Source organism: Artemia franciscana, chromosome 13, assembly GCF_032884065.1.
Source record: "Artemia franciscana chromosome 13, ASM3288406v1, whole genome shotgun sequence".
Lineage (NCBI taxonomy): Eukaryota > Metazoa > Arthropoda > Branchiopoda > Anostraca > Artemiidae > Artemia > Artemia franciscana.
Genome location: NC_088875.1, coordinates 47,033,458 through 47,254,552, shown reverse-complemented (window position 1 = coordinate 47,254,552; position 221,095 = coordinate 47,033,458). Strand labels below are relative to the sequence as shown.

At 35.3% G+C, this 221,095-nt stretch overlaps 2 protein-coding genes across 2 annotated transcripts in view; both read left to right on the top strand.

Annotated features, from left to right (window-relative positions):
• Positions 1 to 9,755: 9,755 nt before the first annotated feature.
• Positions 9,756 to 196,682, top strand: LOC136035014 (intermembrane lipid transfer protein VPS13C-like). Its single transcript, XM_065716595.1, has 37 exons — positions 9,756 to 9,921; positions 19,658 to 19,738; positions 27,597 to 27,773; positions 31,333 to 31,426; positions 35,214 to 35,340; positions 45,490 to 45,631; positions 56,696 to 56,809; positions 60,821 to 61,043; positions 62,252 to 62,396; positions 64,751 to 64,856; positions 68,254 to 68,497; positions 72,725 to 72,976; positions 78,290 to 78,442; positions 93,479 to 93,656; positions 106,383 to 108,510; positions 113,940 to 114,289; positions 120,419 to 120,556; positions 122,849 to 123,483; positions 127,744 to 127,855; positions 130,255 to 130,464; positions 133,975 to 134,187; positions 136,388 to 136,567; positions 139,291 to 139,578; positions 144,551 to 144,696; positions 145,666 to 145,774; positions 147,311 to 147,549; positions 150,927 to 151,062; positions 155,911 to 156,115; positions 158,540 to 158,727; positions 164,791 to 164,892; positions 174,775 to 175,077; positions 180,877 to 180,994; positions 182,830 to 183,127; positions 184,909 to 185,020; positions 190,744 to 190,851; positions 193,265 to 193,387; positions 196,547 to 196,682. Exons 1-37 carry the CDS (start codon positions 9,810 to 9,812, stop codon positions 196,580 to 196,582), a joined length of 8,625 nt encoding a protein of 2,874 aa, XP_065572667.1. The 5' UTR covers positions 9,756 to 9,809; the 3' UTR covers positions 196,583 to 196,682.
• Positions 196,683 to 211,860: 15,178 nt separating this feature from the next.
• Positions 211,861 to 221,095, top strand: part of LOC136035013 (ubiquitin-conjugating enzyme E2 W-like) — a gene marked incomplete at its 3' end in the record, with an annotated part of 28,702 nt that continues 19,467 nt past the window's right edge. Inside the window, 2 exon segments of the mRNA XM_065716594.1 lie at positions 211,861 to 211,903; positions 216,277 to 216,371. Coding sequence (XP_065572666.1) covers positions 211,889 to 211,903; positions 216,277 to 216,371 — 110 coding nt within the window. The 5' untranslated portion in view covers positions 211,861 to 211,888.

The window sequence follows — 221,095 nt, the reverse complement described above, 5'->3', positions numbered from 1 at the left end:
GAATATTAAATTAGTAATTATAATTTTTTTTTTCTATGAACCAAAATACTTGCGGGTAATGCTAATTCATATCTAAAAACATTGGACAACACCGACTATCCCTTTTTTAAAGTTTTTTTTTCTTTTTTCGCTGTCCAATTGTTAGCTGGTAGTGTCAGCAAACAGTTTTTGTTAGGACGGCAGAAAAAGAATTGTCAGCTAACAATTCGCAACACTGTAATAATTGGGTGGGACATTCAAAAACACAAGCTTGGAAATGAGACTCGAAAGTTACATGGATGGGTGTTGATCTTTAGAGGATGTTAGTTTTTACAGATGTATGTAGGTCTAAAAGACCCCCAAATCAGCCAAGAAAATTGCCGAATACGTTGATTAAATCAGAATAGTTGAATTTTTTTTCTTTTTTTGATAAAATTATATATTTAATTTGCCCATAAGTTTTGTCAAGAAATATTAGAAGTTTTTGGTTCTCTATTAGAATTATAAGCATAGGAACCATCCTGTTCTGCTGCATCATCTAGTTCTTGAATATTCTCTAACAATATTCAATATCGAATATTCTCATCTAGTTTTAATATTCTCTAACAATGTTTTTTTAGCAGTTTTAGCTAACAGTTTCTGTTTGGACGGTGGAAAAAGACCTTAACGAATAATGTTATTTCCCAATATATACGACGTACTTTTGACGTAACGCCTTAAACTAGGTATTATTTTCTTAGACTACACTACCGTTCTATGACGAACAGATAAATTTTCAAATGGAATAAATCCATTTTTTAGACAGTGAAAAAAACAGGCACAAAAGCCCAGATATTTTGATCACATATACAGCGACCGTCATCAGTAGCATTACTAAAATAATATAATTGAAACTAGCATTTTTATATGCAGAGAAAAATAAAAATAAAAACTTTTCGGATCATTCACAAAATAATGAACTTCCGGATTATTCACTAGATTGTTTTCAGAGAGAGTTTACTCACAAACTTCATTCAAAGTCTTGATGTAAATTTCCTTCTTTCATCTTGCCCAAAAGTTAAATAAATTTCCAATAAAGATGGCAAAGCCTTCGTGGTTTTGTAACTGTTTCTTCACTGTCTAAATAGATGGATTTATCGCCATTTGAAAGTTTATTTGTTCGTCACAGAACAGCAGTGTGGTCTGAGGAGAGAATATCTAGTTTAAGCTGTTACGTCGAAAATTTGTCGTATATATGGGGAAGTGAGACCATCCAAAAGAACTACTATAAACGCAACATTTGGTTGCAATATATTCTTTATATATATATATATATATATATATATATATATATATATATATATAAATATATATATATATATATAAATATATATATATATATATATATATATATATAAATATATATATATATATATATATATATATATATATATATATATATATATATATATATATATATATATATATATATATATATATATATATATATATTTGGCTAGAACCCTGAGAAACTGAGGAGAGACAATAATCAAATTGACTCTTATCAAAAAATCATTTCAATTGGAAATCTGTGTTGCATACATTTTGTCTGTGGTCATAACGAATTATTAGCATGTAGATTGTCAAAAGGGTACAACAGCAGTATCTGAGGTACTAGTAAGTGGTAAGTGGGACCTTTCAGGGAATGGTGGGGCGGATTTTGAACTAATCAGAAGGTAATATGTGCAAACTATTAATACAACTACTTCGATTGCTGCAACTAATGACGCTAAGGGTATTAAGGTGGAACTTTTAGGGATCATTTAGGGGGGAATTTCAATTAAACGAAAAAATTAAATGCGCGTCGGTCTTCAAAAGGGGTATAAGCAATATCATAGGCTACGCATCGTAATATCATGGGTGAAATTTTTGGAGGATATAGAGAGGAAATTTGAACTCAGTCAAAACACACAGTGTACATACAGATTGTCGAAAAGCTGTATCTCAGGAATGGATAAGGATATTAGGTTGGAACTTTCAAGGAATGCCGAAATTGGAAGATCAATTAACTAAAAGGCAATATTTGCATGTTAGTACTACTACTGCTATTGCTGCAACTGCTACCATTACAATGCTACTTCTGCAGCGGTTACTACCCAGGCTGTGGATATTGGAGTGAAAATTTGAGTAAATAGGAAAGTTGAACTAAATCAGGACTTACATACAGACTGTCAAAAGGCTTATCATTATTTTCATCCGAACGGCTCGGTGTATCAAACTGAAGCTTCCAGGGCATCATGAGGGGAATGTTCAACCGACCATAAGGCAAGATGCACATGCTGCTGCTGATACTAGTACTAATACAACACTACTACTGCTCCTACTACTACCACTACTACTATGATACTACTATTATGAAAATTTTCCAGTCACGATAACTAAATAAAATATAATTCAATAGATTATTCCTAGCACTATTAAGACTAAAGGTTTAAAGGTTACAATTATAGCTAAGTGTATACAAGCGAAATTTTCAGGGTATATTGGGGGGAGGGGTGAGGGGTGAATTCATGACACCCCGTCTGCATGCATGTTGTCCAAAGAGCGTATCAGTAACATCTTAGGAACGACTTGGTTTATGAAGTTGAAATTAACAGGGCTTGCTGTTGGGAATATTAGACTAACCAAAAGGCAATATTTGCATCCTACTACTACTAATACTGCTAATTACTACTGCTGTTGCTACTGCTATTACTGCTGCTACTACTGCTAATGCTGCTAAAACTAAGGTTACTACTAATACTACTGAAGCTGCTACTACTACTGTTACTTAGTTCATCATTATCTAAACCAATAAATTTTTTAGGACCCTCACTTCCGAAGAATGAACCCCCATATTTTCATCTTCTCTTCTTAGACCTCCGCGGAGACTCTTGCTGGCCCCTTGGGTTTCACTTTAACCATTTTGGGAATTAGTGGTCTAAACGTTAATGTTTAAACAATGAATTGTTACAAGACTTGATTTCAAACAAAATAAACTGTTCCTCCGCTCAAACATGTATTGCCAACTATTACTTAGCTGCACATCAATTTGCAAAGCTAAAATCAGCTCTTTCCCTTATGCCCGGAACAGACTATAGTCACATATACTCCGCTCACACATGTATTGCCAACTATTACTTAGCTGTACATCAATTTGCAAAGCTAAAATCAGCTCTTTCCCTTATGCCCGGAACAGACTATAGTCACATATATTGAAAAAACCATACGACGCACTGCATGAGTATTAATTATATGTGGCTTTAGTAATTTCTGAACTAGAGTATTGTTCAACTTTCAAGCACAATTGTTTTTATTAATTAGTAAGAGTCCACGTTGAGGCATAATTTTTCAAATCTGGAAAAGATGGAAGCTCGGAAAAGTAGTTTTTCCTTGTCTAATCCGGGTCAGACAGAGGAAAGAAAACGTAGTATTTTCAATAGAGAATTGGAGGGCAAGAATTAGTGGTGTTACAAGCTTTTCAAATAAATTATATTTCGCTATTTAATTTCTGCTTCTGAGATGCACTTTGCTCATTCCTCTTGTTAAAAAAAATAGTTTCATTTATTTAATCTAAAAAAAGAAAACATATATATTTATCTTATTTTGTGTTATAGGGTTAGAAAAATTCTAATTTAAGCGTCAAAAGATATAACACCTTTTCGACCTTTTTAGCTCGAAGCATAGCTTCATTGCGTTGACGCTGGAATAACTGGAAACGGTAATACAGTGCGGCTAAAAAACACTTTCGCTGAGTGCCAATTAAGCGGCGCCATTGACGAACTTGTCTGCAAGCGATATACGTATTCATGGGGAATTCGAAAATTTGTTCCATACCAACTTTGAGGGATTAGACGATACGTGGCTTTTTTGCAGTACTCCATAAAATTGAGACCAAATGACGGAATAGCCCCTTTGTTCTCATCGAGTAAGGCAATTGTACCATCACCTATCCATTCTTTGAATATTCTAACGTTAAGCAGCTTTGAGCCGTGTTCTCCTTAACCCCTTTACAGAGAGAAGATAAATCTAATGCACGCTTCCTCCCTAGCTAAGTGCAATAGACGTGGCACAGCTAAATCTTCAATTACTAAATAAAGTAGAAACGGTAACACAATGCGATAAAAGAACACTGTCACTGGGTGCCGATTTAGCGCCGCCATTGTTCAAAACCTTTAAAGGTCTCAACAGCAGGAGCATTTTTTACACTTTTATTTGCGGTATCTATGCTAAACTTTAATTAGCCTTATAATATTATATGTTTTTTGTGTTGGTAATTTATCAAATTGATCTTAGAATTCACTTTTCTAAATATAAACCTCATAGTAAAGCACAAACAAAGCTTCAGCCTGCATAAGGTTTGGCAACATTATTAATTTTACCTTTTGTTTGCTTTAGGATTTAGCTGTACACCCACGGTAAAATATATTATCTTTATCGTTGATAAAATTATCTTTACTAATTCATGCTCTGATTATATTTCATTTATTCATTAATAGTACTTTCTGTTCTTTTCAAGCTTCAATTCTTATTTGACCTTATTTCTGTTCGTTTTTCACTTCAATATGGTTCTTTAATTAATATCTACTTATTATAAGCCATTTTTAAGTGTCCTAAAAGACTTAAAAACTACAATATTCAACCTTTGCAATAGTTACTCCTTGTGGCAGGCTCAGGGTTAAATCTGCTTTTAAGAGCTTGTCTCTGACCTTTGCTAAGGTTATGCTGCATAGCGGTCCTTCTCTTATCATTTCCTCTTTCAAGGCAGTTGTTGAATACTCAAATTTTCAAGCCAACAGCCTTAAGTCTGTGATATACTGATCAATAGTTTCACCTTTGCATTAGTCTCTTTTGTGAAAAATATATCTTGAGAATACTGTGTTCGATATGAGGTTGCAATATTCATTGAATTTTGATATCCAAATTGTCTTTGATGCATCCAAATTGTCTGGTTCCTCGTCAGATATTGTAAATGAACTGAATACATCTCTCTCTTTCTCTCCTAACCATATTTGCAAGAATTTATATTGTATTTTATGATTTTCCACTGAGAAGGCCTTGGAACACAAGATTGGTGTGTGTTCTAAATCTTGACCATGCCCCCTTCAGGGTGTCACTCGACCAATCGATTGTAGGGTATTTTACGCTGGCTTCCATGTCTAGCGAAATTACTCATTTTAATTTTCTTTCGCTCTAAGATTTATCTGTGCATCCACGGTAAAACCTATTATCTTCATCCTTGATACAATTAAATAAAAAAAACTAGTTTTTTAACTGAAAGTAAGGAGCGACATTAAAACTTAAAACGAACAGAAATTACTCCGTATATGAAATGGGTTGTCCCCTCCGCAGTCCCTCGCTCTTTACGCTAAAGTTTGACTCTTTGCCACAATTCTACTTTTTAAAACAATTAAAAACTTTAGCGTAAAGAGCGTGGGACTGCGGAGGGGACAACCCATAACGGAGTAATTTCTGTTCGTTTTAAGTTTTAATGTCGCTCCTTACTTTCAGTTAAAAAAACTAGTTTTTTTATTTAATTTTTGAACGTTTTTGAATTAATGCATGTTTGATTTTGGCTCTCCGCACATAAATTATTGAAATGAAATTAGTATATTAATTTTTTTTGGCTAAATGGCTTTCTCTTAGTTTTGATCAGACGATTTTGAGAAATAAGGGGTGGGGAAGGAAGCCTAGCTGCCCTCCAATTTTTTGGTTACTTAAAAAGGCTACTAGAACTTTTAATATTCAACGAACGTTTTTATTAGTAAAAAATATACGTAACTTAAGAATTAACTTACGTAACAAACTTTTATATTCTTATATTTTTATTATGTGTACGAGGGGGTTTGTACCCTCGTTAATACCTCGCTCTTTACACTAAATCGTAAGTTTTGTCCCAATTCTTTAAGAATGACCCCTGAATCAAAAAGGCCGTAGAATAAATAGTTGAAATCACTAAAAATATTTTAGCATCAAGAGCGAGGTATCTATCTCCTCCTAAATACCTCGCTCTTTATGCTAAAGTATTTTTAGAACCCCTCATATGCGTAATAATCTCTGTTCGTTTTAAATTTCAATGCTATTCCTTACTTTCATTTGAAAAAACGTTTTCATGTTTATTTTTTCATTGTTTTTTTTTATAGTAATGCTAGAAAATCCTGCGCCCTTTTCATTGAATTTTTCTTCCCCCGTGACATATTCCTCAAAGGAAAGATCCTCCCACAAAGCCCTCTCCCATCAACCCCACCCCCCAAACCAAAAAATCCCCATGAAAACGCCTGTACACTTCCCAATAACCATTACTATATGTAAACACTGGTCAAAGTTTGTAACTTGCAGCCCCTCCCTCAGGGATTGTGGGGGAGTAAGTCATTCCCAAAGACATAGTTATTATGGTTTTCGACTATGCTGAACAAAATGGCTATCTTAAAATTTTAATCTGTTGACTTTTGGAAAAAATGAGCATGGGAGGGGGCCTATTTGCCCTCCAATTTTTTGGTCACTTAAAAAGGGCACTAGAACTTTTCATTTCCGTTAGAATGAGCCCTCTCGTGACATCCAAGGACCACTTGGTCGATAAGATGACCCCTGGGAAAAAAACAAAAAAAAAACAAACAAATAAATAAACACGCACCCGTGATTTGTCTTCTGGCAAAAAATACAAAATTCCACATTTTTTAGATAGGAGCTTGAAATTTTTGCTAGAGTTCTCTGATATACCGAATGCGATAGTGTGATTTTCGTTAAGATTCTGTGACTTTTAATGGATGTTTCCCCCTTTTTTCCAAAATAGGGCAAATTTTCTCAGGCTCGTAACTTTTGATGACAAAGACTAAATTAATTGAAACTTAATATTTAGAATCAGCGTAAAAATTCGAATCTTTTGATGTATCTTTTAGCATCAAAATTCCGTTTTTTAGAGTTTCGTTTACTATTGAGCCGGGTCGCCCCTTACTACAGTTCCTTACCACGAACTGTCTGAAAAGAAAATAATTCGGTATTTCGGGGCTTCTGACATTATTACTCCTTTGCGGAAGTTAGGCTCAAAATTGAAAAAGGATTATATTTTTTCTCTGGGCCCCTTCCACCTCTTAATTCGTTTATTTTCCCGTTAGTTTTCACCTGTTTTCGCTTTATAGTTGTGTTATCTCTTAGCAGTTCTTTCGTTAGTTGAGTTATGGTTGTGGTATATATGTTTTATCGCTCGTATAGTTGTGTTATTTTCAAATTATACTCCATAATAGAGAGGCTCCGAACACCCAGCATTGTATATTAAGCTCTTAATTTGACGTTTTTTTCTAACGTGACCAGATTCGTCCTGCGCCCTTTTCATTGAATTTTTTCCCCCATGGCATATTTCTCCAAGGAAAGATCCTCCCACATAGCCCCCTCCCTCAACCCTACCCCCAAAACCAAAAAAAACCCTGAAAACGTCTGTACACTTTCCAATAACCATTATTATATGCAAACACTGGTTGAAGTTTGTAACTTGCAACCCCTCCCCCAGGGGCTGTGGGGGAGCAAGTCATCCCCAAAAACATAGTTATTATGATTTTCGACTATGCTAAACAAAATGGCTATCTCAAAATTTTGATCCGTTGACTTTGGGAAAAAAATGAGCGTGGGAGGGGGCCTAGATGCCCTCCAATTTTTTTGGTCACTTAAGAAGGGCACTAGAACTTTTCATTTCCGTTAGAATGAGCCCTCTTGCGACATTCTAGGACCACTTGGTCGATACGATGACCCCTGGGAAAAAAAAACAAAAAAAAAACAAACAAATAAACACGCACCCGTGATTTGTCTTCGGGCAAAAAATGCAAAATTCCACATTTTTATAGATAGGAGCTTGAAACTTCTACAGTAGGGTTCTCTGATACGCTGAATCTGATGGTGTCATTTTCGTTAAGATCCTACGACTTTCAGGGGGTGTTTCCCCCTATTTTCCTAAATAAGGCAAATTTTCCCAGGCTCGTAACTTTTGATGGCTAAGGCTAAACTTGATGAAACTTATATATTTAAAATCAGCATTAAAAGGCGATTCTTTTGATGTAGCTATTGATATCAAAATTCAATTTTTTAGAGTTTTGGTTACTATTGAGCCGGATCGCACCTTACTACAGTTCGTTACCACGAACTGTTTGATTATCTATACTAATTTATATTCTGTCTGGGTTTCATTTATTCATTAATGGTACTTTCTGTTCTTTTCAAGCTTGAGTTCTTATTTGACTTTATTTCTCTTCGTGTTTAGTTTTAATTAAATAAAAAAATAGTTTTTTTAACTGAAAGTAAGGAGCGACATTAAAACTTAAAACGAACAGAAATTACTCCGTATATGAAAGGAACTGTCCACTCCTCAACACCCCTCTCTTTACGCTAAAGTTTTTATTCTTTTAAAAAGTAGAGTCGAGAGAAAGGGTCAATCTTTAGCGTAAAGAGCAAGGCGTTGAGAAGGGGACAACCCCTTTCATATAAAGAATAATTTCTGTTCACTTTATGTTTTAACGTTGATCCTTACTTTCAGTGTAAAAAATTGTTTTTCCTATTTAGTTTCTGAAAGTCTTTAATTTAACGTAGGTTTGGATTATGGCTCATCGTACATGAATAATTAAAACTAAATTTGCATTTTAATTTTACTTATTTTAGCTAAATGGCTTTCTTAAAGTTTTGATCAGACGATTTTGGGAAGAAGGGTGGGGGAGGGGGCCTAGTTGCCTTCCAATTTTTCCGGTTACTTAAAAGGCCACTAGAACTTTGAATTTTATTTACGAACGTTTTTATTAGTAATAAATATACGTAACTTATAAATTATTTTACGTTACGAACTTCTATATTAGTATACTCTTATTATGTAGATGAGGGGATTCACTCTCTTTTCAATACCTCGCTTTTTACTCTAATGTTTGAATTTTGTTCCAATTCTTTAAGAATGACCTCTGAATCACAAAGCCCGTTTAGTTAGAATAAATAGCTCTTTTGAAATTACTTGAAAATATTTCAGCGTAAAGATCAAGGTATTGAAGAAGGGAGGAACCCCCTTATATACATAATAATTTCTGTTCATTTTAAGCTTTAATGTTGCTCCTTACTTTTAGTTAAAAAACTTGTTTTTAATCTAATGTCTTGTTGTTTTTTAAATATTGTTAGAAAATCTGACGCCTCCTTCATGGAGATTCTCTTCCCCCATGATAAATTCCTCCATGAAAAGATGCTCTCACGTTACCCCCTACCCCAAACCCCACCACCCGAAAAAAAAACTGAAAACGTCAGTGTACTTCCCAATAACCAGTACTATATGTAAACAATGGGCAAAGTTCATAACTTGCAGCCCTTCCCTTAGGGACTCTGGGGGATTAAGTCGTCCTCAAAGACATAGTTATCATATTTCACGACTATGCTGAACAAAATAGCTATCTCAAAATTAAAAAATGAGCGTAGGAGGGGGCCTAGTTGCTCTAAGAATTTTTGGTCTCTTGAAAAGGGCACTAGAACTTTTAATATCCGTTAAAATGAACCCTCTCGTGACGTTCTAGGACCCTAGGTTCGATACAGATCATCCCTGGGGAAAAAATAAAACAAAAAAGTTTAAATGTTTTTAAATTTAGTAAAAAACTTAAAAAGCTACCAATCTTTGGTACCTAAGTTCAAAGGATCATCCACCGCTTCAAGTTTAAAATATTTCGATTCTCCTGAACTATATTTTCATAATACGAAATGAACCATCCAAAGACGCTATTTGACAAATTCATGTTCTCAAGGCTGATTTGGCCTCAAAATTTAAATTCTACTCATGTGTTCTATGATTGAGCAAAATGGCATTCGTCTTGTCTGGAGTAATAGCAGGATATATTAACAAATTTGCAAACAAATATTTGGAATCTGTCGGCGGATCGCACATTAAGTTTGATTTTAGAAAACAAAAAGGTATTCATGGAGAACATAAGATAGGTTTTTGGCCACAAATTAAAAAAACAAAAACATAGGATCGGGCTATTAACCTTTGTACTGATAGATAAGACCTGGATGAGATGTATTATTCTGTTTCAGATTGTAGTTTGCATTGTCAAAGCTTTCATATGTGAGATTGATAGTCTAGTCTAAATCCTGGCTTTTGAAGGAAGTTTCAAGCACTAGGCTAGCCTATCTCTACTCCTTCTCTGTTTCAAATGCTTTAAAAATTTGGTAATAAGGTCTGCATTCCATATTTATTGAATTGTTATTTGGCCTGGAGCCTGAAAGAGTTAGCAAAATTAGGGTAAAGTTCTAGTTGAGTGGCTTCTTGCTATCTTGGAAAGGGGTTAGGCTAGGAAAATGAAACTTTCAGGGATGGGTCTACAGGCTAAAGTATGGGTTAATGTTCCTATTACTTGAACAATTGTTTATGAATAAAATATATTTCATCAATATTGTACAACCACAACATTTCTCTCTGCTGTAAAACCCTGCTCACTTTGCAAATTTTTAATTTACCCCATGGAGGAGGAGGGTCAACCAGAAGAGGATGTACTTCTAGGATTAGTATTTGTAAGTGCTCTAAACTGAAACTATGCTGCAAAGTTTCCAGTTTAGACAGCTTGTAGCAGAACTAAACATTTGCCCAGCTTTCCAGAAGGAAACATGCTAGAACAAAAAATAGAGACATTTTAGATATCACATTGTGCTCTTGTCATTATTCTTTTTGGCTATTTATTTTCTGCCCTTAATGGTATCATACCTTAGCCACAGGTTACATTAAAAACCAAAATTAAAATGATAGAATTTATACTTTATACAGTAGGCTAGGTCTGTAGTAAATACTGTGTCAACTAATCATATTTTTTTTTCTTCCTTGTTTTAAGTCATTTTTTTTGGTAAATATGCAGCAGTTTATATAATTAATCTACAAATAAAGTGAATGTTCAACTTGAGGCCATGTTTTATGCTCTTTCTGTATATAATAATTGCTTTTCTTGCAAATCTAATTTTAAGACTATTTTGGACCCTTGAAAATGACAATTTTTTTCTACAGTTATTGTGTATAAAAAGGGGTTAAAACATTTGTTTCATATTTCATTATTAAATACAAAATGGTTAAAGTTATGGTATATGATCCCCAATAATTGATTTGTCACTATTCAGTTAGATGAAAAATTTCAAAACAGTTTCTCCATTTTTGCATCCACCATGTTTCTTCTGTCTGCTTTGATATTTTTCAATATATAGGTTAAACAGCAGTTTTCAAGCAGCCTAACAGAATAAGATTATTTTGATTTTTTTTGTTCAATTTAATCTTGATAGATCAATGTTTGTGAATTAGACTATACAATTTTACAAAATTGGTTTATCATGAAATAATAATTTTGAAACAAGTGTTATATCCTATTTTTATATCCAAAAAATATACAAAGAAATTATTATTATCAAGGGTCCTAAAAAGGCTTAAAATTGAATTTGTAAGAAAAGCAGCTATTAAATTCAGAATGAGCATAAAAAATGGCATGCAGTAGTATGGTCACTTTATTTGTAGGTCAGTTATATAAATTGCTCCATATCTACCATTTTTTTTATAATATAGTTTCATTTGACTTATTTATTATTTAAGAATTAACAACGCTTCTTGACTACTAAGGTCCCTGCGTTGGCCCTGCAGTGCATTCCTGCAGCATGATTTGATCTCTGGGTCCCATATTACCAAGCTAAGGTCAAAATCCACTATGCCACCACAGGATGCTCATTTGACTTATCTAAATCACAGCTATCAGATTTGAAATATGGCACTAGGGTAGGACCCCAATATCTGGCCATTTCTTAATCTCAAAAAGATATCCTGATTAAAAAGTACAATAACTTTTATATATATAGGCAACATGATCCTAATCATGAACATTAAGTACATAGGGTTAAATACTTGGGATTGGTTGATAGTTAGGACCATAATATTGGGGATTGGCTCATGGTTTTAAATTTGGTTATTCTGTTTCACATCACTAGTCATAGGTTAACTCTTCCTGTTATTTAGATATGTTGCTCTAACCTTAAGATCCTCTGTCCAAGATTAAACAGCATTGTCCATAATTTGGCTCAAGCTTCTTTAAAGTTAGGCTACATTGTCATCTATCAATGCATTTAAAATTGTGATTGCTGGATATGGTTAGAATATTCAAGCTAATCACATACTTGTAAAAGAAGACTTTGAGAAATCTAATGGTAAAACAGTTTACTATCTGCTATATTACTATCTATAATAGAAATTTTGCTGTGATTTAACCATTACAGTAGTGATTATCTGTCTGAATACTGGGTATCTTACCCTGTTTACCTTGCAGAATTGCTGTGTTTGAGAAATTTTGTGAGTACACAACATTTTTTGCTGAACCCCCCCCCCAAAAAAAAACATTTTTCTGAAATATTTCTAAATAAGCATTGCCCATGTGTGGGTGAAATAGCATCATTTTTCAAATCTGATAGCTGTGTTTCAGAAATATCAAATAAATGTGTGTATCATCTAAACTTAATTTAGAAACATGGACAATAAATGAAAAAAAGTTGTTTGTGATTATGTAAAACTTTGTATATTACAAAGCAAGAACTTCATCATTTTTATGTTAGTTTTTTATTTAACATTGGACTATATGTGAATCTGTTAAGGGTGGGGGGGGGGGTTGGGGAAGAATTGTCATCAACTCAAACAAAACCATGAAAATTAGTGTACAATTAGCAATCTAAAAATATCTCCTTTTGTTTTAGAATGTCTCCTTTGAGAGAGTTGCTTTTCTACCTCTTTACTGGACTCTTTTTGGTATTTTGGAATTTAGTTGAGGTAATTGGTAAACATAGGCTATGGGCTAGTCGTTGGCAACCTCTGAAGAAAAGATGCATAACATATAGTCCAAAAGAAGTAGCTTTTTTGGTTTTAGATTTTTTTTATGATTTTCTTACAATGTACACCATTTCTCTTGATGGTCCTAGAATTAGGCCTTGGAATATAACAAAAAACTTAGTCTACTTCTAACAACTCACAACAGAACCAAGCTGCCTATGGCCAACACAGATGAGCTGGCCAATCCCCCTCCAAGAAGTTTCAATATCCTTTATATCCTTCCTTTTATGTCTTTACCTTGTGCTATCTGGTAAAAACAGGTATAGCTTCCCTGCTTTTGTTTAGCCACTTTACTTTTACCAGGAAATTATGGTACAAGATCCTGTATCTAACTTAACACTAAGCCTAGGCCTATAGCCTAATAAAGAAAGTGACCTATTATTACTTCCCTTTTGAACACTATATCCAAGTATAAGTGTTTGCTACCATGACAGTTGTACCCACCCCTTACTTGGGCTAGTTGTAGCTGTAGGCTATACCACTGCAAAAATATGCTGGTTTGGTTGATTGTTTTTATTTTGTACCTATTTTTTTTATTAACAGCTGGTTCATAATGCAAAATAATGTCGATTTGGGTAAGAGTAACTTAATATGCTAAAGTTATAGCTCTTCTGAAGAGAAAACTATAAGTAATCAATTTGATTTCCCAAAAGATGCTCTTTTAAAATAAAGTATATTCTACTCTGACAACACACTTTCCCCTTTATGGTCTCAGATATAGCCCTAAATAATATACTCATCTATTGTTTTTTGTCTATTGATATATTGTGTTCTTTGTGGATGGACTGAAAGCTGCTAAAGCTGCAAAACTAACCTTTTCTTCTTCATTGACCTGTAACTCATCCCAAATAAATTATCCTGACATTCAAAATGTGCACTTTTCTCCACCTACTAACAGATCACTTTGTAGGAAGTATGGAAATTTACTAACTACTGTAATTTATAGCTTATACTATAAAGCTATCTTGTAGAAATTGTTACAATTATTTACAAAGAAGAAGAATTTAATCGAAGATTTTACAATGACAGGGTAAAATGGACCAGGTTTAAAGAAATCCTGGAAATCATTGACTACACATCTTTACTATCAAGCCAAGTTTAGAATCTGTACCATAATACTAGCTATCCATCTCAAGGAAGCTGCCACATCAGCTATACCTAGTACCACAAATAAAACTTGAACATGTCATCAAGGAAAACATTACAATTGTGGAAGAATGACAAGTGCCACATTGCATTCATTGCAAAAAGAGACACAGAAAGGAACTTTGGAAACAATCCAAGCCCCAAAACATATATCCTACATAAGTAGCCTAGTCAAGACTCAGAAGAGGCACAGGAAAGGCCCAAGTTCTGACATGGGCTTCCTACTTGGAGGTGGCTGATAGATGCATACAAGAATCAAAATACATAATTGATAAACAGGGTCATGTAAGTGGAAAAAAGAAGAATAACCTTAAGCATTGTCTACTTGTATCTGGGAATCAACTTGTAGATACTAACAAAAAAGCCGAAGTACTTGCTGACATCTACTAAAAGAAGTTTGCCTACAAAAAAGAAGCAAATAAGCAAAGATAAACTGAAAAATTAAATACAGCTTCTAAGCCAACACCCCTCACACAGCCTTTTACAACAAGTTAAGACTTAAAAACAGTAAATTAATTAATCAGAAAGCAAGCCAAGGTTATGACAAACTCCATATCTCTGGGATATGAAGTGCTACTAGATTTGTCAAAGAAGTACTTATGCATACATTCATCTTCTGTTACTCCCAAGGAATGTTTGCCCAGCAAGGTAAACAATCAATTATAACACATGTAGCAAAACAGGGAAAATCCAAAGATGATCCGAATTTGCACACACCCATACTGTTTACCAAGCCTTGGAAAGCTGCTTGAGAGAATGGTTTAAGAACTGTATGCAGTAGCATAAAGAGACTTTGAACATTCTACCAAAAAACAAAGAAGGATTAATCCTGGGTGCTATAGTGATTGATTAAGCAGGAGCATATGACAAAGTACAAAAAGATACACTTGTTGAAAGACTCTGTATATTAAGGTTTTATATACCAATTAGAACATTTATTGATAGCTTAATAGATAATAGTTATCATATAGTAACATTTCAAGATCCTTCATGCTGAAATTTGAAAAAAGGGGATTTACTACAAGCAATGAAGTTCCCATTAGTAATCATTATTGAATGATTTCCCATTCAAGAGTTTTTGTTTTTACCCCTTTGATGCTATAAATGCCAATCATACGGACATATTTCAAGTATATGTATGAGCGACATTTGTTGTTCTGTCTGTTGAGAAAAAGGTCATGGGAGCTCCAAAACAGCCCCGTACCAGAAACTAAAAATGTGTGCTCTTTGCTTATCAGGCAGTCATCCATGTTACAGTTACAAATGCCCTATTGCACAGGCTCTTCTGAAAGGTAAATCTAGTTCAAAATAAGATTCAGATGCCAAATTTTGTTGTGAAATATGAATGGAAAGGTTACCAATCAAAACCCAATTCTTTTGCAGTTCTTGCAGTCCCATGACCTAGTTCTGATTCAGGAGCATTTCCTGTCAGAAGACTACCATAGACTGTTACCACTATTTTCTAATGGTGGTCTTGCTATCCTATCTTGGCTCCCTTGCAAGCTATTAGCATAGACTTATTACTTTATTGCTGCTAAGGTAAAAATCATGTAATTAGCATTTATATGCCTACAAATTATAACAACAAACAGTCTGATTCACGATTTGCGTCTGCCAGCAAGCTTTTAGGCAGGTTTCTTAAAAAAAGTTGGCTCTAAATCTGTTATTAAATAAAAAAAAACTAGTTTTTTTAACTGAAAGTAAGGAGGCACATTAAAACTTAAAACGAACAGAAATTACTCCGTGTATGAAATGGGTTGTCCCCTCTTCAACGCCTCGCTCTTTACGCTAAAGTTTTTAATTATTTTAAAAAGTAGAATTGTGGCAAAGAGTCAAACTTTAGCGTAAAGAGCCAGGGATTGCAGAGGGGACAACCCATTTCATATATTGAGTAATTTCTGTTCGTTTTAAGTTTTGATGTTGCTCCTTACTTTCAGTTAAAAAACTAGTTTTTTTATATTTAATTTCTGAACGTTTTTGAATTAATGCATATTTGATTTTGGCTCTCTGCACATATTACATAAAAAAACTAGTTTTTTAAACTGAAAGTAAGGAGCGACATTAAAACTTAAAACAAACAGAAATTACTCCATATATGAAATGGGTTGTCCCCTCTACAATCCCTTGCTCTTTGCGCTAAAGTTTTTAATTGTTTCAAAAAGCAGAATTGTGGCAAAGAGTCAAACTTTAGCGTAAAGAGCAAGGGATTGCAGAGGGCCCCTCCCCCAGGGACTGTGGGGGAGTAAGTTATCCCCAAAGACATAGTTATTATGGTTTTTGACTATGCGGAACAAAATAGCTTTCTCAAAATTTTGATCCGTTGGCTTTGGGAAAAAAATGAGCGTGGGAGGGGGCCTAGGTGCCCTCCAATTTTTTTGGGAATTTAAAAAGGGCTCTAGAACTTTCCATTTCCGTTAGAATGAGCCCTCTTGCGACATTCTAGGACCAGCTGGTCGATACGATGACCCCAGGAAAAAAAAATAAATAAACACATGCCTGTGATCTGTCTTCTGGCAAAAAAATACGAAATTCCACATTTTTGTAGATAGGAGCTTGAAATTTTTCTACAAGGCTCTCTAATACGCTGAATGCGATGGTGTGATTTTTGTTAAGATTCATGACTTTTAGGGGTGTTTCTCTCTATTTGCCAAAATAAGACAAATTTTCTCAGGCTCGTAACTTTTGATGACAAAGACTAAATTTGATGAAACTTATATATTTGAAATCAGCATGAAAATCCGATTCTTTTGATGTATTTATTAGCGTTTTTTTAGAATATTGTTTACTATTGAGCCGGGTCGCTCCTTACTGCAGTTTGTTACCACAAACTGTTTGATAACCAGCAGAGATTTTAATGTAGACATAAAAAATACAATGTCAACCCAATCACAAATCTTTGGGGCTGTATTTCTTCCAACTATTGTGTATAGCCTAAGAATGACAAGTTTTCATATATTGGGCTGCTTTCCTCAACTTCTAACTTAAACCATATTGTTGCTTTGTTTGGCCATCATGAGGTCAAAGTCTTAAAAGAAGGACTCTGCTCTGACCACCTTCCTATCTCTACTTGCTTTTACCCATCCCCACCTATGGCTCAAAATACACAAAATCAAAATGGTTTTCCTACCAAGATTGGAAAAATATGTCAAGTGAGTCCTTCAGTAAAGTCTGTGACAAGATGCTGAGTAAAATCAAAGTGCCTTTCAATCTTTTGTGCAGGTTTGACCTTTAAAAATCAAAACTTAATTGCATTATATCTTAACTGCATTCAAAGACAAACTAGTACACCTATAATTATTATCTATAACAGGAAAATTTAAATTCAGCCGGTCATCTGCATAATCTAAATGGAAACATCACTACCCTTTATAATACACAAAGTTGGGATTATGGCTGCATTATAATAAATGGTTGGAGAAGTGGTAGCTCCTTTCTTAATTACAAGACTGGCATTAATTTTGCAAGGATTTTCTGAATTAACAATCATTAACTGGACTTTGGCATTTTTAAGCATATAAAACAAAGGCATCGTTATATCAGGGGACACCCCTTAATTAAGCAGTTCAAACTTTGCATGAAAGTGAATTAAAAAAACAAAGCCATTACTCACATGAAAAACATTAATTGCTGAAAACTCGTAGACTTTTCCAGAATCTTTCAAAATTGTAGACCACAGTTCAAATGCCTGGAAACAACCTAATCCTTGGTAAAATCCCAATTGGAAATGAGGCATTTTACAAATATCAACAAGAGTATCCATAACAAAGAACTCGCCAAGAACCAAGAAGGTTTCTGCGCTAGGCTTACTCTTCTAAGTATAGGCATAATCACTCCTGTACCAAATTTATCTGACACTACACCAACACTAAAAATTATCTGATACAACAAAGAAAGTGGACATACAAGAATTCACTACCATACTCTAAATGCCAAGTATTTATTCCATCTATTCTGACAAAATTCACCACCACACTCTAAATGCCGAGTATATATCCCATTTATTCTTCAGTTTCCAAATAACATATTTGATATATGATGGGGACACCAAAATAGTATCACATTTGAATGTCACCCAATCATAGAATCCATATTCCAAGCAAACTGTATAGCTGATTCAAAGTTAGAAGACTTCAAATGCTCCAAAAAATGGGATTCCACTCAGTAATAGGTATTCCATTGACATAACCTGCCATTGATGATGTACTGGGGCGCGTTTTTCACAACAGAATCGGTGTTTTGCTATCAAGCACTGTTAGACTGACTATCAACCAAATGTTCACAGATGGCTCAATTAAACTTGTGTTTTGTATATAAATCTTTTGACAGGAACTTGACGTTCTTAATTTTGACAGGAACTACTGGTTTCTCTGTGTACCTAAGAGCATGTAGGTTCTCAGTGTAGTACAGATTTAGTTGTATACAAATTTCATCTTCACTAATATTAGGGTCTAGCTGTAACAGGTAACAAGGAACCTTTATTTTATTTAGGATATTATCACTCACGTACCAGAAAAGATCAGCACTAACGTTTTCCCACTTCACCTTAAAGTTTTATTTAGGAGTATTGTGAGATGGGTTGGCTTCTAGAATCAGTAATGACAGAAAGATGGATGCAAAGCATGATAACGGTTAGATACAGTATTACTAGTTGTAATAAAAGAGTGCGGCTTATCTTTTCAAATTAGAGAAAGAAACACCTGATGGAAGGGATTTGATTAACTCAGACCAAGAATCCTTATCGTTGGTATGATCACAATTGAAGTCTTTGATGATCAAACAGCAAGAATCCTCCGAATTGACTCCTTTGTACATCTGCCAATCTGCTGTGTTAAATCGCCTGGAGATACAAAATCGCTGCTGTGTTAAATGCCTGGTCTCCATAATTTGCTGGGAGATACACACTTACCACGGCTATATCATTAATTAACACCTTTAACAAAATAATCTGAGGTCTTCAGGGTGGTTATAGGCAGACTACTAATAATAACAAGACCGCCAGAGAGACGACCACAGAATTATCGCCCATTTGCTGGGGAAATAAATTTACAACTATTCAGTAAATTCAAAAGATCAGCTTTCTCTTGAAAAAGGATTTTATCGTGTAGGCATAAAGTATTATGCTGCTTAGATAAGGATTCTAATAAAGGGGGATTTTCTGAAACGTCGCCATTAATGTTCCTGGAATATACAGAAAGTTTAGTTTTGTAGATCTTTTTGGTATTTTGTAGGCGTATCTTCTGTAACTTTATATTCTCTGGATAGTAGACTAAATTAAGTTTATTAAGATTTTCAGTCCGAATTAACACCGAATTATGCTGTAAGTTTCACTATATACCTGGTCTTTAAGGTATAGAGGGAAGTGAAAAAGTGGATTGAATAGTAAGTGCGCAATATGTAAAAATTAAATATTATAATTAGAAAGAGTGCAATATATTAAACATAGACTGATGTTTTATATTAGACACGATTTTTCCAATTTCAACACAACCCTCCCTCCTCACCTCTAGGTTGGACCTTAGTGCGCCTATGGATTTTGGTAATATGGATATGCCAGTATTATATATGGCAGTTCATTCTAATATAAGTAGCATTGTATGCTCTAATTCGTGCGCTTCTGAGTTTGAATATTCATCTGTTTTTGTTTTGTTTTTTTAGGTCAGATTGACAATGTGTTTTTGAGGCCTGAAGCACTGAAGGATTTAAATCTTCCAGTCCAAGTTAAAGCTGGTCATTTAGGTAAGCACGCTTTTGCAGTATAGTTTTTATGCAGTATGTATGCTTATGAACTAGAATTTTTTAATTGTTCATTATCTGCAATAGCATACCCCGGAATCTCATTCTATGAACGAATAGAGTGGCATGTTGCTCATTTTACATGCCAAAAGTATAGATTTATTAACGGAATAGATGTCAGACAATATACAAAATATATTGCAACACCTGAGTTGTTGATCAGTTATTGTGTTTCTAAAACCCAGTCTTAATTTTTGAAATAAGGGTCACAGGGATTCTATACCTTACAAAGTTTGTACCAAAATTACAGATGGTAGATTTTGCCCTGTTTTAGTTTACACAAAAGACAAGTGAGAAGGACTTCGCCATTTTCTCCTTCATCAAGCTTTTTATTAGTAAAAACAAGATGATTAGAAGAGGGCACTTCTCTCTCTCCTTTTGAACCAGTAGTCCACCTCTATTACTGGTTTTGTCTTTTCACAAAGATAAAGAAAATGAAACTATGTTCTATTTTGCTGCTTTCAGCACTACTCCTCATTTGACTGGAAATTGAATTTTTTTTTGCCCTTTATAGAAATTCAAAATGGCCGGCGACATACAGCCCCTGTCCATGCCCTATTGCTGCCCATCTTTAACCCTCCGAGATATACTATTAAAATTTCAAAATAGAAACCTGTTTAAAAAAGTCGAAAGGTCCAGTAGGTATGCCTTGGGGATAGTACAACTCCTGCAGATAATGCAAATTGCAAAGAGTTTATGCATAAGTTTTACTCTTAGAAAACACCTAATCAGTTTGAAACTTACAGCCAAAAGTCCATGGGTCAAGAAGAACTTAATATACAAACAAACGGTCAAGGACCTGGCCTTCCCCCAAAGAGAGGACTCGAAGTTGTTGTGCTAAGAGAACCCCTATGCGGAATTAAAAATAGACAAACATAACTTCCCCCCCTCCATAACAGGCCAAACAAAGGGCCAGAAACACGCCAATTTTTTTTTAAGTGCTAGATGGTAATGAGCTTACCTAAGCTATGGATGTCAGGTTTTGAATGATTTTTTTGACACGATAATTTTGACGGGAAACTGTCGAAATCAGGGAATTTGAACCTGATGATGACTGGCACAGGTCCCGTGGAAATTATCTTTTAAACAAAATCAAGACCTAACATCTATAGCTTAGGTAAGCTAATTACCATCTACCATTATTATGTATAAGAGTCAGATTGACTTCAGAGAAATTTTTCTCATCAGTCTTTATGTGTTAAGGGGTGGCTGTGGAAATTTTGGAGGGGCTCATCTGATACAAAATTGAAAGTTCTAGTGCCTTTATTAAGAGTCGAAAGTAATTCAAGTGCAACCAGCCTACCTCCCGCATCCTGTCCCACAACCCCTCCCTACTTGTTGTTATTATTTATTGATGGCCTCACAAAATTTAGTCGAGGCTCAGGCTACAAAGACACATTGACTCCATGCCCAAACAGCCGCAAGGATATTGGTGGTCCTCGGGCGTGATAATTTGAGATAAGTTTAACTGTCTTTTTCTTTTTTAACTTTTTACAATCGCCTGTCTTGGTAGTTTTGGTATTGTTGAAATGACACCATTCTTTACCCCATCACAAAAACCCTTTCCGCCAGCTTTACCCCGAGTTGGGCTGGCAACATTGGAGGCGAGAGTCACCTAAGCCAACTGTTGCCAGCCATCAGCAATAAGCAGCACTTCATCCTAAGAACCGGTGGTAGCGAAACAACTTCATTCTCCCACCTGGGACTGTTCCGCAAGTAATCTCTTTTTGCGCGACGGTCAGCGCTTCAAATGTTCAAGAGATAGAATCCCTCCGCATGATTTTGGCAGCCATTACTAACTTCAATCTGTCAAATCTTGACAACCTGTTTCACAAAATACCCATTTTTGTGACCAGACGCTGACCAGAACGGCTAGTGGTTGGACAATCACTTAAGTTACTAGTACGTCAGGCTCTAATTGTGCCTACTACTCTCAGGGGTACCCGAGAAAGTTTTTTGCCACTATCCCATGCTCTCTTTCAAAAAATGCCCGGCAAAGGTCCAATATTGTTTTCCTCTTTGGAAAGAAAGGGTAGTCATAGAAACCTAGAAGAGGCTCGCTTGATTGTAAGTTGGAATTTATAGTGCCTTTTTAAGGGTCAAAAGTGACTCGAGGGCAAACAGCCTGCCTCCTGTGCCCTTGTCCGCCACCTGCCCTAGCCCCTTATTATTATTATTCTCATTATTATAATGGGTGATTGAGGTCCAAGCCACAAAGACCCATGGCCTCCATACCCATATAACCGCAAGGTTATTGCTGTGCTGTTGGGCTTGATAACTTGAAATAGGCTTATCCATCCGTTTCTCATTTGTAGAAGTGCCTTTTTTGATAGCGTCAATGGGTCCACCATTGTTTTCTTTTGTCACAAGAATCTCTTCTGCTCACTGCAGACTTACTAGGGTAGGCAACACTGAAGGGGAGAGTCACTCACCGCTTCAGCAACAAACGGGACTAGTGGTCCGGACATTGGCCGTATTGTGGCTGGAATTAGCAATAGTCGTACGTACCTGCCGGTATTTAGTTACCCTTAAATTACAGGGAATAGGTGAGTTGGTCCCTTCCCTTGTTCCTGGACGGACTTGATCCACTGCTTACCTGTGTGCTTACTGACGAATTTGTGTGCTATGTGTACTATGATTATTGAATGCGCGTCGCATCAACTTTCCCAAGAAGATGTTATATCATATACACAGCTAGTTCTATTTATGTCTGTCTGGTGCTGAACTTTTACAACGGTCAATTGTCAAGGATTAAGACACTGTGACAAAGGTTTGTGCTTAATTTTTTGCAAAAGATGCAAATAAGCAGGCAATTGGTACCTACAAAATTGCACGAAAGGTTTACATACTTGAGAGAAGAGGATCGCATCTAGCGTCATCGTTTTTGTTGGACATTTTTGAACTGCTATGCGGCCTCAAAGAAAAATAGGATTTTGCCGCCGTTTGCAATACTTGAACCATCGAACGTACCATCTTTTCCAGCGAACCCCCTCCCCCCTACAATAGTGACTTCACGCCTCAACGAAGGCGTCCGGATGCTCAATTTTTCGTTGAAAAACATGAAACATGTTTTCAGAGTTCAAGCCCAGTTATCTGGCTATTGACGCAAGCACGCCAATCCCCCTCTGTTCCTGTGGTGATTTGTGAAGTCGACTAAATCCCTAAGGCTAGGAATAAGTGAAGATAAAAAGGTGACGTTGGGTAACGATTAGATTGACCAGATGAGGAGCTTCGCTTATCTTTGTAGTATTATTAGTAACGACGGCGGAAGCAGTGAAGATGTTAAAAGTAGAATAGCTAAGGCTGAAGGTTTTTTTCACAGTTAAAAAAGAGTTGGAAGAATAGGAAGATAAATCTGCAAGCCAAGATTAAAATATTGGAAGCTACAGTGATGACAGTGGTCAAATATGGCCCTGAAGCATGGGCGCTACGAAAAGCGGATGCAGATATACTAGATGTTTTCCAGAGAAATTGCCTACGGGTTGTTCTGGGTACACGGCCTTACTGGTCGGGTACCTGAACAGTAGGCTGGATACCTGTACTGGTCGACCGACCGATCCCGCTTTCTAGGGCTATAATGAAAGAAAGGATGAGATAGCTATGGCGGGCTCTGCGGATGAAGGCTGACAGATTGGCGAAGATTGTTCTTTTTGGCCAACCGTCCAGAGCTAAACCGAAAGCATGTCGTCCTCTTCTGGGGTGAGAGGATGTCGTAAATAAAGATATAAGGGAAATGGGAATTTCCCTGGGAACTTCTTCTTGTGGGTTTAGTTCCACAAATTTAATTTTTCAGTCTGTTTACATCTAACTCAGAAATTAAACAATAACTCGGCCAAAGGCAGGATGTTTTTAAAGAATGGGTAACAAGTTAAGTGATGCTTATATCCTGTGTGTCAACCAATGGGATAAACTGTTTAGTTGTATAGTAGAAGGAATCGTGTATTATTTTCTCCACGATTAAAAGAAATATGTTGACTAAAAGCATATACATAATTATTCTTAGAAATGTCATATCCTCTTTCCGAGAAGAATTATTACTTGGGGATTTTTGTGTCTTTTTTTGGTAAGGCATTTTGGACTGCGGCGTTTCTTGAGTGTGACAGTCTTTTTTTGAAGATCTTTCCATATTTTGGATACTGTGACATTCACTACCGTCTCTGATCACATCGCAAGACTCTCGTCTAAAATGGACATTTTCACATTGGCCGTGATTCTCTGTATCATAGTCCTGTCTTGCAGGGCTTTGCTTAGATGTTGTCTCCTTTCCTTTTCCTTCAATTCTACGTTCCTGCTGTTTTTCTTCCAGCTGAATCAACTTTGTTTCAAGAGATCCCTGATTTGTATTGTTTGCACTGCTTTCTTTAGTCGCTTTTGCCTCCTGATCGTCAGAGAACATTTTTGAAGTTGCTTTTGTTTTGCGATTTTCGTGGACATCTCTAGCCGTTCCAATGTTTTGATCAACATTTCGTAATACATTTTTACGGTTGTCATTGTATTTGTCTTGGGAATCCATTTTTTCATCTGTGACAGCTCTTGGAATGGATTCATCTTTCTTTGCTCTAATGGCACTATTTTTTTTTGGCTGGTTTGCTAGATTTATCTCCCCCTTTTCTCTTGATTTTTCTTTGATTTTGAAAAGTTCTGCTCCAACTGCAAGAGTTACCCCATTTGTTCTGTTTTGGCAGCTCTCGTTCGGCCCTTTTGCTTCTGTGTTATCGTTGGGAAACATTTTTGAAGTTGCTTGTGTCTCAGAACAGAGGGTTACTGTTTTACTTCTGTGCTGGGGAATATCACGTGACTGGACGCATTCTCCATTCTTGAAATTAATGTGTTGTGATCCTATTGTAAAGATCTCATTGCAGTTTCCTTGGGAATCAATCGTTTTATCTGCAAGAATTTCTGGGTTGGATTCAACTCCATGCTCTGGTTTTCCGATATTTCCGATTTTTGGCTGTTTTGTTTGCTTTTTCTTAAAGCCTGATCGCCTGATTCTGTAGCTTTTGCTTGTCCACCAGATAATTGCACAAACTGCTGCAGCAGATACAACAATCGCAGCGGATTTTGTAATATTGTTCATTTTTAAAGTAACACCTATTAACTTTGGTTAGATTCTTCAGCTTGTGCAAAAAACAGGCAATTTTGTTAGTCTTACCTTCTATTAGTGGCGGGACTAATTCCAGCAACCATAGAACTCTTCACCAAAACCGTTATGTGGAAATAGTTTTGCGTCAGCTGTTTTTAGAGTTTAGTAAAGTTTACTTTACTAAGTAAATTATTACTAAATTAGTACTAAATTACTACTAAATTAGCTGATGTATCAAAATGACGTTATACAGACAATGGTAATGTTTTGTTAAGTCAATGTTGAGCTCGGACTTTCGGTCATAAAAAAAAAATCATGGTACGTGTTAATTGAAACGACTCACGCTCAAGAATTATGCTTAGGTTAGATCTCAGAAAACCGGCTTCATAGCAACAAAGACAAGTGGCGGTTGATAGAATGCATTGGAATTGTATAATTTGGGCTATATATTTGAACGTTAGGGGTGGGTTGGTGGTGGTTAATCTAAGATAATAGGTTATGTTAGGTTAGAAGCGCTTTCCAAATATTTCAACCCCCCCCTTAATGTCCAAATATATGGCCCAGGTAATATTATCATTTAAATGAAGGGTTACATGAACGTTATATTACTTTAGAATTAACCAAACTTCACTTCTTGAGCAGGGCGAACCTCCAGAATTTATATTCGGGGGGGGGGGGGGGGTGAGGGGTCTAATTGCCCCACCAAATGACGCCCCTGTTTTTAGGTGTGTTTCGTTTAATTAGCAAGTACCAAAATCGTCATCATAACGCCTCGTTTCGTGTTTTTTTTTAGTTTTTTTTTCGGATTTTGTAGCTTATGTATTTTAATTATTTTAGCTACTAAGTTATTTTTCATAAACTCCCCACGTTTTGCGGCTGTAAAACTGTAGCTCAACAGCGTTAGAAACAAGAAAACAGCGTTAGAAACTAGAGAAACTCTACAAAACAGTGCCGAATAACAGAATGACAGAGCCATCTTTACCGAAGTCTGTAAAGTGGTCTACAGAAGAAATACTCGTACTAGAGTTGAAAACAGGAGAGGAAACTATAGATACTGTGGAACAAATAAATAACTTCATTTTTTGGCCACGTCGGTAAAACTGTAAATTGTGGTTGTAACAGTAAAGAGTGAACTATAGCTCATTGTGACTGAAGTGTAATTTCTAAAGCAACTGTCATGTTGCAAATATCTAACAATTTATCCTGAATTAGAAATAGAAACTTTCATTCCAGATTCTGCGAAACACTTCTTTGTAATCACCACAATATGTTTTTGAGAAATTTTGAAAAAGAGTCTAACTAGAGTGTTACTGTCCCCTTAAACAAGAGCTAAAAGCTCATGTGGCACTTGTGACGAGGTTGGAAGAGCCAAGAGCTCATATGGGATGAGCTCTAGCAAAATTTTAAGAATCCTTAAGCCCCCCAGATGGTCGAATCAGGGAAAACGACTTTATCGAGTCAATTTGTGCAGCTCCCTGACACACCTACCAATTTTCATCGTCCTAGCACGTCCAGAAGCACCAAACTCGCCAAATCACTGAACCCCTCCCCCCAACTCCCCCAGAGAGAGTGGATCCAGTCCGGTTGCGTCAATCACGAATCTACGACATTCATAAGCGTTTTCCAAGATTTTCGGTTTGCCCCTCCAACTCCCCCACTGTCACTGGATCTGGTCGGGATTTAAAATAAGAGTTCTAAAGCACAAGATCCTTCTAAATATCAAATTTCATTAAGATCTGATCCCCCGTTGGTAAGTTACAAATACCTCTCTAATTAAAATACTATTTTCTAATTTTTTCGAATCACTCCCCCCCCCCAACTCCACTAAAGAGAGCGAATACGGTCCGGTTATATCAGTGACTTATCTTCGACTTGTGCTTATTCTTCCCACCCAGTTTCATCCTGATCTCTCCGCTTTCAGCGCTTTCCACGATTTCCGGTCCTCCCCCCAAATGACACTGGATCTGGTCGAGATTTGAAATAAGAGATCTGAGTTACCAGGTCCTTCTAAATATAAAACTTCATAAAGATCCGATCATTTCTTCGTAAGTTAAAAATACGTCATTTTGACGTTGTAACGAATCTCTAGTTTGTTTCTCTAGTCTTTTCTTGGTTAGTATTTCTTGAACATTAGTAAACTGCGAGTCAAACTATATTTATGTAGAGCCAAATCATGTTTTTGTTTGCTGGTAACTGGCAAATTACCTTACATAAATCATTATCGTTAGTTTTGGGCGTTTTTAGGGGTAGTAATTTGGTGGTACACTGAGGACATCTACTTTGGGACAATTTAAAATTTTATTTATTGGGACAATTAAAATCCTACTGATACTTGTGCAATATTATTCAAATGAGAGTTGTATATTTTCTAAATCTTTAAAGGGTGCTTTAACTCTATTGACTGTGGATTGATCTCTCGTTGGTAACACGGTGCCCAGGGCTTGATACGAGCTTTTGTGGGGTTTGGAAGTGCATGGAGACTATTGCTGCGCATTATAATCCAAATAACTAAACAGAAGGAAGAAGATAAAAAAGATCTAGTGTGTGTAGTTTAGAAGGGTTTGAATTTTAGTTGAATGTAATTCCGACTATATTTATATAAAACTAAGATTAACTTTTAGGTACTGGTAACTAGTATATTACCTTAATTGTCCCGTCACTACTTAGCGGGTCTTCTTAGCGGTAAGTTATCAATTTAATGGATTTTAATGTTTTCAGGCTCCCTTCATATCGATTTTCCATTGACAAATATTTGGTCAGGAAAATGGAAGCTGTATATATCTGACGTCAATTTGTTGATCGAACCCTCGAAAATATACGAAAATGTTTCAGAAAATTTTGACGAAGAGCAGCTGAAAAAGAAGCTAAAGGAAATCAAACTAAAAGAAACAATAGGTAACTAAAGATTTCATCTTATTTATTTCTTGCATTCTTTTTACTTTTGTGGTGGAAAACACTGGTAATATTAATAATGTCCTTATGTGGACACTGGTCTGAATCTTATGTGGATTGGAGATGAGGGACTGGGATAGAGTATATTTCTAAAGAAAAGGATTATTTTTGATTTTCCCTTATAGTGTTTACCCAAACATATTTTTTCCAGGTTTTAATGATTAAAAGGGCATCTTTTTCCCCACCATTCTGGGTTGAATGGGCGCTTCTAGACGATCTCAAAGATGTTCCTTTGAGAACTATCTGGTTGTGAGAATTACTCTACCTTCCCCGTGTGTACAGACATGATCCCAGTGATGATCACGTTGGTATTTGTGGAGAAGAGGTTTGTTTGAGAATTATAGGAAATATGTCTGATTTGACTTCTTTTAATTCTGTATTTCCTTAGCTTAACGATGAGCCTATAATCGTATGTCAAGATCTAAATACGTGTCCCCTCCAGCAAAATGTACTTGTCGGTACGGTCGGTTCTACTTAACGTGGCTGTTGTAAGAAAATGTGTCAGTATGAAAAAAGAACAGGCTAGGTCATGTGTTCCTCGTAATGTTTGTCGTAAATAATTTATAAGACCACAGTGGGTGTGCATGACAAATAAAAAAATTGTGAAGAACAAAAAACGAGGATATTTCCAACTGTGACAAAAACTGCCCGGAAATATCTTCGTTTTTTCTTTCTCACATTTTTTCAATTTGTCATGCAGTCAGTATGCTGTGCATACTTTCGCAAAGTATTGGAAGACATCAATTATTCTCCCATTCTACAAGAAAGCTGATGAATTGAGTGCAAAAATTAGCTAGGACTAAGTCTAATTAGCATTGCGGTAAAAAATTTTGGGATTATTCTCCTTAACCTCTTCAAGGGGGCAAGAGAGAAAAGAACTTGTGAAAACCAAGCGGGTTTCCGTCCTGGTAGAGGCTGCTCTACCAATATTTTTACACTCCGCCTCATTATCCAGCAATTTGAAAGGTATAATTTGCCCCTGATCCTAATATTTCTGTGCTTTGTTGCCGTCTTTGACTCCGATCACTCGCCAAAAACTTTCAAAATTCTAGAAAATGACAGAATGCCCCTGAAATTTGTCGAGTTGCTTCAAGCATACTACAAGGGGTCAGTCAGCTGAGTTCGAGTTTACGGAGATTTCTGGGATTTCTGGCTCAGTTTGGAGTAAAATAGGGCTTCGTCCGGTCTCCGACTCTGTTTATCTACACTATTCATTGGGTGCTTGAGAACGCAATATCTTCTCATCTAGGAATTCAGATTGGATAAAACCTTTCACTTAAAGACCTTGACTAGTCTGACAATGTCGAAATCCTCTCAAGCCCAGAGAAAGTCCAAACTATGTTTGATTATTTGGTGTCTTGGGCAGATCACATTGGCTTGAAAGTCAGTAGAGGGAAGACAAAAACTTATGGCAATAGATCTCACTAAGACCCTAAAGGTCCAAACCGGCGTTGCTGATCTCCTTTTCGTGGCCCTTCAGGCAGGAAGTGCAATTGGGGGCTGGGAGCCAGCCATCCCGTGCTTTTGCACACCTTCCTGCTTGCCTTCCCTAGATTTCTCATGGTATCCATTTAAAGCTGGGTCGACTCTGGCTGAGCTTACAGAGTCAGGCCAGTGACCACCGTCCCAAACCAAATAACTGACTGCGTCAAGGATCGAACTAATGCCCCCTGGACAAAGAATTCTCAAACTAGCGTCCCAACCACTTAGCCAGAACGACTTAGTCCTCTTTCACTGACTGTAAATGAAGTAGAGCTGCATCAGTTAGATAGTTTCATATACCTTGGCTCCCAGCTTCGTACTGATAGATCTTCAGATGTCGGTATTCAACAGCAACTGCAGAAAGCACTGATGGTCCTTGTTTAACTCAGAAAACCTTTGTGGAACTGGTATAAAATCGGTGCATGCACTGAAGTTCGAGTCTGCCTGGTTTTGTTTCGAACAATCCTTCTTTATGGATGCGAAACTTGGTCAGTGAAGTGACTACATGAAAAGGCACTGAAATTGTAAGCAAGCAGAGTCATTGCTTACAACCGAGTGATTGCATATTAAACGTGGATTATTATGCAATCAAGCTGCAATGCGTCAGTTGTAAGCAAGCAGAATGATTGCTTACACCTGAGTGATTGCATATTAAACGTGGATTATTATGCAATCAAGCTGCAATGCGTCAGTTGTAAGCAAGCAGAATGATTGCTTACACCTGAGTGATTGCATATTAAACGTGGATTAATATGCAATCAAGCTGCAATGCGTCAGTTGTAAGCAAGCAAAGTGATTGCTTACACCTGAGTGATTGCATATTAAACGTGGATTATTATGCAATCAAGCTGCAATGCGTCAGTTGTAAGCAAGCAGAGTGATTGCTTACACCTGAGTGATTGCATATTAAACGTGGATTAATATGCAATCAAGCTGCAATGCGTCATTTGTAAGAAATCAGAGTGATTGCTTACACCTGAGTGATTGCATATTAAACGTGGATTAATATGCAATCAAGCTGCAATGCGTCATTTGTAAGCAAGCAGAGTGATTGCTTACAACTGAGTGATTGCATATTAAACGTGGATTAATATGCAATCAAGCTGCAATGCGTCAGTTGTAAGCAAGCAGAGTGATTGCTTACACCTGAGTGATTGCATAGTAAACGTGGATACACGGCAAATGTGTGGTATCAAGAGATGCGTTGCCATCACGATCAAGGAGTGTCGACTAAAATGTTTGAGCAATGTCTTATGGGGGCCACCAGAGTGCTTATCTCGCCGAATCCTTCTAGCTGAGCCCCTCAGGTCATGGAAGAGACGCCATGGAGGACAGCAGAAAAACCGGTGAATTTTGGTTAAAGCAAGTCTTGATTCTGTTGGGGGGTGAGTGTTCAGATAGTTCGGTCACTTTCAAAGCAACTGGCAGCAGGTCGCAATCCATGAGGTCTCGAAGATCCTTGATGAAACGCCTGATTCTCGCCCCAAGTACAGATTAGTAAGTTCAGCCTGTATGATATTAGAAATTATGTAAAATACAAAGCTTTTAGTTTTTGAAACAGTCTTTGCAAGCAAAATGCCTGGACTAGTTGCAAATAAAATTTCGATGATCAGAATAAGTTTGCTTCTTTTAGAAATTGACGTTTACTAATTCAGAAATTGACGTTGAACTAAATTTTCTAATTTAATTTATGAACTCTAATTACAGGTCAACATCATAGTCAAAGATAAAAAGACTAGAAACAGAACCACATGAAAAGTCAAATATGAAATGACGCTTGTAAGATGTATAGAAAACAGTTTTCTGTATAATATTTAGACTATGTTGGATTTTGGCCTAGTAGACCTTCGGTGGGTGGATTTTCCAAACTCCCATTGACACTATCATTTTATATAAGTTATTTTTTATTGTATTCATTCGTTATTTATGTTATTTTCAAATTACTATAGTAATTTGAGCGCATTTTAATCATTTATAATGAACAAGAAGGCCTTCAACTCATGTGTGTTCTTTTTTGCAGCTATTCAAAACAACGACGATTCAACGCTAACCGAGAGACTATTTGCCAAGGTTCTGGAGAATTTGGACATTACGATTAGAGACTTGCACATCAGGTCTGTATGGTGGTTATACATCTTTATTTATGTAGTTATAAGTGTTTTTTTTTTTTTTTTTTTTTTATCAAAAGTTTTTTATGAAAAAGTACCTATAAAAGCATACGAATAATATGTTTTAAGTGCTTAAACACAAAGTGTTTTTTTTTTTATTTCAGGAACACATTTGCAGGAGAATCAAATTTTTCCGACTTGGAGTAATTTTAATTGCAGAAACCTTACTTCTGTAATTGATTCAGAACTGTGTAATTGATTCAGAACAGTATCCAGGCCGTGGTTCCTTGGGCCTATAATTGGGGATAAGGAGATTAGACGAAAAAATAAATTAACGTTGGGATAGTAGCTTGCGAATTCCGGTATCACAAATAATCCAGAGGGTGAAGTTAATGTTTTGATAGAGTTTTCCTGAACATAAGGAGCTCCTTCTTTTACTTGTAAAATATGTCAATTTAATAACTTTTTAGCTCTTGGCATCATAATTTGGTTCCAAGGTGATAATCCAGTTGGTGAAAATAATGTCTTGATAGAGTTTTCCTGAATAAAAGGAGCTCCTTCTTTTCCTTGCGAACTGTGTTAATTCAATCAATATTTAGCTCTTGAAATTTTAATTTGGTTCCGAGGTGCAGGTCTCTGAAGATTTTCTTACCAGCTTTCTTTTGGCACTTTACGTTTGTAGTTCTTGGCGGGATGGAGGTTCGGGGTAGTACGTCACCACGATTTATTCCCATCTTTGTTCAATTTATATTATTCACTCCTAATATGACCATTTTTAGCAATTAATTTTCCTATCGGTACTCTTTTAGTGTTGAGTTATAACCATATCATCGTCTGCATCACTGATTTGCATCACTACATCACTACATCTGCATCACTACACTGATTTGTGTGAGCATCGAAATTAGGAATCATTATCCCAAACTTTAGAAATCTTTAAAATACCTAGGACATTAAAATTAAAACATTTTTTTTCTCACTGAACCCTGTTTAGGTCTTACCATATCTGAAACCGTATTTTTTTGAAATAATGAAGTTTTTACGGCACTACTATATTTTCATCAGTGTTGTCACGTTGAACCATGGAGGTAAACGAGCGAAACTAATTAATTAAGTTTGACAATTTAATTCACTGGAAGCTACACTTTCTTAAGCAATTCGGTGTCGTAGATTCTTAGCATTTTTTGCTGATTTTTCATACATTTTTTTTTTTACTGTGTTGCCCACTACTATCAAAAACTGCATAACTGAAAGTAGAGGTATTTTTAATTAAAAGTAGAATCTTGATTTTTACATCATTTTCTAGTGCGCATATGGATTCAACTTAATACAGTTCACATGTAAGTTTCAAGCTCAACAATTCAAACAATCATGTTTCATTTTCACGGTCCACGGTTCCTTAAATTGTTTGGGTAAAAAAAATCCGCTACTCGGGAATTCATATCCCGAGTAGACCTACATGGCATCGAATATTCAGCTTTAGTTTTCTTCCTGATTCTCTCGGACGCCGTTGAATCGCGCATCAAATGCTGAACTCCGCCATCTATTTTCTCCTTTTCTTAAATCGTTTTAAATTCACGTTTCTTAAATGTCACTTTTGTATTCTATTTGCCAGCTATTCACTATTAAATATACTTTATATTGGACGCTTGGTGAAAGGCTATTTGCCAAGGCTCTTAAAAAATTAGACATCGCGGTTGTAAATATAGACATCTTGTCTGCACGGCTATAAATTTGATTTGCTTTTAAATCGGAACATACTTTAAGAGTATGGGTAATTTTACTATCCAGTTGTTTTACGAAAACTTTTTTAGAAGTTAAATGAGAAGTTTTCTGAAAATGTAATTAAAATAAAATCTAAGCGATTGTTTTGGCTATATGAATAATCTAATGCAAGAAATAGACGAAAGAAAAAAAAAATGTAAAATATGACAAAAAATATTTAATAAAATAATGATGAAAATAATGATGAAATAATGAAAGCAAAAATTCTACAAGTTTAGCTGAGATTGTGAAAAAAGATTAGTGCTTCACGACATACAGTCATATTAAATGTTTTAACAGTTGCTTATTGCAATGCTTGCTTTTTTGGCAGCTAACCTTGTATGTTACACATTGGCTTTGATTGATCTTATTTTGTTTTATATTGCTTTAAATGATTCTGTATCAAAAAACAAGAAAAGGGCTCGAATATTCCAAATTTTTAAATGAAAAACTAGTAACAGACTTTTGTAATGAAGAAATATATTGAATAAATAGAATCCAAAAATATTGGCAAATTGTGGCGTGTGGCATGTGACAGTTAATTAATTTTTATTGATTTTTTCGACTCTTGTGCCAGAAACAAGAATATCTTTTTTCTTTTTTTTTTAAGGAACAGCTAGTTATGTTTTCTGATGTTTTTAGGCATGAAAGAATTAGCTGCTTAATTTCAGAGAATAATATATTCCCATGTGATCCATTTATATGTGCCTTAAGAATGCTTAAGTATTCTTAAGGCTATTGTTAAACATTATTTTTAAACAATCATTGATTATAAATCATTTCACAATAGCTTGTTAAGAAAGAGTTATGTTGTTAACAGTCAGTTATGTTTAAAAAAAAAAAAGTTTCCTAAACTGCGAACTTCTTTTCAATGTGTTTCTCTAATTTCTGGAATGACCTATCAGAAGAGTCTGTCTTTGCTACCTCCGCAAAATTATAGCCTATAAGCAGGGGGCCAGTTGACTGACCTGTAAGGGAGGGTAAAGATTTTTTTTTAATGAACACGAAAAAAGAATTTAATTTTAAAAATGTTGGTGAGTTATTTTTTTCAATGAAGTTGCCAACAAAAGGTGTTTCTCAAAATCTAAACAGCGGCGATTGCCCTCCCTTATTGGTAGTCTTACCTGCAAAAGATGTTTGGAAAAAAATATGGAACAATAAATCGTGCAATTACAACTAGGAAGCCCCATAGCCGACCATGTGTCATATATCATAAATATATCATACTTATCATAACGTATGTTTTGGTATGTTCGTATGAATTCCCAAAACGAAGGGGTGTATCTGACATTTTTCCTGAAAAGAAGCCATATTGCTCTTCTTCAGAGAGTCCTTCAGTGGCTCTTAATCTACGTGTTGTGTTTCTAGCGGCGTGTTTGCCTCATATCAGGTATAAAATATTTGTATTTTTCATACCTAAATTATATGTAAAATATTATTTCTACTTGAAAGGGGGAGTGGGCCGCAGATTTTTGAACATCGCTACTATTTTTTGACTATAAATAGTACCATTGTAATTAAAATTATTCATTTTTGACCCACATTATGCAATAGTATAATACGTGGAGTAACATGAAAAAAAACCAACTAAAACAGAACATCAAATAAAAAATTGAACAAAAATAATCGAATTTGAAAAAAAAATGAAACAAACTAAAGAGAGCAAGAAAAAAAAAATCACCAGCAGCTGAAAAACGGACTATAAATAGTATCATTACAATTAAAATTATTTATTTGCATTGATGTTCTGAAGTATTTATTTTTAGCCAGTCTGAGTTTTATTCTGTTTAGAAATTCTATGTCTTGTGTCTTTTCTATGCTCTCTTTTGTGGATTTTCGAAGTTGACTTTCGAATCATACGTGTAAGAAAAAACTTCTTTCATTAAAATTAAAAATAGCAATTGTTGTAGAAATCACATGTATAATTTTTTTTAGCACATTTTTAAACATTTGAGGCCATTGCTTAATGCGTTATTATTATTCATTTTAATGGTTTTTGTCATGAACTTTATGAAGTACTTATTTTTAGATACGAAGACACTTACACAATTGAAGATCAGCCTTTTACGATTGGTTTGTCGCTAAATGAGATTCGTCTGTCTAGCGCAAGTGTTGATTTGGAAAAGCTTAGAAGTTTAGAAGGACTGTGTAGGAAGGTATGGTTTTCAGGCTAATAAGAGTACCTATAGCCAGAAAAACAGTAGTGGCTAGAATTGACCTTCTTTCAGGGGTCTTCTGTGACATGAAAACACAAAGAAAATGACAACGATATTAAAAAGAAAAAAAGGCAAAAAAAAAAAAATATGTTTAAGAGTATTTTCCCATTTGGGTTAAACTACAGATTTATGATACAAACTGACGAACAAAAATTTTTGCTTTGATTGTAACTTAAAACAAATCTGAAAAATCTAAAAAAAACATGCCATTTCTGAGAAAGTATTAGAGTTTGAAATTTTCTTTTTTCATTAGCAATGTCTAAATTTTCTGTAATCAATGATTCTATGGGGGATGATACATTCTGTCCCCTGCCCAAACCCGAGTTCTCAATATTTACATTGTTTTTTTTTTGAGCAATTTATTATAGATTTTGTATGTTTCGCTAGTCTTTTTTTTCGCGTCTTTATTTTTTTGCTAGCAGTATCGGAGACTGAGCCAACAAACATGTCAAACATGACAATCCAAAAACTTGTCAAAAATGAAAATGAAGAGCAAAGACACGGGCGGTTAAAAGATCTACGAAAACGACAATTAGAGTGTGTCAAAAATGAAAATGAAGAGCAAACACACACGCGGTTAGAAGAAAAGTGACAGCGTGTCGATAATGAAAGTGGAGAGCAAAGACACGCGGTTAGAAGACATGTGGCACCGAGCATTTGAGCGAGTCAAAAATGAAAATGAAGAATGAGTATACACGCGGTTAGGAGAACAGCACCGGCGTATAAAAAATGGAAATGGAGAGGAAAGATATGTTTTTCATAATGACGAAAGACAAGCCGAAGTAAAACGAACTAAACAAATTGAAAATGATCGCGATGATGGGTTTTGGATTTTGACATGGATAAGGTCGTCAGTGCCTACCATACCTTTGAATATATATATAAATATATATATATATATATATATATATATATATATATATATATATATATATATATATATATAATATATATATATACAACGTCACACAAGTGTGACGTTGTTACACTTGTTACACTTACGTGGAAAAATTGAAGATTTTCATGCAAAAGTTTACATTAAATTGCTTAAAGAGCAGAAATACTGGTAATTGCAAAAATATTTGTACATATTATGACAAACGATTACAACAATTCTAAAACCTTAAAAAAGAAAATCAATAGTTTGAAGCTTATAGGAATTATTGTTTGAAATCGGACTTGATTCAATAATGAAATATCTTTGATAAGATTTAGTATGAAAAGACATTAAATTGTGAAAAAAAGCAAAAAACTATTAATTGCAAAAGTATTTTAATTTTAATTAAAAAGTATTTTAGGAAAAGAATATTAGCATGAAAAACTTATCTAGAGATAGACCGAAAAATCGAAAATTTACAAGTGCTATAAATAAGAATTCCTTGGAAGAAAAAGAAGTCTCTGTCCCACGACCTGAATAATTAACAAATCTACAACGTGGACCATCATGTTATACTGGACCAAGGGCAGCTAAAGCAAAGGACATGGGCATTAAATTTACAATGGGTGAAAATCAACAACCTGGAACATCAAATAAGACAAGACCCAAAAAAACAAAAAGTTTCAGGGGATATAAATGATATTCATTGGAAGAAAAAGAAGTTTTTTGTCCCACCACCGGAACAATTAACAAATCTACAGCCCAGACCATCATGTAAGACTAGACCAATAAGGACAGCTAAAGCAAAGGGCATTGGCAAATTGTCTGAAGTAAGGAAAATCCTAAATGAAGAAGAAAGAAAAATTGGGTTAGAAGATAAGCGACAACGAGAATGAAAACGAGTCAAAATTGAAAGTGATAGCGATGAGAATAAAAATGATAATTCTGTGTAACCACCTGAACCATCAAACATGATAAGACCGGGAGAACAGCCGAATTAAATTCACAACGGCTAAAAAACAACAGCCTGGACTATCAAATGAGACAGGACCCCCCCCCCTGCCCCCACCCAAAAAAATTAAGTGTTATAAATGATCATTTGTTGAAAGAAAAAAATTGTCCCACCGCCTGAACAATTAACAAATCTACATTCTGGACCGACTTGTAAAACGAGACCTGTAAGGGCAGCTAAAGCAAAACGTATTGGCAAATTGTCTGAAGTGTAATCTAAACTGAAGAAGGAAGAAAAACGGGGTTTGAAGATAAGCGATAGCGGAGTCAAAACGTGCCAGAACTGAAAATGGTAGTCATGATAATTGGGTTTGGGATTTAACATTGATAAGGTTCACCAATCTTTACCATGCCCTTGTTAAAAAAATTAAGTTTCGGTGATAGATATTTCATAATGACAAAACGACAAGCCGGTGCAAAAGTGAACATTCAACATTTCATAAAAGCTCAAAGCAATGAAATAGCTATAAATAACGATGTTAGAGTCTATAAGGACGTTAGCTAAGAACCTGATACTGCATGACCCTCTTTTAAGAAAATATTTTTTATTTATTTTATTGTTTTTTATTATGTTATTTATATTATGTTTTGAATATCTACAATCTAATTTATGGTCATTTAAAATGTTTAAGGGATTGGCTGATGAAAATGAAGCACAGATAAATGTAATTAGAAAACTAGTGAAAGTGAGAATCACAACCAGCTAAAGAAAAAGGCATGGAATCAACGACAGCGAGAATCACATTGAATTGTAAATGAAATTTTGAACTGTGATTTGTGGTTAGAAACTGGGAAAGAGGTATTTGCTATCTATAACAGCTTAAGAAATTGAATGAGATGATATATGAACATAAACTGCTAAAGCAAAAGGCATGTAAAAAACTTTCTGAGGTATAGATGAAAATGTACAATTAAATCTGCGACTGGAAACAAGGAACAGTGATGTCTGACCACAAAAACGGTCTAAATAGGTTTAGACTTTCAGAAAGAATTCGTATTTTTCACTGGGTGGCTTTATTTAACCGCTGGTGATATCATGATATCAAGAAAAGGCTCAAATTGTGTGTGGTTAGAAGACAAGTGACCATGAGAATACATCTATAGAAGCCTGTGGAGCCCGGCACTATATATATATATATATATATATATACTAGCTGTTGGGGTGGCGCTTCGCGCCACCCCAACACCTAGTTGGTGGGGGCGCTTCGCGCCCCCCCCAAGCCCCCCCGCGCGCGTAAGTCGTTACGCGCCATATTAGTTACGCGCCATATTAGTTACGCGCCATTGTAGTTGTGTCCCTGTGTCCCACCTGTGAATATAGATAGATTTATATATGTGTTTCAAACTACGTAAAAATTGCGAATATACAACATTCTTGGCTTTCCCATTGTCTGTCCATATACAAAGCCGTATGTACTAATAATGACGTCATATGCAAACGTTCTTTTTACAAACAAACAAACATGCATACACACAACTCGTTTTTATATAGATAGATAGATAGATAGATACAATACAAATTAACTACGTAAAACTTGTGAATATACAACAGTCTGTTCCGAAATACAACTAACTTCGTAAAACTTGAGAATATACAACATTCTTCGCTGTCCAATTCTCGCTGCATATAAATAGATTGTCAGGTTTACCGACCCTCGAACATGCAACGTACAATTGTCCATGGGAAAAACAATCAGTATTAAGATCAATACCACATTTTTCTAATGATTGACCTTGAGCTTTGTTAATGGTGATTGCAAATGCTAATCGAATTGGGAATTGCAATCTTTTAAATTGAAAAGGCAGATCTGTTGGAATCATGGGAATGCGAGGAATAAGAACAGCCTCACCCTCAAAAGGCCCTGTCAGGATTGTGGCCTCTATTAGGTTTTCCATTGTTTTTTTTACGGCAAGTCGAGTGCCATTGCAAAGCTTTGGTGGGTTTATGTTACGTAACAATATTATTGGTACGCCTATTTTTAGTTGTAGCACGTGTGGTGGAAACCCTGAAAGATCTATGGAATTTAAAAATTCAGATGGATAATTAACCGCTTCATTTGGTTCCAAAACTGTGTCGACTGACTTGTAAAGGACTGCCTGGTCTTGAATCTTGGTCAAAACAATATTGTTGATTTCGTGGACGTCTATATTCTTGGGTGCGAGAATCGCTCTTTCACTTAGCCATTTATTATTTTTATAATTTTTTAGAATATTCGGAAATATATTTTCAATCAATTCATTTTTGGACGTCACTAAATTACAGAAATCAGCAGGTAGTTGTATACGTCCTGAAATTGAGTCTACTGGGAGCTTTCCGTTTCCCATTGCTAGCAATTGATCTGAAAATGTTTGACCAGAGTCATCGTTTTGCAATCGGACACGCATATTTGTAGTTAATTTTAATGTTTTTACGTGTGCCCATAAATTAGAATTTTTCAGGCAAGCATTCATTTCGTCTGCAGGAGTTGATCTAGGTATTATAGGTAATGTTTGCCTGAAATCTCCTGCAAGCAATATTAATGTGCTGCCAAAGGGTTTCGAATTCCCTCTTAAATCTTTCAAGCATTGATCCAGAGCCTCGAGCGATTTTTTGTGTGCCATTGTGCACTCATCCCAAATAATAAGTTTGCATTGCTGCAATACTTTACCCATCCCAGATGATTTGGAAATATTGCACGTGGGAGTTTCTGTAGAATGCAAGTTCAGAGGCAATTTCAAAGCGGAATGAGCAGGTCTTCCACCAGGCAGCAATGTTGCGGCTATTCCGGACGACGCAATTGCCAACGCTATATCATTTTTAGATCGAATTGATGCCAGAATCAGTTTTATCACAAACGTTTTACCAGTACCTCCTGGCGCATCCAAAAAGAAAATTTCTCCAACGTTGTTATCGACACAATGCATTATCGTATCATAAATGTCTTTTTGTTCCGACGTTAACTTGGAAATGTTATTTTGTACATACGACAATAGATCACTCGTACTGTAACTTTGTTCACGATCCAATTCTACACATGTCGAAACAGCAGCGATACGGTTAGGTGAAGGCATTCCCAAACCCTGAAGAGGTTTGTTTGCCATACTTATGCAAATATCTTCTATAACAACTAAAGTGTAGTTATAAATTTCTGGTGTAAAATCAAAAGTCATGTCTGACGTCTCTAACTGTTTTCGATGAAGTATATCTTCGGACATTTTTGACTTATATTTTTCCCATAACTCTGTAGGAGCTGATGGAGAGCAAGTTGTTAAAATGATGCCAAACAATGCACGAATTTGACTTGGGGTTGACGTTTCGCACGCGTCATTGATGCAGTTATCCCAGTGTTGGTCATTCTCCAATAAATTCAGAGCTTGGCATGCACTACGGTAAGTGTCATGTATAGTACCATTTACAGTCCTCAAATACTCAAAGGATGTCGGACCGGGTACATTCACCAAAAGCAGGCGTAGAAAGAAGCATTCATGTTGATTGGGGTGAACGGTGTAGAGTCTTCCTATCGTGGTATCTTTGAAGATGGTAGGTTGGCCGTCGACTGACTTACCCTGTTTTCGACGTTCAAATACTTTATTTTTAGTATTCCACGTGTAATACGAAGGCACTTCAGTATACAGCAGTTTTTTCGCAAAAGAATCATTTTTGCAAAGCGAAAAAAAAGCTGTTAATGTTGTATCCGGTGGATTCAGGACTCTTTGTTGCACGTTGGTTTCCGTGAAATAAACACGTTGACCATTCTGTAAATGTACCGCTAAGTGAACAACAGCTGGACTACGTTCATGTATCGGAAATGAAAGAATTCGCCAAACAGCTTCATTACTGCTTATGTATCTTCCAGCCTGATATTCTACGATTTCATCGAAATCTTTGATTTCGGACTGCAAGCCAAAAACTGCCATGTCACTGCCTTTGTTGACGTATTTACATATATATTTTATTGCCTTTACGGAGTTACAGTATTCAACGTTTATATGTGCATTAAATGTTTTGGATAATAAAGGGGAATATGGAACAACCCACTGGTTATCTACTTCGATGGTGGTACCGTTACGCTTCTTTATTATTGCTGTTTTACCGCCATCTTCAGTAGATCTTCTTCTATATTGTGGGTAACCATCATTGCCAGTAATTGTTGTGGGTACTAAAAGTCGAGGATATTGCTTTGTGCACCTTCCTTTGGCCATGCATGGTGAATTTCCGTTCAGTGCACCGCAAGGTCCATGTATCATATTTTTTACAATAATATCATGTAACCCCTTATCGACATTTTTATCAGGTATTTCAGCGGAAATCACATCATCAATTTCGTTTGAAGTAATTTTTTTATGTAGCCAGATTAGTATATGTGCGTGTGGCAAACCTCGTTTTTGCCATTCCACTGAGTACATCCAGCATCGCACTGACCCAAACACTTCATGTTTTACAAGGTAGTTTATCAGTGATTTCAACTTTTGCCGGAAGACACGTGCCGTAATGTCATGCCTATGAACCGCCGATTGTCCTTGAAGTAAAAGCTGCAGTATCTCGTCCCAAGATTGATTACATGTAAATGTAATAAATAAATCTGGACGACCATAGAGACGAACATACGCAATAGCATCTTGAGCATATTCATGCATATGACGTGGACTGCCAGCATATGACGAAGGTAAAATTGTTAATCTTCCAACGTTTGTGGTATTACCGTCATTTATAACTGCATCTCGCAAATGAATGTATTGTTCAGAGCGGAGCTTGGTCTGATTCAGGCGGATATATAGCAAACGTTCTGATTCAATTTTTGCATACATATCCACGACAAATTGGTGAAACAATTCACGGCATTTTAAAATATAATTTTCTTCATTCTGCCGAATCATTAGTCTATAGGAATAATAATGCATTGCACTGCATTTCTTATTCATTTCTTTGTTAGTGGCTGGATTCATCAATTTAATATTAAAGTGATAGCCGTCGGCTCCATCCCAAAAAATGATAGGATATTGTAGGGCATCGTAGCATCGATGAGTTTCAGCAATTCTTAACAACTGGGCGTTTCGCTTATGTAGAATAATATCTCGAGGTAAAAACTGATCACCGACCATAACGATTGCCACTTCGTCGATAGTCGGAGCATTGTATCTACGCACATGTTGGCCAGGAGGCGTTTTGTCAGCGGAAATAACAATTTTATGAGTATCAGTAGGCATCAAATCGATGGCTGTTTTGAACAGACGCACTAAATTATTATTTTCGTGGAAAAGATGTTGCAATTGGGAAACGATTGTCCTTTCAACGTTGGGAGAAATTTCGCAACGTGCATTCAATTCAGAATTTCTATCACTGATGAAGTACAATTGTAAAAATTTATGATTCTCGCCTAATAATGGTAGAAGGGACCCTGCTTTATGATAAATTTGCCCTTTTACTTTAAAAGTAGACATAAATTGATCTGGATTTTCGATTTGGGCTCCAAACGACGTCATTTGGAAACATGAGTTGTATTGTCTGATTTTTGACAAAAAACGCTTAGATTCTGACGTAGTTCCAGTAAGGAAAGTCTTCAATGGCTCTGGTGGTGCAGCCAATAGAGGAAGTTTAACTTTTCCTGAGGCGCAACACATTCCCATTGTTTCACCATTGAATTTCAAGGCCTTGCAATAGGGACAAATTTTGGACATTGTCCCGATTTGAACACAGCTACTCAAGCTATAATCATCGACTGGGTTGTACCTGAATGCCAGGCGATAACTTTCAGATTGCTCTGATTCCTCGGCACGCTTTCTTTTCTTACTTTCTCTATCAGCAGCAAGCCTGATTTCCTGCTGGTCTTTTGATTCCTCGGCACGCTTTCTTTTCTTACTTTCTCTATCAGCAGCAAGCCTGATTTCTTGCTGTTCTTGTAATTCCTCGGCCCGCCTTCTTTTTTCACATTCTGTTTTAGCAGCAAGTCTGCTTCTGCGTTGCTCTGGTAGTTCCTCGGCATGCTTTCTTTTTTCACTTTCTCTTTTAGCAGCAAGTCTGCTTTCGCGTTGCTCTGGTAGTTCCTCGGCATGCTTTCTTTTTTCACATTCTCTTTTAGCAGCAAGTCTGCTTCTGCGTTGCTCTGGTAGTTCCTCGGCATGCTTTCTTTTTTCACATTCTCTTTTAGCAGCAAGTCTGCTTCTGCGTTGCTCTGGTAGTTCCTCGGCATGCTTTCTTTTTTCACTTTCTCTTTTAGCAGCAAGTCTGCTTTCGCGTTGCTCTGGTAGTTCCTCGGCATGCTTTCTTTTTTCACATTCTCTTTTAGCAGCAAGTCTGCTTCTGCGTTGCTCTGGTAGTTCCTCGGCATGCTTTCTTTTTTCACATTCTCTTTTAGCAGCAAGTCTGCTTCTGCGTTGCTCTGGTAGTTCCTCGGCATGCTTTCTTTTTTCACTTTCTCTTTTAGCAGCAAGTCTGCTTTCGCGTTGCTCTGGTAGTTCCTCGGCACGCTTTCTTTTCTGACTTTCTCTATCACCAGCAAGTTTTCTGGCATAGACTCTTTGAGCATCTTCATCAGTCATTATAAACTTAAGCATTAATAGAATTCTACACGAACATCCGTCTTATATAACTTGAATGACGTCACGCCTTCAAAGCAAAAATGATGCCTTCAAAGCAAAAATGATGGCAGCTAATTTCATGACGTCAGCCGAAACATGACGGCGAACATATGTCTTATATAACTTGAATGACGTCACCTTCAAAGCAAAAATGACGGCAACTAATTTCATGACGTCAGCCGAAACATGACGTCACCTGACACATCCATCCACACATCCATCCACACATCCACAGACAGACAACTTATTTTTATATATATAGATATATATATATATATATATATATATATATATATATATATATATATATATATATATATATATATATATATATATATAAATATATATACATACATACATATATATATATATATATATATATATATATATATATATATATATATATATATATATATATATATATATATATATATATATATATATATATATATATATATATATATATATATATATATACATATATATACATACATACATATATATATATATATATATATATATATATGTATATATATATATATATATATATATATATATATATATATATATATATATATATATATATATATATATATATATATATATATATATATATTGTAGTTTAGATGGTAGTATTGTTTATACAGTACTTGAAAATTTTCAGTATTTGCATTTCTGGCACTTTCCCATGGTATGATTTTTTGAATTTTATTTATATTCAAAACAATGTTTATTGGTACCAGTAATTGACGAATTGTCCTATATACTTTTCCCAACATCCTAGCGTTTGGAGTGAAATTTCATGATCTTGATAAGGATACCAAGGAGTAGCAACCTTGATTCGACGGTTGATACTGCCTTTTGTGTAGTTAAATGATTGCTATTTGAGAATTAATATATCGGGTTATAGCGTTTTGAATAAACAAAATAGCTAAAACATAGCGTGTATGCAAGGGATGGGGAATGCTTTGTTGGTTCTGTCCTCCTTCCTCCTCCCCCTTATCAAAACTTTGAGATTTAGAACATGTTTTATATGATCGGTTATATTTTCTATACAGGAAATTCACGTATTGTTGTATTTTAAGCCCCCTTCCCACCTAAAAAAATTCCTTTTCTCCTTATTGCAAATTCTCATTAATGAAAAAAGAAACGCTATGGAAATTAAGGTTATACTTCTTGGGGTTAATTCTACTTTTATCCTTTCAAATTGGACAAGTATAAAGTTTATGTCGTGTATCTTGAAAGCGACTCAACATCTGATAAGCAGTTTTCTTATAAAATAAGTCGATAAGAGATCCTTGAAAAGTTTTCTGTGCATGCCCCCCTCCGAAATTTAATTTACTCTCCGAAACAAGTGTCTGTTCAAAAACTCCTCAAGGGAGATTTAAGATTTACTTTTGCTGTTTAATTCTATTTATATACTTTTGAGAGTGGAGAAATTAAAAAGTCTGTCGTGTGTTGACTGTGATTCGAGTCCTAATAAGCTGCTTTCTAAAAAAAAAGTCAATAAGGCATCCTAGAAGAATTCATTTTGCATGACCCCTTCCCCCCTGAAATTTGACTCCGTTCCCGAAACAAGTGTCTGTCAAAGGCCTCGCGAAGAAAGACATAGTTCTCGGTGATTAATTGTATTTATTTTTCAGGTTGGCGAAATTAAAAAGTTTGTGGTGTATCTTGACAGCAATTCGAGTCCTGATAAGCTGTTCTCTAGAAAAATAAGTCGAGAAGAAATTCTTGCTGAGTTTAAACTTTGGAATCAAAGAGTTGATCATGGACCAAGTTGCAGTAAGTATTACCAGTTTTTCGGCTATTTTTCTTGTATTTTAATTGTGAAAAAAAAAAATGAAAATGCCGTGTTCAATTTGGTAATATTGTTTTAGTAATTGTTACCTGAAGGCTCAATGAGAGCTGGAATATTTGAGTATTTAAATGTGCCCTTTCAAGGTTCTCCCTTCCCTCGCCTACAAAAAGACCCCCTGCCCCTCCTTCGTAATAGCTGTTGCAAACTTACACGTCACGGTGTAAAATTTTATTGATAAAATATGAAGCAAATCTGTTTAGTTGAATGAACCTTTAAAATGGATGGTTCGCCCCCCACCCTCGCCTAAAAAATAACCCACTGCCCCTCCTTCGTAATAGCTGTTGCACACTTACACGTCACTGTATATAATTTTATTGATAAAATATGAAGGAAACCAGTTTGGTTGAATGAAGCTATAAAATAGGTGTTGGAAACATTTTCTGCAACAAGAAAAGAGATATCACTCCACAGCACCTTTATTCAGGCATAGTCTATTTTACTTGTATTATTGAGAAGTAAATGAGAAATGCTGTGTTCAATTTAGTAATATTGTTTTAGTAGTTTCAGAATATTGAAAACGGTGGCGTAATTTCATCAAGATTCCGGGGGAAACACCCCCTTAAGTTGAAGTAAGTTTTCCAAGTCAAGTGAAAATGACACTAAAAATAAAAAATGAGTCCTATAGTACCATAACGGCAAAGATATACTAAAGAAAACAGATCCATTTCTCTGGATGCTTGGATTATGCAGGCTTATATTAGTTTTGACAAGAATTTCAAAAAAATTCAGCTAGGGGGGTGGGCAAACTGAGACCTAGGAGGCAAACGAGGATCTGGATGAGGCAATTGCCCCATCCATTTTTTTCGATCACGCAGTTCTGTTCGTGGATTGTGTTTATATTTTGTTTTGTCCAAGCGATATCAGTGATATTAAGATTACGTATTTCAGATATCACAAGTATTTATTGTACCTACCTCGTAAATACACAACCGCCAAAAGTATTCCTTTAGCGGTTTTAGAATAATGGAAAAATTAATTAAATTATTAATGCCAAAGTAACTTAAAAGTGAAACCAAGATAAAAAATTTCAGGTATATTGTTTTGTGTCTATATCTTTTTTAGTCCTAGCGATATCAGTGATATTAAGAATATTTGTTTCAGATATGACAAGTGTTTGTTATACCCACTTATCCCATATATACAACAGTAGGAAGTATTCTCGTTTTTTATTAGCCAGTTCTGTTCGCGGATAGTGTTTATATTTTATTTGGTCTTGATGATGCCTCAATGATATAAGTGATATTTACATTTTATTTAACGCAATTACTTGTTGTACCTGCCTCGCAGATACAAGCCGTAATAAAGTGATAAAATGACATGATATTTTGCTGCTAAAAAAAAACCCAACTGCGTCATGGCAAACTGAACATACATACGCACAAAAACAAACGAAAACGAAATAAAAAGTATAACTATCCCAAAATTTTTCTCGATGCGCCATACCGATACTGACCGATCTACAATAATGTTTTATACTGATTAAGTTTTTATTTTCCAAAACCCCAAGAGATCACCCATCATCACTTTTCTCTACCCCAAAAATTCCTTTCTCAAACCTCCCAAATCTGCACAAATGGAAAAAAATTTAATAAATCTTTATAATTCTCTCCTCATAGTATGAAAAAATAATCACCGTCTTCAAACCTCACCCTAACCAAATATTTTATTCTATTATATGGGTTTTTGTGTTCCTGATATTACAAGTTGTCTTGCCTGGCAAATTCTCAAGCTAAGGAATATGTTTCTACTACACTGTGTGTTAATCACACATTTAACTGAAGATCCATAGCGCGATGTATCCTCGGTGATTTTGGCTTCATTTGTTTTTGCTGTATATAAGTTTTTTCTTCTTTTTTTGGTTTGATACTCCACTTTTAACTTGTACAGTGGATGAAGAATAGATATAAACAGTGCATTTTTAATTTCAAATTTATTTTGTTTGTCTATATATTTATTGATAATAAGAATTACTGTATGCACAATGCTTGTCGTATTAAAAAATAACACTTACTGCAACAATTAGAACGTTTTGTGAAGAAATCTAAAACAAGAAACTGGAAATGTAGCAACCCCCCCCCAAAAAAAAATACAGCAACACAACAACTACAAATTTTTTTTGAATATCCACCAGGCAGTGGTGGAAAGCAAATTGAGGTTTTACAATCTAGATGAGGTCGAATAATGGCTTTCTTATATCATTTCCCACTTTATTTTCCTTGTGTGCTTGACAAAAAGGGAACAACTTCTAGAATTACTTTGTTGACAGCTATTGGGACAATAGGTTGATTAATTTCTGATAATCAAGTCCAAATTTATTATAGTACAATTGTTATAATCCAACTTTTCTTATAATTGTAAAATAGAGTAGATGGTAGGGTTTGTGGGACTTTTCGAAGAGGCTTAGGTAGTTAGGGGGTTCAGGAGGTTTAGCTCGTGTAGGGCTTAGGGTTTAGGGGGTGCTGGTAACTATGCTTTACTTGCACCAAAGGATTTTCTTATCTTATTTTATTCCTTATATTTTGATTAAAATTACATTATAATATTATTGCATTATTTTTCTATTCTTTTATGACTGACCTGTACCAAAGGATATATTCTGTATTTAAATTGCACACCAATCTCCAAGAAATATCAAGATTCCTACTAAATTTTTCATATTATTTGTGTATTTTTGTCTTTGCCTGTTTGTGGTTTTCAAAGTTGTAACCCTCCTCAAAATTATGTTGCTCCTCCCCAAGCTAGCTTCTGTGCAAAGACTTGGTATTTAATTAAGATCCATTAGTTTTAAAAAATATCGATTCCTATTATGGAATGACAGTGATTTAGGGCTGTTTCGGTGGATGTTACTCAAGCTGATAACGAGTACATAGGCTACATAAAACACGTCACATTTGTTATTTTATTGCCAGGCTGTTTCTTTGTACCCAGTCTTGATATTTTGTGTTGTACAATTGGCCTGAAAACTGGTGGATTCAGAGTGGGGGGGGGGATCCTCCAAGATTTTTATGGCACTTGGTATTAACCAAGTGACATATAGCGATCGCAAATTCTGTCGGTCTGTCGGTCTGTCTGTCCCGGTTTTGCCACTTTAGGTGCTCCCAGGTAAGCTAGGACGATGAAATTTGGCAGGCGTATCAGGGACCAGACCAGATTAAATTAGAAATAGTCGTTTTCGCGATTTGACCATCTGGAGGGGAGTGGGGGGTCGGTTAATTCGGAAAAAATAGAAAAAATTAAGTATTTTTAACTTACGAACGTGTGATGGGATCTTTGGATCCCATCAATGAAATTTGTGAAATGAAATCCCATCTCAATGAAATTTGATGTTTGGAAGGATATCATGTCTCAGAGCTCTTGTTTAAATTCGGACCAGATCCGGTGAAATTGGGGGGAGTTGGGGGGAACCTAAAATCCTGGAAAACCCTTAGAATGGAGGGATTGGGATGAAACTTGTTGGGAAAAATAAGCATAAGTCCTAGATACGTGATTGACATAACTAGAACGGATCTGCTCTGTTTGGGGGAGGGGGTTAATTCCAAAAATTAGAAAGAAATGAGGTATTTTTAACTTACGAAGGAGTGATCGGATCTTAATGAAATTTGAAGTTTGGAAGAATATCGTGTCTCAGGGCTCTTATTTTAAATCCCGATTGGATCCGATGATACTGGGGGGAATTGGGGGGGGGAACCTAAAATCTCGGAAAACGCCTAGAGTTGAGGGACCGGGACGAAACTTGGTGGGAAAAATAATGAAAAGTCCTAGATACGTGACTACTATAACCGGAACGGATCCGCGCTCTTTGGGGGAGTTGGGGGGAGGGTTAATTCTGAAAAATTAGAAACAATGAGGTATTTTTAACTTACGAAGGAGTGATCGGATCTTCATTAAATTTTATTTTTGGAAGGGTATCGTGTCTCAGAGCTCTTATTTTAAATCCCGACCGGATCCGGTGACATTGGGGGGAGTTCGGAGGGGGGCCTAAAATCTTGGAAAACGCTTAGAGTGGAGGGATCAGGATGGAACTTGGCGGTAAAAATAATCATAAGTTCTAGATACATGATTGAAATAACCGGAACAGATCCGCTCTCTTTGGGGGAGTTGGGGGAGGATGGTTAATTCTGGAAAATTAAAAAAAATGAGGTATTTCTTAACTTACGAAGGAGTGATCGGATCCTAATGAAATTTGATGTTTAGAAGGATTTCGTGTCTCAGAGCTCTTATCTTAAATCCCGATCGGATCCGGTGAAGGGGAAGTTGGGGGGGGGGATCTAAAATCTTGGAAAACGCTGGAGTCGAGGGATCGGGATGAAACTTGGTGGGAAAAATAAGCATAAGTCCTAGATACGTTATTAACATAATCGGAACGGATCTGATCTCCTTGGGGCAGTTGGGGGGGGGGAATTAATTCTAAAAAATTAGAAAAAATGAGATATTTTTGACTTACGAAAGAGTGATCGTATCTTAATGAAATATCATAGTTAGAAGGACCTCGAAACTCAGATCTATTATTTTAAATCCCGACCGGATCCAGTGTCATTAGGGGGGACCTTGGAAAACGCTTAAAGCGGAGAGATCAGGATGAAACTTGGTGGAAAGGATAAGCCCAAGTCCAAGATAGTTGACTGACATAACCGGACCAGATCCGCTCTTGTGCTTTCATCAGGATCTTAATGAAATTTGATATATAGAAGAATCTTATGTCCCAGATCCGCTCTCTTTGGTGGAGTTGGGGGGAGTGATTCAGAAAAAATGAGGTATTTGTAACTTACGAACTTGTAATCAGATCTTAATGAAATATGATATCTAGAAGGATCTTGGGCTTTAGAACTCTCATTTTAAATCTCGACCAGATCCGGTGACATTGAAGGGAGTTCGAAGGGGAAACCGGAATTCTTGGAAAACGTGAAAATCGAGGTGTCTTACGAATGGGTGCTCGGATCTTAATGAAATTGATATATAGAAGAATCTTATGTCCCAGATCCGCTCTCTTTGGTGGAGTTGGGGGGGGGGGAGTAATTCAGAAAAAGTGAGGTATATGTAACTTATGAACGGGTTATCAGTTCTTAATGAAATTTGATATCTAGAAGGATCTTGTGCTTTAGAACTCTCATTTTAAAACTCGACCAGATCCGGTGACATTGAAGGGAGTTTGAAGGGGAAACCGGAATTCTCGGAAAACGTGGAAATCGAGATGTCTTACGAATGGGTAATTGGATCTTAATGAAATTTGGTATATAGAAGAATCTTAGCTCCATTTTCAATTCGAATCAAATCCTGGGACATAGAGGGTTGGAGGGGGGAAACAGAAATCTTGGAAACCGGAAATCTTGGAAAACCCTTAGAGTGGAGAGATCGGGATGAAACTTGATGGGAAGAATAAGCACAAGTTAACAAACAGTTCGTGGTAACGAACTGTAGTAAGGAGCGACCCGGCTCAATAGTAACCGAAACTATAAAAAATGGAATTTTGATACCAATAGTTACATCAAAAGAATCCCATTTTAATGCTGATTTTAAATATATAAGTTTCATCAAGATCAGTTATACCCATCAAAAGTTACGAGCCTGAAAAAATCTACCTTATTTTAGGAAATAGGGGGAAACACCCCCTAAATGTCATACAATCTTAACGAAAATCACACCATCAGATTCAGCGTATCAGAGAACCTTCTTGTAGAGGTTTCAAGCGCCGTATGCGTGATGCGTGTTTATTTGCTTTTTGTTTGTTTTTTGTTTTTTTTCCAGGGGTGATCGTATCGACTCAGTGGTCCTAGAATGTCACGAGAGGACTCATTCCAACGGAAATTAAAAGTTCTAGTGCCCTTTTTAAGTGACCAAAAAAATTGGAGTCATAAGGTCACCGGATCAAAATTCTGAGATAGCCATTTTATTCACCATAGTCAAAAAACCTAATAACTATGTCTTTAGGGACGGGTGCTCGGATCTTAATGAAATTTGATATATAGAAGAATCTTATGTTCCAGATCCGCTCTCTTTGGTGGAGTTGGGGGGGGGAGTAATTAAGAAAAAATGAGGTATATGTAACTTATGAACGGGTTATCAGTTCTTAATGAAATTTGATATCTAGAAGGATCTTGTGCTTTAGAACTCTCATTTTAAATCTCAACCAGATCCGGTGACATTGAAGGGAGTTTGAAGGGGAAACCGGAATTCTTGAAAAACGTGGAAATCGAGGTGTCTTACGAATGGGTAATTGGATCTTAATGAAATTTGGTATATAGAAGAATCTTAGCTCCATTTTCAATTCGAATCAAATCCTGGGACATAGAGGGTTGGAGGGGGGAAACAGAAATCTTGGAAACCGGAAATCTTCGAAAACCCTTTGAGTGGAGAGATCGGGATGAAACTTGATGGGAAGAATAAGTACAAGTTAACAAACAGTTCGTGGTAACGAACTGTAGTAAGGAGCGACCCGGCTCAATAGTAACCGAGACTATAAAAAATGGAATTTTGATACCAATAGTTACATCAAAAGAATCCCATTTTAATGCTGATTTTAAATATATAAGTTTCATCAAGATCAGTTATACCCATCAAAAGTTACGAGCCTGAAAAAATTTAACTCATTTTAGGAAATAAGGGGAAACACCCCCTAAATGTCATACAATCTTAACGAAAATCACACCATCAGATTCAGCGTATCAGAGAACCTTATTGTAGAGGTTTCAAGCGCCGTATGCGTGATGCGTGTTTATTTGTTTTTTGTTTGTTTTTTGTTTTTTTTCCAGGGGTGATCGTATCGACTCAGTGGTCCTAGAATGTCACGAAAGGGCTCATTCTAACGGAAATTAAAAGTTCTAGTGCCCTTTTTAAGTGACCAAAAAATTGGAGTCATAAGGTCACCGGATCAAAATTCTGAGATAGCCATTTTATTCACCATAGTCAAAAAACCTAATAACTATGTCTTTAGGGACGACTTACTCCCCCGCAGTCCCCGTGGTTGGGGCTGCAAGTTACAAGCTTTGACCTGTGTTTACATATAGCAATGGTTACTGGGAAGTATACAGATGTTTTCAGGGGGATTTTTTGGTTTAGGGGGAGAGTTGAGGGGGGGGAGTTACGTGGGAGAATATTTCCATGGAGAAACTTCTCATGAGGGAAGAGAATTTCAATGAAGGGGGCGCAGGATTTTCTAGCATTATTTGAAAAACAGTGAAAAATTAAAAATGAAAAGTTTTCTCTACTGAAAGTAAGGAGCAGCATTAAAACTTAAAACGAAAAAAAATTATTACGCATATGAGGGGTTTACCTCCTCGTTATACCTCACTCTTTACGCTAAAGTATTTTTAGTAATTTCAACTATTTATTTTATGGCCTTTGTGATTCAGAGATCATTCTTAAGGAATTGGGACAAAATTTATCCTTAGTGTAAAGAGCGAGGTATCGACGAGGGTTGAACACCCTCATATACCCAATAAAAACATACGAATATAGAAGTTCGTTACGTAAGTTAATCCGTAAGGTACATATATTTTTTACCAATGAAAACGTCTGTAAAAAGTTCTAGTTGCTTTTTTAAGTAATCAAAAAATTGGAGGGCAACTAGGCCTCCTCCCACGTTCATTTTTCTCAAAATCTTCCGATTAATTGCAATTAATTAATATGCAAATTTTGTTTTAATTATTTATGTGTGGAGAGCCAAGATCAAACATTTTTTCTCAAAATCTTCCGATTAATTGCAATTAATTAATATGCAAATTTCGTTTTATTTATTTATGTGCGGAGAGCCAAGATCAAAACATGCATTAATTCAAAAACGTCCAGAAATTAAATAAAAAAACAAGTTTTTTAAATGAAAGTAAGGAGCAACATTAAAACTTAAAACGAACAGAAATTACTCCGTATATGAAAGGGGCTTTTCCTCCTCAACGCCCCGCTCTTTACGCTAAAGTTTCGTACTGTTTTAAAAATAGAGTTAAGAGAAACAGTTGAACTTTAGCGTAAAGAGCGGGACGTTGCGGAGGAAAAGCCCCTTTCATATACAGAATATGTTCATAAAATGTTCATTTTAAGTTTTAATGTTGCTCCTTACTTTCATTTAAAAAACTTTTTTTTTTCATTTTAGATACGAGATTGACATAATTGGTACGGATCGTTCTCTTTGAGGGAGCTGGGGGTTGTTAATTTGGAAAATCAGAAAAATTGAGGTATTTTTAACTTAAAAACGGATGGCCGGATCTTAATGAAATTTGATATTTAGAAGGAACTCCTATCTCAGAGCTCTTATCTCAAATCCCGACCAGATCTTTTGGCATTTGGGGGGAGTTGAAGGGGAAAACTGGAAATCTTGGAAAACGCTCATAAATGTCGTAGATACGTGATTGACGTAAACGGACTGGATCCGCACTCTTCGGTGGAGTTAGGGGTATGGGGTTCAGTGCTTTCTCGAGTTCGGTGCTTTATGACGTGCTAGGACGATGAAAATTGGTAGGCGTGTCTGGGAACTGCCCAAATTGACTTGATAACGTCGTTTTCCCCGATTCGACCTTCTGGGGGGTTGAAGGGAGAGGAAACATTAGAAAAATTGAGGTATTTTAAGTTACGAATGGGTAATCGGATCCTAATGAATTTTAATATTTAGAAGGATCTCGTGACTCAGAGCTCTAGAGTTAACCATATGAGCTCTTGGCTCTTCCGACCTCGTCACAAGTGCCATATGAGCTCTTAGCTCTTGTTTCTGGTGCATTCATTCCTTGTTTTTTCGTATTTGTTTTTCGCTCTTTTCTTTTAAATAAATTTGTCAATTTGGTCAATTATTGGCGTCCTTGTCACATTACCCCCCAAGATTTTGCTTATTCGCGTCCTTGTCATGTTGACCCCCCCCCCAAAAAAAAAATTATTCTAGATACGCCCCTGGGCCTGGAAAGGTCGATTGGGTAAGGCTTTTATGGGCTTGATTTTGCTTAACAGACACAAAAGAATTTATTTAGATTGATTTATTTCTTACCCTTCAAATTCAATTATTTTATTGATTTATGTTAATCAAACAATTTGGCTATTTCAATTATCCTTACTCCATGCATGTCAACCTTAGTTCTGCCCTAGGATGGATGGATGATAGACTATCTATCAACAAGGAAATGACATCACTTGTATACAATTCTGAAAAAGGCTTATACCAGCTTTGTTTCTCACTCAGACTATCTGTCTCGGCTTTTTTTTCAATTAGCCATGGCTCTCAATTAAAATCAACTTGTTGGACTGTGATGAAAAAGTTGAGAGGCATGACTAATTAGAAAAAAAAAGCCAAGGCAGATAGTCTGAGTGAGAGCATGGAGTAAGGGTAATTGAAATAGTCAATTTTATCAGCCATTTGAAGTCAATTGAAGACACCAAATAAAATGTTTTCTAAAATTTATGACTGAGCATTTCCACAGAACTTGGTGGCAATTGAACAACTATAATGTTTTTCATATTATATGAGCTTTGTCTACTTGGATTTTTATAATAGCTGTGCTTACATTGTTTTCATACGCTATTGCCACCAAAAAAAAACAAAATCTTAAAAAGCTTTCATGCTATTGCATTTCCTGTAAATTTGCCTATTTTTGTGTTTTTTGAAGTAATATCCCTCCCGAAGATGTTACTACCCCCCCCCACGACTCCTCAAATAGACTCTTCTACATTGTCCTGCTGATAAATGTGCTTCCTTAAGCTTACAAAAAAAAGTAATTTTGCTTTTAATATAGTCCGGGAATAAGGACAGATTATCAGAATCTTGTGCCAAAGCTCTGTTTAACTGACTATCAAAATATGTAATGGTTATACCATGGTTTAGCCTAAAAGCAAACAAACTGCTAATTACTACTGGTAGCAATTCACTGCAGCACCAAGCAGCCTGAGGCCAGCACAACTCGGCATGCTCCCCCTCCTTCCCAGCCTAATCAAACCTTCCCTCTTTACACCCTCCAAGGAAGCTTCCATTTCCTTTGAATATTTCTTTATGACATTCGCCCATCTCAGACGAGGACGACCTGCTTTCTGTTTAGCCAGACGGTTGGCTGAAAAGGACAATCTTTGGCAATCTGTCATCCTTCATTTGCAGAACGTGCCCTAGCCATCTCAACCTTTCTTTCATTATAGCCCTAGAAGGCGGGATTGAGCCATACTTTTCGTACAGTTACATTTTTCAGTACCCAGAACAACCCGTAGGCAATTTCTCTGGAAAAAGTCTAGTAAATTTTTATCCGCTTTTCGGAGTGCCCATGCTTCAGAGCCATTTTTGACCACTATCACCACTGTATCTCCCAACATTCTAGTCTTGCTTTGCAGACTTATCTTCCTATTCTTCCATACTTTTTTTTTAACTTTGAAAAAACACTCTGAGCCTTGGCTATTCTACTTTTAATATCTCCACCCGCGTCTTTACTAATAATATTACCAAGGTAAGTGAAGCTGCCCACCTGATCAATCTTTTCGTTACCCAACTTCACCTTTTCATTTTCACTTATTCCTAGTCTTTGTGACTTAGTCTTCTTAAAATTATATTTCAAACCTATTCCAGCACTCTGAACTCGCAAAAACTCTAAAAGTTCATTCATTTTGCTCACGCTTTCGTCTAGGATGCTTAAGTTATCAGCATAATCCAAGTCCAGGAAAGCTTTTCCTCCTTTTTTGATTCTGTGGTTACCCATGGTCTTTCCTGTGTTCCTTAAGACAAAGCTCATCAAAACGACCCATATAAAGGGGGATTGCTTTGTTGCTTATTGCTTTGTTGCTTATTGCTCCCTCGCATGCACTCTGCACCAATCCCAGAGCTGTACACAAACCAACAACCGAAGAAAGTTGCTGAACACGCATTGGGTGAATAATGGAAGATGTACGAAGCCAAACAAAACTACAATAATATGGGTGCATTTAAAGAAGATATATAGCTATATAAAGGAGACGTAGGCTAGAAAGAAGGAAAAAATATTTGAGTTTCAAGAATAAAGTAAAGACTAATGAAAAATAAATTTTGTTTTTAGTTGTTGGACCAGTCAGCTGTACAACAGAAGTTATATTATGTATGAAACCGTGGAAGAATGATTGGCTTCAACCAAAATTTGTCATTGACTTGATAATCACTGAATTGAAAGCTGGTAAGTAAAAGAAACATATATATATATATATATATATATATATATATATATATATATATATATATATATATATATATATATATATATATATATATATATATATATATGTATGTATGTATATATGTATATATATATATATATATATATATATATATATATATATATATATATATATATATATATATATATATATATATTTATATATATATATATATATATATATATATATATATATATATATATATGTATATACATATATATATATATATATATATATATATATATATATATATATATATATATATATATATATATATATATATATATATATATATATATTATATATATATATATATATTAGTCATGAAATGACTAATGAATGAAATATATAATTCATGAAATGACTAATGAATGAAATATATAAGTCATGAAATGGATACCTGTCAAGATACGTTTCGTGTGCTTTATCTAATTAAAAAGAACTTTCCGAAAAAAACGCTTTTCAAAGATTATTAAAAAGCCACATCAAATTTAAGACCAGTAAAAATAAATTCCTATAATAATTCAAACTCAAAATAAAAAGAAATTTTTACTAAAGAATAAACGAAGCCCAAAACGAACATAAATTAAAATAAAGGATTATGTAAAGCATGGGGGTCATGGGAAAACAGAAAACATGGGGCTTTGGGGGTTTTTTCATCCCTGGAAGAATAGTTATTGTACTTTTTGACTATTTCAAACAAGATGGTTAAACTAAAATTTTGATTAGATGTCTTTGGGAGATTTCAGGTAAAAAGAGCATGGAGAGGGTACTGGTTGCCCTTCGACTATTTTTTAACATTCCCTCATAATGCTTTAACAGTATAAACTTAACACCTATGTTGTTCTCAAGATATTGCAGATGCACATTTTTGAAAATCCAGATGCATATAGTATCTTTTAATGTAGTAAAAGATGCCCCTCAACATTCCCCTAACCATGTGACGGCTGAATACCATCAGTCGTTCCATAATTTTTTCTGGCATTTCCTTTTCACAATCAGAAAGGAAAAATTGGGTTTGGTTGTGTTTGGCATCCTTCTCGACATTTCCTTAAAGTTTGACCTTAATGCTCTAAGCTTTTTTGAATTTCCGGGATCGAACACGCCCTCTTTTCTTAATACAAAACATTATATGTTATAAATAGGCAACTTGCGTAACTCAGAGTCGTTGCACTGGGGGCTGTGTGGGGGGGTCAACCCTGTAAAACGCTCGTTTTCCAGTAATCTACAAATATGAAACAATATCACGGTTAAAACACAAGTTAGAATCTTTACATGTTTTATCTTGTTGTAAATCTTTGTTTGATAAAGTCATGGAATAGGGCTGACCGTATATCAAATGACAAGCTGTAAAAAAAGAGAAAAAAAATGTAGTTCTATCCCACTTTCTAGGGCTGTAAGGTAGTAAACTGATTTATATAAAATGGCTCGCTGATCAGCCTACACTTAAATACTTGCATATTTGGTGATTCTACCACCTCTGTGGGTAGTCTATTCCATTCTCCAGAAACCCTATAAACCCAATGAGCGGTGGGCAATAGGACAAAAGGATAAATTTAATCCTGATGTTGCTGTGCTGCTGGGTATTGACAAAAGTTAAAAAAAGAATGTAATTGAATATCGTCAATTCCCTTAATAATCTTATAAGATGTAATTAGATCTATGCGTCTTCTGTGAAATTGGAGGGAAGGGATTAGAAGTCTAGTGAGGTTTTGGGAGTATGAAAGATTAGAAAGATAGGGGAATTATATTAGTCCTTTGTATTTGTATTTATATATTATCCTTTGTATTTTTCAACTTTTTTTGCGGCAAGAATTATTTCACGTCAAAATCCAGTCTGCAAAAAGTACGCTTAGGTTAGTTTGGTAATAGAGGCATCAATCCATGAAAATGCAGGGTGGGGCATTATAAGGGAAAATATATATTTCAAATCTAGAGGGGGGGGGGGGAATTTTGATGCTTTTCCATTTTGTGAGCGAAAATACCGAAAAAAAAGTATTTTGAAACGAAAATACCTACAAGAAGTATTTTCTAAATTAGAGAGGGGTAATTCCTCCTCCTCTATTGCAATGACGTGCCTGCTTGGTAAAATCTTGCTAACTTAAGTAGGCAACTTTAAGCCGGTAGGTCTGCTGATGACGTATCTCTGAGTCCTTTACTCTTCTCCTACATTTAAAAGTAGCTGAAAATACAAGTATGCAGCTGTTTTAGGTCCGTTTGAAACTTTATTATACAAAATAAATATAACAACTTTTTTACAAAAAAAAATAAAAACAAATATTACGAAAACATTCACCCAAGTGGTATGGGGAAGACGTTATTCTGTTAAGACTCATCTTAAGGGGATTTGGTTCCATACAAATATTTTCGCGAGTCACCACAGGGAACTTCCAATGTAATTTTGCTAAAAATTGATAGGAGATTTTAAATGTGTCAATAGTTAGAAAAGCTAATGAGAGGCTAGTTTAAAACAAAGAAAATATGTAATCTATTATTAATTGATCAGCAAAACGCTGTCTATTCTGTATACACACAGCATAAATAATATGCGTCCTTTACCGGCAAAGATTTCAACCATAGTGGTTAGCACAACAGGGAACTTCAAAGTGTCCAACGATACCATTGAACCAAATTACCATTGAAACCATACTTCATCCCAACTTTGTAGCCAAATATAGCAGCCATATCTCCAATAATAGTAGTTAAAAACAATACCTATGCCGCCACTAATAAAATTTGTATAATAAAAATTTCAATATAAATGGGAATTACCTGTGACACCATCCTTCAGCCCAACTAGACAGCCAAATATAACAGCCATATCTCCAATGATGGCAGTTAATACTCCAATCATAGCCAATGCAATTATGAAACAGAGCCAACCTCCAAGAAGACCAAAAGACGGTATCAGTGCAAATAAAATCTAGAAATGAATATTTGCTCTTCAGAAAGTAATTCTTTGAGAAAATAGGCGCCAAACGGAAAATAAACGCCTCAACGATATTTATGTTGAATTGGTTTTTAATGCTTTCCAAGCAGGAATACTAGGATATTTTTAGGATATTTTTGGGGACTGTTCTTTCCTGAACTTTAAAAAGACAATCCTACTTCGTTCAATCGAAAAAGAAAAATTCATGCTTTTTAATGATTTGCTCATTGCATATTGTATGTATGTCTTAAGAGGCATGGGGGCCTCAGCCCCACTCATCTTAGTTTCTGTTCGTTTTGATTTGGCTCGGTTATTTATTGTAATTTCTTTTCATTTCAGGTCTCATTTACTTATTGATGGTTATTTTTAAGTAGTTTTACGCTTGGAAAATTATTTGACTTTATTTCTGCTCATTCTTGGTTTAATGCAGCTTTTTCTTTAAAAAATTAATTTCGAAGAAAAAGTTTTTAAAATTAATGTAAGAAATAATTGTAGTTGTCTCCACATTTAGGTTTACTCTTAATAATAGTCTAAAATCGAAACAAAAAATATTTGTCCCTCTTTGTTTAGAGTTCGTTTTTGCTGAGATGCTGGTAAATCCAGTTTGACTTTTAATTTGCTTGAAACACAAAAATGAAATGCTGAAATTTTACTCTAGGAGACTATATATACTATGGTTGAATTTATACTTTGTAGCATAAAACACCTATATACTAGTGAGATATGCTATTAGGCTGCTGTGTGTCCAAGCCTGAAGATGTAACCAGAGCATTCTTGATCCTTTCAAAATGTGTTTATTGACAGATATAGGCCTGTAAACGTGTATGTAATTTTATTCAAGTGTTAGTTTTTGGCGTAGGGGGGGATTGGTATAAAACAATATTTTAACACATGCATTTTTGTTAATTTTTTTTTAATCAGACACAATTTCTTTTGGTGGGGGGGTGGTCAAACCCGGTAACCCCTCTCCTTCGTACTGCCTTGACTATAATCCCTAATTGATAGGAATATGTTTTAAGATTATCTATGTTTTTTTTTGTAGGTATATGTAAGTCTCAGTTTCAAACAGCATATCTTCTTGCTCAGATGTACGACATATGGTCAAAAGGTGTACCTTATCTTCATCTTCATCCTGGAATTCAGAAGTTTAAGGGAGAAACCCGGAATAAGGAACGTTGGAAATTTGCCATTAATTGCATCAGGCATGATGTACATAAGAAAAATGTTGTTTGGAGCTGGATAGAGCATTTCGAACCCAATCGAAGGTCTTTCTCTCTCTCTCTCTCTCTCTCTCTCTCTCTCTCTCTCTCTCTCTCTCTCTCTCTCTCTCTCTCTCTCTCTCTCTCTCTCTCTCTCTCTCTTTCTCTCTCTTTCTCTTCCCTTTCCTCTCTTTCTCTCTCTTTCTCTTCCTTTCTCTCTCTTTCTCTCTCTTTCTCTCTCCATATACATGTACTGTAAAAAAACTAATAAATTAAATTAAAGACCTAACTGAACGAAAAAAAATGGGAGAATACAGAAAAAATGAGACTGTGAATCTTAGCGTGTAAAAAAGAAAAAAATGCAAATATTTTGCCCCGTATCTCCACTTAACGGTCTCAGGTTCAGGAAGAAAAATTTAAAAAAGATAAAAGTCCACACTGTAATGTAAAAACATAAGCTTTACGGTGTGTTGCCTTTTTCAGAAATCATATACTACAGTATCATAGTATCTCATGGTATATAATATGGAAAACTCCTGGATTTTTTTTTTTTGCATAACTAAATCATTTTGAAATTTAAGGAAATTAATTCTTATTACTTTCTGTTTTTTTTTTTACTTGAGGAATCTGTCAAAAAAATTTGTCTCCGATTTTTTCCACCTATGATATTGATATCTGTTCCCTTAACGTAATGGAAATACAAGGATCTCGGTTAGGTTGTCCCATGGAATTTTTTAAAGGTCTATTTTCAGAAAAAATGTAACGCCATTGAATTGTAACACTATGATATCTTTCTTTTAAGTATTTGAGAGCTCTAATTTTTCTTCTCACTTGAATTTTAGGGGCCCAAGATTCCAGCTTAGTTGGAATCATTGTAAATATTTAATGTTAAAATTTTCATAAATATTTTTGTAATACAGTTAGCCATTACACACCTGATTGCCCTGTTTACATCCAGCTTCATCATTAAGTGCAATACAAACTAAGAAATTTTCACCTTTCATACAGGAAAAGCTAATTTGAAGCACATTTCGAGAATAATCAAAATTCACCATACATGTAAATTAACAGAGTGAACTTTATCCTACTTTTTATTTCTTGAGGTGTTTGGGGTGGATGAAGTAATTAATTATTAATTTTTATTAATTATTATATTATTAATTATTATTAATAATTATTAATTATGAAGTAATTATTATTAATTATAATAATAAAAAAACTGTATTAGCTAGTTTAGTTTGATTAGATTCGACTATTCAGTTAAATGATTTTAGGCATCGAATTGCTTACCGGAATGCTTACGAAAAGGAATTGAGGAATGATCGTCTTAGTGAAGAAGAGATTCAAAGGATGAGGGACGCTGAAAGATTTTTAAACGCGTGGAACCTGCTGCAAATCAGAAAACTGGCGAGAAATACTGTAAGTATTGTCTATGTTTAATGCAGTTTAAAACATTATTTTTAATAATTTGTTGCAGTTTTATTTTTTTTAATCTAAGTTTAAAATTTAACAACCTTAACTGGAGCAACATTTTTGAATGTTTATACCGTCAAAACCTATGTTGCGAAGAGGGACAAGGGATGGACTTGTGGATATTTTGTGGAAAGTGTGTATGATGTATTTTTAGGGTAAATATCGCGAATTGAGATTGAAATTACCCGTGAGAAACCAAACGCAGATGTTTTTTAATTTAACAATAACGTAGAAACCAAATAAACCAAATATAAAAATTGGTTTAACCAAAAACCAATAATAAGAGACCAACGGTAGATCTTTCCAATTTAACAATAACGTAGAAACCAAATAAACCAAATATAAAAATTGGTTAATTGGTTAAACCAAAAACCAATAATAAGAAACCAAGCGTAGATCCTTTCCAATTTATCATCATTTTTCGGCTCATTCGGGAGGATGTACCGAGGATGTACAATCCTCGGTTACCTAGCAATGGAAGATTCAGCTTTATCCTAGCTGACATATCAGCACTTTTTCTGAGAGTGAAAACACTCCCGGAAAAAGTATATATCCTGTACAAAATGATTAGGATATAAAATGGAATTCTAAGAGCGGCACTGCCAGTAGGAAATAATAGGTAAACACTGCTTATTTTTGCAATTTAGGAATCTTACTGATCAAATTATTCTATTCCGCTTATTTGATTTGACTATCATTAACGGCCGAAGTAAAATATTATGCTAATACAAGTTTATTAACTGGGCTATGGAGCGTTCGAAAAGAAGTGTCTAATGCCTCTAATCCCTTTTTCAGGATAAGTTTTCGAGTAGTTTCGCTATCAGTTCGTGATATTCAATTCGTGAATAATTTGAAATTGCATCACAATATTTTTGTGAAAGATGAATCCGATACCTCTTATTGGGATTCCTCTCTGCATGCTAGTATCCCCCTTTCTCTTGACAAAGCCGTCCTGGCTAAGTGGTTGGCGCGCTTGAGTGGGAATTCTTTGTCCAAGAAGCACGGGTTCAATCCCAGTTGTGGCCAGTTATTTGGTTTGGGATGGGGGTCAGTGGTGTGACTCTCTAAGCTTAGCAAGAGTCGACCCAGCTCTAAATGGTTACCTAGAGAAATCTGGGGAAGGTAAGCAGGAGGGGTATGCGAAAGCACAGGATGGTTGGCCCCCAGCCCCCCTTCATTGTATTTCCTGGCTGAAGGGCCATGAAACGGAGATCAGCACCGCCAGTTTGGACCTTAAGGGTTTAGTGTCGTCTTCCTTACTTTTCTTTTTCCCTTGACAATAAACTTAGAATTTGGTGAATCAAGTCTTTTCACAACTACAAATACAAGGGACAGAACTACAACGGGGACGCCGGGGGGCACAGGGGGATATATAAATGACGACCGGGACACAGGGAATGTTCGAGCAATCACCATCAACAAAGCTCAAGGGCAATCATTAGAATAATGAGGTATAGATCTGAATACGGATCGTTTTTCCCATGGACTGTTGTATATATATATATATGTTGTATGGACAGCGAAGAATGTTGTATATCCGCAAGTTTTACGTAGTTAAAAACACACACACACATATATATATATATATATATATATATATATATATATATATATATATATATATATATATATGTATGTATATATATATATATATATACATATATATATATATATATATATATATATATATATATATATATATTTGTATATATATATATATATATATATATATATATATATATATATATATATATATATATATATATATATATATATATATATATATATATATATATATATATATATATATATATATATATATATATATATATATATATATATATATATATAGTAGTTAGTATGGAGGTTGATTAGTCTCGTATGGCTCATCTTTTATGTCAAATCATTTGACATAAATTAGTAGGTTTCTGAAAGACAGTCGTCCTTTGGATAAGCTGAAAAGTGTTACGTCTGTTTATAGTCAAAAATTGTGTCTGGAAGTATGGGAAGTTGTAAATGGTGCATGAATCTCTCTAAGAAATTTAACAGGGTAGGGGGAGAGATTTGAGTGCTTTTTAGACCTTGTTTTTACCAAGATTTAAATGAAAAATTTTCTCGTTTTGCGTTGTTATTTATTTTATATTTTTCCTTGTTTCCCAGGGAGGTGGGGGGGGGGTGCTTTCCCTTTCCCATATGCCGGTGTTAAGAGATGGAGCATTGTTTTTTCTGGTACTTTGAGTTGTAACTGTCCGTAGTAGAGAAGTAGCGGTAGTAGATAATCTTATGCCTCCATTTTCCAGGTTGAAGCAGAAAAGAAAGCAAAATCTCAGGCTTCTAGCTGGTCAGTTGGGTCATGGCTTTTTGGGTGGAAATCACAAACTGAAGAAGAAGAACAAGAAAGTGCAGGTATTTAACATTATCATAGGATCGTACATGTCACAAGCAGAAAAAAGATGTATTTTAATTTTTTTTTTATTAGTTAGAAATGAGTAAAATTCCTCTTGTGGATTTTATTCACTAGCCGTGATTCGTTCTGGGGGGTTGATTTAGAAATTCTTGTTCAGGGTTTGACCACTTTTGCTTACCATGCGCCAATATTTACCCTTTGTTTGCTATCACTTTCTTTGCTTCTTTTTATCGTTTATTTTGGACATATTGGATAAAGGAAGTTCAAAAGCTCTGCTTCAAAGCTCTACACTACTATGGCGAAAATCAGGACTTCCAATTTTTAATGAAAATCTTCATATACAGTTTATGGACGGAGCAGGTGCCAAAATAAACAAAAAGAAAACGTGGATGAGGATCAGCTAAAATCTTATGGCGCAAACAACTTCAGAAGGTATAATTTTCCTTTGAAAGTATAGTTGTATTTAAAAACCAATAGATTGTTAATGTTTAAAATTTAACGGGCGAAAATTTTTGTCGGAAACCGTGAAAAATGCAGTACTACCCCAAGAATTTCATAATTTGGAACAACCAAAAGAATTATCTTTAAAAAATTAGGATTTTTTTGGTACGGATGGGCCTAAGATGGGCCCAGGGGAGGGGTAGTTTTTTTAATTTAAATAGTCTAAGCTCCAAAATTGTTTTAAATTGAAAATTAGTTTTAAGCTGTAAAAAAAGTTAAAACAATAAACATAATATTCAAAAAAGAGCTAAAAATTGTCCTTGGCTCTTCCTTTATTTCTTATGAAGGTAGTCTATGTTAGCCTCATCGGACTTCTTTTAGATCAGAGGACGATAAAACAACCTGAACTTTTGACTGAAATGACTTAAGTCCAGCTTTCATGATCACATTCTTTCTTCCTACCAAGAAAACTTGACAACTAAATTTCATACTGGACTAACTAGAAAGGGTGCCCGTAGACTTCTGAAGAATATAGTAGTTCCTTTGTACAGCATTTTATTCGACATTTTAACCACTGATTGTATTGCTTTATATTTTCCTTATATTTTGTTCTGTTGAGTTTAAGTAGTACTGACTGTTTTTGTTGCTATAATACTGACTATTGGCTTTTATAGAAACCTGCTTTAAAAACAGAAAGTACCGCAATTCCTCTATATAGTATTTTATTCGTCATTGCTTTGGTTAACATTGAATTGTGTCTATCTGTGTTGACCAGTAAGTAGCAGTCACTACTTCGTTTTTATTGTCATCTTTGTTTGTTCTACTTATGGAAGTGTTCTTGTTGGCACATAGCTGCTATTCAAGTGAATGAAACTTATTCTATTTTGATCTAAATGTACCCAGCTGTATAGCATACCTCATTCAGATTTCAAATGAAATGAATTTCTTATTTTGATTTTTGATCCCATGCTGGTTTCTTCATAATTATTATATGAATACTGCACGGTTTTCCCATAACTGCTTTAGGGCGAGAGAATTTAACATAAGGGTAATGGCCATGGTTGCGTCCTATCCTAATTTATATGGATCATTTTGATGGACCTCGTTCTAAGGAGCACAGGAAAGGCAATGGATCTCAGGGGTTTTGAGAGTTTACGGTGCAAGAATAGGCCTGAAAATTAATATTAAAGAGACAAAGTTGCGTTGACTAGGAATAAGTGGAGGCGAAAAGGGGATGTTCAGTAACGAGAAGATTGATAAGTGGATAGCTTGACTCACCCAGCTAGTGTTATTAGCAAAGACGATGGGTGCAGTGAAAATTTTAACAGTAGAATAGCCAAGACCTAAGGTGTTTTTTCACAGTTTGAATAAGGCTGAAAGAACAGGAAATAAGTCTGTGAACCAAGATTAGAATATCGGAAGCTACCTTTATGACAGTTACCAAGTATTGTTCTGAAGCGTGGGTGCTCCGAAAGACGGAATTTGCTACAAGCTTCCCCGAGAAATTGCAAGCAGATTCTATTGGGTATCCGACTGCTTGTCCGTATCTCAAACAGTAATCTGTGTGAGAAACGTGGCTCAATCCAGCCTTCTGGGACTATAGTGAAAGAAAGGTTGAAATGGCTAGAACATGTTCTGGGATAAAGGATGACAGATTACCAAATACCATCCTTGTCAGCCAACCATCTAGGGCCAAACGAAAAGTAGTTTGTCCCTGAGTTGTATGGGATGATTTAAGGAAAGATTTAAGGGAAATGGAAACTTCCTGGAAAGGTGTAAAGAGGGACGCTTTTAATAGGTTGGAATGGAGGGAGAGCGTATGTAGCTGTGTTGACCTCAGGCGGTTTGGTGCTGCAGTGAATTGTGAGTAGTAGTAGTTAATGTCTTCCCTCCCATCCAACCAAGGAAACTTATAATTTAAATACTACACAGGATATTAAATAGAAACAATTTTAGTAACTTGTTACTTGAGTAAAAAATTCAATTCTTACTTAAAGACAATCTCACTTTTATATTAACCAGTGCTTATATTGCTTTATCTTTTATGTCTATTTGTGCCAATTTTGTAGTTCCACATATAACATTTAGATAAAACTATAAGTATTATCAAAGACAATGAGTTATGAGTTTATGACAAGTTTTACTCAAAATTTATGATTAATTAACAAGTTTAAACTAACAATTTCATTTCGAAAATTTTTAAGAAACTTTTAAGTACAGGAGTGTGTAGAAATGTATATAAGCATTGATCTAGTAAAAAAAGTTGTCCACAAATATAACTCGATTTTTTTACTTAGAAGGGAGAAGAAGAACATAATCAAAACGCAAATTCGTGTACCGTCGGGATAAGAATTTTTCAATCAAAGGAAAAAACATTGTTTCTTCTTAAAGGTCTCATCTTTAGGAGGGTGTGAATTCTAAAAAGGCGTTTCAAGAAATTCGTAAAAAGGTTCCCTCCTGGACCCCTTTTTTGAGAAATGATCTACCCTGCACAATTAGAAGATCTGAAGCCAAACTGACCCAAAATATCAGAAAGAACTGCAAATGTTTCTTTCAAAGACACAAATGTAAGAACAGTGAAACAGAACAGGAAAGAGAAAAAACAGCTTGAATATTTCGCCCGCAATAAACAAGGTTTCGTCAGCACAGGCGAGAACCAGAACAAACGGAAACAGAAACGAGAAGAAGTCAAAAAGGGGAGAAAAAGGGAAGAGAATCGTTAAAAAAACAGAAAAACTTTTGAAGACAAATCTAAAAATAATCAAAATCAGTAAAACCAACCAAGTGTACAATATTTACTGCAGTCGAATCAGGTATTAGTTAAATTTTATTGGCAATTTACTCACTTCAGGTAAAAAACTATAAGTAAAAAATCATTAACTAACCTATAAAAAACATAAAAAACCTACTTGATTTTTTAATACAAATCAATACTTACAATCTATTTGATTTTAGTGGATGATATACGGAAAGCATTAGGATCCGAGGAAGAGCAAAAAGCTCTAAGAGAAGCACTCGATCTATCTGAAGATACGCACGGTCAGTACCCAAAACGCTTCGTGGAACTGAAAACCAAATTTGTTGTTCAACGTCTTGGATTGGTTCTAACGAATGACAATTTAAAAATGAACGTATTTGAGATGAAAGTTGAAGATATGGAGTTTGGTTTTTCAAGCAGACCATCAGCTGATTCCATCAGGTTAGTTCAAGGATGTACATAGAGGGGGTGGGGCTAGGTTTCAACTCCTCTGGGAAAAAAAATATATATAACACTTTTTCGATTTTCAATGACTAAAAAGACCATTTACATAGCCCTCTCTCGGTTTGGCTGAAACTCTGGATATGGCCCCGTATTATTCTTTTTGTCAAATTTCTCCAGCTATATAGTACTACTAACTACTCATTGCAGTATCAAGCCGCCTGAGGCAAACACGGAGCTGTGTACGCTCCTCGTTGACCCCAATCTTTTCAAAGCTTTACGCTTTACTTCTTTACCATGAAGCTTCTTTCAAATCCTTTCTTATGATCACTTTCCACCCCCCTGACGACATGTTTTTCATCTTGCCCCAGATAGACGCCCAAAAAGCATAATCTCGGTCAATGTGTCATCCTTTATCTGTGAAATATAATTTAAAAATCTGTTACTTACAGTTATCAATTGCATCACTTATAATGATAACATACCAAAGACAAAATAAAATAAAATTAAAGGTGCAAGCTACTCACCAAATTTTTCTAATTGGTTTTTCTTATCTATAACTTCTTCCATAATGCTATATTTCTTATTCTTATTTGTTCATGTATCCAAGTGCCACCTGCTTTTCTGGGGTGAGATTTTGTTATGGAGACTTTCAAGTTTGTCTGTATCTTCAATAGAGCTATAATGGGCCTCTGGCTCACAACTGTATAAGTGTGCATATCTGAGGACCTTAATGGGTAGTTAAGGTCCTAAAGATATAAGGTTCTAAAGGTCCTTAACGGTATACTCTTCTAGGGATAGACAGGTTTTGTAATCCAAAAAAGTACGTTTTATGCCTCCACACCCAATCTTCTATTTAATTTAATATGATTTCTTCAAAAGTTTCCAAGAAGGTCTCTAAACCTTCTTTTCTCTTGTTTTTCTTTAGGTACTTCTTCCTGCGAATATTTCTCTAGACTCTTAGGCTCTCTAAACTCTTACTAAGTCTCTTACTCTCTACAAAGCCTCCAGACTCTTATGGAGGATTCCTTTTTAATCCTTAGGTTCTGCTTCTATGCGAACATTTCCCTAGACCCTTATGTAATTCTCATTTTCCTCTTTAGGTACTGCTTTCATGCGAATATGTCGTCATACCAAAGATGTATTTAATAATCTGGCAAAATAAATAAATTAGCAAAGGTTTTGCTCCAGGGCTACGGCATCACTGAATAATTTTATTATGAAAGATGGAGAATCAAAACAGCTGCAACTGATGCTGTTTGATGCTTGCAACTGAACTACAACTGATACAAAATTGCTGATACTTTTTGTTCTAGGGCCACGGCATCACTGAATAATTTTATTATTAAAGACGGAGAATCAAAACAGCTGCAACTGATACTGTTTGATGCTTGCAACTGAACTACAACTGATACAAAATTGCTGATACTTTTTGTTCTAGGGCCACGGCATCACTGAATAATTTTATTAGAAAAGGCGGAGAATCAAAACAGCTGCAACTGATACTGTTTGATGCTTGCAACTAAACTGCAACTGATACAAAACAGCTGGTACTTTTTGCTCGAGGGCCACGGCATCACTGAATAATTTCATTATAAAAGACGGAGAATCAAAACAGCTGCAACTGATACTTTTTGATACTTGCAACTGATACATGACAGCTGATACTTTTTGCTCTAGGGCTACGGCATCGCTGAATAATTTTATTATTAAAGACGGAGAATCAAAACAGCTGCAACTGATACAGTTTATACTCGCAACTGAACTGCAACTGATATAAAACAGCCGCTACTTTCTGCTCTAGGGCCACGGCATCACTGAGTAATTTATTATAAAAGATGGAGAATCAAAACAGCTGCAACTGATACTGTTTGATGCTTGCAACTGATACAAAACAGCTGATACTTTTGCTCGAGGGCCACGGCATCACTGAATAATTTCATTATAAAAGACGGAGAATCAAAACAGCTGCAACTGATACTTTTTGATACTTGCAACTGAACTGCAACTGATACAAAACAGCTGGTACTTTTTGCTCGAGGGCCGCGGCATCACTAATTAATTTCATTATAAAAGACGGAGAATCAAAACAGCTGCAACTGATACTTTTTGATACTTGCAACTGAAGTGCAACTGATACAAAACAGCTGATACTTTTTGCTCGAGGGCCACGGCATCACTGAATAATTTCATTATAAAAGACGGAGAATCAAAACAGCTGCAACTGATACAGTTTATACTTGCAACTGAACTGCAACTGATACAAAACAGCTGATACTTTTTGCTCTAGGGCTACGGCATCACTGAATAATTTTATTATAAAAGATGGAGAATCAAGACAGCTGCAACTGATACTGTTTGATACTTGCAATTGAATTGCAACTGATACAAAACAGCTGATACTTTTTGCTCTAGGGCTACGGCATCACTGAATAATTTTATTATAAAAGACGGAGAATCAAAACAGCTGCAACTGATACTGTTTGATACTTTCAACTGAACTGCAACTGATACAAAACAGCTAATACTTTTTGCTCTAGGACTACGGGATCACTGAATAAATTTATTATAAAAGATGGAGAATCAAAACAGCTGCAAACTCCGGCTGTGCATCACTCTGGAAGATTTAGTCTCCTTCATTCGACTGATTATATATTTATTTACTTGAAGACCCGTCTACAATAATACAAAAAGGGTGAGACATAAAAAAATAATACAGATAGCGAGCATTTACATTAACAAAGATATGATAACAACATACAAGAGTAGCCTAATACGAGAAAAAAATTAAAAGAAACGTACGTTTGTTGCAAAGTTTTGAACACATGATTTCTGTGTCTGCGAATCTTTATTTATGAATCGGTTCTGGGTTGCATGTCAATAACAGTACGTGGAGAATCATTTGCTGAGACGAAAGGAGGGGGAACAGATTTTTGGTTTATCAGTTTTTGTCAATTTTGTCAATATCTTTCAGAAAGGCATAACATATGGAATGCACAAAAGCATTGGAAAGACTGGCAAGTTGCCAGCGGTCAGATACAAATTTCTTGGAAACAATTTTAGCATAGGAGGTGGGTATTTGGGTAGACTATGTGTGAGCAGTAAACAATATGTGTGGTAGATAGAGCTGCCGATATGGTGTCCTAGGTATAACATACGGTCAACTATCGTAATATGAGGTACCAAGGGATATACCCCTGCAATGAGAAAACGCTATGGCAGGCGAAAAATAGCTTCTTTTTTTAAATTTAAGGCTAAGGTTACGGTGTTCATCAGACAGGGCGGAATAGATTTTTTTAGATACGATCAGTGATCTATCTGAAACTGGAGATATAATCAACAAAATTCATGTTAGCAACGTAAAGAATACAATATGTGGGGTATTTCTTCTTCGCCCAAAATATAATTTTTAAACAAGGTAGGAGAAGTAACGCTACCCTTTCTGACTCTTTAACGAAAAAGAATTTGCATTTTATGGGTAATAAGAGAAACAATAATGAATTGAGGAGTCTTTATGTGGAAACTACTAAGATTTGAGCAGATATTGCTTTGCGGTCTAGTGTCTGCTCCCCTTTTCGAAAAGTATTTAGCTCCTCTTTCCAGCAAAGCGGTCGGGATTAGGGAATTGGAAGCGCGCTTTACGTCGCGTCCTTCTAAGGCTTATTGAGAACAAGAAGCATGTATATCAGTCTATGTATTTGCAGCTGCTGATAAAGTATATGTGCACATCATACCGCGTTGAAAATTGAATTGATTCGTAAAGAAATGAAACTAAGCCAGACATCACTTTGTCTTGGGAACAAAAATTGGTTGTGAAAGCATTTATGCAGGTATAGTTTTGATTGAGGTTCAGGAAAATCCTACCGATCTATTCAGTGCACAAATTATCTGAAAACCTGTAGGTTTTAAACAAAATTATCATGTTTGTAAGCTGGGGGGGAGGGGGTTCGAAACCAAATGAAAACTACAGAGAGAGAGACGCGAAACCAAAGCTGTCACCTCCCAACAGAAAACGTTTTCTATTAGATTATTTTTCTATTAGATTATTCTTACTAGTAGATTAACTGGACTATTAACGAAATAGGGCAAGTTACTCCGCTTTCCAAACTGAAAATTTAATTTTAAGCGTATAAAGAAAGCCGTTGATGATAAATCCATAGAATAACTTACATTCGAAAAAATTATCTTTATTATCAACTTTTTGCAGCCGATGCATTCTTGTTTCAGGGTCACGACCTCGCTGAATAATTTTCAGATTACAAATGGAAATCCGAAACAGCTACAAACTTTGGTTGAGCGTCATGCTGGAAGTTCGGGTCTTCTCCTCTCTGCTGACTATGAAACGAAGCCGGATGGGGCCTTATCTTGTGACCAGAAATTAACTTTGAAAGCATTACCCTTGGATATATATGTGTCTTGGACGATCTTGAATGAAGTTCAAGAAATTTTTACACCACCGAATGCAGATGAATTTGTTCAGTGAGTATATTCTTATCAGAAATTTTTAACGAAGAGTTTTTGGTAGGGTGTCTAAACTATTAAAAGTGAATTTCTAGGTCTTGGTTTTCCTTTTTAGTGGGTGGGGGACCTTTTTGCAAAACTGGAGTAGGAATAGGCTCGTTTTCAAGAATTACTTCGAGGATCTCGAGTTTGGGTTAGGAGTATTTCGTCGAAATACCTGAAGCACAATGAATTATATAAAAATTATGCGAGATTGTGAAAAAAAAAAAATCGCAAGAATTCAAGAGAAATAATGGAGAGAATCAGACCCCAAGACTTTGTGCTGTGTATATTACGGAGGAATTCCCCTTGATTTTGTAAATTTGGTGAGTGTCATTCTGGAAGTTTTGGTCTTATTGTGTCGACTGATTTTAAAACTGAGCTAGATGGTGCCTTGTCCGACGACTATAAGTTGTCAGTGTTTTAACTTTGGACATAAAAATTAAAAACTTTTTTGCATGCTGACCAATGGTCTGCATAGCGCAACTACCGGTATCCTGATTCTATTCCTTCAGCCTGGAGTAAAATGTGTGGTTGGGGGCAAATCATTCAACGCTTCTCTTCTTTTCCCCCCAGAACTCTTCAGGTACCCATTCAGAGCTGGGTCGACTCTATTTACCTTCAGTTCAACCTCATTCAGTTCAACATCATGCATCTCAGCACCACCACTCCCCCACACCCCGTTACACTCAGATCCCATTCAGCTTTATCCTTACTGAATTCAATTCTATCCGGGAAATTTGCTGTGGTTGACCATATCTAAAGGAAAAATGCTGATAAGTATTATCATTAGAGTACTTATTTTATTTTCTTTCTAGAGACCATGGCAAATTTTCTGACTATGCACAACATCTGGAAATAGCATTCAACTAATGTATCTTATTGTGCTACTTTTGTTTTGTTTGCACGTTTCCTTTACGTGTGGTCCATCACGTCAATTTTACTGCCTAATCAACTTCACCTGTTATAGGTGTGGATTTAATTTTGGTTGAGTTGAATAGGGACTGAGTTAATTGGGGCCGGGGTGAACGTCACGGAAGCTGAGTTGCATAGGGACCGAGTTAAACGTGGGTTGAGTTAAACGGGATTTTGTTGAACGGGGGTCGAGTTGAATGGGGGCTCAGCTGTATGGGGTAGAGTTGATTGGTGGCTGAGTTAAGTGGGGATTGAATTAAACAGGAATTAAGTTGAATGGGACCTACTTAATACTGATGAATTTATTCAGTGAGTATTTTTTTTTAAATTACTTTTTGAATATTGCTATTATATTTATTTCTAATTATTCGAAAGAGATCGAGTTGAATGGGGGTCGAGTTGAATTGGGGCTCAGCTGTATGGGGGTTGGGTTGAATGGGGTGGAGCTGATTGGGGGTTAAGTTAAGCGGGGATTGAGTTAAACAGGAATTAAGTTAAATGGGGGTTGAGTTGAATGGAAGCCACCTAATACTGATGAATTTGTTCAGTTTGTATTTTGTTTGTATTGCTTTCTAAATACTGTTATTATATTTATTTCTAAATATTCAAAAGAGAATATACAAAGAGATGTCTAGGAATAATCATAGACGTAAAATTAGTGTAAGAAAGAAGAGAAGATTTAAAGAGGGGGAGGGAAAATATAAGAAAAGGAGAAAAAGAGAAGATGTTTACCTATAGTCTTTAATTAGAACGAGTGTAAATTAAGTTGGCCTCAGAAGAGCCTTACCTATCTTCACCAGCCTGAAGAAAATACAGATATGACAAATGTTTATTGTCTAGTAAGTACAGTTCTTAGATGGTCCAGTAATTTCATTTCTTTTTTAATTCATGATTTTTTTATTGCTGTATTTTCTAATTACTTTACTATTATATTTATTGTTAGTTCTTAGTTATTTTTGTTTGGTGATTCTATTGTCTTTTCTTGTGTTTGGATTTCGCTGGATTAAGATTTCTGTTTTGCTTCTATTTCTGTCAACCTTTCCATATTTTTCTGTCTTGCACTTCTAATTTGGTAAAGTAAAGCTAAAATTGAAACCTCTATAAGTCAATAAAAATTTAATCGTCTGACAGAGCGCATAACGTCACGGAACGAGACTCTTGCACTAACAAGATGAAATTTTCTTAATATTTTTATATGTTTGACAATGTTTGAAATATTTAATGAATTTTTTTCGCCAACCCAATGGGAAGTACGTTCGTTTGAAGGCAATGGGCTTCTTTAATTATCATTGTCGTTACCCGTTGTATTTTGTGCGTTACCGTACCAACCTTCTATCTTAAGATAAATGAAAAAGGCGTTGTGGCGAATCACCAATTCCTTTAGGATCTAAACTCCGAGAATTAGAAAATGATTTTCTTTTACAGTTTAGTTTTTTCCGCTTTCTAAATCTCTTTATTTTTTCGAGACACAAATATTTGTTTACACATTCGGCTATAAAAGAGAGAGAGCACTATATGCACTTTTATATAATGACGTAAAAAAGAGACGAAAGGGTTCTGATAGTGGTTTGTCCAAACACGCACAGGCGCAAGTTTTAGCTTCTGTCTCGTATGGCTGGCTGTCGGGGTTCTGGGGTAAAATGTCGTGGTGAGCAGGGTTAGACAGCAGCATTTTGCCAGACCTTCGGATAAGGTCAGACAAAGGGAGTTCCAAACTTTGGTTTCAAGGGTTGCTAGGACATCGTTGTAGGAAATGTCGCTATTACTCAGATGATCCTGGTTGCCCGTTTTTCAAGTTTCTCCAGTTCCTGCATTAGTTAGGTGGTTCTTAATACTGACAGGCCCCAGACGGAACAGGCGTATTCAAGTATGGGGCGTACATATCGCAAGTATGCCCGAAGAAGACTGTGGGCGTTGTATCCAAAGCGACGCATTTTTGAAAGGGTTTGCAGAGATACGTTAGCTTTACGGGTCACTATTATTACGGGTAGTAAAGGTGCAATCATGTGATAAAATGACACCTAGTGATTTCTCCTCACTCACAACAGGGAAAGGAACTTCAGGGAGAATGAAGTCTCTCTTTAGCAGGTTCAGTCTAAATATTTTGACTTAACAGAGTTACTTGTCAATTTTTATCGGAGTACTGTCAATTTCTTATCGGAGCACTGTGTACTTATTAGATCGAAAGTGATTTCGGGGAAATGCTTGATGGGGACATTGCCATAAAGAAGATAGACGAGTAAGAGCGACAAGTTGTCGACAAATGTTTATTTGTCGTTATGTTGTATCAGCAAGTTGATGTTTGCCAATATTAATCAAAAAGGGGAAATTCATCAATCAGTAAGGGGAGGGACTAAGCTCCTTAGAATGTTAATTACACCCTCCAAATTACTAGAAAATACGTCTTTTTTGCTCATAATTTGGTGCAGTGCTCGAATCCCTAAAACACCTTATCTCTGAGTGTGTCGTTGATGGAAATCCAATGAAACAACGCTTAAAACTCTGACTTTCAAGTATTTCGGATACTGTTTAATTCTGGAGAATAAATCTCTGGGGAATACATAATGTGATAAATATTGTGTGATAATCGCTTACTACCTCACATGTAAAAATAGCTAGTTTTTCATGGAATATTGAATATGCCTTTCAAAGTTAGAATAAGAGCTTCATATTGCTACACTCGAAATATCCGTAAAGAGTCCAGTGACTCCTCTAGACTCCACTGGAAATGGTGAGATAAGCAAGAAATCCCGTTTTGTGGTATAATTACGGTAGTTTTACGTTGACATTATGTAACGGTATGCTACTTAAGACTTATATTCGCTATACAAAGTTTTTGTTGTCTTATGTTTAAATAGTCCTAATGTTTTAATTTTTCAACGGGAGGCGATAGTTCTTAACTTACTAGTTTTGAAAGCCTGGTTTTTTGAGTGACTTTGAAACAAGTTCAGTACGTTGTTCTCTATGTTCAGCTTTTGACCGCCAGTGTGAACGAACAAATATATAAACATTTGGAGAGAGCAGATAAGAAAAAATAGAGTGATTTAAAAGGAAGAAATGTAGAAACTAAAAATAGGAAAGAAAGAGAATGATTAGGTGCTTAAAGTGGAGTTTATAAATTGAATTTCCTTGTTATGGTAAGCTCAGACACACAAGACGGTATCTCAGCCTACAAAAGGATGGATCTTCACCCTATAATAAAGAAATACTTGAAGTCTGAAAGCTATCTCAGGGGTAATGATGAACAATAAAAAATGCTTCACATGAATGTAAAGACAGAATTAAGAAAAAAAGTCACGCATATATGAAGCCTTTATGCATTCTGTGCTTCTGTTTGGTTATGAGACCTGGTCTCTGAAAGCTAGAGAGGTACACGCACTGAACGCCTGATGCAAACATTTGGGTCGTGATTACATGACCAACAGTCAAACGACTCGATCCATCAATACTATCAGATGAAGCTCGACGTAGGAACTACAGTGCACCGCCCTTGCCTGCTCTAGTTTGACTGCAGGCAAAACCCTGGCCTGAGCCTTGACGCACTTTGGTAGTCCTTCCCATAGTAAACTCTGAAAGGATCTGAAGGATCGAAAGTCTCTACGCTGTAAGCCCCTTTGAGGCTGGAATAAGGGCTGGGGCCGATGGGGCGGACATACCAAGGCACGGATTAGTACTCTCAAGACGAACATTGTGCCAATCGAAGAATTCTGTCATCATGTCCGCTGTCTGCCGTCGGGATCCTGATTGACTAGAAATAGTAAGCCTACCGATCCACGATAAAACTAGAGAAATTAAACTGTCTGCACCGTTGCTCCAGGGAGCGCTGCCGCTCAACTTGTATCGTGATTAAAGTACAAGTAAGTAGTTTCATGAAGAAAAAGCAGATTGGACAATGGTCAGCTAAGTTATTCTTTCATTTGAGAAGACAGTCAATAGGAATAGTTTTTTATGGCATACAACTGTTTTACATGGAGGCATCTTTTTTTCTGAACTTATCATTAAGCTTATCTACGTTAATCCTGGGTTCACACAGAAAAAAGTAAATTCGGTAAGCAAGATAAAATGCATCAATAAGCAATATTTACTGCCGTTATGTTTACACAGGATTTTTACACTTTGGAATTTTGTTACCATCAAAGTGGTTTCTTCCATGTCTGTTGATGTTGCTTCGGCAAAAAAATATATATATATCTAAATAGCAGTTTTCATGGCTATTGCTGTTATGTAGAAAAATGTGCATGTTTGACTACTAAAAGCTTGATTTCTTTTGACGCAATGAATGGCTTGAAATGCAAGTAAATTTGTCAAATTGGCAAATAAACTGTTCTATGTGAACCCAGTGTAACTTTGTTTAAGGGGATAACTTCTGTATTTCAGGTTAAAGGTCCAAGCAGAACAAGCTGTTGGAGCAGTACAACAATCTCTTGCTGCGTTAGAATATACCAAAAAGAATAAGGAAATGAAGATTTCTCTTGATGTGCATATGCAGGGATCCTATTTGATCCTACCAGAAACCGGTATCTATGTTGAGTATGTTGCTTATTCTTTCAAAATTATTATCAAAGGTGATTTATATCCCAATTACAAATAGGCTACGACAAGAACATTGATAAAAAACCTGTTATAGTGAGTAGGGGGGGGGGATTCATTCGCCAGAAATAATCTTTTTTTAGGAATATATTTTAGATGTGTTCTTATTTAACATGTTTACATATTTACTTTCCATATCTAGACACAGAAAATACTAAGCATTAGACAAATTTGCAGACTATTGAATGTTTAAAAAAAAAAGATACTGTTAAGGGACAAGTTGCGTTTCCGAGTAGGTTGATGTTAAGAATTGACCTAATGTGGCATAAGTTACATATTGTTTAAACATTACATATTACATACATACATTATATATTACATTACATATTACATATTACAACCATTACATATTAAAAGTCATATTTTCGGTCTAACTGTCTAATTCACATTTTGCTGATCAAGCAATTGGTAGTAACGGAAAGTAAGTAAGGAACGACTCGGGCTATTAGCAATCAAAACCCTTAGAAAGAGACTTTCTATTGTAGACAGTTCAAGCTCTTATCTACCAAAATATGGAATTTTGCATTTTCTTCCAGGAAAAAGATCAGTAATACATGTTTTTTTTTCTCCCAGATTATGGTTATGTCGAAAAAGTGGTCCTATTAAATTGGGAGAGGGCTCATTTGAGTTTAAATTAAAAGCTCTAGCGATCTTTCTAAGCAGCCAAAAATATTGTGTCACAGAAAGTGATGTTTCTGCTATTATGTGGCACCAAACTTCGATTATTCCCCAAAGAGGGGCTATATTGCTGTTAATTAAAGATTCTGAAACAGCTAGTCGATTTGAAATTATCGAAAAACTATAAATTGGGTCCCCCCCCCCCCAGCCAGTTTCAGAGAAAGTAATGCCGCACGGTGGTGTATTTGTTCCTAAAAGGTCACGTAGTCCGTACACGTAGTCCGTGTACTGATCTTTTGATGAATATCCCTGTTTGGGGGGATGTCGGGGGAAGAGGGTTAGGCGGGAGGATCTTTCCATGGAGGAATTTATCATGAGGTAAGAGAATTTCCTTAAGGGGGGCTCATAAATTTTTAACATTATTAAAAGCAACAGCAAGAAAATAAATAAAAAAAAGTTTTTCAACTGGACGTAAGAGCTTTAAACTTAAAACGAACAGGAATTATTACACATACAAGGGGGCTCGTCTCCTCTTCAATACCTTTCTCTTTACGCTAAAGTATTTTTAGCAATTTCAACTAATTATTCTATGGCTTTTTTTTGTTCAGGGGTCATTCTTAAAGAATTGGGACAAAATTCAAGCTTTCAAACAGTTCGTGGTAACGAACTCTAGTAAGGAGCGACCCGGCTCAATAGTAACCAAAACTCTAAAATATGGAATTTTGATGCCAATAATTACATGAAAAGAATCGCATTTTAATCCTGATTTTAAATATATAAATTTCATCAAGATTAGTCTTACCCGTCAAAAGTTACGAGCCCGAGAAAATTTGCCTCTTTTTAGAAAATAAGGGGAAATACCCCCTAAAAGCCATACGATCTTAACGAAAATCACACCATCAGATTCAGCGTATCAGAGAACCTTGTTGTAGAAGTTTCGACAAATAGCCCTTATCGACAAAAATGTGGAATTTTGCATTTTTTGCCAGAAGACAAATCACGAATGCGTGTTTATTTGTTTTTTTTTTTTCAGGGGTGATCGTATCGACTCAGTGGTCCTAGAATGTCACAAAAGGGCTCATTCTAACGAAAATTAAAAGTTCTAGTACCCTTTCTTAAGTAACCAAAAAAATTGGAGGGCACATAGGCCCCCTCCCACTCTCTTTTTTTCCCCAAAGTCACCGGATCAAAATTCTCAGATAACCATTTTATTCACCATAGTCGAAAAACCTAATAACTTTGTCTTTGGGGACGACTTACTCCCCCGCTGTCCCGTGGGAGGGGCTGCAAGTTACAAACTTTGACCTGTGTTTACATTTGGTAATGGTTACTGGGAAGTGTACAGACGTTTTCAAGGGGATTTTTTTGGTTTGGGGGGAGAGTTGAGGGGGGGGGGGTTACGTGGGAGGATCTTTCCATAAAGGAACTTCTCATGGGGCTAGAGACTTTCAATGGAGGGGGCGCAGGATTTTCTAGCATTATTTAAAAAAAACAATGAAAAAATAAATATGAAAAGTTTTTTCTACTGAAAGTGAGGAGCAGCATTAATACTTAAAATGAACAGAAATTATTACCCATATGAGGGGTTTACCTCCTCGTAATACCTCGCTTTTTACGCTAAATTATTTTTAGTAATTTCAACTATTTATTCTACGGCCTTTGTGATTCAGGGGTCATTCTTAAGGAATTGGGACAAAATTTAAGCTTTAGTGTAAAGAGCGAGGTATCGACGAGGGGTGAGCCCCCTCATATACGCAATAAAACATACGAATATAGAAGTTCGCTACGTAAGTTAATTCGTAAGTTACGTATATTTTTTATTTATGAAAACGTTAGTAAAAAATTAAAAGTTATAGTTGCCTTTTCATGTAATCAAAAAATTGGAGGGCAACTAGGCCTCCTCTCTCGCTCCTTTTTTCTCAAGATCTTCCAATTATAACTATGAAAAACCCATTTAGCCCAAAAAAATTAATATGCAAATTTCGTTTTAATTATTTATGCGCGGAGAGCCAAGATAAAAAAAAGGCATTAATTAAAAACGTCCAGAAATTAAACAAAAAAAAAACAAGTTTTTTTAAATGAAAGTAAGGAGCGACATTAAAACTTAAAACGAACAGAAATTACTCCGTATATGAAAGGGGCTTTTCGTCCTCAACGCCTCGCTCTTTACACTAAAGTTTTTTTAAATTTTTAAGAAGTTGAGTTTAGAGAAAGAGTCAAACTTTAGCGTAAAGAGCGAGGCGTTGAGGACGAAAAGCCCCTTTCATATACGGAGTAATTTCTGTTCGTTTTAAGTTTTAATATCACTCCTTACTTTCATTTAAAAAAACTTGTTTTTTTGTTTAATAGTGTAAAGAGTGAGGTATTGATGAGGGGGCATATAAGATACTTGTTTCAGTTCATCATTTGACTTAGTTGTTTCACTTGGTGTTTCATAAGATTTTATGCAGCTATGTATAATTGAACATCACCTTTTTATGAAGGAGTCATTGGGCGGTGAGTCATTGTGTAGGCGTGGGGAAGAGGCAGATACCTCAAAAGCATATTTAATGTACAAATTGTTAAGTCTCAATTAGCCTTCAGATAAACATAGAAAGGGGTTTGGGAAAGGAGAGAGGTAGGAGTTGATTTCTTTCTAATCTTTCTTCATTTAAATTAAGCCTGAATAAGGATTCTACGGGGCGATGGTTTCGTCCTTATAACAGAAAAATGTTTTGTTTTGAATCGTAAGTTGTTTTTTTTATATTCTTACCGGCACAAACAATGTAGAGGTGCAGGGGATGCACAGTTCATGAGCACCATTATGAAATTTACCAGAATGAAAGATTGTTGATGCCAGAAACTTTGTTTCTATCGACGCTTAAACGAAAATATCGGGCTTTTATTTATATTTTTACATATATCACACAGTTGATGGAAACGAACTGTAAGTAAGGAGCGACTTGTACTAATAATGACTAGAACTTGAAAAATGGTGGTTTACAAAATATTAAATACAATAAAGAATTGAATTTTTAGCATGATTCCATTGAGTTCATTGAATTTAAAGTTAACCATCAAAGGTTACTAGTATGGGAAACTGTGCCTAATTTTCGAAGAAAGGTGAAAGCAACCCAAAAAGGGTGAGTGATTTTGAGGAAAATTATGGCATCAAATTCAGAATAAAAATAAGATTTTTTTTTAGAAAGGTGATGGGTCCCATAAGGATCCCAGGGGTGATCGCATCAAACCAGTGGTTCTAGAATATCGGAAGAAGGTTTATTACAAAGAAAATTGAATGCTCTACAAACCTTATTATGGCACTTGGTATCTACCATTTGACATATAGCGATCGCAAATTCTGTCGGTCTGTCGGTCCCAGTTTTGCTAGTTTAGGCACTTCCAGGTAAGCTAGGACTATGAAATGTGGCAGGCGTATCAGGAACCAGACCAGATTAAATTAGAAATTGTCGTTCCCCCGATTCGATTATCTGGGGGAGGGGGGAGTGGGGGGACGGTTAAATCGAAAAAAATAGAAAAAATGAGGTATTTTTAACTTACGAACTGGTGATCGGATCTTAATGAATTGATATTTAGAAGGATACCTTATCTCAAAGCTCTTGTTTTAAAACCCGACCGGATCTGGTGACATTGGGGGGAGATGGGGGGAGGGGACCTAAAATCTTGGAAAATGCTTATTGTGGAGGAATCGGGATGAAACTTGGTGGGAAAAATAAGCAGAAGTTCTAGATACGTGATTGACATAATTGGAACGGAGCCGCTCTATTTGAGGGAGTTGGGGGAGGGAGAGGGTTAATTCTGAAAAATTCGAAAAAATGATGTATTTTAACTTACGAAAGAGTGATCGGATCTTAATGAAATTTCATATTTAGAAGGACCTTGTAACTCAGATCTCTTATCTTAAATACCGACTGGATCCAGCGTCATTGGGGGGGGGGAATCTTAGAAAACAGTTAAAGCGGAGAGATCAGGATGAAACCTGGTGGGAAGAATTAAAACATGTCCAAGATACGTGACTGACATAACCGGACCAGATTCACTCTCTTTGGTGGAGTTGGGGGAGGGGGAGTAATTCGGAAAAATTAGAAAAAATGAGGTATTTTTTGCTTACGAACAGGTGATTAGATCTTAATGAAATTTGATGTTTAGAAGGATCTTGTGCTTTAGAGCCCTTATTTTAAATTCTGACCGGATCCGGTGACATTGGGGGAGTTGGAGGTGGAAACCGGAATTTTTGGAAAACGTAAAAACTGAGGTAGCTTTATTTTACGAATGGGTGATCGGATCTTAATGGAACTTGATATATAGAAGGATCTTATGTCTTAGATGCTCCATTTTCAATTCGAATCCGATCCGAGGACATAGGGGGTTGTAGGGGGGAGACAGAAATCTCGGAAAACACTTAAGAGTGGAAAGATCGGGATGAAATTTGATGGGAAGAATAAGCACAAGTTATAGATATGTGATTGACATAATTGGAACGGATCTGTTCTCTTTGGAGGAGCTGGGGGGTGTTGATTCGGAAAAATTAGAACAATTGAGGCATTTTAACTTAAGAACGGGTTACTGGATCATAATGAAATTTGATATATAGAAGGAACTCATGTCTGAGAGCTCTTTTTTCAAATCCTGACCAGATCTGCTGACTTAGGGGGGAGTTGGAGGGGGAAACCGGAAATCTTAGAAAACGCTTAAAATGTAGAAATCGGCATGAAAATTGGTGGGTAGAATAAGCAAATATTGTAGACACGTGATTGACCTAATCATACTGGATCCGCTCTCTTTGGGGGAGTTAGGGGGTGGGGTTCAGTCCTTTGGTGAGTTTGGTGCTTCTGGACGTGCTAGGATGATGAAAATTGGTAGGCATGTCAGGGACCTGCACAAATTGACATGGTAAATTTGTTTTCCCCGCTTAGACCATCTGGGGGGCTGAAGGGAGAGGAAAGATTAGAAAAAATGAGGTATTTATAACTTACGAGTGGATGATCGGATCTTAATGAATTTTAATACTTAGAAGGACCTCGTGACTCAGAGCTCGTATTTTAAATCCCGACCGGCATTAAGCCTCTGATTTTCCCTTTAAATAAATCTAATTGATTCTTAGAACTTTGCTAGAGCTCATACCATATGAGCTCTTGGCTCTTCTGCCCTCGTCACAAGGGCCATATGAGCTCTTAGCTCTTGTTATTTAATAGAAAACATTTTGCCGAAATTAAGGTATCATTTTCTGCAATTTATGGCGTCAAACGATAACTTTTCTTTGCAGTTTCAGAGGCAGTAATGCCTCATGCCGGCGTGTTGGTAGTAAAAACTTATCTCTAATCCCTCTTTTTCCCGTAAATGTTTTTTGTCTACGTCTTCTATATTAGTGGTGGGGTGTGATAGCTCCCATTGCTACTATCTTTTTCTATGTAGCATAAAAGATTGTATTCATATGCCTACTGGAGCAGTAGTGAAAAAAGGGGGGAGGGATTGAACATGATGAGCGACACTGGGAAATTTCTTGAAGGAGGAGGGCAATTGCTGCCAGGAGGTTTTTGTCGAGTTTAAATGGTAAGATTTCTCATTCTTTATTTATATACGATGTTCAATGTCATCGTGTGTCCTGGGTGGGTCGCCCTTCTGCGGGGGCTTAAGGGAAAAATTCCTGTAAAAAATATTTATTCGAAATATTCATCTTTTAAACCGGGGAAATGTTGATCCCATAAATGTTTTTTAGTTTTTCAACCCTCTTTTTTTCAGGAAAAAATCTGTAAAATTTTAATTACAACATATCCAAATAAAAAGATAGATATTTTTTTCATTCAGGTTTCAACATACAAAATGTGTTAGTTTTTAAGATACTCATTGAAAGCTATTAGTTCTTGATAATTTGTGATATATATATATGATATATATATATATATATATATATATATATATATATATATATATATATATATATATATATATATACTAGCTGTTGGGGTGGCGCTTCGCGCCACCCCAACACCTAGTTGGTAGGGCGCTTCGCGCCCCCCAAGCCCCCCCCGCGCGCTTAAGTCGTTACGCGCCATATTAGTTACGCGCCATTGTAGTTGTGTCCTTGTGTCCCACCTGTAAATAGATATATATATATATATATATATATATATATATATATATATATATATATATATATATATATATATATATAGATTGATCAGGTTTACTGACTCTTGAACATGGGAAAAACAATCCGTATTCAGATCTATACCTCATTATTTTAATGATGTGTCCCTGTGTCCCGGTCGTAATATATATTCCCTGTGTCTCGGTCGTCATTTGTGTCCCGGTGTCGCAGTTTGTAATTTCTCTTTGAGTGTCCCGGTCGTCATTTATATTCCCTGTGTCCCGGTGTCCTGGTCGTCATTTGTTTCCTGGTGCCCCGGTCTGTAATTTCTATTCGAACAATCCCTGTGTCCCGGTCGTCATTTATATATCCCGCCCGTGCCCCCGGCGTCCCCGTTGTAGTTGTGTCCCTGTGTCCCGGTCTTCATTTATACTCCCTGTGTCCCGGTCGGAATTTGTGTCCGGGTGTCCCAGTCTGTAATTTCTCTTTGAGGTTCCCGGTCGTCATTTACATTCCCTGTGTCCCGGTCGTCATTTGTGTCCCGGTGTCCCGGTATGTAATTTCATCAGTTGACAAACATGACGTCAGTCGACAAACATGACGTCAGTCGACACACAAACATGACGTCACACGACACACACACACACAGACAACTTATTTTTATATATATGGAAGACAAGCTGTTGGGATGGCGCTTCGCGCAACCCCATCACCTAGTTGGTGGGGCGCTTCGCGCCCCCCCAAGCCCCCGCGCGCGCGTAAGTCGTTACGCGCCATATTAGTTACGCGCTATTGTAGTTGTGTCCCTGTGTCCCACCTGTGAATAGAGATATATATATATATATATATATATATATATATATATATATATATATATATATATATATATATATATATATATATATATATATATATATATATATATATATGTTTTTAACTATGTAAAACATGCGAATATACAACATTCTTCGCTGTTCCATTGTCTGTGCATATAAATAGATTGTCCGGTTTACTGACTCTTGAACATGCAACATATAATTGTCCATGGGAAAAACTATCCGTATTCAGATCTATACCTCATTATTCTAATGATGTGTCCCGGTCGTCATTTATATTCCCTGTGTCCCGGTCGTCATTTAAGTCCCGGTATCCCAGTTTGTAATTTCTCTTTGAGTGTCCCGGTCGTCATTTATATTCCCTGTGTCCCGGTGTCCCGGTCGTCATTTGTGTCCCGGTCTGTAATTTATATATATATGTAATTATATGTAATTTCTATATATATATAGAAGACTAGCTGTTGGGGTGGCGCTTCGTGCCACCCCAACACCTAGTTGGTGGGGTGCTTCGCGCCCCCTAAGCCCCCCCGCGCGCGTAAGTCGTTAAGCGCCATATTAGTTACGCGCCATTGTAGTTTTGTCCCTGTGTCCCACCTGTGAATATATATATATATATATATATATATATATATATATATATATATATATATATATATATATATATATATATATATATATATATATATATATATATATATATATATGTGTGTGTGTGTGTTTTTAACTACGTAAAACATGCGAATATACAACATTTTTCGCTGTCCCATTGTCTGTGCATATAAATAGATTGTCAGGTTTACTGACTCTTGAACATGCAACATATAATTGTCCGTGGGAAAAACAATCCGTATTCAGATCTATACCTCATTATTCTAATGATGTGTCCCTGTGTCCCGGTCGTCATTTATATTCCCTGTGTCCCGGTCGTCATTTGTGTCCCGGTATCCCAGTTTGTAATTTCTCTTTGAGTGTCCCGGTCGTCATTCATATTCCCTGTGTCCTGGTGTCCCGGTCGTCATTTGTGTCCCGGTCTGTAATTTCTATTCGAACAATCCCTGTGTCCCGGTCGTCATTTATGTATCCCGCCTGTGCCCCCGGCGTCCCCGTTTTAGTTGTGTCCCTATGTCCCGGTCGTCATTTATATTCCCTATTCCCTGTGTCCCAGTCGTCATTTGTGTCCCGGTGTCCCGGTATGTAATTTCATCAGTTGACAAACATGACCTCAGTCGACAAACAACTTCATGACGCATACAGCTCAATCCTTATAATGACGTCAGTCGACAAACATGACGTCAGTCGACACACAAACATGACGTCAGTCGACACACACACACACAGACAACTTATTTTTATATATATAGATGTATATATATATATATATATATATATATATATATATATATATATATATATATATATATATATATATATATATATATATATAAAATATATATATATATATATATATATATATATATATATATATATATATATATATATGTATTTTATATATATATATATATATATATACATATATATATATATATATATATATATATATATATATATATATATATATATATATATATATATATATATATATATATATATATATATATATATATATATATATAATATATATATATATATATATATATATATATATATATATATATACATATATACATGAATGAATGAACTAATGAAACTTTATTCTCAATAAAGACACAATAATGGTCTCAAAATGGAAAAAAAGAAGGTCATGCAAGGGAAAAAAAGAAGGAAACAAAAAGCAACCTCAATAGGAAAAACATTGATAAAAAGGCAGTAAATACACTATTTGAAGTATCCAGATTCTGTTCAAAGTATAACCTACACTCACACGACAACAGCAAACGGATCGATAACGCAGAAACCATACGCAAATTTTTGGCCCACAGAGGTACACCCAGTAGGAACAGTAGAAACAATTGACCGACAAGCTCCTTTTTTTATGTACTAAAAACATTCCAAAAAGGCGACAAAGCTAACAAATGGGACAAAGAAAAGGCGCTACAAATTTTAGAAAGTACTCTCCTTTTATGGCATGCTTTGCAAGGATCAAGCAGGTCGTATGTCTTGCGAAGCTTAGCACCTATTAATTCCAATAAAAGTGCTCGTGTATGCTTTAAATCACTTCCAATGGGTAATTCAAGGTAATTTATGCTTGGCGGCAGCTTAGCAAGATGACCATTAAGACAAATGATATTGGGGATGGGCCGATTGCTTGACATACTAATTGACACAACTTCACTCTTTTCAGCTTTAAACTCAAGCCCTATTTTCCTATATTCGGAACATAAATTCTCAAAATTTCCTCAAGACCAGAAATGGTCCGACTGAGATTCAGAACGTTGTCAGCGTAATTTAAATATGACAAATCAAGGCCTCGAAAAATAAACAATGTTTGAACTTTCTTCTGGGCTTCTAGCACACTGTTATCAAAAACGGAGGCGATGATACCCCACCCTTCCTAATACCTTTCTAAACGCGAATTTTAGCTTTTGAAACAGAAATTTTTTTTTGAGTAGACACTTTGACAAAACATGAAGTTTGATGTACATATGTATGTAGACACGTAGGATTGAGCTATCAAACCTATGGTGGTTGGCACTAAGCAGTAACTGAGGATGTATCCCCGAATCGAACGCCCATGATACATCGTGACCAGCCATAATAACAATATGTAACCTTACTTTTGATTTTTGAACTTACTTTTGATTTTTGATCAAATAAGCCCTCTCCTGATCTTTTAGGATCACTGGTTCCATACGATCATCCCCAGGAAAAAAAGAACAACAACAAAAATAAACAAATAAAGATGCATCCGTGACCACATTTTTAAAATTCCACATTTTTGTTTATAGAGCTTGAAATCTCTGCAGTAGGATTCTCTGATATACTGAATCTGATACTGTGATTTTCACTAAGATCACTTGATTTTCTGTCGGTGTTTTTCCCCTTATTCGAGAAACTGGTCTAGAAGAAACCTCATTTTATATATTTTTTTTTAATATAAAAGAATTGACATTTTATCAATATTTTGGAAATTATTTTTAAGTAAATAAAGCAATTTTGTATATATGAAAGCTCGTCCTACTTAGCCCACTTTTCACACTACTACTTGATTAAAACACAAGAGGTATCAAATCAAAAATTTCAGAAAGCAACGAGAAAAATAAAAAAGAATGTATTTGAGATGGAATTTCCCAGAATTATTTCCATGAAATCTAAAAAATACATATAATTTTCCCTCTTATCTCAGAGTTATCTAATGTTTTACAGCAATAGGAAATTCTTCCTGAAAACTTCACTTTCTCAGCTAGAATAGTTGTCAAAAGTCAAAAATCATAATAACCTTATTTTCTTGTACGTCTAACAGAATATTTGTAGTAACTAGGTGGATATGTTCGCGGCTGTAGCTTTGTTTAAAGCTGAACTGATTGTCTTGCATAGAACAAACTCGGGTAATCTCATCAATAACTAACAGCTCTAATAATTTACATAATATTGGTGAAACAGTTTGGGATTAGGAAACCATCTAGGAACTTCAGATGCAATGTGGACTTTACGTTTAAGAACAGCAGCAGATTTTGCGCATGGCATGGCATGGGTAAGCTCAGAACAGCATATGTTTAACAGAATCTGTTTTTCACTAGCTAATATATCTGCATTCTACTGAAGGAGCTGGAACGGTGTTTTAATTTTCATTAAAATACTGTCAAGAACACTTGAGTATGAAAGTTAAGTCAATTTTGTTCCATTCAGACTTAGAATACCACTTTCTTTTACTTGAGGACCTATTCTCAACATGAGTGACTTCAAATGGACAGGTAATGGGGAAATGATCAGAAACTGATACGCCGGTGTTAACGTGACAATTATCGAGGGCTTTTATATTGTTCGAGCAGAGAAAGAAATCCAAAGAGCTAGTAGAGGCTGAATTATGGACATGAGTGAAGGAGCAGTCGCTCAAGACAGGTTGCAGAAAAGCAAAAGCGGATAAAATGATTTATTTCCTTGCATTAGCATTATCATTCAGATCACAATTAAAGTCTCCCACAACCATCACTTGACCATGCTTATCTAAACATTCCCTGACAGAGTGCACTAGTTTGGCGCGTTTAGGAGTAAATTGCCCTTCTGAGGCAAGATCACGGTAGTCAGTTGGAAGGTGGACGGAGAACACATTAGTATCCCCAATTTTCACAGCTATGTAATGTTCGTCTTCACCAACCAGCTGGGTGGCAAGGCAAGATTTGGCAAGAATGGCAACCCCGCCTGATGGTCTCCCTCTTCTCGAAGAGATAGCTGGCACAGCAAATATTTGGATGAAGTCAGTTAATTTCAATAGAGAGTCGGAGGAAGCTGTCAGGAAATGCTCCTGTAAACATAGCACATGCAGGATGAGGCGTGCACTAAGAGGCCACATTGAGGAGATAAGAGTTTAATTTGGATAATCGTCGTTAATTTTGAAAAGTAAATGCTCGAAATGAGCTCTTTTTCTCGAAGCAATGCTGTACCAAAGTTAAATTCAGATCTAAAGAGTCGGGTTTAACTGTGGGTATAACTCGGGGTAGAACCCTGGGTATACTGTGGAAAACGAACAGAAGTTGAATATGGAAACAAGCTTATTCAAACGAAAGTAAAGAGTGACATTAACATTTAAATGGATTAAAAATTATTCTGTATATCAGGGGTCTTTGAATCACCTGATGTAGCCCTGTGAATTGACCTAACTATACTGCCTTATTTAGTTAAATTAAATAAAAAAAACAAGTTTTTTCAACTGAAAGTAAGGAGTGACATCAAAACTTAAAACGCACAGAAATTACTTCGTATATGAAAGAGGCTGCTTCCTCATCAACGCCCCGCTCTTTACGCTAAAGTTTGACTCTTTCTCTCAATTCTTCTTTCTAAAACAGTAAAAAACATTAGCGTAAAGAGCGGGGCGTTGATGAGGAAGCAGCCTCTGTCATATACGAAGTAATTTCTGTGCGTTTTAAGTTTTGATGTCACTCCTTACTTTCAGTTGAAAAAACTTGTTTTTTTTATTTAATTTCTGAACGTTTTTGAATCAATGCATGTTTTGATTTTGGCTCTCCGCAGAGGAATAATCAAAACGAAATTTGCATATTTTTTTTTGGCTCAATGGCTTTCTCATAATTTTGATCGAATGATTTTGAGAAAAAAAGAGCGGGGGACGAAGCCTAGTTGCCCCCCGATTTTTTGGTTAATTAAAAAGGCAACTAGAACTTTTAATTTTTTACGAATCTTTTTATTGGTAAAAGATTTACGTAACTTATAAATTGGCTTACGTAAAGAACTTTGTATTCTCATGTTTTTATTACATATATGAGGGGATTCGCCCCATCGTCAGTACCTCGCTCTTTACACTAAAGCTTAAATTTTATCCCAATTCATTAAGAATGACCCCCTGAATCACAAAAGCCGTAGAATAAGTAGTTGAAATTACCGAAAATACTTTAGCGTAAAGAGCGAGGTATTAGAAGGAGGTGAGCCCCTCATATTGGTAATAATTTCTGTTTGTTTTAAGTTTTATTGCTGTTCCTTACTTCCAGCTGAAAAAGCTTTTTCACTTTTATTTTTTAATTGTTTTTTTTTTTAAATAATGCTAGTAAATCCTGCTCTCCCTTCATGGAAATTTTCTTCTCCCATTACAAATTCTCGAAGGAAAGTTCCCCCAGCATATCCCCCTCTTCTCAACCCCTCCCCCAAACCAAAAAAATCCTCCTGAAAACGCCTGTATACTTCCCAATAACCATTACTATATGTAAGCACAGGTCAAAGTTTGTAACTTGTTGCCCCTCCCACGGGGACTGTGGGGGAGTAAGTCGTCCCCAAAGACATAGTTATAAGGTTTTTCGACTACGCTGAATAAAATGGCTATCTCAGAATTTTGATCCGTTGACTTTGGGAAAATAATTAGCGTGGGAGGGGGCCTAGGTGCCCTCCAATTTTTTTGGTCACTTAAAAAGGGCACTAGAACTTTTCATTTCCGTTAGAATGAGCCCTCTTGCAACATTCTAGGACAACTGGGTCGATACGATCACCCCTGGGAAAAAAAACAAAAAAAAAACAAAAAAACAAATAAACACGCATCCGTGATCTGCCTTCTGGCAAAAAATGCAAAATTCCACATTTTTGTAGATAGGAGCTCGAAACTTCTACAGTAGGGTTCTCTGATACGCTGAATCTGATGGTGTGATTTTCGTTAAGATTCTATGACTTTCAGGGGGCGTTTCCCCCTATTTTCTAAAATAACGCAAATTTTCTCAGGCTCGTAACTTTTGATGGGTAAGACTAAACTTGATGAAACTTATATATTTAAAACCAACATTAAAATGCGATTCTTTTGATGTAGCTATTGGTATCAAAATTCCATTTTTTAGAGTTTTGGTTACTATTGAGCCGGGTCGCTCCTTACTACAGTTCGTTACCACGAACTGTTTGATATAGTTAAATGTTGGCTTATTTCTGTTAGTCTTGTAGGTCGGTGATATGAATAAGATTCGCCATTTGTTTATATTGTCAACCTACACATAGGAGTAAATATTGTCTGCTGTTATAATTTAACCCCCGTTCAAAAATGGAATAGGTGTGTATTTGTAGTGACATAGTGAATTAATGTTGTCTGTCTGCTTTTGTATTGTGCATTAAATTCTGGATATTAATGCAAATTGATTAATCTATTAATAAATTATGAATTAATTAATAATTATAATGATATTATTAAATAGTTTACGAAAAACATTAATATAAGTAATTTTATTAAGTAGTGCCAATATTACTAATTCAATTGTTCATTTTACTTTTATTCTTTATTCATCTAAAGCCGTCGTAGCTAAGTGGTTGGCGTGCTGGTTTAAAAATTCTTTGTCCAAGGGGAACGGGCTCGATCCCTGGTATAGCCAGTTATGTGGTTTGGAACGGAAGTCAGTGGTGTGACTCTGTAAGCTCAGCAAGAGTCGACCCAACTTTGAGTAGGGACCTGGAGAAATATGGGGAAGTTAAGCAGGAAGGGTGTGCGAAATCACAGGATGGCTTGCCCCCAGCCCCCTCCCCATTGTACTTCCTGGCTCAAGGGACAACGGAGATCAGCACCGCCGGCTTGGACCTTAAGGGTCTAGTGCCGTCATACTTACTTTAGTTACTTATTCATCTAAATTGAATATATTATTAATTATCGTTTAAATTGATAAAATTAATCTGTCAATTAATATTACCAACATCCTATTATTATTGATAACATTATTATTCATCAATGTTATTCCTAATTTTATTAGCGTTATTAATACAATTTGTAACATTAATTACAATCGATGATATTTATAAATTACTTAATATATATTAATTTTTGATTGTTTCTAGAGGTTTGTCTTCATGTTTGGTTGCAAATTTGGGAACATTAACAATGAAAAGCGTTGAAAATGAAGCATGGGATAAATTCGAACACCGTAAACAAGACATTAAAGATCCGGGAGAGGAGGCCCGAAAGTTGATTGAAGCGTCCTATGACATATACAAACTCGAAATTAAAGACATTCAGGTTAGTTATATTGCCATTATTTTTTCTTAGTGCTTTAAATTAAGAATATTTATTAACTAATCTAAAAAATACTGATGTTTAAATGTTTAGACATCTTTTAAGCGTCTAAGCAATGTTTAAATAAAATATTAAATGTTTAAATATTAACTTATATTCACTCTAGATGAACATATTGAATTCTCTAAATTTACCAAGATTTTGCTTATTAACCATCCATCTGGGGCTGAACAAAAACAAATCTTTCCCGACTATAGTGGGAAGGGTCATAATGAGGGGTTTAAAGGAGAACCTTCATGACAGGGGGTAAAGAGTAAAGCTATGAATACATTGGAATGACCGTTAATGGTAAATTGTTTGTTTAATTTATATGTTTTGGATGAAAAAAATAAAATGTCTATGTCTATGAGTGGAGGAGGAATGTGCGCAGCTGTGTTGTTCACAGGTGGCTTGGTGCTGGAGTAAGCTGTTAGTAGCAGTTTCATTAGCTTTATATGTAGTTACCAGACACATTTTGTTGATTTGGGACTCCTTAACAGGGCGATTGATATATCTTGCAATGATTTTGTCTGCAATTCCCAATACTTCTATTTTTATAAAATTCTCCTGTTTCTTTTGCTGTTTTTGATAATTTTTTCTTCATCTCAGTGTGAAAATTCCGTCCAATTTTCGCAAAAATTGCCATTTTGGGCAATTCAAAAATTTTTTTGGCCATTATACAATTGCTTGATCTACTGTATTGTTTGGCAACTCCTGAGCAGGACTGTAGATACTTTTGCGCACACTTAAGGCATTCTAATCACAAATCTCCCCTAAAATACCAAGATGCTTAATATATTTTTCTTTTTTTAATTCTCTGTAATATTCGTAAAATTCATCTTTTGTCTTTTTTGAAGAGTTTGCTCTACTTTTGGAACTTGTGCAGTCTTTGAAAATGGGAACATGTTGTATACAGTTTATTTCATTCGTTTTTGACAGATGAGCGGGAGTGGGAATCGGCGCGTAGGTAAAAAGAGGTTTTGGTTGTAACATGGGCTGATAGAGTCAAGTAGAAAAGCTAAGTTGCTTAGTGTCGGTGTTTTTTTTTCTAATTCTTCTTATATCGGAAAAAGTCTGGAAGAATAGAAATATAGTTTTGCGTACTTAGATTTAGAACATTAAAAACCACATTAATGGCAGTGGTTAGGTATGATCTGAAATGTAGGTACCTTGAAAGATTGATATTTATTAAATATCATCTAGATGAATTGTCTAAGAATAGTCTTAGCATGTATTTGGCTGATCACCTATCAAACAAAAAGCTGTAAGAAACATATGCTTTGATCCGAATTTACAGAATTATAATGAAAAAAAGATTAAGATGGAGAGGCCACATGTTACGAATGAAAGATGACAGGTTCCCGAAGATGGTGCTTTTTGTTCATACATCTGAGGTTAAAAGAAAAAAAATTGGGGTTACCCCCAGATTGAGTAGGAAGAGATCATAAGGAATGATTTAAATGAAATTTTGTCTTAAAGGGAGGCAGGGAAGCATTGAATCGATTTGGACGAAGGAGGACCGTGCGCAACTGCGTTGGCCTCGAATGTTTTGGTGCTGCTATGAGTTATTAGTAAAGCAGCAATAATAGAGCTGAACGAACTCACCTGTTTTTTACTTGGAGAGTAAGATAACCTTATAAGAAAATATTTTCTCTGAAATAGAAACAGAGTTGACTTTGAAAATTTTATTATTTCTAGCCCGGTTTCCGAGGAACTCCTGAATTGTATTTTTTTTGGACTTGATAATTATATAAACTTTGCTTACGCGGGGGCTGCGAAAACTTTTTTTTTTATTTATAATTGAAGATACAAAAAAATTTTTAAAACATAGGAGGTTTTTAAAACATGGGAGGTTATGGGGGAAGCTTTTTTTTGGTGTTACTTTGGAAATACAAACAAAAACTCATTTTCTAAAATCTAGAGTGGACCTAAAAATATCTAAGGGGGGCAGTTTGCCATCCCCTCTATCTCCTCCGCTCAATTGGCATTATTCTGTTATGAGAGTCATAAAGATACGCTTGTGTATATCTCAGTCATATCTCGTATCACTAATGTTGAATGTCCAACATGATTGCATTAATGTAATATCTTCAACAAAAAAGGATTTGTAATGTAATCAATCCCCCCCCCCCCAAAAAAAAATAAAAATAACGATTCTAACCCAAATTTCTACTAATTTACGGTACACATCAACGGGAAAGAGCATTTAGGGCTATTAGTAACTTCCAAAATATCAATCGACGCTGCAGAACGTTGACTCCTTCTAGATCATAGGTCTTACCCTCTTGTTGCTATTTCTTAATCAGAAAACAAATCATGTCCGTATAATAGCCAAGTTTTGTTTTTAAGAAATTTCTCATTCATTAATTTTCAATTTTTTTTCTTAGTTTTCCTCCAAGGAAGGGTTGCGAAAGTGTGTGCTCAAGTTACAGGGGGATAGCAACTTTAGTAGAAAATTGTATTGCTTCTTGGAAAATATTTTTTAAAGAAAACTTCAGCAAATAACCAAACATAAGTGTGGTATTTACATAAGTATAGTAACCTGGGTTAACTGGGTTACATAAGTATAGTTACCCAGTTTAAAGTAAAATATCTAAATTGTTAATGTTTTATCTGCTTCTTTTGTGTTAACTTTATTTAAATTAGGCAAATGGAAAGAGCTTTTTCTAACTGTTTTCATTTAAATTCACGGGAATTAGAACACAGAAATATGTCGACCAATACAGACTAAATTATGTGGACTTCAGCTAGAATAGATAGAGTGCAGTTCGGTGATGGTAATCATGGGTAAAGACTGATTGAATATTTAGAACTTGTGTTGGGGAGTTCTTTTATAGGTTAAATCTAAAAAGCTATAGAAAATCGGACTTTCAAGGATTCACGCTCTAGTTGTCTCAAATAAAAAAAACAAGAGCTAAGAGCTCATATGGCACTTGTTACGAGGCGAGAAGAGCTAAGAGCCAAAACATCATATTGTATGAGCTCTAACAAAATTCTATGAATCAATAGATTGATTTAAAAAGGAAAATAAGAGGCTTAATGCCGGTCAAGATTTAAAATAAGAACTCTGAGTCACGATGTCCTTCTAAATATCAAAATTCATTAAGATCCGATCACCCACTCGTAAGTTATAAATACCTAATTTTTTCTAGTTTTTCCTCTCCCTTTAGCCCCCCAGATGGTCGAATCTGGGAAAACGACTTTATCAAGTCAAATTGTGCAGCTCCCTGACACGCCTACCAATTTTCATCGTCCTAGCACGTCCAGAAGCACCAAACTCGAAAAATCACTGAATCCCTCCCCCCAATTCCCTGAAAGAGAGCGAATCCAGTACGATTCTGTCAATCACGTATCAAGGACATTTGTTTATTCTATCCACCAAGCTTCATCCCGATTCCTCCACTCCAAGTGTTTTTCCAAGATTTCCCCCTCCAACTCCCCCCAATGTCAAAAGATCTGGTCGGGATTTGAAATAAGAGCTCTGAGGCATGAATTACTTCTAAAAATCAAATTTCATGAAGATCCGATCATCTCTTCGTAAGATAAAAATACCCCAATTTTCACGTTTTCCAAGAATTCCGGTTTCCCCCTCCAACTCCCCCCAATGTCACAGGATCTGGTCGGAATTTAAAATTAGAACTTTAAAGCACAAGATCCTTCTAAATATCAAATTTCATTAAGATCTGGTCATCCTTTCGTAAGTTAAAAATACCTCAATTATCAAAATAACCCCCCCCCCCCCAACTCCACCAAAGAGAGCAGATCCGGTCCGGTTATATCAGTCACGTATCTTAGACAGGTTTATATTCTTCCCATCCAGTTTCATCCTGATCTCGCCGCTTTAAGTATTTTCTAAGATTTCCGGTCCCCCCAATCGACCCCCCCTCAATTACGCTTGATCCGGTTGAGATTTAAAATAAGAGATCTGAGTTACGAGTATCTTCTAAATATGAAGTTTCATGAAGGTCCGATCACTCTTTCGTAAGTTAAAAATACGTTATTTTTTCTTATTTTTCAGAATTAACCCCCCCCCCCCCCCTAATAGAGCGGATCCGTTCCAATTATGTAAATCACGTATGTAAGACTTCTGCTTTTTTTCCCACCAAGTTTCATCCCGATCCCTCCAATCTAAGCGTTTCCATGATTTTAGGTTCCCCTACCCCAAACTTCCCCCAATGTCACCAGATCCGGTCAGGATTTAAAATAAGAGCTTTGAGACACGATATCCTCCTAAATATCAAATTTCACTGAGATCCGATCACCCGTTCATAAGTTAAAAATACCTCATTTTTTCTAATTTTTCAGAATTAACCCCTCCCCCAACTACCCCAAAGAGAGCGGATCCGTTCTGGTTATGTCAATCATGTATCTAGGACTTGTGCTTATTTTTCCTACCAAGTTTCATCCCGATCACTCCACTCTTAAGTATTTTCCAAGTTTTAGGTTTCCCCCTCCCAACTCCCCTTATTGTCACCAGATCCGGTCGGGTTTAAAATAAGAGCTTTGAGACACGATATCCTTCTAAATATCAAATTTCTTTGAGATCCGATCACCCGTTCATAAGTTAAAAATACCTCATTTTTTCTAATTTTTCAGAATTAACCCCTCCCCTCAACTACCCCAAAGAGAGCGGATCCGTTCTGGTTATGTCAATCATGTATCTAGGAATTGTGCTTATTTTTCCCACCAAGTTTCATCCCGATCCCTCCACTCTAAGTGTTTTCCAAGTTTTAGGTTTCCCCCTCCTAACTCCCCCCCTCCAATGTCACCAGATCCGGTCGGGATTTAAAATAAGAGCTCTAGGACACGATATCCTTCTAAACATCAAATTTCATTGAGATCTGATCACCCGTTCGTAAGTTAAAAATACCTCATTTTTTCTAATTTTTCAGAATTACAAACCCCCCCCCCCCAATTACCCCAAAGAGAGCGGATCCGTTCCGATTCTGTCAATCATGTATCTGGGACTTGTGCTTATTTTCCCCATCAAGTTTCATCCCGATCCCTCCACTCTAAGTGTTTTCAAGATTTTAGCTTTCCCCCTCCAACTCCCCCCAGTGTCATCAGATCCGGTCGGGATTTAAAAAAAGAGGTCTGAGACACAATATCATTCCAAACATCAAATTTCATTAAGATCCCATCACTCGCTCATAAGTTAAAAATAGTTCATTTTTTCTATTTTTCCGAATTAACCGGCCCCCCACTCTCCCCCAGATGGTCAAATCGGGAAAACGACTATTTATAATTTAATCTGGTCTGGTCTCTGATACGCTTGCCCAATTTCATCGTCCTAGCTTACCTGGAAGTTCCTAAAGTGGCAAAACCGGGACCGACAGACAGACCGACAGACCGACAGAATTTGCGATTGCTATATGTCACTTGGTTAATACCAAGTGCCATAAAAACTCTTACTAAAACCCCTCCCTGTGTTCAGTAAGCTTATTGTAATTGATTTTCTCAGTTTTTTGTGTTCAGTAGCCAATTACCACTACTACGACTACTACTACTAAGTAGATATTTTTGTTCGTTTCACGCTGGATTTGCATATTCAATTTAAGTTTTCTCGTTTTTCGATTTATTTACCCATTTATGCTATTACCTATTGTATGTTTGTTACCTCTGATTGTTTATTTAATTTCTGTTCGTTTTGGGTTTCATTTATACTTCAATAGCAAAATATTTTTGTTCGTTTTAAGCTTGATTTGCATATTTAACTTAAGCTTTACTTGTTTTAAGATTCATTTACATTACTACCTGTTATATGTTTTTTTTTACTATGATTGTTTATTTAATTTCTGTTGGTTTTGGGTTTTATTTATTCTTTAATTGTATTTTCTGGTCGTTTTAAGTTTGAGTAATTGTAGGTTTCTATTTCTTCTGATCTTAAGTTCAAGACCTTTACTTTTCTTAGAAAACCTCTTTTTCGGAATTTTTTTTTTTTTATTAATTTCTGTTTGCTTTTTACTTTCAAAGTTTCAAGTTTTACAAAATTCCCTTTTTCAAAAAAAAAATTATTCCAAAGTAAATTAGCAGATTTGGCAAGAAATAATAAAATTGAACTGAATATTTGATATATAATGATATTCGTTGCTAAAAGCTCACCAGCTTAAGATTTTGTTTCACTCAGGGCCGCATTTAAAGCTTTGACGCTTCTAGACCCAAGTGTTTATGCTGCTCCGTTTTTGCGAGATTTTCGGGAAATCTTCAAAATTTCTGGAATAGTGAAAGGCTCAAGTCCTAGGGTGTCTATTGGTAAATTTTGGGATTGTTTCACTGAAATTTTGATTTTATTTTCAATGTTGTAATAAGTACAAAAGAAAACATTTGTAATGTAAATGATTTTAGTAAAGAGCCAAATACGCAGTAGACATTATGCTTTCAATGTTAGAGAAACGGGCAGTAGACATACTCTTGTTTATGGTGAAGAATATAGGTGCCTTGAATATTTTTGGAAAGAGGTAATAAAATTAAACTGAATACCTATGATTTTTGGAAAAGAATATCGCTATGTAGTTTTTTTTTTTGTTAGGAAGGGGAGATGGAGGGAGAACCAGGGAGCTCCCATTATTTTGAAATGAAATAATGTTAATAAGTTTTTTTTTGTGGGCTGTTTGTTTTTTCTGGGGGAGGAGGATCTGGCAATGGAGGGAGGGCCAGGGGTCGTTCTCATGATTTATCATTAAAAATTCATTTGGAAAGGGGTGGTTATTGTGCCCCAGGACTCTGGGAGGCTGTGTTAACCCTGGAGTTTTTGTTATCTGATCTTTTGGTTTAATTTAACAAAATGACTATCTCAAAAGTTTGATCGGATGGATTTGGGGTAAAAAGGCAGGAGGGATAGCAGCCCTCCGGTCCCTTTTGATTCTTAAAAAGGGAACTAGAACATTTAATTTCCAATAGAATGACCCCACGACGAAGTTATACGATCATTCCTTCCATAAAACCCTTATAAGCCCCCGGTGCATAATTTAAAACACTTGCCCTCGGATTCTTCGGGGCTCTGTTAACTCTGGAGTTTTGTCATATAATCTTTGGTCTCTTTTGGACAAAATGAAAATCTAAAAAGTTTGATCAGACGCATTTGGGGAAAATACGGTTGGTTGGAGGGGGGGCTAGTTGTCATCAGCTTACTTTGGACTCTCAAAAAGGGAACTAAAACTGTAAATTTCTAGTAATTTGAGTCCCCTCCAAAGTTTATCTCTTCCATAAGACCCTTAAAACTTTCCGGGTATAAGTTACAACCCTTTCAACAGGAAGGGTGTGCGAAAGTAGAGGATGGTTGGCCCCATTGCAGTTCCCGGCTGAAAAGCCAAGAAACGGAGATCAGCACCCCCGGTAGGTACTGCAAAGTCCAATGCCGTATTCTTTACTCTTTTTTACCCCGAGCCATAGGGGGATATGTTGAATCCAAAGTTTTTGTTATCTGATTGTTGGACTAAATAAAAAATGACTATCTAAAAATTTTGATTGAATGCGTTTGGGGAAAAGAGGGTGTGTGTGAGGGGGGGGGGGGTAGATACTCTCCGTTCACTTTTGGCTCTTAAAAACGTAACTAGAACTTTCAATTTCCAATCAAATGAGCCACCTCTGGAGTTTATACATCCATACTTTACATAAAAACCTAATATGCGCCCGGTGCATAACTTACAACACTTGCCTACTGGCTCTTGGGGGTTATGTCAAACCTTGAGTTTTTGTAATTTTATCTTTAAACTGTTTTGAACAAAATTGCTATCTCAAAATTTTGATTGGATACGTTTGGGGAAAAAGGGCCTTAGGAGAGGGGGGGGGTAGTTGCCCTCCGATCACTTTTGACTCTTAAAAAGGCCACTACAAATTCTGATTTGCAATCGGATGAGCTCACCCTGAAGTTTATACTACCATTTATTTCATAAAAACCTTATTTGCCCCAGGGGCATAACTTACAACACTTGTCTCTAGGTTCTGGGGTGGGCTGTGTTATCCCTGGAGTTTTTATTATATGATTTTTGGTCAATTTTGAACAAAACGGTTATTTAAAAAATTCGATCTGACGCATTTGGGGAAAATCAGTAGTTATCATCGGATTACTTTGGACTCTTAAAAAGAAAGCTAGAACTTGGAATATTTAATCATTTGAGTCCCGTCCGAAGTTTATGCGACTGCCTCTCCCATAAAACCTTATATGCCCCGGGGTTATTACGTACAATACTTGCCTCTGGATTCTGGTGCGGGCTGTGTTATCCTTGGAGTTTTTTTGCATGATTTATGGTCACTAAATAAAAAATTCGATCAGATGTATTTGGGGAAAGGGTTGGGGGTGGGGCTAGTTGTCATCTGATCACCTTTGACTTTTAAAATGGGAGCTAGAACTTCGAATATCTGAGCACTTGAGTCCCCTCCGAAATTTGTACCACCACCTCTTCCATAAAACCTTATATGCCCTGGGGGCATAATTTACAGCACTTACTCATCCGTTCTGAGGTGGGTTTTGTTATCCCTGGAGTTTTTCTTATAAGATTCTTGGTCAATTTTGAACAAAATAGCCATATAAAATTTCGATCGGACGCATTTCGGAAAAATAATGTTGGTGGGAGGGGGCCCACCCCTCCTGCTAGCTGCCATTGGATCACTTTTCACTATTAAAAGGGGAGCTAGGACTAATCATTTCAGTTCCCTCCGAAGTTTATTCGACCACCTCTCATAAAGTTGTATATACCGTCGGAGCACAAGTTACAACCCTTAGTTCCTCCATGCTTCGGGGGTATATTGACCCCGAAGTTTTTTGTTATTTCATCGTTTGACTATTTCAAAGAAAATGGCAATATCAAATCCATCGGGTGCAATTAAGGAAAAGAGGGTTTAGGAAGGGGGGTATATGTCTTACGATCACTTTTTACTCTTAAAAAGGTAATTGGGGCTTTCAATTTCCTATCAAATGAGCTACCTCTAAACTTTATACGACTAACCCTTGCATAAAAACCTTATATGCCTCCGGGGGTATAACTCAAACGCTTGCCACTGGGCTCTGGGGTGTTGTGTCGATCCGGTCTTTTTGTTATCTAATGTTTGAACTATTTTGAATAAAATGGCTATCTTAAAATTTTTAATGGGTAGATTTGGGGGAAAAGGGCTTGGGGTGGGGGCTAGTTGCCCCCGGTCTCTTTTGACTCTTGTCTCAAACTAGACTCTTGTCTTTTGAACTAGAAATCTCAACTTCCAATCAAATGAACCCCTTCTGAAGTTTATACGAGAAGCCCTCCTGAAAAAAAATATATGCACCCAGGGCATAACTTACAACCCCTACTCCTGGGCCCTGGGGGGTTGTGTCAACCTCAGAGATTTTGTCCTCTAATCCTTGTACTAAGATTGTAATTTTTATCGGATGCATTTGGGGAAAAAGGGTGTTGGGGCTATTTGTCCTCCGATCACTTTTGGCTCCTAAAAAGGGCACTATAACTTCCGATTTTCAATCGAATGACCCTTCCGAAGTTTATACGACCATCCCTTCCATGGGAAGTGCCTCTGGGAAAAATTGGAGCCTTATAGCTTTGGGGTTGGTGGGAGAGGCTAATTGCATTCGGATCCCTTTTGAATCTTAAAAAGAGAACTAGAACTTTCAATTTCTAATTATTTGAGTCCCCTACGAGTAACATACGATCGTCTTTTCCGTAAAAACTTATATGCCCCCGGGGCATAAGTTACAACCCTTCCCCCGGATCTCAGAGGGGGGGGGGAAGTTTTGTCGTCGAATCGTTGGACTATTTTAGACAAAATTGCTATCTCAAAACTTCGGTCCGATTCTTTTAGGGAAAAGAGGGAGGGGAGAGGGAGTATATGCCCGCCGATCACTTTTAACGGCTCTTAAAAGGATAAATAGAAATTTCAATTTCCAGTTAAATAAGTTACCTCTAATGTTCACACGAAAACCCCTTACAAAAAACCTTCCCCCAGGGCATTACTTAGACACTTCCCCCGGGTTCTGGGGAGCTATATTGACCACCGAGTTTCTGTTATTTGATCAATAAACTGTTTTGAACAAAAATGTTATCTCAAAATTTTGATCAGACGCATTTGGGTAAAAAGAGGCCTTGGGGGGACCTATTGCCCTCCGACCACTTTTGACTCTTAAAAAGGGCACTAGAAATCTTGATTTGCAATCGAATGAGCCGCCTCCAAAGTTTATACTATCATCCCTGCCATAAAAACTATATATGTGCCCGGGGCATAATTTACAACACTTCCCCCAGGTTCTGGTGGGGTCTGTTATCCCCGGAGTCTTTGTTATATGATCTTTGGTATATTTTGGACAAAATGGCCACATTAAAAAATTTGATCGGATGCATTAGGAGAATAGAGGGTCGGCGGGGTGGGTGGGGGGCTTGTTGCCATTGGATCACTTTTGACTCCTAAAAAAGGAACTAGAACTTTCAATTTCTGATCATTTAAGTCTCCTGTGAGGTTTTTACGACCACTTCTTCCATAAAAATATTAGTCACAACCCTTCACCCAAGCTCTGGGGAGGGGGGTATGTTGGCCCAGGTGTTTTTGTTATCCGATTGTTGGACTATTTCAAACAAACTGGCAATCCCAAAATTTTGATCGGATGCATCTGGGGAAAAGAGGGTGTGTGTGGGAGGGGGGAGGGGGGTTGATGTCCCCCCGATCGCTTTTGACTCAAAAAAGGTAGCTAGAACTTTCAATTTCCAATCAAATAAGACACTTCTGAAGTTTATACGATCTCCCCTTAATAAAAACTTTGTATGTCCGCGAGCATAACTTGAAGCATTTGACCCAGGGATCTGGGGGGTTGTATCGATCCCTGGAGTTTCTATTATCTGACTTTTTTTACTATTTTTAACAAAATGGCTATCTAAAAAAATTTATCGGATGGGTTTGGGGAAAAGGGCGTGTTGGTGGTTCTAATTGCCCTCCAATCTCTTTTATCTTATACAAAGCGAACTAGAGCTTTCAATTTCGAATCAAATGAGCCCTCTCTGAAGTTTATACGAGCTTTTCTTCTATAAGAACAGTGTATACCCCTAGGGCATAACTTACAACGCCTGCCCCCGGGTCCTGGGGTGTTGTGTTGGCCCCGAAGTTTTCTTTATATGATCTCTGAACTTTTTTAAACGAAACGGCTCTCTCTTAAGATTTTTATCTGATGTATTTGGGGGAAAGAGGGCAGGGAGGGAGGCCAGTTGCCCTATGATCTCTTTTGACTCTTAAGAAGTGAACTAGAACTTTCAATATCTAATCAAATGAGCCCTCTCAGAAGTCTAAACTAGCATGCCTTCTATAAGAACTATATATGCCCACAGGGCTTAACTTACAACGCCTTCCCCTGAACCCTAGGGGTATGTCGACCCTGGGGTTTGTACGATCTTTGAACTGTTTTTTGACGTAAATGCTATCTCAAAATTGGAAGTAGGAAGGGGAAAAAGGGGAAAAGGAAGTAGGGAGGGGGGGGTAGTTTCCCTCCGATCTCTTTTGACTCTTAAAAAGTGAAATAGAACTTTCAGTTTCCAATCAAATGAGCCCTCTCGGAAGTTTATACGAGCATCCCTTCTATAACAACCTTATATGCCGCTAGGGCATAACTTACAACGCCTGTCCCCGTACCCTGGGGGGTTCTGTTGACCCCAGAGTTTTCGCTAGATGATTTTGAACTATTATTATTAAAAATGGCTATTTCAAAATTTTTATCTGATGTATTTGGAGGAAAAGGGCGTGGGGGCTAGTTGCCCTCCGATCACTTTTGACTCTTTAAAAGGGCGCTAGAGCTTCCAATTTCCAATCGAATGAGTCCCCTCAGAAGTTTATACGATGACCCCTTCCATAGGAAGGGTCTCTTCAAAAAAAAAAAATAAATATATATAATAATAAAACAATGGAGCTGTATGGCCTTTACTATAGGCAACGCCATAGCGTTTCCTCTGACTTGTTTCAAATTTATTATCTAATTACATATATATATATATATATATATATATGTATATATATATATATATATATATATATATATATATATATATATATATATATATATATATATATATTTATATATATATATATATATATATATATATATATATATATATATATATATATATATATATATATATATATATATATATATATATATATATATATATCTGTGTTTTACCATGCTATTTAGGCTACTCATATTTTCACTTTACTCATTACATTTTTCTCTACTATAAGACCTAGTTGCTAAATACCACTTCAATACTGAAGGGCAGTGCTAGATGTTACATTGTTTTCTTTTTTAGAACTTGATTTAAATTTAGTATCTGATTAAAGATTCATTTAATAAAAAGAGCTTTCATAATTGTGGCCTTGGCCGCAATTATGCCATTTTTTTACAACGTCAATAAATTTCAAGGTGAAATAATTACGAACGATTAAATGCACTGACAAAAAAAGCAACAAAAGAGTTGGTAAAACGTTTTACGTAGTACATAAAACGATGTGTACTTTACTCGTTTTCTTTTTTTCTTTTGCTACTAGACCTAGTTGCTAGAAATTACTCCAATTCTGAAGAGTAATGCTTGATGGGGGGTTGTTTATTTTTCAAGAACTTGATTCAAATGTACCGTCTAATTACATATTTATCCGTGTTTACCCTGTTGTTGACCAATCAAATTTACCATGTCCTAGTGATACCTCTATTTTTATTTAATTTTTTAGATTGTATCTGTTCTGGAGGACGAATGCTGGGCTGAACAACTTGAACAGCACAGCTCTTCATTGCTTGGAAAAACAAGTATAGAACTTGAAGTGCGGCTAACAGCTTTAAAAGATGTCAGAGCGCCGAAATTGCTTGTCAATGCCACGCTACCGCCACTAGTTATTAATCTGGTTGATAAACGCCTTGCAGAAGCTCTAAAGGTTGTCAATGCCATTAGTCCACCCCTGAGTGAGAAAGATAGAAAAAGGAAAAGAAGAAGAGAAAAGAGAGAAAGAAAAAGAAGAGCACAACACACAAAATTAGAGAAAAGCGAACTAGAACAGAAGCAGAGATTCTTAGAGGGGAATTTTAATTTATCGTCATTGACTTTAGAGATTTCGCATTTTGCTGGATTCCAAAATCAACCTATTGCGAGACTTCAGGTGACAGACGTTAGACTGAAAACAAAAATGCTTGAAGATGAGAGTCAGTTTCATTTTACTATCGGGGCAGTACGGGTTACTGATTCAAGAAATATTTCTACGGCTTATAGAACAATTGTTAGTCAGTTAGATGGAGAAAAAACAGTGGATATCTTTCTTCAAATGTTTTCACTGAAAGAAGAAGAATTGAGTGATGTCTCTAAACATCATATGTATCTCAAATTTACTGGAGCATCTTTGCAATTTGTTTATTTGAATAGATTTATTCAGGATATTCAGAGTTTTTTTTCACATCTTTCGATGAGTAAAAAAACAGCAATGGCTGTTTCTCAGTCTGCTACTGAACAGACTGTTGCTAATCTTCAACAAATTTTTGAAACCAGAGTAAAACTTGATGTGTATATTAATGCACCAGTAGTGATTATTCCCCGGACTTCAACAGACACTTTTGCGCTTGTCCTGGACTTTGGCAAACTTACTTTGAACAATTACTTTCAATCATCGCCAAAAGACGGACTGATTGCTGTGTCTGATAATATTGAGGCAAAACTGGAAGATTTCAAATTCTCAATAGGATCCTGCAAAGACGAAAGACTTGTTTCTGAATGCTATCTAATTGCGCCTACCACATTTCAAACAGATATTGTTCGAAGCATTTCAGAATGGAATAAATCTGATCCTGAGATATCAGTAAAAGCGAGACTTACCCAAATATCAGTTTCACTTTGTGAAGCAGACTTTCCAACTTTTTTGGAAACACTCTCTAAAAATATGAGTGAAACAGGAATGATGGGTGAAATGGAAGAGCGTATATCTGGAGGTGGAGACGGATCTAGTATTGTTTCTGATTGGTCAACCTCTTCTGAAATGACAGCAACAAGTATCGACTTTGAACGTACCAAAATTGAAGCCAATATTATATTTGATGGATTCCGACTAGAACTCTATTCAGGTTGTACTTTATTATCTGAAGGCGTGGCTAAAAGGGCGTCTGACCAATCATTTGCAGTTTTACAAGTTCTTCAAATTGAAAATAAGTTTTCTCTGCGTAATGATAGCTCAATGAGTTTTGAATCTAAATTGCAGGGACTCAAAATGACTGATAGTCGAGCCGACGTGGATATTAGGCATAGAAATTTAATTCAAACCAAATCAACGCAAGGAGGAAAAGGGGAAGAATTGATGATAATTAAAGGCGAAAGGGATGCTCAAGGGAATTTAGAAATTAGCGGCGTTTTCGCTGGCATAGAAATCTTGTTTTGTTTGCCCTATTACTTAAAGCTTTTGCCTTACATAGTTGTAGAAGATGAAGAATCAAAAGCTTTTGTTCCAGAAGTTAGCGCCCCTTCTGGATTAAAGACGATGCAAGGATCATCAAGCATGCACATAATCTTTACTATGAAAGACTTTCAGGTTCTCTTAGTAGAAAGTCTCAGTGATGAGAAAGCCTATGCCGTTGTTGCCAAACTTGAAGCTGATTTTCAATACCTGAACTCTGATCCACTGTCAGATATGCGTTTCGGTATTGGTCGGATGGAAGTTTTCACATGTCCTGTTAACCCAGATGAAAGAGAATCAAGAACTGGGACTTTACTTTATCCTGCTAAGTGTGAACTGTCCTACTCGAATTCTCCTGATCAGTCAGAAGTTAAAGTAAACATTCAACCACTAACTGGACCAAATTTAGTAGTGAACATCGCACCTGGTAAGTTTAAACCATTTTCTCTCTATTTATTCTCTTGTATATTACTATATTTTTTTTTATAAAACTTAACTTATAAGGCGTGTTCAAGCATTCGTTTGGTACCCCCTTTGATTTGTTTACTTAGTGCTATATTTATTACTATATTATTAATTATATTGTTTAAATATTTTTCATATATAAATCTGTTCATTCTCTTATTTAACTTATGAAGGGTCTTAAACCTCACGTTTGAAAATGGGGCACCTGAAGTCAAAGCAATTATAAGAGGCATGGGTGGAGTTATGATATCTTGACTCCTCCCTCTTTCTATAATTGGCTAAAACTTAAATTATCCGGTGTCTTTACTAAATGATTTCTATCATCATGATAATTCTAATAACTCTCCCTAAATCAAAGAATGACCTTTTTGACCGTATTTATCGTTTATGTCATGGTTACAGTGATAACTACAGTCTAATAAAAAACGAACTACCGCCCATAGTTACAAAAAAGTAAAAAAGCATTTGAAAAAAAGCTGGCCTGTGAGAAAAAATTCATATTTGTAGCTGATCCAGGAATTGTACCTATTTTTATTCTTAATAATAAAATGTTCACTCGAAAACAAATCTATGGAAATTTCGCAATTTAGCCTGAAATACCTAAGAGATGGTGTCAGATGGAAACAAAATGCTCACCATTGAAATGGTGATCGCCCAAAATCCTATACAGGAAACTTAAAGCCACTGGCTTGAGCAAAAAGAAAATCACTTTTTTGTATGGGTAGCACTGATGTGGCCTTTTTTCTTTGTTTCTTCACTGCTAGCAGGACGCTGGAATACCATCCATAGCTGTTTAAGGGCTCATTGGATAGGGAATCTATATATATAAAAATAAGTTGTTTGTCTGTGTGTCTGTCTACTGACGTCATGTTTGTGTGTCGACTGACGAAATTACAGATCGGGACACAAATGACGACCAGGACAACGGGATAACACTGTCGAGTGACGTCACTGTCCGCATATGACGTCTGAATTATTTCATCACATACCAATTCAAAAACGAATGTATTCAAGCCGAAGTAGCTCAGTTATATAACTACCTGTGTTGGTGCAGTGGGTTTGACCTTGGTGTGGTAATGCGGGACCCAGAGATCGAACCATGCTGCAGGAATACACTACAGGGCCGACGTAGAGACCTTAGTAGTCAAGAAGCGTCGTTAATCCGATACAAATACAGTAGCTCAGTTGGTAAAGCGTTATGTTCCAGGTTCTAGGTCCGAGAGGTTCCAGGTTCGAACCTTGGCTTTGGCATTAATACAAAAGAAGAAAAAAACTAAAAAAGATAAAAACTACAAAAAAAAACCAAAAAGAAAATACCAAAAAAACTAAAAAAGCTAAAAAACTAAAAAAGGGTAAAAAACTAAAAACTAAAAAAGTAAATAAAAATTAAAAAAAAAACTAAAAAAAGGTAAAAACTACAAAAAAAACTAAAAAGAAAAAAAAAAACTAAAAACTAAAAAAAAACTAAAAACTGAAAAAGAAAAAAACTAAAAAAAGGAAAAAACTGACAAATAAAGGAGAAAAAAAAAACTAAAAAAAAAATAGAAATAAAAATAAAAATTAAAAAAAAAAACTAAAAAAGGCAAATGTATTCAAGCCGAAGTAGCTGAGTTGGTAAAGCGTTATGTTCCAGGTTCTAGGTCCGAGAGGTTCCAGGTTCAAAAGAAGAAATACAAAAGAAGAAAAAAAACTAAAAAAGAAAAAAAAACTAAAAAAAACTAAAAAACAGGTAAAAACTACTAAAAAACTAAAAAAACTAAAAAAAACTTAAAAAAGGTAAAAAACTAAAAACTAAAAAAGAAAAAAAACTAAAAAAACTAAAAAAAAGGGTTAAAACAGCAAAAAAACTAAAAAGAAAAAAACACTAAAAACTAATAAAAAAACTAAAAACTGAAAAGAAAAAAAAAAAAAAAAAAGGAAAAACACTGAAAAATAAAAGAGAAAAAGAAAACTAAAAAAAATAAAAAGTAAAAAGCTAAAAAAGGTAAAAACTACAAAAAAAACTAAAAAGAAAAAAGATAAAAACTAAAAAGCTAAAAAAAAGGTAAAAACCAAAAAAAAAAAAATAAAAAGAAAAAAAGGAAAAAAACAAAAAATTTATTTCATCATATACCAATTCAAAAACGAATGTATATACAGACCGGGACACAGGGAATATAAATGACGACCGGGACACTCAAAGAGAAATTACAGACTGGGACACCGGGACACAAATGACGGCTGGGACGTTTGTGTCGACTGACGTCATGTTTGTGTGTCGACTGACGTCATGTTTGTCGACTATAAATGACGACTGGGACACAGGGACACAACTACAACGGGGACGCCGGGGGGCGCAGGGGGATATATAAATGACGATGGGGACACAGGGGATGTTTGAATAGCAATCACCATCAACAAAGCTCAAGGGCAATCATTAGAATAATGAGGTATAGATCTGAATACGGATTGTTTTTTCCCATGGACAATTATATGTTGCATGTTTAAGAGTCGGTAAACCTGACAATATATTTATATGTACAGACAATGGGACAGCGAAGAATGTTGTATATTCGCAAGTTTTACGTAGTTAAAAACATATATATATATATATATATATATATATATATATATATATATATATATATATATATATATATATATATATATATATATATATCATGAAAAGAGAAATCACCAATGCAACAGCACAAAAAAAAAAAAAAAAAAAAAAAAAAAAAAGAAAGACAGAAGGAGAAAAGGAAGACTGTTTTCCTAAATTAGTGATTAATATAGACCAGCACTTGAATGAGGCCCTAACCCTACTCATCCATACAATCACATAGGTCAAACAGCATAGCCATACACAATCAACCATAAAGAATAATCCATGGACAGGCAGTCATGTCATCAATAAGTATAAGCCGTCATTTACCAAACAATAGAAAAAATAATAAAGACAAATAATTCAGAGGCAACAACCCAACACAAGGGCTCATCAGGAGAATACACTGGCCTATAGGGTTTCGCCACCTATATATATATATATATATATATATATATATATATATATATATATATATATATATATATATATATATATATATATATATATATATATATATATATATATATGTATATATATATATATATCTATATATATAAAAATAAGTTGTCTGTGTGTGGATCTGTGGATCTGTGGATCAGGTGACGTCATGTTTGTTCGCATATGACGTCTGAATTATTTCACACTAATACAAAAGAAGAAAAAAACTAAAAAAGGTAAAAACTACAAAAAAAACTAAAAAGAAAAAAAACTAAAAAAGCTAAAAAACTAAAAAAAACTAAAAAAAAAGGTAAAAATCTAATAACTAAAAAAAAACTGAAAAAAATAAAAAAAGGCAAAAACTACAAAAAAAATAAAAACTAATAAAAAAACTAAAAAAGCTAAAAAACTAAAAAAACTAAAAAAAAACTAAAAAAAGGTAAAAAACTAAAAAAAACTAAAAACTAAAAAAGAAAAAAACTAAAAAAAAAGGAAAAAACTGAAAAATAAAAGAGAAAAAGAAAACTAAAAAAATATGAATAAATATATATAAAAATAAGTTGTTTGTGGGTTATGTCTGTCTGTCTGTCTGTCGAGTGACGTCGTGTTTGTCCGCATATGACGTCTGAATTATTTCACACTAATACAAAAGAAGAAAAAAAAACTAAAAAAGGTGAAAACTACAGAAAAAACTAAAAAGAAAAAAAACTAAAAAAGCTAAAAAACTAAAAAAACTAAAAAAAGGTAAAAAACTAAAAACTAAAAAAAACTGAAAAAACTAAAAAAAGGCAAAAACTAAAAAAAAACTAAAAACTAATAAAAAAACTAAAAAAGCTAAAAAAGCTAAAAAAACTAAAAAAACTAAAAAAACTAAAAAAACTAAAAAAAGGTAAAAAACAAAAAAAACTAAAAACTAAAAAAGAAAAAACTAAAAAAAAGGAAAAAACTGAAAAATAAGAGAAAAAGAAAACTAAAAAAATATTAATAAATATAAAAAATATAAACATAAATATAATATAAATTAGCAATCAACAAAGCACCGAGACACAAATGACGACCGGGACACAGGGAGTATAAATGACGACCAGGACATAAGTAAAAAAAAAAACTAAAAAAACTAAAAAAATGGTAAAAACTACAAAAAAACTAAAAACTAATAAAAAAACTAAAAAATCTAAATAAACTAAAAAAGAAAAAAAAGAAAAAAGGAAAAAAATAAAGGAGAAAAACAAAACTAAAAAACGAATGTATATACAGACCGGGACACCGGGATACAAATGACGACCGGGACACAGGGAATATAAATGACGACCGGGACACAGGGACACAACTGCAATGGGGACGCCGGGGGGCACAGGGGGATATAAATGACGACCGGGACACCGGGACACAAGGAATATAAATGACGCCCGGGACACTCAAAGAGAAATCACAGACTGGAACACCGGGACACAAATGACGACCGGGACACAGGGAATATAAATGACGACTGGGACACAGGGACATAACTACAAAGGGGACGCCGGGGTGCACAGGGGGATATATAAATGACGATGGCGACTCAGGGAATGGTCGATTAGCAATCACCATCAACAAAGCTCAAGGGCAATCATTAGAATCATGAGGTATAGATCTGAATACGGATTGTTTTCCCATGGACCATTATATGTTGCATGTTCAAGAGTCGGTAAACCTGACAATCTATTTATATGCACAGACAATGGGACAGCAAAGAATGTTGTATATTCGCAAGTTTTACGTAGTTAAAAACATATATATATATATATATATATATATATATATATAGGTTTTGGTTTTGGGGTGGCGCGAAGCGCCACCCCAACAGCTAGTATATATATACATATATATATATATATATATATATATATATATATATATATATATATATATATATATATATATATATATATATAAATAATACCTTCACTGTATTTGTTTGATCATTTTTGTATGCGGAGTACGATATGGAATGAACTCCTTCCCCCTGGGATTCATTGAAACGGTGCCTTTAGAAAAATTTAAGCATATGTCTCCACACCCTTTCCGGTTCTGCTAGGGACTGAATCGGAGATGAACTGTGTGTTAGATAACTATTTAAAATTATATAAATATTTGTTTTTAATTGTTCTCGTAAATAGTTCTTTACAATTTGAAAAATTGAGGCAATTTATATACCTGTTCGGTTGTTTTGTTATTATTATAATCATTATTTTTTTTTATTGTATGGGTTGGTTGAGTAATATGATGGGTGACAATTTGCTATTGATTGAACATTTAATACGTTATTTGTATTCCAAAAATATTCATTTTCGTTAGTTGACTTGCGCCTTTTTGTTTTCTTATAGGAACTGTTGACTTAATTCAAAGGGCTTTGAGTGTTGTCCTAACTGGTAGCGAAGAAAGTGACGAAGAGAGACAATGGAAGGACTTGTCATGTTTATTCACCCCTCAACGTGCATCGAAAGAAGATTTTTACGAATTCCTTTCGATAGATCCAGCAAGAGAAGCGGACGAATATTTTACACCTTCTCCTGATTTATCCCCAGAGACTGAATCACCGTCCATAAAAGTTGAAGAACTCACCATTTCTCCGTTTAAACTTCAAGTGGATGTTGATGCGGGAATGTCTGTTGGCCCCCTACTTCGCCTAAATTTGGCCATAATCAGTGGTGGTTTGAGGAATTGGAGTACCAAGGTAACTTTTTCGCGTTGCTTTTCTTGTTTTTCTTTGCATCCTTCTCACTCACTTCGCCCCGTTACTCGTCCTCCCTATTTTTGAACTTTCCATTTTCTTTACTTGTGTGCCTTCATTCATTCGTCTTTTTCCCATTTCTTTTTTATGTTATTGTAAAGAAAAGTCTCTCACTGAATTTTGCTGAAAAAAGACTCTTTGTTGTTAACCATATAAAAGATGCAGCTTTTATGGAAGAAGTTTTATTTGATTTTTGCCCTAGAGAAAGTACTTTGTACTCCCTGTAGCTCTCCCTGGAAAAGTGAAAAAAAAAACAATCCTGGCACTCGTCCTTTCTCTTTCTCAACTTTCTATTTTCCTTTTCTTTTCTTTTCTTCTGATTTCATTATTCTTTTTGGTTTACTTTCGACTTTGTTCGATTGAAAATAAAAGTCTCACTGAAAGTATTCTGGACATGTCCTTTTTTGTTCACTGTAGAAAGGACGCAGCTTTTACTATTGAAGAAGTTCTTTCTCAGAAAAAAAGAAAGCATTTTATATTCCTCGTAGTATTTTCTAGAAAAAAAAAATAACAATGGAGAGCTGGCCTTTAAACGCTATTGCCGACTTGATGGGTTAAGATGGCCTACTAGAAATTATATTTAGCATGATTTTTTTTAGCAATAATGAGGCGATATCCTGTTCCTGGCACCATACATTTTACTGGCACTCTTTTACCCTTAAAAGTCTTTTTAACCTTCACCTTTACCGGTATTCTACCTTTTACCTTTAAGTGCCTGTATATATTCAACATGAGAGCAATTTAAATTAGCTTTTGAACTTTCTAGGATTTTTTCCTTAGTTAATGCTCATGTGAGCGTGGTTTATGTCGACTTAATTTTTGATTAAGCTGTTCAGCTGAAGTTAAGTTTTTCAGTTTGGCAGAATCAAACTAAGTATTTTTAATGTTGGATTTGCGAAAATACTCACTGTAAAAGTTGAAACTCATCTAATCCCACTTGTGTGGTTTGCTTATTTGCCCATACGAATTTTCTTCTTTAAGCGCTTATGTTTCATAAATTATGAATTTTCAAGAAGAAAACTTGTCCTTTTCTATGGATAGTAATAATTATGAGACGATTTCATTTTCAAACGCCTTACACAGTCATTCTGATCAGCGGCTGTTCTTGTCTAGAAAAGCACTAAACATATAAATATATGAAAATCACAGCCATAGCCATCGTCATACAAAAATATACACTGATTTGAAATATCACAGATTCAAATTAAACAGTCAAATAGAATCAAACGAACAATAAGAATAATAAACCAAAAGTAAAAATACAATTATTGAGGAGTGATTGCGGAATTGAAAATCTTGACTAACGAGGGAACAAAACTACTTACGTACCGCATACGCCATGCTGGTACAGGCTGAAGTTTTGGCACTACATGTCACATTTTATCTACATTTTGGTTTAGCTGCATGTCACGGGGGCCTTTGGTGCGAAGGGAGATGCTCAGGGGAAAGTATTTCGCAAAGCCGTGGATTTTCCAAAATACCGACACCAAATTTAAAACATACTTCATCACGGTGTGTTGAAAGAGTTGTAAGTGAAAATTGTTTTAAAAGGGAGCGATAAGAGGATTTGGGAGATTTAGACACAACCAGAGGAGCTCGGTAATGGATCCTTTCCAGGTGGTCCTTCTGTTCCAAAGTCAGGTCATATTGCCAAACGGGATAAGCATATTCTACCAGCGGTCGGACAAAAGTAAGAAAAATACGAAATAGGTGGGGGTTGGGACACCATGACGAGCAATGAGTTTTAAGAAAGGATGCACAGGTTTGCCCGTTTAATCATCTCTTGTGTCTGTTTTTCCACTTCAGGTCACGCGTGAGATATCCATGTTGCCTGAAACATTTTGTAAAGCAAGGGATGAACTGTCCTTCAGAAAAAAGTTAATACAAGTGATTTTTCGTGATTGATGATCATTTTACCCTCCTCAGCTTAACGTGATAAACTCGCCATTGTTCTGTCTGCCTTACTTGAAACACTCTTTTCACCTAGCTCCAGTAAAGCTAGATCATCAACGGACTCAAAGCGATCCGACTCATTATTTGCCAACACATTAGCCATAACCAAAAAAAGTAGAGGGCCTTAAATTGTTCCCTGAGGAACTCCACAGTAGATTGGCTGGGGATCAGAACAGGCTGATTTATGCTTAGATTTTGGACTTCTACCCAAAAGAAAATTTGCAACTATTCTTACTAAATATACTTCGACTTTAAAGTTTGTCAATATCTTGCGGATAAGGGTTCTATGGCAGATCAAGTCGAATGTCTCCCTTAGGTCAATCGCGATGAGGTTGACCCAGCGTTCCGGTTCATCTAGATGCTTTAAAACCTTATCGAGCAAACTAACTAAGTAATGGCTTGTCGAACTCTTGGGAATATTACCGAATTGTTGAGGGTCAAATTTATGTAGAATAAAAGTTTTCAGCCACCCAGCTATGAAAATTTCATAGATCTTGCTAAAAATTCATGTCATCGTAATAGTTCACACACCAATAAAATTAGAGGGTGCTCGTTTTTTGGGGATAGGGGCTACAAAACCCTTTGTTTAATTTTGTGGATACTGGCTGGACATTTTAATCTTGCTGAATATTAAAGTTAACGGAGCACTATAAATTCAGGAAAAGCCTTAATGAGGTCAACAGGAATGTTGAGTGGAGTAACACTGGTCTTCTTCAGTTTTATCAATTCGATGCGAGCTTGGGATTCTATGATGATTGGGAAATCTCAATGTCTGGAAATGGATGCGGAATATCCTCCGAGTTTAGTGGTGGAAGTCATTGAACAGTTGCTGCCAGGTGAATGTTTAGGCGATCTGCAGTTTCTTTATCCGGCTCATCATATCCAAAATCCAGTCCAGTCTGCGTTTTACCTGTCATTTGCTTTATCCTTTTGTACCATTGTCAAGGCTTAGAATTCAATAAATGAGATATTTCCTTTTGGTAGTACAATGTCACTGCCTGGCGGGTCATTCCTCGGATTTTATTCTCCAAGGTAGTAGGTTCTTTATGTTTCTTTTTCCCTGAAAATAAAATAGAAATGGTACTTGCAAAGAATTTTTTTTGAAAAGTAGTGGCCATTTAGTCAGCATTAGCCGTAGAAATTATGCCGTCCCATTTTTCAGTCTTGAGCCAATTGCCGAAACCAAACAATTCACTGTTTGTGATTGGCCGACTTGTAGTTATTTTGTAGTGTACGTGACCCAGACTTTGCCTGTGGGGTGTAGCTCAAGGGTGAAGTGGTAGCTTCCTTCTAGCGGTGGGCCTGGTGACTGTTTCCTATAGAATTGAGACATGTTAGTAGTTATGAGGTCCAGAGCCGCATCACCTTTTGTTGGGGGGCAATTAACCAACTGTTTTAGACCTACGCCTTTTTCCAAAAACTCAAGTCAAAGCTCGTTAGCGTCACTAAGCAGGAACATACCACTTGTGGAGTACTTAACCTGTACGTAATCTCATCATAATCATCAAGAACAGGTACCTTATCTGAAAGGCAGGAATTATCTTATTGATATAAATTGCAAGACCTCCTCCCTTTTTTCCAAGCCAGTGATCATCTGGGTGTAACTTTGTCATTTTATTATAACCGGACAAACTGAGTAGATCCGCTGAACCTCTGAACCTCTGAACCTCTGTTACCGCTACTGTTGAGTCTCCAATTACTTGTGCTAAGTTTTCCAGCTTAATAATCTTATCCATATTTAAACTTCCCGCATTACTATACGAAAAACTAGGCATAGCAAAAATGTCAGAAGAGAGTTTCTTTACTTTGGTTTTCAACTTAGTCCTTGGGCAGACGGTTTCCTGGTGTTCCATCGATCCTCTAAGATCAGTTTCTTCTAATGGCGAAAACCTGTTATTAAAAGAGACGGCGTGGCTTATAGTCGAAAAGCGGGAGGCTGATGTCTTAGGAATGATAGATCTAGGGATTGGAGGAGGGTCGATGGGGAGAGAGGGAGTGGGAGAGCTCCAAGGGGGACCAGAGAGATATGCTGACCCCGTCTTACCTGCTGTGACCGCGATGAAGGGATCCAGTAACCTGATGTTGGTATTGTAAAAGAGTGTCGTGGGCGCGATTGGGGGGAGGGATACCGAAAAGGTGGGTTTCTTTGGTTAAGCTCTTGACTCCTTCGTATTGATAAGTTTTTTGGCACCGGCTCGGGTCTAGAATTATTGCTTGAAGCATTACTCCCATTTTCGCCCAGTGTAAAATTTCACCCCCTGGAAACTTTCCTCCCCATGGAAAATTATCTCCGTGGAAAAAAAACACAAGCAAATAATCCTCCTCGCCTCCCCCCAAAAATATATTCATAATCTATGTAAATATTCCCAATAACAAACAATATACGTAAACAATGGGCAAATCTTGTAACTTGAAGACCTTTCCCCAGGGGCATTGGGAGGATCATGATATACCAAATGACATAGTTATTTCGGCCCCTGGAAAAAAAACAGCAACAACAAAATAAAAAAAATGAACACACATCTGTGATCATTCTTCTGGCAAAAAAATACAAAAATTCCACATTTTTTAGATAGGTGCTTGAAACCTCTACAGTAGTGTTCTCTGATACACTAAATAAAATTGTTTACTTATTACTAACATTCTATGACTTTTAGGAGGTGTTTCCCCCTTTTTTCAAAAATCAGACAAATTTTCCCAGGCTCATAACCTTTGATGGGTAAGATTAGGCTTAATGAAACATATATATCTGAAATCACCATAAAATTCTAATTCTTTTGATTCAAATACAAAATTCCTTTTTGATAGAGTTTTGGTTACTACTGACCCGGGTTGCTTCTTACCTACAGTTCGTTACTGTTGATTCCTTTTCAGGCAAATAAAAAATTATGCGGTGTCATGGTCTGTATAGAAGTCGTAAATTTATTAAAGCTGCCCTTTGTACACTTTACGATAGTATATACTTCGTGAATTAAAAAAAAAAAAACTATTATCACAAGTCAAAACATTTTCATTTAAGGCCATTCGATACCTTAGAAATTGTCTTGCGAGACTCAGTGTCGGCTGACCGCCTCAAAGACAAAGAGCTGATTAGTGGATTTTCTAACACCACATGGAACTTCCTAAGCAATTTTGATAAAAACTGATAGGGAACATAGGTTAGTCTGTAGTTCAAAAGGCTTAAAAAAGGCTAAGTTGAGATAAAAAAAAAATCTGCAAGTGTTAGGCCACAGCAAATCAAAAAACTTTATGATGGACGAAAATAGTTTGATTCTTTAATTTACCGCAATCTCTTCTAGTCAAGATTATGTTTTTAGATGTCTGTAGCAGATACATTATCTTATACCTGTGTTCGGTACAGAGAGACTGAAGGATTGATTTATTTGTACACAATCTGATTGAACCTAGGGCTACCAATTTTGATGACACGCTCAGAAAAAGCCCTGTAACCAAACACACCCTACAAGAATTTCTTTCTTTAATCCATTGATAATAAAAGAAAGTCTAGTTTGTATGTTTATAGTATAGTCTAGGCATGTGTGCATAGAGGAACAGGAGTTGGATCCATGCCCCTCCCCCCGAACCTAAAGATTGTCACCATTTTTTGTTGTTATATATTTTCCTGTTACCAGGAATAAAAATTACTCAAGACTTGATATAACATGACCAATGCTGATGATGCAATTCAATAATACGTCATTCCTGATGACGTAAGCGAGGAAAACAGCAGACGTCTTTTGTTTCAAATTGTTTACGTCATCAGTTACATCTTTAAATTTTGAATTATATTTAAATTTTTATTGCGTTAGTTATCTATAAATATATTTATTATGCTCATCCGAAGCAGCAGCTTATTGATAAATTGATTTCGAATTCAGAATTATGAATGAAAAAACAAAGAGGTGGGCACTTTGAAAAAATGTAGGAATCTGCAGTAAAATTATGAATATATCTGTGGAGTGGGGGGGGCACCTGCCTAATTTGAAGCTTAAGTGAAGTGCAAAAAATAATTTTACACTTGGTCTTTGGTGCTCACCGAGCTCATTCCCAATCTGGCCCAATTTTCTCTATTTTTTAACATTATCACAATCAACTAAATCCGCCATTTTTTCATTGCAGCTTACATCTAAAGTACAAATGTCATTAGAACTACTTTACTTCAGTAGTAAATCGTCTTGGATGATACGAGGCATTGAACCTTTGCCGGAACAGTATGACAATCGGATGATCGAAGTCCCCTTTAGATTTGAAATTGAGGTTAGTTGGGTTTTCAAAATGTTTGAAGTTTCTATCGTATCGCCACAGTACCACTACTAACCTTAGATTTTCCAGAGCCTGGGGTGGCGCATAGGGCGTCTACGAAACCTCGCCAGACGTCTTGGAGCTGAGCTGCAGCCGTGACGCCCTCCCACTGTGGCTGGAGAGATATTTCCGCATTGAATTTTAGTAGTGGTGTCTCCGCATTAAGACACCACTACTAAAAGGGGGAAAATATATTACATTTACAGTATAGTCACTGCGTAACTTCCAGTAAGTGCAGACTCAATGCAATACCTTCTAACTTTTGAAATGGTAATGAATCAGTTTGAATCAGTTACCCAAAAATGGTTACCGATTATTGTTTTTGTCAAATAGGAATTACCAATCTAGTTAAACATTTTCTGCCCTGCTTTACCGTTCTTAACTGTTTTTTTCCTGAACATGCGAGTAAAATTCACTAAACACAAACCGGGGTGGGGATTGTATTAATCCATCCAGAGGTAATTAGAACTTGTTACCGTGCTGCAATATACACCTCTTTCTATTAGATCTTCCATTTTGATTTCACATCTCCCAATATTATAGTATTAACGTTAGTCAAGCGCTGCAATTCCCTCCTCCCCCTATATTTTTTGCCTGCCTAGATTTAAAATACATTCCTTTGGTATTATCGTCAATACTGGGTCAAAAATTTGGAACTCAATTCCAGTATCAGTGCGAGATTGTAGCAATAAGCGACAGTTTTTAAAGTATAAAAAAACAAAAAATTAACGGCGCAGTAATGAAAATAATTTTTTCAAAAAAAAAGAACTTACTATTTATTAAAAATTGCAAAACATAATCGCAAATTTGAAGGTTGTCAACATTGTGGGGTGCAAGTTTTAAAGCTATGACGGGGTTATATGTAAGCTATGACGGGTTTTCAAATATTTAAATAAATAACAAATAATTATGTGATTTGTGTTTAATATGTTGCGGGGAATTATTATTTTTTTATTATTATTATTATTTTTTGTATATTTATGTTGATCCTGTAGACTTGTATTTGCGTTGGCTTGGTTTATTATTGTCAAATAAAATCGGCTGAATAACAAAATTGCTCCCTCTCCTAGATTTTTAAAAGATACGTTATTTCCTACATTTTCGTGAATTGGCGATTGGCGTTGCTGACATTAGTCTATTTTCTATTAACATGGCTGAGACCTGAGAGACTGCATTAGCAGCATATCTTATACTTTCGGAGTCTAATTTTTACAGCGATGTAGGAAAATCAAATCAGAGAAACTTCCCAAAGATTGAGATATTTATTCTTTGCTGGTTTTGACGCTTCATTTGCACTTAATGACTCAGTAAAATCTAAAAAGCTACCCCCTCCCTCCCCCTTGAAAGCTAATGACAGTTGTTCGGAAATAGATATTTTTGTGTGTTAAGCACCTATCAGTTGACCCTGTCCCCCTTGTCTCTGGGGACATGAAATGGAAGTGCAAGTTTCACAATTAATTTGCAGCCCAGCAAGGTGTTCTGATGCGCAACTGAAAACTTCTCCCTCGAGAGGTCGTGTAGGTATATTTTCTGGAAAGAATGCCACCCCCGGTTTTTGCTCAGTGGGTCAACCTCACTGGTCGCCTACCTCACTATTGCTTCTAATGTCTTCTCAGTAAGAGATACCGTTAAAATAAAAACCTGCTATTTTAAGTAAGCTACTGGACCTGTTAGAGCATCCTAGGAATTTCTGACTCAAAAAGTTCGGTCTTTCAGTGGTTTTGCTTCAGAATGCAAAATAGGGTCCAGAATTGGTGCAAATTCAATGTTTAAAATGAACCCGATGAAAACACTTTGACAGCTTCAATTTGAGTTCCTATTAATTCTTGTTGTGTTTCCTTATTTTTTTATGCTTCCTTGGTCCTCTAGAATCTTTCGTGTATAAATAAGTATTCTTTTTATGTGCACTTTTTTGTATGTTTTGTTCCGTGTTTTTCTAGTAATAGTGGTTTCAATTTCGTTCAGGAGCTTATTTCCAGTGGTTTTCGAATGGTGCAAGTTCAGTAAGGAGTAAAATTAAAACTTAAAACGAAGAGAAATCGTTCCGTATATGATGGAGGTTGTCACCTCTTGATACCTCTTACGCTAAAGTTTGACTTTTTATCCCAATTCTTCAAGAGTGACTCCTGAAACACAAAGGCTATTTATTTAGAATTAGATATTTTTTTACATGAAGAGTAAGCTATTGAGGAGGGGTAAACTTCCTCACATACTGAAAATTTTCTGTTCGTTTTGAGGTTTTTTCAGACCCTGCGTGCTCCAAGTGGAAAAAAGTCCAAACTACCCGAATGGACATTTACCATCAAAGCCAAAGAACAGATGGAGCTGACAGTTACGAAGTCATTTTTTGATATCCTTACTATCTTGGGCTCAGCTTTTGGTGAAAAAGAGAAAAAACAATTGACCACATCTGGGCATCATTGGGAGCTTAAACTCATTAATAACTATAATGAAAATATCAGGATAATCACCAAAGATAGTGGATTCTGGGATCCTTTCCTCCCAATTGGTAATGATATTTCAATGTATCCTGGCTCTGAAAGGATACTTTCGTCGAGACCAAATACCCCCAGAAAGTTGAAACTGTGCCTGCGTGGTGAAATTCACATTGTAAGTATTTCAACTAACTCAATGCGTTGTCTACCCGGAATAGAAGGTCAGTCTGAGCTGGTGATTGATGTTAAGAGCACTGATGGTGACTCAATGGTTACTTTTCGTAGCAAATTGCAACTGTTCAATCATACGAAACGGGCTGTTCATGTATACACGATTAGTAAAACAGGTCGCACTCTTGAGCCTTGTGGAACTGTGACACATTGTGGAGTTTTCAACATGCCATCTGATAAGTTGTCTTCAGGAAGTATCTACTTTGTGCCCAAAGGGTAAGTTTCTTATTTTCAAGTTACTTGTATGTACGTAACTTATAGCTGGTTATTTATGTGATTACTTATTTGAGTTACTTGTTTAGTTTCATTTGATTATTTATTTGATTTACCAAATGAAAATTCTTTGCTATGGGTACAAAGTGTTACCAACTTAGCTTCTTTTTTGGGGCAATAAGGTAAACTTGAGTAATAATAAGGTAATAATAAGGTAAACCTGGTAAACCTGAGTTACCAATAGCACGAACACCAGCATACAGTGATGTCATGCTCCTCTGTCAAAATCGCAAAAAATATGTTATAAAATGTATTATTTGCCAGTTGGATTCAAACCCTTAGAAATCGAAGTTTGTCGAAGTTTGAAATCGAAGAAATCGAAGCAACCACTCTTTTTAATAGTCAAAAGTGATTGGAGGGCAACTAACCCCCTCCCACGTGCATCATTTCCCCAAACACATCCAATCAAAATTTTGAGATAGATATTTTGTTCAACGTAATTGAAAGATCCAGAAATTATGTCTTTGAGTATGAGACTCCCATCCCTTAAGCCCTCAGGGCAAGTGTTATAAGTTATATCCTGGGGGGCATATAGGGCATATATAGAAAGGGTGATCGTAAAAACTCCAGAATGGAGTCATTTTGTTGGAATTTGGATGTCCTAGTGCCTTTTTCATGATTCAGAGGGTGAATACCCCTCCCCCTCCGCACCTCGTATTTTCCCGAAATGCATCTGATATAAATTTTGGGATGGCTATTTGTTGGCGTAGAAGTCATCGGAGGGCAACTAACCCTCCTCCCACGCCCACAATTTCCTTAAACACATGCAATCAAAACTTTGAAATAGCCATTTTGTTCAACGTAGTTTAAAGGTCCGGAAACTATATCTTTGAGGTTGACAACCCCCCTACAGTCCTCGGGGCAGGGGTTGTAAGTTTTGGCCTGGGGGCACATAAGGTATATTTAGAAAGGGTGATCGTATAAACTGCGGAGGGGGGATCATTGGATTGGTAATAAAAATGTCTAGTGTCCATTTTAAGATTCAGAGTGAACGGAGGGTGGATACCTCCCCACACCCCATATTTTCCTGAAATGCATCTGATAGAAATTTGTAGATTGCCTTTTGTTGTCTTAGAAACTTCCAAAAGAGCTCATTCGATTGGAAATTGAAATCCATAGAATCATGCCGCATGCCAAGTGCCAGGGCCCGATGGCAAATAGATTCCCTGACTGAAAATTATCCTCTTTTGGTTTCGTCGTATAGTTTTGTTGTGTTTTTTTTTCTACTTCTTGTATAGCCAATTTGGTATTCGAGCCTATCTTCTTTAAATAAAAGCCAGAGCAAAAAGCTTTTTTCGCCTGCTTATAACAAGCTTACATTGGCGAGATGTATAACTCATCAAGGGAAATCTTTAAAGCAGGCCGAGAAATATCAAATTACACCGTAAAAAGTTATGAGTTTTTTGCATCGTCGGGTCCTTATCCGTGGTTCGTAAATATCTGTGACTCATGTTACTTCTAATTTACACAATCTACTTGACACGGCTTAATTTTCAGAGATCATACATATGGAACAGTGATATTTCTCCATGATTATAAAATTTTCATAATCAAGATGAAATGCTAGCTTACTAATTTCAACATAGTGCGAATCCCATATATTACTAAGTTTGCAGTCCATGAGCCTGACGTTTTAAGAAATTATTATAAATAGAACAAAGTTCTTCCAGGAAAAAAATCCATTGATTTAAGACAAATGAACAGAAATTAGGTTGTATGACAACGTTTGTTGAGAGTTACTTTAGTGTATCTGCAAAGAAAATTTCTTACAAAAATGAAGGGGGAAGATCAGTACACGCGTACCTTATATATGACAGTGGAATAGTCCTTTTTTTTCTCAGTATCCACTAAAGTGGATATTGAACAATCGGATTTAAACGGCTATTAAACTATTAGGAGCTTAAGATGTGTGATACGGAAAAAACAATCCAGTAAATTTGGGCAAAGTTCAGGTGCAGTATTGCAGAAACGACCAAAGGGTGGATTGTGAAGCAACGAAAAGATCTAAAGCGAAAATTTTTACTTTAAATCACAATTCTATTACTTTTCAACATCCTTAACCAAAGAGTATGGGTAACTTGTGTGAAAAAAAAACTGCCAACGCCATCTAACGTTTAAGAATACCTGGCAGTTTTTCCAGTGTAACAATAAGAAAAATTAATCTATTAAGTGTAATCGGTAAAATGAATCCAGTAACAATTGTCTGATATTAGATCGTGACAAAAAAAGACTACAAAGCTTGAGAAAATGTCAAGGAATGGCAAATGCTAAATGGTGTTTATAGTTTTTTATTGTCAACATAGTGCCAGTTTCCACTCTTATAAGTTATTCATACTCTTTGTTCCTCAGCTTTCGCCAGTACTCTTTACGGACAGACTCTAGATGCTTAGTGTCCGAGACCTAGGCCTAGTGCCAGAGGTTTAATATACTCAATTACAACTAAAAAAAACCTATAAAATGTTTATAAAGTGATCTGAAATCCTTTTGTGGCAACACTAAACATAGTATTCTGTATCGCTTGCTTCGGATTTAGTAGGTGCTCCGTTAAGGGTACTTTAGACCCCTCACTGGGTGGCACTGTCTGCCCAGAAGTTTCACGTGCAGCATAAACTTCTTTGAGGTCTTAAGAGAAAGAATCTGAATAGATTGTTTTCTTACTGAGGTCTTGTACAAGCTTGAGTATTTCTACCTCACTGTGTTGTACTTTTAGGGTATTTAATAAGCCGTAGAATTTGCTATAAAGACAGATTTGGTAAAACGAAAAGTTTATAGCAGCTTGCAGAAAAGTAAAGGGAGATTCTGCTTATACCATTCGGTTGAGCACAAAAGTTGATGAGATGGTGTTCGAGTCGATGGTATATATATATATATATATAAATATATATATATATATATATATATATATATATATATATATATATATATATATATATATATATATATATATATATATATATATCTGCAGATGTGAATTAAAAAAAGGAGACTTGTCTGAAAAATCAATAAAATATAAATAAAATGGTTTGACCGCTAAAGAAGGTGTAGGTTTCCTTTGAATGTGCAGCCTAGCTGTCTTTGGGAATCAGCAGACTGTCAATGTTTGAATTTTACTGACCAAAAGCATTGCCAAACTAAATCATTAATTTTATTTATTTAGTTTCATGGTTCAACATGACAACCCTGATAAAAACATGTTACTGTCATAAAATCCTCATACTTTTGGAACAGCTACAATTTCAGAAAATCGAAGTTTTTAGGTATGAATGTAATTGGTCTAGGAGACGAAACACATTTTGATATTGATGTCCTTGGTACTTTGAGGGTGGCCAAAGCCTTAGTTTGGAATAAATTGAGAGAGAAAAAATGTTTTAACAGTTTATTGGCTTTAGGGTGCTGACCAATTTAGCGGGTTTATAGTAGTAGAAGGATAGAAACCTAGCCTCCGTGATGTAGGTTCCGAAAATAAATAAATACAATAATAATTCCAAGTTTGGTTGTTTTTGCCACTACCAGTAAACGTTGTTTATACCAATCTGAGATGAGAAGTATGCTGGCTTCAGTGTAAAAGGTGGCAATAGACAACTACAGTAAAGCCAAATGGGCTTGGTGCACTATTGTTAAAAAAAAAAATATAATATTTTGATAGCTCTTTAGCAACTATTGAAATATTTGGCCCATGCGTAAAATAGACTATAAATTAAAATGTAGGGAGTAAAAGGAGCCTTAGCCAAATTGCTCTTAATTCTAGGTCTAAGGTTGAACTAAAGATTTTTATTGGGGGGGGGGGGCAAGGGAAAATGATTCCAAGATTTAAATCTCTCTTCTGGATACGGATAATTCCTGCTAGAAAACGTATGATTTGTCAGTATGGTTTAAGATATATTGGAAGAGGGGTGGTAATGGTTCTAAATTTGGAAATAAGTAGACTTGGTTCAATTTGCTACTAAAAACTCAACATGGAAAACAATAAACTTAATTTTTGGGTGTAAAATATAGTAAACACTAATTTCGTCGCACAAGCGTTAGCGAGATCCACGTCAAACACAACTGGTTTGTATTAGCCATTGTAGCTGTTTCTTAGTTATTTTATTTTCCATTTTTGCTGCTCATACTACTTTTATGATTTCCTTCTTGATAGCTCCCTGTTTGCTTATCTTGTTTGAATTTTCTGTTTAAAACAATTTTGATTTTTAATATTTTCAGGGACTTCTCACACGCAGAATTCAACTGGAAATCAAAATCTTTAGAAAATCAACCTAGACCTGAAACTATAGAATTTTCATCGAGGAAACAAAGGGAGCCATTGTTCTTCAAAGTATGTAAATCTGCAAATTATTTAAATTACACTTAATTATCAGTTGTTACCTCTCAACTTAGCTACTGCTTTTTACTTTAGTTTTTAACTCTCTTTTTAATCGTTCCATTCTGACAACCGATTAAATAATCGCAACACTATTATCAGTGATGGGGCATAATCCAGCTTTGTTTTGTCGGTAGCCTTGTTTTGTCCCATAAAAAAAAAATATTTGTATATTATCTTCTGTCAGTAACAATTAATTATTGTTACAGTAAATATTAAATATTAGATTTATTAACTTTTTGAGGTCTAGAACATTTGCCACGTCCTTACATCTTCTAGGTCCTCTAGGTCCATACGTCGACTCCTTATAATATTCCATTTCAAATGCGTGTTAAACAGTATTGATTGATTCCTGAAATCTTTTTTAGTTTCCTTTGTTTCGACTTTCAAACAAGTGATATTTTTGTTTTAAAGTTTTAAACAGTTTCCATATTTCCACCCCTATGGGGCCATATCTTCACCCATGATAACAAACAAATACTATATTCATCTTGAAATTCCAGCTCTAAAAAAAAAAAAAAAAAAAAAAAAAAAAAAAAAAAAAAAACTTATACTGCTTGATCTTCATCGCAGAGTTAAGACTCCTGAGACTCCGCTGCGCTTTCCTCTTATTCAGCTACTCTCTGTAAAGCTTCATTCTTTGCTACCTCCCAAGAAGCTCCTTCTTGCTCAAGTATTTCCTATAACCTCTTTGGCAAATGATATTTGCACCCCGTTAATGACGCCTTGTTTTTTTTCCTCCGCTTCGTTCTTTGAGCCGTCCTAGCTGAGTGATTAGCACGCTAGATTTGAAATCCTGTGTCTGACCGGACAAGGGATTAAGTCCTTCTGTCCCTGGTTATTTGGTCCAGAACGCGGATCAGTGGCGTGGCTCTATGAGCTCAATCAGAGTTGACCCATCTCTAAATGGGTACTTGGAGACATCTGAAGAAGTCAAACAGGAAAGGTGTGTGAAAGCGGTGTATAGCTGGCCCCCAGCCCCCTATTGCGCCCCTGGCCTAAGCACAATGAGCCAGAGATCAGTATCGTCAGTTTAAAGTGTAGAGTGTGGTGCTGCATCCTTTTTTTAAGCTGTGCTCTTAAAAACCATTATCATTGGCAGTCCAACGTCCATAATCAGTGGCATAGTCATCTCAATTGTTCCTTCTTTTTATGCGTAGGCATTGGGATCGAACCTCGTCTTTTTGTACAGCTTGTTGTACAGCATATACTCGTGTGATAATGTGCATCACATATCCATGTAAATAAAGTGAAAAGAAACAAAAAAATGAAGCCTAAAAATAAACACTGAAAAATATATGAAATGCAGGCAAGAAAAATTAACTTGCTTTTGCAAGAACTTATTGTTCTCCAAATTTCACAGAAAAGACATATTTTCACAAGCTTGTTAAAAATGTTGCTGTACTCTTAACCGCGATATCTAAAATTATGTTAACCTTTCGATGGAAGACCATATTCCAAAACTTTTATTTTTAAGTGAAGAGTAAATTCGGTAAAAATAAAAAATGAAGCCTCAAAACCATCATTGTTTACTATTGTTTTGAAGATCTATGATTTCATTCAATTAGTGCCCGCAATATATTTAGTCTAGAAAAATAGAAAATAGTGAAATAACCAAAACATCCTATCCGCTGCTGTTTTTTTCGTAATCAATTCCATTAATATATTAAATTTATTCAGATTCATGCAAACAGGCAGTTTCTTTCTACTAGGCAATAAGAAAAAAAAGACGGAAATAGACACATAATAATGAAATCACTAAAAATAGAAAATATTGAAAAACAGGCAGTTTCTTTCTACTAGGCAATAAGAAAAAAAAGACGGAAATAGACACGTAATAATGAAATCACTAAAAATAGAAAATATTGAAAAACAGGCAGTTTCTTTCTACTAGGCAATAAGAAAAAAAAAGACGGAAATAGACAAGTAGCAATGAAATCAATAAAAATAGAAAATATTGGAAAAGCAAAATCGTCCTACCTGGAGCTGTTTTTTCCATAGTAAATCCCATACATATATAAAATTTATTCAGATCCATGTAAACATCCAGTTTATTTCTACCATGTAGTAAAAAAAAAACAAAAAAAAAAAAAAAAAAAAAAAAAAAAAACGGACATTTTTGAAATCACCATCTCGACCGAGTTGATTTCTATGGATGACAAGTACACATAATAAACTCAAATATTTTCCTCTGTCTCTTATTTTTTCTTAAAAATGTGCCTTCAGAGGTAGGGATAAGGTTTCTACCGTTTTTAAAGCAGTGACTCGTAATGATCGTTTAAAATAACGCTTTTTCCTTGTAAAATAGCATTGTCTTAATTTTTTTATGTATGGCTATTTATCTCTTTTCCCAGGTCTTTGCAGAAAATATTACTATGCTATGTTCTGATGGTACAAAAGTTATAAACACTACTCTTCACATTTGTCCAACGCTGATGCTTGTTAATCAGCTTCCTGTAGATATTAAAGTCAGCTTGATTGGCTCCTGTGTTAACTATCAAGCCAAACCTGGTGAGTCCATTGTGTTGGAAGGTTTTAACTCTCCTACGCTTCTTAGCCTCGTGGTAAGTCATTTAGTTTCATTTATTAAACAGGTTTCTGACTTGTTTATCAAATCGTCTGGTGAGAGTTGTTTTGCTGAAAATAACAGTTTTTGACGAAACTGAACTAAAAACGCTATGTTGTACAAAAAAAAAGATCTCTTTCGGATGGTCTAATTGACATTGCTGTAAGACGTCAGCGCTCTAGCTACAGCCGATTCTGAGATCCAAATGTCAAAATTTTCAATCTTGTTTTTCTCGGAATTTCTGAAAAGCTGATTCGCTAAAACCGCTCTCAGCAGACGAAATTTATTAAATGTGTATTATTTTTTGTTCGTTTTCAAGTTAATTGCTTGACAATAGGTGCCCAATGCTGTAGTTTCCAGAAAAATGTTAGGTTTGTGGTAGTTTGTAGTGTCAAAATGCGGTAAAAGTGTCAAAATTACAGCTGACTTATCTGTTTCATTAACTTTTACTTCATTTATTAAACGTTTTACGGTATTAAAAAGTGATCGTTGTGATTTGCAAAAGGACAGAAAAAGTAGAGCAAAAATTAAATTGTTATAAAAAAATTTCAGAGCTGGTCAGACGAGGCATATTTAGCTAAAAACGATCATGCAGTCAAAATAGATATATTTTACACTAGCCTTAGAAGTAGGAACTTTAAAAAAAATTAAAGCTTAATTTGCGCGTTTTGTGGTAATTTATTAAAGGCTGACAGTTTGACTCAATAAAATATTTTTTAAGCTGGATTATACCATTGAGAGAAAGTCCAGACAATTTCACCTCATATACTGCTTGACGGCTTGCCAACTCGTCTTTTTTCTATTTGATCCCATGCTTTACAAATTCAAAGTATTTGCCAAGAAATGCTAAATTTTTGTGTGGACCCATCAGATCATTTGCACGTGTCTGCTGCTAAAAATGCCGGAAGACACAAATACGTCTGTCCAACTTTAAAGTGCGTCTACATTTGGCGTTCTTGAGAAAATTGGAGCGAGAATCTAGTAAACCTGATAAATTAATCGGAATATGGCAATTAATTGAAACCGAAAATATCCGTCTCCTAGAACATATTGTTTATACTGAAACATCCATTTGCTTCCTTCAATTCTACTTTAAATATGTCCGCTGACTGCAATAAAATAATGTCTAAACCTTTTGTAAGAGCGAGTCACACTGTTAGCTGTCTTAACTGGATTTTTTTGGTATAGTTTCTTGGATGTTTGCAAGATTGTATCCATGGAGTGGGGGGGGGTAGTCGGTTTGACCCCTCACCCCCCGCAATTTCTGTTCTACAATAATTGTATATATCTAAATCTTTTTTCGAAAATGGCACGATAGATTTTTCTGAGAATTGGCAACACTTAAAGGAAAAAGTTTTTTTTTTAATAAATTGAATTCCTGATTTTTTTTTTATTCTTTAAAATGTATATGACTGTGTAAGTTTCTACTTAACCAAAATAATATGACTATATAATATATGTGACTATGTACTATATATATATATATATATATATATATATATATATATATATATATATATATATATATATATATATATATATATATATTTATATAAATATATGTACTATAATGTATATGACTATGACTATATATAATGTATGTGTATATGACTATTTAAAATCTATATGACTATGTAAGTTTCTACTTAACCAGTTCAAAAAATCCAATTTCAGTTTTACTGTCTTTGCTACTTTAACGGATGTTGTGTATATAATTGCTGTTCCTTAAAAATCGGCTTTTTCTGTTGCTTCTTTATTCGTGAACAAAATTTATAAGCTGTAATTTGGCGACAAAGATAATTTATCTCTGGCAATTTTATAAACTGTGATAAACTCTGACAAATTTTTTTATTCTTTTTCCAAGACAACACTATAGTGAATACAAACTTAATTCACAAACAAATTCATTTCACAAAAAAATGTATGCAAATATACGCTGAAGGCCAGCGCTGGCATCCAGCTAGTTTGACTGAGTCCAGCAAATGAAATATACTTAGTTTGTGTAGTGATAAAACGTAAATTTTGATAATTTTCCTCTTCTCACTAAAAACCTTTTGCGTAATAAATTTACCTACGTAGGTCCTCATCTTGTCACTAAAAGCTCCTGCATATTAAGTTTACCTGCTTACCCCCTTTCCTTCCCGCGTATCAATTGATTCCCTCTTGTCACTAAAAACCTCCCGCATATTAGGCTTACCTGCGTACCTCCTTTACTTCCCGCGTATCAATTGTTTCCTCTTGTCACTAAAAACCTCTTCTGTAACAAATCTATCACAGTTTGTTCTTTTTTACAAGCCAGAAAGTTACATAAAGAATGTTTTGCTACATCGAATTTGTCGTTGGGCTGTCATAGCTTGGTGTTAATCTCCCCCTCCAAGCTAGCCAAGAAGCCTTGGGTTCGACTCTCAAAAATAGCAAGTCCTTTATTGCAAACTTCCGTTATTTGAAAGCAAAAAAGATACAAAAAAAGAGCAAGAAAGCACTTTTTTCTAACTTATGATCTTAATCATAACCTTAGTATCTTAACGCATTGTATACTAATAATATTCAAATCTGATGTTGAAAATATGCTAAACCAACCTTATTTAGGTCCGGTGAAAGGACATCTGTTGTAAAAGCAATAATTACTTTTAGGCTATTTTATTTTTCTTATGAAGCAAAATCAACGAAATTTGATAAAAGTCTTTGAAAAATTTGAAAATTTTTTAAAGTGTGTTGATTTAATTTTTTAATTCAAATATTTGGTGAAATGGTTGTTTACGATTCATGACGCCTATTTGTGTGATAGGGCATGAACGACATTTTTTTTTTACGGCACTTTTTAGTACTAACTTAGCTTTATTAATGTATTGTTTTGTGCTTTTTTTTATTTCTTTTACCATTGCTTACCATTTTTATTTTTACTATTTTCATTTTATCAAATAAAAGTAAGAGAAATTGATTGATAGTCAGTGTCCGAAGCGTTGTCACTGCTCCTTTGATTGAAGTGTTTCAATTCAATTCAATTCGTTTATTAACAAAAAAAAACAAATCACACACTATAAACTAACTACACCCTAAGAGAGCACTTCCCGTAACGGGTGACAGTATTCATTCGATCATCAAGAATACAATTATAAGGTAAGAAGAGAAAAGAAGAAGAAGGGAAAAGAAAAGAAAACAAACGTAAATTAATAAAACAAAACATAGAGAACTATCGGTAAAACAAATTAGGATCTATTTCAATGTTTTCCATTAAGAAGCTTTTAATCTTACTTTTGAACTCTGGTAGACTATTAGCATTTCTCAAAGTATTTGGCAAATAATTCCATATTTTCGGTCCGGTAAATCTAATTGAAAAACCAGACGACGTGAGATGGAGAAAATCAGAAGTAAACACAAGAGAATCTAAACTCTAATTGTGCGGAATTGTATATAATATTTATATGTATTCAAATATATATATATATATATATATATATATATATATATATATATATATATATATATATAATGTTTTCTTCTATAGACTAGTCACCTTCAGACAGAATATTTGTGTCAGAAATCAACAGCAGCGTTGCTGAAGGATGACATTTCCGAAGTTCCGTTGGATTTTGAGTCAGATTATCAAACAAGTTTTAGACTTTTCAGTATCACCAAACTACAAGAAAAGACGCCACACGTGTTTCTTCATTCCAAGTTTTGGTTTGTCAATTCTACTGGTCTACCACTAGAATGCAAGGTGCCACTATTTTTCTATTTTAAACATCTCATTTTGCCATTGTAGTCATTAAAATATGAACAAAAATCAACGAAACTGAAACATTTTAAATATTGTTACAAAAGTGAAAAACGATAAAATATTGGATTCTTTTAATATTTGTATATGCTTCGGAGATTTCGAAAACAAATTACTCCATAAAAATAAAGGTGTAGAAGATTAATTAAAAAAGCTCATCCTAGGTATATATGACAGTGCACCAATCTGAAAAGACTGAAATCGGGCCTTCGCTTCCGGTGTCGAACCTATTGGAATCAGAAATCGAAGATTGTACTTGCTAATTCCACAATCACAAGTAGCTCTGCCACCATGGGCATCAAAGAAGAAAAATGCACTCGAAAGGGGGCATTCGGAACTATCTTGGTAGAGGAGATACTTCTATTAAAACTTAAAACGAACAGAAATTATTCCGTAAATCAACGAAACTGAAACATGTTAAATATTGTTGCAAAAGTGAAAAACGATAAAATATTGGATTCTTTTAATATTTGTATATGCTTCGGAGATTTCAAAAACAAATTACTCCATAAAAATAAAGGTATTTATTCTAAATAAATAATAAAGGTCTATTATTCTAAAAATTGGAAAAAATGAGGTATTTTCAACTTCCGAAGGAGTGATCGGATCTTAATTAAATTTGATGTTTGGAAGGATATCGTATCTCAGAGCTCTTATTTTAAATTTTGACCGGATCTAGTGACATAGGGAGTTGGGAAGGAGACCTAAAATCTTGGAAAACGCTTATTTTTCTTGATTGGGATGAAACTTGGTGGGAAAAATAAGTACAAGTCCTAGATACGTGATTGACATAACCGAAACGGGTCCTCTCTCTTCGGGGGAGTCGGGGGGGGGGTGTTAATTCTAAAAAATTAGAAAAATGAGGTATTTTTAAATTACGAAGGAGTGATCAGATCTTAATGAAATTTCATATTTAGAAGGAACTCGTAACCCAGATCTCTTATTTTAAACCCCGACCGGATCCAGTGTCACTGGGTGGGGGGAGGGTGGAAATCTTGGAAAACGCTTAAAGCGGAGAGATCAGGATGAAACTTAGTGGGAAGAATAAGTACAAGTCCTAGATACGTGACTGACATAACCGGACTGGATCTTCTCTCTTTGGTAGAGTTGGGGGGGGGAGTTATTTGGAAAAATAGAAAAAAATGAGGTTTTTGTAACTTATGAACAGGTGATCAGATCTTAATGAAATTTGATTTTTAGAAGGATATTGTGCTTTATAACTCTCATTTTAAATCCCAACCAGATCCGTTAACATAGGTGGGAGTTGGAGGGGAAAACCAGAATTCTTGGAAAACGTGACAATCGAGGTATCTTACGAATGGGTGATCGGATCTTAATGAAACTTGATATATAGAAGAATCCTATGTCTCGTATGCTCCATTTTCAATTCGAATCGGATCCAGGGACATAGAGGGTTGGAGGGAGGAACCACAAATCTTGAAAACCGGAAATCTTGGAAAACGCTTAGAGTGGAGAGATCGGGATGAAACTTGATGGGAAGAATGAGCAAAAGTTATACATACAGTATTGAATATTTCTAACGAATCCGTTTTCTTTTGGGGAGCTTTATGATATATCATGCGTTAATTGCCGCTTTACTGGTTGGGCGCACAGTAGAAAATTTTTATTTTCATACTCTTACCATTTTCTTATTGATTTATTTATTCCAATTTTATTCCATTCAGAGCTCTTAAAAAAGGGGAGAAGGTCAAGCTGCCCTGGGTGCCGTGGCTGGGGGGGTGCCACTTTGATCAACTTTTCAGTTCGACTGTTTTTTTCACATTTTTGTGAAATCAATTGTAATTAATGTTTCCTCGGGTACCACCAACCCTAGGAATGGCTCTGATTCCATTTTTTTCACTTTTACTCTGTTTATCCTCTTTTATCTTCTTTTAGTAGCATAACGTTACTGACACAAATATATCCTCGTGTAAACAGAGTCTTATCCTTCATCCAATTCTCTTTGGATTTGTCTCAAATGTTTGGAATTAATATTATTAGATAATTAAAGTTGTTATGATAAAAGCTATTAAATAATTAAAAGTTGTTTATATAATTAAATTTGTGTTTATTTACTTTTAATTCATCTATTTTATTTAAACTTTTAATTATTTATATAATTAAAAGTTATTCTTATTAATAGAATGATGTTGGTGAAGAAATCCTTTTACCTGATAGTCAAATAGCTATGTTTTATCCAAAAGAAGTAGCTCGAGGAAGCTTCCGCTTCGGATTGCATGGTCTCTGGTCAGACTCATACCGTCTAGATGCTCCGGGATCTGAAGTGCCAGTCAGAATAAGACATGGGGAAGCTGTTTATTTGGTACCCCATTTCTTTTTTTGTGCCTTATTTTTCTTACATAGTTGACTAATCAGCGTGTCTTACCTGGCCATCACAGTAAAGGTAATATACAGTAGCGAAATGTTTCTCCATACATGAGCCACATTTCATAGCGCGGAATTTGGGAAGTTTCACAAACCGTCAGAGCTATAGTTACTACTTGGTTTTCATCGGAAACTTTTATCATATCGCGTTCGCGAAGGCAGAGTCATGAACTTATGAGGTTCTAGATCTCCGTAAAAAAATTTCCATAGAGAGAATAGGACTTTTCGCTACTGTATATTACCTTTACTTTGCTGACCCTACCATACTAAGCTCCACTCTGCAATTTTATTTTTACCCTATAATCCTTTCTTCAGTTTTGAATCAGTATTATTTAGACTTCCAGGCAGTATAAAGTGCGAAAATGATCACTGGAAACACGCTTAACGAACGAGGGAATTTGGATAGAAGACGATTTTGCTTAGTTTTTTTCCGACGAAAACAAGTTAACCACAGATGCCGCAATAGAAAATGAACTAATGAAATTTTTCAGGAATGAATGAATTTTTTTGGAATGAATTGGACCAATCGGCTCTAAGGTAGCAAAAAAATTAAGCAAAGAGAAAACGGTTTTTAATTTCGACAAAGCAGTGAACAAAAATTAAATATAAAAACAAAACTACACTTTAACTAAAACAATAAAAATATTCTGAATATTTCGGCCCCACGTCCAGGAGCCTTTCTCAACGAAAAAAAAACAAACGACAAAAAAAAGAAAAAGAATGTTTTTTTAAAACATAACACAAAAACAATAACAAAAGGGGTGTATTAATGAGCTTGTCCATTTGTACACCGATTGTTCCAGAGGAGAGCGACCCTTGGTTTCATTATAAATATTTGTTTTAGTTTTGTCTTAAGTGATTACCATCAGTGCTGGGAGTTTTGTTTGTAATATTCCCATTTATGCACCGATTGTTGCAGAGGAGAGAGACCCATGGTTTCCTTATATACATTTGTTTTCGTTTTGTCTTCAGCCATTACCATCAGTGCTGGGAGTTTTGTTTATAATGTGAGTTGTTTCTTATTTATTATTTTTTTGTGTGTATAGTTTGTCGTTTTTTTGTTATATTAAAAAAAAACATTTTTTCTTTTTTTGTCGTTTGTATTTTTTTTTTTTTTCGTTGAAAAAGGCTCCCGGACGTGGGGCCGAAATATTCAGAATATTTTAATTTTTTAGTTAAAGTGTAGTTTTGTTTTTATATTTAATTTTTGTTCACTGCTTTGTTGAAATTAAAACCCGTTTTCTCTTTGCTTAATTTTTCGTAAATGGAAAAGCAGTGTGGTCTAAGAAATTATTTACCTCTAAGGTAACAAGAACACAACTTTTTGGAACAAGACAGAAGTTGTAAAGATCATTTTTTTTTACTGCTTATAGAAAGAAGCTTTTCGATAAGGGTATCAGTTGCGACGGGGGAGGGTAATTGCCCCTCTAGATTTGGAATTTTTCTCTGTTTGTATTAAAAATTAAAACAAAACGAAAGAAAAATTCCTCATCCCCGTAGATTATTTTTTTAAAAGAACCCTTGTTAGAAAAACAACAGTATTGAACAGTAGTTACAATACAATACATTGAACAGCAGTTACAAAGTTGGTGAAAGAACAGTAGTTGCAATACTTACTAAGTTGTAAAGATCAACTTTTTTTTACTGCTTATAGAAAGAAGCTTTTAGATAGGGGTATCAGTTGCGACGGGGGAGGGTAATTGCCTCTCTAGATTTGGAATTTTTCTCTGTTTGTATTAAAAATTAAAACAAAGAAAGAAAAATTCCTCATCCCCGTAGATTATTTTTTTAAAAGAACCCTTGTTAGAAAAACAACAGTATTGAACAGTAGTTACAATACAATACATTGAACAGCAGTTACAAAGTTGGTGAAAGAACAGTAGTTGCAATACTTACTAAGTTGTAAAGATCAACTTTTTTTTACTACTTATAGAAAGAAGCTTTTAGATAGGGGTATCAGTTGCGACGGGGGAGGGTAATTGCCTCTCTAGATTTGGAATTTTTCTATGTTTGTATTAAAATTTAAAACAAAAAGAAAGAAAAATTCCTCATCCCCCTAGATTATTTTTTTTCTGAATAACCGTTACTGTTTTAGATATCCAAGGGGTTGCAGAATCAGTTCAGATATTAAGTTTGCTCGCTCTTACTTTACAGTAGGACTCAGATTGATGTTTAAAAATGTGAGCAGTTGCTTTTAATAGCATTTTATGATAATTGTATCTCCTGTATTTCACATTTCAAATCAATAGTAGTGAATATTTGTTCTTGTGCTTCTGTGTTTCGAACTGACGCTTCTCAGGATATTAAACATAAATTTAGAACAGGCTATGCTGAAATATTTGTGAATCACGGAAGTATAATAGGCGCCCCTTGCTAAATTGTATTCTTATTTTAGGGGCCTTGCTGTTCTGTTTAATTGAAGATTCTGATTTCTGGTTTTGCTTATATTTCCCTATGGTAAATTTTTGCTTTATTACCTTGAATTCTTTGTAACAAGCACGTTATTGCCAAACATGGAACTAATTATGTTACGTCGTGTGATCTGCTATTTTGTATAATTTTTATGATTTTAGCAATTTTGTGTGGTGTATAAGCTTATGTTGAACCTTGAAAGGCCGTCACAGCTAATGTTGCTAATACCCATTTACTTTACTTTCCCAGATAGCTGCAACCGTCTCCATGGCAAGCGCTGGTATGACATTCAAAGTCATCTTGACTCCTGGAATACAGTTTGTCAACTCTACGCGTTTTCCTCTGATGTATGAATTTGTGGAAGAACGGGAAGGTCTAATGGATGACAAGTGTTTACTACCCCAACAGACTAAAGGGGTTTGGCCACATAATCCTGAAACGGCAAAAGTCATAATTCGGCCTCACGGTTGTTTGAATCCAGTTGCTCCAATACCATTAGCACCGGCTTTTTCTACTTTAATAAAGTTGAAGGGAGAGGTATATAATGTTTTATTTTGTTTGATTTTCTATATTTAAAACCAAAATCCTCCCGATGTCCTCTACATTTTCCTATTAAATCACCGATTTTAGTAAAACAGTGCCAGTGAAGAAACAGCGTTTATCAGTTTCCAGTTTAATATTCCTACATGAGTCACAGAAAAAATCGGATTTTTTTGGAGCTACAGTCCTCCTCCCTCCAGCGAAAATTCTTGAGTCTTGCCGTTTAACATTATGTATAATAGTATACCCATACGATGGTTAATTTGCCATAAATGAGCTAAGAATGCTGCCTTTCAGACAGTTCTTAGGATTTGTTCTTTTTCGTTACCGTATGGTAGTGTAGCATCCCAAGGGCGTGGCCTGGACTGATTATGATTGGTTCTGTAAGATGTTTGTGGTTGGGTAAAACCCATCCATATTTATTTTTAGTTAGCTAATTGTCGGTAAATAACTCAAAGTTAGATATTTGCTAACCTTAATTTTAGTAGTTAATTTGTTTTCTTTGGAAATATAGTAAATGAGGTTTCAAGTAGGGGCAGATGAATAGCCACGAAGTCCTTTATTATTAGCATTATGGTCGGATTCACAGACTGAGTCAAGACGACACATGCCCATTGCCTCTATATACAAAAAGAAAAGTAAAGAATAAGCACAAATAGGCACAAAGAATAGCACAAATAGACGCCTAGTTCTTGGTGCACCACGAGGTGTGATATTTTGATATAGGGCTGTTTTAACTTCTTTTTTCTCCTTTTTAGAAAAGCCCTCCGTCTTAGTTTCAAGGGCCCCACAGTTGTTTTCCTCCCTTCCAAAAACTCCGGCCCGCCAGATTAAGACCCACTTGGGCAGGCAACGCTCTTCCCTAAAAGCAGCACCAAGAGAACTTTTTCCTTCCAACTTGGATTGTCTTTCTAGGGATCTTGTCTTCTCCCATGGTCGGAGCATGGTCGGTCCAGGGAGAATGACCTCCCGAGGCATGATTTTGGCAGCCTTTCAATCTATCCATCCTTCACAGCTCATTCCACAATATACACTGCCTCGTGGTCATACACCAGGCAAAACGGCAATGACTAGATGGTGACTGAAATTAGCAGTAGGCGGCCCATACTTATGTCTCCTACTCTTAGGGACAACACGAAAAAATTTATTCACCAACTCCCAAAAAATGGATTACACGAGATAACTCGATTCAACTTAGTATTAAATTAAAAAATAAGCTTTTTTTAACTGAAAGTAAGGAGCGACATTAAAACTTAAAACGAACAGAAATTACTCTGTATATGAAATGGGTTGTCCCCTCCGCAATCCCTCGCTCTTTACGCTAAAGTTTTTAATTGTTTCAAAAAGTAGAATTGTGGCAAAGAGTCAAACTTTAGCGTAAAGAGCGAGGGATTGCAGAGGGGACAACCCATTTCATATACGGAGTAATTTTTGTTCGATTTAAGTTTTAATGTCGCTCCTTACTTTCAGTTAAAAAAAGCTTGTTTTTTTATTCAATTTCTGAACGTTTTTGAATTAATGCATGTTTGATTTTTGCTCTCGGCACATAAATTATTAAAATGAAATTTGCATATTAATTCTTTTTTGGATAAATGGCTTTTTCTTAGTTTTGATCGGACGATTTTGAGAAATAGGGGGTGAGGAAGGAGGCCTAGGTGCCCTCAAATTTTTCGGTTACTTAAAAAGGCAACTAGAACTTTTAATTTTTAACGAACGTTTTCATTAGTTGAAAATATACGTAACTAAAGAATTAACTTACGTAACAAACTTTTATATTCTTATATTTTTATCATATATATGAGGGTGCTTGTCCCCTCGCCAACACCTCGCTCTTTACACTAAATCTTACGTTTTGTCCCAATTCCTTAAGTATGACCCCGGAATCAGAAAGGCCGTAGAATAAATAGTTGAAACTACTAAAAATACTTTAGAATAAAGAGCGAGATATTTATATACTCTTAAATACCTCGCTCTTTGTGCTAAAGTATTTTTAGAACCCCTCACATGCGTAATAATCTCTGTTCGTTTTAAATTTTAATGCTACTCCTTACTTTCAATTGAAAAAACTTTTTCATGCTTATCTTTTCATTGTTTTTTTTTATATAATAATGGTAGAAAATCCTGCGCCCTTTTCATTGAATTTCTCATCCCCCATGACATATTCCTCCAAGGAAAGACCCTCCCACATAGCCTCTTCTCCTTATTCCCACCCCCAAAACCAAAAAAATCCCCCTGAAAACGCCTATACACTTCCCAATAACCATTACTGTATGTAAACACTGGTCAAAGTTTGTAACTTGCAGCCCCTCCCCCAGGGACTATGGGGGCGTAAGTCATCCCCAAAGACACAGTTATTATGGTTTTCGACTATGCGGAACAAAATGGCTATTTCAAAATTTTGATCCGTTGCCTTTGGGAAAAAAATGAGCGTGGGAGGGGGCCTAGGTGCCCTCCAATTTTTTTGGTCACTTAAAAAGGGCACTAGAACTTTTCATTTTCGTTAGAATGAGCCCTCTTGCGACATTCTAGGACCACTTGGTCGATACGATGACCCCTGGGGAAAAAAAAACAAACAAATAAACACGCCCCCGTGATCTGTCTTCTGGCAAAAAATACGAAATTCCACATTTTTGTAGATAGGAGCTTGAAATTTTTGCTATAGGGTTTTCTGATACGCTGAATGCGATGGTGTAATTTTCATTACAGAAAAGATTCTTACAAAGATTCTATGACTTTTAGGGGGTGTTTCCCCCTATTTTCCAAAATAGAGCAAATTTTCTCAGGCTCGTAACTTTTGATGACAAGGTTTCAATTTGATGAAACTTATATATTTAAAATCAGCATGAAAATCCAATTCTTTTGATGTATCTTTTAGCATCAAAATTCCGTTTTTTAGAGTTACGTTTACTATTGAGCCGGGTCGCTCCTTGCTACAGTTCGTTACCACGAACTGTTTGATTCTTCAAAACAAAATGCCTGGAATATTATCCAAAAAGCATCTTATTCTTCTTCTTATGTTTATGAGGTCTGTGGATCAGTAGGATGTCCATTCACCTCTTAGACATTACAGGAATACCTTCGCTGATTATTGAAAGCTTCTGGCAATATTCCAAGAAAAAAAATCTGCTGGTTGATAACAAGCAACGTGTTGCAAGTAATAATGGCGTTTTTTCAGGATTGATATCATCAACCTATAAATAATAGCTTCTAATTCATGTCACAGGGAGCAATTGATGAGAAACTCAAAAGTTAAGGGGATCTTCAATTGATGGCAATAAGTTTTCTTGCAAGTTTTTCAAACTTCCTCACGGTTTTGTTCTTCTAAGGAGGCATTGTCCTCTTGACTATATCGGCGTGCAATGTCATTCACAGAGAAATTGGCATTCTTCTAAAGAAAGAGAAACCCAAAATATGCCTCATCTCTTGAACTATTTCTTAAAGAAAATTTGTCTGTGCTTGCTCTCCACCAGCCGAATCGGGTAACATCTATGCTAATAAATCGTGTTCATATCACATTAAACTATATTTAGCCATTTTAATTAGTCTACCTTTTTAATTGGTGCATTGGTGGACTTTCTAGCAAAATCTCCCTATGGATGTTTTCAAAGCTCTGAACGCTGTCTCATTGTCCTGGATTAGTTAAATACGACTATAGTTATTTGAATTAGCCCGAAATTGTTTTATCTATTTTGTGCACACACGAATAATTTCATGGATTAATTGATTACCTCACTTGGATTTTTTGTGTTTCTATAATGAATAAGTATGCTGCACGATTGATTATTTTGTATTTTCTTGAGTTGAGTTTTTTAGGTTTTTTGTAGCCTGCTTGTTCAAAATTCAAAATATGTTTATAATGTGTTTGAGCTGTCGTTTCTTTTTTTTCATTTCTCCTTTTTTGGAGTGTTGTCTATAAATGGTGTCCAATATTGTTGTAACATAGAGCCTGAGGCTCAACTGTCAGAAATTTCGGCTTTGTATTGTAGGTTACTCTGAAGAAAGTAAAAAGTCAAAAGAAAAAAATTGTACCAAAAACTAAAAAAAAGTGCAGATCACAATTTATGATAATCAGTACTTTATATTTGTGCAAGTCGAAATATAGGCTATCCTTGTTCATCTATCAATTTAAAAGTAGGAATAACACAGGGACATAAAGAAGTTACTTCCAGGTGAAATATTTTTTTTTTTTCCTTATAGCTGAAAAATATACCATTGCTAGAGGATTAAGTGAAATGAAATCAATCTAATATGCTTGAAATAGTCAATATTTTATCATACTTTTTTTTTATTATCCCAGTGCCAAATGTAAATTAATTAGTTGGTATTCGCTTATCTAAATAGCTATCGTAGCATTAAAAAATAAACAGTAAATTATGCTACTTATACAATTGTAAAGTTTATACCTTAAGTTCATACGGAATTAGCTATTCAGATTGTTTTCCATGTATAGAGCCCGACTCTCTATCTGTCTCCTTTTGCTTCTAATAGTTAGAAATGAACTATAGTAGAGCTTGGAAATAATAGGAAAGGCCCTTTTCCTGACCTAAAAAAAAATAAAAAAAAAATCCCCTTCGTTAAATCGAAAATCAAAATTCACACTGTGTAATGATTCAAGTTTTACTAAGTCTGGATATCTCTTTCTCTAGCAAAATCGCAAGAGTTAAATGCTTTTTCTAAGATTCTGGGATAGTAGATGTCAGCTTTTAGTTTTCTGTCGTTTATTTAGATCTTTTGTCTAAGCTTATCAGTTCTAATAGCTTGGCCACAAAAACCAAGAAAAATCTATTATGGACGATATAGGGTGATTTTTTAAGACACTACATGGCCTTAGGCCAGTGAAAAGAACAAAGTTTGACCTTGTTGGTTATCCTCTGTGAAATTGTCAGCCATTTAAAATAACAAAAAGTGTTGTTATAAGGTTTTTTTGTAAGTAGTTCCCCTGTGTCTCTGTAATTGAACTTTTTTTCAGATTGGAGCAGTATTTGTTGAGTATTTAACAACTAATGCCACAACGAGCTTGTTCATTTCTCCCTACTCTCCGGGGTTAGCCCCGTGGGAAGTATTCAATCTTCACTCTGAACCCCTTGTTTATGGCCAAAAAGACCATTCAATGCAGTGAGTATTGGGTTTTCAAATATAATCTGTCACCACTGCTCAAATACAGTGTATAGTTGAGCAATTATAGTCGAAAAGCATTTCGCCCCGAATGGGGTTGGAGGGTGTGGTAAGAAAAAATTTAAAGGGAATGGGAACTTCTTGGGAGGGTTTAAAGAAGGGAGCTTTGAATAGATTGGGACGGAGGAGGAGTGGGCGTAGCTGTGTTGTCCGCAAGCGGCTTGGTGCTGCAGTGTGTTGTTAGTATTAGCAATAGTAGTAGTAGTATTATAGTATATTCCTTTTAGTTATTTAGTAGATTGCCAAGTCCATATACAGTTGGAAAGATTTAAGGAAGAAAGTGTTTTTTAGCTAATTTTCTTATGTATGAAGAAAGTATGAATACTTATGCAGGAGAGTCGATGGAAAAACTTCTCAGCAAGGACAGTCTAAAAGCCCTCCTTCTCTGACAAATTTGGGTAAGGACAATTTGGGAGCCCTTCCTCTTAATAGTAATTCAAAATCCAGATATAAGAGACAATAAATTTTTTTTAAATTCCAAAATCAGAGGGAGTTGATCGTCCTGATATGGACCTTGTGCGTTGTAAGTGCCGCAGGGTGCCGTCTCCAGACCTTCCCCAAGGTCAAATTTTCCTTTTATGGGCTTAAGCTGAAAGTCATTGACAACATCATAACTAACCACGAAATGTAGGAAATATTTAATAATAATATTTGTATGTAGTGTATGTAGAGTAGTGTATTGTATGTAATATTTTTATGTGTTTAATAATAATATTTGTATGTAGGAAATATTTGTCTGTTTTATGGACTTGCCGCTCGTACATTTGGTAATTCTTTGATTGCAAATATTAGCAACTCATCGTCAAGAAATTGACACTACTGTGAATCTTGGCGTAAAATCTTTTGCCAAAGTATTGGGCATGTAAACTTGTTTTAGAAAGTAATAATTTATCATCTTCTTACTTTTAGTATCCTTGGCTCATATCAGAAAGCGTTGTATACGTGGGAAAACCCATTGTCAGCTCATGTGCTTATTATCAAGAAAGATGAAAAACTAATTGAAATTGGACTAACACTGGTAAGTGTTTTGAACAAATCTTATTTTTGAGGACTGTCGAGATAGTGGCTAGTGATCATAACTTCTGAGCTTCGGTGTGGTAGACCTCACCAGGCCAAGGCCGTATCAAGGGTGGTTAGTCTTTGACTCCCCTCCCGATATTTTTTTTCTAACTCGTAAAAACATAACAAAAATACATATAAAAATTTGTTTACGCGTTTTTAAAATTTTCATCGTGAACCCTCTCCCCCCGGAAAAAATCCTGGAGATTTCCTTGGCCCTGGCTGAGGATTCCTGCCACCTTTGTTGACGGTCAGTATGAGACTTTGTGTGATTTCTAATCTTATTGACCAAAATCCAGAACAGGTGGAGCCTGGAGCGTCAGGCGATTGCTCTCCTTTAGATTTCGAGAAATACCTTTTTTGGTATCGTTTATTGCTATTCCCTACAAAAATTAATGTCCATTGTTTAATTATCGTTTCAAGTTTTTCGGTTTTTATGGAACGGAAAGGGCTAAAATTGAAAGCCGCAAATAGATTAACAGGTGTGTCTGTAAGCCCAGGCTTGGAAGCTTGGGCGAGTCACCAGGGAATCATTGTGTCGGACCTCCAATCCAGCAGGAGTCAGAACTTCTTATCTTCTTATCTCCTTATCCGTTCTCTCTCTCTCTCTCTCTCTCTCTTCTCTCTCTCTCTCTCTCTCTCGTCTTCTTCTTCTTCTTCTTCTTCTTCTTCTTCTTCTTCTTCTTCTTCTTCTTCTTCTTCTTCTTCTTCTTCTTCTTCTTCTTCTTCTTCTTCTTCTTCTTCTTCTTCTTTATACTGAATTATGACCTAAAAGTGAACTACTCAGGCAAAATATATTGGGATTGAAATAACTTGTACTTTAAGGTCTAACAAGAGACCTAAGTATATAATTGTTTTTGTATCTGAACGAGAAATAGCATCCTACATATCAGACAACTAAACGGGGTGGGGTGTGCCCAGTCAGGGTGATACTTAGATACGACCCGAGCCAGGTGATACGATCAGAAGATAAAATGGCTCTATTAGTAAACCGCGCAAACAAATTCTCTAGTGTACACACTTTACTTACAGAAAATCCCAAAGGAAACGAAATCCCCCCTAAAACAGTTACAATAAAATGTATTTTTTATAACCGATAAGATCATAAGTTCACCGTTCTTGTATTACTTTATGCATTGACTTGGCGTGTCTTACTTGACTTAAGGCTTCTGCCGGAGGTTTGGCGTTGAGAACGACGAAATCAGGCGCCTCCAGGTTGACCTATCGCTTGCCAGGCTTGCAGCTTCTGCCACTGGGATGTGGGCTTGGAATTTAATGGCTTTGTCTTTCCGGCTGATGGGGGGGGGGGGTCCTCTAGGTCACTTCCATCCGATGGAATGCATGGAAGTAATGCAATTTATGTATTGGTGTTTGATTAAATTAATTATGTTATTTTAAATTAAGGTTTTATTTCTAAGTATTTTGTTATATTTTTTATTTTTTATATATATATTCTGTTTTTAATTAAGGATTTTATTTAAGATTCTACTTTCAGATTGAAACAATCCAGAGTTATACCTCCAGCTCTTTTGAAACTATTTACTGGCTAACTTTTGTGTTGAATCAGCAGCGTTGTGTAGTTGTTACAGATGATGAAGAACTCTTAGTCAGTATTAGTCAGATCAACAAATTTGGCAATCCCCAAATGAAGATTAGACTTGAGCTTGATGGACTAGCTTTATCTATTGTTGATGAAGAAAATCGGAAAGAAATTTCTTACATTAATTTATATAGGTACAATGTTTTTAAATATTTGCGCTCCTTCTTATTTTTGGGCCGCTATTTCAGCCTAATTAATGCTAAAATTAGTAATTAGTAGCTAAAATGATCTCGTAATATTTTAAAGATGAATGTGTAGCGAGGTTTTTCTTCTCAGCCCCATTCTTCCCTCCCACACCACTTTTCCTCTCTCTCTCTCTCTCTCTCTCTCTCTCTCTCTCTCTCTCTCTCTCTCTCTCTCTCTCTCTCTCTCTCTCTCTTTCTCTTTAACTCCCTCCCTCTTTCTCTATCTCTGTCACACCCTCTAAGTGTTCGAATACGTTTTAGTATGAACTGAGTAAATAAAAAAAAATTATAAAGCGTTCAATTTCCATTTTTGTTTGTTTGTGTTTATCTTTGTCTGGGTTTTAGTAGGTGTTAGAATGTATGCTCTATCATCAGTTAAAAGTGATTGCATTTGGATGTTAGTCATACTCAAATACTCATGTCTTTGACCTGGAAGGATTTGTTATGGAGGTCCCCCTGTCTGCCCAGCAAGGGGGGGCTTTCAGTTGTGGTTCGCTCACCGGTTTTAAAGACTTCCTTCATAATTATCTGTATTTTTTCATAAGACCATCTATGTTTTGTTCTGATTTAACGCTTTCCAGAAATTATATTTGGGCATATTTGGGCTATAAGACTATAATTGAGCTATAAGACTTCAGAGCAAACTTACTTTAGGCTTTAACCAAATGGGAGGTTTATGCTCCACCCCTTAAAGTAATAAGCCTGTAAAATAGGCACCTAATACAAAACATTCCCGTTTCTTACTACTGTTTTAAAGTACACAATTATAATTAGTATATATTATTTAGTAAAATAATTTTTGTAGTTCTATCTTTTTTTAAATAGCACAAAAAAATATGTTAAAAAAATTATTTCTTATTATTTTAATTCATAAAGAAGTTAATAACTACTAAATAGTAAATAAATAATTAATTAAATAAGTATGTAAATAAGAAAATAATAATAAAAATAAATTAAAGAAGTAAATAACGAATAAATAAGTAAACAATTTATTACTAACTAATAATGAATAAGTAATATTAAAATAAGTAAAATAAAAAGTTATCAAAATGATGTCACAACAAGGCATTCGAAGACTACTTTTCCTAGTGACTGTTATACCAAGAAGAAATTTAAGTAGTTTTATAATGGTTTTACTGTTTTTAGTAGAACCTTAAAAATCCAAAAACATGACTTTTTTTTCGTAGAATTTTGATTTTAATTATAGATTCAAGTTTACTGGCATCCAAACATAAATTCCCTGCATACATAAAGTATGTAGTTATGTTTTTTTAGTATTTTTACTTCGCTCTATGTTTACAGCCATAATTACCTTTAAACTGTATTACAGCTCATGGGATTTAGTTGGGTTTAGTGGGTTTAGAAGTTTTTTTAGAGTAAAAAATCATGAGTTTTTGTGGAATTTATATTGAATAACTTAGATCTCTTTGATTTTTTTTTAAACTAAATTGAACATTCTCCCAGCGAAATAATGTGTTGAGGTGCTTCAAATACTCCTGAAAGTTCAAGTTACGATTTCTGAATAGCAATGTTTTATCGGTACTCCTGTGTGGTTGTGGATCATGGAGCATGGTCAAAAACTGCCAAACAAAGACTGCTTGGATTTAGTAACAATTACCTCTGACAATAATTGTAGTACTTAAAGAATAACGAATGTGCAGATTAGACCCAGACCAAGCAGCCTCTAATCACTAATGGAATTAGCAAAAGACGTTGGAGGTACTAGGGACGCACGACAAGAATGAAGGAGGGCAGACTCCCATATGACGTGCGGTATCGGAAACTGTCTGGTCTACCCAGAAGCGCTTAGCAGCGTAAACCCCTCGGCCAGTCAGTGGAGAAGGGGTTTACACAGTCAAGAAGGTCAATGTAGGATCTCTGGTCGTTCGCCCAGGAGCGAGAGACTTGGGGTCAGTTGTTACTGCATTATGCACCTCAAGTCGTATCTGCATTATGGACCTCAAGTCGTAGTCAAGATTTTGGTACTGAAAGAATAACGAATGTGCAGAATAGACCCGAACCAAGCAGCCTCTAATCACTAATGGAATTCGCAAAAGATGTTGGAGGTACTGTGAATGCACGACAAGAATGAAGGAGGGCAGACTCCCATATAACGTGCGGTGTTGGAAACTGTCGGGTCTGCCCAGAAGCGCTAGGCAGAGCAAACCCCTCGGCCAGTCACTGGAGAAGGGGGCTACACGGTCAAGAAGGTCAATTTAGGATATTTGGTCGTTCGCCCAGTAACGACCGACTTGGAGGTCAATAGTTGCTGCTTATGCACCTCAAGTCGTGGGAGGACCTATGTCTAAGTAAGTAAGCCTATATTCATTCAACGGAAAATAAAACCTGGCGATTCGAGGACGAAAAAAGCTGGTAAGTTTGTTGTACTCAAGTTGAATCTGAAATCCAGTTTTTTATCGGATACTTAGTCTGTGATGTTACGCTTTCGTTCAATTAAAAATTAAACCTTGTATTTAATAGACGAAAAATTGGCAGATATAGCAATGGAAAACGGATTTAGTAAAGAAAAAGTAGTAGAATTAGTAGATCTTTTCTATTAATTAAATGTCAGGTTTTATTTTTAATGAAATGGATTTTGGTACAACAGCATAAAGTATGCACCTTAGGGACAATTGCTTAAACCGGTTAGTTTTGCAAGTAACTGGCACTGATTTTTTGTTCCTCCTGGTGTTGAAAAATCAGTTGGCTGCAAGGGGTAGAAGATGTCGGTGTTCGACAAGGACGAGTTGCCCAAAACGCATAACAACATTGAATAAAAATCGTAAAATAACGGTTTTTTGTTTTTCGACTGGCATGTCTACTGCACTTAACGAAAATACAGGATCAAGTTTAGATTACTTGCACTGCTAGGGAAACAACTGGGTAAGTTAAAACTAACAAACAAAACTAGAAAATTAGTGTGAAGCAGCTATTCAGGGCTTGTGAAACGCCATCTCCGAAAAAATAACTATTATGATAATTCTGTAATACTCATTTTTCTTCACTACCCCTTGGCAATTTAAGAGACAAGAGAGAATTACCAACTTTTCCGAAGATAAATCAACTATTTTTGGATGACCCAATTCATTCTCATCTAAATGATAAATATCATGTTTCATGGCTGTTGCTAAGAAAATTTGTTAAGCTGACTGATGAAAAATCATTTTTTTTTCAGCCCATAAACTGCTTGCAAAAGCCTCTAGAACTTTAGAACTAAGTTTGTCCACTAAATTGCTGTGTCAAGTAGCTATTGCTCCTATATAAAAATATGTGTAAATCTGTTGCAATAGTTTTTTTTTACTCAATTCGCCCTTTCTCTTTTTTAGGCCCATCCCTTGGCAATTTAAGAGAAAAGATAGATTTGTCAATTTTTCGCAAGATGAATCAGTCATTCTTGAGAATTCATTTTCTCTTGGAAGAAAAACAAAACAAATCATTTTGAAGAAGTTTGGGGAGACTATGGTAAGTTTTAAATTGGATTATAGCTGAAGGAAGAAATAGGACTCCACCACTAGGCTACTACTATTACTACTACTACTACTAACAACTAATTTCAGCACCAAGTTGCATAAGACCTACGCAGATGCGTACACTTCTCTTCGACACCGATCTTCTCAATGCTTCACTCTTTATCCCCCTCCTATAAAGCTCCAATTAAATTCTTTTTCTGACCTTTGCCTAGCGTTTTTAGGTATGACCTTCCTTTTGTTTGGCTTCAGATATATGGCCAAAAAGTACAACCTTTGCAAATGTATTATTTCTTCTCCGTAAAGCGTGACCTAGCGATCAGAACCTTTTTTCATTTTAGTCCTAGAAAGTGGGACTGACTCGCATTTCTCGTGCATCACAAAGAGTTAGACGAGTAAGCTGAAACTGTCCTTAAAATACCTACAAATAATAATAGTAGTATATTTTTCCAGTTTTTCATGCAGAAGAAATACACGTTAAATAAATACAAACTGCAAAATAGAGAAAAATGGAAAAATAAATCCAAATGAAAACAAAAGAAATTCAAACTATTAAACAGAATACCGAGAGGAAAAGAAATTCTCAAACGAAAGATCAACAAAAGAGAAAATAGTGATTCAAGATCATAAGAGTTTTCATTGAAAGCGTTAAAAAAAATATCAAAACACCAAAACAAAATTAGAATTTCATCAAAATATTAACCAAATTGCTTAAGCTTGGTCTGATACAACTTGAAGTGAAATGAACAATTTTCAAACAGTTCGCGGTAACAAACTGTATTAAGGAGCAACCCGGCTCAATAGTAGCCGAAACTCTCAAAAATGGAATTTTGATATTAAAAGAATCGCATTTTAATGCTGATTTTAAATATAAATTAAATAAAAAAAACTAATTTTTTTAGCTGAAAGTAATGAGCGACATTAAAACTTAAAACGAACAGAAATTACTCCGTATATAAAATGGGTTGTCCCCTCCGCAATCCCTCGCTCTTTACGCTAAAGCTTTTAATTGTTTTAAAAAGTAGAATTGTGGCAAAGAGTCAAACTTTAGCGTAAAGAGCGAGGGATTGCGGAGGGGACAACCCATTTTATATACGGAGTAATTTCTGTTCGTTTTAAGTTTTAATGTCGCTCCTTACTTTCAGCTAAAAAAATTAGTTTTTTTAATTTAATTTCTGAACGTTTTTGAATTAATGCATGTTTGGTTTTGGCTCTCCGCACATAAATTATTAAAATGAAATTTGTATATTAATTCTTTTTTGGCTAAATGGCATTCTCTTAGTTTTGATCAGACGATTTTGAGAAATAAGGGGTGGAGAAGGAGGCCTAGTTGCCCTGCAATTTTTTGGTTGGTTAAAAAGGCAACTAGAACCCTTAATTTTTAACGAACGTTTTTATTAGTAAGAAATATACGTAACTTATAAATTAGCAACTTACGTAACAAACTTTCATAATCTTATATTTTTATTATGTATACAAGGGGGTTTGTATCCTCGTTAATACCTCGCTCTTTACACTAAATTTTAAGTTTTGTCCCAATTCTTTAAGTATGACCCCTGAATCAGAAAGGCCGTAGAATAAATAGTTGAAATTACTAAACATACTTTAGCATAAAGAGCGAGGTATTTATCTCCTCCTAAATACCTCGCTCTTTATGCTAAAGTATTCTTAGAACCCCTCATATGCGTAATAATCTCTGTTCGTTTTAAGTTTCAATGCTATTCCTTCCTTTCATTTGAAAAAACGTTTTCAAGTTTATTTTTCATTGTTTTCTTATAGTAATGCTAGAAAATCATGCGCCCTTTTCCTTGAATTTTTCTTCCCCCATGACAGATTCCTCCAAGGAAAGATCCTCCAACACAGCCCCCTCCCCTCAACCCCCCCCCCCCCCCAAACAAAATAAAATCCCCCTGAAAACGTTTGTACACTTCCCAATAACCATTACTATATATAAACACTGGTCAAAGTTTGTAACTTGCAGCCCCTCCCCCAGGGATTGTGGGGGAGTAAATCATCCCCAAATACATTGTTATTATGGTTTTCGACTATGCTGAACAAAATGGCTATCTCAAAATTTTGATCCGTTGACTTTGGGAAAAAAATGAGCTTGGCCTAGATGCCCTCCAATTTTTTTGGTCACTTAAAAAGGGACTAGAACTTTTCCTTTCCGTTAGAATGAGCCCTCTTGTGACATTCTAGGACAGCTTGGTCGATACGATGACCCCTGGGGAAAAGAAAAAAAAAAAAACAAATAAACATGCACCCGTGATTTGTCTTCTGGCAAAAAACACAAAATTCCACATTTTTAGATAGGAGCTTGAAACTTCTACAGTAGGGTTCTCTGATACGCTGAATCTGATGGGGTGATTTTCGTTAAGATTCCTTTATGATTCCATAAGATGACTTTTAGGGGGTGTTTCCCCCTATTTTCTTAAATAAGGCAAATTTTCTCAGGCTCGTAACTTTTGATGGGTAAGACTAAACTTGATGAAACTTATATATTTAAAATCAGCATTAAAATGCAATTCTTTTGATGTACCTATTGATATCAAAATTCAATTTTTTAGAGTTTTGATTACTATTGAGCCGGGTCGCTCCTTACTACAGTTCGTTACCACGAACTGTTTAATAATTTTCATCAAGATTAGTCTTACCCACCAAAGTTACGAGCCTGAGAAAATTTGCCTCATTTTAGAAAATAGGGGGAAACATCCCCTAAAAGCCTTATGATCTTAACGAAAATCACACCATCAGATTCAGCGTATCAGAGAACCCTATTGTAGAAGTTTCAAGCCCCTATCTACAAAAATGTGGAATTTCGCATTTTTTGCCAAAAGACAAATCACGGATGCGTGTTTATTTGTTTTTTTTGTTTGTTTTTTTCCCCAGGGGTGATCGTATCGACTCAGTGGTCCTAGAATGTCGCAAAAGGGCTCATTCTAACGGAAATGAAAATTCTAGTGCCCTTTTTAAGTTACCAAAAAAAATTGGAAGGCACCTAGGCCCCCTCCCACGCTCATTTTTTCCCCAAAGTCACCGGATCAAAATTCTGAGATAGACATTTTATTCACCATAGTCGACAACCCTAATAACTATGCCTTTGGGGACGACTTACTCCCCCGCAGTCCCCGTTGGAGGGGCTGCAAGTTACAAACTTTGACCTGTGTTTACATATGGTAATGGTTACTGGGAAGTGTACAGACGTTTTCAGGGGATTTTTTTTGGTAGGTGGGGGGAGAGTTGAGGAGAGGATTTACGTGGGAGGATATTTCCATGGAGGAACTTCTCATGGGGGAAGAGACTTTCAAAGAGGGGGCGCAGGATTTTTTAGCATTATTTAAAAAATAATGAACAAATAAATATGAAAAGTTTTTTCTACTGAAAGTTAGGAGCAGCATTAAAACTGAAAACGAATAGACATTATAACGCAGATGAGGGTTTTACCTCTTCGTAATACCTCGCTCTTTACGCTAAAGTATTCTTTAGTAATTACAACTACGTAATTCTCAAAAATCTTCCCAAAATCTTCAAAATCTTCCGATCAAAACTATGAAAAAGTCATTTAGCCAAAAAAAATTAATGTACAAATTTCGTTTTAATTATTTATGTGCGGAGAGCCAAGATTATGGCTCTCCATTATTAATTAAGAATTAAGAAAAAAGAATTAAGAGATGCATTAATTCAAAAACGTCCAGAAACTAAACAATAAAAACAAGTTTTTTTAAATGAAAGTAAGGAGCGACATTAAAACTTAAAACGAACAGAAATTACTCCGTATGTGAAAGAGGCTTTTCCTCCTCAACACCCCGCTCTTTACGCTAAAGTTTTTTACTGTTTTAAAAAGTAGAGTTCAGAGAAAGAGTCAAACTTTAGCGTAAAGAGTGGGGCGTTGAGGAGGAAAAGCCCCTTTCATATACGGAGTAATTTCTGTTTGTTTTAAGTTTTAATGTCGCTCCTTACTTTCATTTAAAAAAACTTGTTTTTTTTTTGTTTAATCTCTGTCTAAGGATTATCAGAGTACTTCTCCCGCTAAGAAAAGTTTGGGTAAAACAAATACAGAGCACATTGTCATTAAAATGGAATTTACGAACTGATTTGATGTTTATTTAAGTGCAGTGAAACTCAAGTAGTAGTTAATCAATTTATTTTTGTATGTTCGATATTTGTTACCTGTATATGATTTTGGAATTACTTTCCAAATATAATTTGAAAGACACTAGAACTTAAAATTTGGGAGCGAATCTTTTCCCAACTTTCTATTATGCTGTATTCTATATGGTGAGGCTTGGGAAAAGAACAGGAACGGGGCATTTTTGTGATGTTTCTATTTTATGAATGCCAACAGATTGCCTTATTTTTCGCAAAATAAATGCGGGGTTTGAATTCCATTATTTTGCAATTCTTTGGTGAGATTGTTATAAAAAAAATCACTCGGGTGGGTAAGTTTGTCGTTATATTCGCTTGTTTTGAGTTACAATTCTTATGTCCCACTTGAAATCGCAAACTAATATGTGTTCCTCCTTTCTAGCGAATGTTTTAAAGATGTGATCAAAATATCTGTTTTTTCGTGACAGGACAAAGGTGGAACCAAGATACAGTTGGGAAGACTTGTACGAAGCAAATATTTAGAATACTTGATTTGTATCACCTTTTTGACTCCCTTACAGAAGTCAACAATGGAAAAGAAGAGCTGAATTCTTAAACTAAATGTTTTTTAGTCATATAGCCTAGTTTATTTGCTAAGTTAAGTCTGGGTAGGCGTAAGTTGTAGCTATATGGATGTTAATCATAAATTTGTCAAGTTTCTGTAACACTCCAATAACATTTTCTTTTTCTATTCCAGGTTGACTTTGAGGACATGAAGTTAACGAAGTCTGACACAGAAATTCGTAGAGCTTATGATTTTGGAGTTTTTACTGAACTTACTTTTTTTGACCATGGTCTTAGAGAGTGCAGTTTCAGTGCTGCAGCGTTACAAATCGACAATCATCTAGAAGGATGCATGTATCCTGTTGTATTGCTTCAAGTACCTCAACAGACTGAATATGGTGAGTGTGATTGAAATACTGCCTATCTATCTCCTCCTCTCTCTCTCTCTCCTCTCTCTCTTCTTTTTCTTTTTCTTTTTCTCCTCTCTTCTCCGTGTGGATTATTTGACATGCCTAAATAACCTTATTATGAAGTATGGTTGACGCCGTCAAGATAAAAAAATAGAGTAGTCGCACCCAGGGGGGAGGGCTCCAATTTGAGCCCCCCAATTTTTCTTGTCCAAATCGCACAAAAGTTACCAAAAATACTTATAAAAGATGTATGTTTAATTGTTGTCATTGTTGTTGTTGGTATGTTGACCGAGTCCGTTGATTTTCAATTAAAATCAAATAGTTGTTGGCATCAAGCCATGGCTAATTGTATGAAAAGCCAAAATATATAGATAGATTGAGTGAGAGGCAAATCTGGCATAATCTGGCAATTTTGTTCTCTCTCTCTCTCTTTCTCTCTCTCTCTCTCTCTTCTTCTTCTTATTTTTATTCTTCTCTTCTTTCCCTCTCTGTCTCTTCCCTCTTTACCTGTCTCATTTCCTCTTTTCTTTATCAATCTCGTTTACTATTATTGCTACTACTACTACTGCTGCTACTACTACTACTACACTGCAGCACTAAGCCGCCTGAAGCTAATACAGCTACGCAAGCTCATCCTCCATCCTAATCTAATCAAAACTTCCCTCTTCACATCCTCCCAAGAAGTTCACGTTTCTCTTAATTTTTTGTCTATGACATCCTTCCACTCCATTCAGGGGGACCTGCCTTTCTTTGGCCCCAAATATTTTGCCGACAAGGACGAATTTTGGCAATATGTCATCTTTAATCTACAGAACGTGTTCTAGCCACCTTGACCTTTCTCTCATTATAGCCCTGAAAAGTGGGATCGAATTATATTTTTCGTACAGCTGACTGTTTGAGATACGGTCAGTAAGTCATTTCTCAAGCTTACTTAGGCTTTAGTCCAGCTTTATTAATCAAATTTAGGCCTCTTTTTGCTTTTAAGAAGAAAAAGAAGAAAAAATGATTATATTCTATTGTATACTGAAGCCAGTGTTGTAACTGCCACATTCTTCTGAGTTTCACAGTGAAGTAGAAAAATGGCCTAATTACAAAGTAGTCTCTTGTTCCTTAGAACAGTGAATTTTAATAATTGCAATTTGTGGTTTCACTGGTAAAGTAAGTCAAGTATTGGAAGGTATTTTATTTTTTAATGCTGTGAGTTGAATTTTTGAATATTTTATGAATAGCTTAAATAAACAACAAAGAGAGATAAAACCACAAAAAAAAACCTCAAATGAAACTGCGGCCAGTAGAGAGGAAAGATAAAATAATGCGGATATTTCCCCTGTATCCAAACTAAGCGTCCTCAGCACAAGAAAAAAGAAAAAACACTAAACTAAAAACGAATAAAACCACCGCCAATAATAATAAATACAATTTTCGCTACTGATCCACGTAGGAGTTTTATCTTTATCTTATCCACGTAGTTGTTTATTGTCACGTCTGGCCAGTTCGGCTTAGGAACTTTCAATAGCTTAAATTACAGTCGTATCATCTTTTTGATTGTGCCAAGCCGTCTGTGGAAATTTTATAGAGTTCTGCCGAATAGCTTACCATCCTACTTAATCCTTTACACTAGTATCCAAGATTCTAATTTGTTTTCAATGTTTCTAGTTTCATTTCTATTTTCTTACTGTAAGCCAAGCTATCAAACTTCAATAAATCACCATTTAGTTTCTCAGAGTGATTATTTTGGTCCAAATTGGGTTGTAATATCACTCATCAAAATTATTTAATTTACAGTCAGTTTAAGGCGTCTAAAAGCACCGGTTTCAACCGGTTTCAAATGCGTACTTCCGCTCTGTGGTCCGTTTCGTAAATAAGAGAAAAGGTGTCATCTTTGATAGTCTCTAAGATCGCTTACATTTACAATTTATTTAAGGAAATATGATTATGGTTCGGCTGTCAAAGGAAGTTTAGTACTGAAAGGTATTTCGTTTTTTCATGCCGTAAATTTGATTTAGAAATCTTTATAAAAAGTAAAGAATACGGCATTGGACTTTACAGTCCCTACCGGCGATACTTATCTCTGTTTTATGACCCTTCATCCAGGAAGTGCAATAGTGGGCCGTGGGCCAGTCGTCTTATGCGTATTGGAAACCCTTTCTATTTACCTTCGCTAGATTTCTTAAGGTGCCCACTTAGAGCTGGCTTGACTCTGGCTGAGCTTATAGAGTCACGCTACTGAACCCGTTCCAAACAAAATAGACAGCCACATCAGGACTCGAACCCCTGTCCTGACGGACGAAGGATTCCAAGCGTAGTGTCCTCATGAACAACTTAATGACTAAAATAACTAAATGACTAAATAAATGAAAATAACTGAATCTTCATGAACAACCTGAATGACTTTTATTTCAATCTTTTTAGGTTCTGCAAAGCCGTTCGTTGAAATTGTATACGTGGATAGAGTTCAACCGAATCGTGCGCCGTCCGATATTATTCTTCAGACTAGTATCCAAGATTTTATGCTCTTTTTAGAGTTGCCATTTTTAATTGAACTTTTTAACTTTACTTCAAAGGGAGTAGAACCAGAAATCAAACGAGAAAGCCTTAGAGTAAGTCTCTTTCCTTTTTTATATTATAAGTTTTTATAAAACTTGCATATAGGACTTTATACGTTGTGTATTATATGTCTCTATAAAACTAACATTAGAAGTCTTTTTTTATATTGACATTATATATTTTCTTCTTATATTCCTATGTTAAATTATTTCTTTTTGTTTTATATTGTATCATACTTTTTTTATATGTTTTTTTAATATATTATATTATACTATAGCTGATCCGTAGGGTTTGCTTCTGAAACCGCTTATATATTATAATAATAAAAAAAAAAACCAAGCCAGCGTTTCACTGGCTGAAAATGGTTAATTTGAAAGTTGAAACAATAATAGTAATTGGAATCACCTTAAAAAAAGTTCCTTTTTGAATATTAATTGTTACTAAACTTTTGTTTCTTAGAGTTTCAAGTACTATAGGCATGTCTATCTTTACTTACTAGACGTTACTACGAACTGTTTGGCACTATTACTCTTTCTCACTGTTTATCTGTCTTCCGAAAATATTCAATTTAATTAGCAGTCAAATCAATTGTTTCAATCTAATTATTTTTTGTTTTTGATTAGTCTATTTTTAATTTACTATGTTTTTTAATTGTCATTATTTTTTCATTGTTAGTTTTGTTCCAAACCACAAGATAACGAAAGAATTAAATCCATTGTCTTTGTTATAAGCGCTGAAGAGGCTACTTTATCAGTCTCTTTTGTTAGCTATTACTATTTAAGGGGCTGGACTTTTTGTTATTCATTATTATAGATTCATTAGTAACTAATAATCATTAAGGATAATAAAAAAATTACATTAATTTGATGCTTAAAAATTGAAAAATCAATTGGGAAAATAGAAAATTGTGACAATAATCCCTTATACTTTACACAGCAATATGCAGTGTAGCAGGGAAATTAGTCTGAGGGTCAATAAAATCTCAAATAAAAACTAAAACCTCAATAAGAATGTAGTTTAAAAATCTTTGCATCTTACATATTGGCGATGAGTTTTCTGCAGTGGAGGCTAATTCCTTACTAATAAGGGTTTAGTAACCCTTACTAGAATAAATCTAGGCAATTTATTTTGCGGATTTTATAATTGTTTCAGCAAGAAAGATGAGCTGCAGAAAACTTACTTTTGAATGTTTGACCGTGTCCTAATCCGATATTTAGTTAAACGATGATGATGTTAGTGATTCCTTCGGTTTAAGTACAATTTTCAGCGTTCTTGAAATTTGTTTTTATACAAAGTATAAAAACAGCCTTGAGCCTTGCCCTTCCATAAGTATCCAATTTTTATGAATTGCGTTTCAGAAGGAAAATTCTATTCCAAAAATGGCGTACGAAAAGAATTGTTGTTTCGTATTGTCTTCTGAGGTGGCCAACCTTATTGAAAATTTAATTTAAGTTGAACGTTTGCAAGATCGACAGAAGACGCTAGGACATAGTCGAGTTCTGTTATTGACGTTGAAAGTAAAAATAACTACCTAGTAGTTTCTAGAGTTAATTTAAAGCTGAAATTTAAGAAGGGTAACCTTCCAATTAGAAACTCAGCCAGGAATATTAACGAAGACGTCTAGGTGGGACGCCCAGGCCAGATTTCAAAGCCCAGGTCTGTAGAAATAGGGATAGATGGTATCCTAGCCTATGTAAGTTTGGTGTAAGAGAAGAATATAGTAATGGCTACAGAGTTCTGCAATTTTGTAGGTATAAATATCCAGTTATAACCAGACAGTATTTGGTCATAAAATGGCTCATAAATTAACATAGCATTCACATAATGATAAGACAGTAACCTCATTGATTTTGTCATTGTAAACCGAAGACTGGCTGGATCAATACAAGATACTAGGGTGTATAGGCGGGCTATTATTGACTTTAAAAGTAAAAATCGCCACCTAGTAGTCTCTGGAATTAGAATAAACCTGAAGTATAGGAAGAATGTTATAGGAAGGTTTCCATGTAATAATAATGTTGATAGACTCTATTTGAGAGAAACTTTCCAAGAGCAGTTGCATAACAAACTGGAGAGCGTAGAACTTGCAGTGTAAAAGATTGATCGAATAATTTTAGGAAAAGAATTTGCGAAGTAGCAAAAGATTTCCCCAGAAAGAGGAACGTTAGAAACGCAGCTAGGAATATTAATAAAAGTGTTTTAGGAGGTAAAAGGAGCTTAGATAGGAGATATTGAGTGATAGTAATAGAAGAAGAGTTAGAGTAAGAGAGTAAGAGAAGGTATCAAAGTATGATTAAAAGTGCGATGTAAAATAGAGGCCATGAATAAACTTGCCGAGGATCTGAAAAATGCTGTCAGATGGCATAGTAGTAAGATATCGTATTGGCATATTGAGAAGTTGAGAGGTAGTAGTCTGTCTGAACTTGTCCCAGCTAAAGATTGGAACGTGGCTTCAATTAGTGATAAGGAAAGTGTTAAATGAAGATGTGCTGTACATTTTGAGAAAGTATTGAACTGTGAAGAATTTGTAGGAAACAAAAAAGAAAGAAAGATGAGAATTTCTATAATTCAGTCTGAGATTTGACGAATCAACATGATTCTTAGCCCGGTCAATAACTAAGTGATTTAACACTTGTTTGGGCAATCAACATCAACATCAACTGTGTAAGCATTAAACAAATACAACAGTCAAAATTCTTTTAGGGATGAAATTGTTCCTAGGGACAGTGACTGGCCGTTAGATATAAATATAGCCTTAGCTAAGCTGATGGTAACCCTCAGTTAGTATTTCAGGTCAGTACGAAGAAGAATAAAAGATCATAAAGCTTCAGGTGTTGATAGAATTATAAATAAATTATTGAAATGTGGTCGTTGCAAAGTTAGGAGTAAATTGCTGAAGATTATGAATATGACTAAAAAGGTGATTGTAGGAAACTATAATTAAACTATATCATAAACAAGATGATGATAATGGTTGGGGTAACCACAGAGGCATTATTTACGTTTCTGTCGGAAGTAAATTATTTTAGATTAGTAATATTTTTTTTCTAAGTAATTTTGAATTGAATTGAATTGAATTTATTTATAACCCATTATTAACGGGTTATAAATTAATTATAAATAATTAACGGGTTACACATTTTAATTACTAAGTAATTTTTACTGTAATTTTAATCTAGTAATTTTAATCTAAGTATTTTTTAGATTAGAATTTTAGATTAGAATTATTTTAGTATTTTAGACTTTGGAGTGCAGTAGGTTAAGTTTTAAGAGAAAAACAGTGTAGTTTTAGGGAGAAATGTTGTTGCCTTGGTCGATTTTTGACTCTTAAAATGAGTAGTTGAGAAACCTCTGAACTATCAAACCTCTTAATCCTCAGTTTCCTATGTTCTGAAAGGCATCTGATTCTACTGATAGAAAAGCTTTAGTGAAAGTGCATTCCTTGCAAGTATGCCACATTGTTACAATACAGTGATTAGTGTTCTGTACAAGAATGACATTGCTGCTGTTAAGGTAGGAAGTAAGGTTATCCTCTATTTTGGTCTATTGTTATTATTCTTCTATCTGTTAAATGTCCTTGTCTTGTTCCAGTGTGCTTTTTTTTTTTTTTTTTTTTTTTTTTTTTTTTTTTTATAAAAGTGTTTTATTCTTGTTCTCTGTGGTCCATTACAAGCAAAGCTTCTTGGGCCTAGTAACCGCTTTACTTTTGTAATAGTTTTTCTTTTAGTATTAATAAATTGATTGATTGATTGATTTTTAATTTTGACAGATGTTGTCCTAAGGAACGAGATAAAAGACTATAGAAGTCCATGGAATTAAATGGGAGGGTAAAAATTTGCTACACCTAGATTGTGCAGGTGACTTGAGTGTCGTATATAAAAATGTTAACAGAATGAATTTATTTTTGGTGACTTTGAGGGCTCAGGGCGCAGAAATAGGTTTGAAAGGAATATTTAGAGGATTAATTCGCTTAGTTTAAAAATAAATGAGGTATTTCTTTTAGTATTAATAAATTGATTGATTGATTGATTTTTAATTTTGACAGATGTTGTCCTAAGGGACGAGATAAAAGACTATAGAAGTACATGGAATTAAATGGGAGGGTAAAAATTTGCTACACCTAGATTGTGCAGGTGACTTGAGTGTCGTATATAAAATGTTAACAGAATGAATTTATTTTTGGTGACTTTGAGGGCTCAGGGCGCAGAAATAGGTTTGAAAGGATATTTAGAGGATTAATTCGCTTAGTTTAAAAATAAATGAGGTATTTCTTTTAGTATTAATAAATTGATTGATTGATTGATTTTTAATTTTGACAGATGTTGTCCTAAGGGACGAGATAAAAGACTATAGAAGTACATGGAATTAAATGGGAGGGTAAAAATTTGCTACACCTAGATTGTGCAGGTGACTTGAGTGTCGTATATAAAAATGTTAACTGAATGAATTTATTTTTGGTGACTTTGAGGGCTCAGGGCGCAGAAATAGGTTTGAAAGGAATATTTAGAGGATTAATTCGCTTAGTTTAAAAACAAATGAGGGGAATTTTAGGTAACAAAAAATTGATCAAGTGGATAGCTTCACTAGCCCGGCTTGTATTTTTAGTAGAGATGATGGGTGCAGTGAAGATGTTAAAAATAAAGTCTGGAAACTAAGATTAGAACATTGGAAGCGACGGTAATGACTTGGTCAAGTATGATCCTAAAACGGGGGGCTTCGAAAGCAGAAGAAGATTTTTTTAATTTGATATAGGTTATGCTTTTTGGTCATCCATCTGGGGCAAAAAGAAAAGCAGGTCGTCCCTTAACGGGATGAAAAGAGGTCCTATCGAATGTTTTAAAGGAATTTGAACTTCTTAGGTGAAATGAGTGAAGTTCTGGATAGACTGGGGTAGAGCAAGAGCTTTTGGTTCTGTGTTTGCCTCAGTTGGCGTAGTGCAGTAGTAAATTATCAAGAGTTATAGTATTAGTTGCGCAACAAAATTTATAGAATATCTAACGGATATTTTCAATCGGAGTCTAAAGCTCATCATGGAATAAGTAAGTTTAAAGACAGAACATACGGTGCTTAAAAAGGCGAAACTCAAGTTGTGTTAGAGGATCTTTGTATGGTATTTACCCAACCGCTATGCAGAGAAAAATTTGATTCCGCCTAAAAAACTGCCTTTTTAAGCGACGTGTATTCAATCTTAAAAGCGAAAAGTAAAAAGGAAGAAAAAAAATCTTGCTGTAATTACTTTAAGTTGATTTCTTTCAAAATATGACAAGTGTATTAGCTTGAGTCAAACACTTTTAGTTTAATTAAATCCAATGAAAATAACATTTAATTAAATTTAATTAAATTTAATTAAATCTTCTTAATTTTTGCTCGATATCGAAATTTAAGAAAAATGCTTGAAAAAAAAAGAAAATGTGGGAACTTAAGCCATCATCTTTTATTCCTTTTCACTCATTCTGTTGCCATACTCATGCTAATACCCATTAGGAATTTAACGCACTCCAAATTTTATTTTATTTATTTTTTTTAACTTGAATCATATCATTCCAAATTTAGTTATTAAACCCTTATAGTATTTTTGATTCTTGTAGTTTAGCTTTTATCTTTAATTGCCGTTTCTCTCCTCCGCTGTGATTTAAAACGCTCAGAATTTTAATTTTAGTTTCTTTAGGATTTAATTTTTAATCGATTTTTAAATTTTGATTTTACGATAAATTTAATATTCATCCATCAGTCAAACATTAATATTTTTTTCAAACACTTTGGTGATTTTCCTCAATGAAAAGAGGTGAAACTTCTACTGGCCGCAGTCTCGTTTGTTCTTTTCATTGATTTTTGAGTCCAATAATTAAATTTCGACCAAATTTTAATTTAACTAAATAACTAATTTTATTTTCTAAATTTAATTATATTTAGGTTGTAGTCAATTATAAATTTAAGCTCTTAATTTCAATTCAAGCAAAAATTATTTCTAGTTTTGGTCGGTTGAAATATATAAAGTAACATGCTTTTTTTTTGATGAATTCCATCTTATCCAACATTAATGCATTCCCACTATTTGGGCGCGGTTCATAGTTGTCCAAAGTTTAATTCTCAACTTTTCTTTTTTATCTTTCCAGATTGAAAACATACATAAAGATATGGCCTTAAAATCACATTTACAACCATCTAGAACTGGTGAAAGAAGTTTTATTCGACGGATCTACACTTCTCCTGTCAATGTAAGTTGGAATATCAAAGAATTGTTAGTTAGGCAGAAATCACTTCCATAGAATCACCAAATTGTAGCAAATAATAACGTAAAAATCTCCAGTGCTCACTGTCTTATTAAAACTTGTACCGTCTTCTTTTTCTATATTTTCATTTCATTTTACTTATAAAGGCAAAAGCAGTGTTGTCTAAGAAATAATTTACTTATAGGGATACCTCTTTAAACTAAACGGATGTTGTAGATGGTGTTGCGCCGTTGAGGCTTGCATACCATGCTACGTTAGTTTAGCTTGTTTGTTTTTGAAATATACCTATTTTCGAGTGACGATAATTTCAATAACTTATGAAGTGATTGTGTTGCTACAAATATATCTAAAAATGGAAGAAAGAAAAAAATCAGAAGAAAGAAGCTGATGTTAGCCTAAAAAGCATTCTGAAAAGTAAGCGTTTAAAATCCGGACCGCTGGCGCCATCTATTACTGAAATTCTCACCGCATACCAACTGTACAAACCTTACGAAGATGTCACTACTATTCAGCTTAAGCCAAAAAAGAAAAAGAAATGGTGCGGCAAGCGCGCAGGTACAAGGGTCCGAGAACGCAGAGAGCGCCTTGTACTTTAACGGTGATCACAGTATTCCAGTAATCAGTATAGCTCGCATTGACAGTGGAACAAAAAAGTCAAAGAATAAGCAATATGAGACATGCTTAGTTACTATAAATTCCTTAGAACCTATACCAACAGTACCAACATTGAAGCCCTACTACCGCGACGAAGCTTCGAACAGCTCAGATAACCCCCCTCCTGTGCTAAAACCTGTCACTCTAAGTGCCAAAATAAATTTCCCAAGCCTAATTCTGTGCAATTCCAGGTCACTGACGAATAAAGTGGACGAGTTAGAACTTGTCTTACGCATCAACTCGACACCATTAGCAATAATTACCGAATGTTGGGATATTACTACTGAAACAGGCGCTATAAGAGGCTATCGGAACTTCTTCAATACCAGGTGTGACAGAAAAGACACACGACGTGGAGGTGGAGTAGGCATCTATTGCCGTGAAGACTTGCCATGCAGACAACTTAATAACCCTTCAGATTCCTGTCATGAAACAATCTGGCTATGGTGCAGACTGAGAGGGTTACCAAGAACTTACTCGTGTATCATACTAGCTGCAGTATACTATCCCGAAGGTGCTTGCAACAGACGTGAATTAGTGACGTTTCTGCAGCATCAAGTTGACAACTTTCGGAAACAATTCAGTAATCCAGCTTTCATCATAGCTAGAGACCTGGACTTAACCGACAAAAAGTGGATTTCACGTGTGTTGGATCTAAAACAAGTGGTCGATGTTCCCACTCATGAAAGTGGAAGTATACTAGACCTCATACTAACGAATCTTGAGGTATTTTATGAACCACCAGTTTCCCTCGGACCACTCGCTAAGTCAGACCACAACATTCTCTGGTGGAAACCAAAGAGCAGAAATAATATACCGAAACCAAAAACGGTTAAAATAGTTTATAGACCCCTCAGTGAAAGCTCCATCCAAACACTTGGCAGGTGGATCGCTAACTTTGACTTTGATCCAATTTGTGTTATAACAAATATTGATGACATTAACTGCTGATGATGAACACTGTATATGTGTTCAAAATATCCAGTTAAATAAATTTATATCTATTCACTGTCAATAAAAAGGTTTCATCCTATTTTGAACTGTTTTACTTTCGACATCAGAAATTTGTTTATACCCATTTTTTTGGCTTTTTTAGGGGTCGGACAAAGATTTCGAGAGGGGGGAGGAGGGTCAAATCTAAGATCAAAATGGTTTTTACATTAAATACTTAATTTTCTATCCTATTTGGTTAAGTTATTGTACGTTAAGTATAACATTTTACAGATAATCAAGTCTTTTCCTACTAAGTTAACGTGAAAATTCATTAAACCATCATAATCATCGTCTAAAATCATCACGCTATGCTAAAGGAAACTATGCTAAAAATATGGAATTGAGACGGGAATTAGTATCTTCTAATTATTATGAAAGGTTTTCTAGTAAAAAGTTACTAATTTATTTTCAAAATTTATTAATTTCTGATCTATAAATTCTATTTTGTTGCTACTATATTGATTTTTACATACAGTAGCCTAAGCTTACATAGGGTAAAGTTATAAGTAGAGCTCATGTCTACTCTGCACTGCCTGTATTAACGACAAAATTTGCTCTGTTCGATCTATTTTATTTATTTATTACTAACAAATGAACATTAGACATGACACTTTGAAGCGATAGAAACTATGAGAAAAAAACATTCTGAATATCACTATGAAACAATAATCATCGAATTACATAACCTAACGTTACGTTATGTCATGTTATAAAAAGTCTGTGTGAAGCCAACAACTATGTAACGTAATGTAAAGTCTTAAATTATGCTAGTGTCAGAGGTAATATGACGTAGTGTGGAAGAACCATAAATGTGAAGCGTAATCTGATCAATTGTGCAGAAATTCCAAAATTAAAAATGCCAAGTGTATATTTTAAAAGTGGCCAGTATGTTAAGGCTTTGTTTGATTTGTCTAAAAATAGCGAAAATGGACCAAAAGCAGTTTTTTCTAATATGCTAAGAATACTGAAGGACATTCTATAATAATCATAAAAGAATTTCTTTGATCACACTGCCTTTCTGTCTAGAAATAATTTGTATTACAATTATAATAATAACCTGAGGAAATAGCCACAGAGCCCATGAGCTGGCTTTTTTGGTTAATTCTTCCCCCTTCTGTCATTTCCCCCTTCGCAATTTCTCCAGTAATGTGGCAAAATTCTTCTCGTGACATTTAATAAATGCCTACAAGATTAATACAAAAGGTTCACTTATGCATTCAGTACAACTTAAAGTGTTCAGTACCTATTGTAATTACATTGGTTATACTAAAGCCTCAAGCTAGGAATAGCTATTAGGATTTTAGTTTATTTGAAGAGTTTGTTGTCAGAAATGGTTTATTTTTTAAAATCATCTTAGATGCTCCACTCTGAAAATGTACATTTAGAGGTTTTGAGGTACATTAGGTACATTAGTTAGGTACATTTCCCGTTTAGAGGTACATTAGGAGGTTTTGCTTCTTTGAAAGACAAGCCAATACCTGGCATAAGGGTTTGAGCAGCTATTGGACTAAGACCTTATTATTAAACCCTAGATGTCGATGAGACTACACTGGGAAAACTAGGGCAAAATTGGATAGCGAATTTCCATATTTTACAAATGGTTAACGTGTCAAACCGATATTTGATGTTCTTTGAAACGGTAGATATGGACAAAAGTACTTCCTGGTACTTTTACTTGTGGTGGGAATCAGGTATTTCCATCTTGCCCGATATCAAGGATCTTCGAGACCTGATTGAACCATGTAGTGCGGTCTACTGTCAGCTGCTTTGCAAATGGGAGCCATTGAGCTGTCCATCTGTTACCAAACTTTCTGAACCCCCTAATAGGTTCAAAGTCTAATTTAACCAGGTTCCACCAGCTTTTCCACTGTCCTCCTTGGTGTCTCTTCCATGAGTTCAGTGGCTCAGCTAGAAGGATTCGGTGAGGCAAGTACTCTGGTGACCTTTGTAAGACATGACCCAACCATTTCAGTCGACGCTCCTTGATCGTGATGGCAACGCATCTCTTGATACCGCAGATTCGTTGAATATTCACGTTTGATATGCGATCATTCAGATTTAACCTGAGAAAGCTACGCAGACAGTTATGCTCAAACAGCTTAAGTTCATTTTCACGTTGTAGCTTAAATGAGCAAATAAACATGAAAATATCCATGGTTTACTCTCGCATTCATAAAGAAGGATTGTTCGAATCAAAGCCAGGTAGACTCGGGCTCCAGTTCTTACACTTATTTCACGCCGGTTCCACAATGGTTTTCTAAGGGAAGCAAAGACCGTCTGTGCTTTCTGCAATCGCTGTTGAGTATCGACGTCAGAAGATCCATCAGTACAAAGCTGGGAGCCAAGGCATGTGAAGCTGTTGACCTCATCCAACTCTACTTGATTTACAGTTAATGAAACAGGATCAGTGTGATTTATTGCAATAAATGTTGTCTTCCCTGTACTGACTATCGAGCATAGTTTGAGCTTTCTCTGGGTCCAAGAGGATTGCGGCATCATCAGCGCAATCAAGGTCTCCAAGAAAAAGGATCTGGCCAATCTAGACTCCTGGATGAGAAGATAGCGCATTTTCTAACACCCAATCAATACAGTAGTTAAACAGAGTCGGAGACAGGACGCAGCCTTGTTTTACTCCAAACTCAACCGGAAATTCTTCAGTCTCTTCTGGGTAAATTCGATCATGGCTCACAGAACCCTTGTAGTCTGTTTTAAGTAGTTCAACAAATTTCATGAGTATTCCATCATTTTCAAGAATTTTTCAAAGTGTTTGGCGAGTGATCGAATCGAAGGTGGAACGAAGTCCAAAAATATCAGAATCAGGGATAATTATACCTTTCAAATTACTGGAAAATGGGGCAGAGTGCAACAATATTGACAGTGCTGCCTCTACCAGGACGGAAGCCGGCTTGGTTTTCACGAGCTCTTTTCTCCCCTATCCCCTTGAAGCGGTTAAGGAGGATAGTCCCGAAAATTTTTACTGCAATATCAATTAGAATTATTCCTTGATAATTTTTGTGGCACTTGGTATTAACCAAGTGACATATAGCAATCGCGAATTCTGTCGGTCTGTCGGTCCCGGTTTTGCTACTGTAGGCACTTCCAGGTAAGCTAGGACGATGACATTTGGCAGGCGTATCAGGGACCGGACCAAATTAAATTAGAAATAGTCGTTTTCCCGATTTAACCATCTGGAGGGGAGTGGGGGGCCGGTTAATTCGGAAAAATATAAAAAAATGAAGTATTTTTAACTTACGAACGATTGATCAGATTTTAATGAAATTTGATATTTGGAAGGATATCGTGTCTCAGAGCTATTATTTTAAATCCCGTCCGGATCTGGTGACATTGGAGGGGAGTTGGGAGGGGGAAACCTAAAATCTTGGAAAACACTTAGAGTGAAGGGATCGGGACGAAACTTGGTGGGAAAAATAATCACAAGTCCTAGATACATGATTGACCTAACCGGAACGGATCCGCTCTCCTTTGGGTAGTTGGGGGGGGGGGTAAATTCTGAAAATTAGAAAAAATGAGATATTTTTAACTTACTGATCGGATCTCAATGAAGTTTGATATTTAGAAGGATTTTGTGTCTCAAAGCTCTTATTTTAAATCCCGACCGGATCTGGTGACATTGGGGGGAGTTTGGGGGGAACCTAAAATCATGGAAAACGCTACGGATAATACGGAAAAATGAAGTATTTGTAACTTACGAACGGGTCACCAGATCTTAATGAAATTTGATATTTAGAAGGATATTGTGCTTTAAAGCTCTAATTTTAAATTCCGACCAGATCTTGTGATATTGGGGGAGTTGGAGGGGGAAACTGGAATTTTTGAAAAACATGAAAATTGGGGTATTTTTATCTTACGAATAGGTGATCGGATCTTAATGAATCTTGATATATATAGAAAGATCTTATGTCTCAGATGCTCCATTTTCGACTCGAATTGGATCCGGGGACATAAGGGGTTGGAGGAGGGAAACAGAAATCTTGGAAAACGCTTAGAGTGGAGATATCAGGATGAAACTTGATGGGAAGAATAAGCACAAGTTCTAGATGCGTGATTGAAATAATTGGAACGGATCTGTTCTCTTTGGAGGAGCTGGGGGGGTGTGTTAATTTGGAAAAATTGGGGTATTTTTAACTTAAGAACGGGTGACCGGATCTTAATGAAATTTGATATTTAAAATGAATTCATGTCTCAGAGCTCTTATTTCAAATCTCGACCAGATCTGTTGACATTGGGTAAGTTGGAGGGGGTAATCTTGAAAAACCCTTGGAGTGGAGGAATCGGGATGAAGCTTGGTGGATAGAATAAGCAAATGTCCTTGATACGTGATTGAAGTAACTGTACTGGATTCGCTCTCTTTGGGGGGAGGGGTTCAGTGATTTGGCGAGTTTGGTGCTACTGGACATGCTAGGACGATGAAAATTGGTAGGCGTGTCAGGGAGCTGCACAAATTGACTTGTTAAAGTCGTTTTCCCAAATTCGACCATCTGGGGGGCAAAAGGGATAGGAAAAATTAGAAAAAATGAGGTATTTATAACTTACGAGTGTGTGATCAAATCTTAATGAATTTTGATATTTAGAAGGACATTGTGACTCAGTGCTCTTATTTTAAATCCTGACCGGCATTAAGCCTCTGATTTTCCTTTTAAATGAATCTATTGATTCTTAGAATTTTTTTAGAGCTCATACCATATGAGCTCTTGGCTCTTAGCTCTTCTTGCCTCGTCACAAGTGCCATATGAGCTCTTAGCTCTTGTTGAAATACGTGTTATCAGCTTTCTTGTAAGAAGGGAGAATAATTGATGTCTCTAATCTTTTGTGAGTGTTGGTCCTCCACACTTCCGCAAGGATACCATGAAGCTGCTCTGCTGTGATCTCGGATCACTGTTCGTGTATTTCCGATGGGAGACCATCTTGGCCTGGGGCTATGTTGTTCATCAGGGCTTTAATCGCTTTGAGTATTTCCGTTCTTGTTGGGGCGTCCAGCTCGATACTGTGAGGTTCTTTTTTAACACTAGGGGAGAAACAACCAGGAATTGATGACGGGAATGGTTAAGTAGCGTCTGGAAGTGATGCCCCCCTAACCCATTACGAAGTTTTATGGTACGTGAATATCATTGATTATTGTAATATGTTAATGCAGCAGTTAAGTAATTCTTACTGAAATTATAATATTTGCTTATTAAATCCATCTGTTTTTTTTATTTTGCTCGCCCCCCTTTTCCGTGTTAGGGTCTCACTAAAAATACCAACTTGAGTACCTGATATAGTGGAAACGAGAGAAAAACTAGTCAATGGTTAATTATTTCGTAGTACCAACAGGTCAACATGCTTCACAGGTCACAGGTCAGTGCCACAGGTCAATGCTTCAGGTCAACTGGCTATATTATTTTATTTGACCGCAGGACTATTTTTTTTTCAAAAATTTTCGCAAATTTTTTAACCAGTTTTTCATGGTTCACTTTGAAGACCTTGATCAAGATCTCAAATTCAGTTTCGTCGACGATAATTGTTATTTAAAGATAGAAGCAATATCCTTTGTGGCAGTTTTTTGGCGCAAAAATTATGTAGTCGTTGGGCAGTAAGACGGTAATAATCACAGTTACTTTGGTAAGTTAAGTTCTGACAGAAGAAGGCAATTTGTAAATTTTTCAGGTGGAAATGACCTAGCACAGTTACTATATTAATTTTGCAGATATTTCTGATTAAAGGCAAAAAATCTCAAGTCTTCATAATCTTATTGAAAAAGGAATGTCTTTGAATTCCCGTCTTAAAAAAGAATATCAATTGCACACGTTACCTTAGTATAAATATGGAGCTCTTTAAACTAGATTTTGCGAGCAGCAGAAATAAATGTGTTAAGAACCTAGCTTTACTTGACTTCAATTGACAACGCTCACCAGGAGCGCGCGCAGCTGCATTGGACTCTAGCGGCTTGGCTCTTCAGTGAGTTGTTAGTATTAGCAGTGGCTCGCCATTCGCACTTGGAGTAAACATTCTTTTCCAGTCAAGCTTTCTTTAATATTTTGAAGAAAGTAGTAGAACCAGGTAAATAAAACTTTCAGGAATCAGCTAAATTTTCAAAATTTAATAAAAACTTTCAAAATTTAATAAAAATTTAATCAAAAAAAAAAAAAAAACTTTTAAAATATCAGGAAGTTTCATCCACCAAATTGTAATACTTTCTTTGATGTGTTGAAGAATGTATATCCGGAAGAGAAGCATTCTCACAATTATTTCAAATCAAAATTTTCTCTAGATTCTCTAAGAAAATTTTAAAAAATCTAACTTCAAATAGTCCAAAAATTCAATTTCAAAGTCCAAAATTGATATCAAACAGTGAATTTCTGTTGACCAGAAACCGTTCAGCTCCGATGACCAGATATTCGATTATCTTACTTTAAAAAAAAAATGGAAAAATGCTATCTTCAAAAATGCAATTTTTTGTCATATCATTGACGCTTCAATAAGAATAGGGAAGAGAAGAACATACCTAAAAACTGGCAAACACTATTTCACAAAAAAAAATTATGAAATTAAAATTCAATACTTTAACAAAAATGAAAACTAACTACCCCAAAAAGTTTTGGCGTGCTGCCATCCCAGCCCATGCTACATATCCAGCTGCAGAATTGAGGATCTACTCAATATACAGGTAATAGTATATTAAGATAATTTATTCAATGGAACTTTATATAAGCAACAGATATTAAGATAATAATCTATTAATTAATAATTTAAATTAAATAAATAATTTATTTATTTTTTTACTTGGAATATCATCACAAATGTTATAAAAATGTGTTAAGACTATTTTTTTCTGATCTACTTACTTACTTGTGCATGCAGCAGGGCAAGGGTTTCCTGGCTCACCTGGGATTTGAAATTCAGATGTTTCCTAGGAATTGGGTTACCCCTATGCTTCCCAAACTGAGGGCTATTTTAGTCCATTTACGTAATAGTATTCGTTTATCCTACTTTACTTGTAGTCTTCCTAACTTAATGACAAGCAGAAATGTTGATAAATCTGTTTCCAGGCCTTGTTCAAACCTGCCTTTTACACGGCCTTCTCCCTAAGGGAATAATGAATTTTAAATGATCCAATTTAAGCCAAAACTGGCTCAAATTAAACTGGTAAATTAACTGGCTCAAATAAAACTGTCTGAAAACTGATTCAAATTAAGCAAAAAAAACTGGTGTTTCATCTTTTGCTGTTATGAGTTGTTAGTAATTGCACGGAAAAACAGAGAAACTACTTTAAAAAAATCTTATAACTTAAAAGTTTTGGTCTTTTCACTGGTTTGGAATTAGACAGAATTTACCTTTTTTTTACTGGCTCTATATTCCATATTGAAGAACCAATCTGGGAGAACTTTTTTTTATCTTTGCTGGCTAAATATCACAAAGAAGATGAATCAGGTTTTCTCTCCAGGAATGGCAGAAATCAAGTAACTGGGTGATTGACTTAGAAAAGTTCCTCAAGGATATAAAATTAAAGCCCCGACAAAACAACGTTGGGCGTCAGTTTCTTGGAAGTTAAGTTTCTTGACTTAATTCACGTTAATAGTGTAAATAACCCATTCTGGGCGTTACATAATTCCAAACACGAGTGTGATTACTTCGAACTGTGGCTAAAATTGGTTTAGATTCAGATTTCGTTGAAATCTGGCAACCACACTTCAGAAAATTGTACTATTTTTGTTTGTATGCTTCGAAGGGGATGATGATTATTTTTCAAAACGTTATCAAATCAAACAGAGGTGTAATTTGTTATAGAGGTGAAATTAGTGGTAAACAAGGGAATATTGGAGACCTTAATTCTCTCGGTATGTAATGTTTTTAACATTTCTTTTGTATGTCTATATGAGTCTGAATAAATATTGAAGAATGCAGAGAGTTTTCTGGCATCAATGTATCGCACGTTAAAAAAGACAATAAATGATAAAATAATCGTGAAATAGTAACATTGGAAATAGCGTATCTATCAAGAGTCTTATTTTCATTGCTTCAGAATTTCATGAATTTCTTTATCGCCATCTTCAAAATAGCATGAACTACTAACGTTACGGTCCGCTGTTCTGATATCAGAAACCTATCCTGAGTTCGAAGCATTTCTTTACCTTTATGAATTGTCTACATGTTTAAAAAATTGTCTTTTGTTCTGTTGGGTCTTTTATATGTTTTCATAAATCTGTTTTCTGTTTATAGGTTCAAATCAGTTTCTCTTTGAGTAATGTTCAGGGTGAAATTCCAGAATTCATTGCCTTCTTCCTAAGAACGGTCAACGTAGCTTCTTTTAGTGAAGCAAACTTTTCATTCAGCAGCTTTGAAATTGAAAATACGGCCGAATCATCGCAACAGATTATGAACGCCCTGCAAAGCCATTATACGATTGAGGGTCTCCAACAGGTCTATAAAGTTGCCTTGGGTCTAGACATCCTAGGAAACCCGTTAAAGCTTGTTTCAGAGTTTTCAACAGGAGTCATCTCATTCATGTCTGAACCCCTGATGGTAAGCCCTATGCATTGTGGGTTTTTTTCTTCTTTTTCAAAAAAAAAAATAAATGAATTGAAAAAGAACAAGTCTTTGATCAATTAGGAGGAAAATGAAGTGAAAACTCCGCTTTTGTACAGCAATGCTTTACCGGTGATGAGAAATGGAGAATTTACAAAAATACAAGAACATAAAATAATGTTATATAATATAATATATTAAGAACTTAAAAAGAAGGAGGAAGCAGTCTAAAATAAAAAAAGGATTAAAAAAAAACGAACCAATATACAATAGCTATTCCATAAAGAAAACACGGAAGTAGAATCCATGTTATAATACAAGAAGATACTTCTATATCACACTTCTGTCGACCTATGGTTTATTTTCTTTCTTTCTAAAAGCTGAAGACTCCTTATTCTATACATATTTGTTTGATTATTCTTCTTTTCTTCACACACACCACCTGTTTTTCAAGATGTTTTGATTCTGGTATTGTCGTGGTAGGCCAAAAATGTAACCCTATTATATGGTTTTTCCTTCCTTCTTTCAGCTCCCAATAATGCTGCTTATGCTTACTCTTGCCATCACTTATACAGCTATGTGACAAGAGTTCTTGTTGGAAATCTTCCAATAATACTTATGCGGTTTTTTGAGGTTTTATTCGATTTTGTGTCAAATATGGTGGCTTCCTTTCGATCTCCAATTTGCTTGCCCCAGTGATTAGCAAATGCAAGAAGCGTTCTTCGACAATTTGATGATCCGACAATCAAATCGGCCACAACATAATTTTAGACGACAGAGCCTCCCCCCACCCCAATACTAATGCAATTTTTTGAGGTTTTATTATATATTTTTGTCAATCATGATGGTTGTCTTTGATTTCCGATTTCCTTGCCCCAATGATTAGTAAATGCAAAAAGCGTTTTTCGACATTTTGATAATCCGACAATCAAATCGGCAACAACATAATTTTAGACTCAGAGTACATTTTTGGTTATTTTTGCCTGAAAAGGGGAGATTTCCAAAAAGATTTCAGAAGAGATAAAGAAGACTAGATTTTTACTGATCCTATCAAATAACGTTTCTGATTATTTCAAATGTATTTTAGCTATTTTACATGCTTATTTCACATATAAAGAATTCAGAACTTATGTTTACAATGCGACTTTGCAACAGCTCCTCTTAAACTTATTCAGCTTCTAACCAATTTAACGAAGTTGGGGCCCATGAATGACAAATTTCTATGTTTGTTTTTTACTTTGACTTACATCCTCTTATACAGGCTTGTGTTTAGTGTCCAAAAAGAAGCTTTGTCTCCAAAAACTCAGACAAATACAACAGAGCAGTCCAAACTTTTAATGCTCTTTAGGTACTTCAAAAGTAGAGTTTTCTCATGTCGCCTATGTCAAGAGACATAGTCGCCTATTTCTATGTCAAGAGAAAAAGGACTGTAAGATCGGTCATGGTAATGGTTTTTTTTTTTATGGCACTTGGTGTTTACCAAGTGACATATAGCGATCGCAAGTTCTGTTGGTATGTCAGTCTGTCGGTCTGTCTGTCCTGGTTTTGCTAGTTTAGGCACTTCCAGATAGGCTAGGGTGATGAAATTTGGCAGGCGTATCAGGGACCAGATCAGATTAAATTATAAATAGTCTTTTCCCCGATTCGACCATCTGGGGGGGGGGGGGGTGTTGGGACGGTTAATTCGGAAAAATTAGGAAAAAATGAGGTATCTTTAACTTACGGACGGGTGATCGGATCTTAATGAAATTTGATATTTAGAAGGATATCGTGCCTCAGAGTTCTTATTTTAAATCCCGACCGGATCCGGTGACATTGGGGGGTGGGGGGAGTTGGAGGGGGAAACCTAAAATCTCAGAAAACGCTTAGAGTGGAGGGATCGGGATGAAACTTGGTGGAAAAATAAGCACAAATCCTAGATACGTGATTGAAATAACCGGAACGGATCAGTTCTCTTTGGGGGAGTTGGGGGGAGAGTTAATTCTGAAAAATTAGTAAAAAATAGGTATTTTTAACTTACGAAGGAGTGATTGGATCTTAATAAAATTTCAAATTTAGAAGGACCTCGTAACTCGGATGTCTTTTTTTAAATCCCGACCGGATCCAATGTCATTGGGGGGAGTTGGGGGGGGCGAAAATCTTGGAAAACGCTTAGATTGCAGAGATCAGGATAAAATTTGGTGGGAAGAATAAGCATAATTCCAAGATACGTGACTGACATAACCTGACCGGATCTGTGCTCTTTGGGGGAATTTGGGTGGGGATTATTAGTTTGGAAAAATTAGAAAAAATGAGGTATTTGTAACTTACGAAGGGGTGACCAGATATTAATGGAATTTGATATTTAGTAGGATCTTGTACTTCAGAGCTCTTATTTTGAATCTCGACCAGATCCGGTGACATTGGGGGGAGTTTTAGGAGAAAACCGGAAATCTTGGAAAACGTGAAAATTGAGGTATCTTTATCTTATCCATCAGGTATTTTATTATTAATCTTACATTATCTTATTATGAGGTATCTTTATCCATTTTCAACTCGAATCGGATCCGGGGACGTAGGGGGTTGGAGGGGGAAACAGAAATCTTGGAAACCGGAAAACTTGGAAAACGCTTAGAGTGGAGACATCGGGATGAAACTTGATGGAAAGAATAAGCACAAGTTTTAGATACGTGATTTAGGTAATTGGAATGGATCCGCTCTTTTTGGGGGAGTTGGGGGGGGGGGGGATTTCCAGTGCTTTAGCGAGTTCGGTGCTTCTGGACGTGCAAGGACGATTAAAATTGGTAGACATGTCAGGGACCTGTACAAATTGGCTTTATAACAGTCGTTTCCCCGATTCGACCATCTGGGGGCTGGAGGGAGGGGAAAAATTGAAAAAATGAGGTATTTTTACTTACGAATGGGTGATCGGATCTTAATGAAATTTCATATTTAGAAGGAGCTCGTGTCTCAAAGCTCTTATTTTAAATCCCGACCGGCATTAAGCCTCTGATTTTCCTCTTAAATCAATCCATTGATTCTCAGAATTTTGCTAGAGCTCATACCATATTATCTCTTAGCTCTTGGCTCTTCTGACCTCATTACAAGTGCCATATGAGCTCTTAGCTCTGGTTACCAGTACCAACAGCTTGGTATTTTTTGTTTTAAATAACTACCCTTGGGGTATATTCTATAACGCATGCGAAGCACTCTCTTACGTCATTGCAATGCAAGGTATTTCAAAAGTTACATATTTGCATAAGGACTTGCTGACGCCCTGTTGTGTTAGTTGTGTAAACCCTACATTAGTTGAATTTCAGGCTGGCAATACCCAGATTTTTTACGTTCAAATAGAATTGAGAAGGACATTGGAATTAATACCGTTTTACGTTTGTGATAGTGTTTTAATATTAATAAAATGACTAATTGATAGAATATCCTTCAATCATAAAAAACACATTTTGGCCTCCTGAAAAGGTTTTTTGAGTCAATGCTGCATCGATCTGGAAGGCCCTATTTGTTTATAATATTTTTTCTTGACAATACTACAATTGTTAAAATTGTCAATATCAAATAGACAACACTACTTATTGTTGCTGTCGTGCCTAAAGACTAAACATGACATTTTCATACTTCTAAGATAATTGTCAATAATGTTTTGTAGGTTATCTTTTTGAGTGGGGGAAGGAATGGTAATTTAGACCAGGAGAATAATATTTGCTAAACCCATGTTGACCCGTTGATGCTCCCTTTGAGAACTGCTTACTTTCTCACAAGTATGAAAAGATCTTTTAGGGCATATAGGTGTGATGGCGAGGATATTTCTCCCTTTTCTTTAAGAATAGTTGTCAATTTTTCTTTCTGTAATAACAATGTTAATATTGATTGAGCAAAGGCTGGATTAAACCATCCTCCTCCTCCTCCATCATCAATCCAAACTTTTTGAGCCATTAGCCACCTTTTCGAATCTTCGTCCATTTTGCAAGGCTCAAACTCTGTTCACTTGTATTATATCATCCGCACTGGGCACTGCGCCTGAGCCTGTCCGTACTGAGCCTGTGGTTCAAGCCTCCCTCATTGGCTGCTAGTGCACTCTCCTCTGTATTGTGTATATCTTTTGTGAAGGATTATGAACAGTATATGAAATTCTTCCGAACTAATTCTATTATTTTGGATTTTGCGTGTCTTCTAGACCACTCAACTTTTATCAATTGTTTTCTTAATTTAAAAAAAATTGTGACTGGATGGGTTGCAAATCATCCAATCACAGATACAACCTAGCCCATAAGTCAGTGCAAGATGGAAGTTATAAACATTAGTGATTTCTGAATTGCTAAACTGCGGACTGTTTTAATCTGGGTTTGAACGGGCTGTTTTAGTTTAAGGACAGGAGTGTAATTTGACAAAATTTGTATAGTTTACATCGTAGATATAGCAGCAACTCTATATTAGCCTTTATTTGAAACCATTCATAGCATAAAAAAAAGAAATAAGAAAAACGAATAAATATAAGAAAGAAATAGCTACTCGCTCCTTTCGGTATTACTTATTTTTACTGAAGATAACTAATTCAAAGTATGAACAGGTAACACAAATCAACAAATTTGCAAAAATCATTTAACACTCTATTAACCACCCCCAGGTTGAATAAATGAATTTGTAAAAATTCACAATCTATAAAGATGTTTGTATAAAATTTATATGTATGAAGACTTTAAAGATGCAATCTGACAAAAATATAAGCAACCTGGAAGTATATCCTTGTTTGTGTCCATAAACAGTTTATCTGCAAAAAGTTGGTCTTCAGCTTGTTGTAAACATCGTCTCTGTTTAGTCACTAACCACCCTATTTTTGTGGGTCATGGTAAAAACTATAACATTGGTCACTACTGAAAATAATCAAGGATAATTTCATGGATCGGTCTGAACACTTGAGATCCCCTCAAAAGTAAAAGAAAAGAGTCTACAGAGAACTGTGGGAGTGTATGAGACTTTAGATCCTAAATACAGCCTGCAAAAACATTCTGAGCCATTTAGAATGCTCTTTGGGGGTGATTTGCCCCCACTTTTGAAAATTATGAAAATTAACTTTTTTGACAAAATCGACCCTCCCCGGAATGAAATTATATATATATATATATATATATATATATATATATATATATATATATATATATATATATATATATATATATATATATATATATATATATATATATATATATATATATATATATATAATATTCTTAAAAAAAAATAGAAATCAAACGAAATCTTTCCCACTTTAGATTTTTGTGAACTGGTGACTCTGGTTGAAGGCTGTTCTAATATTAGCTAAAAGGGATCCATCTTGGGCCAAAGATATCTATAATATCGTGAATATTATATTCTTTTCTTTGGAGGAGGGGCACCTCAGAGACAAAATGTCTCCACAACTTTTGAAAACACTTGGTAGACTCAAGGAAGCCCATTGTAGAATAGACCATTGTTATACTCATTCAATTTTAATGGAAAACATGGATGACTTGTGCAATGCTTTAAAAATATATGGAGCTAAATTAGGATAATGTAGTACAATCCGAAGAATGAAGAAGAAAACTGTGCAATTCTAAAATCTCAATTTAGTCGTTTAATTGTTATAAACTCTGTATAATTGAAATTGCATTTAGTTTTGTGTCAGGATAAAATAAGATGCATCGAAAGTACGCGTATTCTTTTGGGGGGGAGGGGTGGGTCACCCACTACAGCCACCATCTCTGATGAATATTTATGTAGTAGAAGAATCAAACGACATGTTTTAATCTTTTTTTTTTCTAGGGTGCTTTTAAAGGCTCTGACGAATTCGCTGAAGGAATCATTACCGGTACTAGAAGTCTTTTCCGAGGGACGGTTGGAGGGGTTGCATCGGCTGTCGGAAAAGTAGCTGGTGTCATAGGTAAGACGTCAATAATCGATCATGTTTCCAATCGAGACATCATCGATCACTTTTTTCCAACGCTGCAGTTCATAAATCTATATCGCTATGCCTCGTATTTATTTTTCTTATGCTCTACCCTCACTTGAACACACTTGTTCCATTCTCTTTCCATCTCTTACCAAGAATTAAACATCTAAAATTAAGGACAGTAAAAAGTAGCTCTAAAAAATGTTCTTGGTTTTACCTTTAATGCTTATGAAGATGGTCCTAACTAGCTTTATTTTACTGTCTTGAAAATGGGACAACATAAACGTAACGTCGAGTTTGTACTGAAATGCTTGCAGTCCGACTTATACTGCCACATTCTTCTTCTCTATTAAATAAAAAAAAAAAATTTAAGCTGAAAGGAAGGAGCAGTATTAAAACTTAAAATGAACAGAAATTATTAGGTATATGAAGGGGGTTACCCCTTCTTCAACGCCTTGCTCTTCATGCTAATGTTTTTTGCCAAAACTTTAAATTCAACATGAAAATAGCAAACAATATATTATCATAAGTTCTTCTAGCACCACATGAGCTAGACATCATGTAAGGAAAGTAAACGCAGAAAGTTGTTTTTTTTTTGTTTTTTTTCTTGTCTTTTTTTGGGCTTGTCTTTTTACTTTGTAGTCTATTCTATATTATAAAAATAATTTACACAAAAATAGAAAATTTATATGCACAGGAGATATATAGAATATAAATATGCATATCTAGAATATAGATTATGTAGATTGTATTTCATGCTATCTTCTATTTCTTTTTTCTTTTGCACTATGAATGGCTGAATAGAAATTTTGGTCGAAATATACATTATATTTTGGTTCTTGGTTCTCATTAGCTTAAAATTAGCCCTTGTGTTTTTGTTCTTATATTTTTTTTTCTGAAGGGAAGATATTTGAAAACTTGCATCCTTAAAACGGCAGTAACTTGCCTTTTTGATAAGTAAAAATAAAGAGTATTTAAGAATTAGTACTTCTTGAGGATTCACCTTTCAATCATATTTTTTGGAATTTAAAAAAATTTTTCAGAAATTCTTGAAAAATTCTTCAGATAGGTAGTCCCCCCTCAAAAATCTACTATGTACAATTGTTTCTGAAGGGAAGATATTTGAAAACTTGCATCCTTAAAACGGCAGTAACTTGCCTTTTTGATAAGTAAAAATAAAGAGTACTTAAGAATGAGTACTTCTTGAGGGTTCATCTTTCAATAATATTTTGAGGAACATGAAAAATGTCGAATAATTAATTTAGAATATATTTGGGGTTAAAAACGCACTGGCTTCAGATAGGTAGTCCCCCCTTAAAAATCTACTTTGTACACTGGTTTCTGAAGGGAAGATATTTGAAAACTTGCATCCTTAAAACGGCAGTAACTTGCCTTTTTGATAAGTAAAAATGAAGAGTACTTAAGAATGAGTACTTCTTGAGGGTTCACCTTTCAATAATATTTTGTTGAACATGAAAAATGCCGAATAATTAATTTGGAATATATTTGGGGTTAAAAACGCAATGACTTTAGATAGGTGGTCCCCCCTTAAAAATCTATTATATGCACTGGTTTTCACAGAAGGAAATGCGTTATGGGGGTGTCCAAACTTCAAGAGACACCAAAAACAGACGAATTATATGGTAAAAATTATAATTTTTTTTTCAGAAATTACGAAATTATACGAATGTTGCGAGATTTTAAAGAAAAACACTGGCCAATTTTTTTACGTATGTGGCTCTGCCCAAGAAATGTCTGTTTGTATTTACCATCTACTTATGGTAGCTTTTACGGATACGCCCTTTTCTCACGCTTTTGTGTTGCAGGCAGTGGTGCAACTGCCATGACATTGGATCGCCGTCGTCAACAGGAAAGACGAGAGCAAAAATTATCAAGAAACGCTGGACAAACAGGCTTGCCCGCTATGGCTGGTAATTTTGGCAATTTTTTTGAAAGTGTGTCAGGAGGTATAACTGGAGTCGTGACTCAACCTGTGACCGGTGCAAGAAAAGAAGGTGCACTAGGGTTTTTCAAAGGGGTTGGAAAAGGTATGGCTGGTCTTGTGGCACGACCTATTGCGGCGGTGGCGGATTTAGCTGCAGACACTTTGAAAACTGTAGAAACGTAAGTAGAAAAGAAATAAATTGTTTTTTAATGTAAAAAAGGGATAAATCGAAGCTTGAATATTTCATATATAAGCGATTCATAGAATTTGTCTGGGTACCATTTTAACTCAATATCAAAAGATCCAGCGCCATTTAACTTTACCCATTCTAACTCAATCGTGGTGTATCCTAATCTCTGTCAAGTCTACCCACATTCCGAAAATTCAAACCAGTTTATTCCAATCCCATTCAACTCAATACCATTCAACCTTGTTCAGCTCCAACCCATTTAGCTCAACCGCATTAAAATCAATTCTTTATAGATCATCATTTACAATTCAACTCATCCCTGACTGATGTAACTCAACTTTCATTTAAATCAATCCCAATTAACTCATGAAAAAATTGAGCAATAAATCTTTTGTTTTATCGAAATAGGTTTGACTTAAACCAAAGTGTTCATTTATTATTATAGATTATTGTATAATTGTTCATTATTTAATGCTGCTTTCAGAGGCATTTAACTCAACCTGGGTTTATTCAGCCTTGACTTAGCCCTTCAACTCATCCCCGTGGGCATCAATAACTGTTCATGCCTGCGTAAATTTCACAATGTGCAGTCAGTACTCGACGATTAAGAAATGCTTTTCCAGAATGTTTGAAATTGGAAACTTGGTTTCTAGTTGTTGTTTTTTTTTTTTATCTAGCATTATATTCCCTCAAGCACCAAGGATATTGATAATATGGTACCAAGGAAGGTGGCCTAGTGGGAATTAACATAGCTGTACGTCTTTAAAAGTTGGGAAAATCGGTGGTTTTAGCTGTTCACAGGCTCACCGTATTCTCTCGAGCTATAAGAAAGATTCAGTCAAAACCAAAGATCCACTTATTGTTTAACATGAGATATCTGTAGGACATTTGGTAATGTTGTTTATTAAAATGTCCAATACTTCACCCGAGTTAATAAATCACTCCTGACAGCTTTGAGGTCTTAGTATTTCGGTGCTTAAGTTCGGATAAGTAGATAGCGGAGTTTTTGAACCTCATTCTTGTTTGGGAAGGAGTTCTGCAAGGTGCTATTTTGCCTTTCGGTGTATTTAAGTTTAATGGCTGTTACCTTTTCAAGCTTTGGTGTTTCATGGTAAAGTTGGTGCAATACATTTTAAATACTCTCAATGCTTAAGTCGCATCTGAGTTCAGTCGGTATGTTATTTAACCCTTATAAATATGAGTTTATTTGTTTTAATAGCTTTACCAAGTGGCTGCTTAGGATCTGTATAATGTTTCTCTTCCTTGCTCCACTTCGATGAATTTGCTGGGAATTTCATTTGGTTATTCTCTATCTTCTATATGTTCTATATGTTTGAACCTGATAAATTATAGTCAAGAGCCTAAATGTAGCGTTTGGGAAAATTTTGCCAAATAGAAGAAGATGTAATCGAAAGGGTTGTTGCAGTTTGTTCTACATTTTTAGTTCCTTTAGTTCCCCAGTTATTTTTAATTTTTTTTTTTTTTTTTTTTTTTATTTATCGCTGATAAAGGAATTTATGCCTCCTGATTAGGCTAATTGAGCTTTTGTTACCATGAATGAATTTTTCTTAATAATAATTTTGTTTTTACTCCCACTTTTTCATTTATTTGAAAATCCGGATTTTTTATTTAGGGGGGGGGGATGGCAACGGCTTTCTGAATTTATATGCATTTTTGTTGATAAAAATAACTTTTTTTGATGGAATTGTAGCATGATCATTATTGTCCAGGTTTTAATTTTCTTTAAAATGTACTTCTTTTTTCTTTAAGTGCCACTGGAAGCACTGTCAAAATGAAAAGACGACGCCTCACCCGTTATATACCAGTCCAGGGACCCGAACCTTACGTACAATGGAAAGCCGAAGGAGCGGGAATTCTTAAGGTATGCTGTACTCATTGAAATACAAGCCAACTTAACTCAATTTGCATTTGTCTCTTATTACTTTTTTTTGCCAAAATGTTACTTCTGTCTTGACCCTTTTTTTTCTACGAATTTTCTTTTTTCGTTTTGAACATTCTCCTTTTAACCCATAATTTTTTCATTATTTTGTGAAAGGATTCCACTTTAAGGTGGTGAACTGATTAAATAATCAAATATTCATAAATTATATAAATAAATCAATATTTATATATATATAAAATAATAAAATAATTATATAAAATATATAATTATATAATCATATATTATATGATTATATAAAATAATCAATTATTTTTGATAGTCATATATCTAGAGCAGCTGTTTGAAGTTGGGAGAGGCGTAGGAATACGAGAAGAAGTCCCCCTTGCGATATTTAAGTGTTTTCCTGCTAGTTCACTTTGTTTGCCTCCGGAGCTATGCAAGCGGGAGATAGAGCGTATGCTCAGTTTCGATACTACAAACTTTGGCCGTGAAAAATACGCGAGTGATACGTGTCAGGACGGTGGCTGTAATTATGAGGTTACCTGTTATGGTAGTGATGAAGTTAAGATCGTGACGTCGGAGAATATTTGGCGTTACTTAACAATGCATGCTGACGTTTTAAAGGATGGGCGAAAAAATGTTCAAAGGGCTATGAAGCTGTGCATGGAGGATTCGGATGGTCTACCTGATGATCTATTGAACTCAGTTTTGTCACTGCAAAGCGATCTGTTGACTTTGCTAGAAGGAATAGAAGATGAGATCAGAAAACAGGTAGATAATGAGTTTGCGAAGTTAGACACCGTGTCTCCAAAGCAGTTTAGAAATGAATTTTTGGACACTGTAACACAGGCTGTGTATAAAGCCATAGAGCTGCAGTTCCAGTCTAAATTCGATCAAACTGAGAAATGTCTTAATGATTTGAAGTGCAAAATTGCCCAGAACGGTGCTAAAATTCAAAATTAGAAACTGAACTTGATGATCTTATCCAGACTTCTCTTCTTAACAAGATCATTGTTTCTGGAATTGAAACGACCGCTCGGGACCTACCTATTCTAGGCGAAAAAGTCTTAGATCGTCTGAATGCACATATGGGACTCCATCTTAAAAATACTATGGTCAAGACTGTAAGGCGTTTAGGTTCTTTTGACCAGTCTCAGGTGCCAATTGAGCTTACCTTTGTATCTGAAGTGACATCTGTCGAAATCCTGCGTAATCGAAAAAGGCTCAAAGGTTTGCTTATTTTTGTCAACGAGGTCCTCACCAAAGAAAGGCAGGAAGTTTTCAAACTAGCGTGCAACAAATTCGACAAGAAGAACGTGTGGACCATGAGAGGAGTTATTTATGTGAAAAGCGGCCCGCAAAATATTCCGTGTAAATCGATTAGTGATGTAGTTGAAATCCATGATTTCGCTAATGAGCCGTCAATAGCATAAATAAATGGTGGTTTCTTGTTTTCCTTGTGACTGTGTAATATGAACCGCTTCCAGACTTTTTTGGATTCTCGTTTAAAATTGGATGCGATTTTGAATACCTCTATTGGTGGTGATAAAGATGTGCCTTATGCTAAAAATTTACCCGACTGTGATTTTTCTTCAGAAGGCACTTTAGAGTGTGAGCCCGACAGATGTAAATTCCCGGTCACTGTGCTTCATGTTAATGTTCAAGGTTTACAAAGTGCGTATAATGAGCTCAAGTTTTTGCTATCATCTAGTCCAAAAGATATTATGGCCATATGTGAAACGTTTTCGTCTAGTTCTTCACCTATGTCTATGTTCGAGGTTCCTATGATGAAAAGTGTATCTCGCAGTAGGAAATTGAATGCACGAGGTGGACAGAAGATCTGTATTCGCCAGGATTGGTCTTTTAGTGTAATAGAGGATATATCAATTTGGGAAGAGGGTTAATGTGAAACGTTATTTGTGGAAATTAACCCCACGAGTGGTGATTCGTTTATATTTGGTTCAGTATATAGACCTCCATCGAGTAACCCAAAAAAAAATTTTGAGGTTTTGGAATCGGTTCTTTTAAAACTCAGCGAGTCAAAGAAACCAGTTTTTGTATCGGGGGACTTTAATTTTGATTTTCTGAATTTAGATCTAAGTACTCGTAAGGAATTTTTGAATGTTATGCTGTGTGTTGGTTTTCTTCCCAGCGTTTCTCTCCCAATTAGGGTTACAAATACTACAGCTACACTGATTGATAACATATTTTTTCTGTTAATTCAGTTAACGCATTGAAATCCTCTGTAATTTTGTCTCATATGTCAGACCATTTCCCGGTGAGTGTTCTTCTAGATTTAGGGAGAGTTTATACTCGTTCTTGGGACGCTAGAGATGATACTTCACATAAAGGATTTGGGTGGATTGATTTTAAGCTACTACGTGAACTAATTAATAGTAACGATTGGAGTCTAGTTTATGGTTCAAATGATGTTAATGCTGCATTTTCTAAATTTATTTCTGATATTTTACGGCTTAGAGAGGAGGCTACTGCAACTAAGTTTATACATGGGAAATATTCAAAAAATTTGATCCTTGGATTATCGAAGGAATTTTGATTTCAATTAAGAATAAGAATATGAAATTTAAGAGGTATTTAAAAAAATCCAAGTAATGCCTCTTTTGAAGAATATAGAGCATATAGAAATAAGTTAAATTCGGTTGTTAGATATGTAAAGAGAACATATTATAAAGATAAGTTTATTCAGTATAAGTCAGATATGAAAAAAATTTGGCAATTGATTAATGAAAGAATTCGACCTAGCCATAAATCTAAATCTAGTGTTGATTGCCTAGAAGTTGATGGAAGGAAGGTAACTGACCGTAAAGAAATTTTGAATATATTGGGAGACTATTTTAGTTCAGTAGGAAAAAAGCTTACATCGGATTTTTTTTTCTCCATTGTTAAAAAATTAATTTGTTGAAGAAAGCTAATGTTGTTGCACTACATAAAGGCAGAATTACTAGTGATCCTTCAAATTATAGAGGTATATCATTTTTATCAGTGCTTAGTAAACTTTTGGAAAAGATAGCGAACTATCAGCTCCATAATTATTTAATTGGCAAAAATATTTTTCATCCTTCTCAGTTTGGTTTCACTAAAGGAAAATCAACGGAGTTGGCAATTCATCAACTTCTGCTTCAGATAAATGATGCAATTGACAGTGATCAGCATGCGTTGGCGGTATTTCTTGATGTCGCCAAGACCTTTGACACAGTCGACCATCGTCTGTTGTTAATGAAACTCCAAAAATATGGTTTTGCTTCGAAATCTTTAAATTTTTTAAAAACTTATCTTGCGGATAGAAAACTTGAATGTCATGATAGAATTCATGGTATCCGTTCGGAAAGTTTTTTGACAAGTTGTGGGGTCCCTCAAGGGTCTGTCCTGGGACCGACCTTATTCCTTCTATTTATAAATGATTTGCCTGAGGTAATACCACTTTGTAAAATTGTAATATTTGCAGATGTTGTTATTTTTGCATCCCATGCTGATTTATCCATACTCTTTCATAATCTTAATAACACACTTTTATCTGCAGGGGATTGGTATGCCAGAAATTTACTTTCATTAAATGAGAAGAAATGTCAGTATATGCTGTTTTCTCGATCTGGTTCTCAGAAAACTGAACAGTTTTCTCTTTATCTAAATGATAGGGTACTAAAACATGTTGATAAATTTAAATATCTTGGAATTATTTTGGATGAAAATCTGTCTTTCCGTGAACACTTTCCGTGAAATCTCGCGAAATATCGGGATTCTTTCTCGTTTACCCCATTTTTTCCCAAGGAATATTTTAAAGACAATATACTTTTCTTTTGTTAATCCATATTTTCTTTATTGTGTTTCTGTTTGGGCATCTACTTTTCCTTCAACGTTTATACCTCTTCAAACTCAAGAAAATAAAGCCCTTAGATTAATGTTTAATGTTAATAATAGATCCTCAGTTAGCCTTCTTTATGGATCTTCTGGTTTCTTCTCTGTTCATCAACATCATTTTATTGCCATTTCTAATATTTGCCACAGTTATGTTTTTGGACAACTTTCACTAAATTTTCCAAGATTATTCCCGACAAATTCACAATTCCACAATTACCCAACATCTCATAGTTCTGATTTCTCTTTTGAAACTAGGCCAACGGTGCGCTCGGGATTTAGTTTGCGTCATATTGTTCCAAAAATTTGGAATTTAATCCCAATAGCTGTGAGAAATTGTAATGATAGAAATAAATTTCTGAAGTTGTTAAGAAATCATATTGCTAGTCTCCCATAATATGGGAGACTGTTGAAGTTTGATTTCCGAAAGAAGTGCAAATTAGTTTAAGCCGAAGTAATGACGATTTTTTCTTTTGTTTGTATTTTTTTTTTTGATATACCATGCGCTTAAGTATGCCATTAGGCATTTGCGCTGTTTGTTTAAATGGTTTAATTCTTGTTGTAAATAAACATGTATCTATCTATCTATCTTAAAGAAACCAAAAATTGAAAGTGTGGCAAGACGTTAGTTTGAAATTCTGTAGTACGTCGCCTTCTCGTAGTTAATTTAATTTTAAATGAATCTTATAAATTATCAACAGAAAATAATTATATAGTTTTTTTTCAAACTCTTCATTAAAAACAACGAAATATTGTAGCATTTACTGTTTGAAACTTTTTATGCAATAAAGCCGGAAATTTTAACTTACGAGTGGATGATCGTATATTAATGAATTTTGATATTTAGAAGGACCTCGTGTCTCAGAGCTCTTATTTTAAATCCCGACCGGTATTAAGCCTTTGATTTTCCTTTTAAATAAATCTATTGATGCTTAGAATTTTTCTAGAGCTCGTGCCATATGAGCTCGTCACAAGTGCAATATGAGCTCTTAGCTCTTGTTATCAGTCAAAATATTTTTTTTTTTTAATTTAACAAAATTTACTTAAATGAAGAAAAGATGAACTTGAGCGCAGCTGAGATTGGAGAACTTCAAAAAAGATTGAAAGATATTAATCCCTGAAACAGGTTACTTGGATCTTTCAACACAAATAAAATCTTTAGGGTTGCAAAATTTAACCCTTGTTTTAAAAGATTAATAAATAAAAAGTCTGAAGCATATCCATTGTGACCCCACCCCCTCCGCAGAAAACTGGACCCCAGATTACGATGTCTTGCTACTATACATAAGTGTTTTTAAATATTACGGAAATTTAGGCTTCTCTTCTCAATTGAAGAGCGTGTATTTGAAAAAGTGTGTATTTTTTTGGCATAAATACAAAACTAATTTACCTAATTTGCGGATCATAAATTTGCGAGTCAGAAAAGGATATCATCGTTACTCTAGACTGTATAGTTGACATACCTCAATTTATATTCCTGAATTTTTTTTCACTCAAACTGAATTAATTGAAATGCTGAATTACGTCAGTTACTCGAATTGCCGTTCAAAAATAGTCTTGAGGTGTGTTATATGGTAGAGAACAGGTCTAAGCTGCTAGAGCTGTTCTGGCTATAAGCGACCTAGCGACCAAAGCTATAAGCGACCAAAAGCTGTTTACTATAAGCGACCATTATTAGCATTCGTTTTTAAGTTTTACGGGGTATTCCAAGGCACTTACATCCTCTGAATAGTGAAAGCCTGAAAAACCGCTGAATTGAATTTCTAACTCTGCTGACGCTCGTGTTTTCTAGAATTGTTTAGAAGAGTAGTTTCTCTCTTTTATAGAATGTGGGGGCACTCGAAAATGAAGATTACAAGGGACATGCAATTGACAGTCAAAACAATATGTTAATGATTACCAGCTCTAGGATTTTGTACCTAAGAAATAAACAGGTAAGTTTCTTAATCGTTTGTTATTTTTATAGAATAATAAATTTAAAATACTAAGCCTATGGGTTTTTTTTAGAACAAAAAAAAAATAAATCTGAAAAACTGACATTAGTTAGCAGATATCGTCTTACTAATTTTTTTTTTCTATTCAATATATTTTACATCTTGATGACGATAATAATGAATTTATTTGTGGTAATTTGAAAGGTGCTATGTTACAAGACGTTGCGGAAACTTAAAAATTAAAAAAGGTATTTTCACTGTTAGCAATCGTCACTTGTTTCAACAAGAATTTTTTTTCTCGAGTCTTTACAATATATGAGTATCAGTTGCCTTACTTTTCAACTATTTTTGCAAGCGATTAAATGTTCTACATCTGTATTTTTTTAGGGGGGGGGGTCTACTGAAAATGAAAGAACTGTTTTCTTTGATACTAATTACCATTTGTTTGAACAAAGATTTTTTCAATTGCTTCATTTTCAATTATTTCCAAAATTGAGGAATGGATCTATATTGGTATTCTGCGGAGAGGGGGGTTAATCTACCGCTTTTTATGGCACTAGGTGTTTACCAAGTGATATATAGCGATCGCAAATTCTGTTGGTCTGTCGGTCCCGGTTTTGCTAGTTTATGCACTTCCAGATGTGGTAAGGTGATGAAATGTGGCAAGCGTATCAGGGAGCAGACCAGAAATATAGAAATATTCGTTTCCCCGATTCGACCATCTGGGGGGAGGAGTGGGGGGACTTTTAATTCGAAAAATTAGAAAAAAATGAGGTATTTTTAACTTACGAACGGGTTATCGGATCTTAATGAAATTTGATATTTAGAAGTATATCGTGTCTCAGAGCTCTTATTTTAAATCCCGAACGGATCCGGTGACATTGGGGGGAGTTGGAGGGACACACCTAAAATCTTGGAAAACGCTTAGAGTGGAGGGATCGGGATGAAACTTTGTGGGAAAAATAAGCACGAGTCCAAGACACGTGACTGACATAGCCGGAATGGATCCGCTCTCCTTGGGAGAGTTGGGCGGGCGGGTAATTCGGAAAAAAAAATAGAAAAAATGAGGTATTTGTAATTTACGAACCGGGGATCATACCTTAATGAATTTTGATATTTAGAAGGATCTTGTGCTTCAGAGCTCTTATTTTAAATCCCGACCAGATCTGGTGACATTGGGGAGAGTTGGAGGGGGAAACCGGAAATCTTGGAAAACGTGAAAATTGAGGTATCTTTATCTTACGAATGGGTGATAAGATCTTAATGAAACTTGATATATAGAAAGATATTATGTCTCACATGCTCCATTTTCAATTAGAATCGGATCCTGGGACATAGGTGGTTGGAGGGGTAAACAGAAATCTTGGAAACTGGAAATCTTGGAAACGTGTAGAGTGGAGAGATCGGTTTAAATTTGATGGAAAGAATAAGCAAAAGTTCTAGATATGTTATTGACATAATTGGAACGGATTCACTCTCTTTGGGGGAGTTGGGGGGCGTGTTAATTCGGGAAAATTGAGGTTTTTCTAAACTAAGAACGGGTGACTGGATCTTAATGAAATTTGATATTTAGAAGGAATTCATGTCTCAGAGCTCTTATTTTAAATCCCGACCAGATCTGGTGACATTTGGGGAGTTGTGGGGTTGGATTATCACAGTAAGTACTACAGGCTGCAGCCTGGCGTCTTTTTTTTTTCTTGATGTTCAACTCGTTTAATTTTAACTGTAAAGAAAAAGAATAAGAAGTTAAGTAGTGTATTTTGTGTGATTTTTCTTCTTTTTTTTCTTTTTTTTAAAGGAAACTCATAAGTTAGAGAAATAATTGGAAGAAAAATCGGCTCATGGTCCAGATCCATTCCCTGGTAAAAAAATATATGTCTAAAGCCTATGGTTTAGGTTAAGGGGAGTCGGATTGAGTCCTTCTGACTTGAGTGGTTCAAGTACTTTTATTCTATTGTGAGAACAATGCTTGAATTTGGCATGAAGGGGTTTGATTTTTGCCGTAATCATTATAAGATTATCTTAGGGTCCCGGGAGGTTATGATTTGGCTCTAACTTTAGGCTAAAAGCTTCTTCTGCAAATTACACGATTAAATTTTAGAGGTCTCTATAATTGGAGCCCATTTAAACTGAAAATTCAACTTTCTGTAGCTCTACATTACTACCACAAAAGAGATCACGAAGGGGGACTTTATACTACCTCTACTCCCCATGATTACGGACTGCAGTGGAATTTTTTAGAAAATATGTAAAAATATGCACATGGTCAGATAGTTATGTCCAAATTGCACATTTCTGGTGTCAAACCCCCTCCCTTCGAAAAAAAATTGGTTCCACCTAAATTTGTGGTTAAGTGCACCTGTGTATGATATTATTAGCTATCGCTATTATGTGTCTTCTCTTTATTGTTTAGATTCTTTGGTTCAAAGATGTGAGAAATCTTCAGAAAGTTACTACTATAGGAATCCAACTGGTTTTGAACTTTGACGACCGGTCGCAAGAAGAGTTTTTCTTTGGAAATGAACAGATGTCTATTGTAAGTTTGATTTTCTCTCTCTCTCTCTCCCTCTCTCTTTCTCTCTCTCTCTCTCTCTCTCTCTCTCTCTCTCTCTCTCTTTCTCTTTCTCTTTCTCTTTCTCTCTCTTTTCGGTCATTACAGTTTACTATACAGTAAATTTTCGCCCCGTATGGGCGGATTTCAAAATAGGCAGAGACCTGATTCTTATTTTTGAGTGACACACAGCAGAAGTTGATTTAATCATACAAGACAAAGGAGTTTGGCGCTCTTATAAATAAAAAAAAACTGTAGCTAGTAAATAGTACCTGTACTAGTTTATAGTTTTGCATTTGCTTATAGTTTTGCTTATTTCAAAGGTCGTGTGCTTTTTGTTTTTTCGCTATTTTGGCGACAATTTTTTATTGATTAAGTATGGATATTCAGGGGCTAGATTAGGAAAGGTACCAAGTGCTAAAAAATTCTCCACAAAAAATAGATAACAAACTTGTTTAAACTTTAGATGAAGAAAAATAAGACCAGTTCTACCATAAAGGCTGGTTAGCTGCTTAGAATGTCATGTTTTAGTGTCATAAAATCCCAAGGGAAAATATAGAAAAGACAAAAAGTTGCTATACCTTGCAAGTCGAAGTATACGTCTTAATTTTTCTATATTTATCTTCTCATTAGTCTTTGAGTAATATTAAATGCGTAATTAATTTGAATTTGTTGCGGCATATTATTTCTTACTTGGCTAGTTGTACATCCAGATAATGGGAATTATGCTGTCGGTATACAATACACCCCCCCCCTCGCTTAAAAAGCTATACATTATTGATGAATTTGTACGTTTTTACTTAATTATTTGCAATAATTATCTTATTAATTACTTAGCTCCATATTAAAGTAACACAGCAAAGAGTTTGCGTGATTGATAATGCAAATTGTTCGCAGTAAAAACTACCCTTGAGAAAATGTCCCAGGGCTTTACGTCACAAGTTGTTTGACTTAGTAAATCCAAAAACTTTGGAACAGTGTTGACACTATCTTAATTGATATCTATACGTTTTTTTGGAGTAATGCCAATCGGGGGAGAGGGATATAACTACCTCCTTAATGTTGACCGAAAAATGTTTGCTGGCCATTCCTCTGGCCGTCATCTTATCCTGCATTTGTGACATGTATGATCGAATTCGGGAGTTCTGTGGTTATTAATAGGAGCTGACAGTCAAATCAGTAGTATTATAGATGATATCGATGCGTCGATGCTAAAGAGGTAGAATTTTTCAAATAGAGCTGTCATATGGGTACGTTGACTAAAGTATTTCTGGCCTCTACAGTGCGTGCCACATGTATATATTCTAAAATCATGGATCAGTTCGGATTCAGACACTTGCGTTTCGAGATCAGACACTTATTGCTACACCTATTTTACAAGTCACACCAATCAAATTGATTTTCTTCTTAATACACTGAAGAAATGCAGAGAATCGTCATACGCTAGTTGGTGTTAATGTTTTTTTTTACGCTAGCGCCAAGTTTATCTGCTACCCTAGTCTTATCAGCTACCTCACTCGTTAGAATTGTCAACGATTTCCATAGTTTCTCATAATATTATCTCAGTCTAATTTAGAACGTATTTCGTTCAGAATGGTATTCCCCCCCTCCCCCTTGCTGGTCATAGGACTAAAACAGTTTTAAGGATATCGCCTTTGCGTATCGTCAGAATAACTCCCAGCTATTCTCCCAGCTAAAATTATTTATCTCTGAATTATTTGTCTTTACTATTTTTATTATTTGGTAAATGACGACTTATACTTATTGACGACACGACTGTCTGTCCATGGATTATTCTTTATGGTTGATTGTGTATGGCTATGCTGTTTGACCTATGTGAATGTATGGATGAGTAAGGTTAAGGCAAGCCTCATTCACGTGCTGATCTATATTAGTCACTAATGTAGGAAAACAGTCTTCCTTTTCTCCTTCTGTCTTTCCTTTTTTTATGTGTTTGTGCTGTTGCATTGGTGATTTCTCTTTTCATTATATATATATATATATATATATATATATATATATATATATATATATATATATATATATATATATATATATATATATATATATATATATATATATATATATATATATATATATATATCTTAAATTATTTATCTCTGAATTATTAGTCTTTTTTTAATGTTTGGTAAATGACGACTTATACTTACTGACGACACTACTGTCTGTCCATGGCTTATTCTTTATGGTTGATTGTGTATGGCTATGCTGTTTAACAAATGTGATTGTATGGATGAGTAGGGTTAAGGCCTCGTTCAAGTGCTGATCTATATTAGTCACTAATGTAGGAAAACAGTCTTCCTTTTCTCCTTCTGTCTTTCCTTTTTTTATTTGTTTGTGGTGTTGCATTGGTGATTTCTCTTTTCATTATATATATATATATATATATATATATATATATATATATATATATATATATATATATATATATATATATATATATATATATATGTATATATGCTACAGATTTGCTATGCACAATGAGATGATTCATCAATGAATAATTGAATGAATCAAGACGAATAATCATAAAACTTCGCACGTAAAATGTACCGGTACTTGTTAGTTAAACTAAACACACTCAGGAATTACGCTTAGGTTAGATCTGAGAAAATCGGTTTCAAAGCCACAAAGACAAGTGACGGGTGATAAAATAAATGGAAAATATATAATTTAAGCTATATATTTGCACATGGGGGGGGGGGCTGTAAAATATTTGGACAGTGTCGAGTTAGAAAACAATTCTTACTTCATAATATGCAGAATGGATGTGGCTTCGGAGTTAGGCTATCGCATCTGAGGAAGAGGAATTGTAACCAACACATTTTGCATGAAGACCCGCTTTAATGAATCCACCCCCCCTAATGTGCACACATATAGATAAAATTACATATTTCTCATCTATTCTGTCGCTTGTCTTTGTGGCTATGAAACCGGTTTTCTCCGAACTAACCTAAGCGTAATTCTTGAGTGTATTTCATTTAACTAACAATTACCAGAGTGCCTTTTGGCACCTCGTTGGTAAATTTTTCTCGAAAACTGTCCTTGAGTAATATTTCTTAATTCAAGCTTCCTCTATTCTAATCTAGATTAACATATCTAAAGCCTATAATTTTCTTTCAGTGGATTGAAGAAAAGATAAACGAAGTTATGCAGTGAGCGCTTATGAAACATTGACCTAGAATTTTGACGCACCGTTTTGGTTTTCTTTGATTTTATATTATTCGTTTTAAGAATGAAAATTATACAGCCTTCTTTATTTGTCAGATTTATTTCACTAATAATTTTCCCCAGGACTGGGGCAGAGATGTAGCTTTGAAGCTAGCCTATTATATCTGAGGAGGAGGGGCACACATGCAACGTGAAGTTGAATTTGATGATCCAAGGCATGCAGTCTGGGTTGTTAAAATGCCCAGAATCCTCTTAAAACCCAATGAATTTTCAGATAAGATATAAGGTCGCATCAGGCCTCCAGTTTGCCTCATTTTGAAAAATTTCAAACAAATATTTCTACGTGATCTTTGCTATTTCTTTCTAAATCTTTATTATATATATCGTTATCTATTTCGTCATTGATACTTTAGGGCTCTAGTGTTTTGTTTTATTAATTCTAAAAAAAAAAAAATGCATATTCGTGACTCCATAGCTACCCAACCACAGTTCTGGCCTGAGTAGAGAGCGATGTGGTTTCGTATCACTTTTTAATTTTTTCCCCAAAGTTGTTTGTTATGGAAGGGGTTGTCGTAAAAGCTCTGGATACGGCTCATTCGATTGCAAATTGAAAGTTCTAGTGCTATTTTCAAGAGTCAAAAGTGAATGGAGGTCAATAAGCTCCCTCTCCTGACTGATCTAATAACTGTGTTCAGGGGTTACACGACCCACCCTCAGCCCCTGGGCAAGGGTTGTAACTTATTCAGGTTACTACTTATTTACATGTAGGTTGTAGCATTTGGGAGGGGGTATATTTGATGCTAGGCATCCGAAAAGGTTAACAGTATTAAATCTAATTCCTTAGGGTATGTTGAAATAAACATATTTTCATGTAGATTGTCAAAAGGGTGTACCTGCAATACTTCAGGAACGGCTGAGGATCAAAATAGAAACTTTCAGGATGTGTTGAAAGGGAGCTGAATTAAATCAAAAGACATTATCTGCATCCAGGTATTTAGTTGATTAGCCTCGTTGTCGTTGAGTGAACACTCACCACACCAGGTTAGCCTCCATTGGGGCCTCAACCAGCTTAATATTATGCCAATCATTCATAAACTAAATGACATTTTTTTTCAACTGAAAGTAAGGAGCAACATCAAAACTTAAAACGAACAGAAATTATTACGTATATAAGGGGGATTCGCTCCCTCGTCAAAACTCCGCTCTTTACGATAAAGTTCGAGTTTTGTTCCAATTCTTTAAGAATGACGCCTGAATCACAAAGGGTTTAATTAGAATAAATAGCTCTTATGAAAGTATTAAAAATAACTTTTTATTCAATTTTTTATTTAATTTTCATTATATTTTCTCGTTTAATTTCTGGTCGTTTTTTAAATAGTGTTGAAAAATCTGGCGCCCCTTGCATGGAAAATTCCCTTCCGCCATCAAAAATTCCTCTATGGAAAGATCCTCCCACGTAACCTTCTCCTCCTGACCCCCCCCCCCCCAAAAAAAAAAGAAGAAAAAATTACCCCGAAGACGTCTGTATACTTCTCAATAACCAATGCTATATATAAACAATGGTCTAAGTTCACAATTTGCATCCTTTCCCCCGGGGATTGTGGGGGATTAAGTCATACTCAAAAATATAGCTATAAGATTTTTCGAATATGCTGAAAAAAATCTCAAAATTTTGATCGGACGACTTTGGGAAAAAAGGAGCGTGGGAGGTGGCCTAGTCGCCCTCCAATTTTTCGGTCACTTTAAAATGGCACTGGATCTTTTTATTTCCTTTCGAATGAGCCCTCTCGTGATAATGTAAGACCATTGGATCGATACGATCACCCCTTGGAAGAAAAAAAAATAACAAACAAATAACCACGCATCTTTTCGTGATCTTTCTTCTGGCAAAAAATACAAAATTCCACATTTTGTATATAGGAGCTTGAAACCCCTACAGTAGGATTCTCTGATAAGCTGAATCTGATGGTATGATTTTCATTTAAACTCATATCTTTCAAATCAGCATAAAAATCTGATTCTTTTAATGTATCTATTGGTATCAAAACTCCGCTTTTTAGAGTTCTGGTTACTATTGAGCCGGTCACTCCCTACTTACAGTTCGTTACCACGAACTGTTTGATCAAGTACAGATATGAAAACCCTACTATATTGTAGATTTTCTCTGGTATGTATATTCCGAATTCGCTGAAAATTAGTGCAAAATAGCTGACATGCCTATTATAGGGTATGTTCAGAAGCCTGAGGAGAATATGCTTTCGTGTTGGAGGGGCTGTTCGGAAATCTTAATGCTAAGTGATCAATAATAACACAAGTAAGCAATTGCTCAAGCAAAACATCTCATGTTGAAAATTTTCAGTTACTCTATGATTTCGTCGAGGTTTCCCTTTCGGATGTATTTCTTGGATGTTAATATCTTGAAATCTGTGTATGAGTTTAACTAAGACTATACGCAATCAAAACAATTCAAGAAAGGGGCTTTTTTAAAGGCAATCATGTTATTGTCACGAGACGCGATAGAAAAATCGCTGTTTTGACAGAGAATATAATGTATTTCGAAAGAAATAAAACGGCTTGTGCTGCAAATAAACATCAGCCTATGAAACCTGCTATGACAGATCTTAATTACAATCCGGATTGTTATAAACCGACTGTAATAAGTCAGGGTTTCCAACCTGATATAACGGCTGAAATGAGAATTTTTAGAAGCGACACACAATCTACAAGCAACTCAATCTGTGCTTTAGTCGAAAGTAACATCGCAAAAGAACTTTCGAAAGTAAAGTTAACTCCGACTGAACTTGAAAATATTACTCAGACTGTTTACTCATCGGTTATGCACAAAGTTAAGGTAGTTCTGGATAAAATCATTTGTCGTATTGGTGCTCTCGAGAAAAAGAAAATAGATTCCTACAAAGAGGAATTGCAAAAAGTACAGGAGGAAATGGATCTCATCGAACAAAATAATATATCTTCGTCTGTAATCATCTATAACTTACCAAACAGAAGTCACCAACCAGACTTCAAACCAAACTCAAACTGGGTGTGTTTTAAGTCTTGCTACGAGGCAGCTTGGGGTTCAAATAGGAAAATCTGATGTCGCCAATGTTAAAATGCTTGTGAAACCGAATGGTGATCATATTCCTCCGATCAAAGTAACCTTCAAAGGCCACTTACTTGCCAGGGAAATAATAGAAAACCGGTCAAAACTTCGTGGCACGCGTACTTTCATAACAGGAAGTTTAACAAAGCGACGTCAAGCAATTCTACAGGCCTCAAAAGATGTTTTTGAAACCAGAAACGCTTGGCCTAGCCAAGGACGTGTTTTCTTGAAGATAGGTGAAAATGTTATGCTAGTTCAAAATTTGGCCCAATTACTATCGCTACCCCGGTCATTTGTGGTTCCTGGCGGCAACATAACAGGATAAATGTGCTGATCATAATGCTGGCTTAAAATTAAAAATGGGTAGACTCGAACAACTAGAGTCTCTTCACTGTTGACCTATTGAGTTTGAACATTCCCAGTCTTTGCAATGAGGTGCACGATGAAATGAATATTTATACTTGAGCGTTAATTCTCAAGAAACCAAGTACTAGAAATCCAGTGATATCCTCGTTGCAAAATTGCCCAATACGCTAACAATTGCCAATTGCAATGTTTAGGGGTTGTAAACAGCTATGGACAGTCTGTGTACAACGCTAATCGAGTCAAATTTTTCTTTTGACATAATAGGCCTGCGAGAGACGCTTATAACTGATGTATGTCCTATGTCCTTTTTTTTTAATTCAAGGGTATTCGTCCCATTCTCTTAATCGTAATAGCATGCGAAAAGGTGGCTTTAGTAATTATGTACGAAGTGTTTTTTTTCTGTGTTGATATTAGATGGCGTGACGGGCTACTTGAATCCCTTGTATTACGATTGTGCAAATATGGTGGAAAGATATTACTTACGGTTGTATATAGACCTCCGAGTTCCAAAGTAGCAGAGTCATTAGCATCTATAAAAATTTATGTAAAAGATTGGGATCCTTTAGGATGTCATCTGTTGTAGTTGGAGATTCCAACTTTAGTTTACCTGAATTGAATAATGTTCGGAATTTAGAATTTCTAACTGCTATGTTACTGGCTGATTTTTTACCTTCGATTACTGCCTCAACCCATGTAACTTCGTTTAGTGCTAACTTAATTGATAATATATTTTTGCCTCAAATATGGTATGAGCGATTGAAATTTTCGGGAGTGCTTGTTTCTCCAGGCTCAGATCATTTTTTAAATTATGTTGCATTAAGTCTACTCAAGCAAGAATTTAATAATGGCTGCAGTATGAGGGCAACCAGCCATAATCCTTGAAGAAAAGCATTTACATCCCTTGGTCCCCTACGGATCCCCGGGAGTTGATAGAATACCAAAAAAAGTATTAAAATCAATTTTTCGGGCTATTTGTCATATTTTTCATTTTTTGCTAAAACGTTCATTGAAAAAAGAAGTTGTTTCCAAACAACTGAAAAAAAGTCAGATAATACATATAGCCTACATACGAATAGAGATAAATGCCAAATTAATACCTAGAGACCAGTTTCAATTTTACCTGTATTATCTAAACTATCTGCAAAGGTAATCAATGAAAGAATTAGAAAATTTGTAAATGAAAAAGGAATTTTACCGTCTAGCCAATATGGTTTTCGTAAAGTTCTTTCCACTATAAATGCTGTATATTATTTTATTATAAAGATTAAGGAATTTTTAGATTTTAGATCCATGACGTCGGCAATTTTTGTGGATCGAAAGATCCACAAAGCTTTCGATACTGTTAATCAGAGAGACTAATAACAAAAATGAATCAAATGTATTTTCCGGTCTGGATGGTAAAATGGATAAAATCGTATTTGGAAGATAGAAAGCAAACTTTAGTTGTCAGAACATCAACATTATTAGAAAGAAAAATAAAATGCGGGGTTTCCCAAGATTCGGTTCTAGGGCCGCTACTTTTCTTAATATGTGTTTCGAACATGAAAGAATTTATAACTAATTGCATGCTAATAACATATGCTGATGACACAATAATGTTGTTTAAGCCATATACGGTAGATGGTTTGTTTGCTATTATGGAGATCACTTTAGCTGAATTGTCTAGTTATATGCGAATGAATCATATATCATTAAATATTTCAAAAACAAATTAGGTGATATTTTCAAACATAAAACATTTTGAAACAATTAAGATACTTTCATTTGGAAATGTACTGATTGGAAGGGTAGGCCATTTCAATTTTCTAGGAATGATTTATTGATGAAATGATTACATGGAAAGATCATGTGTTGGGCACTTTCCATTAAAAATTTTTGAGGGATGGATATTCAAAATAGACTAAAGCACTTTATTCCTCATGAAGCACTTAAAATTTTGTATTATACTCTTATTTCTTCATATTTAGTGTATGGATGCGCTCTTTGGTCTAAGTCGTTTAATTATGATACACGTAAATTCCAAGTAATACAAAATCGGGCAATTAAAAACTATATTTTCATACAAATACTCTACAAGTGATCCATTTCGCGTGTCAGAAGTTCTGAATGTTTCTAAAATATCTATGCTCCAAGTTTCAAGTTTGGTTTATTCGTTGATTAATTCTTTGGCACCACTTAGACTAAGACAACTTTATATGTTTCAAACGGCTTCAGAACCCAACAACCTCATCTGAAAATAATTTACTCATATCAGAAAAGCGCCACAGAAATTGAGGTGCACTGTCATTACGACATGTTGGTGTAGAGGTATGGAACATGTTGCCCAAGTATATAAAAAATCAATTTCGCTAAGTTTGTTCCGAAACATTAAAAATAAAATATCTTATTGAATAGATAGAAGTTGTTTGTTTACTTTTTTCCGTTTAATGTTTAGTGAATAAGGTGTATATGATAATCTTGTGAAGTGATTTATTTCCTTTCAAAAGTGGAATTGTTCTTATATTGCCCAATTATACAGAAGAATTGATTTCGCCAATATCATTCTGGAAAAAAAATGCTTAAATATATCTAATTGAGTAGATGAAAAAATGCTTACATTTTCTGTTATTTAATTTTTGTTTGATCGTTTAGTTCTTGTGCTTAATGATATTAAAAAAGGATATTTTTGTTTTATGTCAGATTTTTTCGTTATATTTTTATTAAATGATTGGTTCCTCAAATCCTTGTATTGGTCGTTTATAGTCTCTGGCATGTTGGCAATACGGGAATAAGTGTATTTATTGCTTTTTATATTGTCAATAAATAAAGTCAAGTCAAAAAAGTCAAGTGTATGGTATACAAGACAAATAGATCAAATTGATTGATGCTATGTACGAGAATAACACTGCTGCCGTCAAGTTGGGAAATGAGGTTAGCAACTAGTTTTGTATTAAATCGGGAGTTGAGTAGGGTTGTGTTCTATCCCTCTTTATATGGATCATTTTCATGGACTTTGTCTTAAGGAGCAAAGGAAAGAATATGGGAGACCACGGAATCAAATGGGGAGAAAAAACGTTCCTGGACTTAGCTAATGCTGATGATTTAAGCATCCTAAATGAAAGTGTAAGCAAAATAAATGAACTTTCAGAGGTTTTGCGAGTTCAGGGTGCTAAAATAGGTTCAAAAATTAATGTTAAGAAGACTAAGTCACTAAGGCTAGGAATAAGTGAAAATGGAAAAGTGACGTTAGGTAACGAAAAGATTGATCAGGTGGGTAGCTTCACTTACCTTAGTAGTATTAATAGTAAAGACGGTGGGAGCAGTGAAGATGTTAAAAATAGAATAGCCAAGGCTCAGGGTGTTTTTTCATTGTTAAAAAAAGTTTGGAAGAATAGGAAAACAAGTCTGCAAACTAAGATCAGAATATTGGAAGGTATAGTGAAGACAGTGTCAAATATGGCTCTGAAGCATGGGCGCTCCAAAAAGTGGATGAAAATTCACTTGATTTTTTCCAGAGAAATTGCTTACAGATTGTTCTGAGTACCCGGCCGACTGACCTTATTTCAAACAGTAGGCTGTGTAAAAAAAAACGTTGTTCAATCCTGCTTTCTAGGGCTGTAATGAAAGAAAGATTGAGATGGCTAAGGCATGTTCTGCGGATGAAGGATGAGGGATTGCCGAAGAATGTCCTATTCAACCAACCGTCTAGGGCTAAACGAAAAGCAGGTCCTCGTCTGGGGTGGGAGGATGCCATAAAGAAAGATTTAAAGGAAATGTGAACTTCCTGGGAGGGTGTAAGGAGGGAGTCTGTGAATAGATTGGGACAGAGAAGTTTCCGTAGCTGTGTTGACCTTAGGTGGCTTGGCGCTGAGGTTAGTTGCTATTAGTAGCAGTAAATAAAAAAAAACTCCCCGAAAGAAGAATAGACAATTCCCTTTTTAGGGAACTATTTCTTGCCTCTTTGTGGTTAGGACTAGCATCGTTAGAGAGTTTATGGGTGCGGTGGTAGCCCTGCACTGCTTTTTCTGACAAATTGTTCATTCCAACTTCATTCTCTGATCATTAACGTCCTTGGACACATCTAGTATAAAATTTTAATCCCTCATAAAATCGCTGGTAGCGTAAGTGTCTGCAAAAGCCTTGGTTTGACATAATCTCTTTTTTAACATTTCAGGAGTTTATTTTGTGTAATCTTTTCAAGTAATTCTTTGAATTTTTAGTTATTTCTGAATAAAATTAATTCAAAGTAAAGTTTTGAGCCAATTCTGGCAATAATCATCATTCAATAATCATTCAATCATAGCAGGCGTATGAATATGATCTTTAATGTTTCAACAATTGTGGAGTTACCCACCTGCAGTATCCGTTTTTATGATTAGACCAAGAGAAAGAAGGTTAAAGATTAATTTAACCCCTCCCACCCTCTGACGCTGCCCTATGTAGTTTTCCGAGACCTTTGAAACTTGGGCATACAAATGCACTCCATGAGGCATCAGGCACACTCCCCCGATCTAAAAATTTGACTCACCTGTCTTCCACCATAATAACTAATGCACTATAATACACCACTGCAATGCCAACTAACATATAGTGAAACAAGGTATCGAAAAAAAGCTTTAAAATTAACCGTTTATTTTGTAATGGAGCACGTGACGTTTCAGGAATAAGTGCACCACCCCCTAGTATTGCTGTCTAGAGACCAAGAAGTTGAATGTGCAATTTTATATGGTTTTATATCAGTAGGCTATCTTGTAATTTTTAGTCGACCGCAGCTCGGCCTTCTTTGGGGAAAAATTGTAGTTTTGTGCAAAACAAATGGCAAAAACGCAACCTTACTGTGTCACAATCGTTTTGGCAACTTTAGTTGCCAGGAGCAGGAGAGCTTTTTATTTCTGTTCGAACAAGCCTCCTCCTAATTTTCAAGGACTGTCAGTTCGACATTATCCCACTTAGGAAAAAGAAACAAACAAATAAGAACGTGTCCGTTATCGTCCTCCTCGAAAAAACTCAAAATTCCACATCTTGTAGTAAAGGCTGGAAACTTCTGTGATGATTGTCCGCTAATAAGCTGAATTTGATGATGTAATTATTATCAAAATCACTTGTCCTTTTGAGGATGTTTTCCCTTTTTCGAAAATCTGGTAATTTTCACAGGGTCTTAGCTCTTGATGGGTAACTTTAAAATTGATAAGTTTTATATATTTGGGATGACCATCAAAAGCCCATTATTTTATGTATGTTCCTTTGTTTTTAGATTCAATTCGACAGAGCAGAGTCTCATTAGGCAGAGTCGCTCACTGCTGACGTTCTTAACCACGAACTGTTTGATATGGTTATTCATTTTAATTTGTATTCATTTTAGGTTTTACTTACATATTGATTTCTGTTTGTTTTTTGCTTTTACGATTAGCATTATCATACGATTTATTTTCTGTTTTAAGGTTTTAATGTGGCTCTACTTTTTTTTTAAATAATAACTTTTCAGAAAATTCATTTTTTAATTAATTAGTAACACACAATTTTGAGCCATCTAAATATTTTGCTTTTTTGTTAAGCTACAAATAGAAATTTTCTGGAGTCGAATAAAAAAAATTAACTTTGACCTTCTTTTTTTCCAGGACGGGGTTGACCTCTACAAAATTCGGCAATCTTTCCGTCTAATCCCAACAAATTTGTATTTTCTAATGAAGGGAAAGTAAAACAGTTCAAAATAGGGATGATACCTTTATTGACAGTGAATAGATATAAAATTATTTAACTGGATATTTCGAACACATATACAATGTTCGTCATCAGCAGTAAAACTAAAATACATGAATAAAAATAAACAAAATTTATACCTAATAAATTAATTACATATAGTTTATTGCTCTTATTTTTTTCAATGCAACAGCGGAGGCAAATCACTTTGACCTTTTCGGTTCCGGTTCATTAGAATTATCTGAAATATTACGTGGACAGAAATCATAGCTCTTAGGTGAGGTGATATTTACTTTATTTGACCTCAGTAAATTATCATAAATTGAGTTCAATCCAAATTCACCTGTATCTCTGTTTATGGAATTATTCTTGAATAGAATGTTTTTAATTTCGATTGTTTCCCTGAAAATTTGCTTTAAACCTTGGTTCCTAGAAATCGAAGAAACATTTTCAAACAAAATAAAATGATTTGGAAAATTAAAGATATGCTCCGAGAGGGCCGACGTGAAATCTTCAGGTTTGGTATTTTGCTCTAAAGACGATGAAATAGAATTATGATGTTGTAGCAATCTCGTATACAGTATTTTGTGAATAATATATTTGTTATAAATATTTTCCTAATAAACTGTATTATTCTCTATAAAGTGTAATCGGAAAAGTCCTTGTGGTGTTTGTAAATAATATAAGTTATTATTCTTATCTTGAAATTACTCTTTCTGCTTCAATCAGTAACCTCAGAGTTAAACACCTCACAAGTTAAAGACTTCCTTTTCAAATCGATTGATATCTTCTCTCAATGTAGGAACCAAATCTGTGCTATATCCCAAGGTTTAGTTTGCTAAAATTATAAATTTGTCACCTATCAATTAATACCAATAGACACCAGATTAATTAATAATATGTAGAAATAAAATATATAAAAAATTATAAGGAATTATACTAATTTTGAATATGTATAAGTTATTCTGATGTACAAATATATGAATTGTAAAAATTAATAAAAAGTATTACAACTGGTGAGCAGATAAAATAGCCACCCCACATCTAACAACAATGGTGGCATTCGCGGGTTATTCAAAAGTAGATCCAACCAATGTTGTCTAGTTCATCAAGGGCTTCAAGCATCTACACAGAATCTTTTGCAGGAACCATTGATAACGTCAGAATCTATATATATATAAAAATAAGTTGTCTGTGTGTGGATCTGTGGATCGTGGATCAGGTGACGTCACCTGAAAAAACTGGATCAGGTGACGTCAAAACTGAAAAAACTAAAAAAAGGCAAAAACTACAAAAAAAACTAAAAACTAATAAAAAAAAATAAAAAAGCTAAAAAACTAAAAAAACTAAAAAAAGGCAAAAACTACAAAAAAAACTAAAAACTAATAAAAAAGCTAAAAAACTAAAAAAACTAAAAAAAGGCAAAAACTACAAAAAAAAACTAAAAACTAATAAAAAAAATAAAAAAGCTAAAAAACTAAAAAAACTAAAAAAAGGTAAAAAACTAAAAAAACTAACTACAAAAAAAAACTAAAAACTAATAAAAAAATAAAAAAGCTAAAAAACTAAAAAAACTAAAAAAAGGCAAAAACTACAAAAAAAAACTAAAAACTAATAAAAAAGCTAAAAAACTAAAAAAACTAAAAAAAGGCAAAAACTACAAAAAAAACTAAAAACTAATAAAAAAGCTAAAAAACTAAAAAAACTTAAAAAAGGCAAAAACTACAAAAAAAAACTAAAAACTATTAAAAAAAATAAAAAAGCTAAAAAACTAAAAAAACTAAAAAAACTAAAAAAAGGTAAATAACTAAAAAAACTAACTACAAAAAAAACTAAAAACTAATAAAAAAAAATAAAAAAGCTAAAAAACTAAAAAACTAAAAAAAGGCAAAAACTACAAAAAAAACTAAAAACTAATAAAAAAGCTAAAAAACTAAAAAAACTAAAAAAAGGCAAAAACTGAACCGCAAAAGCAAAACCGCTCTGAACAATACATTCATTTGCGAGATGCAGTTATAAATGACGGTAATACCACAAACGTTGGAAGATTAACAATTTTACCTTCGTCATATGCTGGCAGTCCCCGTCATATGCATGAATATGCTCAAGATGCTATTGCGTATGTTCGTCTCTATGGTCGTCCAGATTTATTTATTACATTTACTTGTACTCAATCTTGGGACGAGATACTGCAGCTTTTACTTCAAGGACAATCGGCGGTTCATAGGCATGACATTACGGCACGTGTCTTCCGGCAAAAGTTGAAATCACTGATAAACTACCTTGTAAAACATGAAGTGTTTGGGTCAGTGCGATGCTGGATGTACTCAGTGGAATGGCAAAAACGAGGTTTGCCACACGCACATATACTAATCTGGCTACATAAAAAAATTACTTCAAACGAAATTGATGATGTGATTTCCGCTGAAATACCTGATAAAAATGTCGATAAGGGGTTACATGATATTATTGTAAAAAATATGATACATGGACCTTGCGGTGCACTGAACGAAAATTCACCATGCATGGCCAAAGGAAGGTGCACAAAGCAATATCCTCGACTTTTAGTACCCAAAACAATTACTGGCAATGATGGTTACCCACAATATAGAAGAAGATCTACTGAAGATGGCGGTAAAACAGCAATAATAAAGAAGCGTAACGGTACCACCATCGAAGTAGATAACCAGTGGGTTGTTCCATATTCCCCTTTATTATCAAAAACATTTAATGCACACATAAACGTTGAATACTGTAATTCCGTAAAGGCAATCAAATACATTTGTAAATACGTCAACAAAGGCAGTGACATGGCAGTTTTTGGCTTGCAGTCCGAAATCAAAGATTTCGATGAAATCGTACAATATCAGGCTGGAAGATACATAAGCAGTAATGAAGCTGTTTGGCGAATTCTTTCATTTCCGATACATGAACGTAGTCCAGCTGTTGTTCACTTAGCGGTACATTTACAGAATGGTCAACGTGTTTATTTCACGGAAACCAACGTGCAACAAAGAGTCCTGAATCCACCGGATACAACATTAACAGCTTTTTTTTCGCTTTGCAAAAATGATTCTTTTGCAAAAAAACTGCTGTATACTGAAGTGCCTTCGTATTACACGTGGAATACTAATAATAAAGTATTTGAACGTCGAAAACAGGGTAAGTCAGTCGACGGCCAACCTACCATCTTTAAAGATACCACGATAGGAAGACTCTACACCGTTCACCCCAATCAACATGAATGCTTCTTTCTACGCCTGCTTTTGGTGAATGTACCCGGTCCGACATCCTTTGAGTATTTGAGGACTGTAAATGGTACTATACATGACACTTACCGTAGTGCATGCCAAGCTCTGAATTTATTGGAGAATGACCAACACTGGGATAACTGCATCAATGACGCGTGCGAAACGTCAACCCCAAGTCAAATTCGTGCATTGTTTGGCATCATTTTAACAACTTGCTCTCCATCAGCTCCTACAGAGTTATGGGAAAAATATAAGTCAAAAATGTCCGAAGATATATTTCATCGAAAACAGTTAGAGACGTCAGACATGACTTTTGATTTTACATCAGAAATTTATAACTACACTTTAGTTGTTATAGAAGATTTGTGCATAAGTATGGCAAACAAACCTCTTCAGGGTTTGGGAATGCCTTCACCTAACCGTATCGCTGCTGTTTCGACATGTGTAGAATTGGATCGTGAACAAAGTTACAGTACGAGTGATCTATTGTCGTATGTACAAAATAACATTTCCAAGTTAACGTCGGAACAAAAAGACATTTATGATACGATAATGCATTGTGTCGATAACAACGTTGGAGAAATTTTCTTTTTGGATGCGCCAGGAGGTACTGGTAAAACGTTTGTGATAAAACTGATTCTGGCATCAATTCGATCTAAAAATGATATAGCGTTGGCAATTGCGTCGTCCGGAATAGCCGCAACATTGCTGCCTGGTGGAAGAACTGCTCATTCCGCTTTGAAATTGCCTCTGAACTTGCATTCTACAGAAACTCCCACGTGCAATATTTCCAAATCATCTGGGATGGGTAAAGTATTGCAGCAATGCAAACTTATTATTTGGGATGAGTGCACAATGGCACACAAAAAATCGCTCGAGGCTCTGGATCAATGCTTGAAAGATTTGCGAGGGAAGTCGAAACCCTTTGGCAGCACCTTAATATTGCTTGCGGGAGATTTCAGGCAAACATTACCTATAATACCTAGATCAACTCATGCAGACGAAATGAATGCTTGCCTGAAAAATTCTAATTTATGGGCACACGTAAAAACATTAAAATTAACTACAAATATGCGTGTCCGATTGCAAAACGATGACTCTGGTCAAACATTTTCAGATCAATTGCTGGCAATGGGAAACGGAAAGCTCCCAGTAGACTCAATTTCAGGACGTATACAACTACCTGCTGATTTCTGTAATTTAGTGACGTCCAAAAATGAATTGATTGAAAAAGTATTTCCGAATATTCTAAAAAATTATAAAAATAATAAATGGCTAAGTGAAAGAGCGATTCTCGCACCCAAAAATATAGACGTCCACGAAATCAACAATATTGTTTTGACCAAGATTCAAGACCAGGCAGTCCTTTACAAGTCAGTCGACACAGTTTTGGAACCAAATGAAGCGGTTAATTATCCATCTGAATTTTTAAATTCCATAGATCTTTCAGGGTTTCCACCACACGTGCTACAACTAAAAATAGGCGTACCAATAATACTTTTAAGAAATATAAACCCACCAAAGCTTTGCAATGGCACTCGACTTGCCGTAAAAAAAAACAGTGGAAAACCTAATAGAGGCCACAATCCTGACAGGGCCTTTTGAGGGTGAGGCTGTTCTTATTCCTCGCATTCCCATGATTCCAACAGATCTGCCTTTTCAATTTAAAAGATTGCAATTCCCAATTCGATTAGCATTTGCAATCACCATTAACAAAGCTCAAGGTCAATCATTAGAAAAATGTGGTATTGATCTTAATACTGATTGTTTTTCCCATGGACAATTGTACGTTGCATGTTCGAGGGTCGGTAAACCTGACAATCTATTTATATGCAGCGAGAATTGGACAGCGAAGAATGTTGTATATTCGCAAGTTTTACGCAGTTAATTTGTATTTCGGAACCAAATGAAGCGGTTAATTATCCATCTGAATTTTTAAATTCCATAGATCCTTCAGGGTGTCCACCACACCTGCTACAACTAAAAATAGGCGTACCAATAATACTTTAAGAAATATCAACCCACCAAAGCTTTGCAATGGCACGCGACTTGCTGTAAAAAAAAAAAAACAATGGAAAACCTAATAGATGCCTCAATCTTGACAGGGCCTTATGAGGGTGAGGCTGTTCTTATTCCTCGCATTCCCATGATTCCAACGGATCTGCTTTTTTCAATTTAAAAGATTGCAATTCCCAATTCGATTAGCATTTGCAACCACCATCAACAAAGCTCAAGGGCAATCACTAGAAAAATGCGGTATAGATCTTAATACAGATTGCTTTACCAATGTACAATTGTATGTTGCATCTTTGAGGGTCGGTAAACCTGACAATCTATTTATACGCACAGACAATGGGACAGCGAAGACTGTAGTATATTCACAAGTTTTACGTAGTTAATTTGTATTGTATCTATCTATCTATCTATCTATATAAAAACGAGTTGTGTGTATGCATGTTTGTTTGTTTGTAAAAAGAGCGTTTGCATATGACGTCATTATTAGTACATACGGCTTTGTATATGGACAGACAATGGGAAAGCCAAGAATGTTGTATATTCGCAATTTTTACGTAGTTTGAAACACATATATAAATCTATCTATATTCACAAATGGGACACAGGGACACAACTACAATGGCGCGTAACTAATATGGCGCGTAACTAATATGGCGCGTAACGACTTACGCGCGCGGGGGGGCTTGGGGGGGCGCGAAGCGCCCCACCAACTAGGTGTTGGGGTGGCGCGAAGCGCCACCCCAACAGCTAGTATATATATATATATATATATATATATATATATATATATATATATATATATATATATATATATATAAAGCTACTTTGAATAGTAAATAGATAGCGCGAAATGGGCATAGATTTCAAAATATTTCCAGCATGGAATTTTCTAAGGCATTCATATGCACTGTCCTTGTGTTCAATAAGTTTACTAGAAAATTGTTTATTTTGCCTTCAATAAGAATCTACAATTATTTAACCATGTTAAAAATTATCTATTGACACATAGTGCAATTGATTGTCTGGCTGTTATTCTTCAGAGCTCAATAAGATAATTTGTCCTATATAAATTGGAAATCTTTTATGTGTTTATATAGCCTATTGATGTTTCCTAACAATGTTTTAATTAGTTTTGGCTTACATTATTTTCATATTTTTTTTAATTTATCATGATGCCCAAATAGTAAATTTATAGACTTCACATTGATATAATTCAGCTTGGAAGAAAGTGAATACATCACTTGATGCATTTGCAATGTTCTTTTCAAATTCAGTACATCCCATTAGATTTTCAAAATCCTTGCAGTTTCACACCTAAAACAAAATGTTCCAATCCATTCCCAAAATACGTATAGCCTAGGCTAGTGGGCAAACTTGTAATTAAGATCCATCCAGTTTCACAAAGGTAATAAACAGGTAGCTTTTATCTGAATCCAAGTTGTAATATATTCAAGTAGTAAATATATCTTTAAATAATATTCATCACCAAAACTCTTTATTGCTTCTATTGGAAAATAAACTAGCCTAGTTAAAGCACTTCTGCCAGCACCACCAATGTTGAATCACTTGGTCTTTTAGCCTAGCCACTAATCTAGGAAAAACATAGTTGAAGTTCTAGTTAAGCTACTTTTCACTGTCTTTGAAAGAGGTTAGGATATGAAAAAGAAACTTTCAGGGATGGGTCTGCACACTAAAGTAAGTCCTAAGAAGGTATTTTGAAGTACCTATCTCCACTTCTTCTCCCTATAGAGGGCAGCAACCTTTGATGATCTTGAAAATCTTTGTGTTATTGAAAGTGAAACCTTGCAAAATAAATCTTCTGCTTATATGAAGCACAAGAAAATTGATTTCAGCCTCACAACCTTGCTTAATCCTAATTTATGAGGATTAAAAGATCTACAAATACATTTCCTAAATTTAGAAAAAAAAACCATTGGTATGGTATAAAACTCTACCCAAATAGAAGAAATTTTATTATCAGAACTAAAACCAGAGGAAAAGAAATTAATAACTGAAAATTAAGGTAAAATGCTGTTTTGTCAAAATTTTATTAGATCAAGTAAAGCAGGCAAATTTCTAAGACATAGAAATCAGAAGAGGGTTAATATAGTAGCTTTGCAATACCATCCCAGAGTATGTTTTTGACACTGGATTCATTACTGAAAGTTTCATTTTCCTAACCTTAACCTCTTTCCAAGATAGTGAAAAGTAGCTAAACTAGAATCATCAAAACTTATGACATTATCATAACCTTCCTAGATAAGAGAGTTGATAAAGATGTGTTAAGCATGCAATTCAGTACACCAGTGATTCAAGTTCCAAGGCAGTAATAATGAAATCTGAATGTTTGAATTTTTTGCTTGAATTTTAAGTATAGTGAATGCTAAGACAACCGTATTTATCTTAAAATATAGTTAGAAAAAATCAGGAATTCAATTATGGTGAAAAAGACCTCGATACGCAGTAGCAGGTGCCAAATTTAAAATAAAAAATAATAGTCACTGGGTGAGCCCCACCCCATCATCTTTCCCTCAAAGTTCAACAAGAATCAGTTAAAACCATATGGCGTCAAAGAGCTTAAGGGAGAGTAGTCATCTCAGGGAAGAAATTAAATTTAAAAAAAGAAGATTTTTCAACTTAAATTGACATTAACACTTAAAGCGAACAGAAATTATTTCTTACTTGAAAGAGGCTGTCCCCTCCTTAACATCTCACTCCTTACGCTAAAGTCGTTTATTAATTTTTAAAAAGCTTCTTATTGTTGTAATTAAAAAAAATAAAAAAAATACACCCATGAATTAAACTCAGTTTGTCCTAATGGGTTAGTTCCATCATTTTTTATATTTTGTTGGAAAGCTTTTAGAACCGCTCCGATTTTTCTTTATTTTAGAGTTCATTTTTTCCCTTATGATTATTCGAACATTGTTTGGATTTGTCGATTGAGCTGTACAACAGACAAAAAATATATAATACAGATGATTAACAGGCATATGACTTGAAATTATTCTTGATGAAGGTGATGCATATTTGAAGACGTTGTTTCCCCTTTTTGGGTCAGTTATTTTATTTAAATGACCAATTCGTGTTTATTAAGTGCTATAAATTTGACGCTCATATGTTTGAAAACTGTGTTCACAAGAACATTTTAATAATGTTCTAAGTTTATATTTAATCCTCTTGAGTTTCTCTCTTTTTTTAAGTTAAAATGTTCTGAATAATATTGATTTTAACAGAGACTATTCATGAAAACGTTTTTGAAAGTGACAGAAAAACACAAACACAAAATTATTAGCACCGAGTTTCACCTAGGCGTTAGCTACGATTTTAGTTTGGAGGGGGGGGGGGGGGGGGTACAAAAAAACTAAAAAGCTTTAAAATTGGTTTTTATAGAATTTTGTTACTTTTGTAAAGTCACAAACATTTCGGGGAAAGAGACCCCATCCTGGATAAGAAATTAAGTATCTATGAGAATTTTTTACTTTTTAGGACTGTTCAATTATGTGATGTTCTAATAGTTGTTGGTTGAGAGTAGAACTGCTCATAGCAAAGTTGATGCTTCATACCAATAAGTTAATTGTCTCTTTGCAGAAAAATTATCACTAATTAACTTTTTCCGGTAATGTATGTACTGTATGTATGTATTGATTTATAACCCATCATACAAAATAATGAAGTGATGGAGTACATTGAAAAAAAGGAAATCAAGAAGAAAGAAACAACATATTGTAATTACATTCTAAAATACAAACAAAAATAATTCCACATAAAAAAACAACATTCTGCCATTCATGGCTGCTTTGCTTATTGCACATGTGTACATTCAGCTCAGCTAACTTAGCACACAGCTCAGACAAGCTATATTTTTTCATCAAACAAGAGTTGTGGGTCCATGGAGGAACTTGCAACAGAAACTTAGCAAATTTGAAGAAAATACATTTCATCCTAAGATGGTCAGATACACTAAATATAGGGTAAAATGGTACTAAATACAGAATATCTGGCAGGACAACACCCTTGTAAATTCTTGCAAGATGGGCTCTATTCAAATGAAACTGAGAACTAACAATGGGACCATATACACAACAGATTTTTGTTTCCATACTTACAATTTACTTGTTTTCTAGGATCCACACAATTATTATAAAGTTACTACAGGTACCATTGTCCCTTTCTTTACCATCTTGGAACAAAAACACATTCTAAGTTCTAACCTTGAGTTTCATGTGCTTCAGTTCTGCTTTTTCATAATCTTAGAAAAGTCAGAACTCTTAATGACAACTAATAAAAAAAAGTAACTAAAAAAAAAAAAACAATAGCTCAATTAGTTTTTGATAAATTATTTACATTTCTCACTTTTTTCCACATGGTCTGTTGTTAAAATAGTAAACCAAATAAACAAAAGAATTCAATATACAAGGTATTTGATAAATTTTCAGTGTAACACAGAAGTCATCAAACAAAAAAAGAATACTAGAATTTTGTTCTCTTTTTAGGAATGGTAATTGCTGCTGTTGCAATTAAACCCCAGCTGTCCACCTTCCTTCCTCTAATAGGTGGATAATGTTTTAATATACTATAGAAACCACATAGCCAAAAAATCTATCACTCAATTCTTTACTCAAAACTATCTGCAATTGTACCCCTCCCCCCTGATCATATAATGCCTGTATATAGCCCTAGGGTATATAAAAAATTTTGATGATTTTATTGGCTTTTGTTATTTTTTGTACTTATTTTTAAAAAAAGCTGGTTCATAAGGCCAATTTCACCAAACAAAACAAGACTTTTGATAAAATTCTGGTGTCACACAGAATCTAAATCACAAAAGTAAGACAAGAATAATTCATTATTTTGCATGGTTCTTTTTTACCCATTTTGCATCAACAACTGGCTCTTAAAACAAATTTGAAAAAAAAAACAACAGAAAAACAAAGAGACTTTGTTGTTGTAGGTAGACCAGAATTATTATGTAACATAGAAATTAGAGGGATAATATGACATATATGATTTTATTGTTCAATTCTCCTTCCAAATATAATATGAACTACATTTCCAATTAAAAAATATTCTTAATTTTGTAAAAAAATAATACAAGTAAAAAAAAATGGGGGGGGGGGGGTCATAAAGGAACTCATCCTCGTTTTTTCCCAATGTTTTAATTTGCTAATAAGCATATATTGGCAAATTAAATATACTGGTATTTGTTGTACTGCATATCAAATGGTAACATTGTATTGTTTAATTACACAATAACGTTTTATTTTTAGAAAAGAATATTGAAGGATTTGGATAGACTTATGTCATGTCCTCAGCGTCCTTGGATTGAAATTGATGCAGATAAAATTTCAGAGAATATATTTGAGTAAGCTTAGATCTTATATTGTTATTTTCAAGCACGTTTTGTTTTGTGTAAGTTGTTGGAAAAAACATCATAGTTTTATGTGAATAATTTTCCGACAGTAAATTTGCTTTTGTAGCAAAAAAGATTGCAGGAGGAAAGGGCAAACGGAAGCATAATTTGAAAGAAATATGCTATCTATTTTGAAGCATACACTATTTTTCACTCTATATTGGTTTTTATCTCTCCAGGAATAGAGGTTGCTGTCCCACTTGACTTCCTACATGGGTATGTGTATGACTTTGGTATATTTATTTATTAATACAAATGACCATCCTATCTTTGAATACAAATGATCTTTCTGATGTTTTTAATATTTTCATTGCTGAAGTAAGCTATTCTAATGAAAAAGTTAACAGCTACTCAGTTTTAAAGAGGAAAAAGCTTGTTTGGCATTTTTCGAGTTAATAATTATTTTATTATGATGTTCCAAATAGCACAATTTTCATTGAAGTACAGCGTTGGATTTGTTTATGTAAGTTTTGTTTATTTTTATTTTTTTTTGTGCAGCGTTTGTGTGATTTCTCGTTTTTTCTTACATTTTGTATATGAGCTTTAGCTGATATATTGTTCTGCTGATACATGCTTCTGTTGCTCTTTAAGCAAAAGTTTGACATTTTTTCTCAATCTTTTACGAAAGACCCCTGAAACAAAAGAGTAAATACATTTGAAAAAGATTCACATTAAAAAAACTTTGAGGATGAGGCAGCCCCCCTACTAAACAGAATATTTTTTTTTGTTTTAAGTTTTAATGCTGCTCATTACTTTTTGTAGAAAAAACTATATTTAAAAAAAAAATAATAATCTGACTAGCTTCAATCAATAAATAGTACCAGTGTAATTCTTTGTTTTTTATTTATTGATCCGTTCTTTTTACATTATTAAATAAAAAAGAACTAGCTTTTTTAACTGAAAGTAAGGAGCAACATTAAAACTTAAAACCAGCAGAAATTACTTCGTGTATGAAAGGGGCTGTTCCCTTCTCAACACCCAGAAACTACTCTGTGTATGAAAGGGGCTGTTCCCTCCTCAACGCTCCACTCTTTACGCTAAAGATTGACTCTTTCTCTCAATTCTACTTCATTAAACAGTAAAAAACTTTAGTGTAAAGAGTGGAGCGTTGAGAATGGAACATCTCCTTTCATACACAGAGTAATTTCTGGGCATTGAGAAGGGAACAGCCCCTTTCATACACGGAGTAATTTCTGTTGGTTTTGAGTTTTAATGTCGCTCTTTACTTTCAGTTAAAAAAGCTAGTTTTTTTATTTAATTTCTGAAAGTTTTTGGATTAATTCAAGTTTGATTTTGGCTCTCCACACATCAATTATTAAAATGAAATTTGCATATTAATTCTTTTTTTTGGGATAAATGGCTTTCTCTTAGTCTTGATCAGACGATTCTGAGAAAAAAGGGGTGGGGGAGGCCTAGTTGCCCTCCAATTTTTCGGTTACTTAAAAAGGCAACTACAACTTTTAATTTTAACAAACGTTTTTATTGGTAAAAAATATACATAACTTAAGAATTAACTTACATAACGAACTTCTATATTCGTATATTTTTATTATGTATATGAGGGGGTTTGTCCCCTCGTTAATACCTCGATCTTTATACTAAAGCTTAAATTTTGTCCCAATTCTTGAAGAATGAGCCCTGAATCAGAAAGGCCATAGAATAAATAGTTGAAATAACTTTAAATACTTTAGCGTAAAGAGCAAGGTATTTAGGAGGAGAAGAACCCCTTATATGCGTAATAATCTCTGTTTGTTTTAAGTTTTAATACTGCTCCTTACTTTCAGTTAAAAAACTTTTCATATTTATTTTTTCTTTGTTTTTTTTATAATAATGCTATAAAATCCTGCGCCCCCTTCATTGAATTTTTCTTTCTCCATAGCATATTCCTCCAAGGGAAGATCCTCTCACATAGCCTCCTCCCCTCATCCCCCCAACCAAAAAAATCCCCTTAAAAACGTCTGTACATTTCCCAATAACCATTACTGTATGTAAACACTGGTCAAAGTTTGTAACTTGCAGCTCCTCCCCTGAGGACTGTGGGGGAGTAAGTCATCTCCAAAGACTATGTTGAACAAAATGGCTATCTCAAAATTTTGATCCATTGACTTTGGGAAAAAATGAGCGTGGGAGGGGGCCTAGGTGCCCTCCAATTTTTGGTCACTTAAAAGGGCACTAGAACTTTTTATTTCCGTTAGAATGAGCCCTCTTACGATATTCTAGGACCACTTGGTCGATACGATGACCCCTGGGGGAAAAAACAAATAAACATGCACCCATGATTGGTCTTCTGGCAAAAAATACGAAGTTCCACATTTTTGTAGATAGGAGCTTGAAACTTTTACATTAGTGTTTTCTGATACGCTGAATACGATGGTGTGATTTTTGTTAGGATTATATGACTCTTAGGGGGTGTTTTTCCCTATTTTCCAAATTAAGGCAAATTTTCTCAGGATCGTAACTGTTGATAAGTAAGATTAAATTTGATAAAAATTATATATTTAAAATCAGCATCAAAATCTGATTCTTTTGATCTATCTTTTAGTATCAAAATTCCGTTTTTTAGAGTTTGGTTTACTATTGAACTGGGTCGCTCCTTACTACAGTTTGTTACCATGAACTGTTTTATTTTACACATATTTTCAAATACACAAATAAAATGAATAAATACCAGTACACATGGAAGGAGGAGGAGTAGGGAGGATGTTCTCCTCCTTGCGCTTTTATTAAAGGATTACACTCTCAGATAAATTTTGGTTCAAAATTACGAAGCTAAATAAAAATTATCTTCAATGTTGACATAACTCTTCTTACATTGTTTGTTATATTGTTGTGGCCCTGCTAGAAAATTAAGTAAAAAAATGGTTTTTTAACTGAAAGTCAGGAGCAACATTAAAACTTAAAACGAACAGAAATTACTCCGTGTATAAAAGTGGCTGTTACCTTCTCAACGCCCCGCTCTTTACGCTAAAGTTTGACTCTTTCTATCAATTCTACTTTACTAAACAGTAAAAAACTTTAGCGTAAAGAGCGGGGCGTTGAGAAGGGAAAAGCCTCTTTTATACACGGAGTGATTTCTGTTTGTTTTACGTTTTGATTTTATTTTTTTTAATTTAATTTCTGAGCGTTTTTGAATTAATACATGTTTGTAACTTAAGAATTAATTTGCGTAACGAACTTCTATATTCGTATAATTTTATTATGTATATGAGGGGGTTTGTCCCCTCGTTAATACACTCTTTACACTAAAGCTTAAATTTTGTCCCAATTCTTTAAGAACGACCCCTGAACCAGAAAGGCCATAGAAAAATTAGTTGAAATTACTAAAGATACTTCAGCTTAAAGAGCGAGGTATTTAGGAGGAGGAGAACCCCTCATATGCGTAATAATCTCTGTTCATTTTAAGTTTTAATGCTGCTCCTTACTTTCAGTTGAAAAAACTTTTCATATTTATTTTTTCATTGTTTTTTAATAATAATGCTAGAAAATCCTGAGCCTCCTTATTGAATTTCTCTTCCCCATGACAAATTCATCCGAGGAAAGATCCTCCCTCTTAGCCTCCTCTTCTCAATTCCCCCCCCCAACCAAAGAAATCCCTCTGAAAACGTCTATGCCTTCCCAATAATTATTACTATGTAAACACTGGTCAAAGTTTGTAACTTGCAGCCCCTCCCCCAGGGACTCTGAAGGAGTAAGTCATCCCCGAAGACATAGTTATTATGTTTTTCAACTATGCTGAACAAAATGGCCATCTCAAAATTTTGATCCGTTGACCTTGGGAAAACATGAGTATTGGAGGGGGCCTAGGTGCCCTCTAATTTTTTTGGTCACTTAAAAAGGTGCAAATTTTCTCAGGCTCGTAACTTTTGATGAGTATGACTAAATTTGGTGAAACTAGTATATTTAATCAGCATTAAAATCCGATTCTTTTAATGCATCTTTTAGTATCAAAATTCCGTTTTTTAGAGTTTCGTTTACTATTTAGCCGGGTTGCTCCTTACTACGGTTCATTACCATGAACTGTTTGATTTCAACCCTAATTCCTTAACTTGTCTTTCTCATATTGCAGAGAGATAATGGGAGTTCCATTAGGAGTTTGCATCAATGAGAAACAACAACCGGTGATCCGGTTTTTATCATTGGAAGGTGTATCTGGGGCCATAAACTCCGCTATTTACTTTTTGACTCTTAATGGCGGATCCAGGTTCTGCCATCAGTGATGATTCTGTCTCAGAAGCCGTCACTTGCGTTAAGCACAGCGAACCATAGGCGTTTGGCAGGTCCCAAAGCGTGTTTTTTACACAACACAGTGAGTTGCTTTGGGACCCACATGCACAGACTTGATGAAATCCAAGTCTGTTGTGCGTGATTTCACATGGAGAATCAAGACTAATTTGTTGATCATGTACCACTCCATCAATAGTCACTCGTCTATCTAACAAAACTGTCACGTGTGCGCTCAGTGTTTTCATGATTTTTTTGCCCTAGATGCTTTTCCGGCTTTTTCCTGATGCGTATCATTCGGTCGGCTATTTATATTTTTATTTATGCATTCATTGACACCAGGCATAGGCATTTGCCAGAAGACCGATCACGGGTGTGTGTTTATTTGTTTGTTTGTTTGTTTTTTCCCAGGGGTGATCATATCGACCAAGTGGTCCTAGAATGTTGCAAGACGG

Bases quoted from the DNA above. Each gene is read 5' to 3' on its own strand.
- LOC136035014 (XM_065716595.1), top strand. From the start codon at position 9,810: ATGGCATTCGTCTTGTCTGGAGTAATAGCAGGATATATTAACAAATTT. The intron at 139,579-144,550 runs GTATATAATGTT...ACTTTTTTTCAG, and splicing joins TAATAAAGTTGAAGGGAGAG to ATTGGAGCAGTATTTGTTGA. The intron at 180,995-182,829 runs GTAAGACGTCAA...TTTGTGTTGCAG, and splicing joins AAAAGTAGCTGGTGTCATAG to GCAGTGGTGCAACTGCCATG.